Genomic DNA, 288,358 nt, shown 5'->3' on the forward strand with positions numbered 1-288,358 from the left:
CTTCACAAACTTCTAGCCTTTTACCACAGCCAGCCTCAGTGAAGCATTCACCAATGTCTTTTGTTTACTTTAACCCTTTCCAATCCAATTTGTATCCTGGTTTTCCTAGGGGGCTTACTCTTTTTCTGCAATTATACAATGGCGCTATCTGCTGGCTAAAGCCAGTACTGCATGAGGTGACACATTGGATAGGCTCCGACAGCAGAGAGGCTGGCAATATACAGTAATAGAACCCTGAAGGATATCTTCCAACATTGGAGCTGTACAGCCTTAAATCATAATGTCTTCACAGGTCAGACAGTGGATTGGAAAGGGGTAAATAAGTCCTTGTGCTTCAATCAGGGTGAGTTACATGACCCTGCCAATCGGATTTTGAGTCTTTCTCTGCTGTAATGACCATAGTCAGAGGCTCCTAGCTTCCTGTCCTGACCATCCTGTCTCAGCCACATGAATATTTATTAGCTGCACAGGCAGTCAGGAACAGATCACCCAGAGTTATGAGCAGGCACAGGTCTTACCTGAGAAGAGGATACTGCATGCTCACTAACACAGCCCAGCACCGCAGCCTTCTCCCTCTAGCTGTTACTGTTCTAATGGCTATCATGCATTGGGCAGGAGAATGTTATTTATTCATAGATCAGAGCTCATGTTTTATTCATGGACAAAATATATAACAGTGGGTAAATGAGCAATAAAGGTTACATTTCTCTTATTCCACAGCATTGGTAAAATGTGATTGTTCCCAGCAAGAGAAACCAAGTAATCTTGTAGATATGATACCTTTTAATGGCTAACAAAAATACATGATGTTATAGCAAGCTCTTAGGATATCGCCCCCTTCCCAAAAGCTTACTGTAAGATCATGTCAGGATTCTTCCTCACACATAATATCCAAAGAGGCATGAATATATATACACATACTTATGACAAGGCACAGATATAGATGTTAATAACCTGCACTTAAAAGGATACTACAAGAGGATAAGTAGAGAAATAAAAACATACTTAAATAGTCCACTGATAAAGATGTAAAGGTTTTATTGTCCCTGCATTAGTGTTAGGGGGTCACCAGGCCAGCAGTGTTATCTCTGCTATAGATTTCACATACTTCCCATTCACGCATGAATCCTCTTGAAGAATTTAGGCCTCTGTTGAATGTGTCAAAGGTTGTTATAAATTTATACTCCCAAATTCTTCTGTGCTTTTATGATTTGAAATTGGCTTTAAGTATAGTAACTTTCATATGTTCTATATTGTGTCCATGACTAGAAAAGTGCTCCGCCACAGGGAATTTGGTCTTTCTTTCTTTAATTGTGTGGCGATGAGATCTTATCCCTGCTTTCAGGTTTTTGTCCTGTTTCTCCAACATAAGGGGCCATAACAGGACATTCACTGCATTGGATCAGGTACACAACATCAGACATGGAACATGTGAATGTCCCGGGGATCTTATAGTCCTGTTGTGTGTTGGGGATCCATATCCTGTCCATGGTCCATACATGTGAGCAGGTCTTACAGCTCCTTACATTGTAAGGGTAAGCTCCTTTTTGTGTGTAAGAGGGCAATGCACTCCTGATTATAAAGTTCCTCAAATTTGGAGGTTGCCTGTAACATAGATGGGGAGGGTCCAGGAATATGGTTTTCAGATGGTCATCCTTGTGTAGGGTATGATGGAGTTTCTTTGCAGTCTTCCTTTGTACCTCTAGCTGTGAGTTGTAGGTTACTACTAGAGGCACACAATCGTTTCCTTCCTTCTTCTTGTATCGGAGTAGTTGATTTCTGGATATACTGGTGGCTCTGGTGATTTGGTCATTAATTGAGATGGGATGGTAGCCCTGATTTAAAAATGTCCTGTTAAGATGGTATAAATGTTCCTCTCTGCCTGTTGGGTTGTTCCCAGCAAGAGAAAGCAAGTAATCTTGTAGATATGATACCTTTTAATGGATCTGTGCAAGTACCCTTACCTTATTAGTCTCTTAGGTACACTTTGATGGATACATAAACAATTCTAACATTCCATTTTGAAGAATGTACACATTTATCCGCTTCCCACTACCGCCTGTTTTGATAAATGGAGCAGGGTCACTAGGGGCAATTCTGACGTGTGTCCCTTTTTCTGGTACTAACCTTGGTTTGCTTTCACTTATCCAAGCGATTCTAAGAATGTTTACTCATGATGCATTGTATTTCATGTTAGTGGTAAATTTAGATCAATGTTTTCTGTTTATTTTTTTTTAATCTGAAATTTACAGAAAGTTTTGAAAAATATGCAGTTTTCAAAACTTTATTCTTTCTGCTTGTAAGAGAGATACTCGCACCACACAAAATAGTTAGCAAATATGTTTACATTCATTATATCTCCACTTTATTTTGGAATCCGTTTTGTAAGCATTATTATTATTATTTCTTACTCAGAAGACTTGTAAGTATATGGACGTCTCATATAAAAAAGGGAGTGTTAAGACACTTTATCACTGCTATGAGAATGGTGTTCCCCAGGTTTTGGAAATTAGTTTTCCTACTCAAGGCCATTGGGCAGAAGAGCTATACAATATTTTACATATAGAGGATATGATCACATCAGAAACAACTTCATACTCCAATTTTTGTACTTTGTGGCTCCCCTGGACCCAATTTCTCTCCTCCCTGCAATAACTCATATGGTTAAATTGAGGCCCACCTTAAAGGCGTGATATATGCTACTCGAAATAACCTATTCGATATGCCTATTGTCACCGCTTGAGGAAATTATACAGCATATTACACTTCTCCACTTCTCTCTTCTTGTGTCCTGTCTTTGTCTGTCAAGCTATTTTATACTTTTTCTTTATTGTTTACCAACTTATGGCATATACATTGTTTACAATACTGGAAAAGTTGGCACTACATCCATAATAATTTTCCTATACAGAAATGTATGTGATGACCTGTTAAAATGGCAGATTTCTGCATCATCATATATTTTATATGTATTATATTATAGTAACTTTGCATAGGGGCAAATATTTAAATTTTGTAGAAAATGTCCAAAACATATTTTAACCCCTTCATGACGCGGCCCTTTTTTTCCATTTTTGTTTTTTCCTCCCCCCTTTAAAAAAAAATCATAACCCCTTTATTTATCCATCGACATCACTGTATGAAGGCTTGTTTTTTGCGGGACGAGTTGTAGTTTTTAATGTAGCTGTTTAAAGTACCATATAATGTACTGAAAAATGTAAAAATAAATTATAAGTGGAGTAAAATGAAAAAAAAACCAAACATTCCGCCATCTTTAAGCGCGTCTTGTTTCTACGGCGCACAAACTGAAACAAAAATGACATGATAGGTTTATTCTATGGGTCAGTACGATTACTACGATACCAAACTTGTATAGTTTTTTTTTTTACTGTACTACTTTTTTTTTTCAAAGACATATAATTTTTTTCAATTATTTTCTGCCATGCTTTTGTGCGCGCAATAACTTTTTTATTTTTCCGTCGACGTAGTTGAACAAGGGCTAATTTTTTGCGGGATGTCCTGTAGTTTCCGATAGTACCAATTTAGAATAGATACAACTTTTTGATCGCTTTTTATTGCGTTTTTTCTGGGAGACAGGGTAACTGAAAAAGTGCTTTTCAGGCGTTCTTTATTTTCTTTTCAGACAACGTTCACCGTGCGGGAACAATAATGCGCTACTTTGATAGATCAGACTTTTATATGTATTTTATTTTATGATTTAGATTTTTTAATAATAGATATGGCAAAAGGGGGTGATTAAAACTTTTATAACTTTTTTTTTTTTTTTACAATGAATAAAACTTTACAGATTTTTTTTTTACTTTACTTTTAAGTCCCCCTGGGGGACTACAACCAGCGATGCTTTGATCGCTTCTGTAGTATGACGTAATGCTACGAACATTGTTCGAGGGATTTAAATGCTGCTGTCAGGATTGACAGCGGCATTTAAAGGGTTATTAGTCGCGATTGGTCGAATGGCCGATCGCGGCTATTGCCCGCGGGTGTCAGCTGTAGTAAACAGCTGACACCCGTGCTGTATGCAGAGAGGTCGCCCCGCGACCTCTCTTCATACATACCCCAATGCTCCAGGACGTAAATGTACATCCTGGAGCGGGAAGGGTTTAAGGGACCAATTAAGTTCTAAAATGATTTGAGGACCTACAGTGTTTATCAGAACCCCATAAATCACCAAATTTTAAAAACTTCACCCTTCAAAGTATTCAAAATGGCATTTATGAAGTATGTTTATAGACAAATATTGTTTTTCTGTAACACAACAGGAGTTAGTAGGGAATAGTAATCTAGTGGATATATAACCTGCTGGGATAACTCCAGGCATACATGCAATACCAGACATGAAAATTTCCTAATGAGCAGGAGCTGATAAATGAGCGTGCATTCATTCATTACCCCTTAAGGGCCAAGCACATTAAATTTATGGTGCTAGGTCCTGGGCTTTAACCTCAGACAATAGTAAAAAATACTGCATGGGATTAAAGCTTCAACTCTTGCAATATTGCAGGAGCAGGTCGCTTCCTAGGCTGTTAGTGACAATCGAGGACCTGGAGGAGAAGCTGCTTTTAAGTGCCTCTACCTTCTCCTTTACAGGCTACATAGCACTCAATGAGTGCTATGTAGTGAATAGAGAAAGCAGAAGTGTTACGTCTGCTATTCGTCCCAGCATTCACATGGCCACCAGGTGCCTCCTCTCACAGCAGAGCTACAGGGTCCTAGCAGACTCTGTTAATGACTACTGTCACTACAGGGGGATGCTTTCCCCTGTAACTGGGGCTCCTATGGATGTCCCTACAGTGGAAAAGTATGAAGCAAAATTATGAAAGTATGAAATTTCTCTCCTCGCACTCCCCCGCCCTTCTACATTGACTTAACATAGCAGCCGTTCAGTACTGAATGGCTGCTATTTACACTGAGCGATCAGCTCATTGTCAACCGTTTATGCTGCAGCCTCCCCACCCCCTGCTGGCCGCTCTGTAAGCGAACCAATGCTACTAGCTCCCATTCAACAGGGTGAAGGGCCTGTGGTGATGTCACTGCTGTGGGAGAAGCCATTGTGCAGTTTTGTAGAAAGTACTGTATACTGGATAAACCGACAGCAGCTACTACCAGGACCTGTGATGTCACCGTCATTTGATCACCTGTGTGGGTAGAGTCAGGAATCACATGACCAGGGGTGATCACTGTATTTAGGAGTCTGGTGATGTGTGGAATAGCAGAGCTGTGTGTGTGTGTGTGTGATGTGTGTAAATCAGGATGTAGTACAGCTGTATGTGTCATGTGCTAAGTGTGTGATGTGTGGGGTCAGGATAAATGGATGTAAAATGTAGCAGAACTGTGTGTGTAATGTGCTGTGTGTGTCATGAGCTGTACAGCCTTAAATCATAATGTCTTCAGAGGTCAGACAGTGGATTGGAAAGGGTTACGTGTATCCCTACTAACTGTTCTGCCAGTTTTAACTGTACTAACCCCTTCCACTGCTCCACACCCATTTTCTTTATTTAGTTCCTGGTCACTGTCTACATTGTCTTCCCCTCTATCATTCTGGTATTACTTCCTCCCAGTCCCTAGTTTGAATACTCCTCCAACCTTCTAGCCATCTTCTCCCCCAACATGGCTGCACCCTCCCCATTGAGATGCAGCCCTACATCTACAAGTAGAACCTGTAGACAGTAGCTGAGCCGGCCCAATTTTCCAGCAACACAAACCTCTCCTTTCTACACCAACTCTAGAGCCACTTGTTTACCTCCCTAAACTCTTGATGCCTTTCTGGTGGGGCACATGACACTGGCAGTATTTCAGAAAATACTACTGTAAAGGTCCTTGCCCTAAGCTTACTTCCTAGTTCCCTGAAATCCTTTTTAAGGACCTTCCATCTACCTCTTACTTTGTCATTGGTGCCAATGTGCACCACGACCGCTGCATCACCAGCCCCTGTCATTGGTGCCAATGTGCACCACGACCGCTGCATTACCAGCCCCTGTCATTGGTGCCAATGTGCACCATGACCGCTGCATCACCAGCCCCTCCCAGTAATCTGTCAACCTGATTTTTTTTGTCCAATAAAAGTGCCAGACGGGTGCAGGAACTGAAAGATCTTCATTATTGTCAACATGGCCCCTTCCGCACATTTTGGTTCAGTTACAAGACAAATCTGTTCATCCAGGAGATTCTGTTTTCCTGCTCCCATAACGGAATCGCTAGTGCGGATGGCAATCTAGCATTAGCTGAAAGAAAAATAATTTAGCGTGCAAAAGCTGCACCAAAGCCGCTCTGCATAAACACAAGGAAAATGAGCAACTTCTAAAGTCAACTGAAATTGTCTTTGAATATCACACTTATCATAATTATCAGCCCAAAGCTTCATAGAGCTGAATAGTTAATTTAGCTTAACTTGGATTAATGAAATTTAAGTATTTTGCAGTGGGAACACGTTTTATCATTTGGTCACAATATTCTTCCTTTGTCTCCAATTAGATTAACAGATGTAATTCCACATTAAAAAAGAAAATTAAAAACAGTCATTATCTAGAAGAAGTCATATTTTACTGCCTTGGTGGGTCATGTTTATTACAGAGCTGGACATCACATAAGAATCACCTAGCCTTGTACAGTTCAAAGAGATTTCTCATGTTAAGCCAAGCCTCTAACCCTCCAATTCCACCCAGTCTTCCTTGTCCCGTACAGTAATAGTGACAGGTTCCTGTATTACATATTAATGAACCTCCTCAGAGCCTTACACACATTAAGGATGCCCCCTTTGTAACCCCCATGTAGCAAGGTGGAGGGAGTCAGTCAATTCTCCCTCCATAGACTATGAAAGTGGCTGCACTACTATGACAGCGGCTCCAATGGCCACCAATGTAAGCCCTGCCAAAACAGCAGAGAGGGAGTCAGAGGAAAAGTGCTATGAGCAGCAAAGGAGGAGGGTCCGCCCCCTCAGCGAGGCAGCGGTGACACAGCTAGCAAGTCATCACCTTGAAGATCAACCCCTAAGCAGGTTAATGGAGAAGAGAGCTAAGGAGTGCCCCCCAAAGGAGTGAGAAGGTTTGAGATCCCAAGCAGGCACCCTATGAAAACAAAAGAATTGCACCACAGGTGGCAGGGACAAAGCAGTAGTGCAGACAGTTAGAGCAGGCGGTTAAAGTGGCGGAGGTCGCCAGCAGGAAGTATGGTGACAGCATCTGTATCCCCATGCTGGGGAATAACATAAAGACTAGTGAAAGGTCTGGTCAGCACAGCACCTGCTGCACAGATGAAGAAAAGGCCTGCGGTAGCAACTGCTACAGCAGGTAGCAGGTGAAGAAACTGACACTAGCAATGCAGGCACTAGCAAAGTGTTACGTTCGGTCCATTTCATACAATAAGGCTAACTTCACACGGTTGAGCGCAATACAGGTCCGTGATTCCCGCCCCCATATCGCGCTCACCAGCATATGAAATCCCCAGGGATGACAAAACAGCCTCACACCATTTCAGGGATGCAGGGATCCCCTGGCTTGGCTGGCACAGTTCTCCCATTGCTTTCAACTGGGCCGGTGATGCAATGTGAGAGCACACAGCAAGATAGAACATGCTGCAATTTGTTTTCCACATAGCATCGCATTATGGTGCCTTGCGGGAAAACATCACTCATGCGTATGACCCTGTTCAAAAGAATGGGGTTCATATTTGTGCGTCTCGCCTGTATGAAGCTGGCCTAAGTCAAATATATATATATATATATATATATATATATATATATATATATATATATATATATACTCTAATATTCTCTTACTGCCAATTGCAGTTATCCTACATTCGTGCATCCGTTTTCAGTCTTCGTCACCTACTGTCATTTATTTCCTTGCCACTAACGTCATTAAAATGTCAGTTCCAGCCTGCAGCTTTTGCGCTGTCCTCACGTACCCGGCTAGATTATTATCTTGCAATAACCAACCTACTTTATTGCATCTTTCTCGCTTTAATCTCACCCAGGAGCAAGGCAGGATAACAGCTTAAATGTATATTATGTTGCCTTTCACAGTGCTGGATAGTAGCTAAAATCCATTAGGACGCACATGAAATAATAATGAATCCTAGATTTATGCCCTATGGGTGGCATCAGCAGGAAAGTGAGTAGACAGTATAAAGTGATTGGGATCTCTATTACGGCTTTGCATTATGTGTGCATTATTTCATATAGGAACCAAATGGGATTCTTAGGAAGAATTGGTTATTAAATGTTTCATTATTCATGCAGCTTTCTGCCAGACTTCGCCAAAACACAAAATATAATAAAATCCGACTCATTCAAAATCTGCTACTTTCCACATTCCTTACAGTATGTGCTTAATATGATTTTTTTAGGGCTTCGTCAGATGGACATATTTGCAAAATACGCACATGCAATATGCAGAAAATAGAACCCAGTGATGTCAATGGGTTCTTTCACATGACATCTGCAGTGGAGGAAAGCCCCATGTATATACTGATTATATACATGGGGCTCAATGTCTGCCATGTACACAACTGTAGCGGATAGGGTCAGTTCTCTGGCCAGGGAATACGGTGGGGTAAAACTTGATGATGTGTCACAGGTAGCTCTACCATCTGCACACAGGACCTGGTAATAGCAACCTTACTGAATAACTTTATTACCTTTTTGTTCTCGTGACGCCAGTGCCCGTTTTTTAGTAAGCGAACTGAATAACAAAGTCCACAGTCAAAGGAATAGTTTAAAACTGGAGGCACACAGTTTTCTTTTACTTGTGCAATTAACTTAGATTCTTCCATGACAAAGCGTTACAAGAGTCTTAGGCATAACAATATCAAGCACATTAGTATTTTTCTTCACCCCAACAAGTTTGTATCCAGAAGTCACTCTTCTAATACCCAACCTCTGAACATCCGCAGTCTCTGTTATCTGGCGGACAATCCCTGGGGTGCTTCTGACACGTGAAGGAAACACACCTCATACCTGTCCATTTTCCTATTACGGCCTTTCTTCCGCTGCTCCAGTCACACTTAACAACTTGATTACTCAGTCCTCATTCGCTCCAAACATGGAGGTAATTAAGCGGAGGGATTGTGCATTCTCCACTGCCGACTCCAGGAGAACAGGATCCGCACTTCACGCTCCCCAGAGGGGAGATATCCCATAGGCACAGGGATTGGCCCGAGACTCGGCTCGGGTACCAGCATCAGATCTCCTGTCTCCTCCTCACACATTCTCCTTTACCAACTACATCTCCACTCTCTTTTCCAGTAATGCTGACTACTGCACCATCACATCACACCTCCTCTCTCCTTCATGTCCTGACTACCACCCACTCTCTAACTCCAGCCGTCAATGTTCCTGACCAACCACACACATCACACATCCAGCAGGTTAGGGAGACAAAACACACCACCAAAATAGGCTGAAGCAACACAAAACATAGACAAGCACGAATACACCAGAAGAGGACAAAAGTCACAGAGAGACACTCTAACCCTGGGCCACTACACAACAATGGTGCTTCCTGCTCCAGTCCCAGTGATCATGCAGAGTAGGTGCAGGGACTGCAGACCCAGACTAGCACTGCATTGCATGTTAAAAAGCAGTATTTGTCCTATACCTGGGGCTAATATGTTAGCCCCAGTTAGTGTTTCCTCACACAAGTGTATGCGCATTTGCACAAGCTTGTGCACTCTGTTTTTGCATTGCAATATTGTGTATTACAAGAAGAATCCAGAGGACAAGAGAGCAGATCAAACTCAATTTTACTTGTACACACACTTGTCAGTTCCACTTCTGTGTTACGGAGGCATCACACTTGAACATTACTGGTAGTGGTTGTGGTCCTTTCTCCCATTCACTCTGACATTCTGGACCTTCTTCCTGCTAGTTCCTCGCACCCTACAGATCTCCTCACTTTGTAGTCCACAAAAGCCCCAATTACACGGGATGAATGTTGGACAAACGATGCCCGACACTCGTCCCCACATGTACTCACGTGCTGTCAAACAGGAGCGTGTATCGCTGGCTGTCTAACAGAGTGGCCAGCAGGGGGCTGGGATGGCTGGAGGAGATTTCTCTCCTCACTCACCCCCGCCCATCTCCATTCACTTAACACAGTGGCCGTTCAGTACTGAACGGCTGCTGTTTACATTGAACGATCATCGTTCAGTATTTTATGCAGCTTAATCGATGATCGTTCAGTATAAACAGCAGCCGTTCAGTACTAAACAGCTGCTGTGTTCAATGAATGGAGAGGGGCAGTGGAGTGTGAGGAGAGAAATCTCCTCCAGCCTCCCCGCTGTGAGCCAGTGATACTAGCTCCCGTGCAGGTGCATGGGAGCTAGTATGTGTGGGGACGAGTGTCTGGCATCGTTTGCCTGACACTCGTCCCATCTAAATGGGCCTTTACTCACATATATACTGATCACACAGCATTAAAATAATCGACAGGGGAAGTAAATTACATTGATCTAATTACAATGGCACCTGTTAAGAGGTGGGAAATATTAGGCAACAGGTAAATAGTCAGTTTCTGATGTTGGCGCATTGGACACAACAGAAATGGGCAATTGTAAGGATCTGAGCAACTTTAATTAGGGCCAAATTGTCATTATAGTGATTTCCTAGCTGATTGGGTAAGATCATTTGTATTATGGCAGGTCTTGTGGAGTGTTGACAATAAGCTGGGATTAGTACCCCCAAAGGAGGTCCACTGCAGAACAAGCAGTGAGCCAGTAACCGGGTCATGGGAACCCAAGGTTTTCCTGACAGTCATCCCATGCAAATGGGGCTTAGGACTCTCCCTGGCTTTCTGCACAAAATGTACTTCTTTTGTGTCACTGTGAAGTTATGCAAATAAGGAAGATAGAACAATACCTCTGCAGCGCCACCTATTGGATTGTAGCATTCCTTCAAATCAACATACGATTCTTTAACAAGTCTGTACAACAATGAATGGGAATTGGAAACCAAGCCAGAAAACCATACACAGACAGCTATTTTGGGGTTTTGCCCCTCATCAGTGTGTAGTAGGTTCCTGGCTTGGGGTGGGGCATGGTCACTCCCAAGGAGAGTAACCAGAAGGAGTGTGAGAGGTGAATGAGGAGACTTATAAGGCCATGCATGCTCCTTTGGATGAAGTTAAACACCATTAGTGCCGTTAGTATACAGCAAACCTTCCATTTTCTGCCCCTGTGCTCACCCTTTTTACAGTACTGGTTCATATAAATGGAGGCCTGTTACCTGGAGGATTAATCACCAAGCCACAGCAAATGGGTCTTTCAGGTCTAGCCCATCTCACCCTCTGTAGCCCTGCAGGCATTAATGTAGGTTTTTCATATTTACAAGCTGTGGCCCACACAGGGTCCTAACTATGTAGGTTTACTGTCAACTCCTACTTTGCATGAACACAGAGGATTTCCGGCCACTTGTTTACCAGACTAATAGCACGTCTATACTGCATGAGAGAGGGCCACCAGCATCACGCCATGTAAAACAGATCTATAAATCGGCATTAAAACAGTTGCATAAAACACTCTGTACATATTAACTGCGTATACATCTCTCGGACTTTCCTTGTTTGCACGAGGCTGTTCTTGTTTTCCGTTGGACTAGACCAGTCAAGCTTATTGCCTCTGAGGACAATTGTAACTGTAGTATGAGAGACTGTTCCTTTATAATGTTTAATAAAAGCCTTTACTGCCCATAGGAAGCCTGTATTAGCCCTGCTATATGCTTGCAACTGAGCCTACTTCCACAGACATAGACCAGCAGCTGAAGCCCACATGGTGATTCCCAAGCCTTTCCTTGGGAAGAGAAGAGCCCCTCTCCTCCTTTGGCGGTACCCACTAGCTCCCAGTTGTGAGCTGAAGGTAGGCCTCCATCTCCAATCCTGTCTGGAGGCCCCAATTCCACCCTTGGGCCCCTTTCAGATAGACATGTTTTGGGGTAGAAGTAACCCCTTCATCGGTTACTATACTGTATCTTAGAAGACTTCACTGTCCTGCTATTGGGCAGCGCTCCCCATTCCTTATGTTCTGAACTGATCCCCTTTTAAACAGTTTTTCCCTACTTTTGCTGATGTTGGCATCCTGCATCATTTGGTTTGCTGGCCTATGCTTAAAATGGATATATGATTAATGTATGTAGATATAGTGTAAGTATGGAGCCATTGTGCCCTCACGTCTCTCCTTGGCACGGCATTGTCTGTTTCCTTTTACTAGGACAATTGAAACATCACAGAGCCTGTTGATAGCATCAGGCAGGAAGAAGCAGTCATCAGCAGAACAGTAGGTCATGAGGGAAATGGTCAAGAAAACTGTGTGATCCCTGGTAACAGATTGATCTTATTGTTTATAAAGACAGTAAACAGCAATCATTACATTGACACAACTATAAAGCAAACCTCAACTCTTCATCTATTGTTTCGGTTAGTTTTACGTAATCCCACTCCCTTTCCTCTTTGTGCCCACGTCCTCATGGAATAATATAAAAACCTTACTGATGGATGTGCCAGACAATACTTTCACACAAAAACAATACAAAATTAGCATAACATTTAGTGCAGCATATATTTAAAGGGGGATTCCTATATTTGCTAAATGGGAGCACCGCTCTGTACAACAGAAACAGTGTAGTGAAACTCATTCGGCTGTTTCCGTAATCCCAACCATCCATAGCCACCTTGTACAGCCGGGCTGGGGGCGGTGAGGCCAAAACTAAAGATAGGTGTATGGCAAAAAGTTGAAAATTCACAGCATAAATTAACCAGCTACAAATTTAAATTCTGCCCCGCAGGTCAATTTCTGCATGTATTCTGTACAGCATTTTTCCTGCAACTTGTAGATGAGATTTGTTTAAACTATATAAAACTGTAGAAAAGTAACTCTTTAAAAGTAATAGATTTGCTTTGTGGGTACTCTGCTATTTGACAGGTGGCGTCATCCAGCCAAAGACTGGTGACATCCCATAAACCTGTGATGCAAGCTTCTAATGTAGAAGCCCCAGGAAGGTTTACGTCACTGATGATGTCCCTGTTGAGTCTTATATAGGCTGCAGCGCTCATGTGGGTAACCAATAGTGATGAGCGAACGTACTCGTCCGAGCTTGATGCTCGGGCGAATATTAGGGTGTTCGGGATGCTCGTTACTCATAACGAGCACCACGCGGTGTTCGGGTTACTTTCACTTTCCTCTGTGAGACGTTAGCGCGCTTTTCTGGCCAATTGAAAGACAGGGAAGGCATTACAACTTCCCCCTGTGACGTTCAAGCCCTATACCACCCCCCTGCTGTGAGTGGCTGGGGAGATCAGATGTCACCCGAGTATAAAAGTCGGCCCCTCCCGCGGCTCGCCTCAGATGCCTTGTGAGTTAGCTGAGGGAAAGTGCTGCTGCTGGTGCTGCTGTAGGGAGAGTGTTAGGAGTGAGTGTAGGCTTCAAGAACCCCAACGGTCCTTCTCAGGGCCACATCTATCCGTGTGCAGTACTGTGGCGGGTGCTGTTAGCAGTGTTGCACAATTTTTTTTTTTCAAAATCGGCTGTCTGCAGAGCATTGCGCCCTGCAGTAATAGTCCAGGGACAGAAGTGGTGGTTAGGCAGGGAGAGTGTTAGGAGTGAGTGTAGGCTCCAAGAACCCCAACGGTCCTTCTTAGGGCCACATTTAACCGTGTGCAGTACTGTGCAGGCTGCTGTTAGCAGTGTTGCATCTTTTTTTTTTTCAAAAACGGCTGTGCAGAGCATTGCGCCCTGCAGTAATACTACAGGGAGATAATTGTGTAGGCAGGGCCAGAAGACATATATTATTGATTGAATATAGTCAGTGGGCCTTATCTTTAAAAAAAAAGGGAAAAATTCTATGTGGCCTGCCTCTGTCAGTCCTCAGCGTTCTGTGTACGTGTGTGGTTGGTGGAGATAGTAAAAAAAATCATACGCAGCCAGCTACGTTTAACAGCAGTCTTGCGCCAATTTATTTCCTTCCTGCCTGGGGAAAATCACCGCTCTGTTGCACTTCATAAAACTGCATTTCTGTGGAACAGATTTCTTATCTGATTGAATATAGTCAGTGGGCCGGCCTTCCCTTAAAAAAAAAGGGAAAAATTCTATGTGGCCTGCCTCTGTCAGTCCTCAATGTTCTGTGTACGTGTGTGGTGGGTGGAGATAGTAAAAAAATCATACGCAGCCAGCTACGTTTAACAGCAGTCTTGCGCCAATTTATTTCCTGCCTGCCTGGGGAAAATCACCGCTCTGCTGCACTTCATATAACTGCATTTCTGTGGAACAGATTTCTTATCTGATTGAATATAGTCAGTGGGCCTTTTCTTTAAAAAAAAGGGAAAAATTCTATGTGTCCTGCCTCTGTCAGTCCTCAGCGTTCTGTGTACGTGTGTGGTGGGTGGAGATAGTAAAAAAATCATACGCAGCCAGCTACGTTTAACAGCAGTCTTGCGCCAATTTATTTCCTTCCTGCCTGGGGAAAATCACCGCTCTGCTGCACTTCATATAACTGCATTTCTGTGGAACAGATTTCTTATCTGATTGAATATAGTCAGTGGGCCTTTTCTTTAAAAAAAAAGGGAAAAATTCTATTTGTCCTGCAGGCTTGCGCCAATTTATTTCCTGCCTGGGAAATCACTGGTAATACAGCATGCTGAGGGGTAGGGGTAGGCCTAGAGGACGTGGACGTGGCCGAGGACGCGTAGGCCTAAGTGAGGGTGTGGGCACAGGCCGAGCTCCTGATCCAGGTGTATCGCAGCCGACTGCTGCGCGATTAGGAGAGAGGCACGTTTCTGGCGTCCCCACATTCATCGCCCAATTAATGGGTCCACGCGGGAGACCTTTATTAGAAAATGAGCAGTGTGAGCAGGTCCTGTCGTGGATGGCAGAAAGTGCTTCGAGCAAGCTATCATCCACCCACAGTTCTGCGCCGTCCAGTGCTGCAAATCCGAATCCTCTGGCTGCTGCTCCTCCTTCCTCCCAGCCTCCTCACTCCACTACAATGACACATGCTCAGGAGCGGGAAGACTCCCCGGAACTGTTCTCGGGCCCCTGCTCAGATTGGGCAGCAGTGGTTCCTCTCCCACCAGAGGAGTTTATCGTCACTGATGCCCAACCATTGGAAAGTTCCCGGGGTCCGGGGGATGAGGCTGGGGACTTCCGGCAACTGTCTCAAGACCTTTCAGTGGGTGAGGAGGACGATGACGATGAGACACAGTTGTCTATCGGTGAGGTAGTAGTAAGGGCAGTAAGTCCGAGGGAGGAGCACACAGAGGATTCGGAGGAAGAGCAGCAGGACGATGAGGTGACTGACCCCACCTGGTGTGCAACGCCTACACAGGACAGGTCTTCAGAGGGGGAGGCAAGGGCAGCAGCAGGGCAGGTTGCAAGAGGCAGTGCGGTGTCCAGGGGTAGAGGCAGGGCCAGACCGAATAATCCACCAACTGTTTCCCAAAGCGCACCCTCGCGCCATGCCACCCTGCAGAGGCCAAGGTGCTCTAAGGTCTGGCAGTTTTTCACAGAGACGCCTGACGACCGACGAACAGTGGTGTGCAACCTTTGTCGCGCCAAGATCAGCCGGGGAGCCACCACCAACAGCCTCACCACCACGAGCATGCGCAGACATATGATGGCCAAGCACCCCACAAGGTGGGACGAAGGCCGTTCACTGCCTCCGGTTTGCACCGCTGCCTCTCCCCCTGTGCCCCAACCTGCCACTGAGATCCAACCCCGCTCTAAGGACACAGGCACTACCGTCTCCTGGCCTGCACCCACACCCTCACCTCCGCTGTCCTCGGCCCAATCCAGCAATGTCTCGCACCGCACCGTCCAGCCGTCGCTAGCGCAAGTGTTTGAGCGCAAGCGCAAGTACGCCGCCACGCACCCGCACGCTCAAGCGTTAACCGTCCACATAGCCAAATTTATCAGCCTTGAGATGCTGCCGTATAGGGTTGTGGAAACGGAGTCCTTCAAAAGTATGATGGCAGCGGTGGCCCCGCGCTACTCAGTTCCCAGTTGCCACTACTTTTCCCGATGTGCCGTCCCAGCCCTGCACGACCACATCTCCCGCAACATTGTACGCGCCCTCACCAACGCGGTTACTGCCAAGGTCCACTTAACAACGGACACGTGGACAAGCACAGGCGGGCAGGGCCACTATATCTCCCTGACGGCACATTGGGTGAATTTAGTGGAGGCTGGGACAGAGTCAGAGCCTGGGACCGCTCACGTCCTACCCACCCCCAGAATTGCGGGCCCCAGCTCGGTGGTGGTATCTGCGGCGGTGTATGCTTCCTCCACTAAACCACCCTCCTCCTCCTCCTCCTCCAATGCAACCTCTGTCTCGCAATCAAGATGTGTCAGCAGCAGCACGTCGCCAGCAGTCGGTGTCACGCGGCGTGGCAGCACAGCAGTGGGCAAGCGTCAGCAGGCCATGCTGAAACTACTCAGCTTAGGAGATAAGAGGCACACGGCCCACGAACTGCTGCAGGGTCTGACAGAGCAGACCGACCGCTGGCTTGCGCCGCTGAGCCTCCAACCGGGCATGGTCGTGTGTGACAACGGCCGTAACCTGGTGGCGGCTCTGCAGCTCGGCAGCCTCACGCACGTGCCATGCCTGGCCCACGTCTTTAATTTGGTGGTTCAGCGCTTTCTGAAAAGCTACCCACGCTTGTCAGACCTGCTCGTAAAGGTGCGCCGGCTCTGCGCACATTTCCGCAAGTCCCACACGGACGCTGCCACCCTGCGGACCCTGCAACATCGGTTTAATCTGCCAGTGCACCGACTGCTGTGCGACGTGCCCACACGGTGGAACTCTATGCTCCACATGTTGGCCAGGCTCTATGAGCAGCGTAGAGCTATAGTGGAATACCAACTCCAACATGGGCGGCGCAGTGGGAGTCAGCCTCCTCAATTATTTTCAGAAGAGTGGGCCTGGTTGGCAGACATCTGCCAGGTCCTTCGAAACTTTGAGCAGTCTACCCAGGTGGTGAGCGGCGATGCTGCAATCATTAGCGTCACCATTCCTCTGCTATGCATCTTGAGAAGTTCCCTGCAAAGCATAAAGGTAGACGCTTTGTGCTCGGAAACAGAGCCGGGGGAAGACAGTATGTCGCTGGATAGTCAGAGCACCCTCCTGTCTATATCTCAGCGCGTTCAGGAGGAGGAGGAGGAGCATGAGGAGGAGGGGGAAGAGACAGCTTGGCCCACTGCTGTCGGTACCCATGCTGCTTGCCTGTCATCCTTTCAGCGTGTATGGCCTGAGGAGGAGGAGGAGGAGGATCCTGAAAGTGATCTTCCTAGTGAAGACAGCCATGTGTTGCGTACAGGTACCCTGGCACACATGGCTGACTTCATGTTAGGATGCCTTTCTCGTGACCCTCGCGTTGCACGCATTCTGGCCACTACGGATTACTGGGTGTACACACTGCTCGACCCACGGTATAAGGAGAACCTTTCCACTCTCATTCCCGAAGAGGAAAGGGGTTCGAGAGTGTTGCTATACCACAGGACCCTGGCGGACAAGCTGATGGTAAAATTCCCATCCGACAGCGCTAGTGGCAGAAGGCGCACTTCCGAGGGCCAGGTAGCAGGGGAGGTGCGGAGATTGAGCAGCATGTACAGCACAGGCAATACTTCAGTCTTCAAGGCCCTGGACAGCTTTATGGCTCCCCAGCAAGACTGTGTCACCGCTCCCCAGTCAAGGCTGAGTCGGCGGGAGCACTGTAAAAGGATGGTGAGGGAGTACGTAGCCGATCGCACAACCGTCCTCCCTGACGCCTCTGCCACCTACAACTACTGGGTGTCGAAGCTGGACACGTAGCCTGAACTCGCGCTGTATGCCCTGGAGGTGCTTGCTTGTCCTGCGGCTAGCGTCTTGTCGGAGAGGGTGTTTAGTGCGGCTGGGGGAATCATCACAGATAAGCGTACCCGCCTGTCAACCGACAGTGCCAACAGGCTTACACTCATCAAGATGAACAAAGCCTGGATTTCCCCAGACTTCTCTTCTCCACCAGCGGACAGCAGCGATACCTAAGCAATACGTAGGCTGCACCCGCGGATGGAAGCATCGTTCTCTCTCACCATCCAAAACGGGGACATTTCTGCTTCATCAATCTGTGTATAATATTCCTCCTCCTCCTCCTCCTGCTCCTCCTCCTGAAACCTCACGTAATGACGCGAACGGGCAATTTTTCTTAGGGCCACAAGGCTCACTCATATAATTTTTCTTAAAATTTTTTATACGTTTCAATGCTCTTAAAAGCGTTGAAACTTTAACTTGAACCAATTTTTCGTTAAACTGGGCTGCCTCCAGGCCTAGTTACCACTTAAGCCACATTAACCAAAGCGATTAATGGGTTTCACCTGCCCTCTTGGTTGGCCAGGGCCAATTTTTCTGATGTACATTAGTACTGTTGATACAGCAATTTTTGTGGGCCCTCGCCTACAGTGTAATCAAATTAATTTTTAGCCCACCTGCATTACAGCTGACGTTACCTCAGCTGTGTTGGGCAATGCAATGGGATATTTTTATGTACCGCCGGTGGGTTCCAGGGAGCCACCCATGCTGTAGGTGCACACGGAGTTTTTAATACATCTGTACACTTCTAAAGAACCCCAGTCTGACTGGGGCATGCAGTGTGGGCCGAAGCCCACCTGTATTACGCACGACATTACTACCTCAGCTGTGTTGGGCAATGCAATGGGATATTTTTATGTACCGCCGGTGGCTTCCTGGCACCCACCCATGCTGTGGGTCCACAGAGAATTATAAATGCATCTGTTTCCACTTCTAAAGAACCCCAGTCAGACTGGGGCATGCAGTGTGGGCCGAAGCCCACCTGCATTAAGCACGACATTACTACCTCAGCTGTGTTGGGCAATGCAATGGGATATTTTTATGTACCGCCGGTGGGTTCCAGGGAGCCACCCATGCTGTCGGTCCACAGGGACTTCACAATAGGGAGTTGTACCTGCCTGTGTCTATGAATTAAAAACCGCGGTCTGACTGGGGCATGCAGACACCTTGACAGAATGAATAGTGTGTGGCACATAGGTTCCCCATTGCTATGCCCACGTGTGCAGCTCCTGATGGCGGTGGCACAGGATTATATTTCTCATTGCTTCTGTACAGCATTGTGGGCTATCGCCCCGCCCCTTTTAAAGAGGGTCGCTGCCTAGCTGTGCCAACCCTCTGCAGTGTGTGCCTGCGGTTCCTCGTCATGGCAGACGCACTTATAAATAGACATGAGGGTGGTGTGGCATGAGGGCAGCTGAAGGCTGCGCAGGGACACTTTTGTGTGCGCTGTGGACACTGGGTTGTGCGGGGGAGTTGGGCAGCATGTAACCCAGGAAAAGTGGCAGCGGAGTGTCATGCAGGCAGTGATTGTGCTTTGTTGGAGGTAGTGTGGTGCTTAGCTAAGGTATGCCATGCTAATGAGGGCTTTTCAGAAGTAAAAGTTGTTGGGAGGGGGGGGGGCACTCTTGCCGGTATTGTGGCTTAATAGTGGGACCTGTGAACTTGAGATGGAGCCCAACATGTAGCCCCTCGCCTGCCCTATCCATTGCTGTGTCGTTCCCATCACTTTCTTGAATTGCCCAGATTTTCACACATGAAAACCTTAGTGAGCATTGGCGAAATACAAAAATGCTCGGGTCGCCCATTGACTTCAATGGGGTTCGTTATTCGAAACGAACCCTCGAGCATCGCGATAATTTCGTCCCGAGTAACGAGCACCCGAGCATTTTGGTGCTCGCTCATCTCTAGTAACCAACCTACAGGATTATCGCAGCTCAAAGTAAACAGAAAACTGCAGAGAGCGCGAGCAGCGGCGGGGGAGCATCGCGGTCACAGGAGGTGAGTAACTTTTATTACTTTTATATGTGCCCCTCACATTTTTTATGTGCCATTCAATGTTATTCTATAAAGCCCCTTTAAGGCTGGCTTGACACACAGCGGTTTTTAGAGGCTCTTGTATCATTTTAATGCCTGTTTTAACAGCATTTTCATTTGTGATTTTTTTTTTTGGCCGGATTTTACTTTAAAGTCTATAGTGCAATATAAAATGCACATTTGCTGTTTTTCTGACAATTTTTGTGCTATTCTAGGTATGACCGTAGGTTTTAAAAAAAAAATATAAGGGGTATGTTCACACGTAGCGGAATTTGTGTGAATTTTTAATAGTGGAAAATCCACACCAAAATCCAAATTAAATTCAGCATCACAAAACACGTTAAAATCCGGACCGTTACTGGGGGGTTTAATGCAGATACGCAGCGGACTTCACTCTTTCAACTGAGTGAAGTTTGCTGCGCTTAGATTAAGGGTGCATTCACACGAACGTATATCGGCTCGGTTTTCACGCCGAGCCGATATATATGTTGTCCTCGTGTGCAGAGGGGGGAGGATGGAAGAGCCAGGGCCAGGAACTGTGCTCCCGCCCCCCTCTCTGCCTCCTCTCCGCCCCTCTGCACTATTTGCAATGGGGAGAGGCGGGACGGGGGCGGGGCTAATTCCCGGACCTTAGCCCCGCCCTGCCTCCTCTCATTGCAAATAGTGCAGAGGGGCGGAGAGGAGGCAGAGAGGGGGGCGGGAGCCTCAGTTCCTGGCCCTGGCTCTTCCATCCTCCCCCCTCTGCACCCGAGGACAACGTATATCGGCTCGGCGTGAAAACCGAGCCGATATACGTTCGTGTGAATGCACCCTTAATCTGTTGCGGAACCAAGTCAAGATCTGCACCAAATTATGCAGATTTTAATGTGGGTTTTTCTGCAGAACATATTCTAAAACCGCATATTTTAACTGTTACAAAATAACTTCCACCAAAACTGCTTGTAAAAAATGTTAATTATAAATGGTTGAAAAGTTTGGTGCGTTTTTATAAGCATTTAGAAATACTAAAAAAAACAAAACTTGTAGAAACAAAGAATCCAGGACAGCGCTCCAAGAATTAGACAGTGGTTAAGGGTGCAGTAGAGTTTAGAAATTAAATATGGGCTCAGCTGGTGTGGATAGGCCGTCTTACGACAGGTCTCCGCGCCGGTGGTCCTGGTTCACCTTCAAAATGGTGTTATTATACTCTGTCACCGGATCCCTGTGAAATGCCAAATTCACAGGGAGAGCGTCACAAGAAAAGGGTCCTGGGTTCGTCTATGCCTCGGTCACGAATACCCTTCAAGGACCAGGGAGTTTTGGTCTTAAAGGACCAACCCTTTTTTTAAGGGATTTTACCCATGTGGTGATTTTACTGCCCTATTTTTTTCTTCAACTACCAAAATTAAATTTTTTCACCAATTTTTTTTTTAACCTTTTTTAGTTTTATTTGGGGGTAAAAAGCTAAAAAAAACTCTCTTTAAATCTATAATTAAAAATAGTATATTTACGCTAAAATAAAGTATGGGAATGGGTTCCTCATTTTGTTTCCAATGTTTTGATGTATGATTTGTATAATTTTAGATACAGGGTGCATACGGAGACAGCTTTGGGTAATTTTCTTTTTTATGTATATATTTTTATTTTAGTCTGTAAATTTTTTAAACTTATTTTTGTAACTATTTTTTTACCATCTGTGTCCCCCATGATGTTATATAAGACCTGTGGGGGTCATTCACATTGTATTTTTTTTTTTATTTCATACTTTTCAGCTGTAGCTGAGGCAGCCACAGGAAACCCAGTTACAGGGGAAAATATCCCCCTGTAGTGACAATAGCCACTGGCAGAGCTGACGGGGTCAGTTAGGACCCTGCAGCTCTTCTGTGACAAAGGGCACCCAGCGGTCATGTGATCGCTGCATTGTATAGTGGAAGTAATACTTCCACTTTCACTTTTTAGTGCATAGTGCTCATTTAGCACTATGTAGCCTGGAAAGGAGAAGGCGGAAGCAGTTAAAAACCGCTTCTCCCTTCACCTCCAGGTCCTCAGCTATATCTGACAGCTGAGGACTCAAACCACTCCTGCTTCATAGCAGGAGCAGAAGCTTTAATCCGGCACCATACTTTTGCTATTGGCCGGGATCAAAGCCCAGAACTAAGTGTCGTATATTTACCACACTTGGTCCTTAAGGGGTAAAAAAGATTCTGCGCTCCCCAAAATAAGGCAGGGTCTTATATTAATTTTTGCTCTAAAATATTTCTTTTTTACATGTATAGCTGCCTGGACACTATTTAAAAATCACGATAGGGCTTATTTTCAGGCAAAAGGGGTACTAGTGGGCCTCCTAAAGTTTTCAAGTTCACTTCTAAGTCATAGGCTGAACACCGTTGTGGAGTAGTTATACTCCAAGCTTCTTTATTTCTGCATAGCAGACAATACAGGTTACACAGAGGGTCCATCCGAAGTGTTTTTAGAGGTCTTAGGACAAAAAGTAGCTTCCTTTTTCGAGTGCTTTAAAAAGTAGGCTACTTTCTGCCATATGACCCCCTGAAACGCGTTGCATGCACCCTTTGTGTAACCTGTATCATCTGCTATGCAGAAATAAAGAAGCTTGGAGTATAATCACTCCACAACAACGGTGTTCAGCCTGTGACTTTATAGAAGTGAACCTGGATACTTGGGAAGGCTGCTGGTATTTGCGGACTCCTTACAGAAAGTAAGTCTTAAATTGTATCTTCCTACCTGCATGTTCTTTTATTTACTCCCTCACCAGAAGCACAGGATCTTTTTTAACCTCTTATTTTCTGGAAAAAAACAACTGTGTGTGAAAGGAGCCATAAAGCAAAAAGTAATCAAGATTTCCTTTGTATTTATGACTGTTTCTCATTAACATGCTCATACATTGAGAAAATAAGGATCTGTAGTTCAGTATTTTGGCCTTCACTGTGTTCTCTGTGACAAATGGGACTGTATAAAAGGACCACCAAAAACTACATTGGATTGAATTTTCAGAATTCCCTCATTTCTATTTGTAACGAGTTTTAGCTTTTTTAACAGAACCTGTTTGACACTTTTTGGCAATATACTTCTCAGAAATACAGGTTGCCTCGATTATGTTTTGTTGGACCATTGCTTTGAACTTTTAAACATGGCGGCCCTCACAATGCTTCCCTACGATGAATATTTCATACTGATACATTAAAATTCTAATAAACCCCATTGTGGACAGGCCAATAATTGAAAAAGTATACACACATCACAACCTTCCTGGTAGTCTAGAACTGGTCACGTTTTGACCATGTAATTAGTTTCATGCAATTTCTGGTTACTGTAGAATTCTATTGTTTTCCTGTGTTCTGATTTGTCTCACTAACTGTATATCTCCTACTCTCGTTGTGCTTTGTATCCTGCTCGTAGTTTTCTCTTATTTCTGCCCCCCTATCTTTTGCATTCACTCCTGTTTTGAACATTATGCTTGCATCCTGGTCCTGCTCCAGTTTGTTCCTCTAATTAGAGTGGCCCAGTACATGCTTTCCTGGCGCCCTCCATAATGTCATAATGTAATGTCTTGTGTAGATGCACTGTGCAAAACTATCTTGTCATTCTGTTATATGTATTGCACAGCTGCAGCAAATGTAGAGTTAATGTCTGCAAAGTGTGAGATGACTATCTGTAAATGTATCAATTATGTCCCGTCACATCGTATGAGTGAGGCTATAAATGTGAATGCTTGAGAGCGGGAAAAGAGTTCCATGTCTTCTGGGTTCCTGCTATAGAGTGCCAGCTACACGGAAGCACCTTCAGCCCTCATGTAGTGAAGAATGGAAGAGGAGGAGAGATTTTCTGAGCGGAAGGATCAGCATGAGCAGTGAGGGAGCCCACCCCAAAGGGAGGGAGCGTGGTAAGTGCTGCAGTGACAAGCCAGCATCTTCCCCTCCCAGATCCTCAGCATATGCCATGTGTCTGGGGTTACCCAATGGGACAGTGCATAATCCTAACATGTTGTTCTGTTAGCCCTCTGGTACAACTCCAGGCTTCATTTTACTGGTATTGATTTTCACCTTGCCCCAGTATTGTTTTTGTCTTACTTTTTGGGCTCAACTTTTTGGATTTGTTCTTAGCATTCTTTTGAGCTTGGAATTGCTATTCTTCATACCTGCTTTTTCAAGTTGTTGTTATGTTGTTGTTGTCTATGTAAAAGTTAACTATCTATATTTTTATAGGAGAGAACTTGTGAGAATACCATAAGATGCAACAAAATGAATTGACTGTATCCCTTTCTTCGTAATTTGATTCTGCAACTCTGATTAAAAACAGTTACAGTTCTTTAATATGAAAAGGAAACAGTATGACTTGAGACACAATGACCGAATGGAAAAAATGTGGTCAACAGAGCTTTAAGTACCTTTGAACTCGAATAGATTGTTCCGTGCTTCGAGCCGTGGTCCATTTCTGAAGAGTGGTACGTGTGATCGTTGTGTCTTTTTCTCATACTGATACATTGTAACAATAAAGGAAGTTAGATCAAAGCGTTGCATGCCATCGTTCTATACTCCTCCCCTGTTACTTTGAACTTTTCCTGTTTCTTTCCAGGCAATTTCTAGGGACTTTCATTTCACTATTGCATAACTTAAGCCTGTAACTGATTAGAACACTGCATTTAACCCGGCAGATAATTTGGAGCTTTAGAACAGAATCAATATATTAGCCTGTAGCCCTCATCAATCCCGCAGACGTAAGCCTTGGATTTTTATGGAACTGTATCTTGTTATTCAGGACAAGTTGTACTTGTCAAAGGATCACATTAAAATAAATTGGGATTTAAATAGCAGAGGTTGGAGTATTTTCCATTTATAGGGATTGTTTCATAAAAAATGGAGACCTAACGCAAAGGAAGCAAACTGAAAGCTTTCCATTTTTTTTTATAAAAAAACATTAAAATTAATGCAGAAAAAAATTGGAAAGTTTATTTTCAGTTTTAATTCAGTTTTTCTTCTCCAAAAACGGAACAGAGAGACAAAAAGTTTTAACAAAGCCCTAATACAGATGTGCACGAGCCCTTAGACAGCTTTGGTTTTCAACACATTGGTGTAGATTTATTGTCAGTCTGTAAGGAGCTACAAAGTCATTTCTAAGGCTCTGGGACCCCAAAGTCCAATGTATAAAGTGCATGCAATTAGCTCCTTAGCGCTACCTAGAGTTTTATCATGAAATAGAGCATTCCCATCTTGGAGATTTATGGCATACCCAAATGTCTGACATGGTAGATAAAGGTCCCACCTCTGGGACCCTAGAATAAGGTTTCCCCAACTCTGTCCCAACTTACCTCTGCAGACACCATTGGCCAGTATTACAGAAACAGCTGAACTGGCTGTTGTATGCCGTTTTTGTACTTACCATGTAAGTGAAAGGAAGTTACTGAAACAGCATAGCACAACAAGCTATGCTGATACTACAACCTGAAAGTTACGGAAAACAGCGTAGCTCACTTTGCAAATTCTGTTGTTTCTCAGCCAATATTCGAGTCATTCTAATTGAGTTTTTTTGGGTTCTGGTGCAATTTGTTTTGATCTGTGTTCTGTTTGGTCTGGCATGTATGGACTGTCTCTTATCTTTGGCAATGTTATAATGAATTTCATTATAGAGAAGCAGTACAATGATCCTTGTAATTAATAACAATGAGCTATTGACTATGTCCAATAAAGTAGGCCAAGATTGCTTGCCATACACAATTACATAAGCAAGACTTGCACTATTTGTAAGTTTCCCCTTGTTCCTTGGTTTTGCCACAATTTATCTTCATCAGCAATCACATGGAAAATATATTCTGTGTAGTGGCAGCGTTTGCTTTCAAGCACCCCCAGAGTAAGATAAAGGGGAATCACTTTTGAGTTGGTCCATTTTTTGATTATTTTATAGGTTAAAATTAGTTGTTCATGTCAATGCAATGATTGTATAGTGAATAATTCTGCAACTTTCTTTGTGTTTTCAAGTCCTTACCAGTACAAGATTTCTGTTTGCTGCCACTTTAATGAAACATTATTTACAGAGGCTGAAAACTGGTCCTGATCATCCCTGATCCAGTCATTCAACCCTAACTGTTGATGAAGAACTCTACATGACGGATTTACACTTATTATAATGACTGGACCACCTAAAATATTGGCAGGTCACCCTGTTGCTCCAATAATAACATGAGACACCAATGTTGCTTAAATGATAGAGCTGTACCACATCTATTCATCAATCGTAAGAGGCATATTGACTTTTAAATTCTACATAACAAAGTTTTATAGGTGAAGTGTCAATAAAACGTTGTGACTTTGCAAATACTTTGTTTTTACACTAATTTCAAGCTATTTCATATTGTACTTGCAACACCCCAGACACTTGACCAATGTGGAGAGCTGGGAGGGATAAGTGCTGGCTTGTCACGGTGGCACTTACCAGGCTCTCTTTCCAGAGGAATGACGCATAGCCAAGGCCAGAGCTGAATTGCAGGCCACCTTTGACACCCCTAGGATAGGGCATGCCAATAAACGGGAGTAGTAGTTATCCCATGTGATGCCACTGCTCCCACACAACGGTATGCTGCATGGTGAAGAAGAAATACAGACACTGGTGTATAGTACCTCGGGTCCCCAGGAACGGTTAGGGCCCGATATAACTTTACTTGCAATAAACTTTGGCAAACTATTCTTCACAGTAATGCAGGTACAATTCTTCACAGAGAAAACAGAACAGAGCTCAGAGATCAGGTAGGATACACAGGATGACACCAGTCCTACAGTCCGCGTTATCTGTCAGGTACCGCTCCTGGATTGGGAGCACTCCGGAGGAGGAAAGAGGGTAGAAGTCACTCCACAGACACTCTGGCAGCAGTTATTTACTTAAAGGATTAGCTCTGACACCCCACACGGGAGACGCGTGGATGTGACTTGTAGAGTACTTCTGCGTGGTGATCCTAACTCTGGCTGGCTGCACAGAAACAAACTATAGGTTTAGAATTAGTACCTTTATGATGAATTTCTCTACACAGAATTACTTATGAATGTGTTCTCTTACAGGTTTTGGGACTCACTCCACTCACATTCAGACTTAATTCGCTATGGGATATCTCTCCTTTTCCTCCATCTTCACCAACATGGAAGCTGAAGGTGCTTCCATGTAGCTCTGTGTTAGCACTCTCTCTTGTCAGGCAAGATGGCACTCAGACTAAAGAAGAAGACCACCTTTTTCTGCTCACAAGTGCTCCTATTTATACCTTCACTTATACCACATGACATGATAAACTGATAATACATTTACAGGCAGGCAATGATTTTATTGAAGTTAACCTCTCAAGTGCCGCAGCTGTGCAACACACATACTAGAAATGACAAGACAAGACTTGCACAGTGAATCAACATGGGACAAACATGTATGACATTTATAGAGGGGACCAGGATGATGTTCTGGGCCACTACATACTGCCCATTTATACATAAAGCTACTTTAATACAATAATAAATTCTACTAGTTTGTTTGGACAAGATAGCAAATTGGCTCTTTTCTGCTTCTTGTGATCCCCATAAAAAAATTTTGGCCAATTTGGGACCATAACAACTCAGATTTCTTTGGCAGAATGGACTTCAAATACCAGAGGTTGTCTTGTCTAGGAAACTTCTTTTCAAATGGCCTCTAATGGTATTCTGAGATAACAAGTGAAAGTCACTTATTTGAGACTTCCACACAGGAATGCAGCTGAAGAGGGCGACAAGTAGTGCTGATTGCCGAAGTGACATCAACAAACCACTTTGCCTTGGCCACAGTTTTTAGATACAAGGCTAGGGTAGCAAACGGATCCTTGCCCTGGGTGGAAGAGACCTTACCTAATGCTCCACTATCATATATTTACCATATACTAGCCATACAGAAAGAGACTAGGTAGAGCATCTCTTCGTCCGTCTCTCTTTCTGAAGAACCCAACATGCCTATGTATTACCAAACAGCCCATTGACTTCAATAACTATCATGTAATGCTTAATTTCCCTAATAGTGGTGCTAACTGCAAAACACTTGCTGCCAGCTTCCCTGAGTCACATATGTGGCACTCACTATAATCAGCTTATTTTCAGAGGACCATTCTAAAAATGCATGTCCACAGCGTACAACCCGTTTTATTGAATTGTTCGGTTACTGGTACTACTACTAATAAAACTGTTTGTTTTGGAAAGAGAACAAGAAGGAGTATTCTTACACTTATGTATCTGTTGTTACTGCTGTTACTGCTAAGTCTAGACCTCCATGGTGACACAGTGTTAAATCATTATTTTGATTTACACCACAACTACAGAGTTTCAATATGGGTCAAATGGACTATTTCAAAAACTTTGACATAGTTGTATTATTTTTATACAATGGTCACAAATTACGGGTAATGAAATGGAGCCCTGAAAGTATCTAAAGTATTGTGAACATGTTTCAAAAGTTATTGATTAGCGATGATTGGGTGATGATGCACAACACATTGCAGGGGTGCCACCATCAAATATAATTCTACATATTCATTTTAAACAACAGTTATTAAAATTTACTTTTTATACTGAAAGTTTTTTTTTCTGTGAATTCGGAAATCACTTGGCGTGCCGAATTCTTTTCTGACATTTCAAATTTCAATTCTCCTTTGGGAAATGTGACAATGATAAATTGGATAATAATAATAACTTATTTCACAGGGAAGAACGGGAGGGAAAGCCCTTTGGGTATGTTCTGGAGTGCCTCTTACATATAAAACAAAATGTCCAAATTGTGGGTCTCAGGCTGCAGGTCATAACCAGAGAGAGTTAGTAGGTTAACATTATAATCTAAGTTTTACGGTCTTTATGTTATTTACAGCTACTTTTACAAAAGGGCATATCCGGAGGGAAAAGGAGTTGAGACCCCAGTGTCAGGCAGATGTTGTGTACACTTTATACACATTAGTATTAAGAAGGAATAACATGTTGCAAGGCATTTATTAGAAATCTCAATAAACATATATAGGGGTTAGGGTAGCATGAATGGGTAGAATTTGAAAGCAGTGAGCATTTTTAATGCCTTTCCGATCAGAACTGTAGGTAGGTATTTCTTTACAGTGTGGTGTCCCATAAATCCCCACTTACAAACACACAAGCATACAAAGGAGCTAAATGTACCTCCCATAAAATATATAACACGACGTTATATAAAAATACTTTCACTGGAGTGTCAGCTTTATGCCAGTAAAAGGACAAATTATAGACATCAGGATGCAGATGTGCCGGGTGGCTGGTATGTCGAATCACATATAGAGATATCCAGCAGCACTCAGGAAATAGATCCCAAACATGGGGTGAGGTCTATTCATGCAAAGCCACCAGGGGATGGGATTGTGGACCTTCAATCCCCAGATCAGTCCATAAGAATAAGAAAAGATGGTGGCAGCATCAAAGGTGTAGATTAAAATCCAAGTTTCTTTATTACTCCATGTAGTAAGAAGGCAACGTTTCGACAGTGTGTCTTTATCAAGCTTAAACACTATTGATACAATCCACCTTATATACAATAAAATATACACAGTGCAACCAATCCACTTGAACACCCCACCCACAAACAAACTGCAATTCACTACACCTGAAGAGCTTGACGTGTAGTGGGAGGATGACGCCCTCCCGGTCGTTGTCTGCCATCTGGTAAGGAGCGTGTCCAAAAAAGTCTGGCTAGTATGTGTGATGGTGTTAAGGTGACGGAGGCAGCATACGTTTTTTTTTTCAAAAAGCAAACTTTACTGAAGTACAATAGAATAAACATTACTTGAAGGATCTTGAACTTAAATGTTGGGCAATAATTCTCGTTATAACTTTGCTTAAAGCAACAGTAAGCAATTATTTGTTATCAACCATAGATGCTAGTCTTTATTTCATCATATTTGGATTCATGGCGCCATCATATGCTTCTGCCCCCGGGTTGTCAGGGCTCTTTTGGGTACTCTAGGTGCTGCTTCCCAGCATGGGGAGAGTGCTGCACTTTCAGCTTGTTCAGTCTTCGCCACTTTAAGGCCTCTGCTGTTGGTTGACCCCCATGTCTGCTCTGGTGGTGCTGCTGCGGGGCAGTATCAAACACACTGGGCCGTGATACAGTTCTTTATCCTTTTTAGGAGCATCGGCCTGTGCCCGAAATGTTTGGGCAGATTCTCTCAGAGGAAGGGGCAATGCACGGCTTATCCTCGTTACTCTTACCTATTCAGGGCCAGGTCTTCTAGGTGATGGCGTGCTAGCTGTTTTAAAGCACGCATCATCAGGAGGTGGAGCCTCTTTACCTTGCACTTCCCAGTGCTAGCATGGCATCTGATGGACCTCTTCCTGCTGGAGGTGGAGCCTCTTCACCTAGTGCTTCCCAGAGCTAACATGGCACCCAAAGTGTCCCTTCCAGCTCTCCTCTGCCTGGCCAGGGCACTGGCCAGCGAAAAACGCTTGATACCTCTGCACTGTCTGATGCATTATGCATCACAATTGAGGCACACAGCGTTCTCAGCTCGGCCGTGCCCTTGCTTTTTCGTGCACAGCCATCTAGACTCTTTCCCCCGGCTGGAGTCCCTGCAGGGGTGTGGAGCCTCTCACTACCGCTATGGCCACTGTGCCCAGTGTGCAGACTGGTCACTTGTCAGGGGTGAAGCACCCCATTACACAGATAGTGAAAGAAAAGGTATTTATCTGCAAGGGATTAAATCTGTAACCCAGGAAAGGGCCTGGATTGCGGAGCTGGGAAAGAGAAGGACAGACTCCAGTCCATGCATGCAGAAGGTCCAGGTTTTGGGCTGTCTAATGAGCATGAATAAGCATCATCCCAAAGGACTAAATGAAGCAGGGGAGAGAGAATCGATTAAAGGCCTGTTGGAGCCACCTCAGTTGACGTGTTTGCCTTGGGGTTTAAGACACAAGGTCTCACTCCAATACAGTAGATTAGGTTTAAAACTGGTAGCAACCAGCTTTATTGTCTTCACACATTGTAAAAGTAAATTCTATGCTATCTAGCCTCTACCTCAATACATACTGTACAGTGTACCTCACTATGACACCCTGCACCTACTAACCAGCACCATAAAACAAAGTCCCTACCATCATAATGGCTGTGACCCCCAAGTTTAGCATATTACTATACCACTATACTGCATGCATATATAGTACTGCTATAATGATACACACATACTGTACATACACTGATTACATACATAAACACATCATACATTTGTATATTATAAAATACACATACACATATACATATTAAGGCTTCTTTCACATGAGCGCATATTGGCCGGCCGTTTTCACGGCCGGACGATATACGTTATGTTGGGGGCAAAAAAAACTGTTGAACGGGCGCACAAATCAAACGTTTCTGCGCCCATTCATATGGCCTGGTGAGGCCGGCACAAATGCACCGACCTTACCAGGCCATCTCCCCTCCCTCCCCATCACAGGCTTACCGTTTCTTCCTCCCCGATTGGTCTGTGCAATAGGGAGGGGCGAGGGAGCTTAGCTCCGCCCATGCCCCACCCCTTGTCCATAGCCATCAATGGGAGGGGCGGGGTGGATCGGTGCTTAGCTCCGCCCCACCCTATCCCATTGCAGAGACCAAGCAGGGAGGAGAGGTAAGCCTGCACGGGGAAGGGGAGGAGAACAGAGGGAGGTAGTTTAGCAGCCACGCTGCTAAACTCCCTCCCACCTACGGCCGCTGCCATGGGCTCCCATGGGAGCCCATGCAACTGCCCGACGTATTCTGGCCCAAACATAGTTCCAGAACTATGTTTTGGGCTCGATGTAAAAACTCCGGCGCTATATTGGCCGGCTGAGCGTTTGTACATTTGGCAAATACGCCCATGTAATCTGATGCATTGGAATCCAATGCATCAGATCACAGCGCAAATAGGGCGGCCGTGAAAACGGGAAAGAAGCCTAAGGCCCATTTAGTCTGGACGAGTGTCGGGCAAACGATGCCCGACACTCGTCCGGTCACATATTTGCTGCATAAACGATGGACGATGAGCTGATTGCTCAGTGTAAATAGCAGCCGTTCAGTATTCAATGGAGAGGGGCAATGGAGAGCGAGGAGAGAAATCTCCTCCAGCCTCCCCGCTGTGAGCCAGTGCTACTAGCTCCCGTGCAGGTGCATGGGAGCTAGTATGTGTGGGGACGAGTGTCTGGCATCGTTTGCCTGACACTCATCCCATCTAAATGGGCCTTTACTCACATATATACTGATCACACAGCATTAAAATAATTGACAGATGAAGTAAATTACATTGGTCAAATTACAATGGCACCTGTTAAGAGGTCGGAAATATTAGGCAACAGGTAAATAGTCAGTTTCTGATGTTGGCGCATTGGACGCAACAGAAATGGGCAATTGTAAGGATCTGAGCAACTTTGATTAGGGCCAAATTGTGATTATAATGATTTCCTAGCTGATTGGGTAAGATCATTTGTATCACGGCAGGTCTTGTGGAGTGTTGACAATAAGCTGTGATTATTACCCCCAAAGGAGGTCCACTGCAGAACAAGCTGTGAGACAGTAACAGGGTCATGGGAACCCAAGGTTCATGGAAGTGAAGGTTAGCCCATCTGGTCTGATCCCATGGAAGAGCTATTGTAGCACAAATATCTGATCAAATATCTGAAAAAGGTACTGCTAGCTAAAAAAGAAAGGAGTCAAAACACATGGTACATCACAGTTTTCTGTGTATGGTTTCATATATCTGCAGATCACTTTAAGTGCCCATGCTGACCCCTGTCCACCACTGACATCACCTACAATGGGCAAATGAACATCTGAACTGGACAACAAAGCAATGGAAGAAGGTGGCCTGGTGTGATGAGTCCTATTTTCTTTTACATTATGTAGCTGGCCAGGTGCAGGTGTGTCAATTACCTGGGAAAAGATGGCATCTGAATGCACAATTTGTAGAGGGGAAGAAAGCAAGCTACTGGAGGCAGCGTGATTCTCTTGGCAATGTTCTGCTTTGAAGCCTTGGTCCTGGTATTCATGTGGATGCTGCTTTGACACATGAAACCTACCTAAAAATTGTTGCAAACCAAGTACACCTTTCCTGACAATGATATTCCCTAATGCCAGTACTATGTACAATACTAATGCTAATGAGCATTACTGTACATCAGTAATCTAAGACACTACATGCTACTCCGACTGGCCAGTTCTGCTCATGTGGGCAGCGTGGGTTAATCAAAGCGGGTATATTGTCTAAGATTAATGATGCATAGTAATGTACAGTGTGCATCATGTAGTCAGAGAAGAGGTGTGGCCATCTTTGTTTCTTAAGGCCTGGATGTGATTGTTCTCAGCAAGAGAAACCAAGTAATCTTGTAGATTTGATAACTTTTAATGGCTAACGAAGAAACATGATGTTATAGCGAGCTTTCAAGCCTACTTAGGGTTCTTCTCCAAGGCCTGGACTCTAGAACACAATATTGAAATCACATACCTGTTAGAGTCATTGGAGTATACTTCTGCAGGTGTGCACCTGACTGCTTATAAGCAGCTCTACTTGGCACGGAGCGGCAATAAATAATCATTTAAAAATAGACACTAATCACAGCCCTAGAGCGTCTTCGACTCCATGACATTGCAGGACAGTCTATCCTAACACTGCTGTTTGTAAAGACATTCTGTTGGCACTTGGCAATGTTATCTTTTATAGTTGCCAAATTACACAGCTATGAAGCTATGATTGCCAGAAGTGGCATTCTTAGTATTGCACCAACAGTAGGAAAAAAAAAACAATACTAATATCCAGTGGGTGATCATCAATGTTCAAGATGTTCTACTAGTGACAACTGTTACAGAACCAACTCATATTACATATACAATAATAGGTCGAGCAGTAGTAGTTTATGCCTCATGCAGACTAAAACCTGCCTCCCAGGGTTGACCACACTGATTGGCTTGCACACTTTTGCACTACACACACATGCTGGATCGGAAGCAACAACTTTGCCTGCTTATTTCCAATCCAATTCCAATCTCCTTTGCCAGTTGACCCAGAAGTAGCTCGAGTACCCTTAGCTGTGCCTTACAGCAGCCATATAAAATTGCACATGGAAGAGAGACCAGTAAGGGAACGAGACGCTCAGTTTTTGACAACAGTATGTTTAGGAAAACCTGATTGAATACAACGTTGTAGCCTAACTAAATACATTGAGAAAATGCTTTCTTCAAAGTTTTATAAAGTCAAAGGTGTTTTTAAACTAGCGATTCCCAATCTTCTTCTTGTGGAAAAATCCATGAAAAATGTTTCCATTCTGAGGAAACCCCTACTGTCTTTGCTACCTCAAAAAGTTTGAAATACAGAAGGGTAAAGCATTGAAATACAGGAGGGTAAAGCATTGTAATTTCATATGTTACCTGCTTTGTGCAGCATGGTAGATGGGACAACGCTGAGAGTAGTGGTTGTCTTAAAGTATGTCAGAGCCATTATTACCAGCATTTTCCCAAATAGCAGCATCTGCAATAGTAAACTGATATTAATAAGTGGGCTGATAATTTGTCGTGACGCCAGTGCTGTACAGCACAGAGTTGTGAGAGAAGCAATCAAGCAGAGACTAAAGGTTGTAGTAGAACCATGTTGAAACGGTTTACAGATTTATAGCATTCACAGTTTCTCAGCATACATTTATTTACAATATTTGTAAGGTAGCCTAAGTAATCTGGAAAGGTATTGGAGGTTAGCAGTTTGCATAAAACTAGGACCTGCTGCATCCTAAATAAGAAATAAATGGGCTTTAGTGAACAGGAGGCTTCTGTAGCAGTGGAGAATATGGCGCTGGCCTCTGAGTGCTCCCTCCTGAACTGGTTAAGGCACTAGATGCTGTGCTAACGCGCCCACCCAGGGGACTGGACCAGACCTAAGGTGCTTGGGTGCTCTCACTCATGGTTACAGGCTCGTTCGTGACTCTGGCAGGAAGATGGGTCTCTTCAGACTCCTTCTTCACATCTGCACACCCGTACCAGACATTCTCTACACTCTTTGTTCTGCTCCCTCTCCCTAGCTTCTCCTCACCGCATCTCTGGCTACTCTCTCCCTCACTGCAAATATGTCTGCTCCGCTTGCTTTCCCTAGAACCACTCTAAAGTCACTGCATACTTTTGGTCTTACTGCATGGGACCTTTTCCTTCTCTCTTTCCCCTGATTAATCACGGCATAAAAAGGGAGCTTGTGCACAGCAGCTGCACTCCCAGGTGCATGCGCATGGCGCCACCAGGACTACCGAGCGCACGTACCGCGCCACGAGCCACCAGCACCACGCCGTCTCGGCACCCGCATCCCCGGCAGCCAGACCACAAGTCGGGGGGCCGCGCCCCGACCGCGGGACCCAGCACACCGCCATCTCGGGGAAGCCGCAACCGCCGCATGGTAGCAATAGATAGATAGATATGAGATAGATTAATAGATAGATAGAATACATTTGATACTTATTTCAGGCTTGAATTCATTTATTGTAGATTTTCCAAACACTTTCGGTAAAAAAATATTTTATGACATTCCTTCTGATCTTCCTCAACTAATTTCAGATTGTGCCCCGTTGTTCTAGTATTTGGCTTCCTAATAAGAACACTTCCCTTCTGAGCCTTATTTATATCTTCAACATATCTAAAAATTTCTTCCATGCCCCCCACCCTCCTCTCTTCTTTCCTCCAGCTTATACAAATTAAGTTAAATCTTTCCTGAAACGTTTTTTGCTCCTGAGACCTTCCACCATTCTTGTAGCTTGCCTTTGAACTTGTTCTATTTTATTAATGTCTTTCTGTAAATGAGGTCTCCAGAACTGGACACCATATTCCAGATGTGGTCTCACCAGAGTCCTATACAGTAGGATCACAATCTCCCTCTTTCTACCGGTTATACCTCTTACTATGCAACCGAGCATCCTACTAGCTTTGTTTAGTGCCTGCCCACACTGTGGACTCGTTTTTAAGAAGGCTGAAATCAGAACCTCTAAATCCTTCTCTTCTGAAGTCCTGAATAGCACAGAACAGCCAATATTATACTTATTCAGAGGATTTCTTCTCCCCAAGTGCATTATTTTACATTTGGAAACATTGCATTGCAGTTTCCATTATTTGACCATTTATCCAGTAAGACAAAATCATTCTCCATGTTCAAGACACCACCAGGAGTATCAACCCTATTGCACACTTTTGTGTCATCACCTGTATGACTTTTCATTATACCTTTTCTTACCCTAAGCTAGCTAGCTACTAGAGATGAGCGAACGTACTCGGTAAAGCACTACTCGTCCGAGTAATGTGCTTTATCCGAGTACCTCCCCGCTCGTCCTGAAAGATTCGGGGAGCGCCGCTGCTGACAGGTGAGTTGCTGCGGGGAGCAGGGGAGAGCGGGCGGGAGAGAAGGAGAGAGAGATCTCCCCTCCGTTCCTCCCCGCTCTCCCCTGCAGCTCCCCGCTCCGCGGCGCTCCCAGAATCTTTCAGGACGAGCGGGGAGATACTCGGATAAAGCACATTACTCGGACGAGTAGTGCTTTACCGAGTACGTTCGCTCATCTCTACTAGCTACCTTGGATAAAAAATTTCCAAGTTCTACTGCTATAGATCCATGGTTTTCATATCACGCAATGATAAGGGTTAATAAACAAAACTGGTTTATTCAAGTTGGAATAAATACTTCTTACGTTGTGTATGAGACATACTAGATGCACAGATCCCCACTAAGGAGCAGAAGCAAAAATATGCGTGAATATGCTAGCTTATCTGGTCTGATCTTAAAAAAGAGCTTCCTATATTGTAGCTAAAAGTCAGTGCTAGCTGTGATAGTGTAAGGTCTGCTACTCATGTCTGCCGCCCTCTTGCAGTTCCGGGCTGCTGCGAGCATCATTCTGCTATTCCTGTTCATATGAAACCTAGGTCTGTTTTCATCCAACACTGAGAGGGTTAATCAGTACTCTGCTGCTCAGCTGGTGAATTAATGGCCAATCCTTTCCCTACTTAAGCTGAGCTGATGCACTTCCTGGTTGCCTCAGTATTGGTGTTCCCTCTGGTCACTCCACTGCTAGATCTTCTGTTTCTTGACTGTTTAAGTCTATTTTGACCTTTATCTGCATTTCCCGTTTGTTCCTTTGCCTTTCGTCCTGTCTCTGTATGTGTGTCCATTTCCTTTTGCTTCATTTTTGTCTATGTAGTAAGTTGCAGTGTCTTTGTTTCAGTACTTCATCCCTGTTTTCTTTTAGGGCTAGTCAGTCTCAAAGTTCCAGCGCTGGGCCGCCCTAATCGGGGTGATTAACCTGCTTGCAGGCAAAGCCCCTTCCATCTCCCTGCTTACCTTATGGCCAGTTTCCCTTCGGTAGGTACTCTTGTCGGCCGGGATCAGCTGCCAGTCACCCGGTCTAGTATAAAAACCAGGCTGGTTGTTTAGCCCAGTGGGTCCACATTCCAAAATCCGTAACAGATAGAAAGTTGTTTCTAACATAACCAGTGCCCAGCTATCACCAGTAGAGGCACTGGAATGAGTGGAATGGAATGGCAGTGTGCATGTGCAACCGCTACTGCCCTTACTTTAGCATGTGTCAGAACCCCATTCTTGGATGTACCCCTAGAGGTCTGAAAGTTATACCCTATACTGTGGATAAAGGATAACCTGCCATCCTGGCAAACCCTGTTAAAGGATCTGCTGCTAAAATCTTGGAGCTGGATACCTCAGGACACCTTCAGAGATCTTGTGGAGTTCATGCCTTGATGGGTCACAGCTGTTTTGAGGCACAAAGGGGACACAATATTACTCAGGTGCTTCTAATGTTATGGCTAACAAAGTTCCAAACTAGGATTAGAATTTCCAAAGGTCATTTATTTATTTACATGTTTTCAATTTTTTGACATTTTTTGACATTTCTGCTAAATAGATATATATAGTCCTATAATTAAATAACACTCAAGTAAAGCCTGGATGTTTTCCTGTGAATCAATCATAATTTACCGCTGATGAGACTATTTGATTGTGCACTTCCATTCTAATGATTTAGATCCTCATTGTTAATGCCTTTGATCTTATGGGCCATAGGGCATAATAGAATGTACCTTAACTTTGAAAGAAAATACAGAAAGCTCTATGAGACCTCATTGTAACCATCTGTCATTGTATTGTCCTTGTAATTGCTTTTGTCAACAAACAGAACCTCATAAAAACGATAGTCTACTTAGAAATGTTATTAAATAAAGGCTCCCATTCTGACACAATTGTTCTCTGAAGGTCTTTATGTCATGGAAATAATGCAACCCAACAATAGACATGTATGAAAACAGGATTTTAATTATTGATGTGTATCATAATCTTTCCATAATTACTAAATTGCTAATTATCCTGCATAATATACATACAGGGGCAGGAGGAAGTTTCTGAGGCAGTGTTGGAACTTTATAGCTGTTAGGAGAAGCTTCACTTCCGTGTTCACACAACATGGAGAGAAATCTTCCATCATTCCACTTTGAAAAATAAAGTATATTAGTAAGTCTCTTTAGGACTATTTCAGATGACCGTATATCGGCTCAGTTTTCATGCCAAGCCGATATACGGTGTCCTTGTCTGCAGAGGGGGGAGGATGGAAGAGCCAGGAGCAGGAACTGAGCTCCGGCATCCTCTCTGCCCCTCTCCACTATTTGCAATAAAAGGGGCAAGGTGGGGGCGGGCTAAGTGTCGGCACTTAGCTCCGGCCCCATCTCGCCGCTTCTATTGCAAATAGTGGCAAGGGGCGGGAGCTCAGTTTCTGCTCCTGGCTCTTTCATCCTCTCCCCCCTGCAGACAAGGACACCGTATATCGGCTTGGCGTGAAAACCGAAAATAAGCCCTCAGTTTGCATTTGCAAAAGAATGAAGATTTTTTTGCTTTAACTATGTATTTCTAAATTCATAACACTATTTCTGCATGTGTTGCATTGTTATAATATCAAGACTACATATAATTATACTTTTAAAAAGGTTTCAACTGGCGCAAAGGCTCTAGCCCATAAAGTAATAATTCAATATTGGACCTTTTCTGTCATTCACTCTCATTGAATGGGTTCTGTTGCTAAACTGACTGTCTCAACAACACATTGCCCATGTATTACAATGTTTCTGCCATTATATGGTTAAAATGCCAAAGTATGTGATATCTAGTTACAAGCAACACATCCATAACAGCAAACTAATGAAACATGGTCATCTATGTGGAAATGCAGTAATGGGCCAGGGACAAACAAGTACTGTCAACCCAACTGGCTTCCTTATCTAATCGTGTCCATGATACAGTAACTATGGGGGAAATTTACTAAGCCCTGCATTTCTGACGCATGCCTCTTCTTGTAACATACGCATCCCTGACAGCTGCAGGCGCCTTCTCAGAAATGTACGCCAGGTGTACGCTTCTAGCATAATTTATACTAGGTTCTGCCCCCCCCCCCCCAGCAAGCCCCACCTACTTTCCCCGGAAGTGGTGAGGCCGACGCAGAGGGCTAAAAAGTCACAAAACTTTTGCACAAGCAGTCCTTGCACCAACCATAGAAGCCTTTTTCAATGTCCAGCAAAATTACTGAACTTCACATTACATTCTGACCTAAGGGTAAACCTGCACGTATTTGCACACACAATACCGGAAAATAGCGCCCATTGATTTAAATGGGTTCATTCTCATCTATTGTTTTAGCGCTACTGTGTGTGTTTTCATGCATACACCCATGTGAAGCTGCCCCTTCACACGTACGTATTTTTAAACAATATTCTGTGAGCCCAAACCAGGAGTGGGTCCAAAATAGGGAGAAATGCAAATCTTTCCATTATACGTTCTCCCTGTATTTTCCACTTCTGGTTTGGGCTTACAAAATACTGATGAAAATATGCCCATGTGAAGGAGCCCCAAGGGTGGCTTCAGACGTCCATATTCAAGCGCGTGCATTGCGCAGAGAATAGAAACCATTGTTTTCACTGTTCCCACTGTTCTTTCTGCAAACGCATTTCGGTTGCGCAAAAAAAAAAAAGTGAGAGCCTCTATTTTTGTGCGCATTTGTGCCCTTTAGACACCAGTGGAGTCTATGGGGTGCACAAATGCACACTGAATCCCCGTGAAATTACACAATGAACTGCACAATTTCACAGCGAAATCAATAACAACAGGGACTGATATAAACGGTCTTTGCCAACGCAGTAAATACAGTAAAATTCACTGAAACACGCACAATAGCGCAATATACAGTACATTATATACTGTTTAAGGCTGGGTTGACACGGGGCGTATTTCCGTCGGAAATCCCGCGGTTAGGGATCAACTAACCGATGATTTATGGCTCCCCTCTAAAACCAGATACACTGCTAAGTCTTTTAATCCACTGCTCAAGGGCCCATGCGCAGTCTGGGATGATCTTGGAAAGGATCTGGCCCCGTCTCCCTCCCCCATACTCCCACTGCGCTCTATCACGAAAATACTTGATCTGCCCTCGGACCCGTCCTCATCCTCGGTCTGGAAAAAGCTTTCACCTCTTAAGTTGTCTGACCTATACCCCCTAGCACATCTACCACCGGCTACAATACTTCAGAGACTGCTCCCTGAGGGAAACCTGTCTTTCCTACAGCAAGCACAGTTAAAGAGTCCGCAGAACGACACGTGGATGAATCCTGCAACTAGCTGCGCTGGCCGCCCCCATGCATCCTACTCATTGAAGCATTTTCCCTTGGTCTGGTCAGGATCTGGTCAGAATACCCCTTTATCGAGAGTGTCTGAGGACCCTTTATGCAGCAGCACAAACTCTCATTATGGACCACCAGACACCAGCCGTTCAGACGAAGAAGACGCTCTACTAGGGGAGCATCAAATAAACAGTTACTGTGCTCATAAACCTGTGGACCATTATAATGGGGCGTATATTATATTCTTTATACTGGGAGTGGGCTCCACACTCCCCTGGAATTTTATTTGCACAGCAAAACACTATTGGATCTACAAGCTCAGGAACTGTTCAGAATTCCCAATCATCGAGGAGCCTGACGTTTCAGACACTAGTGACTACTTTGAAAGCTACATTTCCATTGCCTCAGCAGTGCCAGCAGTGCCATGCCTTATACTGAACTTCTACCTTGTAAACAGGATTTCATCCCAGGCCAGAGTGCTGTGGTCGTTAGCTATCATGCTGCTCATCTTCATCTTCATCACCATTCTGGTGAAAGTAGATACTTCATTCTGGACTACGGAATTCTTTGCCCTAACTTTGATATGTGTGGCCATTCTCAGTGGAGCATCGAACATCCTCATGGCCAGTGTTTTTGGTGTAACTGGACGTTTCCCAATGAAACACTCCCAGTCGTTAATATCAGGTCAGGCGATGGGGGGCACCGTCAGTGCTTTGGCAGCAATTTTGGACCTGTCCATAGCATCCAACGTTACAGATAGTGCACTTGCTTATTTCCTTACTGCTGATATCTTCCTTCTTCTATGCATTGGTGTGTATCTAATCCTTCCCAGGATGGAGTATGCCAGCTACTACTTGAATTTAATTGAAGCAAGACCAGACTCTTCCGATGATGAAGGTTCTGAGGAGAAAGTGGACACTTCTTCATCAAAGACCAACTCTCCGCCAATACTTCCTATCCTGAAGCAAGTCAAAGTGCTGGCTGCCTGCTTTTTTTACACGTTTTTCATTAGCATCATCATCTTCCCGACCATCGCTGCCAGCATCGAGTCTGTAGACAGTTAAAGAGGGGGTTAAAGTTATTCCTCAATAGTTATAAATCCACCAGACCATCAACCCCATTTGAGAAAGCACTACAAGACAATAAGCCGCCCCTCCGAAAAATTTCCTACCTACGTAAAAATGTTGTTGCTCCTCTCCTCCCCTACAAACCAGCTTTTTTGTACTCTTGGGAGAAGGACCTGGGTATTACACTCTCATCAAACGAGGTGAAAATGATCCTAAAAACCTCTTTTGGCCTATCTCCCTGTGTGCTCACACAAGAAACACACTACAAACTGCTATCTCGTTGGTATCGAACCCCACAGTGGCTACTTGACCACAACCTCACTGACGATGGCTCTTGCTGGAGATGCGGCAACCACCTAGGCTCGTATCTTCATCTCTGGTGGTCATGCCCGAAGCTCGCACCCTTTTGGAAGGGAGTGGAAAAAATAATACAACAAATCTCACCGAACTTAAAAGTAACACCGGAGCTGGTTCTTCTGTGGAAGCCCTCCAAACATTTCCACCCTCAGAGAAATAAAATGTTAGCCTTGATATTAGATACTGCCAAGTCCCTGATCCCTCTTTTGTGGAAACAGAAAGTGGCCCCCTCGTTGAGACAGTGGAGAGAGAGAGTAGACGACCTCTACAATTTAGAGGAACTATACAGCTGGTCCAAAAATACACATGAAAAATTCAGTCAAACTTGGTCCATTTGGTGGACAGTGAGATCCTCACCAATATGGTAGGAATGAGACGGTTTCTATGGTACTCTGTGCCGTTCCCCCCCGCTCCCGGCTTCCCCCCCCCTCTCCCCCCCCACCTCCCATGCCCCCACACCCTTGATGTCTTGTCTATTGGCAAAGATGATTCTCTTACGCTGATGCTAACAATGAAAGTCAATGCACTCGGCCGCCTAAATATTGGAGTATCATATAAGTGTTCCTAAGAAGCCTCCTCCTACTTAGACCCAAGGACGACAGTATCAGAGTATTACTGAGTTAATGAGTTGCTTATTCTCTTTCTTGGTTATCAGATTCTAGTTATGTCAATTTTGTATGCCGGCCCAGTCCCTTTCGCTAGTTGATCTGCCATCAAAACCATCTGTCACTGAATATTGTACCCTGCATTTGTTGTCTAATTGTTCATGTGAAAAATAAAATTAATAAAATTTGATTAAAAAAAAAAAAAAAAAAAAAAAAGGAAATCCCGCGGTTTGGCCGCAGCCGAAACCGCGAGATTTCCGACGGGAGAACCGCTGCGGAAAACCTTGCGGCGGCTTTGAAGCGGCCCGGCCACTCGCTCTTCCGCTGCGGCCGGCGCTTCCATAGAGGAGAGCGCGGCCGTGGCGGAAAGAAAAGGTAAATAGACATGCTGCATATTCTGGAAACCACGGCTGCGCCGGCCGCAGCCGCGGTTTCAGCCGGACTTACCACAGCGGATTGGCCGTCCCGTGTGGACGAGATTTCTGAGAAATCTCGTCCCCATGGCTGGCTAATCACGAGATTAGCGGCTGCTGGCGGATTTGCCGCGGCAAAATTCTGCGCGGAATTTCCGTGGCAAATCCGCCCTGTGTGAACCCAGCTTTACAAAACTTTCAGGAATTGGCAAGATGTTTAGAAAATTTTCCTCTAAAGCTTGGCTATTTTCCTAAACAGATGAACCGTAATGGAAAGTTTAAAAAGCTAAGTTGGTGTTATTATTGTGAAAAATCACATCAATTTTCATTTTCTAAAGCATGAAATACAAAAGAAGATCTGAGATTAATGGGGAAAATAAATAGACGAACTGTTCCCGCAGGGATTTGTAAGACAGACAGAGCTTAATGAAAAGGAAATTCAAATATATAAATATATACTGCTTTGGCCAAGAAGGCAAACTGACCAGCTGTGAAAACAAGAGGCAGAATGGGAGATTAGTGATGTGCACGGCAGAGCGTTTAATGGGCATCACTCTTTAGAATTGAATAATAACTGTTTTCTAGACTTTTGAACCATCCTACCGGTAAGAAAGCAAAAACGAGCAATGGTTTCCAAAAGAGAAAGTGGTCGTACGTAACTTCCCATACTCATCCAGTATGATGGACCATTTAGCAACCTCACTCAGATACTGTACCACAATGTATGCTCATCTATTACCAGTTCTTCTCTGAAACTACAGGATTATCATGATAATATGTCAAGTATATCCCCTGCACACAGGCGGAAATTCTGCGGCCGGATATCCCGCAGAATTTCCGCCCCTGGACGCCTGCATAGGATTGTATTGCAAAACGCAATCCTATGCAGACGGCCGTGATTTGTTGGCATGAAAATACACGCCGTAAACAAATCGCGGCATGCTGTATTTCTGTGCCGGTTTCACAGAGGCCCACACAAAAAATGTGTATCACGACGCCCCTGCTCTGCTCTGTGCATGCGCTGGCTGGCCGGCAGCCGGCACATCAAAGAACCGGAGCTGAGGGAGAGGTGAGCGCCGCACTGGTCCCTGCAGGGGTGCGGGTCGGGTCCTGCTGTGAGAATTCTCGCAGCGGGATCTGACCCGGCCATCTGCAGGCAGCCTAAGGCTGTCAAAAACTAAGTAAGCAAGTTTGGCTATTTCTGACCCTCCCCTGATTGGAATCTATGGAGAGGGACAGTGCATAGTCTTCCTAACTCATTCTATTCTATATGCATCTGTGAAGGTCTCGGAGGTTGGATCACCACCTAATGTATTTCTATGTAGGTTACTCAATGGAAAGGAAAAAAAAAAAAAGCCATTCTGTGGTGCTGCTCAGCACTAAAGGTATTTACTCAATGTTCGTCTGGCTGATCCCAAGGACTTTACTGAAGTGGCCATGCCTACCTGTTGGATAACACTAATTTCTTGATCACATCTATTAATCTCTTGATGAACCCTTTAGAAGATGGGGATCATGAAATGGTGATGTGAAGTCTGACATTTAGGGCATATTAGTAGACTGTTGAGGTTTAGCCACTGAGAAATGGGGCCGTCCTTGTCAGGACGTTTATCCTGTTCATAGGCAGCGAGAAGTAAATTGTATCTAGAGAGAGGTTTCCAGTTCCTCTGATCCCCACTTGCTGACCTTTGCTCTAGTGCAATGCTGCAGCTAAATCATGAGTAAAAAGCATGCTCCATTGGAAGATGATTTATTTATGTTCACGTTGATTTATTTTCCTTCTACGTCTTTTAAATTGCTTTGCTATAAAGCAGTGTATATTGTCATATTTTCATAAATTGAGCCATATGGTCCAGTTTTCACATTTAATGATACGGGTAATTGTACAGCTTTTGTATTTTAATTTTAATATAAACAATAAAAGTAAAGTTTTAATGTAGGGTTTTTTCAGTTATGCTGCTGTGATTACTTTAGATGATACCCTCATTGATCGATTCCGTTTGTGATAAGTTGTTATGCATTAAGATCTTTTTCAGGCATTAAATACCTGTGTGACAAATATTTATATAGCATCATTCTGATAGAAAGGTGGGCGGAGTTACATGACATCATGCATAACTTTCATATACATGAACAAGCCTGTTTCAATAAATGGTTTATCACAGTGGCCTTTAAAACACTAAAAAACATACTAAAAATGATATATGCAAGAAAAGTATAAAATATGATCCCGATGAATAAACCAGGTAAATAATTGTATCCTCCGGCATAGCTACAGGTATTCTAGAAGTAAAAGGTCAGCATACACAGATAAAAGCCTTCTGTCTGTAATGGCTTAAATCACCTGTGCATACAGTATATATACTATCATTCCCAACATGACAATTTAAGTCCATGTCTTTATGACTATAAGTTGTAGGATTTTTTGAGGAACACTACAGAAACAGCATTTACAAAAGCAATTATGCTTCTGGAGCATGTGAGCAATTAAGTTTTAAGTGATGGACCATCTTCAGGAAAGAGCAACCTTGTTAGCAAGTTGCTTCAATAAATTCATTTTACTAGTAGGAAAACAGCCATATACTTACCGATGCATTGATAGAAGAAGGCAGGTAGAAGCACCACATCACTCAACATGGGGCAAAAAAACGTTTTGGGCTGCAGGTGGCAAGGTGGGCTTTTTACATTATGTACTGCTACTTAGATATATAGATTCAATGATTTGTATGCTTGATGTGTCATTTTACACAAATAAATGTTTGTTGATATATAACTTGGCATACATGCATTTTTTGAGCGTATATTAAATTCTATGAACTTGATATGTTGCATGCATTCCTTCCGCCTGTCTGCTGCACATTGGAGACTCCTCTCTGTTGTATTGTAACATCTTTTTAATTGTAATAAAGAAAATATAGAAACTATTTTTATGGAAGCTTTGCGTGCTGACTGGAGAAGAGCGAGCACGCTCAGATAAGGCAGTTACTTGAGCGAGCATCACTCTTCTCGAGTAACTGCATTCTAGTCCGAGCAGGCTCTGGGGGGGGGGGGGGGCAGCAAGGGGAAGTGGGGGAGAGAGAGATCTCTCTCACTCTCCCCCCTGCTCCCCCCCGCCGTCCCCCCCAAGCCTGTTCGAACAAGAATGCAGTTAATCGAGAAGAGCGATGCTCGCTCGAGTAACTGCCTTATTCGAGTGTGCTCGCTCATCTCTAGTCAGCACGCAAAGCTTCCATAAAAAAAGTTTCTATATTTTATTTATTACAATTAAAAAGATGTTGCAATACAACAGAGAGGAGTCTCCAATGTGCAGCAGACAGGCGAAAGGAATGCATGCAACATCTCTAGTGCTGACCTATTATTTTTGGACATCACTCAACATGCAGACAGCCGAATGGAGGAGCACAGCTGCAAAGCACTGATAGACAAACACTCACACACCCTCCTTAGGGCTCCTGCACACTGGTGAGGGCGATATCTGGTTGTGATTCATGGCCTGATATCGCCCTCGCAATCCTTCTGAAAACCCCTGGATGTGAAGCGCTGTGGAATAAGTTGGCGCTATACAAATAAAGATAATTATGATTATTATTATTTCACATGGAAACAGCCTTGAATCCCTGCGGGGCTGAAGGAATCACCCACAGCGAGGAGTTAGAGGGAGGTGGAGCTACAAGGAATCTCCTAGAGATCTCTCCATACCTGGAGATATTGGGGGCGGGGCTAGAGGGCTCCCTCAGGGCTTTCTTGCCAGTGGGAAGGAGCCCTTATACTGAGGATCTGCTTAGCACTACAGTTGCATATAGATAAAGCATACCAAGGATGTCAGGCCACATAGTACATGTAGTGCACCATGTCGGCTTACAACCTATTAGTAATGCCGTCCTTTAGTCCAGCGGGCTGTCCTGCACCTCATAGGTGAACCACCCACAGAGTGTCTAATATAACTGTTGGAAGGTTTATTTAGTGTCCTTTCTGTCTACTGAATTCTTAAATCATCCTTTTTCCTGATTCTTTTATTGAGTTCTTACTGTTTACCCAGAACTGTTCCATATTTTATGGTTCTGAAATCACGAATATCAGCCAAAGATGTGAATCTATATAAACACAGAATATCAATGGAATGCATTTCTAGACATAATATATGTGTTATACTACGTGATCCAATACTTTTATTGTGAGTTTGTAAAACTTCAAAGCCCAGATTATATCTAAACACCAGCTCAGACCCAGCTACATTTCATTCAAATTGCTTTACATTTTTATTAGTGCTTTAGACTTTGGAAATTACCATATTTTTAGTTCTATAAGATGCACCAGATGATCGGATGCACCCCTATTTTTGAGCGGGAAACGGGGGAACAAATATTTTGAACTCACCGAGGGACAGCGCAGGGGATAGTGCTGGGTGACAGAGCAGAAGAAGCAACAGAGGTCTAAAAAAACGGAGCTCCATGTCACAGTGGCGCTTGTGTGTGGCAGGAGGAAGGGATGAAGCTGTTTGGTGGAGGCGGGAAAGCAGCAGCAGTCCCCGCCGGTGTTCACCACCAATCCTCGATTTGTATGGGCGGCAGTGGGGAGGAGAGAAAAATGCTAACTAATCGCACATTTATTCATGCGATCGCGAGTTTAACACATGATCGCGCTAACTAAATCACGGTCACACGGTAAACTCGCGATCACGTGAACAAATGGCGATCGCGATGAATTTCGACACATTAGCTCTATAGGACGCAGCAACTTTTTCCCCACTGCTTTGGATGGAAAAAAAGTATGTCTTATAGAGCGAAAAATACGGTAAATTATGTGCTGAATAGTGATAGAGACTAAAGTGAAAGTTATAAATATGTTGACACTATAAAATAGAAGTAACATCAGCATCACATAACAGAATGATCATGCTCTTCCTACTTTTCACATTCTTGACTTGGGTAAATTAATCGATTTGGCTTAGGCTTCCTCTGTAAATTAATATTTTGTCTAGGAACATTTAGCAACAATTACAGCTTTATGCCTGCATGGCTAATTATATCATCTTTACACACATGCACACTGCATTTTTTCACAATTTTTCTGTATACAATCATGGTAATTGTCAGGAACTAAGCTCCAGCAAATCCTACCACAGTCACTAATTTGTCAGGAACCAACGTAAGCACAACTGCAAAGGGTTGATCTACTAGCATTCCCTCAATCTCGCCCAACACAGACCTACATGCCCTAAAATACATGCTGATACCACTGACCATATTATAAGGCAGGACAGATTCCTAGATTCTGATAACATACAGTTTAACAGGGAGTATCGGTTCTATGCAGCAACAAGGACTATACTTATTAAGGTTTTAAGCTTTAACACTAAGGTTGCTGTGCTTACAAAAAGATAATACAAAAAGGACATATATTCAAGCAAAACAGTTACAAATTAAAAAGGGGATAACAGAAGAATATCAGACCTTTCATTACTTAGATTGGCTAAGATTTGGGCACAATCTGAAACGTTCACTGCCTTCTGTTATTGGTCAGTCGAGCTGTTCGATAAGCTTCTGGAAGAAGTGCGATCCGGACTAACATACACTGACTCCAACATGTGTCAGTGTATGTCTCCTGAAGAAATACTCCTGGTCACCTTGAGGTAAGTACATGGTATGTTTTATGTTCTAATCTATTGGTTTTATAAATGTCTTCTGCAGTATTGCTGTTTAGTGTTGGGTCCTTTATTTTAATTTCTCACAGGCCTGTGGCTTTGCAACTAGTGTTCTGTTTTTCATTAGTGTTGTGCTATTTTCACCAATTTTGTTCTGTTTGGCTTCTTTCTATAGGTTTTTGGCCACTGGGAATTTGTTTGCATCACTGCACTTTGAGTTTCTCTTGGGGAAATCTACGGGATGACTAGAAAGACTTGTGATGGCTTTGGTGATGGCTCCACCCTCTCGCCAAGCCTGTATGGACATAATAAATAAATACATTTTGTTATTTCTATAGTGCCAAGTTATTCCGCAGCTCTTTCAGGTAATTTATTTATTACTCCCCTCCAAGCTGGGTACTCATTTTGCTGACCTTGGAGCGATGGAAGTCTAAGTGCTCACATTTTCAAGGCTTCAAGAATGGGTCTGTGACTTCTGGCCGACCAGTTGTTCCAGAATCATAGAACCTTCCTGGATCTTCAGATCCACCTATCCCCTTTGCTATTCTGGCAGTTGAGAGATTTGGCCTGAGGACTCATGTTGTGCGTCCTTTCATTCGCAGAGGGTTGGACATGAGCAAGTGTGTCTTTAATTACCATCTTACATGTACCATGTGTTTTGAGTGTGTTTTTGGCAAATGAAGAGTCTTCCAGAGTGTGCTTCAGACGGAACCTGAGAACATGTGATGACAGGTTCCCTTTAAGTAGCAGTAAGACCTAGATAAATTTACTAAAAAGTAATTCAAGAGTAAAGATCTCTATTGTAATGACATTTGGTCAGATGTTGCTGGCATGTCTTAGTTCCCATTGATCTGGGATGGAAATAGCCTTGTTTTCTTTCCTAGGATTATTTTTGATGTTTAATTTCTTTGGACTGTGAGTAAAGAACTTATTTCCAATAACAAACCACTGGACCGGAACCAATGAAGTTATAACAACCTGGGACAACATGTGCAAAATATAGCTTGGCAGAAGCCATTAACGAGCCTGCAGTGTAAAGCAATGTGAGGAATTTGGATGGTTATACAAGGCAGTGAGTGAGATTAGGAAATGGGCAAATTTACAAGGTGATAAGAGTAATTTGTAGCTGGAATATGTGTCATCCGCTTAATAAAAGCACAAAACAACCTGTTCTCTACTCAAAATGATGGAAGAACAAAGGAAACCTGTTTTGTATTAGGGTGTTACTGGAATTATAAAGTGCAAACAATAATATGGGGATAAATAGGTCACTATACAAAGAATGTCACGAGTGGTACAGATGCCTTCTTAACCCTTTCCAATCCAATTTGTATCCTGGTTTTCCTAGGGGGCTTACTCTTTTTCTGCTGTTATACAATGGCACTATCTGCTGGCTAAAGCCAGTACTGCATGAGGTGACACCTTGGATAGGCTCTGACAGCAGAGTGACTGGCAATATACAGTAAGAGAACTCCCGACAGACATCTTTCAACATCAGAGCTGTACAACCTTAAATCATAATGTCTTTAGACGTCAGACGGTAGATTGGAAAGGGTTAATAAAATATATATTTTTAGAAATATTATTTAAAGGGAACCTGTCACCAACATCTCACCCTAGAACGAACTTCACTGGCCGGCAGAATAAAAAAAATCAATCACTTCTAATGCTCTCTCTTTTTCATATCAACTCATGTACATCTGCAATTCGATGCCAAAGTTACCCTGCACCATATGCAAATCAGCAGAGAAGAGTAATCTGGCTGAGAAGAGTCAAGCTGATTCTTGAGGTGTCAAGCTAACCATGTCCCATTTCTCTTGATAGATAGCTCATTACATAACCCAATAGACAGGAATTTCTGTATATCCAGATAAAGGGGTGTGGTTAGCTTGGCATATCATGACTCTTCACTTCTAGATGACTCTTCTCTGCTGATTTGCATATGGCGCAGAGTAACCCCAGCAGCTAATTGGGGAGGTAAGTGGGCTCATTGGGAAAAGAGAGGGCATTAGAAGTGATTGAGCTTTGATTTCCTGCCAGCCAGTGAAGTTGGCTTTATGGGTAAAATGGTGATGACAGGTTCCCTTTAATTTCATGAAGTTACAGGACTATAAAATGTAGTCAAGATCTCCCTTGAAATGTGGATTTAATAGTGTTTAAAAAAAATAAAACTTACATATTCTGAAGTGATCTACGTTAATTACTAAGCGCACAGTAGACATTACTATGTTGGACGTAAATCATTACTGGGACAACTGCAATTACAAATTTGTCAAAAGTAAATCACTTGTGTGGAGACAGGTGGTTCAATTTATTGTTATATTAATAAACTCATATCTGGAAGACCAGCTGCTAATCAGTCAAGAAAAGATACTATGATGACAAAAGATCACTCGAAAAACCCAGTAACTACTTTCATAAATAGAGCTAGTTACCATATGGCTGTGACTTGGTCTACTCAAAGTGGAACTCAAAGTGGCCCTGGAAGAGAATCCAAAAGTGTCTCCATTTCGGTCTTGGTAAAATAGTAGGTTGCACTTGCAAACTGAGTAGATGCTAATTGAGCATTGGGAGAATGTGACCGTAGAGCATGGGTGTTCGTTGGGGAGAAGGACAATGCAACCGAATCAAGCTTACTACATAGATACAATAGCAGAGTCTTTCATACTACATAGGTGCTGCATTGATATTATATAGATACATGAACAGAACCAAACTTACTATGTAGTTACTGTACCAAAACCAAGTTTGCTACATAAATACAATTAGAACAATGATGCGCGCCACCATATAACAAACGATGAAATAACTCACCTGGTGCGTGACGGGGTTACCGTAAGACTGTTAGGGACACCCCGCCTGCACCTGTGGTCCAAGTGTGCCTGTAGTATACTGTATATGAGAAGAAACTCCAGATATCCTTCAATGGAGAAGGAGAGCCGCCGGAATGAAAAAATCCCAGAGAAAAAAAGTTTTCCTTCAATGGGTTAAATAAACGAAGTTTCAAAGAAAAAAAGGTTTCTTTCCGCGCTCCTGCTGTAGATCTTCTTGTTTAGAACAAACCAACTGTCAGAGCAGACAGTCTTTTTGCATAATAAGTTTATTCCAAAACAAAGGATACAACAGGATTGCATACAAGAAAATTCTTGCAGCAGTAGTCATACAACGCGTTTCGGCGTTCTCAGATGCTTGAAAAAGGCGTCTGAGAACGCTGAAACGCGTTATGACTACTGCTGCAAGAATTTTTCTTGTATGCAATCCTGTTGTATCCTTTGTTTTGGAATAAACTTATTATGCAAAAAGACTGTCTGCTCTGACAGTTGGTTTGTTCTAAACAAGAAGATCTACAGCAGGAGCGCGGAAAGAAACCTTTTTTTCTTTGAAACTTCGCTACATAAATACAATAAGAGAACAAAATGTACTACATATATATGGTATCGCAACCAACCTTACTATAATAATAATAATATTAATAATAATCTTTATTTGTATAGCGCCAACTTATTCCGCAGCGCTTTCAGGCATGGATAAATGCAAAACAATACAACAATTACAACAATTACAATATAAGGTACATTGGGTTAGACACAAATGGGTTGAGGGTGGTACAGGAGGTGCAGGGGGTGGGGAACACAGGCAATAGGAAATTTTATGTACAGATCATTTATCAGAAGGCAAACAGGGTGGAGCACCATAGGGAGGGGCGAGGGACTAGGTCAGGAGATTTGGTATGCTTCCCTGAAGAGGTGCGTTTTTAAGGCACGTCTGAAATTTCGTGCATCAGGAATTGTCCGGATGCCTTGGGGTAGAGCATACCAGAGGATGGGTGCTGCTCTGGTAAAGTCCTGTAGGCGGGCATGTGAGGTTCGTATTACAGGGGTGTTTAGTCTGAGTGTGTTAGCAGATCGGAGTGAGCGGGCTGGGTGGTGTACTGACAGGAGGGAGGCAATGTATGGTGGCGCAGCGCCATGCAGAGCTTTGTGAGTGAGGTAGAGGAGTTTAAATTTAGTTCTGCAGTGGATGGGCAGCCAATGCAGTGACTGGCATAATGCAGAGGCGTCTGAATAACGACTGGATAGAAAAATGAGTCTAGCTGCTGCATTTAGTATGGATTGGAGCGGAGCGAGTCTAGTGTGGGGGAGGCCAATGAGTAGCGAGTTGCAGTAGTCAAGCCGGGAGTGGATGAGGGCAACCACGAGCGTCTTTAGCGTGTCCGTGGTTAGGAACGGACGTATTTTAGCAATATTTCTGAGGTGCATGTGACATGTTTGGGCCAGAGATTGGATATGGGGGGCAAAGGAGAGGTCAGAGTCCAGTGTGACCCCAAGGCATCGGGCATGCCGTCTGGGGGTTATGATGGTGCCAGACCCTGGAATGGAGATGTTGAGGGGAGGTCAGTTAGAAGGTGGAAAGACAAGGAGGTCAGTTTTAGAGAGGTTTAGTTTAAGAAAAAGGGAGGACATAGTGTTAGAGACAGCGGACAGACAGTCGGTGATATTTTGGAGGAATGGTCCAGAGATCTCACGAGAGGAGGTGTATAATTGGGTATCGTCAGCATAGAGATGGTATTGGAGGCCAAATTTGTGGATGGTTTGTCCAATTGGGGCAGTATAGATAGAGAAGAGAAGGGGACCAAGGACCGAGCCCTGGGGTACCCCAACAGCGAGAGGAAGTGGAGCAGAGATAGAACCAGCAAAGGAAACACTGAAAGAGCGGTCAGAGAGGTAGGAAGAGAACCAGGAGAGAGCAGTATCCTTTAGACCAATAGAGCGGAGCATAGTGAGAAGGAGGGCATGGTCGACAGTGTCAAATGCAGCAGACAGGTCAAGGAGGATTAGTAGGGAGTAACCACATCTCGACTTTGCAGTCATCAGGTCATTTGTTACTTTTGTAAGGGCAGTTTCAGTCGAGTGTAGAGAGCGGAAGCCAGACTGGAGGGGGTCAAGGAGTGAGTTGTCAGAGAGAAAGCGGGTAAGGCGGGAGTAGACCAGGCGTTCCAGTAATTTGGAGATGAAGGGCAGGTTTGAGACTGGTCGGTAGTTGGCAGCATCAGTTGGGTCCAGGGTTGGTTTGTTAAGCAGAGGGGATATAATAGAGTGTTTGAATGAGGAGGGAAAAGATATGGTAGAAAAATAAAGCTGACTACATAGATACAGTACCAGAACCAAGCTTACTGCATAGATACGATATCAAACAGATATTACTACATAGATCTTACTACTGTGTCAATTTTATGACAGTTAGTGCAAAATATGTTGTAAATGACATGTTTACTATCACAACTAATGACATTTTTAATAATAAACTCAGATTTTCCATCTGGACTTTTAAAACTTTTAATCCAGTATTTTCAAGCTCAACATCTAGCGCTACCAAATGTGAAAAAGCCCTTCTGTAAACGTGTCATTCACAACCTATTTAGCACTAACTGTAATAAACTTTACACGGGCTGCACTATTCACAAATTAAAAACACGTTTAATGCAGCATATTAATGACATGAGAAAAAGAACAAAAATGCTTCAGGAGTTGCAAGACTTTTTTGGATCATCATGCAGCTCTTTGGAGTCGTTCAGATTCTGCAGTATTGAAGCTGTAAAAAAAACTTTAAGAGGAGGGGGTTAGAGAAAATTTGTCCTCAGCAGAGAGTCATTCTGCATATAGAAGTTGGGAACGCGCTTACCAGTGGGTTACATTTAAAAAAATGATTTGCTGTCTATTTATTAAAGAGAATGAAAGGAGAGGAAGGAGAAAAAGAAAGGATAATTTTTTCTGTATGTTTTTCTTTTCTTATTCTCATGTGGTTCTGGGTGTTGCTATCAAGTTGGTAGAAATGTGCACATATGATTTAAATGTATAATGATTGGTCTGTAATTGTTTTTAAGGGGATGTACCATGTCAGACTGCTAGCTGTCATCAAGAAAGCAGTGGCATTCGAAATGCGTCTGTGCGTGGACATGGCATCACACGGTACTCACCATTTATACTTTTATGGATTTTTTTGTAATTAAATAAGAATAAAATAAGTGTTTTTAAGGAGCTGACTTTTCTCCTTTTGTCATTGCTATTCAAGCCATTTGATTGACGGTCAGCCTGAGCACCCGAAGACCTTCAAGCCAAACATATATTACCAACTAACCAGTTGAAGATAATGTTGTGTTATGTCTTTTGGAATCAATTATCCTAATAGCTGACAGTCGGGCAGTTAAATGGATGAAAATGTGAAAAGGCTACAGCCAGCTCTATTTAAGCAATTGAAGCTATTCCGAGGAGTTCTGCCGACAGAGGGATTTCTGTACAGCAGCCTATATTTTCGCTGCTATGCCGCCTGCAGTACAAGTAATGGGCATCATGAGATCAAATGTCCTTCAGCCAAGCACCTGGAAATGGTTTTGACAGACACAGGGGCCTGTAATGATAGTGCTACTTGTCTCTGGATGGCGGACAATAAAACATTTGAAGCTACTTGTCCTTGTTGGATGATCAGACAATCCTCTCTACCGGTGGTCTGTCAAGGGCATCCTGAGCCTTGTGACCCCTCACACATCTACTGGTCCCAACACCTCCTAACAGTCTAGTCAGAAAGACCCAAGTTGGAGGGCAATTCATCGATATGACCATTCAGCTTCTCGCATTCCAATAATACGCCCCCTCTCAACCGCTAACTGGGTAAAATCTTTTTGATTATGTCATATAGGTGTCTATTGGTCAACAAGCTCTACACAAGTCGGAAAACGATGTCCACTACACACAATTAGCCCCTGAGAGTCTTTTTATAGGGCCTCAGCTGGCAAGACTGTTCATCTAATCATGACAATTGTTTGCATATCTGCCTGAGATGTAACTACGTGTTGAGTTTTGCAACAAAACAACAACTCCTTCTAGGGCCTTGACTATTTTTTATCAAAGAGTGTACTGATATATTCTGCTGATAGCCCATGCATAGGAAGTTCTTAGTTTTGACAACAAGTTCATTTATCTATTGATTTACAAACTGGGCTGTAAAAACTCTTTACAACCATACACAATAAGCGTAGACCTTCAGCTTTAATCAGTAATACACTTATAACCCCCGTGTTATACAAGCATTATACGTTATCAAAGGACTGGAAGTTATTTGTGTTTTTGGCTTGAGGATTGTTATTTTTGTTTTCAAATCTAATTACTTTTGGAAGACATACAAGCCAAACATTCCCTCGTTTTATTGCCAGCCCCAAAATGAAGCTTTTGCACTTTGATATTACATGCGGCTTAGAAAGTCTGGTCTGAAGTCTCAAGCAAATCCTACGTGGATTAAATAAATGAATTGTTTGGTCGTAGACAGATGCTGGATATTAAAGGCAATTTGTGGTTTGTTAAAATTAACCAGGGAGACATAAGATAGAATTTAATTATCAAAGCTCTGCAGCATATTCATTACAGAAACCGAACAAGTGTCATGATGTCCAAAGCAACAAGTGACAAGTCCTTAAAGGGGTTGTATGAGAACCTGGACAGACATCTGTCTGGGGTGATTTAGTGAGTCCTGCATTAAGCAGGGGGTTGGACCTGATGACCATGGAGGTCCATTCCAACCCTACCATGCTATGAGAAGAAAAATATGGAGGGTCAATCTTGGAAGAGTACTGTTCTTATGTGTAGGCTGTGTGTAGTATTGCAGCTCATTCCCTTGAATTAAGAAGAGCAGTAATACCAGGCACAGACAAAAATGGGGGAAGGAAGCAGCTAAGTTTTTTTTATCTTGTGCAACCCCTTTAACGGTTGCGCAACATTTAAATTTTGATACTGTGACCAGAGTGTTATGTTTGTATATTTAAGATGAGAAGGGATAGGGGTGGAGCTCCCGTAACTTATAGGGTTAATATTCCTTTTAAGACATGGAGTGAGGTGCTACCTGTCCACTGACCCCAACCATATACATGGAGCATAGCGTGTAGACTGGGAGGAGGAAGAAAAAGATTGTGGACTTAATTGGCACAACTCTCACAAATATCTCAATGAGTATTATACCCGTCGTGTGTCAGAGATTTTTCCAATCTGCGCTCCCGTTCAGAGGAACAGTAGGATTTTTGTCCCCATCTTATATATTTTGGAGAAAATTATACACTCATCCAGCTGCTTGATGTTCAGCACTGTGTGCCATTCAGAAAGTATTCCTATCCATATATTTTTACTTACCAGTTCATCAATGCTAAAAGTAATCTCCACCCACCAAGTCCAACATTTTATCCTAATTTCTTAATATACTTTAATAATGGTCAAAGACAGATTTTTCTCAAATGGAGTTCTAAATTACCTGCATAAACAGGAAGTTAAAGTGTTAAGTGATAGCATATTACTGGGATATGCCATCACATTGTGATCAGATGGTACATGGCTACCTCGACCCCTATCAATTCTAAGAATAAAGGGGCCGCAGTACCATTTTAGTGATGTGACTCCTGAAAGTTTTCCCTGCACTACACTGATCCTGGGCATGAGCTATGCAAGGAACTTTAGATGGGCCCCTGGCTTGAAAGGAGCTGTGCTGCAGTACCTGTACAGGGGCCAAGAAATGCTGTGCTGAGAAAAGTGGTGAATGGTCAGCAGTGTAAGACCAGTGCTCTGGCAACTTTATTCTCAGGATTGGTGGGGTGCCATCTAAATTTTTTGCTGCCATGTCTACCCTATGCATGTCTAGGGCCGGCATATAACGGACTGGACCGGGGAGAGTCATTGGATTTTGTGTATCTTGACTTTTATAAAGTGTTTGATACTGTGTCGCATAAAAGGATGCTATAAATGAGAATGCTTGGTCTGGGTGAGAATGTGTCTAAGTGGGCCAGTAACTGATCAGTGATAGAAAGCAGAGGGGGGTTATTAATGGTACATTCAAGACAGCCTGATCATTGTGAAATGATGTGTATGATGTAATCAAACAGTCACAACTGATTGTTCACCAGTTTGCACATGCACACTATGGGTTTTCCTTACATTTCTCTGAAAAAATTTCTCCCGATTGTTCAGTAAAATCTAGCATGTTGATCAGGAAACAAAGAATTCAGGCCATATCTATTATGTACAAGCAAGCTTAAAGGCCCATTTACATGCAAAGGCAACCTTTTAAATGATTGAAAGATTGACAGTTTTTGCAATCATTTTGCATAAGGTGTTAATGGACACAAATCTCCATTAACACTTTATCAGCTTCATTTGTGTGTAAAAGGGCCTCCTGGAGCTGTTTGTAGAGCACAGCATGTGGCCTGAGTTCTGTACACAGCTCCATTGTTCTTGTATGGTCTGTCAGCAGAATACAATGTAATCTTTAACTTCCGTGAGGAACACAGTGTGCGATCCTTGTCATCTCTCTTCGGCTGAATGCTGGAATTTATGTTCACCCTAAAATCATCGTTCAGCCAAAGAGTAAACCATGGCAGCGTTTACACGCAACGATTATCGCTCATATGCAATTGTTTGAATGAATTTTGAGTGATGACCGTTGCATGTAAATGGGCCTTAACTCTCAAGTTCACTAGACCAAATTCTTTTGTACTCAATAATCCTCATCATATATTTCTAAACCTCTCTGGAATGCAACAAATCATTAAAGGGGTTGTCAGAGTATGTTTTATTTTTTTTTGTAAGAGCTCACTCCCCATGCAGTAAAATAGCTGACAGGCATATATTCACCTCTCCCTGCTGTGTCCTGTGCTGCTGCTCTGGGTCTTCCCTCTGATGTCACATTAACAGGCTGCCCCAACCTCTTTTATGAAACGTCATAGGTACTGCAGCCAAAATGTTGAAAATGATGGTGAACGTCTCAGTTTTGCAATAGTTGGCAATAGAGATGAGCGAGCATACTCGCTAAGGACAATTACTCGATCGCGCATTGTCCTTAGCAAGTACCTGCCCGCTCGGAAGAAAAGGTTCGGCTGCCGGCGCGGGTGACAGGGGAGTTGCAGCAGTGAGCAGGGGGGAGGAGCGGGGGGGGGGGAAGAAGAGGGAGAGAGAGATCTCCCCTCTGTTCCTCTCCGCTCTCCCCTGCCGCTCCCTGCCCACCGCCGGCAGCCGAACCTTTTCTTCCAAGCAGGCAGGTACTAGCTAAGGGCAATGCTCGATCGAGTAATTGCCCTTAGTGAGTATGCTCACTCATCTCTAGTTGGCAACTTTTTGCCGTATTAATGCTTATATCTTACCAATATTCCAAAGTGGGGAGAAATGTGGGCAGGGCTTAGTGGGAAGGGCGTGGCCTATGAATGGTGCATACTGTTATACATTGAATTCAATAATAAGAGTATGCAGCAAGCTCCCATGCTCCCTAGTGGTACCTGATCACAGCTAGAACATTATATTTGTCTATTCTGGGGATTTGAGCCTCTGTATCAGAAAAAACTGAGCTTCTATCACTAAAATGATGGATTTGGAATTAGGACTTTGAAGCCAAAATGATGATTAAAGACAAACTTCCACAATTGCTACCTCTCTCCTGTTTCTGTCTAGTAACTGATATATAATTCAATATTAAAACAATCAAATATTTATTGCCCATTACATATTGTCCGGAGTTTTCCAATTAATTCCAAGACAATAGAAAACAAAATTGTACCTTTTACTTATTACATTGGAAGTGAAGCTGTCAGTATTTCAGGTTAACTATAAAATATAATCTCTAATATCCCGGAAATGAGGCAATCTATGCAATGCTCTAGGCCCATTAGTCACAGACTTCCGTCTGCTTTGGTTTATAGTGTAAGTATAGATGGCTTCGCTGGAAAAGGGTGGAATCATACAATACTGTGGAGAATGCTGGTTTGTAATAAATAAAGCGTAAATATAAATTATGATGTGTGAAACTACTGCGCAACTCAGAGACAAGAAATCAGACTCCTTCCTACCCACCGCCCAGTGGGTAACCTGGAGATTCACTACTCATTGCCGTCTGCTTTTCATCCCTGTGCCAGTCACTGAGGGATGCCAGATGTCTCATTTCTTTCTATCCAGAACTCTGGATGTTATACATTGGCTCTGTAGTGTATGTTCTGATCTCTGCTTCTTTCACTGTCAATTAGATGTTTCAGGCTATGATACAGGAAAGGTGATAGTGGAAACACTTGTACCAGCAACCTCAACCTGCTAGGACATGACTACCAACTTGCAGCCCTATTTGTCTCAGTTGTCTGGTGTACAGTGGCATGGGTATGGAGAGCCTGGGTTGGTGTGATAGTACTGCCCCGAGCAGCAGTCAGGTCCTCTTGTGATAACTTTGACCAGAGGCGTAACTTGAAGCTCACGGGCCCAAAGGCAAAACCTGTAACAGGGCCCCAAACTATAATGCTTTAATTATAGTACTGGGCTCCCTATGTGGAGAAGAAAGGCCTTATGGGCCCCCTAAGGCTCCTGGGCCTGGGTGCAACCACATCCCCTGCATCCTCTATAGTTACGCCCCTGACTTTGACCTCTATGTCTAAAAGTGGCCATAGATAGTCATTTGTTGGATGCCTGTTCTGCGGAGAACTACTTCTCCCAATCCCTCCCATACGTGTACTTGCCTGACTTAACCAAGTGCACATGTGTTCTCAATAGGGTAGAGGAATAAGCCACTATCAGACACATTTAGTGGTGGCTTATTTCCTCTGAGAACAGAGGATCAGGCATGTTGAAATCTATCAGTTTGACATCAGGTGTTCCATGAATCTATGGGAAATCTAATGTTTTTGAAATACTTAACATTCAGTAAGTTATCAATCAGTTACTGGTACTTGTGGATAGCACTTAAACACATCATCTCATAGACAACTTCTTGTAACATCTCCATATCTTTAAGAACAGCATTCAAAAACTTATCTGGATACATGCAAATACAAAAATCTTCATCATGCGTGAGAACTGCAGCATTTCTGCATCCAAAACAGAGTCTAAATCCATGCCATTGGTGCGGATTGTTACTCGAATTCAGATGCGTACCCATAGCTGATATCAGAAGATACAGCGCTTACCTGTGAAGTTTTCAGCTGTCAATGCTTTCTCCACCCGGTGCCTGGCAGCCTGTACAGAGCTATGTGCTGCTGGTCAGGTGATACAGAAGTGCCATCACCTGACCAGCAGCACTGCGCTCTTATGTTCTTCTGCAACTTCCTGTATGCCCAGACACCTCCAGACATTCAGGGCATCCTGGGAGTTGTAGTTTTACTATAATATTGTGAGACGATAAGGCCGGTGTCACACTGCCGTATTTTGACCTCCATTTTGCATCCATAATATGGAAGTACGTCCCATCCTGACCGTGAAGCTCCTGACCCAAACTCCAAGCATTGTTCATTCCTATGATGCTCTGAGTTTGGGTCAGGAGACACGTAGTCATGCTGGCACGCACTTCCATATTATGGACACAAAACGGAGTGTCACCATTGCAAGGCTAAGACCACACTGTCCAGCTAACCGCATTTGGCAAAGCCATACCCACTGCTGCAGCCAATGGCCATATGATTACTGGCCCATGTGGATGGCTGTGGGACGAGTTGTAGTTCCCATTGGTACCATTTTAGGCTATGTGTGGCTTTTTGATCACTTTTTATTAAGTTTCTTAGCATCCAGATGACCAAAAAGCAGCAATTCTGTCAGTTTTCTTTTTTTCTATAGTGCGCACTCTATAGTATAGATAATATGTTAACTTTATTCATTGGCTGAGTACGATTAGGGCAATACCACATAAATGTTTTTTTCTTTTTACTACATTTGCACAATAAAAATTTTTTTTTTTTTAAATTGAATTTGCATCATTGCATTCAACAACTCATAAATTTAGATTTTTCCACCAGCTGAGCTGTATTAGGTTTTGTTTATTTGGGGATGAGTTTTGTTTTCATTGGTGCCATTTTAGGCTACATCAGACTTTTTGATTACTTTTTATTGTGCTTTTTGGGAGGTGGATGAAAAGCAATTCTGGTATTTTTCTGTTCCACCGTTCATCGTGCGGTATAACAGACATTTTTACAGCGCAGATCTTTATTTACATGGCCGCACCTAATATGTGCATTTTTTTCATAAAAAGGGAGTTTTATAGGGAAAAAAAGCTTTTTAAATTTAAACTTTACCTTTTTTCTTGTCCCTCGAGTGAACTTGAAAATGTGATCATTCGATTGCTAGTATACTAGATTGCACTACTTATGCATGTATCCCAACTGTTCCAAATCTGGTGGAACAGTCTCAGATTCAGTAACTATTACTGTGATGGGACCTCGGAATGACACTATTATGGGTTACAGAGGGCATGGCTTAGCATAAAATTGGTGTAGCCTGTCCTAACAAGTTGCCAAGGCAAATTGAGAGGTATGCTATATGAACTGTATTTTCACACTGTTAACCCATTAGTGAAAGCATGAGAAAAGCATATTGTAAGATACTGTAGATGATTTAACTTAATTCTCTACAATTAGATACCTTTTCAATATCTTCACCCTAATTTTATGCCTTTTTGTATTCAAAAATGTCCTGCTTAGCCATTTTGGCTTTTTTGATTATAAAATATGTTGTTAGCATAGGATTAGAGATGAGCGAGTATACTCGCTAAGGCACATTACTCGAGCGAGTAGTGCCTTAGCAAAGTATCTCCCCGCTCGTCTCTAAAGATTCGGGGGCCGGCGGCGGGCAGGAAGTGGTGGGGGAGAGCAGGGAGGAACGGAGGGGAGATCTCTCTCTCCCTCTCCCCCCCCCCCCCCCCCCCGATCTCCGCCGCAACTCATCTGTCACCCGCGCCGGCCCCCGAATCTTTAGAGACGAGCGGGGAGATACTCGGCTAAGGCACTACTCGCTCGAGTAATGTGCCTTAGCGAGTATACTCGCTCATCTCTACATAGGATGTCTGCTAAAGCATCCTAATTTTCCATATCCTTAGTTCACAGCAGAACGTGACTCATTGATAGCTATAATACCTCCAGGATTCAACCAAATTACAGTCTGCATTATTTAGCCTATGTAACCCAACTAATGCTACCTAACACTTCCATATAGCTCAAAATATAGCAGTGATTCATCAACTCTAACTAGCGTTTCATCATCATCGTTATCATCATCACCACCACCAGTGCTTTTGCCTGTCTGCCAGATACTGATCTCCCAGACCCAACAGATTATTCTTGTTTTTGTCATTCACTTTGTTCTGTAATGTTCGCTTTGAAGAGAAAACAGAACACACAAATTACGTGGCCCTTTGTATCCTGTTAGCACTAATTAAAATTATGTGAAAGAGCTGAAACAGAGCCAGCTCCTTCCATTAGGAGTAGTTTGCAGTGACCAACTCTACACAGAAACCCTAAGGCCACCTTCACATGGGCAACCAACGCTGCAGAATTTCCGCTGGTGGAAGCGCTGGGGAAGTTCTAAAGGTCATTTACAGTACGAACCTTGTGCAGGAGATTTCAGAAATTTCCTTCACATGGTCCGAAAATGTTCTACAACAAATCCACAGCATTTTTTAAAAAACATTGCAAAATCTAAAACCTCACCTTGTCTATTTATGCTGCGGAATTCAACCTTCGAAATAAAATGGTTAAATTTCACAACTTCTCTGCATTTTATAACATGGCCAAATCTGCAGCATTTCGATGTGGTTTTGGCCACTGCAGATTTCCAGCAAAATTGATGTCAACATTCTGTTGAGCGACTAAAGGCTTGTTTATGTCTGCATTATGGATTCCATTTTCAGGACGTGCATGGTATCGCAAACCTAACTAGCCCTTAATTTAGATCTTTAATAGAACTAGGCGCTTGATGGACAGAGGATGTGATGATTTCTGCCTCCTTCACACTCTGATTGGACTTTGGAGCACTCTACAAACTCTATAATTGAAAAACTTTTTTCTAATTTTCACTACTATATCATATTTCACACATACTATATGAGGTGGTGATATTAACAGTAAAATATTACTGAAGTGATGAAGCTCATATCTTCGGTCAGGTTCTTGGGGTCTGCAATAAATTATTCGGACTCTAGAGGCACCTGGTCTAGCTGATATACTGGAGCGATTATAGATTAGAATCCTCCATTCATATTGTCTTCTATCAATTGCTCTCTACCCAAGCTCCACTCTTGGGGGGGGGGGGGGGCTGTGGGATTTATGCTTTTTTGTCCAGCCCTGGATTTTAAAGGTGATCAATAAAGATTCATGTTTTAGTTTTCAAACATCTATTCTGCGCAGGTATAGAGTTTGGAGATTTAATCCCTTTTGGTTGAGCCTGCTAAAACCTAGGAGGCTCTAATGGAATTTTTTCAGATTAATATTGTCTCTTTCTCAGTGTCTGTAGTGCGAGATGCTATGAAGGCATTTGTACATGGTCATTATTTACAGAAGATTAGCTTAAATAAGTCTAAATCTCGAGATATCATTAGGGTCCTTCAGCGACTGGCTTTAGATGCAGAGCAAGTGTAGATATATTCTCCCACTAATCAGGCCAAAATGATTTGGAAAGAGTCACAGTCTCAACTTGCAGATCATCTGAGAGGTGTTGCAAAAAATAAGCATCTTTTTATGAAGCAGAAGTGTTAGATTGTGCTTCTGGTACCTGTATCACTATGGGTTCCAGGAGAACATTTTCACAAGTGTGGCATGTTTGTGCTGGCTTGGTGTGGTGTTCTTCAGCCAGCCAATCTCCACTGGTCTACTGCATATATATACCAGTCCCTCTGTAGGAGGAAGCTGGTATCCCTTCACTCGGGGTTTGGGTTTCTTGCATGCCTGTTATTTGTTTTGTGTGTGTAGGTGTGAACAGTGTCATGTTCAGTGTCTGTGCAGGTGGCCACACATCAGGTGGGAACAGGCACGTACATTGTATATGAGGTGTGGTGCTTCAGGGCTCCCGCACAGACAAAACAAGAAGATCTTTGAGGAAGGAGAAGCAGGGGCCTTTTTTTTTTAATTCTATGATGAAGCCACAGGAATTATAATCTTATATTGCAGTCTTGAGAAGGCCTGATAGGAGGATGAAAGTTTGGAGACATTTTTTTTCTCTATTTTAAAAACCTGTATGCTTCTAAGTTAAATGTAGATTGTGAAGAGCTTTATGAATATTTGGCTCAGTTTCAATTGTCAACTTTGTCTAATGATCAGAGAGTGAAATTAGGGGCTCCTTTGACACTGAATTAGTTAAGGATACAATAGCAACACTTTTTAATGAAATATCCCCTGGGTTGGTTGGCCTCCCAAATTAACTTTCTAAACGCTACCGGCATATGCTTCTGCCACATTTATTGACTGGGTTTAATGAATTATTGCATTGTGGCACATTTCCACCATCAATGAGACATACTATGATTGTTTTAGTTCTTAAACTGGGAATTGATTTGTCTCTTTCTGACTCCTATCGTCCAATATCTCTGATGGTAAAATCTTGGTGAATGTACTTGTGAAAAGATTACTTTAAGTAATAGCTAATTTGATACATGAGATTAGTCCAGCTTCGTGCTCAACAAATGAACTACTATTAATCTAAGCAGATTATATCTGAATCTTCAGGTAGATCATCGAGTTTGTGAGAGCAAGACTGTTTTTTCACTCAACGCTGCCAAAGCTTTTGACAGTGTCGAGTGGATGTCAGGCCTCACTATTAACTGGGAGAAAGCTGTAATTCTTCCTTTAGAGCTCTTGCTGCTGGATTATTCATTGGAATATACACAATTAAAAATAGTGAAGGAATTCAAATATTTGTTTGAGTTGTGATTATATCATACAATGCAATATTACAATATCAGAGCACAAGGAAAGTTTATTGTTAGAGATGAGCGAGTATGCTTGCTAAGGGCAATTGCTTGAGCGAGCATTGCCCTTAGCGAGTACCTGCCCGCTCGAGACAAAAGGTTCGGCTGCTGGCGCAGGGGAGCGGTGAGTAGCGGCAGTCAGCAGGGGGGAGCGGGGGGGGGGGGGGAAGAGGGAGAGAGAGATCTCCCCTCCGTTCCTCCCCACTCTCCCCTGCAGCTCCCTGCCCGCCGCTGGCACCCGAACTTTTTGTCTCGAACGGGGAGGTACTCGCTAAGGGTAATGCTCGCTCGAGCAATTGCCCTTAGCGAATATACTCACTCATAACAATTTATTGTAGAAGACTGAACATACCCTTTTGGGTCGCCTCCAGATTGGATGCACGATGGGATATGGGTGGCCATGGAGGCATACAGGTTTCGTATGGCATCCACTTTTATATCCACTGCGTATGTGTGTGTGTTTGTATATATATATATATATATATATATATATATATATATATATATATATATTCATATATACACAGTGCATATAAAAAGTCTATACACCCCTGTTAAAATGCAAGGTTTTTTTGCCATGTTGAAAAATCTGACTAAGATAAATCATTTCACACCTATTTCCACCTTCTTTGTGACCATCCTATTATATTTGGAGGTTTGGTCGTGTTCAGAATTAGCTAGTCACATTTAAAATCATGTTAAATAGTAGTCGGTTCTCCACTGCCATGATTTAAAGTGATTCTGATTTACCCTATATAAAGTTCAGCTGTTCTAGTGTGACTTATCTGACATTTTCTTTGTTGCCTTTTTTCAGTGAAAGCCAAAGCAGGTGGCTACTTAGAAAAGTCAAAAATCTATATTTAATTTGTTGAACCAAAGTTAATCCTTTATTTTACTTCATCTTAACTTGTTTATTAGTTCTATGCTTTCCTTTCAGGGCACATTTCAGAGATTACTCTGCATAAATATCAATAACAACTGGAAAAACTGAGGTTTTCTAACACTTATATATAATGTATATGTGTGTGTATACACTACCACTTAAAAGGTTTAGAATATTTCAATTTTTCCAGTTTTTATTGATATTTATGCAGAGTAATGTCTGAAATGGACTCTGAGGTGAAATAATAGAATAAATAAACAAGTTAAGATAAGTAAAAATAATGGGTTAACTTAGTTTCAACAAGTTGAATCTAGATTTTTGACTCTTCAAAGTAGCCGCCTCTATCTGATATAACAGCTATACACAGTTGAGGCATTCTTTCTACAATTGCATTCAGATATTGTTCAAAAATTCCTTCCCCACATTGTTGCAGAAGTTCCCACAAATGTGCTGCACTTGTAGGTTGCTTTGCTTTGACTGTACTGTCCAGTTTATCCCAAACAAGCTCAATGGGGTTTATATCTGGAGACTTTGCATGGTCATATAATCAAAGGACGGGACTTTCATTTACAAGCTGCCCAGACACTGGTGCAGAGGTTGTTATCAAGCCGAAACATGTCGCATTGCAATAAACGACTATTTCCTTGTTATACCTGCGATATTGCCTGCATTCTGGGATTCAGGGGTGCCGAGTACAAGTCACCCCTGTGAAGTAAGTGTCATCTTTTTCCTGCAATAATTTTATAATATTCTTTTCTCATTATACCTGCACTGGAGCGCTGGTAACTTTTGTTTTACTTTGCTGTTGTTTCTAGCATATGGTATTTTTAACTCTATCATTTCCAGAGAGAACAGTGCCTGTTAGTCCTATAAAACCATTACTATGTTAGGCAGAAAAAGAGTTTCAGAGGTGACTACCTTTTCTTGCTTGGTAAAAAACATGGGCCTCTACCTGAAATTAAAGAAGACTAAAATTATGCCAACTGCAAAAAATGGCCAAATTCAAATCAAAATCGACAATGAGGTCATAGAATGCGTGTGATACTTAATCTTCCTTGGCTCAAAAATTTACCAGGATGGAGAATCTATGCCAGAGATAAAACATTGGATAGCACTGGGGCGCAGCACAATGCTAAACATGGACAAAATCTGGAAAAGTAGGGATATCGCCATAGCAACTAAAAGCAAGATAGTGCAAACCACTGTTTTCCCCATAGCCATGTATGGATAAGAAAGCTGGACTGCAAAAAAACTGATAGAAGGAGGATTGATGCTTTTGAGCTGTGGTGCTGGCGAAAGTTGCTGCGTATACCCTGGACGGCGAGAGTAACAAACAGATAAGTCCCGAATTGTATAAGACCCGATATATCACTGGAGGGCGAGATGACCAGACTCAGACTCACAGATTTTGACCATGTAATGCGAGAAGAGTTGCTAGAAAAATCTGTAATGCTTGGACAGATCAGTGGCAAAAGAAGACCTGGCCGCCAAAGGACACAATGGCTGATATTGTCAGAGCGGATACTGGCATGGATATCACACGACTGAAAGAATCAGTGCAAAACCGAAAAACATGGAGAGAGGGAGTGTTTAGGGTCACCATGGGTCGTGAATGACTAAATGGCTAACAACAACATCATGTACATACACGACAACTCTTCAGCGCAAAAAGTACCATGGAACTCTACTTTCTGGACCTCTGTGAGTAAGGTTTGAAAGAAGAAGTGGATTGGTATAATACACACTAAAACCTGTAATTATTATTGACTAGAAATTTGGTTTAAATCTATAGCTCATAACAACAGAAAAGAGCAAATGGATACTAAACGAGCTCAGTTGGGCAGTCCACAGCCAGAGAGTTCAGGTGAAAATACTGTTTTTCTCAATAGTGGGTCCCTTTTAACCCCTTGAGTGGCGGGTTTCCTACCACCCTGTCAGACCCACCAGGGCAGGTTTTTTAAAATGGTCTAATCATTGAATTTCAACTAATTTTGCAGTTGCGTCTCAAGAGCCATAACTTTTTCATTTTTCCATTGACATGGCCATATAAGGGCTTGTTTTTTGCGGGACGAGTAGTGATTTTTTAAACAGGGGGGAGGAAAAAAAAGAAATGGGGAAAAAAGAAAAAAAGGGGCCATGTCATTAAGGGGTTAAATAATGTATTAACTTCCTTCTCTGGGGCATTACGACGCATGGATACCACATGTGTGATTTTATTTTTGATTTTTTACAAAGTAATGGGAGCCAAGTGTTTTTTATTATTTTTTTACTTTTTTTTTTTTTTTTACTTTTTTTTTTGTCCCTTTAGGGGACCTCCACAGGGATCCATCAGGACCCCCTGATCACATTCCGGGGGTCCGATGGTGACAGCCCTTTACATGCTGCAGTCACATAGACTGCAGCATGTAAAGGGTTAACACAGCAGAGATCGGAGGTTTTCTCTGATCTCTGCTGTAAGAGCTAGTACCTATCTGTCCTCTGACAGCCAAGCACCAGCTCTCCCTGCCGCAGAGACCATCGGCTTGCTTCTGACAAGCCGATGGTCTCTATGGCAACCTGTAAACAAAGCAGGAGACTTAGAAGCAGGAGATTGCCGGCAGATCGGCAATATCTGCTGCTGGTTTTTCAAAGCCCTTGCTTTGTTCTCTCTGGGTCTGTGCAGGCAGAGCACAATGTCACAGCTTATGGCATTGTGCTCTGCAGCTCCCATAGTGATACATAGCCCGGAAATCTTCCGGGCTATATCACTATCGGCAGTGGAGCCCGTCCCGGAAAATTTCCGGGCGTGCCACTCAAGGGGTTAAATGAGTCAAGTTCTTATGCCGATGTAGTGAGTGCCAATCTACATTCAAATTGCTTGCTTTATCTTCTTTTAGATTGGCTGAGAATCAGCTTACAGAGGTAAACGATTGCTATTTTGTCCCCATGGAATGGATGTGCATCTCGCTTTTTCACACAGGGCGATGTACCGCCAATTAGTGAGTATTTTGATGCGTCACTGAAACTGACTGATCAGCTGAGTATTGAGCATTTGCTCATTTATCGACTGATCATTGGTCCATGTACATAGCCCAATCATTGGGTAAACAAACATTCAGGGTAACATTCCAGTCTGATAATTAGACTCTGTAAAAGGACCTTTTGGTTTCTCTGGAATAGAAATCCACTTTGTTATAGCCAACTAGAGATTTGAACAGTAATACTCAAATGTATAAAGGACTGGATTCTTGTAATGATTGTGAACGTGGAACCACTGTGTCAACCTACCGGTTAGGTGATGACCCAATCTAGCATGGCTGACAGCCAACCACCCCACTGGAGGTAAGATACCAGATCTACAAACCCCATACACATGAGAACTGGAGAAAGTATCTTGCTCTGAGCTGGAAAAAGGGAGAGGGGAGGCCCTGTCTATAAGCAGGGCTGGCATCTTGATAAGAACGACCCTGGGGTCTTTCTCTAGGTGCTGACTGACCCTAAGAGGACAGAACACCTATAAACAAAAGACAGAACAATACTGGGGAGAACAGAAACAAAGGAGGAACAAACTTACAAGGATAAACAGAGAAGCAGACTCACAAGGATGACAGACAGCAGGATACAAGAATGGAGGAACAATAAAACACAGAACATGGAAGGTAGCAAATAACTGCAGGAGCAGGGGCTAAGCATGAAGCTATGAAGCAAATCTCACAACAACACTAAAGCACTGTCTGGAAGCCCCAGGTCTGCTATATAGGGTGGTGGTTGGAAAAGGTGCAACAGCTGAGCAGGAGACACAGTAGCAATTAACCATAGGAGTTCTGGAAGAGAATAGTATAAACTCAGAGAACAGAGAGCAGGACAACGCCCACATGTGCTAGAAAAATTATGAGAAATGCTCTAACACCATCTCTGAATTAATTGAAAAAAAGAATGATGGGTGTGTGAAAAAAAAAATCAAATGAATCAATGAAATGTATGGGTAGAGATCTAGACCTGTAAAGGTGATGTATATGTATATAGAAGATGTTTGAGTGTTTAAAAGGTTCTGAGCTCCTCCGTCCTCATTATTGTATCCTGCTTACACATTGTTTATGGAGTTTACTATTAGTTTATAACCCTTACACCCTTTCTCCATAGTTCTACAGGCTATAGAGTGCTTTTTCGTATGAGGAAAACCACTTTTACTGCTTGATCCTCTCTTGCATAGAATCACATTTTGTAAGAAGTATTTATTATTCCCAAGTTCTTTGTTTTGAGCTACATATGCCTGGGAGATCAGGACGTAGGAAAGTAGTTTCCAAGATTTAACTTCTCTATTTCAGTCCTGTGTTGAAACACGTCAATCACCATATACTGTCAGTAAAGTTACTTGTATCTGTGGCAGACATTTCCAAAGGGCAACTTTGGCTTCTACTCTGTGCTCTCCAACTGATCTAAAACAAGTTCCCGGAAAGCACTCCCATTATATAGCATTATATAACATTAGTCAGGATGAAACGTTGAAGTCCAGCACTCCTTGAGAAATAAATTTAGTCATGGTTAAGGAATCAGAGATCAGGATCTGGCGCTGGTGATACATAGATCTGAGTGAATTGAACATACAATAGAATTAGGCATCTCTGTATGACCAGGTTCCCATTGGGTGTTTTTCATGTACATCTTTATAATGTTAACCACAAGCAAATGAAAAAATATCAGCTCTCATTCTATTTAAGCAGTTTTAGATTTTTAAGATGCTGAACCAGAATTGACTTTTCTTACCCATTGATTAAAAAGACTGATTAGGTGGGGTCTCACCTCTGAGACATCCACTGATCTTCTAAATGGAGGTCCCATGTCCCCCTCACTGCACCCCTTGTAACGAAGAGGAGTTTGAATGTAGAGGTGGCTGAGCCCCTCCAGAATACACTGAACAGGGATGAGTTACAAGTGGGAACCACAAGCGTTTCTACAAGGTTCTATTCTTCTTAATATGTTTGTAAGTTACATACTGTAAGAAAAAAGTTTAATAGGCAAGGCTTATCTGTTTGCTAGTGGCACAGAAGTGTGCAAGAGGGTTGATTTCTGTTGCCTTCTTCTATAAATTTGTTAAAATTCAATTTAACCAATTTTCATCTAAACCGGCCCCTTTGGGAATGTGGTAGTAACCAATTTGGCCACCATTATACCTCCCACAATGGTTAGCTTTCCCATACACTTAAATGCCGTATCTGTCTAGTAATTACTCTATAGCTCTCCGTTCCCATGTTCCTAATTGTCATTCAGTTTTCCAGAAATAAATTTTAATACTATTTAACATCTTGACAAAAGACAGCGACTCACTAATTTGCATTCACTGGGAATTGTTAGATGCTTGAAGGAAATGCTACACAAATGTCTACCTTGTATATGTTAGATATTCATGGTTCTTTCCACAGGTTAGCTTTCTCTCTTTGTTTTAGCATAACATGTACGTACGTGAGTTTTGAAGACAGCTTATTTATTTATGGGTCTCTGACCTGCCATGAGAAACTGGAAAATTACATACTCAAATATTCCTTAACTTTTCCAGCTCATCTTCACATAAGAAGAGGAGGGGTAACAAGACTCAACAAATAAACAGCAGGCTTTGTGATCCGGCTAGCTTTCAATAATAAAGTCATCCTCATAGTAGTCTGCAGGAATTTCATATGAGTACAACATACGGATCTGGTGTACCTTATAGCTCAAATACTATTTGTCAGAAAGGAAGTTAACTTGTGAATCTAAAGAATAGAATCAGTATGATGTATAATGCACAGTTTCCACCCTGTACAACATGTTCCAGTAATAGGATATTTAGCAGCATATGGACACGCCTGCATTGTGTTAGTACAGACTCACTGACTTCTCTTTGTTGTTAAGAAGTGGCCTATAGGGGAAATGCCTGAAAAAATGCCACACCTAGAGTATGCTGCATTTAAAGCAAAAAATGCAATGGATCCAAAAAATGCACCAAAAGTGAGGAAAAATGCCAGAAAAAAGGCACGATTTCTACAGTCTTTAATAACTGCTTATCTAGAGATGAGCGAGTATACTCGCTAAAGGCAATTGCTCGAGCGAGCATTGCCTTTAGCGAGTATCTCCCCCAGTCGAGACTGCAGGTTCGGGTGCCGGCAGCGGGCACGGAGCTGCGGGGGAGAGCGGGGCAGAACGGGGGGGGGGGGGGGGGAGGTATCTCTCTCTCCCTCTCTCCCCCCCGCTCCTTCCTGCTGACAGCCGCTACTCACCGCTCCCCCGCACTGGCACCCGAACCTGCAGTCTCGAGCGGGGGAGATACTCGCTAAAGGCAATGCTCGCTCGAGCAATTGCCTTTAGCGAGTATACTCGCTCATCTCTACTTATTACCTACAGATAACATCTAGCTGCAGCATTTTTTGCAACAAAAAAAAAGGACAAAAATGCTGAAAAAAGTGCAACAAAGAAAATGGTGATTTTCCTAAAAATGCTGTGGTTAAAACCTTCAGGAATTCTCCTGCTGGCTTTTCATCTTCTGCTTTCTAACCTATTGTTGGGACATTTGCTATGCAACTGTTCCCTCAACTGATCCACTGGAATGGCTCAGCTCATTGCTCATCCAACCCTGCTTAGGATGGTAGTTCCTCATTGGCTAGCCTCCCTTGAAGTATCCCTGGCTTCTGCAGTGTGGTTGCTGGTGCTACTGTTGCAGTAACAATGTGTGTTTAATCTAGTATTTTTTGTTTACGCCCTAGTACTTTGTACCAGTCCAGTTTGTTCTTGTCAGTGTGGTCTTTTTCATAAGGTAAGTACAAAGTTGAAAGAACAGCACCAATCCAATCCCAAATCAAATAAAAATGTAAATTTTGTGTAATTATTCATGTGATGACTGGTGTTTTACTAATTTTTAGGTATGCCCACTAATATAGTTAATATGGCTATAGTATGTATCTGTATTTTGATGTTTCAGGAAGGCTTGTCATAAACGTTGCTGTTTGCGTATTACATATGAATATAATAAAGTTAGAATGATAACATGCTGACATCACTTGGCGTCTTCACTTGTTGCTATGGTTGTTTAGTCTAGTCTTGTTTTCTAGCCATCGGTTTTGGTCTACTAATTCTTTGTTTATATCAGACTAGGCTTGGTTTATTATTCAGCTTGCTTAATTGGCTTCTTGTCTGGGTCCTAGTGCCCTCTTGTTCTCAGGGCCAGTATTACAGACAGGGTTGCCAATAGGGATAAGGCGGATACTTAGGTACAATAGTATATGGTGTTAGGGTTAGTGGCAAGGAGAGATTAGGCAAAGGCATAGGTAGAGCTATTGTTGAGGATAGGCTTTCTCTGGTTGTCATTTCTGTTGCAAACCATCTTCTGAAGTACTCATTGTCAGTTGCATCATCATCTTTATTCTCATCATCACCGTCTGCCTTTGTCATCTAATTATGAGTCCCTAATTTTGTATTTGTGATGTCTATTTTGTGGATATGTGCTTATGTGCTTCTTATCTATTATTTTTGCCATGGTTCAGTTGTTACACTGTGTGGCTCTACTGTAAGACCTGGGAATATGTGAGTACTGAGAGATATTGTTAGTATCCAGGAAAGCGCCTGCCAAAGGTGAAGTCATCCTGCCATTCAGTGTCTGGTCAACATTGTTACAGCTACGTGTGAAACCACCTACAGGACGGTTATATCGGCTTTGGTGAATTAAATAGGCAGTGCACTTTCAACAAACTTTTGCCTATATGAGGGCCATATGGATAGAAGGTGAATGTCCACACCCCACCACATATAACTCCCTATGATAATGCTATATCTTTAATAGCTTTCCTTCATTTACTATAAAATAACCATAAAATCATTACTCTGACTGAAGTAAGTTAGAAAATATTACATCTGCAGAAATTTCGAAAATTTTGGTAACTTATGCATGCCTTTAGAACAAGTAGATATAAATGTGAACAGGAAGACTGCAAATAAATTCCTAAGTCTCTAATTAGAAAGCCAATGTTACAGTATGATCTTGGACAAATATTTTATACTATTCAAAAAAGGACATTGAATATTTAAACATTTTTTTTTCACAAAAATTACCATGTTTTTAATATTATAAAGTTAGAAGACTACCCATTCTAACACAAGACGGTATTACAGTACATCTCTGGGGGAGAGCTGTATATGTACCACCAAAGACAGGTTGGTACTGCCCTGGGAGATCAGGAAAGCCTTTGCCAGGATAAAGCCAGAGCAAAAGTTAGATAAACTACCATAAAGCTAAAGTGAAGCTCATTGGCGAGTTACATATATACAAGGGAGTTATTTATGGACGATTGTACAGAGTTTTCTTTTTGCTTCAGTACAAGTTTATATTTGCTTCACTACTTCTTGTAATCTTAAAAAATGACTGCCAGGCTGGCCTCACTGGTCCAACTCAGGAGGTGTAATATGACACTTTTATGATAGTGAGGAGCTATAAAAGACAAGGGGAATCTGAAATTCTCTAGAAGCCATGCAGTAGAATTCAGATTGTCTTTATTGTAGAAAAGAAATTTCTGATGTTGAATATTTGAAAATGTCTTATCTTTAATTTCCATGTCTGCCATACGATCCTCAGGAGCTGCTAGCTGAACATTATCAAGTTATAAGTCTGATTGTATTGTGTTTGGGAAACAATAAATGCTATTAATTCTGATCATCTGAACTCCAGCTGACTATCACTAATATCCTACTTCTCTTTACTATCTACTCACTAACTGTTACTTTCTGAATGATGCTCTATGTGACATTAGTGATTTGTTGTATCTTTATTTCTTGTGTTACAATTGTTGTATTTTCTTTTTCAATTGTTTCTTTTTATTTACATTACTTTATGTGAAATAATATTAATGTTCTCTTTTGATGTTATACTTGCTCAGTCTAAGAATGAGGTTCTTGTGATTAGTACCGTGTTTCCCCGAAAATAAGATCTATCCCGAATATCAGGATTTTTGGTGAGGCTTGAAATATAAGCCCTACCCTGAAAATAAGCCCTAGCTATACTATATAAGAAAAGGAATACATTACCTAGCAGGGTTGGTCGGGGTCCCTCATGCTGCTCTACAGAGGTCCGCACTGTTCCTGCAGTCTTCGCAGTCCTAGCCGCTTGTACAACATCACTTCCTGGTTACAGGATTCATAAATCCCGCCTCCAGGAAGTGATGGCTGTGATTGGTTCTCAAGTGCTGCTCAGCCAATCAATGCAGCGCTCAATAAACCAATCACAGCCATCACATTGGTTGTTCCAGCGCTGCATTGATTGGCTGAGCCGCGGCACTCGAAGAACCAATTAACAGCCTTCGCGTTGTGGAGGTGGGATTTATGAATTGGCCGAGCCGCCGCCTGCCAATCAATGCAGCGCTGGATGAACCAATGTGATAGCTGTGATTCGTTCATTGAGTGCTGCATTGATTGGCTGAGCAACGCTCAATGAACCAATCACAGCGTTTGCATTGGTTGATCCAGCACTGCATTGGTTGGCTGAGCTGCGGTGCTTGAAGAACCAATCAACGGTCATTGCGTTGTGGAGGTGGACCTCCAGAGAGCGGCGTGAGAGACGTGGAACAAGCCTGCTAGGTAAGTAAAATAAGACATTCCCCAAAAATAAGACTTAGTGCCTCTTTTGGGGCAAAAATTAATATAAGACAGCGTCCTATTTTTGGGGAAACACGGTTGTAGACAAAACTGCACTATTTTCTATCCTTGAAATGATGAATGTCCAGAGAAAATATGGATCGTTGATTGAATTTTGTCTTTTCTTCCATCTGAGGCATAAATAATCAGATGTAGCTCTTGTTTTATGTATGAGAAATAATATTCATTGCAGAAGGGACTCTGTAATGCTAAATACTAGAGATGAGCGAGCGTACTCGGAAAAGCACTACTCGCTCGAGTAATTTGCTTTATCCGAGTATCGCTGTGCTCGGGTCTGAAGATTCGGTTGCCGGCACAGAGCGGGGAGCTGCAGGGGAGAGCGGGGAGGAACGGAGGGGAGATCTTTCTCTCCCTCTCTCCCGCCCGCTCTCCCCTGCTCCCCGCTGCGACTCACCTGTCAGCCGCAGCGGCACCCGAATCTTCAGGGACGAGCACAGCGATACTCGGATAAAGCACATTACTCGAGCGAGTAGTGCTTTTCCGAGTACGCTCGCTCATCTCTACTAAATACTCTTGTATAAGAAAGACAAAAGTATCATAGAGGTGATTCCTTTATAGGCTAACAGGAAGAATTATATGTGCAAGCTTTCGAGCTTCTTCAGCCTTAGTTCACATTATATCTGAGGAAACAATAAGTACACAATAGAACAGAGGAATCACATGCTTCATTTACATTTAAAAGAGGCAGGATGACAAATAGGAGGAAGAGCACAGCATGTATATAATGATAAACTAGAGTTATTGGACTAATGGCCCATTTACAAGCAACAATTGTTGCTCAAAATTTGAGTGTGAGGCCTTAGTCACACGGGCGTTTTTTCACGCGATTTGCGCATCACATGACGGATGCGCATGCGCAAATCGCGTGACCGGCGCCGAAAAATCGGCCCAAAAATCGCCCGAAAATCTGCTCCTAGCCGCGTTTCATTAGAAACGGGCCGGAGCTGTCCAGCGCATTGCATTCAATGGAGCCGGCAATACAGCGGCTCCATTGAATGCAAGCGCTGCGGGCGTGCGCGGGGTTAATTGTCGGGAAGGGGTTAAATATATAACCCCTTACCTGCAATGCATCCTTAAATGTGAAAAAATAAAAAAAAAGGATGTACTCACCTGCTCCCGGCAGCTGGAGATCCCGGCGGTCGGCCTGCAGTGGGTGTGAAGGAGGTGTGACTCAGGCTTGCCCCTGATTGGCTCAGCGCTGAGCCAATCAGAAGCAAGTCTCAGTCACACCCATTCATGAATTCATGAATGGGTGTGACTGAGCTCAGCCTCTGATTGGCTCAGCTGTTCCAGCTGTGGCAGAGAAGAATGATTTGTCTTCTATATGTTCTCAATGGGGTCGGCGCTGCTGCCGCCGGCCCCGTTGAGCGCATATAGAGAAGAGAACAGGAATCGCAGATCGCAGATAGGTGCGATCTGCGATTTCTGTTCTCTAATTTATCGGACGAGCGCATAAAAAGCGCTCATGTGTCCGATACCATTGCAAAGCAATGGTTTTAAAAAGTCGCGGGACGCATGCGCATGCGCAAATCGCGGCAATAAACGCCCGTGTGACTAAGCCCTGAGAGATAATCGTTATGTAATGCGAATCCATCGTACCCTATCCGTTCACTGGTCATTGGTCACTGAGTTTCAACCTGCATAAAAGTAGTCCCTAGTTTGTTCGCTTGTCATTATGTTTAAACAGCAGTCGTTGAGGTGAGGGGTGATTGCCTGCCCAGATAAACAAAATAACTCATTTAAAAGCCAATCCACATACTGCAACAGTAGATAATGGCTTTTTCTTCGCAGTAATTAAAAACCTCCTGCCTAGAGATTCTTTCCATAAACACAAGCCCATCTAAGCAAACAATCGTCCGCTTTTCTATATATATAAAGGTGAAAGCCCTCACCGACTCACTCACCGACTTTCTGACTGCCTCCCCACTAATTCTCTAACTTCCCAGTGTTGTACAGACATGAAATTTTGCACAACCATTTTTTAGGTCCTAAAGAAGAAATGTAAAGGGGTCACAACTCAATTATTCAATGCTAATTGTAAAAGTAAGTGCACCTCTCTGTAATGTACCTAATGTAATTCTCTAACTTCCTGTTGTTGTACAAACATGAAATTAGGTAGGAGCATTCTTTAGGTCCTAAATAGATGTCGTATAAATGTGAAATTTAGCACAACCATTGCTTAGGTCTTAAATAGGAAGAGTAAAGTAGTCACAACTTGATTATTCAATTCTAAGTGCAAAAGTGAGTGACCTCCTATGTCATTTACTAATAACACATAACTGTACTGCACAAACATGAAATTTGCCACAAGCATTCTTTACATCCTAATAAGAAAAGTAAAGGGGTTGCAACTTCAATATTCAATTCTAACTGTGAAGATCCACGATACATAACAGTTCTTTTCTCAGAAACCATAAAGCCTAGGGAAATGATTTGTATACCAAGGAGAATCTACCTCACCTCTATGTGTATATACAGAGGAGAATCTAATACTCCTCTATGTGTATATACTGAGGAGAATCTAATGCTCCTCTATGTGTATACACTGAGGAGAATCTAACTGACCTCTGTGTGCATATACTGAAAGGCTGTAAAATACATAAGGAAGCGGCCATGGACTGCAGGGATGGAGCATGCCTTTAAGGCTAAGAAAGGGCTGCAACCTCCAGTCTGGGGTTAAATTTGAATAAAAAGGGGTATTACCTTTAAGGGTAAAAATTGAAAAGAATGGGGGGTGGCACATTCTGCAGAGGGACATCAGTACATGCAGTCTGAGGAGAATCTAATGCTCCTCTATGTGTATACAGATTTTATTCCTCGGTTCCTCTGAAGTAATCATGACATAATGAAAATTTTCCATGCGAACAATCATTCTGGGTTCTGCGAAGCTTAGTATATCAGCTAGTCTTTACACATAAACACTTCCAAATGACCCTGCAAATAAGGGAATGGCAAGGATTTCAAACAATTATCTTTACCTGTAAACACTTATCATTATTTGAAAGCAAAACAGTCGTTGAGTTGTTTGTTGATTCAAATGAGAATCCTTGCGTGCAAATGGGTCTTAGGGTTTTTTGGGGAAAAGTAATGTTTAGGAAATCACAGAAAAGTTTGATGAATGTGATGTTTCCGGGTAATAGGACATGCAGTCTGGGGCTAATTTAAGACCATGTGTTATTGTCTGGAGAGTCCTCATCAGTTTGAATTTCCATATATTTTCTGTCTCTATCATGTTTAAAAAGTCTTTTGAGTATTAATACTTTTAGATCCATTAAAACGTGATCCGGTCCAGAAAAAGGGAAGATAAAGATAATAATAGAGAGGGGCAATGCCTAGATGAAAAATGTCACCCAGACAGGGTGTAGGCAAACTTCAGAGAATGAAATCTACTTTTTGAGGAGCCTGAGTTAGGGAATCTAAGAGGACACTAGGAACATGCTGTTATAGTGGTCATAGCAGCCCCATTTACTTATTGCACTTGTTCCACGGTGTGCATTCCAGGTCTTTATACATAACTGTGCTGATCCTCACTTCCACTCTGCACTGGCCTGAATGTGTATTAGTTCTCAAGGAGTGTATAAGACCAACACCAGCTAAGAACAGAAGTTGAGACTCACAAGCTTTTTATGATTTAATAAGCATTTTTGCTGGAAAAGGCTGTGACAGACACTGAAAAATGAACCAAGAGGAAGTCAGCTTTCATATTCTCATATTAACATTAGCAATAGTGGAAAAATAACAATAGTTCAGAAATGTTTGGAATTTTTAGTTTTCTTTACAAATATGTTTTGTTCCTCACGGAGGTCTGGAGCATACATTACAAGCTATATGGAAGACTGTTATCTATCAATATCCAGCGAACATATGGAACAACAATTTGATCTATTGTCAATGCAATTTTACTGTATAATCCATACCCATGACCGTACACAGACAGAACTAGTTAGTGCAATCATAAGCTAGATATACTTTTGAAACAGTCTTTTGACTAATAGATAAAAGGCATATGGTTTAGTCTTTGGATATACCTAGAGTTCCTGTCTACCTTGATTATTTTTCATACATATGATACCGTTACATTTCTTATGGCTCTTTTACTTGGGACGATTATCGTTCAGATTCCTGCGCTCCCCGGCCGCCCCGCCTCTATGCTGGCCACACTGTGAGCGATGCCAACAGGACTTGCTCCAGGAACGAGCGTCACAGGGACGAGTATTGGTCATCGTTTGCCCGACGGCTCGTCCCATGTAAAAGGACCATCAGACTATTTATTTCCATAAGGACATCTGCTTATATATTGCTACTTTGTACCATATTTGTATCAGAGTCTCATAAGCGAAAACATTCAGATTCACAATAGAATGTCATTCAAAATACCACCTGGGTAGAGAAATGATTTCTTAATTTATTTTCATTTGGACAAGACCCAAACTAGCTTCAACATGATTACTGTTTTGAGTTTATAAACTAGTCTGACGGCAGCTAAAACAGGTCAATCGGGTCTATTGGTTAATTGCAGAGAAGTTATAAATCTTCAGAGTAGACTTGTGTTTACATGAAATATTGTTTACTTTAGGTAAGTTTGTCGGTGTCCAACTTTTGCTAAGCAAGCATTTGCGTAATTAATTCTAAATATCAATTTGCAGTGCTTCTTTTAGTAGGATTATTCCACAAAGTAAAGCACTAAACCAATCATGGCTGAGATGAGAATACCTGTCTGTATGTCGCGGCCATCTCAGCCATGATTGGCTTCGATGAAAATACCTCTTCAAGGAATATTTCCAGCTTTCAACCCCTTTTGTAGTTTGTATTTAGACATAATCTAGACCAGTGATGGCGAACCTATGGCACCACTGCCCTCCCTACTGGCATGCGCAGCCGTTGGCTGCTCTCCACGGTAGTGAACACCGACCGGGTGCCACGGCTACCCTGCCAGTATTCACTCAGCTATGCTGCTAGCAGCGCTGATCCTGGCACACACTGTGACATCAGTGTGCAGCTGGGATCCTCCACCTCAACCCCAATGTCTCCTCTTAGGTTCCACGAGAGCAGAGGGAGGAGGCTTCCGGCAACACACTGACGTCACAGTGTGCACCTGGGATCAGCGCCAGCAGTGCCGAGCAGAGGAACAGCGGCGCTTTCATGAGGAGGAGTGGGTAAGTATATGGGTCTCAGGGGGGCACTATAATTACTGGAGGCCACTGTGGAATGTCACTATTACTACTGGGGGCCACTGTGGGATGTCACTATTACTGCTAGGGCTGCTGTGGGGATCATTATTACTGCTAGGGCCGCTGTGGGGGGGGGGGGGGTGTCACTATTACTACTAGGGTATGTTTACACGTGGCAGAAATGCTGCAGAATGTCCTCAGTGGAAATTTCCGTGGCAAATTCTGCAGCATTTCTGCATCTAAAAAGCAGTCAAAATCTGCACACTGTCTATTTGGAAGCAGCCCTGTCCTTTTTAGAACAACGGGGGTATAATTGTACGTCGTGATCAGCCCCACCCCCTGACATGTTGGCACTTAGCGATAAATAAGTGGGTTTTGGGTTGCAGTTTGGGCACTCGGGCTCTAAAAGGTTTGTCATCACTGATCTAGATCATAAAAGTGCAGTAACTGTAAATACAATACAATACCTATTTTATGCTAGTTCTAGTTATTGGACACCTACAATCCTAGTTCTGCCGGTAGTTGTGGTTAACTGCAGCTAGCCTGTGGTCAGACACACGCCTAACAGCTTAGCTCCTATATTGTACTAGGGCAGTTTCCTATATATGTGCCTGTTACTTAAATGAAAAATCATCGCAAAGCTCTGTGCACACATTAAAGTGGTTGTCTAAGACTTTGGGCATTTTTTCTATTGACGACCTAACTCATTCCAAAGAAAGCTGTCAGTATAGACAGCACAGGAACTAAATTCCACTGCCTGTGCTGCAGTTGCCCAAGTTAGTAGTACAGGTGCAGCTCCAATTAAATTCAATCTGCTTCCTGCTTCCCTAATGACAGCGGTGTTGGGAATCAGCTGATCAGTGGGTATCCCAAGCGGCAGATAATCCACCAATCATCTATTTGATGACTTGTCTTGAACACAGGTCAGCAATAGAAAAATATCCAAAACATCATGGACAACCGTTTTACCTAAGCATGGAATGCTGGGAGATTTAATATCTAAAGCTTGCCTTATTGTGAATGCAGCTCTATACAGTAATTCAGGTTGTAACCATACAACTCATACATACAAGAAAAATAATGCCCAAATGTTCCTGTATATTAATTATATAGGGTGAAGCCAAAAAGTCTGATCTAGGATTAGATCTCAATACTGCTGTCCTATATTTAAATAACAATAGTGTACTTGAATAGGAAGACATGGATGCTACCCAATAGCTGGAGGCTCTGGAACAGGGATTTTAATTTTGTGTTGTGGCCCCTGTAAGAGAGTAAAACCCAACTGCAAAGTTGAAAGGGGGTAATAAATAAATTACCTGAAAGCTCTGTGGAATAAGTTGGCGCTACACAAAAAACAAGTCCCTTTTTCCCCCTTTCTACTTCTTACAGGGATCACAACACTAAATATAAATCCATAATCCATGGCCGCAGGGGCCTGTGCACTATACCATTGTGTAGCACATCCATGCCTTCCTATTCAAGTACACTACTGATCTTTCAATATAAGACACCAGTATTGAGATATAGTGCTGGATCTGTCTTTTTTGACTACCTGTAGACTAAAATCCATTGATTAAAGTAGTTATAATGATGACTCTACCCTCAAAAAAGTATAGTTATATTTATTGTCAACTCCATTTTAACATTGTATCCAAACACATATCTAAAAATGTGTTAAAGCAGCTTTTGCAGCTTGGTCTAATGTGCCCTTTCTAAACTCTATGACTAGTCATTCTACAACAACTGTTATTCCCAAATGTCCTAATGCTGCTTTACAGTGTGCCAAAACTGTACTCTGCATTACTAATCTGATGGTCATCTAGCAGGTCCAAATCTACAAGCTGATAAATCGCATAACAGCCCATAAAAGCTTTTGGGAATGGATGCAGTTTATCAGTAATGTTGTAACAGTTGGTGGAAGTTGGGCTATAAACCAACCATCAGGCAACATAAGGAAAACTTCACTCTTCCCCGCTCTCGGAGAAAAGAAGAAATCAAGAGAGGTTTTTTTATCTTATTGTATGTACAAGGCTACTCATACGTACCTTTAGTTGACGTCCTTCCTTAGCTTGATGTATGTCATAAGCAGCTAATATTATAAAACTTGGCCATTGGACTAATGTGATTTCCACAGATTTGATGATTTAAAAGAAATGGCAAAATGTAATAAAACATTATTTTGGTGGACAGGGGGGAGAAGCTTTTAGTTTCTGAAAAGGCCACGGAAATTTTCTGACACTATAGATCATCCGTTCCTAAATGGTTAACTGGAATGGGCCAGAAATGGTTATAACAATGGTGATGGCACATTCCTATGTTGCCTTACAGAAGTTACACAGTATTAGGCATTCTAATGGTGTCTAGTGAGAGAAGTGCTGAATGAAATTTCTAGGATATAACAATGATGGCTCGTTCTATGATAGGCTATTGATGAGTGATTCGTGAGAGGTCTGTCTACCAGAATCCCACTTAACAGAGAAATAGCCAAAGTGTTTTGCTAGAGAGCTGCTGCCCTTTGTCTGCAGTAAGCAATGCAGTTTTGTCCGTGTGGCAGTGTCCAGTACTGCAGCTCAGCCCTATGGGAAACTGAATGGCCTTCCTTGGTAAAAAGCTCCCATCAGTGATGCCAGGGCTCTAGCATTATATTGCTGTTAAGATCTAGTTCCAAGTGCTCCATGAAGAGCAACTTTTTGGAGAGGATGAAAGTATTGAAAATTGAGTAGAGCATCTAAATAGTCTCCAAAACACGCATGCTGGAATTGAGAAGCAATGGGTACTATATCCCACGTATAAAGTGCTGCATGTATCTGGCTATTATCTCCTGATTGTTATTTTGGGTTGGATAGTTGTTCCTCTCTCTCCGGTTATTAGTATGCCGTAATTGCATATACATGTTTGTTGCACGTTTTCAGCATCAGCACGTCTTTACTTTAACATTTGTAACCTCTCCTAGCAGAGCTTGTAAAACTGTTTCCATGTGATCATGCCATGTTAATACATGTGGTGTATATAATATTTTATTTATTATTTATATGCTGTTTATTGTGAACACTTTGGACATGTTGCCACAACATACTCAACACACAGATGTCAAAGTAATGTCTACAAATACTACTCAACTTTTAATCAGTAACTAAATAATTATATACCCTGTTTCCCTGAAAATACGACATACCCTGAAAATAAGACACAGTAGGAGTTTGCAGAATTTTTGAGGATGCAAAATGATTGTTCAGGCTTTTTGAGGATGCTTGAAATATAAGCCCTACTCCAAAATTAAAGGGGTTGTCCCGCGGCAGCAAGTGGGTCTATACACTTCTGTATGGCCATATTAATGCACTTTGTAATGTACATTGTGCATTAATTATGAGCCATACAGAAGTTATCAAAAGTTTTATACTTACCTGCTCCGTTGCTAGCGTCCTCGTCTCCATGGTGCCGACTAATTTTCGGCCTCTAATGGCCAAATTAGCCGCGCTTGCGCAGTCCGGGTCTTCTGCTGTCTTCAATGGGGCCGCTCGTGCAGAATGCCAACTCCGTGTAGCTCCGCCCCGTCACGTGCCGATTCCAGCCAATCAGGAGGCTGGAATCGGCAATGGACCGCACAGAAGAGCTGCGGTCCACGGAGGGAGCAGACCCCGGCGGCCATCTTCAGCAGGTGAGTATGAAGACGCCGGACCGCCGGGATTCAGGTAAGCACTCTCCGGTTTGTTTTTTTAACCCCTGCATCGGGGTTGTCTCGCGCCGAACGGGGGGGTTAAAAAAAAACAAAAAACCGTTTCGGCGCGGGACAACCCCTTTAAGTCTTGCTAACAGTTAATTAAAAAGTCAATTTAAATAGTGTCCAGGCAGCTATACATGTAAAAAAGTTAAACCTTTTTAAACAAAAATTAATATAAGACACTGTCTTATTTTTGGGGAAACACGGTAGGTCCTTGATCCCTAGTTTTTGAACGATAAGTATCCTGTGTAAAAGCATGCAGAAAATGAGAATCGTCCAGTCATTCAGTTTTCAGCATACTTAAAATCCGGACAACCATCGTTCAGTGTAAACAGCAGCCATTCAGTACTGAGCGGGCGCTGCTTGCAATGAATGGAGAGGTGCAGGGGGAGAGCGGGGAGAGAGTTTTCTTGCAGCTGCCCGCCTCCCTGCTGGCCGCACTGTGAGCGAACCAGCGATACCATCGTTTGCCCGACACTCGTCCTGTGTAAGAATTAGCTGAGAAGAACCTGCAGGAGAGAAAAAAAGGTAAGGGGTGAAAACCAAGTCCTCAGTCTAGCTTCACTGACAGATCTCCTACTAAAACTTAAGGCCCTTTTACATGCAATGATTATCATTAGAACGTCTGAATGACTGAATCAATTAACAATTTTTTTTGCATAAAATGCTGTACATTTACACGTACAGATAATGGCTTGAAATCATCTATAATTCCCTCATTAGCTAAAGTAAACTCAGTATATTGTTTGCTCAGGTGGGCGGGTGTTTATGTGAAGAATCTCTTGAGGAAACTTAGCGAAAAATGACAAGTGAACGAATAGTGCAAGACAGGCGAGCGTTTACACGTAACAATTACCGCTCACTTTTGCTTGTTTGAACGAATTTTGAGCAATACTCATTGTGTATAAATGGGTCTTTAGGCTGTAGTTTGTATATACAGTCATATGTAGAAGCTGCATAAGATAAATGGTGCAAACATTTTAATGAAATTCTATTGCAAAAATCATTGTCAGCCCAAAATACATGCATTTAAGTGATACAACCCCCCCCCCCCCCCCGCCCCGAAGGTATTTATAACCGTTAATTACAGGGAAGATTTACTAATATTGCACTTACTAGACTGAAGTGGTTTACATAACTGCTGATTTGTTTCTGTACTGTAATTCAGTGGAATGCTGGAGTAATCAGAGGGGGAGCAAATTTTGGAATGTAAATATTAAACTTTTGTACTTTTTGATTTTAACAATGTAATAAATGCTGAATAGTTGGTATAGTTTCAGAGCTATATAATAGAAAAAATAACATATGCTATTTAATGCTTAGTATGTAGGGTGGAAGTTAATGAAAAGGTCTATGATTAGAAAAATGGTCTGTTTTTCCAGTAGTATTGCCACTGTGTTCATTAGCTAGGGCTGGGATTTCAGTAGTAAATGGACCTGAGTTGCAATACCTAATGCAGTCAATGGACGAGCAAAGTGCCGTTTCTGGAAAAAGAATTCTGCCTTATTCTCTAATCTCATATAAAACAGTAAAGTAAATGCACTGCTGCAAATCTGGTCAGCCACAAAGTAATGGACTTCTCATGAGAAGAGATGGGCTGAAAGATTTACATTGGATGAATACACTATCACTGCAAAAAGGGGGTACAAGGAGGTTACTTTTTTCTTTATTGAAAACCTGACTGGGCGTTTCCTTTTATTGTTTGGACTCAATATTTGCTTTATTTGTCATTTTTATGTGCAGAGCTGAATTTGCTAGAAGTAGTAAGCTGAGTTTGTCATTTGGCACGAGTCTGTCTAACATCACGATTGGTTATCTCTTATTTTAAATAGGTCTGTGGGTAAGCCTGGTAACTAGCATTAGGGCTCATTCACACAACCGTATGCATAGAACACTGTGCAGGACATGCAGCTTTTCACTGGTCTGTGGGAGCCAGTGGCGAGTCGGCTATTGCCATGTATTACTAGTATCTCACGCACGCAGTCATGCGCAGTGTGACTTTTTTTTGTCTTTTTCTTTTTTAATTCCTCGCTCTGTCTCATAGCGGAGTTGCGAATGTATCATTACCCATACGCCATATATTGTGTATGGACAGTGTTGCACACACAACCCGTGGAGAAGAATAGGGCTCATGCTGCATGATATGCAGTGAAACAGGGCATACTGCAATCTTTTTCACACATGTAAGAACATGTATAAAAAGCTAGCACAGATGCTTTAATGCCTACATCTTTTGAGCAGGACCTCTTAGTCACATCATAAGACATAGGGCTAATTCCCACGGACGGATTTCTGCCGCATTTCACGGCCTTATGTCATGACTAAGAGCCCCTGTTCAAAACATGTAGGCATTTCAACACCTATGCAGTTTTTTTTTAATCCATGTTCTTACTGAAATGCTGACATAAAGAAGCCTTTTATGCTGTCCGAGTTACTGGAAAATCTTCATTTTCTTGTATCTCCCTATATCTCCAACTTCATGCAACGATATATTGATTTTCTTCTATAAAGAATTTGGCTAGTTTATAAGATGCCTTATTAGGTATTCTCCTTTAGATGCCTTGTGGCATGCTTGATGACAAATGCGTAGTGACCAAGCATATACGGCCACTTCTCTGCTAGAAACAGTGAATGACACCCAGTTGTTGAGATTGCTGAGAGTCATAGTGTCCATAGATATGCCATAAAAGAGGGGCAGGGGAAAACCCCTTTAAATGGTAAACTCAGCCCACAGTTGTAACATACTGCAAAATACATTGGTTTCTTATAAGCAAAAAGTAATAATTGTGATTCAAAAGACTAAGTTCTGTACTACATAGAAAGTCCTCTAGAGAATTTTACTTGTTTGATGTGTGATTAAAAAAACTCAAATACCCAATATTAAGAATAGCTTAAAAATAAGTGTTAGGGGTAACAATAAATAAAGTTCTGCCACAAAGATCCCTCTACCTTCTCTTCTCTACCAGGGTCTGCATCCCCTCTAAATCTAAGCCAAGCAATAATCTTACTGCTGTGCAGCTTGCAGTGTAAGGGAGAATGTCATTGGATGAGGGGCTGGCTCTCATCCAGGGCTAAACCTCTATATACTTCTGCTAATAAGAGACTGCTTCAGAGTGAGAGAACTAAAGAGTGCTTCTGTCAAAGCTAAAGACACCTCTATCAGACAGCCAGAGACAGATTGTACTGAAAGCTGCAATAGAGAAGCAGAAAGCCAGAACAGATAGTCACAGATACTTTAAGAAAGGAAAAGCCTTCCTGAATTACTTCTCAAGGACCAGACTCACTCAAGAGAAACCAAAATGTGTAAAGGATTAGCAGCGCTGCCCCACACCTGCCTGGAGAGGTGAGAAAACTTGGATGTGCTGTAACATTGTGTCACTAGACTTAGCAGATCTGGATGATGGCTACATATGTATTCATAGAACTCTTTAGAACTAGTCGAACTACATGAAAATGTTACATATAGATGTAGCAGATGTGAGATTGTCAGTTAGAACAACTCATTGGAATAGAATAATGTGTTCAGTGAGCTTTTACTTAAAAGTGTGTTTCATTTTCTATAATTCAGTGAGAAAGTTGAAGAAACAATGCATCCTCAAAGAGTTAAATAAATGCAGGTCTGCCGCATCTCTTCAACAGTGTTATTGCTTATACTGTAGGAGAAAGTTGAGATTAACTATATTTTTATGCTATTATAGCTCAGCTAAAAGTCACAGCATTACTATTTATTTTTTACCATTATTATTTTTTTTTTTAGCATTATTAGTGTCCTTTGTAATTTATTGTTGCACAGGAGAACTGATGTCCTCTGATGGACAGTTCTGTCCAGATGTTGTGATGCTGCGTTACAGAGGGACCATTATCTGTTTCATTTTACCCAAATCTAATGACCCACACAAAAATCTCAATAAAAAAAGAAGAAAGTCATTCACTTACATTTCCAGCAGCAGCAAGAGAATATTGGGACCTGTAATGTTAAACACATATAAGCATCTGCTACTATTCAAACTTTATATATGTGTAATAAACAGATAGAAAGCAGAGCCACAATGTATTCATTTTAGCAATAGGAACAACAAATAGCAATAGGATCATAAACACAACACACATTATAAAATGTTATGTGTAAAGATGTAGCAGAGCTGAGTTTACTAATAAAGCAGTAAGATGGCCATTTGCCACAATGTGTTATCTGTGGTTTGTCTAAGGACTGAAGGCATTCTAACTGTATTATTCAGTTTGGTTGCACATAATTAAGTCCTTACAGTCATATCGCTTCAGACTCGGAGGTTCTATAGAGCTGGACTGAGACCCTTTCTTGCTATATAGAACTATGTTCGGTTTAGTAGAACAATGTGTGTGGTCAGTCTCTAAGGGCTTCTTGGGGGTATTTGCAATTAATGCGCAGAGAATAGAACCCATTGATTTTAATGGGTTCGTCCACATTTCTATATTTTGCACATGCATTTCAGTTGTGCAAAAAAAACCAGTATGCTCTACTTTTCTACACATTTGCAAAGGTCCCCATAGACATTATTGGGGGGTGGGGGTGGGGGGGTGTAAATACGTACACAATTTGCGTAATTCTGCTGAAAATGAACACATCTGCAACTTATTAGCCATTTCAAGCGTTGCGTCTTTTTGAATGAACATGCCCTGCGGACTGAAAAAGTATAGTAAAATACACCAATATGCAGGCAAAAGAGCATACCTAACTGCACAAATGTGCATATACCTGTGTGAAGGAGCCCTTACAGTGGACATATGGCCTTCTGAAACCGGCCAATGGCTCTGTTCACTTATAGATTGCGGATTATGTTCCCAATAAAAGCCACAGTGCTGTGCTAGATCAGTCGTATGATGGAGCCCAACTCCATGATGGACCCTGTTGACTGGTCCATTGGATTCCCTTATGGTATCTGCTGCATGCCACATTATTCTTGCCATCAAATGAGACAGAATTGCTTAACTCCGTGTTATTTTGGTGCTCTCAAGAATGAGTTCAGTTCTAAATTTAGTTCTACATCTGAACATAAAAGGAGACCGTGCCCTTAACACAATAAAAATGTACTTTTGTTTAACTTGGAAATGGCAGCAGTTATGTCAAGTAAGTATGTGACCCGTCTCCAGATAGCTTTACAGTTCAGTGGATTTGGATCTATTGATATAATTCTGTAAATTAGGCATCATTCAGGCTCGCTGTGAGCCCCACTTATATACACACACTTTTAACTCTGCGGTGACTTTGCTAGATTTTCATCTAGTGTATCATTTCTATTGAAAAGCTTCCTGGATGTAAATCAATCAAATCTTCAGCCAGTTAGAAATAATTCAATCGTGCATTGTGCAGACCGATTGGTTTCAGGCCAGAGCTGCTCTAATTCTTCTCAAATCAAACAATTCAATCAGCTGGAAATCTTCCTGTTACAAATTATGTTTTACCATTTTTGCTCTTGGGTTAATTCTCAATCATGGGGATATTGATATGGAAGCACAAACCCACTCTACAAAGATTAGCCATCACTTAACTGCCTGTTTATTGTATTTGCAGACCATAAAGGAATATGGGAAATTGTCTTCAAGGTGGCACAATCTATTGATGGAGTGTAGTATAAAGCCTCAAGTCAGGGAATGTCTAATACCAATGTGTTCTCTTTAAGGATCCAAAAACACTCTAAGGGCTTCACAACAGCATCGTTTTGACACTGAGTAGGTGCGTCCCAAACCGCATCTAAAAGAACCCATGGTTTCTTATGGGTTCTTTCAGATGAACGATTTTTTGATGCGCCGAAAAAAAACGCGCTTCAAAAGATAGCGTTATAGGCGCGTTTTTTTTTTCTCTATGTCAAAAGACATGTCCTTTCTTTTTTGACGGCACATTGTCGGCAGATCCTATAGACTCCTATGGAAGCTGGCCGGCAGACGGAGGAGGGGGGGAGCAACATACTCACTAATAGCAGCCGCAGCAGCTATTCATTCACCCGATTTAACGCTCAGATAGTCATGCTATTTTAGAACGGCTTTAGTGCGGCTATCTGAGCATTAATACACAATCGTGTGAAAGAGCCCTAAGAGAGTGTTCACATGTCACTGCTTTACTGTACATTTTGGGGCAGATCTGCAGCAGATTTTAGCCGTCATTCAACTTGAATTTAATTGAAAGGCTGAAATCCGCTACAGATCTGCACCAAAATCTGTTACAAAATCCACAGCAAATCAGTGATGGATGAACGTGACCCACATAGCTGCATTATTATACTGTAGCTAAACATGTAGCATGGCTGAAATGTGTTGTTTCAGCATTTTGGTGTATGGTTGTAAGTACTAAAATGAAGTTAATACTGTAAATTTAAATCCTGCAGGATGTCAATTCTTTTCTCTTTTCCGCAGCGGCCTCTCTCCTTTCTCTGGGAGAGACAGCCACAGCGGAATGCAGACAGTAAAACTGCTACAAAATCCACAGTTATATAACTATAAGGCTGGGGTCACACGGGACAGAATTCCAGCGGAATTCTCATGGTTTTTCTGTGCGGCCATTCTGTGAGAATTCCGCCCCGTGTGACCCCAGCCTTATAGTTATTGTACCTTTATGCGCAGGGACTACAGATAAATTTCTAACTAGAGTATCACCTGCATGGATCCTGAATATTTAGGATGACTGACTTCCCATAAGAGGGACGCTTACACAGATGGTTACCCTGACCAGTTTGTGTCAGCATCCAGAACACCAAGGCTACTTCTAGAGTAAGGTGCTGCCCTCAGGAGTAGCCCTAAGCTAAATCCAGTTGGGGCACAATGAGTCCTCACCGGCTGTTCTGACATTTATAGCATAGTTGCCACAATTGTTTGCTGGCTATATACCACATTATTGTTCTCTTTATAGCCCTATAGTATATAACAGCTGCCAAAGGAAATATTGAGAAATCCATCGGTTGTTTATTTATAAGTCATCACTGTAAATTGTCAATGATATTGTTGATATGGTTCTGCCATAAGTCTGTACTTTCTGTACACAAACTACACATATAGTGAAGATTGTTTAAAATTCAATTATCAATTTTTCCCTGGTTCTTAAAGAGTCATTTCGTACCCAGCTTTTTTTAGCCAATCAGGACAAGGCTCTGTCTGGTATGCAAGGTGCTTCCTGACTGATTCCTGGTTTGAGCCATGCTTATTCTACTCAGCTTTCCTGTCTTCTCCATTCCTGACCTCAGCTTATGTTTTGAACAATGCTATATGTGTCTGTTGCCTTCCCTTACCCTTGGCTTGTCATACTGTCACACAAGAATGCCAACCCCCCCTGACCTTTGCTCTGTATCACAACCATGTATTCTGCTTCTGCAATACCGCATTATGGTTACCCTGGCCAGTTTGCATCAGCTACTACAACACCACAGCTACGTCTAGAGTAAGGTTCTACCCTCAGGAGTAGCTCTAAGCCAAACACATTTGTGGCACAATGAGTTCACACCGGCTGTTTTGACAGTTACATAGTTGATATGGTTAGAACGTCCTTCAAGTTCAACCAGAAATTGATGGAAGGGTAAAGGCTAAGCCTTACATTTTTTATTTCCCCCTATCTATCCAGAGGAAGGCATTAAGCATTATCTTACCTTCCATAAAAGGAAAAAAGTTTTGGAACTTCACGTGGCATTCGGACTGCGAGCTAAAATGCAGCAATTTTACAGAGATGTAAAATCCGCCTTGTGCTCAGGCTCTGTAAACAGTTCATTGGCAGAATACAGGCTGCCATAAACTGTGTATGTATTCATATGGCTCATACAGAGGCAGCAATGTTGGAATGTTTTAAATTCCCTGCAACCGTAGTGTCACATCATAATAGTTTATGCTCCTGGGTCTTGTAGTTTGAAGCACTTTTCAGGAGCACGTTTCTGCAGGTTTGGGCTGATTTGGCTGACTGACTGTTGTGTGGATTGCTCCAGCCAGCTAATCACTATGGGTCTGTGCACATATATACAAGCTCCTCTTGTTAGAGGGTGCTGGTCATTATACATATCTCATTATCTCCTTTCAGAACCCTGGTGATAGTATGCATGCATGCGTTTCTGTTTGTTTTATGTCTGTCTGGTCTGAACTCTGTCCAAAGTAGTGTCAGATGCCTAAACCCATGTCTGTCTGGTCTGAACTCCATCCGAAGTAGTGTCAGATTCCTAAACCCACGTCTTTCTGGTCTGAACTCCATCCGAAGTAGTGTAAAATGCCTAAACCCATCCATGTCTGTCTGGTCTGAACTCCATCCGAAGTAGTGTCAGATTCCTAAACCCATGTCTGTCTGGTCTGAACTCCCTCCGAAGTAGTGTCAGATGCCTTAACCTACGTCTGTCTGGTCTGAACTCCATCCGAAGTAGTGTCAGATGCCTAAACCTACATCTGTCTGGTCTGAACTCCGTCTGAGGTAGTGTTGGACGCCTGAATTCCTCTCTGTAAGTGTGCAGAAGCCTAGTCAGTTTGATTTATATTCTGTTTGGTTTCTGTCTGTTTTCTTCTCCATTTGTAATTGTGCTGATGACTGGTCAGTTTGAACTAAGTCCTACTTAGTTCATATCTGAATCACTTGAACTAAGTTCTGCTTGGTTCTTGTTTGAATCCCTAAAACAAAGTCTTACTTGCTTCATGTTTGAATCCCTTGAACTAAGTCCTTCTTGGTTCATGTTTGAATCCCTTGGACTAAATCCTGCTTGGTTCGTGTCTTAATCCCTTGGACTAACTCCTGCTTGGTTCATGTCTGAATCCTTTGAACTAAGTCCTTCTTGGTTCATATCTGAATCCCCACCATCCGTAGATGTGCAGACACCCGTGTCTGAACTATGTCCTGTTTGTAGTTCGCTGTGCCTATAGCTGCTCTGAACCTGTTTGGTGTTCCCTGCCATTTTCCCTATTTCCACCTTGGGCAAGTCAGGTTTACCCTAAGTTCCTGTGTGGCGTCATCCTTATTTGATCACCCCCTGTTAGTCAGGGTTCCCCTTCTTCTGTGCTATAAGGTCAGACTTCCCCTTTTCCCTTACTTTGCTTCTTGTTTGGTCTGTTTGGTGATCTTTACGTCCAGTCTTGAGTGTATATTACAATCGTGTAGGTCGCTGTTCACACACCCTGCATGAACATAACACCTTGAAAGTTCTTATTGTATTTTACTCCCGTTTATAAATGGAGCAAATCAAATATAACGTTCTAAGGAATTTCTAACAGCATAAAATTGTGAATAATTCAATGGAAAGTTGATATCTATATCTATGCATTGTGTGCTATTAAAGGTTGCAGACGTACTAATGACGGCTCTTAATCTTAAATTACAGGAAATAACACTGACAAATTAACATTGACCGCCTAACATTTTAAGCAGGCTTATGACATAATTGTGCCCACAAGATCCAATTCCCACGATTCTACTGTACCAAACACAGATATAAGCAAAAAACATTTTTTGGTTCAGTAGAATGGAGGGTTGGCTTTAAATGTACTACATAAAGGTGGTTTCAGAGCATAAGACATTTATTAATCCGAGTTCATTCTATTTCTTACTTGTCAAACCTCTCTCATTAGCGACTACTCTATAAAAGACGTGTATGGACTGGCAGAATTAAAGAGGATACTTTTTTCTTGCATTCTTAATGTGTCATTGTATGACTTTATGGGCTCAGTGACATGGGTGCCGATGCGCCCGTTTTTCAGGACGGGAAGACGGCAGTGCGGACGAATCTCCGCACCTGCCGGGAAAAGAACACATGGCTGGCAATGGAGCCCGTCATGCTGAGATTCGTCCGACACGCGGTGCGGCCGACATCCCGCCCTGAAACACAGGCGGATCGGCGCCCATGTGACTGAGCCCTAACTGTTAAAGGGCCACTCCGTAGATTATTTCTTTCACTCATCATCTAGCTAGCACCCCGGTATATATAGATGAGCTAGTAATACCTTGGTTAGTTATTCCTTTCTATCTGAAACTCCTGGATTCTTTCCTGTTAAATGGTCATGTGATCTTAATTCTGAACAGCTCAGATCTACTTGGGTTTATGCTGTCTGAAACTAGTCAATTTCTCAGCATGAGTGGTGCTGTTGCATGGACCCTACCGCAGACACTGCCTAGAGAGCACAGACACTGCTATCACAGTTACTGATGACTAGAGGCTCCTGTCACACAGTTATAATAAAGGAGATCACAGCTCAGCCTCCTGACTGCATACTTATGGTTTGTAGCTTATTTAGGTGAATATAGAAGGTAATGATGATTAAACTGTCCCTCCAGCAGGCAGAAATAGTATAGCCTCTAGCTACTGCTGTGCTGATGCATCATGGGATTAATGTGAAAGTAAAAAAATCTCACCATCAAGATAGTGCCTCATAAGCACCAGACTGGGGGCTGCTCTACACAGTGGAAAAAATGAGTCTTTGCTGGAGGGACCTTTTAATGAAGCCATTCTCTGGTTTCCACTGTTCCAGAGCTATTCTCTGACTTACATTGTTTAATGAGGGCACTCTGGCCTACATTGGCTGCCATTATGGTGGAATAGTAAGTTATAAATGGCAAGGCTTATGCAAAAAAAAAATCATAGGATCTCTCTAAACTATGTTCTCAAGTGTTCCAGATGTCGTTCTTTGTGGTATTTTCACCTCACTGACATCAAAAGAGAAAAATAGAACAATAAAAAGCGCGTAATGTCTGAGATTTTTTTGCTTTTTACCTATATAGTTCTGTCAAGGTTTACTTGCAACATACGGAAAGCAAGTTTTTTTAGTATTTTTAGGTGATAACGCTGAGAATCACTATCCCCTTTATGGCCATTGTTTGCATGAAACTGCTGTGGCTGCACCAAGTTTACGCAGCAGGAGCAGCTTTGTATATTCACTATGGAACAATCCTCTGAGTAGGATTCTAAAAAAATTGTTTTTCAGCTCCTTACTCCTTTGCTATTTGGAAACATTTCAGATCGCCCCCTGTGTTTTGACACGGCCTCTGTGCTTCTATAAACTTATGGTGTTGCCTCCTTATTAATTCTGCATTTATGACATAATGTTGAACTGAGATTTGCAGAATTCTTATCACCTCTGCAAGTTATGATGGAGATTAACCGATTCATGAGATATTTTTAGAACCACAAAATCAGTCCCACATTTCTGTAAGGTGATACATCTGTTAGGATCAAGATGCCATGTATAACTTCCATTCTTTATACTGGAGGATTGCCGAAATTTGCAGATGCTCAACACCCCATTAGACAGTATTACGACTATGTATCAAGAAAGGCTGTTGTTACCTTTCATCTGTATTACTTACTCCTCATTAAATGAAGAACAGGAATTGAACCTATAGTAGCCTTTGTTTTAATGTCTTAAATCTCTAATATCTATGTCAGGAGAGTAGCTGGGGGCTTGTGCGCTTGCGGGCTGCGTGCTAGTGAAGATGCCAACAAACTACTTTCCTCTTTGGCCAGGGCTAGTGTTAAAAAAACCGAACCAGTAGCATCTTATGAGTCGAACTTTGCTAAAAGTTTGGTTCCGTACGTACCCGACCAACTTTTTAGCAGCGTTTTACCTGAAATAAGGTTTTATTAGTTCGGTTCGCCCAACACTAGTCCTGAACATTTTTGGCCGCCGATTTTATACGCGGCATCAAAAGACGGGCCTTGCCCTATCTTTTGCTGAGATATGCAGGAAGCTCACACAGACTTCTCTGGAAGCGGAAAAAAAGGGAGGGGGCTTTCCTGGGTACAAGTTGTGAAAAGAAGACAGTTGACCCTATTTAACCCTTTCCAATCCAATGTTGGGCCTGCCCCAACATCATCGTTTCCCTCCACAGCTCTGATGTCGGGACAGGCCCGACACTGCAGTGCAGGAGTGCATCTGCACCCGATCATCAGACACATCGGATGCAGATGCACTTCTGCACTGATCCTCATCGAGGACCCCCGAGAAGAAGGCAGAAAGGGTTTTTAACCCTTTCTGCCTTCTCCTTTACACATTACATAGCGCTCAATTAGCGCTATGTAATGCATAGAGATTCCGGACGGCGATCATGTGACTGCCGGTGTTACCTGACCCCCAGCGGTCACATGAACACCGAGCTGGGAGCCTGCACCATGGGGGGACCTGCTTACCTGACCGATGTCTTGCGCATTCTCCTTCTGCCTCCCGGCTCGGCGATCATATGGCCGCTGGGTGCCACCTGACCCCAGCGGTCACATGATCGCCGAGCCGGGAGTCAGAAGGAGAATGCGCAAGACGCCGGACAGGTAAGCAGGTCCCTCCCTGCACCCTGCTGAACTCTGTCAGTTCAGGAGGGTGAAGGGAAAATGTATTTTTTCTCATCTATTCTCCCCAGCTCCAATTTATTTGGAGCTAGGGAGAATGGATGAGAAAAAATAAATGGATTGGAAAGGGTTAAGCATTAGTAGTCATTCCGAGGATTTCTGCCGATCGATGAATTTCTATGCTGCGGCGTATTTTTTTGCGATACGCAGCAGCCGCCCATGTCAATCGCAGAAAATATGTGGCTAAAGATCGAAACTCGATCTTTATTCATGCAATTTTACGGCGCGTATGGGCAAACGTAAAAAAACATAAGGTCATGTGAAAGAGGCCTTAAACAGTGTTATATACTGGTTTTAGGGTTTTAGTGAAATTCCGGTTCAGGTTGAAGTACTTTGGACCAAACCAAACTTTTCAAAACTTCACTCATCACTACTCAGGATATTTACATACAGATCCAAGGTAGCAACTGATTTGTTACCCCAGGTGAAGGATTGCCTATAGGCCCATTTACACTGGAAGATTTTCTGCTGGCAAAAGGCACCAATTGATGATATAGCAAGCTTATTGGTGGACATTTAGCTCCCTTTACATGAAGCAATCATTAGTGTTGTATGTGATCGAATTGTTGGTCCAATCATTTGGGCACACATTTTAAGGGCCATGTGCTGCTAATGGCCAATGACTTCAAAAGATACAATCAACAACAACTGATCACTGGCCATGTTTAGACTGAGAATGAGTTGGAATGAGCATTCTAAAGTGCAATTGCTAGCCGGTTCATCCAGGTACTAACTATGCCTCTGTACTTGGTGATATGTAGAAAGACATTGTCTCGTGAAGACATCCTCTGTGCATGCACTGCTTATGGTCATTGAAATATCATACACAGGGTTAAGATCTTCTATATAAGCCATATTTGAGTCACAAAGTAGAGTTGCTTTCTCAGTCCAAGTCTTTATTATAATTAGAGTTGATCACTGGGGAAGGGATAGTCTTATTGAGACAACCCTTTTAAGCATCGCATCCATTGATCATGTAACCAATCCCTTTGTTCCACAGTAATATAAACAACAGGCCCATGAAATATTAGTGACACTTTATTACGAAACTTCAATGAAGGGCGAAGGGTTCAGCTTATTTCCTTTCCAGGTCTGAAAGTCTTCCATGATTTTTTACTTAAACTTTATGACCCCTTTGTATGCAACTATTTGATTTATTAAGAAATATTAAATTGGAAACAGGACTCCGATTGCTAGAAGAACAAATATAGACATTTTTTGACATTTGAGTCATTCTGTGCCCAGGCACCATTGCCAATTCTCTATGGAAAAACAATGATTAATGGGTGTTGACATAAATATAGACCTTTCTGTATGTTCTCCAGACCAATCTCCTTTATAATACGGCATCTAAGTGGCACCCTGGAGTGCCAGTAATGGGACTGGAACATAGCTTACCATGTATGTCCTGCCCTCTGTGAGCTGCATCGGCCATTCAGCAGAAAAGTCAAACAAAATTATCTGAAGTCCTACAAGCTGTTGAACCGCAATAGCCTTGAAGATAAGTGGGTGGTTCTACTTGAACCCGAATTGACGATCGGCCATTACTTGGATACGTTTTCACCACTTGGTCAGCTTTGAAAGGGCATTATATAAATATCCTAATCTAATGCATAATAGATGGATACTTGTATTTATTGAGGTCTATGCATAGAACTAAGCAAACCGTGGGAAGCTTTGACATTAGTTGGAGCAGTTATTAGGAAATAATAATTGGACATCTTATAATGATGCTTCTTATGTTCCAAACGTATGCCTTCTGGCTATCATTGAATAGCATCCCAAATCTATGAAGCATTGCATTTAGACAGAGTAGAAATAAACAAACAGGCATGATAGTCAATATAACAATGGTGCCATTTATTGAGGCATCTACATAGAGAAGTCACTTCACTAAAACTGTAAACCATACCTGTTGTTTCAGGTGACATCTAAAAATAATCTGTCATATGCTTGGATGAGGAATACCGCCACTTTCAATCATTATATGACTTGATTTTTACATATTTCACTAGTTTTCCCATTCTGCTGGCTTTATTTCTAATTGTCAGTTTTCCCTGAGCTAGTGGGTAGAGACTGGCTGTTATGATGTCTCTGCACACAGAAAATACTGGATCCTGCTCCCCTATATTCCTGCAATACACCCTCAGAAGCCATAGCAGCATGGAGGACATTGTACAGCAGTATTAAGCAGTGTAACTGTGAATCTAGCATGGAGATGAGACATTAGGACTTACTAGAGCCAGCAGAGTCTCTTGAAATCTGTATCTTTGTCACTTTCAGTCTACCTCTCCATTTCCCTCACCTCTCCATAGACGTCTATGGGCAGCAGCTGTAACCTGATAATAACCTTAATAAGCTTAATAATCCATCTTGTCTCTCAAAACAGATTTGAGCAGTAAATTGAGAGTGAATGATCAGTACAGAAGGTGGGGGGTAGCTGAGAAGAAGTGGCTGATAAGTGAAGATAAAGGCATTTTTCTGTAATATGACATGTTGCAGAGTTTCTTATTTCCATTTCTACTTTTGACCTATGCAAAGTATGTTGAAAGCACAATGCCTATTTAAGTTTTTCTTGATATGTAGATTCACCCAGCAAATCCATGAGCACAGTAAAAGGCCATTATTTGTGGTGTCATTCTGCTCATAATTGGCATCATAGGCAGAGCACTATTAGGGAATTTGAATATGTACTTGCCTTCTTGTATCTACCATATATCACTGAAGCCCTCCAAGATCTAAAGGTGGGGATAGCTATAATAACACTAAAATAAATCAATGATCTCTACTTGTGAGAAAAGTCACTGAATACAAAAATAAATAAAATCTTGTTATTTGTATAGCACCAACTTATTCTGCAGCGCTTCTAAGTAATTTATTTCCACCCAACACCAAGCTGGGTACTCATTTTACCAACCTCGGAAGGATGGAAGGCTGAGTCGACCTTGAGCCGGCTACCAGAACCATGTGGGGATTGAACTTGCAACCTCCAGGTTGTGAGCGAGAGCTTAGAACTGCATTTCTGCTGCCTTAGTGCTCTGTTCCACATGAGGCTCTCAGTGTGCCACATTAAGCTGATCATAGGATGTCCTGGAGAGATTCCCAGCAAACAGCTGTAAGGCAGTAAGGTTTTGAGTTTCCTATAGCTCAACCAAATGGGAAATGAAGCATTATACAGTGTCCATTCAAATAAATGGGTTGTTTATCCTCCAGAGCAAGAAACATCCTTTATAACTGCTGTCCAGTCTGGCTAAGAGACAAAGATTCTGAATAGGAGACTGTCCTCTATTAAAGGGGTTGTCTGACTTAAATTTTCTTTTATAACCATGTTCCCTATGGTGAAAAATAATAAATCAGTTCATACTTGCCTGTCCACTCTCCCTGCATGCCCTTGCCAGCGGCTCTGGGTCTGCTCATTGATGTAGTGTTTACAGGCTGCAGCAGCCTGTTATAGGCTCTGACAGGCTGCTGCAGCCTGTAAATGATCAGTCAGCAGGGATAGCTGGAGGCACAGAGAAGGGGACACATAGGGAGCAGGGAGAGGCGCGTATGAACCAGTTAACTATTGTAAGCATGGGGAGCATGATTGTAAAATAAATGTTTGAGTCACACAACCCCTTTAACTTAGAATTCCTTCAAAGCATATATGAAAGTAGTTTTTTTTAAATTGGACAACCCCTGTAAGGAATTATGGAATTAGTAAATAGGCAATTTATTTTCATTTGTAAGACGGCCATCAGTTTAGATGCAAACAAATTTGAGGATTTAGATACACTGTGTGAACATTTTGGGTCTTGCTTTATTCTGAATGAACAGTATGTTGTAGTTGTACAGGGAGATATCATTACATTTGATAAATATAGAATGAGGGCTGACATTTATGAAAGCAGTTATTGGGGTAGGATAATGGGACAGGATAATGTACTTGGTTTACCTGTAGACCTGGGGAAAATACATTTGAACCCTTTCCAATCCAATTTGTATCCTGGTTTTCCTAGGGGGCTTACTCTTTTTCTGCTGTTATACAATGGCGGTATCTGCTGGCTAAAGCCAGTACTACATGAGATGACACGTTGGATAGGCTCCAACAGCAGAAAGGCTGGCAATATACAGAAGAGAACCCTGACGGACGTCTTCCAACATCAGAGCTGTACAGCCTTAAATCATAATGTCTTCACAGGTCAGACAGTGGATTGGAAAGGGTTAATACAGTCAATAAGTAAGGGTTCCAAGTACTAAAGATAGCCATAGATATGAGATTGGGATCAGCCACACTGCATCCTGTCATTTGTATGTTGGATCATTTGTCTGAACGATCCCACCAGCAGCAGATCCAGGAGATATTAAAAAATGAAACATTATAATGAGCTTATGCCACGTAGTGAATGATCGGCCTGACATTCATCATACAAGTCCAGTTTCAGCTGACAAGGGCTGAAAAATTCCAACATGACAGCTAATTATTTCAGTATTCAGTAGTCTGTTGTTGACCATCGTGAGCAGTCATTCACATATTAATTTTAAAATGATGGTGGTCAAAATTGGCCGTTTTGACTGACTTTTATGTTTATGTCCAGCTTAAAACTCAAATTGATTATTAGAACAAAGGCCAATGGATTAGAGATTGATGTGTAGTTCTTAATTCTTCAATAGAGCCAATGCAAATATACTGTACCATAAAGGCAGCCTTTAAGATTGTTATGGGGCCCCTGGAGAGAGGGCCCAGCCCTGATTGTAACTATCTCCTTTGCTATTGGCAGAAACCTGTGCAGGATTCCCCTCCCCAGAGGAATGGCAGTATTAGCAAATGAGCAATTGGCCCAATGGTCGTAGAAAGGGCATGGAAGGGGAAACAAAGCCTATGCCCTCCTGTCCTGTGTTGCCAAACATGGTACCAGTTTTTGAGCCTATTTTAATTTTTGCTTTCTTCTATGTATACGATTTTGGGAAATCTCAGTAACAACTGTTGTGATTTTTGCAGTACAGCTCGGGGTATCCACACTAGTTCTGTAAGAAGATCAGATAACAAATAGTCAAATCACTGAAGGAAGCGTTGGACTACTCTCAGCTTGGCCTTCTCATGTCTTTTGAGGATATAATTTGGATAATTCTGAGACAAGGGAATGTGAAAGTGACAAATGAAAGAAAACATAGAAAAAATTACTCTGAATTACACAAAATTATGTGACATTTTTATTGGAACAAGAAAATAATAAGAAAGATAAAGTTACTTAAAGCTCTTAGCATGCCAAAACTTCAAGTTCCCTTCCAGGGTGAGCAGATAGCAGCGCCCTCCTCTGATCTCTTCTGGCCTGGTATCATAACTTGAAAGAGAGAATTTTAATTTTTGGAGGTACAAGTGATAACTTATACAGTATGCTACCTGAGCCTAAATTAGTTTGGCAACAGTAGATATCAATCTATTAATATAGGCTTCTACGGAAGTCCTGATTCTGGTTGTTACCTTGTGACTATATATATTCTATGCACTGTACATTTTTGCTAATATTCATCCTTTCACCTGGATAAGTCATCTGTTGATTAGCATACATTACATAATAAATACTTTATTCTAGTAACAACGTACTGTGTGACTACGGAATAGGTTTACTGTTATGTCCAAGCTGGATGCTGCTAATGTATTGCAGAACCAGATTCAATAAATGTGTCCGTAAAGGACAAATATACAAACCAAGTGCACAACAAAATATTATAAGGATACGTAAAAATGGGGAAACAGGAAATCCGATCCTGACCTACTAATGTGAGAAGACCCTACATAAAAGCAGGGCAATCATGTGGGCCCAGGGCGACTATGATTTTCCCTAAATGTCAAAAACTAGATGTTACACAAGAGGTAAGATGTTACAACACTCCTGATAAAGTAAATCACCAGACAGAGTTATCTAAACTGAGAAGCAAGACTGGACCTAGGACCACCGTCTTGACCAAAAACAGGCTTCAAACTGAGAATATAACCAGTGTCCTCTGTGAGGAGGAGCCAAAATAAATATGTATAAACTAATGCTGATTGGTCGACTGCAATACACACCTCCCACATGACCAAGCCATCCACATACCAGCAGAGAAGTATCCCCATCGGTGTCCTACACCAAAATTGCAATGAGCATACACCGGCGTGCGGGTCACGATGCCACTGTGGTCCTCATCCTCTGAACACATCTGGATAGCTGTGATACTTAAAAATACTGTCTGGCTACTGTCACATACACTATATGAATTTTCAGTGTCTTCTCAAAAAAATGAATACCATATATACTCGAGTATAAGCTTAGTTTTTCAGCACATTTTTTTGTGCTGAAAAAGCCCCCCTCGAGTCAGGAAAGGGTTAAAAAAAAGATAACAAAAAAAAAACTTTATACTCACCTCTCACCCGGCGTCTGTGTTTCCGGTGGTGGTGCAGCACGCTGCTTGAATTCCTGTGTTCCCGGCGGCGATGCGGCAAGCTGCTTGAATTCTCCCCGCTGTCATTCCCCAGCATCCTCTCTGCTCGGCTCTGTCATCCCCTGCAGTCAACGCTGTGATTGGATTGAACGCCAGCCAATCACAGCCGGCACTCAATCATTCACAGCCAATCAATGAATGTCATTCACTGATTTGCTGTGAATGATCGAGGCCCAGCTGTGATTGGCTGGCGCTTGATCCAATCTCAGTGCTTACTTACACAGCGCTGATGGCGGGGGATTTAAAAGTGAAGTAGGGAGATGACAGCGGGGAGAATTTTAAAGCAGCTTGCCGCATGCAAGAATTCTCCCCGCTGTCATCACCCTGCTCGGCTTTCAAATTTCACTCTGTCAACGCTGTGTAAGTAAGCGCTGTGATTGGATCGAGTGCCGGCTGTAATTGACTAATGCTCAATCCAATCACAGCGCTTACTTACTTAGTGCTGACAGAGATGACAGAGCCGAGCAGAGAGGACAGGGGGGATAATTCAAGCAACTTGCCGCACAGACACAGACGCCGGCTGGGAGGTGAGTATGGAGGTTGGTTTTTTTTACCCAGTATATACTCGAGTATAGCTAGACTTATACTCGAGTCAATAAGTTTTCCCAGTTTTCTGTGGTAAAACTTGTTGACTCGGCTTATACTCGGGTCGGCTAATACTCGAGTATATACGATATATAATGGAGGATATGGTGAAAGTAAGAACTTTCTTAAATGAATTGCCCTTAGTAAGTAGTACTCGATCTTCACAGGGAATTTCCTTTTTTTGGAAGCAATTACACTGCAAAGTTGATGGATTTGCAAATCTCCCCGACTAACAGTCTGGCATTGGCTTTTTTTTGCTCCTGAGTGTTTTTTCTGCCATTTTCAGATGACTCATAGCCAGCATATGATTCTAATTTCTGCTAAATTCTACTTTTTCATTGCCATACAGGCCCCTGGCAGTGTCATCTATTGAAGCTATCATAAGGCAGCACATTGCCTTAACATCTGCTTTTTTAAAGTGGTAAGATTCATATCTGCCCAATATGAAGTGCCTTGAGAAAGTTATATTCGGCTTTTACAAGGCACAATGGATTTGTTCTTCTGTTTGGAAGCATAGGAATATTTTTTACGCTATGTATTCTCGAAGAACACAAAATTAAATCCCAAGATTATGATGAATCCACTGTAATTATAGGCTTTATGTTACATAATGTCTCCAAATCAGTCATGGTATATTTCATAGCAAGAAATGTCTCGCTATAAATGCATGGAAAGTCAATACGAATCCCAAATAAGGGCAAACCCTAGTATGGTAAGAATGGATGGTTACTATAACTGAAGAGCACTGTGGTTCTAATTTAGGAAACTTAAATCTTTCCTGGAACTCCTAGAATCTGCTTCCCAGTCACCCAATGGTTGTTTTGAAGAGTGTCTTCGCATTCATTGAATTCTACAGGTTGTTTATTTTATAGCTGCAAACTAGTAAAACTTTCATTAATGATTTACTTTATGCGCTGGAGCGTTTTACTACAGGCAAATGTGAAAAACAATTTACAGATGATCACGCGATGTTAATAGAACTCAACTTATTATTATCTTTGTATTGCAAACAGTCCGAAAAATGGGTCCTAAGGATGATGTCACACTTCTTTGGTGGGGGTTTGAGGCTTTGGCCTCAGTCAGACGGGCGTTTTTTCGCGCGATTTGCACATGCACATGCGTCCGGCGATTTTTTAAAACCATTGCTTTGCAATGGTATCGGACACATGAGCTCTTTTTATGCGCTCGTCCGATAAATTATAGAACAGAAATCGCAGATCGCACCTATCTGCGATCTGCGATTCCTGTTCTCTTCTCTATATGCGCTCAATGGGGCCGGCGGCAGCAGCGCCGTCCCCATTGAGAACATATAGAAGACAAATCATTCTTCTCTGTGACAGCTGTAACATCTGTGACAGAGGAGAATGATGTTTGCCCATTGAATTCAATGGAGCCGGCAATACAGCAGGTTCCACTGAAAGCAATGGGCTGCCGGCGTGCGCGGGATGAATTGTCGGGAAGGGCTTAAATAAAAGTCCTTCCCTGCAATTCATCCAGAAATGTGTAAAAAAAAAAAAAAAAAAAATATATATATATATATATATATACTCACCTTGTCCCGGCAGACGGAGTTCAGTGCAGCCGGCCTGCAGTGGGTGTGAAGGGGGTGTGAGCCAATCAGGGGCAGGTCTGACTCACACCCCCTTCACACCCACTGCAGGCCGGCCGCGCTGAACTCCATCTGCCGGGACAAGGTGAGTATATATATATATTTTTTTTTTTTTACACATTTCTGGATGAATTGCAGGGAAGGGCTTATATATTTAAGCCCTTCCCAACAATTCATCCCGTGCTCGACCGCAGCGCATTGCTTTCAATGGAGCCGGCTGTATTGCCGGCTCCATTGAATGCAATGCGCTGGACAGCTCCGGCCCGTTTCTAATGAAACGCGGCTAGGAGCAGATTTTCGGGCGATTTTTGGGCCCCGGTCACGCGATTTGCGGATGCGCATCCGTCATGCGATCCGCAAACCGCACGAAAAAACGCCCGTGTGACTAAGGCCTGTGGCGCTGTACTGGGGCATCTAAGGCACAGAAACATATGGATACAGCTGATCATTTTTATACAATGTTATGTAAATTGTGGGACAAAATAAATGGCCATGATAACAGTCTGCTACATTAAAGGGTTTTTCCAGGACTGTATTATCGATTAACTATCTTAAGGATAGGTCATTAATATCAGATTCATGGTGGGCCAATGCCGAATACTCCTGCTGCTCAGTTGTTTGCCTGAGTCACCGTGCACCAGAACTAGCACAGTGCCATACACTGTATAGTAGCCCTAAATGGTACTACAAGCTGAGTCCCATTCAAGTGCACTTGTAGCACCATTACAGGCCACTTCACAGTTTATAAAGTTGTGCTTCAACTGGTCCACAGTGGCTCCAAGAAAGATCTGATCGGTGGGATCCTGGGCATTCGACCCTTACCAATCAGACCAATTATATCTTGAGTAGAGATGAGTGAAGTAAACCTGTAGAGCCCGAATTCAGGTCAAACTTTGCTAAAAAATTTGGTTCATCAAGAACTTGAACTTCAGGCAGTTTGCTACTGGGCAGAAGTTAAAGGGGTTTTCTGAACAAATACTCTTGATAGCTTGTTATCAGGATAGGTCATCAATAATTGATCATTTGGGATTTGCATCTTGATATCCCCTTTGATCAAGCGATTACCAGGCACGCTGTCAGTGCAGTTGGGCCGGACGTCGACATTGGGGTCAGAGCAGGAAGTCTAATACACGTCTTTGTTCCCATTTAAATCAATGGTAGTGAAGCCACCTATTACACTTCAGGCTCCACCCGCAGTGCGGAGCCAGAAATGTACAAGGCAGCTTCTCTTCCATTGATTTATAGAAAAGTGAAAAAAAAACAAAAATAGAAGTCGAGCTACCTGAATAGGTGAGTGATTTGGGAAAATTATAGCTAGAGGAACGTGCAGAAGATGTGATTCTTCTCTCTCGTTAAGATGGTGGGTCATGGAAAAAACCTAGTTGTTCAGGTGCAGCCAACCCAATGATAGTCCCACTGGCTGGTGAGACTATTCTGATGGATTAGTGAAGAAAAAAATGTAGTGGATGTAGGCGCAGCTGACCGAAATATAAAGTAAGCTCAGCCTCTCCGTTTTATTTTAAACCAGCATAAAAAGAGGCGTTTTCGGGGCAACACCCCTTCATCAGTTATAGCTGAGGGATACTCCTTGTGTTGGCTGTTGGTATGTGCATGGTGTACCAGGCAGAGAGGTAGAGCTTTCTTCCTGTATTGTACTGAACTTTATATTTCGGTCAGCTGCACCTACACCTATCACATTTTTTTCTTCACTTTTCCCATTGATTTGAGAGCGAGCCAGGCAATCAGCTGGGTCACAGGAATTTCCAGTAGCAGATCCCCAATGATCAACTACTAATGACCTATCCTGAGGATAGGTCATCAATAGTATTTGCTCAGAACATCCGATTAATGTCACTTACAAGTCTCGTTTAAAGGGACTCTGTCTTTGGAAAGGATTAAGATGGTCCAAATTTAGAGTCCCAATCAGTGAGAAATGGAGATTTATGTCAAACTGCCAGTCAGGCAGTGGATTTTGATAGGTTCTTGGTGATGGTGCACTTCAGGGGGAAAACTCACATTTGAATGTTGGATTACACCAGCACAGGGGGCAACCTGGAGGTCTGTGCTGCCTATAAACTACTTTACATTAACTTATGGGGTGATGAGTCCCTCAGTGTTGCTTATATGAAGCTGGGATGCTTACTAACAATGCCGTTTTACAAAACAGTAGCCCCTTTGATGATCTATTTACTTCTGGGCAAGGTGAAGTCGGTGAAGAATGGTGCAGGCTGATCTGTGCTGAGTTGCAGATATTATACTCAGGGGGGAAGGTCATTAAAGGGGTTGTCCCGCAAAACAAAGTTGGGGTATACACTTCTGTATGGCCATATTAATGCACTTTGTAATGTACATTGTGCATTAATTATGAGCCATACAGAAGTTATTCACTTACCTGTTCCGTTGCTGGCGTCCTCGTCTCCATGGTGCCGTCTAATTTTCAGCGTCTAATCGCCCGATTAGACGCGCTTGCGCAGTCCGGTCTTCTCCGTGTTGAATGGGGCTGCTCGTGCTGGAGAGCTGCTCCTCATAGCTCCGCCCCGTCACGTGTGCCAATTCCAGCCAATCAGGAGGCTGGAATCGGCAATGGACCGCACAGAAGACCTGTGGTCCACCGAGGGTGAAGATCCCGGCGGCCATCTTCGCAAGGTAAGTAAGAAGTCACCGTAACGTGGGGATTCGGGTAAGTACTATCCGGTTTTTTTTTTCAACACATGCATCGGGTTTGTCTCGCGCCGAACGGGGGGGCTATTGAAAAAAAAAAACCCGTTTCGGCGCGGGACAACCCCTTTAAGGGCACAACGGGCCCATCCAAGGAAGGCAGCAGAAGACATCATCACAACAAGATAGGCAACTTCAGGATATGCTATTTTATGGACCGCCAGCAAGATGCAGTCCATACAGGTGCTGCTTTAATGAGCAGAGTGCCGGCAGAACAAGATAGTGATTTACTGCAGTTAAAGAGGAGGATAACACAAACGTCATCACTTCGTGATGGCGCAGGAACATATTGAAAAACAAAACTGTACTGCGCTGCCATTTTAATCCACAATACAGGAAAATAAGGTACGCAGGGTCGCTGGCTAGGCTCACAGCCAGAATCCGCTGCTGGTCTCCCACATGTAGAATCCGGTCCGCGCATGTGTGCCCGGCCTTAGGCAGAGCACTCTGTGAGCAATCTGCCTTATCATTGAGAAAGCAGTCAGGCAGACCTCCACCTGACTATAAGACATAGGGACTTTTAGCATTTTTTTTTTAAAGTACTTCTTATAATCCAAAAAAATAAATTATTTATTCTTACATTCGAAGCCTTTATAGACTCGTTCATATAACTCCATAACAAAGTGTGTAAGGCTGATAAAATGGCATATGGGCATCTAGTTCAGCCTGTTACCCCCAGTGTTGATCCAGAGGAAGGAAAAAACACCCAATGGAGGTAAAAGGCAACTTTCCTCATGTTAGATTAAAAAAAATTCCTACCCGAGTGCAATCTGGCAATCAGGATAATCCCGGGATCACCGACCCTTCTTGTAGTCCAAAAAATGAAGTATATATCAAAGGTTTTTATTTTCACATTTGAAGCCCTTAGAGTATATGTATTCTTATAACACACAAATAGACTTTCCTTTTCAAAGAGAAGCTAGGAGCAAAATGACTGCAGTCTATTGTATGAAACAGGAAGATATAAGCAACAATACCTTATACACATACTGTTCGTGAGGCATCCAAGGAATCTGGGCAATTTGCTGATGCTAAACAGGATTGTTTGGTGGGAAGAAGGGTGATTCCAGGTCAGTCGAGAGCTCGGAGCACTTATTTTCTGGATTTTGAATGACCTGTGGTAAAGTCCACATTTCTGCTGAGACAGCTATATATGTAGACATCATCTGGCCCTATTAAATTTCATTTCAGTGGGTTTTCCAGCCGTATGTAAGAGTCTGTTTGCTCATGAACGGGAACGACAGTGTCACCTGTGTAAATGTTTAGCTTCGGCCAGGTGCAGGTAGATGTGATGCTGGTTTTGGCCAGGTATCCTACTCAGCCCATTGGCAGAAGCACATGGAGCCAACACTATTTAAAGGTGTCCTTTTAGCCTCGCGTATAGCAGCTAATGGCCTGTCCTAGCTAACCAGTGATATAAAGTTCTAATGGTGCTTCAGGAAGCATATCATTTAATCACTTCACACCTAAAGTGTTCATTTACATGAGACGCTTACAGTACATGTTGAGGAAAGAGGGTTCCTTCACAAGACATTACCTATGGTCATGCACACAAGGAAGGCAATGATGGGATGGAAATAGGAGATATACTTAATTTTACATTGAGTGAAAAATGAAGCAACTTTACAAAGTCTTAATTAAAAATGTCATATTATTTTGCTTCTACGGTTCTCATATAGACAAACTTCATTTCATTTGAGCCTTACTTCTTCGAAAGTACAGTAAGTGCAGAAAAGAGAAAAAAATCATCTACGTGTAGGAGGAATAAACTGTAGGGAAAAAAATGATTAAAATCCAAACGTACTCCATGGGTGGGGTGGGGGTGGGGAAGAAACTCACGCAACCCCCTACATCCATGATGGTTTATGGGATACCAATATCCATTCATTCAAACCAGAAGCTATTGGTGGCGGTCAGGAAATCCCAAACCTTGCACTAAAAAATGTGTTGCATCTGTTTCTGTACCTACCTTATGGAATAAGTGTGGGGTTTCCTGAATGGCGCCTACAATGTCTGCAACGAACAAATAACCAAGTGGAGTAAGTTTGGATTTTAATAATCTTTTTCACTTCAGTTTCATGTTTATTCTCCTACACCTTTGAGCACTTGGATATATATGTTTTCCCCTTTTTCTGCACTACCAATATGAACGAGGCCATTTAGGATCTTAAGGAAGTACAGCCTCTCCCATTGTGGATGTCCATCAGCTGGAAGAGGTATCCAATCTGGAAACTGATTGTTAATTCAAGGCTATCCAGGACCATACAGTAGGTGTGACGGTTTGTCCTCATTGGGCATTCTAGTCGCACCAGTTAAGTCCCCCCTCCATTTTTCGTCTGTCATCTCTGGATATTGCATTTTGTTGTGATTTTCTGCTACTATTTTTCTTTGAATGTAATTTATCATAAAGTAGGGAACATTTGGAACAGCGTATTACTGGATCAGACTATACAGAGTGTGTTGTCTGTCACCAGGATGATGGATACATCTACATAGGAGCTGTAGAATCAAAACAATGGGACTCTTTTAATTAATTACAAAGTGGCTTCATTTTTCATTTTAGATGCTTTCGAACAATAAAACAATGGTTGCGAAGGTGAACACAGCTGTTAACGCCACATAATCCAATCCTCTCTACTTTTAATTTGTAACTATGAAGACTGATGCCAAATATACTAGAGTTTAGTGGAACACTTCCATGGAAAAAAAAATCACAAAGTCAAGGAGTGGACTTGGCTTGTCTTTTATTGTAAACCAGTGAATTATGAGTCTCAAGGTCAACGCCTCTTCCTTAAGCCTTATTAACATGTAAAGACTATTGGTCAAACTTCATTCAAACAATGGCTTTTGAGCGATAATCCTTGCGAGTAAACACTTTCATCTTTCACTCTTCGGCTGAATGATGATTTTTAGGTGAGCATAAAATCCATCATTCAGCTGGAGAGAGATAGCAGGGACCACATGCTGTGTTCTCTATGGGAGCAGCTAATTACATTGCATTCAGCTGACAGACCATGCAAAGACAATGCAGCTGAGTGCAAAGTCCAGACCACATACAAGGATTTGCAAACAGCTGCTGGAGGCTCATTTACACACAAATGAAGCTGATAAAGTGCTAATGTGCCCATTAGTACTTTATGTAAAATGATCGCTAGAACTGTCAATCTTTCAAGTGTTTGAAAGATTGTCTTTGCATGTAAATGAGCCTTATGATATGCTGCACTGTGCAATATAAATTTTGAGCTCCCGACCGGAGGGTCGCTTTAATGCTTTAGGCAAGCAAGTTCCAAAGAATGGGTGCAGCATGAGAGAAGTCCTGCTTTCAAATCAGAAAAACTTTGCAAATAAGAAGCACTGCAGACCGTACACATAGACCCTAAGCTTCCTTTTGCTTTACCTGTTCAAGCACTTAAAGGGGTGAAAGGAGGGGAAAGGCACAATAGGTGTCTTTTGGTAGACATAGAAATGTTTTTTGTTTATTTTTGTAATTTTAATGGATTACAATATGAAACAGAACAGGACCAAGGGAAAAAGGGTTTGTGGGTAAAATGTATCTTAGAGCAAAATTAAATGCTGCAAATAATAAACTTTTCCAGACTACTACTTTTCTGCCCCTTTTCTTCTTGCACTTTGGCATAGTGAAGCGATGTCCCATATGCATGCAGTGACCTATAATGATTTGTTACCGTATCATCCCTATGGAGCAGCCAGTTGAAAAGCATATAATTTTTGTCTTTTTGGCTGTCTGCGTTCTATTTGGCTGTCAGCATGCTGAAGGATATGGTTCTATACCCGCCCTTGTATTTTGTATCAGTATATCAGTAAATATAGCCGCTGGCAGTGATTTCTGAATTCTTTTTGATATGTCCAGAAAACTCCTTTGATTAAACTTTTGTATAGTACGTTCCTCAAATCAAGTTCAATTCCCTGTGTAGCCGTCTCTGTTCCACATTATTATTTTTTTTTATCTTTGCTGCTGATCCTTTTTCTCCAGTAATCTCTCACTATAAAATTGTGATATGTGAACATATTTTCTTGTCTAGCTGGCCTGGGGTATTTATTACCATTTTACATATCTGTCCCATATGGTATCAATTTGCAGCACATAGCAAATGAGTAAATCAGGGTCGATTACAAAGAACACAAACTAAAGTCTGCACAGCATAAAACAATGTCATGGCTGGATGATCATGTTGCAATATCAGATAAGTTGTTTGTACACAATTTTTCCATGGAGCTGAAGGTGGTGGAATGTCCTTTTAAGGTTGGTTTCACATCTGTGTTGGTCAGAGATTTTGTCACAGATCTGGCTGAAAATACTGGAAGAAAAAGTGCTAAAAAAAGCACTTTTTCTTCTGTCCAAAAGCCAGGCAGCTGGGAGGAAAGTGAGTGGACCTCATTTGGGGCTGCCGGTGCTGTTCAGTTCCAACCAGAGACGGAAATCTTCGGCGGTGGGGATTCCCTTTTCCCGCTCCCCAAATGGAGCAGGGAAGCAGAATTGCCAGTGCAGAAATGAAAGCACCCTATGGCCTCTTCCCACAGATTGATATTTGCTGCAGACTCTGCGGCGGGCATCTACACTGCGGATCCGCAGCAAATAGCGCCCATAGCATGCGATGGGAAATCAATTGTAGTTTCCGCAAGCAGAGGAAAAATTGCAGGAAATACTCCATTTTGGTGCGGATTCCGCACTGATGCCTTTCATTGAAGTCAATGGAAGCCGTTCGATCCCTGGCCCTTCTGCATTCACATTTCGGAAAGGTCGCGGATTCCACGTCATCACCCAGCGATGATGTAGGAAAAGCAGGACTTTCAAAAAATCTGTCTGATGGCTCGCCGAGCGGACAATCAGCAGAACAGATGAAAATTAAAGTGATCATGTACGCACAGGCGCCGCAGCTGTCAGAGCCGGGTTCTACTGCAGGATTCTGCATGCGGAATCCGGCTCTGCCGTGTGCAGGGGGCCTATCTCTTATTACAATGGCCAAAAAGTTATTCCCATCTTGATGTGCAAGCTTCCTAGTAAGTCATGAGTAAGCAGTCTGTATTGTGATCCTTCGTGCATTTCCACCGTCATTGATTTGTTTAGAGATTTCTTCATTGCTTATTACTTTACTTTTGGAATCGAGAAGAGTTCTAAAGCTACCAACTTTTTAACGAGCGCTTGAAAGGATGTATAACACTTTAAAAACTGCATTTAGCCACAATTATCAAATAGCCAAAGACGTAGCAAGTTTTCCTGTTGTCAAGAAGACAGAACCTTTATGGAAGGCCATGTAACATCACAGACTGTATACAATATGTCCATAAACTGCCTACATCAGCAGTACAAGATTGGCCTTCCTGCATGTTTCCTTAGAGAGTGGTTGGTGAAAGGAAGGACATTTTAAATGATTAGTTGTTTGATCGGAGCATTTCCTCTTTTGCAATATACAGACTGGGTGGCACAGACATAAAGGAAACCTCGCTCATAACAATCTGTGCCCGTCTCTTGTGTCCCTTTAGTTCTTACTTGACTTTAAAGATTGCACGTATTTGGCTTCAGTTCAAAAACTTTTGAATGCCCCACTTGAACTTGCAGCTGGCAGTGAGCCAAGTCAATTATATTTTTAAGTGAATTTTCTTTACTGTCGTGTCATGTGATTATTTGTTTTATAGACGTTTCATTCTTAAAACCAGTTCTTTTCATAGGTCCCCTGACAGATACCTAATAACAGGGAGCCCTTGCTACTTGGACCCCCTCTTACTAGTTCTTTTGGACCCAACTCAGAGTACTGAATTACATTTGAATATCAGGACAATCTTGATTCTCTTAGTGACACTTGTGGATGTGCAGAGGAGTAACTTGAAACTCCTGAGCCCCAATGCAAATTGCTTTGCTTGGTCCTCCAACCTCCATGTACTATGTATTGTATTATACTACTGTTTTCTGATGTGGCAAAGGGGCCTTTGGGCAGCAGGACCTGGGTGAGACTGTGGCCTCTATGCTTCTATAACTATTCCCCCGGTAGCCATGAAAAGCAGTTGGAGTCATTAAAAGATTTCCTCCTATTTGTGATGAATATTACACGGCATCCCATTGCAGGAGGATTAGCTCATGAGATCATTGTCTCTTGGTTCAATTGATTGGCACATGAATAAACTTCAGTCCCCTGAAGGATTGGAGTTTAAAACTAACCTTGAGCAGCTTTAATGTGATTCACACAGTGAAACCCATCACAGCAATACAACATGGTGTAGGGCTAAATAGATCCTAGGCCATTTGGCCACTAACTGACATACAGCACATGATAAGGTGTAGGCCTACTTTTTAAAACTCTAAAACAAAACAAATTTTGTCCCCCACCACAGGCCTTGCGAATGTCTGCTTCTTCCTCAGAATGTGAGCCATACTTAAGAAGCTCACATTTGTCTTATTGAGCTCAGGAGTTGGATTGGCCATAAGATCTAGAAGGCAAAAACCCTGCTAGGCCAGTCAGGTCATCAGCCGGTCTAGTCAGGCAGGGCTGACGTCAGATTTCCCGACTCACTGCACTCCAGTTGGTTCACTGCAGCTGAATTAGGGTTGATGCAAGATGGAGCACTTGCTACAGACCCCGCTTTCCCACTGGATCAGGAAACCCAGGGAGTAGCTACAGGCTGACTACAGTGCGGGGCCTTTTATTAGAGAAAACAGTGGGGTTACCTAGCATGGAGGTGGTGCTAGACCGGCTGTGAAGTCTCCTCTAATTTATATATCCTCCTCTACTTCCTTTTTGGCCCAATAAAAAGTTGGGCTGGTACAATTGTGATACCTGAACCATGCAGGGATTGAACCCACAACCTTCAGGTCATGGAGCCCTTTTTTACACCCATTGCAACACAGGAGGATAAAGGAAGGGTTGTCAGCCATCTTGGGAGTGACGTGACCACTAGGCCTCATTGAAAGACTGTACAGATTTTCAGCAACTGTTGTCATTTTCTGCTGTCTAAGAGGCTGTGCTCACCAACTGTGAGAGAACCCATCAAGTTTGTAGCCATTAACCTTTTCCAATTAACTGTCTGACATTATGATTTAAGGCTGTACAGCTCCGATGTTGGAAGACGTCCGTCGGGGTTCTCTTACTGTATATTGCCAGCCTCTCTGCTGTTGCAGCCTATCCAATGTGTCACCTCATGCAGTACTGGCTTTAGCCAGCATATGATGCCGTTGTATAACAGCAGACAAAGAGTAAGCCCCCTAGGAAAACCAGGATACAAATAGATTGGAAAGGGTTAAGCATGTTGTTCCTCTACATGAGAAAATAAGTAATTGCCGTTTGCTCCAAAAAGCATCTTTGACATTTAAGCATCTGTAAGGTGCATTAAAAACGTAGAGTTCTTCTACCTTTTCATGTCATTCTGGCTGTTGCTTGTATATTTTCTTTTGCGCCGTTCTTTTTGAATCACCGTGTATTTTTTAGTACTTGCTGCAATCATTATGTCTGTACTAGAGATGAGCGAGCATACTCGCTAAGGCAAACTACTCAAGCGAGTAGTGTCTTATTCGAGTACCTGCCCGCTCGTCTCTAAAGATTCAGCTGCCGGCAGGGGGCGGGGAGAGGCGGGGGAGACCGGGGAGGAACGGAGGGGAGATCTCCCCCCCCCCACTCCTCCCTGCTCACTCCCACAACTCACCGCTCACCCACGCCGGCAGCCGAATCTTTAGAGACGAGCGGGTAGGTACTCGAATAAGGCACTACTCGCTCGAGTAGTTTGCCTTAGCGAGTATGCTCGCTCATCTCTAGTCTGTACCAATCTATACATAAAGTCGAGTAACATAAAAAAGAAATATCATCTGAGGACAACAGAACTCCAAAAAGTTGGCATAGGTTGAAAGAATGTAACTAAAATATAGAGTTATTCAAGAGGTCATCTATTTTAATGTAGCACAGATGCCACCCTCCTAACTTTGATAGACAATTTTATATGTTTTCTACCTTGTATGATTGTTTCCTTCACTTTAAAACCTGTTGCTTTTTTTTCCATCAGAAAAAAACTCAGGAACTGTTTAATTTTTGGAAGATAAAGTGTTTAAATGGAAAACCGTAAGCCATGTGTTTTCAACCAAGCGAAATTCTTTCTTTAATGCAGACTTCAATGGATAAATAAACAACATTTCTGAAAATAGCAACTATTCGTCTAGATGAGTAGCTATAGCTCCAAGTATGGAAACTTTCTTCCTTATGTTTCTCACTTTTCTTGTCATTTTTTTGATTTGTTAACGTCTTGTTTTGGCACATTTGTTTGAGGTTTCCTTGGGTCACTACGGTGTTTTTATAATTATCGATTTCTCATCCTGAAAGAGTTTTTCTGGTTTCAAAAACTATTATTCAAATACTTTATACAGGAATACCCTATTAATTGAGGGGTTTCCCTCTTTGCCAGGTTGCAGAGCAGCTACAGTATCAAGAAAGCCAACTGAATTTCAATAAGCACTATGTAATGCTTCATTTGTCCTGCGGAGGTGCTGCAGGGAAATTAAACTCTTGCTTCTGGCCTTACACAGAATTTCCAGCAGCTTGGGGGCTCCAGCAGGGCATCCTGTGATCAACGTTTGATAGGGAAGTCTCCTAACAAACAGAGATTGTACAAAGTCTACAAATCCCATTGAATGTCCGGAACAAAAAGTGGATATTCACGCCTGGTACGGAGTTGTTTATGCCACCTATCCTTTTGATACTTATTGACGTAATTGTCTAAGCAAGCCGTCATATCTGTTATCTGCAGCTTAGAAACACTTCAGTTTAAATTCTGAGCTGTTTTCCTTGGACATGTAATGATAGATCTGGTACTAGAGGAACCAAAAAATGAATTCAAAAGCTTTGGATACATAAGCAAGGATGAAGGTAAGATAATGCTTCCTGTTTTTCCACATCAAGTGGAATGTTTGCCCTTCTGGGTTTCCCTCGCTTCTCGAATGACTGTTTTTATACATAACATGGCCTGGAGTAGGAAGCTATTTGGTAAACATTTATCTAATTGATATGGCCATTGCATCAGAGGCAAGACACAATAATGACAGGTGGCTTTGGCATTTCCTCAACTTTTCACTGAATGCTTATGGCAAAATCATTGCACGGACTTTTCTGTTTAGCCTTGCAGCTCAGTCCCTTCCCAACTGTTTGCTCTATGATTCTTATCAGTCTAAATCATACCTGCTGCGGCAGTACATATGTGGAGTGTAGTGATGCAGGATTCAGGATACGATGCAGCAGATGGAGTAACCAAAGTTTACAATATTTATTTAAAACACAGAAGTGGAAATGAACAAGGTTATGAAGACAAGTAGAATTAAAGACAACAGCACTCCATGGTGTAGAAAATAAGGGTACAATTAGGGGGAAAAAAGTATATGACTAATGGTACCTGGTTATGTTGTGTTTAGGCACAACATGCTGAATTGCTTGTCAGTAAGCAGTAGACACCCAGACAGCAAGGTAGAATCTTCAAAGTGTGAAAAAAGTCTGGGAAGGAAAGTGGGAGAAAATAGGCGCACTAAACAGAAGATTCCAATCTGGAGTGCAAGACTTTATTGGCACCTTCATCTGGCCTTTAGTAACAAGTACACAGTAACAGAGAACTTTAAAAAATGCGCGGAAAGGGGTGGATGACATCACTGGAGTTCATTGAAGTCATATGATTAGACTTTATTTATCATTTGTGAATTTGCTTGTAAATTACATCCTAAGAAAGATGTTACTTTGGGCACAATAAGAAATAATGTCCAAAGATTTGCACTAAAAATGTTGTGCAGCAATCAGTCCCATGAAAGAAAAAGACAGATTATGGCCCCCTGCACACGGGTGGAAATTCTGCAGCAGGATTTCCTGCAGAATTTCCGCCCATGCCCACCTGCATAGGATTGCATTCCAAAACGCAATCCTATGCAGATGGACGCAAGTTGTCCGTGTGAAAACACATGCGGAAAACACATCACGGCATGTTCTATTTCTGTGCAGGTCCCGCAGAGGCCCGCACAGAAATGTCACTCCCGGCGCGGCCGGCTCCGCTCTAGCTTACGCCAGCTGGCCGGCAGCCGACACATCACAGAGCCGGAACCGCAGGAGCAGGTGAGAGGAGCACTGGTCCCTTCAGCGATGCGGTCGGATCCTGCTGCGAGAATTCTCGCGGAAGATCGGACCTGGCCGTCTGCAGGCAGCCTATGTAATGTCTGACATAATTTGTCCTTAAGGCCACGGTTAGATGAGCGTTTTTTCCATGCACGCGCAAAAGGATCGCCCCTCACATGTGGAAAAAATTGTGTGACCGGGGGAATTACAGCTATTTGAAGTAGCCCTTTCACATGATTGGAGCTGCGTGGTGCATGTTTTCCAGCTCCCATAGGAGTCTATGGAAAGCACACACTAAAGATAGAACAGGTCCTACCTTTGCATGCACCACGGACCTTTAGATGCGAGTTGCACTAGCATGTCCTATTTTGGAGTGTGCTGGCAACCCCTACAGTGATTTTTACGGAAGTGCTTTAAATATAAGCCCTTCTCTGAAGATCATCCCTAGCTGGTGTAAAAAAAAAACCCTCCTGTCCGGCGCTGTCGGGGCTCAGGATGCATCTTCTCTGCTCTGTCCCCGGCAGTGTAATGAAGTTCTTTCAGCAGCCGGGGATTTAAAATCCCTGCCTGCTGAAAGGGCCGCATCTGATTGGCTGTGCTCTCAGCCAATCACAGGCATTGCTTAGCCATTCATTGAATGACAGCTGAGCACTGCCTGTGATTGATCACAGTGCTCAGCCAACCAAGTGCAGCCCTTTCAGGAGACGAGGATTATGAATCCCCGCCTGCTGAAAGAATTTCATTACAGTTGCAGGACTACAGGGAAGGGCTAATATTTGAAGCCTTTCCCCCGAAAATCACTGCTGGGGTGCTGGCACCCTATTGCTTTCAATAGGTCCTCCGGCAGCAGCGGCGGTGCCATAGAAAGCAATGGCAGAACATCGCGATCCTCTGTCACAGCTGTGACAGGAGAATCTTTACTCCCCGCGGAGAGTGCCATCATTACTGAACACTGTGACAGTGCTGTTACAGTGTTCAGTGACAAGGGGACTACCCGCAGGGAATATTGATGCGCAGCACGGACCTATGGTGCACGCATGTCCTATCTTTTACAGGTGCGCGCATTTGCACGCCTGCAAAACATGGACATGTGAACACACCATAAGGAGCCAATGGTTCTAATAGATGCTTGGTTTTGTGTGGATGTATGTACACACATAAATACACTCGTCTGAATAAGCCCTTAGAATTCAAATTGTCAGACAGGACTTTAGCTGATTGCATTCATTCAGAGGTCTGATTTACTTACAGTTAGCTATTGAACTGACCGGACTAAAGGCTACTGACAACAGTAAAATGTTTTTTTAGGGGCCTTATTAGCACTTGTTTGATATATTCGACATACTTTACAGTAGAACTAAACTAAAATATATGCAAATAGACAGAACTACTGCAGTAACTGCCCACGGGATACCACATTTCACATTTTAGTAATGACTTGTTTTAAATGATGAATCACTGCATGCTTGTACTAGTGCAAGGAGCAATAGAACAAAGATTCATGCTTGGGTTTAGAGGTACATATGGAAGAAAAGGTAAGCAAACTCTTTGGAATTACCTGGATTTTTGACACACATTTATACGGCCATTGTCTTTTATTCAGGGCATTGAGTAAACAAATGTTCCCTATAGCTGTAAATTAGATTTGCACAACATGGAGCAGGAACTTTGGATCATTCCACCCTGCAAACATGTTTCAGTTCATCAGTATTTCTGGGATGCCTCACATACACAGCCCTCTTCAAGTTGTATCTCAAAATGGTTGAAGTCAGTACTCTAACTTGACCAGTCCAAACACAAATTATCTACCTTTTCGACCATTCTTCAGTTCTTTTACTTATGTACTTTGGGTCATTGTCTTGTTGCATCCTCCAAGGTCTCTTCAGTTTGAGGACATGGACTGTTGTGTAATCTTAGAATACGCCTTATAATTCATTGGTCCTTGCTAGAGGCAGCAAACAGTGCAACTGTTTGTGTGTAATTAGTTTAGTTATACTGTGACTTAGATAACAATCAGACCACGTTCTGTTATTAGTCAACGCAGACATTGGGGTGAATGGTGATTCATTTCATGCAGATTATACTGAACATTGCAGCATCCCAACAATATTATCAGTTCTTCCCTTTAAGGCCTAATTCATACAGGAGAGTTTGAGATACAAGTTATGTCTCAGTTTGTAACTGAGTAAACTCGGACAGAACTCAGACCCCTTAACCCTTTCCAATCCAATTTGTATCCTGGTTTTCTTATTGGGCTTACACTTTTTCTGCCATTATACAACGGCGCTATATGCTGGCTAAAGCCAGTACTGCATGAGGTGACATGTTGGATAGGCTCCGACAGCAGAGAGGCTGGCAGTATGCAGTAAGAGAACCCCGGCGGACGTCTTCCAACATCAGAGCTGTACAGCCTTAAATCATAATGTCTTCAGAGGTCAGACAGTGGATTAGAAAGGGTTAAAATCAATTGGACTGTTCAGGGAAGCAATTTTTTCACAGACCAAAGGTCTATCTAAATAAATCGCAGCATGTCCTATTCAAGGGTGTTTTCACAAAGTAGGGTCAGATGAAAAAAAACCTGAATGCACTTGTACGGCGTGTGAGTGTATTCTGTTTATTTTTCACGCACCGATTGACTTGAAGGAGAGTCTTAAATGACATCATTTATAAAGGTAGCTCTGTATGATTGCTATATGTATATTAAAGGGGTTGTCCCGCGGCAGAAATATAAATTTTTTCTCTTCCCAGTCTCCCTTCTAAAGCAAACATACTACACTACCCGTGGAAAGCGTTTTTAAAGAGCGTTTCTACTCACCATTAGCTCGTTTCGTGAACTTATAAAAATTCTTCTTTCAAGATGGCCGCCGGTCCTTTCCCAAGGTGCACCGCGGTTTTCTCCCATGGTGCACTGCGGGTCTTCTCCCATGGTGCACTGTGGATGTTCTTCTGCTGTCTGAGCTCCATTGCCAATTCCAGCCACCTCATTGGCTGATCAGCACCATGTGACGGGGCGGAGCTACGCGATGATGCTGAGAAGGGGGAGGAGCCAGGATGCAGCTCGTGAGAAAGCACCTTACAGAAGGGGATTCCTGTCTGCACAAGCGCGACTGTTCCGGCGACCAGAGAAGCAGTTTGCTCGTCGTCATGGAGATGGGGACACCAGCACCAGGAGGGGGTAAGTGTATAACTTCTGTATGGCCAATATTTAATGCACGATGTATATTACAAAGTGCATTAATATGGCCATACAGAAGTGCATAACCCCACTTGCTTCTGCGGGACAACCCCTTTAAGCTCTCTATATCCAGTCCATGTAGCCACTTTTTACATATACAAGTAAACAATTATTTCCACTGTGTCCTCCAATCAGCGCTCATATAACATTTAAAGGGGTTGTCTCACGGCAGAAGCGTTTTTTTTTTTTTTTTTAAATGGACCCCTGCATTATGCCCTGTGAAAAAGAAAGCATGTGTTAGTTTTTAACAAGCACATTGCACTTACCTGCATCAGCGTTCTGCAGCTTCTTCTTTTCTTCTTTTAAAGATGGCGCCGCTGGTCTTCTCCCACGGTGCACCGCGGGTCTTCCCATGGTGCACCGTGGAGTTTCTTCTTCTGTCTTCCGCGTTCCACTGCCGATACAGCCACCTCATTGGCTGATCGGCACCACGTGACGGAGGCGGAGCTACGATGACGACGCTGTGACCAGCTCTCTGGCACGAGCGGCTCCATTCACCAGGCAGAAGACCGCACAGCGCAAGCGCGGCTAAAAAAGCAAGAAGCCAGCGAAATTAGACGGAGCCATGGAGACGAGGACGCTAGCAACGGAGCAGGTAAGTGAATAACTTCTGTATGGCTCATAATTAATGCACGATGTACATTACAAAGTGCATTAATATGGCCATACAGAAGTGTATAACCCCACTTGCTTTCGCGAGACAACCCCTTTAAGTACTGCCCTATATTTCCCACATATAGTGAACGCATTAAAATAGTCATAGAATAAGAAAAAGTTTGTGTAAAATATTCCACCTTGTTTCCCACCACATATCGGTCTTCAAAAGTCTCCTATAAGGCCCAGCATTACCCCGGTAGACCCCTGCTTTATTTTATGGAATCAGTTGAACAAGTCTGGAAGTTTTAAGGCATTGTGAATTATGGTTTAGCGTTTAAGATTGTTTTCAAAGACTTTATGTGTAACAATCTAAAGGATTGAACCAAATTCCAAGTGTTGATGTTAGCAAAAAATTATTGTACATTGTGCGAAACTGGACAATTTTACAAAAATTTTAACAATTCTGAGGGTACGATTCGGATCTGGAAACTATTTTATTTCTAGCCTTTTAGGATTTTGGCGCCAAGACAAAAAAAATTGCTTCAAGGAATGGAATTAAGGGCAGTTAAAAAAACATTAAGCAGACAATACTCCGGAATGCAGTTGTTAACTTGACAGAGACAGTCGGGTTTTGCTCTGGGGAGCAGTTGTAAATAGGATTAGTTAAATATGCTCATTAGTGAAGTTGGCCACGATGACCGGGAGTAAATAAGCCATTTAGTGTTGGTGTCGACAAAATAGTTGTCATCTCCAGTTGGGATTTTCTCAGATAGTAAATACCTAAAGACCTACCACGTTTCCCTTTTGAAGTTTAAAGCAGAAGTCGTAGAATTGTTTTTGACATTGTTGTATTTAGACCATCTGCTGCGAAGATGTAGCAATAACAAGCAAACCGTCCGTGGTTGCCAGTGCAGTGATACGGCTTTGCTCACACTTCAGTTTTTGCACATTTGTTAGCCAAAATTGATAAAAGACTGAAAAAAAAAAAGACGTGTACATTTGTCCTTTATACTTATTAAGGATCCACTTCTGGTTTTGGCTGAAAAACTAAACATGAGATACGATATATAACATGGAATTCCAAGCTGTGAGCCTTTCCATATGTACATTTTTGGTCTAGTATATCGGAATAGCCTGCACTATGGAATTCTGTGAATAAGGGAAATATATTACATTACATTACCTTGGAATTATGTGACCAGTCAAGACAGGTCTCCTTTATGACAGCTATGGCCATAACAGAGAATGTAGTCACTGGCTTAACTATAGGGGATGCAGGGGATGCGGTTGCACCCGGGCCCAGGAGCCTTAAAGGGCCCATTAAGCCTTTCTGCTTCATATAGCGAGCCCAGTACTATGAATACACCATTATAGTTGGGGGCCCTGTTACAGGTTTTGCATTGGGGCCCAGGAGCTTCAAGCTACGCCTCTGAGTAGCGCTAGCCATTGTATCCAGGCCCTGCCATCTGAGGGGGCCTTTCTGCTGTGTACTGTAAGTAGACTCCAATATTAACGCGTTAAGGACCTGGCCCATTTTGGCCTTTAGGACCATGTCTTATATTTTAAGTCTGACACCTGTGACTTTATGTAGTAATAACTTTTGATTGGTTTTATGTATCGAAGTGTTAATAAGTAGTTTTTTTTTTCGTGACATATTGTACTTTGTTAGTGGTAAATTTTCCTCAATAAATTTTGTGTTTATGAATTTAGCAATTCGGAAATTTGCTAGAAATTTGTAAAAAATTTTAATTTTCAAATTGGGTTACTCTGCTCGTAAGACATAGAGTAGAGATGAGCGAACGTACTCGGTAAAGCACTACTCGTCCGAGTAATGTGCTTTATCCGAGTATCTCCCCGCTCGTCCTGAAAGATTCGGGGAGCGCCGCGGAGCGGGGAGCTGCAGGGGAGAGCGGGGAGGAACGGAGGGGAGATCTTTCTCTCCTTCTCTCCCGCCCACTCTCCCCTGCTCCCCGCCGCAACTCACCTGTCAGCAGCGGCGCTCCCCGAATCTTTCAGGACGAGCGGGGAGGTACTCGGATAAAGCACATTACTCGGACGAGTAGTGCTTTACCGAGTACGTTCGCTCATCTCTAACATAGAGTCATACACTATAAAAAGTTAATAATTAACATTTACCATAGGTCTACTTTATATTGAAATTGTTTTTTAAGTGTTATTTTATTTTTTTAGGATTCAACAAAATTATATACATTTTCAAATGTTCTATAAAATGGAATTTTTTTAAGGACCAATTCACCCCAGGAATCACCCGATTTTAAAATGCATCCTTCAAAGTGTTCAAAATGGAATTTAGAAAGTTTGTTAACCCTTTAGATCGTTTACAGGGATTAATCAGAAATTAGAAGATTTCATATCTTTTTGCAGATTTTCAATTTAAAACCATTTATTTCTAGAACGCACAGGAAGGTAGCAGAGAAAGAAAGCTCAAAATGTATTACCGTGATTCAGCAGTTTTTAGAAATGCCCCATATGTGGACATAGACTGCTGTTTGGGCACATGGCCGGGCTCATAATGGAAGGAGCGCTATTGGCTTTTGAAAAGCGGATTTTTCAAGACATGTTGTGTTTGCAGTACTACTGAGGTTCCAGTATAGTTGAAATCTTCAAAAAGTGACTCCATTTTGGCACCTAGGCCCCACAGGGAATTCATTTAGCAGTGTTGTTGGTGTTTTGAACCCGCAGATATTTTGTGAAATTTGTTTTATTTTTTTTTTAATTTGAATATGACAAATTCTAGTTTTTCCAGTAATATGTAAAGCATCTCACGATGTGTTACCCAATTTCTCCCGAGTAGAGAAATGCCCCATGTGTGGACATAAACTGCTGCTTGGGCACTTGGCAGGGCTTAGTCTGAAAGGACTGGCATGTGGCTTTATGTATAAGCTGTACCGAGTAAATCAGGGTAAATCATATAACGGTGGTTAAACACAATAATGTAATTAAAATTCCAGGGACCTGTAGTATATTTTCAAGCAATCTTTTATGCACAGGCCGGGTTGAATGGGGAACATTTCACAGTGGAGAGAATTTCACTAGGAAAGTGTTGCCCTGGTGCTATACATGTGGCCTCGCTTCCAGAAATCCTGGACTCCCACACCCTTCCTAATCCCCAAATATTAGGGCTAGAGATGAGCGAGCATACTCGATAAGGCAAACTACTCGAGCGAGTAGTGCCTTATTCGAGTACCTGCCCGCTCGTCTCTAAAGATTCGGCTGCCGGCGGGGGGCAAGGAGCGGCGGGGGAGAGCAGGGAGGAACCTCTCTCTCCGTCTCCCCCCCTCCCCCCTGCTCACCGCCGTAGCTCCCCTGTCACCCGCGCCGGCAGCCGAATCTTTAGAGACGAGCGGGGAGATACTCGAATAAGGCACTACTCGCTCGAGTAGTTTGCCTTATCGAGTATGCTCACTCATCTCTAATTAGGGCTTTGGTGGAATGCAAGAAAGGTGTCTCTCTGGCCTGCACAAAGATTGATTGTAAATATGATATATTATATATATAATATATATTTGGCTGTTTTTTACTGTATGTGTGCTTGAGAAAGGGGTGAAGGCAATATCTTGAAACGCATTGCACAGCAGGGGTTTGCTGTAACTTTGCCTATGTGAATAAACTTCTGTGGACTGTGACCTGTGATTGTGTTTTGGAATCTGTGGGGTTGCTGGACTGTCTGCATGGTGATCCAGATCCAGAGAGGGGGTGCTTCTAATGCTCTCCAAATCCTAAGTCCAAGTGGACCCTTAATGACACTTTCTAATATCTCCTTGTGTTATTGCTGGGTTATCCCCTCAGCACTGTCTTTTCTCCTTATTTAACTATACATTATCAAAACCAACGCTCTTTTACACACAATGATTATCACTCAAAATTCGCTCAAAAGCCATCTTTTGAGCGATAAGCGTTGTGTGCAAATGTGCCCATCTTTCAATTTTTTGCCATATAATGATTTTATGTTCGATAAAATCCATCGTTCGGCAGAAGAGCTGATAGCAGGGACTTCACACTGTGTTTTCCACAGGAAGCACTGAAAACATTGTCTCAGCAGTCATCTCCATGGCAGAACAAAGGGAATGTATTCAAAGAACAGACCACCCGCTGTTCTCTGAATACAGCTACTGGCAGCTCACACACATTAATAAGCTACTAATTGGCAATAGTACCAATTAGTAGTTTATGCAAAATGATCGCTCAAAAGCCATCCTTTGAGCAATCATCTTTGTGTGTAAGTGGGCCCTTAGTGGTCTACGGGTGAGGAGTGCCCTCCCTTTGTGGATGTTCTGGTGCAGACGGGGGACATTAATGAAGACTGGATTGATAATCCAGTAATATCTCCTCGGCTGTTGGTATAGAGGTGGAACCTGTAGTGGGTTCTCCACTGCACTCAGTGAGTGCTGCTTACCTTGTTTTGCATTTTCTTAAGTGTTGCACAGCTATTCTCCTGTTTTTAATATTTTGGGATCTGTACAATGTCCAATCAAATCTAAAGTAGAAGGTAAAATTGCAGTCACTAAATGCTCTCCAAGCAAGCTCCAATGGCTGACCTCAACAGGCAGGCTCAGATAGCCAGTTGCTCTTCAGATCTTAAAGAATTCACTTGTTCAAGATTTCCTTCAGTACAACATCTCTGACCTAAGTTCACCTTTCTTAGTAAATCGTAATTTCTGATGGGAAACTGTAGTGTCCAGCTTTATTAAAGGGATTGTTCCATCTGTACAGCCTCTCCCTAAAACACCTATTCCCTGGTGACCAGTTGATCACTCTCAGTTGAGTTGATGTAATATCTTCCAAGACATCAGTGATTTGAGGGAATCTATGGTCACTACACATTTGCTTTGTGTTGTATTACACTAGACCATGTCAAATGCCATTGCATAAGAAATGCTATCATGTCTACCATGTCATCTTATGGCCCAAATTGTCCATACTTCATTGACAATCAACTTGATTAGTTTGTGAGGCTGTAAGAGACATATCTGTTGGACTGTTACTGCTAATGTGCTTGTTGCTAGCTTTTACTTCATTCCAGAAAAACTTTGTACCCTTTGCTACACTTAACCACATTTTACGTTTTATTCTAGTGCTGAGATATGTACAGAATTGATGCTATTGTTATATGATGGTGTCGCCTCCTTGTGGTTGTTCCATGAATTATACATTATAGGCTTGCTAAAGAACCCAGTACGATGTGTAGAGCATTAGATGCTACGTCTAGCATTGTTCATCTGGGTAGAGACAGGTGATATTAAAGTAAGTACCCTTGGCTCCCAACAATGCTGGGCATTACCTTTGCTAAGACGCATTTACTAGGAGGCTTAGATGCAGATTTGTGTACAACTCTGTTATCATGGAAACGGATAATACTGATTTATCCTGACTAGATAGACTATGAACTCCAGTTTATAGTTTTAAATATATTATGTAATGCAATTGCTATTTTTGCAATTTGCTAAACTATCCTTTAATATGGCTGTAAAGTTGCATTAAAACCAAAATGTTTGGTCCATAATATTCCAAACTTTCATGTAATCTATGCAGTTGGTTGTCTCTTTAAGAAACAAAATTTGTAAACACATTAGGAAATATGGAGGTAACCTTTGCGCTAGGCATGTTATTCCTGTTCCAAATGTTCTTAGTCTGCTACAGTGAAGTTCTATGGGTAATGCTGCTGCCTTGAAAATAGGATGCAAAAAGTAGAATATCGGCTCAGTGTATATGATGTATATTAGTGACTACAATTATTGCATTTCTACTCTTTAGGGCCAAGGAAATAAAGACCAAACTTGGAACCCTTCTTCAGAAGCCAGAAAGCGCTATCGACCTAATTATCCCATACCCTGAGAAGCCTGAGAAGATAATCAAGGCACCCAAGTAAGTGTCTTTAATCAGCCAATGTACGGTGCCCAAGAATAATTCCCTGTTCTTCATGCTTATAGTATATATATCTTACACCATCTTCATGCATTACCACTTTTGATCTCTTCAGTCTAAGGAAATCATTTGGTACATATTTAGCATGTATTTCAATTACATTTTTAGTCCCCCTAATTCAAAAGCTTTAGATGATGTCACTGCTATTGACAATAGTTGCCAATTTTTTTTATTAAAACAATCTATATTCTATGAGTTGAGTCCATTGGACATGGCTGAATGTTTGCAATTAGATCTAAAAGGCAAAGTATGTTAGAAACTGCATTATATGTACATTAAAATTGAACACCCCTTTAAAAATGAAGTTAGGAACGGTGAAGCCTCTTTGAAATGACAAACCAAAATTGAATTGAAAAGTTGTCTTCTAAATGTGTGGTCTTCTCAAAGAAAGTTTCTGGTATTTATAATGTATGGTGGAAGCTGTCATAGAAAATCTGGTCTTCTCAAGGAGTGGTCGTTTGGGGAGGTTTCACTGTAGTTGCCTGGAAAGATGGGAAAAATACATAATTCTGTTGAGTTCAACTAATTCTGCAATGTTGATCTAGAGAAAGGCAAAAACTAGAGATGAGCGAGTACCCAAATGCTCGGGTCCATGTTATTCGAGTCGAGCTTTTCGTAAAATTCGAGAGCACTACTCGAGTAACGAACCAACGAACTCGAGTGACTACAATGGGAGACTCGAGCATTTTTGTATATGGGACACCAGGTCCCGAGCTTCTTTTTTTTTTCTTGGTTCGTTTCCCCTCTCCCTCTCCCTCTCCCTCTCCCCCTCCCTCTCCCACCCTCTTCTCTCTCTCTCCCACCCTGCCTGCCAGACAAAAAATTTGCCAATGACACGCGCTGCGTCACGGCAGGCAGGGGCCAAAACACGCACGTCACAGCGGGGAGGAGCCGAAAACTGGGGCGGGGACGAACACGATTTGATGCTCGTTTGAGTAACGAGCACCATGGAGTACGCTAATACTTAAACGAGCATCAAGCTTGGCAGAGTATGTTCACTCAACTTTAGTAAAAACCCAATGAGACAGAAGCCAAGTTCCACCACCTTGGAGAAGAAAATGCTTTCTGATCCCATCTTGAGAATCCACAGCAAAATCCACAGGTAAAAATATCTCCTCCATCTTCTTCCTCCTCCTCTGCAGAAGCGCTCGACTGTCTGTGCATCCTACCTCCAGCGATGATGTCATATAGACACGTAAATGCTGTAGCCAATCACAGGCTGCAGTGGTCACATGGGTCAAAACATCATCTCTAGAGGGCAGGCTAGTGGGGTGGCATGCAAGACTCTACTATAAAATCGTGACTAACTCAGTCAAAAATTGCATGAACAAAGAATAGCCGTGACCAAGTCGCAGCTATTCTTTGCGATTTTATCATCAATTCAATGGCTGGCTCTGGTGAAATAACGCCGTAGCCCCAAAATCCCTTCGTTATCAGAACTGCTTAAATCACGCTAAATGCCTCAACTAGGTACCTGTCATTGTGTAACAGTGCTAGCCGCTGCTAAACTCCCTCCCCTTCCCATTTTCGGATGGCTCCCATAGACTCCCATAGGAGTCTATGGAGCCTCTTGCTGTTGTGCAATCAAAAGGTAGGAGAAGACGTATCTTTTGACGCTGACGATTTTTTACATTTAGGCACGTCAAAAAGTCGTTCATCTGAAGGAACCCATAGGAAACCATTGGTTCTGATAGATGCAATTTTTTGACACACCTAGTTTGCGTCAAAGTGACGCTCGTGTTAAAGAGGCCTTAGACAGGTCTCTGTGGTACGATGCATGGTAATGTATATGTGTATTAAACCATGCAGATATTTAAAGGGGGTTGTCCCGCGGCAGCAAGTGGGTCTATACACTTCTGTATGGCCATAATAATGCACTTTGTAATATACATTGTGCATTAATTATGAGCCATACACAAGTTATAAAAAGTTTTATACTTACCTGCTCCGTTGCTGGCGTCCTCGTCTCCATGGTGCCGACTAATTTTCGCCCTCCGATGGCCAAATTAGCCGCGCTTGCGCAGTCCGGGTCTTCTGCAGTCTTCTATGGAGCCGCTCGTGCAGAATGCAGGCTCCGTGTAGCTCCGCCCCGTCACGTGCCGATTCCAGCCAATCAGGAGGCTGGAATCGGCAATGGACCGCACAGAAGAGCTGCGGTCCACGGAGACAGAGGATCCCGGCGGCCATCTTCAGCGGTAAGTATTGAAGTCACCGGAGCGCGGGGATTAAGGTAAGCGCTCCGGTAAGCTTTCTTTACCTCCCTGCATCGGGGTTGTCTCGCGCCGACCGGGGGGGGGGGGTTGAAAAAAAAAAAACCCGTTTCGGCACGGGACAACCCCTTTAATGATCAGTTAAATATCCATATTTTTATGGGACACAGACCCCTAATAGTGGAGATGTTTCTTGATGGGCTGTCAGAGGATGTTTACAGCTGAGCCTTCCCAACGGTGCACAGATAATTATAACAACATTATCTATATCAGGGCATGGATGTGCGTCAGACCACCTCCTGACTGCAGAATGAAAACCGCACCGTGCTGTGCCCTGCATGACTGTGAGGCCACATCACACAGTGAAAAGGTAGTGACAGTTTACCTTCCTATGTGACCCATCTAATACCCTAATTGGACATGGAAGGTAATGATGTCAGCCAGGACTTGTTCCACAACTACAACCTTGCACTGACATGCAGCACAAGAGCAGGAGCACACAATGGGAAGCATCTCTCTTCCTTCAGCTAATTTCACTGCTGACTTCATGTTTTTATATGGCTGCTGAACTCCTTGGTGATTTAGAATTTACACTAGAAAGTACATTACAGCATATTTATTTACTTACATGTAGCCATTAAATACATATTTACAACAGAATGTCGTCTTCACCTTTTGCAGATAGACATACATGCATTGATAAGGACAAACCCATATGGTATTTCAGTACGGAACTGCCTAAAATCCAACATTATTCTCAATGTAAATTCCTGAAGCAACATGTAACAGATGTAATAATGGGCAAACGTTTTAGGCAGGTATAGGAAAAAATGCTGACAAGTAAGAATACTTTTAAAAATAGAAGGTTTTTTGTCAATTAACGAAATGCAAAGAAAAATGTAAAGAACATCAATATTTGCAAATACTGCAAAGACCTAAATAATGGCTGCCAAAAATAACTAAGCCAATCTTTTATGATAATAACCTCTGGGCTATGGGATGTACAAATGATATGTCCTCTCAGGGGTAGCATTAGCACCCGGTAAGGTCAGACAAATGATATGACTCACTGAAGGGCCACTAACTGTCTATCAGGGTTTTTAACCCTTTCTGCCTTCTCCTTTACACATTACATAGCGCTCAATTAGCGCTATGTAATGCACAGAGATTCCGGCCGGCGATCATGTGACTGCCGGTGTTACCTGACCCCTAGCGGTCACATGAACGCCGAGCCAGGAGCCTGCACCGTGGGGGGACCTGATTACCTGTCCGGCGTCTTCCGCATTCTCCCTTCTGCCTCCTGGCCCAGCGATCATGTGACCGCTGGGTGCCACCTGACCCCAGCGACCACATGACCGCCGAGTCGGGAGGCAGAAGGGAGAATGCGGAAGACTCCGGACAGGTAAGCAGGTCCCTCCACGGTGCAGTGAGCACCTGCACCCTCCTGAACTCTGTCAGTTCAGGAGGGTGCAGGAAAAATGTATTTTTTCTCATCCATTCTATTCTCATCCAATTTATTTGGAGCTGGGGAGAATGGATGAGAAAAAATAAATGGATTGGAAAGGGTTAATAAGACGATACGCGAGGGGGGGACCCGATCGATCCAGCCTCTATCCCACATTTGACATGAATCGGCTAATCTGAGTGCCCTCACCACTAAGACCACTTGTTCCAGCAGAGCCTCGACCAATCACCCTAGCGGGATTGCAAGTGTGGAGTCATCAGAATACAGGTTGATTACAATACAATACCCGCACACTCTCGCTGTCACCACCAACTTTTCTTTCACAGATAAACTGGAATCCAGGCTAGGAATTATTAACACAATCTTTGGAGTTATGGTTCGTTTTAAAACGGACAAGGCTTGACTAATAAATTGCAAATTTATTCCGAAAAAAAGACTAGCAGTGCTAAATATTTATGTATTTACAAAAATATACAGAAAAAGATGTTACAGTGGAGATAAGGTTTACAGGTATACACAGCAGACAGTACTTAAAATAAAACAAGAAGGAAATAAAAGAAAAATATCAGATTTAGGATGTTCGACGCAAGGTTCTGATTGTGCGGAGTCACTGGATAGAAACTGGAATGTACATACACTGTAGCGCACCTTTGAAGGTCTAACACTGGGTCCCTCTAGCTCCCTAGTTCTTAAAGTTTCTCCAGAACATACCTCTTAGGGCATTCAGAGAAGGGTGAGGTAAATCCATATGTATCTGTGAAAAACCATAATTCTTGGCCATACCTCCACAGGAGATCCTCCGATCGGGAATGTATGCCTGGCATATTTCTGGTCGTGATTTTATCTACTCAGTGATACCAAATATGACACGGAAATCACAACCAGGTATGCTGATACGCTGTTTGAAGGTGTTCTAGGGCTGCACCTCAATGAGTTTAGATGCATTTTATTTAGCTGGCCCACCCGATGCCAAAAATATAATTCAAATCGGGCTAAGACCTTCACACAACCAAATACTCCATATTAAAATATTTTTCCCAGAATTTGAATCCTGGAGCCAGATTGTCTGTGAGAACCCAGTTGGATAATTTTCCTTATTTTAAACCAAATAGACAGTTGGAGACAGGAGGCAAAGAAGAAAGGGAGGGGCTTATTTACATCACAGCTCTTGCTCAGGTTAAGGTTAGACCAGTTGCCTTTCTAAATGCGAATATTCAAAAGGCAAGAGTGAGGAAATAGGGGAAGGGACAACCTAACTACACAAGGCCTGAGTGGGGAACATAGTGGATACAATATGGAAGCTTAGATAGGTCTAATACCTGACACACACAAAATGGCTGACGGCCCACCAGTCTCTATATCACAGCCACTCTAAATGCTTCAATAATATTACTATTGACAGGCACAATGTTTACATTTATAATTGGTGCTGTGCCAGAATTCTGTGGTAAGTTGCACATTTTTCGGTGCAAATCAGTTTAGACAAATTTGCTATTGTTTTGCACCAAGAAGAATAGATGTTACTCCTCTTATTCCACTTTTTAAAAGTGCCTAAAAAAAGAGGCAGAGTTTGAATAGAGTGAGGTATTTACAGAAAGTTATTACATTTGACACAATCTCACTCCAGTAGCTGGGTGGCATACAAGGTGACTCTACAACTCTAGACATATTTAAAGGTATGACGAATTTATCAATATTGTACGACATTTTATAAATTTGTTGCCTTTTTAAACTGCAGAAAGAAAGAAAAGTGGCATCAAATATTCTCCTGATGCTAAATACCCCTCAATGTACCAAGAACTGCAGATACATTGAGAATAAAGATGAACGAACATACTCGTTAAGGCCGATTTTGCAATCGAGCACCGCAATTTTCAAGTACTTTACTACTCGGGTGAAAAGTACTTGGGGGTGGTGCTGTGGGGCGGGGCATGGCGTGGTGGAGCGGGGGGGTAGCAGTGCGGAACAGGTGGGAGCTCTCTCTCTCCCTCTCCCCCCCCACTCCACTCTGCAACCCCCCGCTCACCCACAGCGCCCCCGAGTACTTTTCACCCGAGTAGTGAAGTACTCGAAAATCGCGGTGCTCGATTGTGAAATCGGCCTTACCGAGTACGTTCGCTCATCTCTAATTGAGAAATGCCAGTACATTATAGGTTAAAAAAAATCAAAAGAAAAGTCTATAACATGCGATTTGGTTACTTCCTTGTGAGGTTCTCGATGAAGAAATAAGAAAATTAGAGACCAAATAAAATCCATTAGTGAGTTGTATTAAACAAGTACAATGTGCTCAGTTGGTGGTGGTGGGGGGGTGATGATTATCTTGAAGGGATTTTTTAATGCTCGTTTTCTTGCAGTATTTTTTCCCTTCTTCAGATTAAAGATGTGACAAATAAATCAAATGTCGCACAGTGTTGATAAATTTGTTACATCTCTAAATATGTCTTGACATGTGGGGTCACTTTGTACACCCCTCACCCGTCCTCTCAGCTACTGAACTGAGGCTGCAACAAATTTTGCGACTTTTTAAAAAGTTGCATGCCATAAATGTCTCTAAAAACCTCAGTCCACTCAAACCCCACCCCTTTTTTTCTAGACACTTTTGAAAACAGGAGCAAGAAGTGGAACATTAGTTTATTGTTGCAACTCAATAGTAAATGTGTCTAACTTGATTTGCACCAATGGACGAATTAGAACTCAAAGTCAAAATTGATACAGAAATGCCAACAACCTCCGATATGCAGATGACACCATCCTGCTTGTGGAAAGTGAAAGGGACCTGGAATACCTTATCCAATGAGTGCAAAAGGAAAGCGAACGTGTGGGACTGTACCTCAACAGCAAGAAAACGGAAGTCATGACCACGGTAGGCAATCGTACGGTGAACATAAAAATTAACAACGAAGAAGTCAAGTTGGTCCAAGATTTCATCTTCCTTGGTTCCAAAATTGATTGCAACGGGTAATCTGGACCTGAGATCAAGAGACAGATTATACTTGGTAGGAATGCATGCAAGGAATGGAAAAAATCAGGAAAAGCAAGGATATTAGCATTGCAACAAAAACCAGACTGGTCAATGCAACCGTCTTTCCCTTAATGACATATGGCTACGAAAGTGGGACCCTCAGAAAAACAGACAGAAGGAAAATTGATGCGTTTGAACTATGGTGCTGGAGGAGAATGCTACGGATACCTTGGACGGCCATGACAATGAACAAGGTAGTGTTAGAACGCGTCAAACCAAAAGTATCACTAGAGGGCAAGATCATTAGACAGTGGCTCTCTTTTTTTGGCCATGTGATGCGCGCTAACTCACTGGAAACAGTACTGATGCTTGGCAAGGTCAGTGGGAAGAGAAGATCAGAACGACAAAGAACAAGATGGCTAGATACAATCAAGGCCACCACCAACATGTCAATCACCGAACTGAAAGAAGTGGTGAAACATGGGAATGCATGGAGAACATTGATCCATGGAGTGACCGAAGGTCGGATGCAACTGAACGAATAATCATCATCATCATCTGAGGCACTAAACCTCCAGTGTTCAGTGGCAAATTTAGCCATTAAGATGGCCTTGTGTCCAATATAAACAGCTTTTAGACTTTATAGTGTGTTTAGCTTTCTTTCTTCTTGAAATGTACTTTGTCTTTGTGTTCCTTCAGGCAGATTTACTAAGCTAAATGCACAAGGATTCTGGTTAAATAGTGCTAAAAAACCTGGCATACATGCCTTGCATCATATTTATTGAGTGTTTTAGATGCTTTCTACCCGTCCTTTGATGAGAGGCATATCCTATCATGAAAGAAGCATGATTTCGAGAGAAAATGCGCTAAAGTATAGCAAAGTTTTGACGCTACGAAGCCGACCAGCTATGTATAAAATTAGTCAAAAGTGTCTAAAGATATGCCATATTAGTCATCCAGCATTAACCCCTTCCCGCTCCAAGACGTACATTTACGTCCTGGAGTGTTGGGGTATGTATGCAGAGAGGTCGCGAGGCAACCTCTCTTTATACAGCGCGGGTGTCAGCTGCTTACTATAGCTGACACCGTAAAAGTCCCATCTCTCAAAGTAGCACATTATTTACTCTGCACAGTGAACGTCGTCCGAAAAAAAAATAAAGAACGCCAGAAACGCACTTTTTCAATCACTCTGTCTCCCAGAAAAAAACGTAATAAAAAGCGATCAAAAAGTCACATGTATTCCGAATTAGTACTATCAGAAACTTCAGGACATCCCACAAAAAAATGAGCCATTGCTGAACTACGTCGATGGAAAAATAAAAAAGTTATTCGCGCACAAGATGATCGCAGAAAATAATTGAAAAAAATTAAATGTCTTTGAAAAAAAAAGAGTAGTACAGTAAAAAAGAAACTATACAAGTTTGGTATCGTAGCAATCATACCCACCCATAGAATAAAGTTATCGTGTCGTTTTTGTTGCAGTTTGTGCGCCGTAGAAACAAGACGCACTGAAAGATGGCGGAATGTGTTTTTTTTTTTATTTTACTCCACTTAGAATTTTTAAAAATTTTTTCAGTACATTAAATGGTACATTAAAGGGGTTGTCCCGCGCCGAAACAGGTTTTTTTTTTTTTCAATAGCCCCCCCGTTCGGCGCGAGACAAACCCGATGCAGGGGTTAAAAAAGAAAACGGGATAGTGCTTACCTGAATCCCCGCGCTCCGGTGACTTCTTACTTACCTGGTGAAGATGGCCGCCGGGATCTTCTCCCTCGGTGGACCGCAGGTCTTCTGTGCGGTCCATTGCCGATTCCAGCCTCCTGATTGGCTGGAATCGGCACGTGACGGGGCGGAGCTACAAGGAGCCGCTCTCCGGCACGAGCGGCCCCATTCAGAAAAGAAGAAGACCGGACTGCGCAAGCGCGTCTAATCCGGCGATTAGACGCTGAAAATTAGACGGCACCATGGAGACGGGGACGCCAGCAACGGAACAGGTAAGTGAATAACTTCTGTATGGCTCATAATTAATGCACAATGTACATTACAAAGTGCATTAATATGGCCATACAGAAGTGTATAGACCCACTTGCTTTCGCGCGACAACCCCTTTAAATAGCACCATTAAAAACTACAACTCGTCCCGCAAAAAACAAGCCTTCATACAGCGACGTCAATAGATAAATAAAGGAGTTATGATTTTTTTAAAGGGGGGATAAAGAAAACGAAAATGAAAAAAAAAGGGCTGCGTCATGAAGGGGTTAACCATTGGGATATATTATATATATATTACATTGTCTAAATGTTAGACTGGATTAGTAAAAATGGCCCAATGTTGCTAGTTATAATAATGTCAGTTATATTCTGCTATTACCTCTGTTTAGTATCTCTCCTACAAACTAGTACATGTGCTGATAACTTCTTCATCTGTGATATTAGCCTCTTCCTGCTGGCAGCCTGCAGGATCCCTATATAATTAATGTCTGTGCGCCTCTTATTGCTCTGCACACCTCCCTAAATGACTCAGTTTTATTGAATCTCGTGCTTGTCCTACCTGTTTAATCCAATTGTGGAGCAATTATTGGATGACTGTGAAATATCCCACAGAACATCTAATTCTGTGTTTCTCTCATTCTGAGGGCTGAGACCTGAGGCTAATGTGTCAATTACTGGTACATGTAATGATTCCTGTGTGAGGACAATGATGAATAAAATGTTGCATCTAAAATGTACTTTTAATAAGAATATTGTATTAGCAACTAGGGAATATTTTGTTGCTGGCATTGTCTTTTAAAGCTTATGCAGCGGTCCTTCAACATGCAATATTCATTTTTCCCAGTACGTTGAAAATGTTGTATGGTAACATAACTATATGGATAACTGGACCCAAAATGTCCACCAAAAGTAATACAAAATGAAGATGAAAGCTAATTAAGCTGATAACTAATACAGTTAAATGCACGGCCATCATGCAGTTTTCATGTACAATTCGTTCCTCACTCAATTCTAGTTTTCTTGAATTGAGCAATAAACTCTTATCAGGCTGTTATCATAGTCGGCAGCGCTGATAAGATTCTTTCAGCTCATGTCCTGCTGGTAGTTTACAGCGGGACACGATCTGTAAGCACAGAGAACAATACAGCTGTTTGCTTATGCAGAACAGCTGTATTGTTCGCCGAGTGATAGCAGCAGTGTCCCGCTCTGCCTGGATAGCTCTTTAGTAGCTACTTAGCAATTATAGACTATGCAAAGATGATCGCTCAAAACTGTCACTCAAACTGTCATTTGAGCGACTTTTCAGCGATCATCTGTCAGTGTAAATTGTGTATTACATTGTATATTGAAAGGAATTTAAAGCTACAATGGTCCTCTAAAAAAACAACACTATAGTTTGTAAGAGAAAAGTAAAAAAGGTAAAAAGAAACCAGAAAAAGGCAAGATATTTATTATAAATGGGAAATATATAAAACATGCAAACTGTAACAAGATTAGGAAGACACGCAGTTCATCTTGATACAACTGTAACTGTTACCTTTCAGAAATAAAATCTCTACAAACTTAATACACCTGAAGCCGCCAGATGTTACTAAGCACATCTCCTTCATGTTCCACAAAAAGTCAAAAATATTAAAGGATACATGTCTAAGGATGCTCAATCACCAATTTGGAGGGTTTTTTGGGGGGACTTTTACTATTGATGACCTATCCTGTCAATGCAGTAGGCCAGACTTTGTCATCGGAGGTCAGAGGCGTAAGTATAATAGCTGGCTTCACTCCCATTAACATCATTGTGCTAAAAGACCAGCTAATTTCACCAGAACTCTGGCGTCATCAGGGGTATAGCTCCTGGGTAGATGTTTATCACACACGCTGGCAGTTCATTCAGGGATCCAATCACTTGCCATATATTTAGCACATAAGTGTTAGTCGTGATCCTGATATTTTGCATAACAAAAATAAATATAAATCTTCTTATTTGTATAGCACCAACCTATTCCGCAGTTCTTTCAAGTAATTTTTTTCTTACCCCCCACCAAGCTGGCTACTCATTTTACCGACTTCAGAAGGATGGAAGGCTGAGCCAACCTTGAGCCAGCTACCTGAACCAAGCGGGGATTGAACTCGCAACCTTCATGTCGTGAGCGAGAGCTTAGGACTGCATTTCTGCTGCCTTAGCACTCTGAACCAAATGGGTGCCACATAATCAGCATTTTCAGCATTTAGCGCTGTCAGGGGCTCCCATTGTTTTCAAAGTAGGTTCTCACACAGCCCCAGACAGCTGCTCGATCGCAGCGCTTTGCTGCATTCAAGTTTAAGGGAGGCCTTACACCGGTTTTGTTTATTGTATTACATTCACTCACATTACATTGAGACTCTGATCTTTTCAATTGATTGCTACTCTAAGATATTGTATTAAATATCAATGAAAGTTACTTCCTACTACACCTCCATTGATTTCAATGGGAGTGAAGCTGGCTATTATACTTCCACCATAGAACACTGATGATGACGTCTGAGCCGCTGCACTGACAGTGAACTGGACAATCAGCTAATCAGTGGGGATCCGGAGTAGCAGACTCCCACTGATAAACTATTGATGACCTATCCTGAGGATAGGTTATCAATAGTAAAAGTCCATGAATACCCCTTTAACTTAAAACAAATACATGTCACAGAGTCAATTTAATAAATGCAGGGTGTATCTGGTTTCTTAAAACTATTTTAGGAGTATTGTACATAGAGGCAGGGCTATCTCCAGGGCCCTCTACAGTATAAGTCAGACTGGACAGTGGCTACAAAGCATAAGAATGTTCATCATTCTGAAGGACCAGGCAGACCATTGATTTCAATAGGTACTATGTAATTTCTCCAGCATTACACTGCTGGGAAATGGAAAAATTGTTGCCAGGATCCCCCTAATATTACTCTTCGTGGGATTCTGGCAACCAATAGTTGGAGGTACCTGGTAGCTGAGAGTTGGAGGTCTCAGCAACAGCAATTGTTGTGGTCAGCTCATTGTAAGAGGACTTTCTAGCACAGTGTTTCCCAACTCCAGTCCTCTGGGACCCCCAACAGGTCATGTTTTCAGGATTTCCTCAGTGTTGCACAGGTGATGTAATTATTGTCAGTGCCTCAGACATTCCTACAGGTGTTCTTACTATAGGAGATGCTGAAAGCATGACCTGTTGAGGTGCCTTGAGGACCTGAGTTGGGAAACACTGTTCTAGCAGTTGACTTTTGCTTAATGAAGCAACTTTGTAGTTGTCTCCCCACTGTGGATGGTAATCATCTTAATCTTAAAGGGCCACTCCAGCAAAAACACATTTTCCATGCCTGCGCACCTCATTTGATTACCTGTCACACTCTGGAGGTCTCCTCTGTGTATTCTAGTCACTTCCATGCAGTACAGTGCTCTGTCAGGCACCATCTTGATGGTGGGATCTTCTATCTTCACTTTCAATCAATCCCATGATACATCAGCCCAACATTAGTTAAGACTGTACAATTTTTGTCCGCATGGGGAACCATTTAATTATCATTATCTTCTATATTTACCTAAATAAGCTACAAAACATAGGTATGGAGTCAGGAGGATGATATGTGATCTCCTCTATTATAACTGTGTGACAGGAGCTATGTGATGATCATCAGTAACTGTGACAGGAGTTTCTGTTTGCTTTTCAACTCAATTTCTGTAGTAGATCCATGTAATAGCATCATGTAAACTGAGAAATTGACTAGAAAATTAATTCATAACCCCCAAGCAGATCTGAGCTGGTTAGAACTTAGATCACATGACCATCTGAGGGAAAAGAGTCCAGGAGTGTAAGACAGGAAAAAAATTACTAACAAAGGTAACATTAGCTCACTTATATATACTGGAAAATAACTACATAATCAATGATTTTTTTTTAAAAGTTAACCGGAGTGGTCCTTTAAAAAGGTTTGTCCAATTTTTTAAATATTACTCACCTTAAGCATTGATATTCACCTTACTAATGCTCTGATGTATCTGTTATGACTTTTTCAGGGTACCCAGTCAGACTCTGTACTGTGTGGTTACTGTTGGCATGGACATATTAATGCTGTAGCCTATCACTAGTGTCAACGGTCACATGTTGATGGAGTTTTTAAAAAATTTTAAGTGGCTGGACAACCTCTTTAAAGCTCAAACTAAAAAGCAGCAATGATAACAATTATATTCTGCACCAGTTGGGTTTCCATTTGTTACTCTCTTGTGGTCCCTAGGTGTTCAGAGCCATTACATACTAGGACTAAAAGTAACATAAGTTTACAGATGCTTAACACCATAAATATATTAAATGGATTTATGACTTATTACATGGACATTTCAAGTCATTAATGTTACATTTGTGCCAGATGCCAAACACATTGTCTGGAACGGATGCAGCAGTAATGCAAACCGGATGGTTATGCGCACAGCAAACAAACTCAGACTGGACAAAACTGGAGAGGGGAACACAAATTAGGGCCAAAATAATGACAGAAATATGGAGATAAATATGCTATCACTAACCTACTATGGAAAGAGAGATCCTGCCTAAAAGCAGGGTGATTGTCCTAATCAGGACGGCCCCACTTCTGGGAACCTAGGGACCTAATCTGTCCCTTAATAGAGAAGAGGAAAGATGTTAACCGAAAGCTTTCAAATATAATTTTTCTGGTTAGCCAATAACGATATATAATACTCTATATTACCCTTGTTTTTTTTTTATTCAATAGTATTTAGCATTTCACTTACCTATGAGCAATACTATTTCCTCTAATTGCCCAATACACGTGTCTATTGGAATCCCGGTAGCTAAGAAGATTTTGAATACCCCAGCAGATTCCTTGCTTCATTTTTAGATACAATGTACAATAATGTAATAGGCATATCTTTGGGAATTGCTCTTGTTGCACTAACATTATATATGTGACCTTATGACATCATCATCCTGATTACCTGGAGCCTCATAGACTCATACGATTTATCTTGTGTGCTTCTTTTACCAGGCCACCGGTAGAGGAGGTCACACAGTGGAAAGATTCTCTGGAGAAGCTTCTTCAGAACAGCTGTGAGTATCCATCACTCTCTTCTCTGCTTCCTGTCTACGTCCCATCAGTCAAGGCTGAGCATCACTATGATCCATGCCATTGACCCCATATAGCTTCATTTTGTTTCCCACAAGCAGAATATATTTCTTTAGCTGGAAAATCCAGACCTTCCTGTCATCTATTCTCAGATGACCTCGTCTTGGTTTGGATTCCTGGAAAGGTTTAAGAGGAGCCCTCCAAAATCTTGATATTTCTTATACATAGTTTAAGCGAGTAGTAGACACTTCACACATTTTGGTTTTTTAAGTAATTGGTGGTACTATATCTAACTTTGGGTGGAACTCAAATATTGAACTGTAGCTTTTGTCGCAATGTATGAAGAGAGACTGAACATTTCCCCATGTCCTACTTTTGTTATTATAGGTCATACTATACTCACTTATTAGTATAGTCTTTCTGCCTCATATAATGCCATATTATGTTACTTTTTAAAAAAAAAAATCTTTCTGTTGAATTCAGAAAACCATGCTGAATAGTGTTTACATTTTAAGGCCTTCTTCACATCTACTTTTCGTGTGTGTTTTTTAATTGGCTTTATAAAAACTCATCTAAATGTGCCAGCCTTTTTTCTTATTTAATAAGCATTTTTTATAGTGTTTTTTTGTTGCATATAAAAAAAGCATTGTGTACCCAGGGTTATGAAGACCGGAGTTTGGGAAACACTACCCTAAACTTACTCTGTTATTACTATAGAACACTTGTTTCCTTTATTCACTCCTACTGTAACTCACATGTCATTTAAAAATCCACCGGAAAGACTGTCAACACGACGTCAGAACAGCAAGTAAAGGCCCGTTTACACGCAAAGACAATCTTTCAAATGATTGAAAGTTTTAGCGATCGTTTTGCATAAAGTGTTAATGGACACTAATGTCCATTAATACTTTATCATCTTCATTTGCATGTAAAAGGGCCTCCAGGGGCTGTTTCCAGAGCCCAGCGTGTGGGCTGGGCTCTGCACACAACCATATTGTTTTCGCACAGGCTGTCAAAAGAATACAATGTAATCTCCCAGCTCCTGTGGAAAACGCAGAGTGTGTTTTATTGAGAGATACTTTATCTCTCTGTGGCTGAATGATGGATTTTAAGCTCCCCTGAAAATGAGTGCACGATGGCTGCATTTACGCGTAATGTTTATCGCTCATTTGCAGTCGTTTGAACAAATTTTGAGTGGTAATGGTTGCGTGTAAATGGGTCTTACGGATGTAGCCTGAATGTGGAACGTCTCACCTTGCTTCATAAGTAGGGCACCCTGCCTAATACAACCATAAGCTTCACTTACTATTTTGACGCTTTTCTCAATACTACCTTCAACAATAAAATCCTTATGTCTTATTTGTGGAAAGTTCACTAAAAGTGCATAAAAACACTTAAAAAAGTGGAATAGGGCCCCAAACTTCTTTTCACTATTTATGCAGATTAAATAGACCTGCTAGATTGCACTGAGTATATATGCACCGTGATATCCTAAACTCACATGGCCCCACATGTAGACAGCCACTAGGAGAGGTCTGTGTCTACAGCAGTTCTGTGCCAATATCTCTCTTCATCTTCCTACATTAAATTTCAGCCACTCAATCTACTGTTAATTTGCCTTTGGCTGTCATACAGAGGAGTCATATTTAGTGAGCTTAATTGTTCAAATAAAACCAGGCATGATCTGAGCACATGCCCGCGGGCGGCACAGGATGGATTACAGGACCTTTCCAAGCAAATTGTCATATTTTGTCTTGATTAATTATAAAACAGCTTAGTAGCTCCACAATTACCATTCATTTAGCCTCAAGGCCAAAGGAGAGGGTTACATTATTTTGAAATATCACATTACCTATCAGATAGATAAAATACTACACAAGTAATAAATACCTTACCATCATCTTAGCAAATTCAATAGTATTTTACATGAAAAAGACACTCTTACTCCCACGGCATCCCGTAATAACACTAATCATATAATAAACGTACCGGGGCAGATTTACTAATCCTGTCTGATACTTCACTAATGTAAACTTAGACCAGGAAGTCTGAAAATGGACCAAATTTATCACAGTTGCTCATGCTGCTTCATAAATTTGGACACTTTAATTTTACACCATCTATTGCTTTGAAGTAGGTTGGGTGGTGGTATTACGACTCGGAGGTCATAGATGGAGGTGGAGACAGCACTTTTTTATCAAAAATAAATTTTACTAACTGAAAGTAAGTTCATGTATTCTTTCACCCCATAGGAGGGTTAGAGTATTTCACTGTTTCCCTAAAACAGCAGACAAAATTATAGTACATCACATGTAACTCTCGGGTACCCCCCTTTTACATTATCACTAGAGATGAGCGAGCACCAAAATGCTCGGGTGCTCATTACTCGGAACGAACTTTTCGCGATGCTCGAGGGTTCGTTTCGAATAACGAACCCCATTGAAGTCAATGGGCGACCCGAGCATTTTTGTATTTCGCCGATGCTCGCTAAGGTTTTCATGTGTGAAAATCTGGGCAATTCAACAAAGTGATGGGAACGACACAGCAACGGATAGGGCAGGCGAGGGGCTACATGTTGGGCTGCATCTCAAGTTCACAGGTCCCACTATTAAGCCACAATACCGGCAAGAGTGGGGCCCCCCCCCTCCCAAAAACTTTTACTTCTGAAAAGCCCTCATTAGCATGGCATACCTTTGCTAAGCACCACACTAGCTACAACAAAGCACAATCACTGCCTGGATGACACTCCGCTGCCACTTCTCCTGGGTTACATGCTGACCAACCGCCCCCCCTCCCCCCCACAGCGCACACCAAAGTGTCCCTGCGCAGCCTTCAGCTGCCCTCATGCCACACCACCCTCATGTCTATTTAGAAGTGCGTCTGCCATGAGGAGGAACCGCAGGCACACACTGCAGAGGGGTTGGCACGGCTAGGCAGTGACCCTCTTTAAAAGGGGCGGGGCGATAGCCCACAATGCTGTACAGAAGCAATGAGAAATAGAATCCTGTGCCACCGCCATCAGGAGCTGCACACGTGGGCATAGCAATGGGGAACCTATGTGCCACACACTATTCATTCTGTCAAGGTGTCTGCATGCCCCAGTCAGACTGGTAATATGCACCTTAACAGTAACCGCGTTGGCGGTAATGTGGTGGTGACTGCGGACCTAGTAGCGCGGTTGTATTTTGTTGGTTTTCGGAATGTGGCCAGGATTAAGTGGGCCGTGGCGGGGGGATGGTGGGGGGGCTCTCTTGTAGTGTCGGTAAAGGTGAAATTCTTGGACTGCCACCAGACGAACCAATGCAAAGGCATTTGCCAAGAATGTTTTCCCTGTTGGAGGAGGAGGGGGATGTTTTTGAGGCACTACGTGTCCTCTCCACGTGTCCGTGGTTATATGCACCTTAACAGTAACCGCGTTGGTGGGAAATGGCCTCGCAGCCATCATGTCTTTGGGAAGCCTCTGTTTCCACACCCCAGAGACATACCATTAGCAGCGGTATAGGCAGAGCCCATAATTCGTAACATTTCAGCCGTAGCATTAGGACAGGCCCCACTAACATATCACTAGCAGCATTATAGGAGGAGCGCAGTCTTCGTTCCATGTCAGCAATAGTAGCACTCAAGACAGGCCCCAGTAACAATTCCGAAGCAGCAGTATAGCGGGAGCGCAGTCTTCGTTCCATGTCAGCAATAGTAGCACTCAAGACAGGCCCCAGTAACAATTCCGAAGCAGCAGTATAGCGGGAGCGCAGTCTTCGTTCCATGTCAGCAATAGTAGCACTCAAGACAGGCCCCAGTAACAATTCCGAAGCAGCAGTATAGCGGGAGCGCAGTCTTCGTTCCATGTCAGCAATAGTAGCACTCAAGACAGGCCCCAGTAACAATTCCGAAGCAGCAGTATAGTGGGAGCGCAGTCTTAGTTCCATTTCAGTAGCTGCAGTATAGCCAAGGCCCAAGTTACATTTATGTAGCTAAAGTGTAGGCCAACCCCACACACACTTCTGTACCATGAGTGCAGGCGAAGAACATACAAATTGGTATGATTACACTGTAGGTGAGGGCCCCAACTGTTGGTGTACCAACAGTACTAATGTACCTCAGTAAAAATTGGCCATGCCCAACCAAGATGGCAGGTGAAACCCATTAATCGCTTTGGTTAATGTGGCTTAAGTGGTAACTAGGCCTGGAGGCAGCCCAGTTTAACGAAAAATTGGTTCAAGTTAAAGTTTCAACGCTTTTAAGAGCATTGAAACATATAAAAATTGTTTCGAAAAATTAGATGAGTGAGCCTTGTGGCCCTAAGAAAAATTGCCCGTTCAGCGTGATTACGTGAGGTTTCAGGAGGAGGAGCCGGAGGAGGAGGAGGAATATTAGACACAGATTGATGAAGCAGAAATGTCCCCGTTTTGGATGGTGAGAGAGAACGTAGCTTCCATCCGCGGGTGCAGCCTACGTATTGCTTACGTATCGCTGCTGTCCGCTGGTGGAGAAGAGAAGTCTGGGGAAATCCAGGCTTTGTTCATCTTGATGAGTGTAAGCCTGTCGGCACTGTCGGTTGACAGGCGGGTACGCTTATCTGTGATGATTCCCCCAGCCGCACTAAACACCCTCTCCGACAAGACGCTAGCCGCAGGACAAGCAAGCACCTCCAGGGCATACAGCGCTAGTTCAGGCCACGTGTCCAGCTTCGACACCCAGTAGTTGTAGGGGGCAGGGGCGTCACCGAGGATGGTCGTGCGATCGGCTACGTACTCCCTCACCATCCTTTTACAGTGCTCCCGCCAACTCAGCCTTGACTGGGGAGCGGTGACACAGTCTTGCTGGGGAGCCATAAAGCTGGCCAGGCCCTTAAAGACTGTTGCACTGCCTGGGCTGTACATGCTGCTCGATCTACGCACCTCCCCTACTACCTGGCCCTCGGAACTGCGCCTTCTGCCACTACCGCTGTCGGATGGGAATTTTACCATCAGCTTGTCCGCCAGGGTCCTGTGGTATAGCAACACTCTCAAACCCCTTTCCTCTTCGGGAATGAGAGTGGGAAGGTTCTCCTTATAGCGTGGGTCGAGCAGTGTGTACACCCAGTAATCCGTAGTGGCCAGAATGCGTGTAACGCGAGGGTCACGAGAAAGGCATCCTAACATGAAGTCAGCCATGTGTGCCAGGGTACCTGTACGCAACACATGGCTGTCCGCACTAGGAAGATCACTTTCAGGATCCTCCTCCTCCTCCTCCTCCTCAGGCCATAAACGCTGAAATGATGACAGGCAAGCAGCATGGGTACCGTCAGCAGTGGGCCAAGCTGTCTCTTCCCCCTCCTCCTCATCCTCCTCATGCTCCTCCTCTTCCTCCTGAACGCGCTGAGATATAGACAGGAGGGTGCTCTGACTATCCAGCGACATACTGTCTTCCCCCGGCTCGGTTTCCGAGCGCAAAGCGGCTGCCTTTATGGTTTGCAGGGAAGTTCTCAAGATGCATAGCAGAGGAATGGTGACGCTAATGATTGCAGCATCGCCGCTCACCACCTGGGTAGACTGCTCAAAGTTTCGAAGGACCTGGCAGATGTCTGCCAACCAGGCCCACTTTTCTGAAAAGAATTGAGGAGGCTGACTCCCACTGCGCCGCCCATGTTGGAGTTGGTATTCCACTATAGCTCTACGCTGCTCATAGAGCCTAGCCAACATGTGGAGCGTAGAGTTCCACCGTGTGGGCACGTCACACAGCAGTCGGTGCACTGGCAGATTAAAGCGATGTTGCAGGGTGCGCAGGGTGGCAGCGTCCGGCGCACCTTTACGAGCAGGTCTGACAAGCGTGGGTAGCTTTTCAGAAAGCGCTGAACCACCAAATTAAAGACGTGGGCCAGGCATGGCACGTGCGTGAGGCTGCCGAGCTGCAGAGCCGCCACCAGGTTACGGCCGTTGTCACACACGACCATGCCCGGTTGGAGGCTCAGCGGCGCAAGCCAACGGTCGGTCTGCTCTGTCAGACCCTGCAGCAGTTCGTGGGCCGTGTGCCTCCTATCTCCTAAGCTGAGTAGTTTCAGCACGGCCTGCTGACGCTTGCCCACCGCTGTGCTGCCACGCCGCGCGACACCGACTGCTGGCGACGTCCTGCTGCTGCTGACACATCTAGATTGCGAGACAGAGGTTGAGGAGGAGGAGGAGGAGGAGGGTGCTTTAGTGGAAGAAGCATACACCGCCGAACATACCACCACCGAGCTGGGGCCCGCAATTCTGGGGGTGGGTAGGACGTGAGCGGTCCCAGGCTCTGACTCTGTCCCAGCCTCCACTAAATTCACCCAATGTGCCGTCAGGGAGATGTAGTGGCCCTGTCCGCCTGTGCTTGTCCACGTGTCCTTAGTTAAGTGGACCTTGCTACTAACCGCATTGGTGAGGGCGCGTACAATGTTGCGGGAGACGTGGTCGTGCAGGGCTGGGACGGCACATCGGGAAAAGTAGTGGCGACTGGGAACTGAGTAGCGCGGGGCCGCCGCCGCCATCATAGCTTTGAAGGACTCCGTTTCCACAACCCTATACGGCAGCATCTCAAGGCTGATAAATTTGGCTATGTGGACGGTTAACGATTGAGCGTGCGGGTGCGTGGCGGCGTACTTGCGCTTGCGCTCCAACAGTTGCGCTAGTGACGGCTGGACGGTGCGGTGCGAGACATTGCTGGATTGGGCCGAGGACAGAGGAGGTGAGGGTGTGGGTGCAGGCCATGAGACGGTCGTGCCTGTGTCCTGGGAGGGGGGTTGTATCTCAGTGGCAGGTTGGGGCACAGGGGGAGAGGCAGCGGTGCAAACCGGAGGCGGTGAACGGCCTTCGTCCCACCTTGTGGGGTGCTTGGCCATCATATGTCTGTGCATGCTGGTGGTGGTGAGGCTGTTGGTGGTGGCTCCCCGTCTGATCTTGGCGCGACAAAGGTTGCACACCACTGTTCGTCGGTCGTCAGGCGTCTCTGTGAAAAACTGCCAGACCTTAGAGCACCTCGGCCTCTGCAGGGTGGCATGGCCCGAGGGGGCGCTTTGGGAAACACTTGGTGGATTATTCGGTCTGGCCCTGCCTCTACCCCTGGCCACCGCACTGCCTCTTGCAACCTGCCCTGCTGCTGCCCGTGCCTCCCCCTCTGAAGACCTGTCCTGTGTAGGCGTTGCACACCAGGTGGGGTCAGTCACCTCATCGTCCTGCTGCTCTTCCTCCGAATCCTCTGTGCGCTGCTCCCTCGGACTTACTGCCCTTACTACTACCTCACTGCAAGACAACTGTGTCTCATCGTCATCGTCCTCCTCACCCACTGAAAGGTCTTGAGACAGTTGCCGGAAGTCCCCAGCCTCATCCCCCGGACCCCGGGAACTTTCCAATGGTTGGGCATCAGTGACGATAAACTCCTCTGGTGGTAGAGGAACCACTGCTGCCCAATCTGAGCAGGGGCCCGAGAAAAGTTCCTGGGAGTGTTCCCGCTCCTGAGCATGTGTCATTGTAGTGGAGTGAGGAGGCTGGGAGGAAGGAGGAGCAGCAGACAGAGGATTCGGATTTGCAGCACTGGACGGCGCAGAACTGTGGGTGGATGATAGCTTGCTCGAAGCACTTTCTGCCATCCAGGACAGGACCTGCTCACACTGCTCATTTTCTAATAAAGGTCTCCCGCGTGGACCCATTAATTGGGCGATGAATGTGGGGACGCCAGAAACGTGCCTCTCTCCTAATCGCGCAGCAGTCGGCTGCGACACACCTGGATCAGGAGCTCGGCCTGTGCCCACACCCTCACTTGGCCCTCCGCGTCCTCGGCCGCGTCCACGTCCTCTAGGCCTACCCCTACCCCTCAGCATGCTGTGTTACCAGTGATTTGATTTCCCAGGCAGGAAATAAATTGGCGCAAGCCTGCAGGCCAAATATAATTTTTTCCCTGCTTTTTTGCAAAGGGAGGTCCCCACTGCGTATATTCAATGAACAATAACTGTGTTGTGGCCCTGCCTACACAATTCTGTCCCTGTAGTATCAATGGAGGGTGCAATGCTCTGCACAGATGATTTTTAGAAAAAAAAAAAAATGCAACACTGCTAACAGCAGCCAGCACAGTACAGCACTAGTGCCTTAGCCGAGTATCTCCCCGCTTGTCTCTAAAGATTCGGGGGCCGGTGGGGAGCGGCGGGGGAGAGCGGGGAGGAACGGAGGGGAGATCTCTCTCTCCCTCTCTTCCCTCCGTCCCCCCCCCCCCCCCCAGCTCTCCGCCGCAACTCACCTGTCACCCGCGCCGGCCCCCGAATCTTTAGAGACAAGCGGGGAGATACTCGGCTAAGGCACTACTCACTCGAGTAATGTGCCTTAGCGAGTATACTCGCTCATCTCTAGTTCCCATGATACCTTCTCTCTAGGATAATAATATTGTCCATTTTAGTACATGTATTAAAGGGGTTCTGACACAAATAATGTTTTTATGCTTTAGCAGCCATTGTTCCCTGGTCTGCCTAATGGACCCAGGGAACCCATGGTTTAATGGCTGCTAAAGCATAAAAAGATAACACTTACCTGTTCTTCTGTTGTTGTTGACATCGGGGGGGTCATCTCCCAGCAGGCGCTGTTCCTCCTCTTCTGTCTGCACGAGCCGCGCCACTCCGGGATCGCGCGCATGCGCAGTGGAGAGGTGCCCTCTGACAGGAGTCAGGACGGGCTGCGTCTCCACTGCGCATGCGCAGCACTCCGGAGTTCAGCAGGACGGATGGGCCGCCCACAGCAAGCACTGTGCGGTCCGTCCGTTCACCTCGGAAGTGCCTGACGGACGGACCAGAGCAGGAAGCGGTCTTTTTGACCGCTCCTGCTCTGCTTTAAAGGCACAGAAGAAGATGCCAGCTGGAGGGGACATGCCTGGCGATTGGGCCAGGCCAGGCAAGGTGAGTACAAATTTTTTTTTTGATGTCAGAACCCCTTTAACATGGGTCATGTATAAAACTAGTGTAGGGGAAAAAATTACTTCCCTATATCAACCAGCCCCCACAAGATCTAAATTTTCAAAACAAGAATTAGAAGCCAAAAAGTTACCAGTTCTTGGTAAAAAAAATGCAATATGTAAATGTACCAATACCTAGATGCCTTAAGTCCTACAAACTGCAATTTCAGGTGTTGAAAACTCTTGGATGCAATTAGGGGGTTCATAGAGTAGAGAAGGTCCTATAATAAATGATCAATATGGATCTCCATTAGGCTCAGCTGTCTACATCACTCCCCTGTCCCATCCAGGGTCTGAAATGCCCAAAGTTTGATCTGCCCCTAACCCCTTTCCTTCTCATGCCTTGTCGGATAGATGGACATCATGATCCCCTTTCTCCACTTTGTTTATTAATGCTGCAGGGCACATGGAGAAGCAGAGATTTGCTTAGGTTTTCTCCATGTATTGGAAAGTAATTGTGGTCATCTTAAACTGAGCCATGTTTTCCATGGGCTTTATGCCAGCTTTATGATGCGTATGCCTTTGCATCCAATTATGGTCACACAAGTTTTGCTATGTGCCGAAAAGATTTTAACAAGACTTTGTGTCAAAATGAGAGTCCATCAACTTCTAGTTTCCCATCGCTCTTACTATTTCAGGATGACATACTGGTCCAACAATCCATTCATCAAATGCCATTTGTTGTTTAGCATTCATTTTATGTACTTACTTGTATTATGGGAATTTGTTGCTTTCATCACCTGCTTATTTGGGAAATATTAAGTATGTAGTTGGCCAATTACTAAGTTAAAAATACATGGATAGAGAAATCCAATGCGTGGGATTGAGCTATATGTCATTATGTGTAATTTATTTTCCCGAAATATACATAGACCTTGTCTAGAGGCAAGATTCCAGCTCTGCCTTTCCACAGCGAATTCATATTTTAGTATTATATTGATATGGATAATGTTGAGCGAAGTAAAGCAGTGGACCTATGCTTCAGGCCGACCTTTGCTATAAGTTCGATGCAGCAAGAATCCAAAAATCGGGCAGTTTGTCTTGGCTGAACCTGCTAAAAGAAGAAGGAAAAGGAAGAAGAAAAGGAAAAGAAAGAAAGAAAAATAATCTTTTTCCTTCGTCTTTTTTTCCTATTTTTTCTTCCCTATTCTTTCCTTTTTCTTTTTTTCTTCATTAATTTTGCCTTAAAACAGTTAAAAAATATTCAGATACACTCTTAGACAAATTAAGAGCTAATTATACAGGGCTTTGATTGGCTCTTAGACGGTGTTATACACCAGTTTTAGGAGTATTGGTGATGCTCTAGTTGAGTTTGAACTAATTTGAACTGATCCGAACATTTTGCTGGTATTCACTGAACCAGCCAAACCAAACTTTTCTAGAGTTTACTCATCATGAGACATGAATTTTGCTCTCTCATTGCTCTTCTCTGGGGCAGTAGGCTAGATTGATGTGATAGACCAAAATGCAAATTATTAGTACAATTAATGACAATTTCACAATAGTACAATTTATAACAATGTCACATAATAATATTATATGTGTCACATGCATAGATAATAGGCCCTGCTTCCTAACTTGACCAGACGAATGCACACAGTAGATGGTTGAATTCATGTTAAGCTAAAAAAAAAGACTCAGCTATATGACTTTTCCATAAAAATGGCATAGATTAAAATCCCACATGGGTGTGCTACCATGTTTCCCCGAAAACAAGATCTACCCTGATAATAAGCCCTACCCTGATTTTCACCTAGTAGACGGAGTTCAGGTCCCTCACGCTAGGCTGTGGCGCTGCTTCAGGCCTCCATGTAGTCCTGAACACAGACAGAGCATTTCTTCCTGGTAGCGGGCCTTGAATACCCCGCCTCCAGCAAGCAATTGCTCTGATTGGTTCATTGAGCGTCGTGTCAGCCAATCAAAGCCAGCGCTTAATTAACCAATCACAGCTATTCATTGATGTCATTCAATGAATGGCTATGAATGGGTAATCTAGTGCATGCTCTGATTGGCTGACGCGGCGCTCGATGAACCAATCAGAGCAGTCACTTGCTGAAGGCAGGGTATTCAAGCCCAGCTACCAGGAAGAAATGCTCTGTCGGCATTCAGGAGTACACTGAAGCTTTCAGCAGTGCTAGAGACCAGTGCAAGGGAACCCGAACACCGGCTGCTAGATGAGTATTATAAGACATCCCCCAAAAATAAGACACTGTGCCTCTTTTGGGGCAAAAATTAATTAGGGCAGTGTCTTATTTTTGGGGAAACATGGTAGATAAACTGAACAAGTAATAACTGGAAGTCTGCTGAAGTAGATTTTGTAGTTGAAAATTAAATTAGTACACAGTGGCCAATAAACACCATATAATATATATCTTAAATATATAGATTTCTCTTAATGGTTGTAGTTAATCAATTACCAAAATGTTTTTTGGATTAAACTATTTTACTAATCCCCATCAGATGACCTTGAAAAACATTAAAAGTTAAAGGTTACAGTGCATGTTGACTTTCAAGCAGGAAGGGGTTGGATAGCTTTACAGCCACTATCCTGCTGATTACATCACAATTTGTATTCTTCTACTAGACCCCTCCTGTTCGCCCCCAATGGCTCCCACTAGATATGGAGCCCGACACTAGACTACTATTAAGTTAGTGGTCTCCACCACTTAGTGCCGATGGATAATGTAATGTTTGACACTGAATAGTGAAAAAGAGATAGAAAAACGGTGGAGAAAACCCAGTGTGTATGAGGGTCCGGAGCCCAGTAGGATGTCCGGGGACCAGAAGCCTCAAGGAGCTGAAGAAATAAGAGTGTAAATTTGTGTGAAAATTAGTTTCACTAGGAGGCCCTGCCGACCAGTTATGGCTACCAACTGGTGGACAAAATGAAGCAAATTAGGAAACAATACTGGTGGCCCGGCGCTGCTCTCCAATGAATTTCAACAGGCAGTCGGATAAGATTTATCCAACTTCTCTTTTTGTTGTGTCAATTAAAACCAGCAGATACGCATTTTGGGGTAGGCCCCTTCATCAGTTAAGCTGGGTTAGACATAACTCTTGGGTCTGGAGAATAAACTCAAAAGCACTGGTGTTACCAGAAGGTGCTGTGAGCCAACTAGGGAACACCAGTAGAAGTATCTACTGGTTTTAACTCACACAATAAAAAGACAAGTTGTATAAATCTTATCCCATTGCCTGTTGAAATTCATTGGAAAGCGGTGCCGGGCTACCAGTATTGTTCTTCCATTTACTGGACAGTGAGGACCACCGACTTGAGAGTAAACTACAATTGGTCTCTGTATGTAACGGAATCCATTGCAGCCAAATAGGAGCTCAGAAGACAAGCAATGATGGTGAACTCAGGAAGATGCAGCTGTAAAGATGTAAAGCCCATCCCGCTTGTCAGAGGATCTGACAGATCCTCTTTAACAGATGAACCAGTTTAATTACTGTACTATACACATTATAGATGTCACGAAGCCATAAGCAAAATTTAGTAGCAATAACATTCTTCACCTTTAATGTCTTCTATAAATCTAAGAATTTAGTGTTATTTCATCAGTTGCATTAAATGACTTCCAGACCTGTTTCATTAAAGGGAATCTGTCAGCTACTTTGAGCCCTACAAGCTAAGTCTACCCTTTAGACTGAAGCACTTGCTGAGTAAATGAACGTATTCCTAGATGCGTTCAGAAAAGAACTGTTTAGCATTAGCATAAACAATGTTCAAGATATTAATTAAATTAAAGGTCAAATGGGAGAAAACTCAAAGGGATCCTGCAACGTCCCCACTACAACAGGAAGTAGTGCAGTGGAGATAACTCTTCTCCCTTTGTACTCATTTAGCAAAAATTTCACACAGTTGCCTTTGAGGAAAAAAAAAACTTAGAGAGGACATTCATTTCTACAACATATACAAATGTCTTTTTACAGTAAACAGCAGAGGGAGATTCTAAGAAAATTTAATGCAATGTCATAAATGGAATATTAGATGGCAAAAGAGTGAAAAGTCCTCGGCAATTAATATGAATATGTGTGTCTTGCATCTTCCACTTAAAAAAAAATTCCAAACATTGTGATTAATATGACTATGAAAAAAAAGAGAATTACTGAAAAAGATCAATTAAACGAATGTATGACAAAGATGACAAAGAGATTTAAAGGGATTTTCTAGGACTATATAGTTGATGGCCTATCTTTAGGGTAGATTAGTAGAAGTCCAATTACTGGCACCTCTACGATCAGATGATTGAAGGGACTATGGAATTCTACCAAGCGTCATGTCCTCTTTAGTGTTTACCAGGCACAGCTCTGTACATTTGGTAGCAGCTGTCTGTGCCTGATAATCTATGTGGGCTTGTCAGAGTGATGCATCCCCTTCAGGCCTTAGTCAGACGGGCGTTTTTTCGCGCGATTTGCGCATACGCATGCGATTCGCGCATATATAGAACCAAGTTCGCTATGGTATCGGTCACATGTCCATTTTTTATGCGGATATGCGATAAATTATAGGACACGACGATTCGCAGATCGCGCCTATCTGCGTTCGGTGTTTTATGTGCGCACCAATATCATTTTTTTCGCCGGCCAGCCTCAAGTTTCATGCGCATTTTGATGCGCACGGCGATTTTTCTCCGGTCAGACGGGCATTTTGCTGCGATGATTAACGCGGCTAGGTGCAGATTTTTCCTGCGATTTTTCGCCCCCGGTCACGCGATTTGCGCATGCGCATCCGACATGCGATCCGCAAATCGCGCGAAAAAAACGCCTGTCTGACTAAGGCCTCAATCAGCAGTTTGGGTGCTGCCAGGGTTGCCATCCTTTATTTTTTAGTTTCCTGGACAATGTATCCAAAAATCATGGACAACCAACCTTTTTACAGACTCATCAGAAAACCTTGCTGAATGATAAAAATTAGTAATATGTGTCTAAAGGTCAGATACTGATATGAACTTATTACCGGCTTTACTGTGATCTGTAAAATGATAATTACAGTCATAATCACCTGCTCAAGTACCACCAGCCTCAAAAAAAATTATGGATGCACCCAATATTTTTCATAAACGCTACAAAAAAATCTACTATTTTTATAGACTGTCCAGGAATTTTTGGACCGTTGGTAACCCTGGGTGCTGCAAGTCATTCCCCCACTGATTTCATATTGGTTGCCTACCCTAAGTATAAAATCAACATCGAAGTTCTAGAATACTTCTGTAAACTTGAGCTTAAGGGAAGTAATTGAGCTTACAATAAACTTAACAGTCATCAGATCTATGTTGATTCTACATGGCTATATTACTTCTATAAGTCCCACCAATTACGTCTTACCATACAGGCAAGCATGTATACATATATTTCCCCTATGTACGTAGTAAAAGCACTTGGATGAAATTCACAATCAATATGATCTACAGGATGACCAGTACAAGTAATGTTGCCTAATCCTGAACAACCCCTCAAGTGAAGCCAAAAACTTATTTTGTTAAGAGTGGAACAGCTGTTGTTCTAACTACTTACAATAGTTGACTTAGATAGGCCAAAATACAAGGGATCTCAAGCATTATAGGGATATTCTGGGCAATTGCTATTGATGATGGATGATCGCATTAGTGGTCAGAGCCGGAAGTGGAGTAGAAAGTAGAGATGAGCGAACACCAAAATGTTCGGGTGCTCGTTATTCGGAACGAACTTCCCGTGATGCTCGAGGGTTCGTTTCGAACAACGAACCCCATTGAAGTCAATGGGCGACCAGAGCATTTTTGTATTTCGCCGATGCTCGCTAAGGTTTTCATGTGTGAAAATCTGGGCAATTCAACAAAGTGATGGGAATGACACAGAAACGGATAGGGTAGGCGAGGGGCTACATGTTGGGCTGCATCTCAAGTTCACAGGTCCCACTATTAAGCCACAATACCGGCAAGAGTGGGCCCCCCCCCCCTCCCAACAACTTTTACTTCTGAAAAGCCCTCATTAGCATGGCATACCTTTGCTAAGCACCACACTAGCTACAACAAAGCACAATCACTGCCTGGATGACACTCCGCTGCCACTTCTTCTGGGTTACATGCTGACCAACCGCCCCCCCTCCCCCCCACAGCGCACACCAAAGTGTCCCTGCGCAGCCTTCAGCTGCCCTCATGCCACACCAGCCTCATGTCTATTTAGAAGTGCGTCTGCCATGAGGAGGAACCGCAGGCACACACTGCAGAGGGTTGGCACGGCTAGGCAGCGACCCTCTTTAAAAGGGGCGGGTCGATAGCCCACAATGCTGTACAGAAGCAATGAGAAATAGAATCCTGTGCCACCGCCATCAGGAGCTGCACACGTGGGCATAGCAATGGGGAACCTATGTGCCACACACTATTCATTCTGTCAAGGTGTCTGCATGCCCCAGTTAGACCGGGCTTTTTAATTCATAGACACAGGCAGGTACAACTCCCTATTGTGAAGTCCCTGTGGACCGACAGCATGGGTGGGTGCCAGGAAGCCACCGGCGGTACATAGAAATATCCCATTGCATTGCCCAACACAGCTGAGGTAGTAATGTCGTGCATAATGCAGGTGGGCTTCGGCCCACACTGCATGCCCCAGTCAGACTGGGGTTCTTTAGAAGTGGACACATGTAGGTTAAACTCCCTGTGGACCCAATGCCTGGGTGGGTGCCAGGAAGCCACCGGCGGTACATAGAAATATCCCATTGCATTGCCCAACACAGCTGAGGTAGTAATGTTGTGTGTAATACAGGTGGGCTTCGGCCCACACTGCATGCCCCAGTCAGACTGGGGTTCTTTACAAGTGTACAGATGTGTTAAAAACTCCGTGTGCACCTACAGCATGGGTGGCTCCCTGGAACCCACCGGCGGTACACAAAAATATCCTATTGCATTGCCCAACACAGCTGAGGTAGTAATGTCGTGTGTAATACAGGTGGGCTTCGGCCCACACTGCATGCCCCAGTCAGACTGGGGTTCTTTAGAAGTGGACACATGTAGGTTAAACTCCCTGTGGACCCACTGCCTGGGTGGGTGCCAGGAAGCCACCGGCGGTACATAGAAATATCCCATTGCATTGCCCAACACAGCTGAGGTAGTAATGTTGTGTGTAATACAGGTGGAGGAGGAGGAGGAGGAATATTAGACACAGATTGATGAAGCAGAAATGTCCCCGTTTTGGATGGTGAGAGAGAACGTAGCTTCCATCCGCGGGTGCAGCCTACGTATTGCTTACGTATCGCTGCTGTCCGCTGGTGGAGAACAGAAGTCTGGGGAAATCCAGCCTTTGTTCATCTTGATGAGTGTTAGCCTGTCGGCACTGTCGGTTGACAAGCGGCTACGCTTATCTGTGATGATTCCCCCAGCCGCACTAAACACCCTCTCCGACAAGACGCTAGCCGCAGGACAAGCAAGCACCTCCAGGGCATACAGCGCTAGTTCAGGCCACGTGTCCAGCTTCGACACCCAGTAGTTGTAGGGGGCAGAGGCGTCACCAAGGATGGTCGTGCGATCCGCTACGTACTCCCTCACCATCCTTTTACAGTGCTCCCGCCGACTCAGCCGTGACTGGGGAGCGGTGACACAGTCTTGGTGGGGAGCCATAAAGCTGGCCAGGCCCTTAAAGACTGTTGCACTGCCTGGGATGTACATGCTGCTCGATCTACGCACATCCCCTGCTACCTTGCCCTCGGTACTGCGCCTTCTGCCACTAGCGCTGTCGGCTGGGAATTTTACCATCAGCTTGTCCGCAAGTGTCCTGTGGTATAGCAACACTCTCGAACCCCTTTTCTCTTCGGGAATCAGAGTGGGCAGGTTCTCCTTATACCGTGGATCGAGCAGTGTGTACACCCAGTAATCCGTCGTGGCCAGAATGCGTGCAACGCGAGGGTCACGAGAAAGGCATCCTAACATGAAGTCAGCCATGTGTGCCAGGGTACCTGTACGCAACACATGGCTGTCTTCACTAGGAAGATCACTTTCAGGATCCTCCTCCTCCTCCTCCTCCTCAGGCCATACACGCTGAAAGGATGACAGGCAATCAGCCGGTGTACCGTCAGCAGCGGCCCAAGCTGTCTCTTCCCCCTCCTCCTCATCCTCCTCATCCTCCTCATGCTCCTCCTCCTGTACGCGCTGAGAAATAGACAGGAGGGTGCCCTGACTATCCAGCGGCATACTGTCTTCCCCCGCCCCCGTTTCCGAGCACAAAGCAGCTGCCTTTATGGTTTGCAGGGAATTTCTCAAGATGCATAGCAGAGGAATGGTGACGCTAATGATTGCAGCATCGCCGCTCACCACCTGGGTAGACTCCTCAAAATTACCAAGGACATGGCAGATGTCTGCCAACCAGGCCCACTCTTCTGAAAGGAATTGAGGAGGCTGACTCCCACTGCGCCGCCCATGTTGGAGTTGGTATTCGACTATAGCTCTACGTTGTTCATAGAGCCTGGCCAACATGTGGAGCGTAGAGTTCCACCGTGTGGGCACGTCGCACAGCAGTCGGTGCACTGGCAGCTTAAAGTGATGTTGCAGGGTGCGCAGGGTGGCAGCGTCCGTGTGGGACTTGCGAAAATGTGCGCAGAGCCGGCGCGCCTTTACGAGCAGGTCTGACAAGCGTGGGTAGCTTTTCAGAAAGCGCTGAACCACCAAATTAAAGACGTGGGCCAGGCATGGCACGTGCGTGAGGCTGCCGAGCTGCAGAGCCGCCACCAGGTTACGGCCGTTGTCACACACGACCATGCCCGGTTGGAGGCTCAGCGGCGCAAGCCAGCGGTCGGTCTGCTGTGTCAGACCCTGCAGCAGTTCGTGGGCCATGTGCCTCTTATCGTCTAAGCTGAGTAGTTTCAGCACGGCCTGCTGACGCTTGCCCACCGCTGTGCTGCCACACCGCGCGACACCGACTGCTGGCGACATGCTGCTGCTAACACATCTTGATTGCGAGACAGAGGAGGAGGAGGAGGAGGGTGCTTTAGTGGAGGAAGCATACACCTCCGCAGATACCACCACCGAGCTGGGGCCCGCAATTCTGGGGGTGGGTAGGACATGAGCGGTCCCAGGCTCTGACTCTGTCCCAGCCTCCACTAAATTCACCCAATGTGCCGTCAGGGAGATGTAGTGGCCCTGCCCGCCTGTGCTTGTCCACGTGTCCGTAGTTAAGTGGACCGTGGCAGTAACCGCGTTGGTGAGGGCGCGTACAATGTTGCGGGAGACGTGGTCGTGCAGGGCTGGGACGGCACATCGGGAAAAGTAGTGGCGACTGGGAACTGAGTAGCGCGGGGCCGCCGCCTCCATGATACTTTTGAAGGACTCCGTTTCCACAACCCTATACGGCAGCATCTCAAGGCTGATGAATTTTGCTATGCGGACGGTTAACGTTTGAGCGTGCGGGTGCGTGGCGGCGTACTTGCGCTTGCGCTCCAACAGTTGCGCAAGCGACGGCTGGACGGTGCGCTGAACTACACTGCTGGATGGGGCCGAGGACAGCGGAGGTGAGGGTGTGGGTGCAGGCCAGGAGACGGTAGTGCCTGTGTCCTGAGAGGGGGGTTGCATCTCAGTGGCAGGTTGGGGCACAGGGGGAGAGGCAGGGGTGCAAACCGGAGGCGCTGAACGGCCTTCGTCCCACCTTGCGGGGTGCTTGGCCATCATATGTCTGCGCATGGTGGTGGTGGTGAGGCTGTTGGTGTTGGCTCCCCGGCTGAGCTTTGCGCGACAAAGGTTGCACACCACTGTTCGTCGGTCGTCAGGCGTCTCTGTGAAAAACTGCCAGACCTTAGAGCACCTCGGCCTCTGCAGGGTGGCATGGCGCGAGGGGGCGCTTTGGGAAACACTTGGTGGATTATTCGGTCTGGCCCTGCCTCTACCCCTGGCCACCGCACTGCCTCTTGCAACCTGCCCTGCTGATGCCCTTGACTCCCCCTCTGAAGACCTGTCCTCCTGAGTAAGCGTTGCACACCAGGTGGGGTCAGTCACCTCATCGTCCTGCTGCTCTTCATCCGAATCCTCTGTGCGCTGCTCCCTCGGACTTACTGCCCTTACTACTACCTCACTGCAAGACAACTGTGTCTGATCGTCATCGTCCTCCTCACCCACAGAAAGTTGTTGAGACAGTTGGCGGAAGTCCCCAGCCTCTTCCCCCGGACCCCGGGAACTTTCGAATGGTTGGGCATCAGTGACGATAAACTCCTCTGGTGGGAGTGGAACCGCTGCTGCCCAATCTAAGCAGGGGCCCGAGAACAGTTCCTGGGAGTGTTCCCGCTCCTGAGCAGGTGTTATTGTAGTGGAGTCAGGAGGCTGGGAGGAAGGAGGAGCAGCAGACAGAGGATTCGGATTGGCAGCAGTGGACGGCGCAGAACTGCGGGTAGACGATAGGTTGCTCGAAGCACTTTCTGCCATCCAGTACAGGACCTGCTCACACTGCTCATTTTCTAATAACCATCTCCCGCGTGGACCCATTAATTGGGCGATGAATGTGGGGACACCAGAAACGTGCCTCTCTCCTAATCGCGCAGCAGTCGGCTGCGACACACCTGGATCAGGAGCTTGGCCTGTGCACACACCCTGACTTGGCCCTCCGCGTCCTCGGCCGCGTCCACGTCCTCTAGGCCTACCCCTACCTCTCAGCATGCTGTATTACCAGTGATTTGATTTCACAGGCAGCTAATAAATTGGCGCAAGATTGCAGGCCAAATATAATTTTTTCCCTTTTTTGAAAACGAAAGGCCCCACTGCCTCTAGTGGGTTATTAACTGTGGCAGAGCAGGTATTTTTTTTCCCAATTAAGGAAAGCAAATGGCGAAGCCAGGAGTAAAACGTAGCTGGGTGCGTATGATTTTTACAGGTTGCATACGCAGCCGACACGTGTCCACCGGCGTTAGGACGGACAGAGGCAGGACAAATAGAATTATTTTCCGTTTTTTTGCACCAAAAGGCAGCACTGCGTATATTCTATGAACATGAGAAGTTTAATAACTGTGCTGTTTTCCTGCTAATGTGTCACAGAACGTGAGGGTAGCAGAGTTATTAACTGTGGCAGAGCAGGTATTTTTTTTCCCAATTAAGGAAAGCAAATGGCGAAGCCAGGAGTAAAACGTAGCTGGGTGCGTATGATTTTTACAGGTTGCACACGCAGCCGACACGTGTCCACCGGCGTTAGGACGGACAGAGGCAGGACAAATAGAATTATTTTCACTTGTTTTACAAGCAAAAGGCAGCACTGCGTATATTCTATGAATAATAACTGTGTTGTGGCCCTGCCTATACAATTCTTTCCCTGCAGTATCAATGGAGGGTGGAATGCTCTGCAGAGGCGATTTTGAGAAGCAAAAAAAAATGCAGCACAGCTAACAGCAGCCTGGACAGTACTGCACACGGATAAATATGGCCCTAGAAAGGACCGTTGAGGTTCTTGAAGGCTACACTCACTCCTAACACTTTCCCTGCCTATGCAGCACTTCTGTCCCTAATGCCGGGTGCAACGCTCTGCAGAGCCGATTTTGAGAAAAAAAAAATGGCACTGCTAACAGCAGCCAACACACAGCTATCAGTGGCCCTAATAAGGACCTTTGGGGGGTCTTGAAGCCTACACTAACTACCAATTCTTTCCCTACAGCAGCTCCGGTACAAACAGCACTGTCCCTCAGCTAACTCACCAGGCATCTGAGCCGAACCGCGGGAGGGGCCGACTTTTATGTTCGGGTGACACCTGATCTTCCCAGCCACTCACAGCAGGGGGGTGGTATAGGGCTTGAACGTCACAGGGGGAAGTTGTAATGCCTTCCCTGTCTTTCAATTGGCCAAAAAAAAGCGCGCTAACGTCTCAGGGAAGGAAGTGAAAGTAACCAGAACACCGCATGGTGTTCGTTACGAATAACGAACATCCCGAACACCCTAATATTCGCACGAATATCAAGCTCGGAAGAACATGTTCGCTCATCTCTAGTAGAAAGGCTTCGCTCTCACTGAAATGAATGGGAGCGATGTTTTCTATTACATTTCTGACTCTGACCACCAATGTGGATGTCCTTCTTTGCTGCACTGATAGCGGGCCAGAGTATCAGCTGTTCGGTGAGGATCCCGAGTGGCGGACTTTCACTGATCAACTACTGAAGACCTATCCCAAGCATAGGCCATCAATAGTAATTGCCTGGAATACCCCTTTAATTTCAGTGTCTGCACTCTAATGTAAATTGGAGCTCTGGCTGCTAGAAAAGCTGGCATCTGCACTTCTGGCAATGAGACCATCAAGTAATTGCTCTTGGGAGGGGACAATTTGAGATAGGGTTGTCCATATTGAACAGTCCCTATAGGACTCCGCTGTAGGATTAAAGTCAGAGGTCTGTGTATTTTCTAATTTTGTAGATTTGTTTAGGTATGAAATCATCATCTGTATATCAGAACCTATAATCTAAGTGATCCTGCTATGATCATTTACCTGTGGATGGCACCCATTTTCATCACTATGTGTAAAAGGATATGGTGTCTGAAATTCACGAACAACATCTTGATAGTTCAGTATTTGAGCACTGTAAATCATTTTCACATGTTTTGACCTTAAATCCTTTTTCTACCCACCACCCAGATGGACTTTCTGCCTTCCAGAACTTTCTGAAGATGGAATTCAGCGAGGAGAACATTGAGTTCTGGATGGCTTGTGAAGATTACAAAAAGGCCAAGTCCCCAACCAAGATGGCAACAAAGGCAAAGAAAATCTATGAAGAATTCATCCAAACAGAGGCTCCCAGAGAGGTACATACATGAAACAGGAGTGACAAACTCTTATACTTACAGGTTCTCCATTCTGTTGATTTATATCGGTGGTTCTCAAACTTTTTCAGCCATGGAGCCCTTTGTGAAGTAGACGTTTCTTGTGGAGCCCCAAGAAAGTGGGACAGAGGGTGTGGTCAGGGGAGGATTTAGGGTGTGTCTTATCACAACATATGATTTTTGCCTCCATCATTATAAAAAGGTCAGGGGCGTTTAAAAAAAAGGGAGGTCCAGGACCTGCGATCAGCATAGCCGCACGGATCACACGACCGGAGCTGGCTCATGTGATCTGTGATGCTCTGCCAATCGCAGGTCCTGCACATTTATTTCCTCAGTACAAGCTATTCCGACACCGCTACAGTGGTGAGTAGAGCGGGGGCCTAGTCCCTCTGTCGAAGCCCCTGATAATCCCTCATGAAGCCCCAGGGGCTCCGCAGAGCACACTTTGGAAAACCCTGATCTATATAACCCCACAGACTACTGCCAGGCTGCTTTCATGTCTTCTGCGCAGTATCAATACAGCTTTGACTTGAACCACTGACTCATTCAGCTCAAGGCAGAACTGTCTCTCTGGGTACAGAATTGCCAAGCGCTGAGCCAATCAGGGGGCAGGTCTGACTCACACCCCCTTCACACCCACTGCAGGCCGGCTGCGCGGAACTCCGGCTGCCGGGAGCTGGTGAGTATGCATATATTTTTTATTTTAACACTTTTCTGGATGAATTGCAGGGAAGGGCTTATATATTTAAGCCCTTCCCGACAATTCATCCCGCGCACGCCGGCAGCCCATTGCTTTCAATGGAGACGGCTGTATTGCCGGCTCCATTGAATGTAATGCGCTGGACAGCTCCAGCCCGTTTCTAATGAAACGCGGCTAGGAGCAGATTTTCGGGCGATTTTCGGGCACCGGTCACGCGATTTGCGGATGCGCATCCGTCATGCGATCCGCAAATCGCGCGAAAAAATGCCCGTCTGACTAAGGCCTTACAAAGGAATATTGTAACATTCTCACAGATAGGCAATTGTTAAGTCCCTTTTGGTTGGAAAATCCCAACTACAAATATGCCTTTAATTTAATAACCAGCTCTTCAGTTCAGAAACTTTAGTTTCTCAAATAGATACCGGAAAGTACCAAGAACTTGAGTATATTTCCATTTCTCACAATCCCAAATGACAGCTTTTTTTATTATAATGTTCATCATTTTGATGGCATTTTGCATTTCATTCATGCTATAAGCCTTGACACGGGTTTCCTCTGAATATTACTCTACGTTTTCAAGCATTATTTTCTATCATCAATAGAAACACAGTGCATTAGTATTGCTCTTACAGCGTTTCATCTTCCAGCTTTCAAGGACTGCGAGGGCATAAGAGACACATTTACGTAAGTCGCATCCTCTGATTAAAGGTTCGCTCTTACACGTGAGCTGAGATTGCGTGTCGTACTGTAACTGTGTGGGCAGCATGCACTTACTGTCATGTAGCAAAAACACATGTCCAGCGCTCAAAGAGTTCATGAGACCGAGGGAGAGGAAATGTCTTTTTCAGTCCTTTTGTTGGAAGAAATTTTACAGATAAATTACCGATGGCGTGCCAGTGGCTGAAAACAAGTAATTTATTTATGTTCTTACCGGAATACACCATTAGCTATCTCTAAATAACTAACTTCTATTAGGACATCAAGAGACATATTATGGCTAAAGAGTTGTGTTTCCACATAACACACTGCAGGGGCGTCAAACACATTTTCACTGAGGGCCACATCAGCCTTATAGTTGCTGTAAAAAGGCCGATTGTAATAGCAATATGCAGTGAATAGAGCACATTGATTTCAATGAGTTCGTTCACATGAGTGTATTTTCTCATGCAATGAGCGGTCCTGTGAAAAAATACGCAGCATGAAATATTTGGGGGCGTGCTACGCACCTCAAGAGGCTATTGAAGTGAATGGACCGTCGCAAATATACAAGAAACTTGCGTATTCACTGTCTACTTATTTCAATGGGGCTGTCTGTGTTCTTTTTTGTGTGTGCAAATGCTGGAGCGGCTGAAAAATGTAGGCATAAGGGATTTTCAGTCATGCAAATACACAGCATATTTGCACAACAAAAATGTGCAAACGTCTGTGTGAACGAGCCCCAATAATGACCCCCATAGTGGGCGCAGTAGTAATAGTGACACCCATAGTACTCCCAGTAGTTATAGCAACCCCCAAACAAGGCAGCATCTATATGGGCATTCTACTCACCCCACCTGCAGCTTCAGTCCAGCAGCGGAAGTGGCTGCTGATACTGTGACCATTGACCTCTCATGTTGGTATCTGTAGAGGTGCACGCAGACACAGGGGGGAAGAGGTCAGCGGTCACACACTCTGCACTGCCACCGCCAGACCAGACCTGCAGGAATGTGTGGCAGGACTGCTGCACGGCCGGCAGGCCACATAAAATACACTTGGAGTGACTGAGAAGTTCCATTTATAGAATTGATGTCAATGGAGAGTTCATCTGTCTTTGATGACATGTCTGATTGAAAGTCATATCAGGAACCCCTACAAAACCAAAAAACAGCAAGCAGCAGGCACATTTTTCCAATGTGGAGACGAGTTATACATTACATGTTCAATTCCTCTACACTGGAATTGAGGTTCCATTTATAGGTTTCTCCAATTGTTTAAATGGAGATGGAATCCAGCTTTAATGACAAAAATGTCCTAAAAGCCTTTTTATGGGAAACTCCTTTCATCTTGATTCTCATAACTGACATTGGTTTAACTGGTGCCAGAGGAACCTGGTGATTGGATCAGTGAAAAAGTAAACTAAAGAAGAGATGGGTGCTAGAAGGTTAGCAGTAATGAGTTTACTTGACATCTGCCTAGAGGCCCATTTTTACACAACGATTATCACTGAAAATTCATTAAAACAAAGGCATATGAGCAATAAACGTTGCGTGTAAACGCTACCATCGCGCACTTTTCATCTGAACAATAATTATTAGGTGAGCTTAAAAGCCATTGATTAGACCATATGCTGTGTTCTCCACGGGAGCAAGAGATAACATTGTATTCTCTCTGCAGCCCATGCAAGATAACAGACTTCATGCTGTGTTCTCCACAGGAGCTAGAGATAAAATTGTTTTATCTTAGCAGCAGGTGACAGAACAATGGAGCTAATTGCAGAGCTCAAACCACCTGCTGAGTTCAGTAAGCAGCTCTTGGAGGCTCATTTGCACACAAATGAAGCTGATAAAGTACTAATGGGCTTAGTGCCCATTAGTACTTTATGCAAAATGATTGCTAAAACTTTCAATAGTTTGAAAGATTATCTTTGCATGTAAATGGACCTAAAGTCAGTGTAAAAGGCATAATAGTAATGGAGTCAAAACAAACAAAAAAAAAGGAACCCAGAGAGGATCTTGGGGTGAGGTATATCAAAGCAAAAAAACACTTGCCAAAAAACAAAAAAGGCCCATATTAAGTATATTGCCAAAATATAGTTTGGGGCATGGGAGGCCCAGAATTCTATAAAACAATGAAGTTGTACAATCTCTTTAAATACTTTTTGTTGCAAATGCATTTGACAAAACAACCCACATCTTAGTGACATACAGAAAGCTGGCACTATACTTGTACATCATCTAGAAGACATTTATCATAATAGGTAAGCAGATTCATTTTTGGCTTCATCACATGCAAACATATAAAATATAGCAAAACCGAGCCTGCCAAGCATCTGAGTTAATTCCTCTCAAGTCAGTGCAAGCCACGCCAGCCAAAAAGATTAAAACCAGAGCAAATATGGCCAGAAGAGTGGATATGTTCATTGCTTCTTGTCAGGCATTTAATGGGGCCTAAAGTTTTCTAAACAAGTTTTCAAGTAGGGGATGGCTTCAAACCAACGTCTAACATTTATCAGACAACGTCATTCTCTATCGTCAGCAGAGAAAGGATGCTACTTAGTGTTCCAGACGCAGGGTCTTCAAAGAATCGAAATAACATAGGCTACACAAAGGTTTCCTGTTTACTTTCTGGAGAAACAGAGTATATTTTCAGGTTCTTGCTTCATACTACAAAACTGTTTAGTGCCCAGAACATTTATATTCTTTCTACATGTAAACTATTCTATTCACCCTTACTACATACCCACCTACAGAATATACTGTTAAGTTTGAGATACTTACCATATATGGTTTTGTCATAGGTAGATCTGTAGAGATCCAGGGTTGCCATCAGGAGGATATAGGCGTTGCTTCTAAAAGGGGACAGGCAAAAAATGATTAAAACTCACCCATTGGCTGCCACTCAACTGTTGTTGCATGTAGGCTACAAAGTCTCAGTTATAAAATTAAGGGCCCTATTTAAAAAGTGATGATTGGCAAACCTTGCTCCCAGCATGGGTTCATCTCACATAAGTGAAAATGAATAGTCCCCAATTAGTATTCAGATAAAATGTATATATGGACCAAGAAAAGTATCGACCAAAACAAAATGAAGACAAATTAATGCTATGTTTTATGCCTAGAAAAGGGTCAGGAATGCTATTTTTTCTCATGCAAGTCAATGTTAGACTCTTTATACAAGCCTTGTAACAATGACTGGAATTGAAACCTACTGCACACTCATAAGGGGCAACTACCCTGAAACAGCTGTCTGTCATTGTTACAAGGCTTGTATAAAGAGTGGAACATTGATTTGAAGGAATGCTGCCTTCTTAAAGGTGGCACTGCAGAGGTATTGTTCTATCTCCCTTATTTGTATATTATCCAGAGGAGCTTGGATGGGCTTATAAGTCTCCTCACCCACCTTCTAGGTGCTCTCCCTAAGGATAAAAGATAGCCTTGCTGACCCACATCACAGGCCTCTTGCTAGCCAAGCCAGAAACCTACTGCATACTAATGAGAAGCAAACACCGTGAAACAGCTGTCTGTGTAAGGCTCCTGGCTTGGCTTTCAATTCCCAGTCATTGTTACAAGGTTTGTATAAAGAGTCTAACATTGACTTAGAAGAATGCTGCCTTCTAATAGGTGGCGCTGCTGAGATATAGTTCCATCTTCCTTATTTGCATATTACCCAGAGGAGCTTGGATGGCCTTATATGTCTCCTCACTCAGCGTTCCTGGCCTACATCACAGGCCTCTCGTTAGCCAAGACAGAAACCTACTGCACACTGATTAGGGGGAAACGCCCCAAACAACTGTCTGTGTATGGATTTTGTCTTGGCTTTCAATTCCCAGTCATTGTTACAAGACTTGTATAAATAGTCTAACATTGACTTGCAGGAATACTGCCTTCTAATAGGTGGCACTGCTGAGGTATTGTTCCATCTTCCTTATATATCTAGAAGAATGACACTATTAAAATGCCCCTCAAAAGAAAAAAATAGGACCTCACACAGCAACATCAATGGAAAAAAGTTAAAAAAAAGAAAAACAATCATGACTTTCAAAATATGGCGAGGCACACACGAAAAGCTGTGTCACTAAGGATAAAATTAGCTGGGTCCTTAGGAGGTCAAAGAGATTACTTTGAACCTTCTGTATTTATACATCCCACATTAAAAAGACCAAAGCTACAATTAAGAGTTGATTTACAAGGTCAATTTATTGCGTCCATGGAACATGTTTTACTAATTTCCTCTAATAGGATTCATTCCCCTTTTTGGCAAGAAATGTACAGAACTAACAGGAACTAAAAATCTGGTTGTGTGAATGAACTTCATCCTGCGAGAAATTCATTTTTTATGAACTACAAAAAGTTCTATAAACTTATAACTAATTAAATAATTGTGATTTTTTTTTCTAGTTGCAAATATAGCAACATCAAAGCACTGATCAGGCAAACTGGAAATCCACTGATTTGTGAAGTAAATGCCATTGATTATCTTGTTACAGCACAAGGGGTGAGATATATTCGGGAGCAGGTGAATGGTCAGGTTCCTGGGGAGACACAAGAACAGCCCTCAGAAGAGCTGCTGCAGTACAAATTGCTAAAAAAGTTAATACTGGCTATGATAGAAGGGTGTCACTGAATAGGAAAATGGAACAGCACCTCTACATCGCCACCTATTGGAAGGCAGCATTCCTGCAAGTCAATGTCAGACTATTTAAACAAGCCTTATAACAATGGCTAGGAATTGCGATCCAAAGCCAGAATAGCCAGCTGTTTCGGGGGTTTTGTCGCTCATCAGTGTACAGGAGGTTTCTGGCTTGACTAGTGAGAGGCCTACAGATGTGGGCCAGGGAGGGTATCCTTTCTCCTTAAGGAGAGCACCTAGAAGGTGAGTGAGAAGACTTACAAGGCCATGCATGCTCCTCTGGGTAATATGCAAATAAGGAAGATGAAACAATATCTCTGCAGCGCCACCTATTGGACGGCAGCATTCTTGCAAGTCAATGTTAGACTTTTTAAACAAGCCTTTTAGCAATGACTGGGAATTGTGATCCAAAGCCAGAATAACCATGCACAGATAGCTGTTTTGGAAGTGATAGCTTCTCATCAGTGTGCAGCAGGTTTTTAGTGAGAGGCCTGTAGATGTGGGTCAGGAAGGGAGCCAGAACATCACAGCATGCCACCCGGACGGACACATTTATGCCAGAAACTGGCATAAATTATACCAGCCAAATATTAAAGCCAGCTCAAATTTGGTATGCATTTCTGCTTAGGCTCGTGAAGGAGCCACATGCGTCTTCAAATATTAGCTGCCTCATGCACCAACAGAAATAAGACTGGCATTTAAAACGGGCATGTTTTTCAAACATTTTTTACTAAGGAAAAAATTCCTATTCTAGTAACGCCCCTGCTAATAGCCGCATAATTTACACAAAAATGTTTGTGTGATATTTTGTATTGCAATGGATTAGTTAACTGCACTTACAGTATTCCACACTTATTCAGGCCAGGTGCACTTAGCAGCAGCAAGGAAACATGAATCAAGCATGAACGTTAGTGTGTGCTGCGCTGGTTTCTATGGAGAAGCTTCAAAGGTCAGGAGCAAAGTGAAATCATGCTCTAAAGATGTATAATTAAGAAATAATGGCTCAGCTCTGTGATCTGCATTATTGAGGAATATGTGCATTATGTTCATCTATAGTAGTTCATTCACAGCCATTGCTTTGAAACTGATGTATGTAACACTGCTAATGTCTACATTGTCTATATATGCATTTTTTTGTTTTACCAATGTACATATTCTAGTTTTTCCATATAGGAGTAAATGTGATTCACAGTGTTTTATCCTGAGTAAGTAAGAATACAGAGTAGATTGCCGGTTTGGTGGACTGCCGTAGGTTGACTTAATCAAATGGATACAATCATGGAGACGTGGCTTGGCTGGCGAAGTGTATGACTGCCTGACTCCTGATCCATCAGGGCTCCAAAGTGACTCCAAAGCACTGAAAATACAGCAAAATGGACCTCACCTACTGCTCAACCATCCAGGATGCCGCCTAGAGGAAAATGACTATCTACTTAAATGGAGAAGCTAATTGAATTCTACTTCCCTCAGTCTCCAGCACGGACCAAGATGAAGTTCGTCGAGAAGCTCTCCTGTCTCCTGTATGGCGAATACCAAAGGGATGAAGCAAAGATCCAATTTGGAGCCATTGATTACCAAGTACTTTTAGCCAAACTTTGCAATATTAATCATAAATCCGAGAAAGTCCTCCACAATGGCTCAATCATCATCATCTCTCCAAGGAATCTCTTGTCTCATTTGACCAACTAAAATCTCAATATCATTTGACCCCATGGTACCAATACAAACATTTTCAAATACACCGGGAAACACAATTTTCATTGACTTAGATCTTACACTTGGTTTTTACTAAGTTTTGGCTTCTGAATCCTCAATTGATCCCAGTCTTTCTCTGTCACATCAATTTTTTAAGATACAGGATACCCTAAATTTTTCTCAAAAAACATACAAAATGAACATACAGTGGCAAATCAAAAAATGACCTGTTTATTTAAAGTTATCTTATTCACACAAAAGATATATTGTTTTTGCACGTCAAATTGTGTGCAAGTAGTAACAGTTAAGGTAAAAATTTATGCTTATAGCTTTTCCTGGAGTGCTCAATCTGTGGACAATCTGGCCTGATGCTCCAATAATAGTCGGCCATCATATGTATATCCCATCTACCATGATACCATCCCTCGAAGACCTTCAAATCTTGGTGGAATCGTTCACCTTGCACGTCACTGACCGCTCCAAGGTTTTCCGGGAAGTTATCAAGATGGCTGTGCAGCAAATGTACCTTGACGCTCATGTTGCAACCAAGCATTTTGAAGCTCTCCAAGAGTTTCTGGACAATTTCTGTGTAATTGTTTACTCGCTTATTTCCAAGGAAGTCCTTGACAATGTCTTTGAATGATAACCAAGCATTTAGGAGTTCTGACATTGTCCTGATGAAATGTTCATCTTTGATGAGTTGCTGAATTTGTGGACCTTCAAACACACCGGCTTTTATTTTTTTCAAATGACAGACTAGGAAATGCCAAAATAAGGTACTTAAAACAGTCTCCTTCAGTTGGCTTTAACGAATTGTTTCATGAGACCCAGTTTCATGTGCAGAGGTAGGAATATGATGCTTTTTTTGTCAACAAGTGGCTCATGTAGAAAGTTTGGATCACCAGGTTTGAGGTCAGATCTTGAAGGCCAACTCCTTTCAACCCAATGTTTCTTACGAGCTCTGCTGTCCTACATGCATAGATAACAGGAATACTTGGTGTATCTGCATTGCTGACCAAGAAGGAAGCAATGCAGATGATCCAATTGTGTTTGTGATATTATAACAACTCAATAACTCTATTTATGTCTCCATATACTTCACAAAGAGAAATTGAGTGGTTAATTGGAACTACACTAAATAAATTGCCATTGTGAAGGAGGACACACTTTAAGCTCCGCTTTGAGCTATCGATGAACAGTCTCCATTCAGTTGAGTTATAGATTGGATTTCCCAATTCCTCCATTAAACTATGTATGTTATGGCAATACAGAAAGCCATTGTCACTTCCATAGTATTGCAGAAGTACAATTTCTGTGGATCGAAAGTAAGATACCTTCGCTCCTTGTTCAAGCAAGTTTTTCTCATGCACTCTTGATGCTACGAGTTCTAAAGCCTTTTTTGGTCCCAAATCTCGTGCCAAATCATTGAGCTAATGCGGATCAGATCTCTTATGAATTAAGTCATCTTCAATTTCGAAATCTTTGTCATTGCTGTCACTTAGTTCTTCACCATAATCATATTCTTCAAGAAAGGGTAGTTCAACGAAAACTGGCACTGGGATTTGTACTGAATGAGACACTAGACGTATAGCTGATGGTAGACTAGTATACTCTATTCTACATTTATTTTTCTTATTATAGCCTGAAGTTTTCACTATACAAAAGTAACAGTCACTGGAATGATCTCTTGGCTTTCGCCAAACCATAGGTATACCAAATGACAACTCATCACGTGTTCCCTTCCTCCACATCCGTTAACTCTCAACACACTGCTGCACACCCTGTGAGGGGCACAAGACTTATCTTGATCATCAAGTTTAACTTTGAAATCTGCAAAATAGGCTTGCTTGACAAATGCGCTGATGTTCGCCCTTTGACTAGGGATGGTGAAACTGCCACATATATAGCAAAAGGAACCAGGGCTGCTTAGGCACTTATAACGAGGCATGATCTGAAGGAAAGGACATAAGCTGTAGGGAAAAAACTTGACGTGATAGAAGAAAACCTCCTTCACTATTCACTGATGAATATTGGTTCCCATGTGATCCCAACACAATTTTGAATTTGGTCCTGTAAAGTATTGTCAATGTCAAACTTAGTCATACAAAGACAATAGAAAAGTATTGATAGCCCCGATTATGTACCCAAAAATGATGTCATTAAAAAATATAATTTGTCCTCCAAAAAACAAGCCCTCATATGGGTATGTCGACGGAAAAATGTAAAAGTTATGGCTCTTGGAATGCAAGAATGAAAAAATTTGAAAAATGTGTTGTTTGTTAAGGCTCAAACAGGTTTGATCCCTAAGGGGTTAATCAACCAGATATTTGTTTATGAAAAAATGCTTCTTTATTTTTGAAATTTCAATATATATGGAAAGTCTGGATGTCCTTCAATCAGATTATGTCTGGATAACCGCTGTACATTCATTCACCTTTGCTTTTATCAGTCAGTTGTTAAATCCCAGGAGTTATAGAAGTGATTCTATTTTGTTTTAGCTGGCGTTAGATATTTATCTATTTACTTCTGTTATTCCATTGTTTAAACCAATACAGTAAGTCATCTACTTGCGAACGTTCGAGTTACGAATTTCGCTGGATACCAAAAAACCTGTCTGTTAAGTAGGATGTAATGCTATAGTATTACATCATACTGTACAGTGAACGGACAGGCATTCTATTAACCCATGCCATAGTCAGGGCTTGATAGGCTCTCTGCATAGGCAGCCCTTGGGCATTTTAGAAGGCATCCGGCTGCATCCCGCAATCTTTTCGTGGGATGTTGCACAGGACCCCCGAACGTAGAGTGCAGGCTATTCTTACAGCTGATACCTGCCCGCGACAGCTCCGGTAAGCCGTGCCGCTCATAGGAACTGTTAACTATTTAAATACTGCTGTCAGCAGCGATATTTAAAGAGTTAACAGCTCCGATAAGTGGCGCAGCTTATCGAAGCTGTTGCAGTCTGTAAAAATCAGCCAGCACCCGACGTTGTATGGAGTGGGATCCACCTGCGACCCTCCTTTATACAAGCATTTGTTTGGACATGCGAACAAATGCACTTACGAACAGCTTCCTGGAACGGAACCATTCGTATATAGGGGACATTCTGTGGTTGTCATTTTCCTTCTTCCTTAAGGCCCAATGTCCACGGCCTGCGTGGATTTTCCATGCGGATATCCTCAGCGGATGCACTGCGGATCATCTTGAAAATAATTTTTTAGTGGCTTGCAGGTGATCGTGAATTGTGTGTTTTCCTCTCCCATAGAGATGAATTGAGCCCCATCCGCGATAAAATGGAGCATGCTGGGATTTTAGATCCGCGCGGGGCATCTGCAAAGTACCTAAAAATCAAATCCGTAGGGTTTAATTCAGTTGTGGACACCCCATTGTTTCCTATGGGAAGCTAGAGCTGCGGATCTCCCGCACAGAAGATCCACGCAGATTGGATAAATCTAATCCGCACATGGACATTGGGCCTAAGGGCCTAAGGACAATTATATTCAAAAGTCTTTCAGTGTAAACGCTCTGCACGAGTGCTAGCGACCTTAGTGGTGACATCAGCACTCATGCAGTCATTTAGACCAATGTTTCCCAACTCCAGTCCCTAGGGAAATCCTGAAAACATGACCTGTTGGGGGTTCCTGAAGACTGGAGTTGAGAAACACTGGTTTAGATGACCGACGTACCCTCTAAATGGGACAGTACTCCATAACCGACTTCACTGAAGACACGTATTACATGGCTGCTGATTGCTTTTTTATTGTACTCTCTTTTCATCATAAATGTTGGTTTATTAATATTTGTATCATATTTTATTTTGTTATGAAAACATCTTGTAATAAATATTATTGAAACAAAAAAGGGATAAAATCATGTAAATAAACCCATAATAAAGAATGCTAAATATTTAACTCTACTGCCTGTTTGCACTGTTGGTAGTAATAAACATGTTTTCGACTAATATGGTAGAAGCTCTACTGAGCTCTCCTATTGCTTCAGTACAGACACACACAGGGTTTTTTTTTTTATTGGTTTTCCATATGAATCCAACAGGAAAAAAAATATTGCCATGTTCTATCAGATGCCGAATGTACAGCATTGTTCAACCCTTAAAGAATGGCTTCTAAGGGAAGTATCTTTGTAGTGTGGGGCCGTGTACATCATGGAGTGTCCTTCGTTAAAGTGTAGCTAAACTTTTAAAAACTTTTCTGACAAGTCATAGTGTCACCGCCCTCAGATCAGCAGTTCTGCCTGTTCATTGTAGCAATCGGTGGGGGTCTCAATGTCCCAGCAACTGGACCCCCACTGATCAAAACTTCTGATATGTTGCTATAATATTTCAGAAGTTTTTTTAATAGTTTAGCTATGATATAAGGCCTCAGTCAGACTGGCGTTTTTATGTGCGTATGTTACCTGCGTTTGCGATCTGCATCTATATAGAACCAATGCTTTTCAATGGCAGCGCTCATATGCCTGATATTTACCTGCGCACAAAAATGTGCAACGGTAAATATAGGGCAGCGGATTTTAAAACGCAGGTAACTGCGGCATCTGTCCTTTTTGGATGTGAAACCCCTGGATGCTGTCATATCCAGGGGCTTCACCTTGTGCTCAATGGGGCTGGTGACACTGAGAACATACAGTGAAGATCGCCAATCAGCCAATAAGAGGCAGCACTCACCCATTCATTGAATTCAGCCATTGATTGAATTCAAAGAATGGGTGAGTGCTGCCTCTGATTGGCTGAGTGCAGGGACCAATTAGAGGCAGCTCTCAGCTGTCATTCAATAGCTGAGAGTTGCATCTGATTGGTCACACTGCTCAGCCAATCAGAGGCAGACCTTTCAGCAGGTGGGGATTTTAGGACTCTGTCCTAGCCTACACATTAAAGATGAAAAGTGATCTGCACAAAACAGACTATGTCAGCCTATTGCATGTTTTCCAGTGGCAAGTACTAGAATATTTCCAGATGGAGAGTCATAAGAAAGAACTGATATTTTTATATGTTTAGAATAGAACTCAAATTAAATAATGAGTCATTTTCTAGTTATACATTCCCTTTAAATTGGCCACATAAAAATAGGTTTTCAGGCACGTAGTACAAGACTACAAAGCCCAATCAGATGTGAACGAGGGTAAATGACTGGCTTATTTCATAAACCCACTTAGCAGCCAATATATGGTAGACATACCCCTGCCTGAAAATGTAGCCCTAAGGTAGTTGAGCCCTTTCACAGCTTGAATGCGGCAGGCACGTAGTAAATGCCAAGAACTTTGCTTCCCATGGTGATCTGCTGAAGTAAGACACAGATGTTTTATCTCAGCAGAGCTGGTCCTGCCACATTCTACGGATGTAAGGGCTCCCCAGGGGAGTCATAGTGACCCTGGCTGCGCTCAGACACTTGTGTAAATATTTAGTGCTGCTGCGCGTGACATGCAGTACTGTGACAAGCGGTGTGATAGGTCTAACTGGACCCCAGCCAAATGTGCAGCTGGGAGCAGACTATCCCTAAGAGATTATACAGTCTCTGTCTCAAAATAACCGTCACATTGAATGAAATGACATGAACTGCTGTAAGGTAAACACAATATATTTATATATGTATACTCTATGCAAAGTCTGACTTACACTTAACTTCCTAAGTGGCAGAAGTGTCTCTTACATTACACGCCATGTGTTTGCATTATATATTACATATGCCTAGAAAAGTTCTTATAGCTTTTTCCCATTGGCGCTTTGCTTTTTGCTTTGCTGATCTGTTATGGGAACAGCAAAATGCAAAAGAAAATATTTCTGTTTTCGAGTCCATAAAAATGGCATTGAAGCGGAAGGTCTTCAGTTTCTGTATTTTCCGTATCCATTCCATTTTTTCCAACAGATCAAAAGTGTTGAGTGCTGCTCTTTTGTTTCCAGTTTTGGAAACGGAATCCTTTTTTTTATTGCATCCATCTACTCATTGCGAGGCGGACAACTTGTTTTTCTTTTCCAGTATTGTCTGTGTTCTGCAGGGTGGTGGTGTTTCTTCAATGGATATAGCTCAATAGTTAGCATTGTTGCCTTGCAATGCTGGGGTCCTAGGTTTAAATCTCATCAAGGGCAACATCAACTTTGAAGAATTCCATACAAGCATCACCCTTGGCTAGATTTGAACCTAGAAGGCCAGCACTGCTAGGCAATCACCACACTTGTTATTTCATTGCCAGAGAAATGGAAACTATATGTTACCCCATTCAGCATTTGCTGTTTATAAGGACATTTATAAAACATGTTTAGAATTGCAATTATATCTTCACTTCTTTATTCAACTGTTAGGCTGGGTTCACACGGGGCGGAATTTCCCTGCGACCACTAATTCCAGGGTTGGTCAGCCATGTGGACGAGATTTGTCAAAAATCTCGTCCACACAGAGCGGACAATCCGCTGCCGCGCCTTTTCCCGAGATGCAGCATGTCAATTATTTTTTTTTCCATTACAGCTTTACTCCTCTCTATGGGAGAGCTGGCCACAAGGGAAAAGCATGTGGTGAAGTGGGTTTTGAAGCTGCTCTTATCCCACGGAAATCTCGCATTTTTTCGCTGCGGCAAAACTGTGAGATTTCCGTGGTTAAACCGTCCTGTGGAAACCCAGCATTTTAAGGTTATTGTCTGTAAATCTGTTCATGTCAGTCAAAAGCTGAGCACAAATTTGGAACTAACGTTTACTGAAAACGGCCATATACTTACTAACACAGGAGGGCAACCATGTGCACCACCTCTACATGCAGGCAGCCAAAACTGCCAAATGAAGGAACTAGAACCCAAAAATCTGTAAGAAGCACAAATATGTTGTTGAGAAAAAAAAGTTGTCCTTTGTAACACAGTGTTATTGGCTCATGTGAAAGGGCCCTTAGTAAACCCTTTGGAATTGCTTTGATTTCTGCATTCATTATTAATCACAGGCAGCTCTCGGCTGTCATTCATTCAGCGAGAGCTGCCTGTGACTGGCTGAGTGCCTCGGCCAATCAAAAGCAGCTCTTTCAGTCGGTGGGGATTTTACTTCTCCGCCTGCTGAAAGAACTTCAGTGCAGACCCGGGGACAGTGTAGACAAGATGTGGCTGTGCCCGGCAGCTGAAGAAAGGTGAGTATGTTTTGTTTTTTTTATTTTTTACACTAGTGTGGCTTGTTTTTCAGGGAAGGGCTTATATTCAAAGTCTTCCCTGAAAAACAATTAAGGGGTGCCAGTAGCTGTGTTCTCTAGCGCAGCTGCGCTAAGGAATTCTTTATTCCCTGTGGGAATGAAGAACTCCTTTGCCGCATCTGTCACATCTGGCAAATCTTCATCCTTGCGGGGGACACGACAGCGGCGGACAGGTATATATATATATATATATATATATATATATATATATTTTATTTACACTAAAAGGGATGATTTTCAGGGAAGAGCTTGTATTTAAAGATTTAAAGCTCTTCCCTGAAAATCACTTCAGGGGTGCCGGCAGACCATTGCCTACCATGGAGCCGTTGGCAGCAGCCACGGCTCTATTAAAGGCAATATATGCATTCCCTATGGTGCACGCATGTCCTATCTTTGCCGGCTCACGCCTGTAAAACATGGACATATGAACACACCGAATTCATGAATGGGTGACTGAGAGCTGCCTCTGATTGGCTGAGGGCTGGGACCAATCAGAGGCAGCCCATTCAGCAGGCGGGGATTTTAAATCCCCGGCTGCTGAATACTACAGAAAACAGTTCAGGAAAAGAGCCAGCTGGACGTGGCTGATCTCTGGCAGCTGCAAAAAGGTGAGTATATATATTTATATTTTTTACACTTTTTTTGGATGCTTTTCAGGGAAGGGCTTATATTTGAAGCCCTTCCCCGAAAATTAATACAGCAAGTGCCAGCAGCCCAATGCTTTCAATGGAGCCGTCTGTATTGCCAGCTCCATTGACTTCAGTGGGAGAACATTGTTTTCCTCTGCCACAGCTGTGACAGCTGTGGCAGAAAAGAACGATCTTTAGTATATGTTTTCAATGGGGTTGGCGCTGCTGCCGCGGGCCCCATTGAGCGCACATGCAAGAACAGCGATTTGCGCAGAACGCAGTTACATGCGTTCTGCAAATCGTTGTGTCATATAATTTTCGGCACATCCACATAAAAAACCAACATGTGACCGATCCCATTGCAAAGCATTGGGTATATATATATATGCAGATCGCCAGCGCATCTGCAAATCGGGCAAAAAAGCGCCCGTGTGACTAAGCCCTGAGTGTGATTTTTAGCGAAAAAATATGTTGCATCCTGGAAAGCCCTCACTCAGCTTAAATCCTATGAATGACTTCGAATGCCTACATAGAGGCACCTGTAAGCTTTTTGCTGCATTGGCCGCTGCTAAGATGCCTCCCCCTCCCTTTTTTCCCTTGCTACTATAGGACTCAATGGGACCTGCTGGCGTATATAGGCCAAAAGATAGTTCCAGAACTATCTTTTTGCCTAATGTACATGCATAGGTGTGCATTTTGGTTGCATATGTTCCATTTTCCACGGTTCAGTGTTTTTACATGCCGTATATTCACCCATGTGAACGGATGCATTGGAAACCAATGGCTCAGATGGTCGCTTATATCATCTGGGAGTAAAGACATTGTCGTTTATGCACTCGTGTGAAAGAGCCCTAAGTGATAGAGGGGCCTTTGCCCTACCTAAGGCTCCAGGGCCTGGTACAACTGATACCCTGCATTCCCTATAGCTATGCCCCTGAACTTAAGGCTCCTGGGCCCAATGTAAAGGCTGAACATCTGCAGAGCTGTAGATGAGCTTTTTTTCAATTAGAGCAAAGATTTAGTTCCCTGCCGCTAAGTCTGTATGTAAATACAATGGCCAAGCCACAGTGGATTGGTGCTGCCCTCTGTGCCACTCCCTAACTGCACAACCATTGCAATCAATGGACAGCAGTGTGGTATGTGTTCCTTGGCTGCCACTAGTGGCTCTGTAGCAGATGGTTCATGGGCTCCACTGTTTGACTTCAGTCAATCCGAGTCTGTGGAGGGGGTGAAAAGAGTGTGTTAGCCAGGGGAAGCTGAATATACAATATGCTTCTTGTCAGATCTTGCAGGTAGCGTTTAGTGATATGGCACAGGACCTGTATGCCCCCAAGAGTTCAGGAGCCCAGATGCAACTGCAGTCACTACAACCTGTATAGCTCTGCCTCTGCTCCCGTTAGTAATAGATGAAACCAGAAGAGGGCACTCAAGAGCCAAAGGCAATTTAAGTGCCTTACAATTACCCTAAGTCTGATTTACACACAGCGATTATCGCTCAAAATTCTTCCAAACAACGGCTTTTAAACAATAGCCATTGCGTGTAAATGTCTGCCCAGCATGCACTTACCATGCACTCTTCATCCATCGCTGAGTTCATATAAAGCATTTGTCCCTGATAAGGGGGACGGTATGCTATGTTCTCCGCGGGCAGTGCTGATAGCATTGTATGCATCCTGCTGCCCGCGACAGAACTAAAGGGATGTATTTAGAGAACAGACCACTCGCTGTTCTCTAAACACATACAGATGAAGCTAGTTAGCTACTAATGGGCTGATTAGGCCATTAGTAGCTAATAAAAAATGATCGCTCAAAACTGTCAGTTTCTGATCGACTTTTTTTGCGTGTAAATGGACCTTTACGCTCCTGCACACGTCTTTAGACTATAATTCATGTTCTAATTTGCATCTAAAGCAAAGACTATAGGTTAAAATAAAATAGTCAGTAATCCGCTGACAGAGAGGGATAAATCTAGCTTTCCCGTTCCTTCCACAGATTGCCTCTGGGGCTAATTACAGTCATTCTGCAACTGGTGTTTATACATTTCCTGACAATTATGCAGAATGTCTCCAAAGCTGGGCTCTCGATGAAAAATAGGGATCTTGTGGGAAAATATTACATTTACACATTACTTCCAGTCTATTCCCTCCCCAAGGATGTAAAATGCACACGAAGAATATGACACTTGCCCCCGTTACCATGAAAAGCACAAAGATTACCCATAAAATATGACTTGTTTATACCGATCCGGGACAGAGGCAGCGAGCTCATTCCTTTTATTTAAGTTTGACCTTGTTTGCAATGAAGCTTAGCGGTATAATATTATAATATGCTGACAAATTATTCCGCATTCTTATCTCAGGACGCTATTCTAGTCTATGTTAAAATGTTCTAACCCCAATGCATCTGTAAAGATGTGGCAGTGATGTCAGCTAGATGCACAAAAATCCCAAACATGTAGAGCGGAGTACGTATTTCGTGTAGCGCTGATTTCGTAATTGGCATTACCCATTATGATACATTATTGCGTATTCTATGATTTTAGTAAAACTACAAGTAAATCCATTACATTATCTGAACTGAGAGATATCACAATGCATACAGTAATTGCAGCCCAGTGTTAAATGACTAAGGGCTCGTGTCTACGACTTTCACCAAGTATTACGTAGGCGTTGCAAGGCCGCGTGGTGCGCTGTGAATGGAGTAGGCACTGCATATCCATACGCACGAGAAACAGATCGCAGCACGCTCTTTTTCTTTGCGTACCATGAAGCGTGAGCCTTACACATCGGTATAGGCAGCGCATAAAACGCTGTTCATACTAATGCATTGTGTACGGGCGGTGTTTTCATAAGCAATCCCGCTATGAACAAGAACAGGGAATTAAAAAAAAAATCTCATTGCGCCTGACCGCGTGCATGTGATTGTTTACAAACATTGGTAAAACACTACTGGTCCCCCACAGCGTTTTACCGATACGTTTGTGGACATGAGGCTTTAGGGTGCTTTCACGTCCGCGGTGGGGATTCTGCTTTCCCGCTCCATTCAGGAAGCAGGAAAGAGGAATTTCCTGGCCAAACGGATCCGTCTTATGACGTAACCAAACAGCGCCAAATGGACCTTATTGACTACAATGGCGTCCATTCAGTTTCCACTCAGCTGCCCAGCATTTCGCCGGAAGAAAAAGTGTTGCGCTCAGCATTTTTTCTTTTGGTATTTTGTACCGGATCTGCGAGTGAACTTCCGAATGTAGGTCTGAAACCACCTTAAGGGATGTTAACATTAGGATTTTCAAGATACAAGCATATTCCATCATAAGCACACCTAAATAGCAGATTTTTAAAACTTATCCTTTAAATGGCTAGCCATGCATTTCTATACATTTGTGTCCGTTTAACATTAAAAAACATATGTTTTTCACTGTTTACTTTTTTTAACCAAAATTTTGTAGTTGCACCCTTTTGTTACCTGATGGACAAGCCCTCCCTGAAGGATCTTAGTCTGCTACTAGTAGGGACCTGAAGCAAACATTTATAACTTTTGAAAAGGACTTACCAGCAGGACTTTGAGCTGTATTTGACCATATATCATGTAGTTCCAGCAAAAACCACTAGATGGCACAGTGCTTTAAGGGGTTGTCTGAGTTATAAGACCTAAGGACAACCCCTTCCCAATGCAGTAAAATAACAAATAGTGATATACTCACCCCTCCTCACTCCTGTTGTATCCTGTGATGGTGCAAGGTGCCCTGCTCCAGTCTATGTTTACAGTTGCAGACCTGTTCAGATTACTGAATGTCACAGGGGCTGCAGCCAGCAACAGAGCGCATAATTTCCAGTCATTGGTACAAGGCTTGTTAAGAAGTCTGATAATGACTTGCAGGGATGCTGCCTTCCAATAGGTGGTGCTGTAGGAGTATTGTTCCATCTCCTCATTTGCATATTTCCCAGAGCATGCATGGCCATACAAGTCTCCTTACACTTACAAGGTGCTCTCCCTAAGGAGAAATGATACCTTTCTCAACCCCTGGAGAAATTTGTAAGGTAAAAACTGGTGGTTGGTGTGTGCTTCTGTAGGACACTGATTCCCGAAAAACATCTATCCACTTCAAAGGATAGAAATTATAATAATGTTATGGGAAGAGGAAAATGATGCTTGGTGCTGGTTGTTCACAATGGTATATAGTTGTTTTTAACAATAATCTGGACAGCTAGCAGGATCTGGTATATAGGACAGGCTGATATAATAGACAATATTAGAATTAATTAAAAGAATGATAAGCGATCACAGAACGGCTCATAAGAAATGTTTTATAACATGCAATAACATTATCCAGCATAACATGTTATTAGCCAGGAAAAGTCATAAAATGATAATTATTTTTATCTACATAACAGATCGAATGCAAAATTATAATCTATATTTTATGAGATGGAATTGTTTGGTTTACCATGAAAAAAAATCCATATCTGTGTCATACCGGCAGGTCCTAGATCACGTGATTTAAATCCACTGATCGTGCTGTTTATTGGCTTTTCAGAGATCCTGCTGATAGCCTCCACTACCGGCAGGATCCTGGGTCATTCAGATTTTTTAGACATTTGATAAGATTACATGTTTTTCCATTTACTGTAATGTAAAAAAAACGAAGAACAGGTTTCCATACTTTTCTGTGGGACATGAAAGAGTGGTATGTTATGCTTCTCTATCCTATAAAAAACTACAGAAAAGTAAGGGGGGTCAAATGTAATAAAAAAATATGAACTTTTGGACTACATTACACCAAGCATAGTCATTGGGTACGTCAAGCAATAGGTTGTAATTAGAGATGAGCGAACGTATCTTTTCGGGTGTTTTTGCACTCGAGCACCGCTTTTTCCAAGTAACTGACTACTCGGACGAAAAGATTCAGGGGTGTCGGGGGTGAGCGGGGGGTTTCAGAGGGGAGTGGGAGGGGGGGAGAGAGAGAGACCTCCCCCCTGTTCTCCACTGCTACCCCCTGCTCCACCACGCCGCCTCCCAGTGCCCCCCGAATCTTTTCATCCGAGTAGTCAGTTACTCGGAAAAAGCGGTGCTCGAGTGCAAAAACACCCGAAACGAGTACGCTCGCTCATCTCTAGTTGTAATACATTTCATACAATAATATGTACATACTTGACAGCTTTTAAAATCTGAACGGCCACTAATTCTGTTCTGCTACATCTTATCTGTTGCACTATTCCTCATTTGGTTTTAGCCTATTTAGGAACACTGTGACATGCCCTTTGGGTGAAAATTGCCAACTTTATGTAATAGTAATTTATTGCATCTTTTTATCTCTGCACAGTATGTTTAGTATGCGAGATACTATTGATATAGCCTGCGCTACACATAGAAAGGTATTTTCATATTAACTAACACCACTGGGAATCACTAGTTTAATCTGGGTGCTTCCATTTAATGACAAAGTACATTTACAGACTACAGAAAATATACAGCAGGGTGTAAAATCACCCTGAAAATAGTAAAGAAGATGAAGACACAATCAAGTAGCATATTATAGATAGATTACGATAGATAGATAGATAGATAGATAGATAGATAGATAGATAGATAGATAGATAGATAGATAAGCCATATAATATTATCCTTATTAACCCTTTGCAATCCAATTTTGGATTCAGGGTTTCCTAGGGGACTCTCTCTGTCTGCCATTATACAATGGCGCCATCTGCTGGCTAGAGCCAGTACTGCGGTATGGGACATGCTGGAGAGGCCCCTGACATCAGAGCGGTCAGTAATCTACAGTAAGAAAACCCCGCCGGACGTCTTCCGACATCCGAGCTATACAGCCTTCAATGAGAATGTCTTTAGACATCAGACAGTGGATTGGAAAGGGTTAAGTCTATCTTGCTTTGTATTAGTTCCTCATTTCGTGGAAAGTGGACAAAACTTGATCTACTTTGGAAAGTCCGAAGTGTGAAATTTAGTGAAATTTGCAGAAATCGTAAATTCATGATTATGTACTTGCCGGAGACCTTCTAAACACTGAATTATTTACTTTGACAGGTCAACATTGATCACTTCACCAAAGCCGTGACCATGAAGAACCTGGTGGAGCCATCAACTTCAAGTTTCGAACTGGCTCAGAAGAAGATCTTTGCCTTAATGGAGAAGGACTCCCTGCCCAGATTTATCCGCTCAGAGATCTATCAGGAGTTAGTGAAGTAGCAGTGTAATAGAGCTGTGCAGTGAACCTCCGTCACACCTTGGGTGTCACTTTCTGGTTTGCTGGTCAAGTTGTTTCTGCAATTGCCTTTTCTTATGGCCCTTTCATTTGACTGTTGTTGCCAATCTGTCCATTGTTTTATAGACTATAGAAGCTTGCACAATTTCTTAATTCTTAATAGTACTAAAACACAAAAAAATAATAAAAAGTTAGCCAATCAAAGTCAGTTACCATGTTTTGGACAATGTGGATAGATGTAGAAAACCAATAATAGTGGAATGCAGTGGTCACAATGGTTTGTTACTTCTATTGGCCCACATGTCCCGTATGATTTTGAAAGAGAAGGTCATTGATTAGTAATAAAAGAATGTTATAATTAGAGCTGAGCGAATGTACTCTTCCGAGCTTGATGCTCGTTCGAGTATTAGCATACTCGACGGTGCTCGTTACTCGAGCGAGCATCACGTCGTGCTCGACCCCGCCCCAGTTTTCTTAAAGCCATCTCAAAGAACTCTTGTACAGACATCTAGTAAAGCAGGAAGAACAGAAGTTCTCAGTGAAATTGGATGTTGTTACAAGTAACCTATTTAATATACTTAGCCACATCCCCTACCAATTTGTACGTCAACACCTCTGACCATGAGGAACCCTTCAAGTCTCCCTATAATATTACATTGATTTGTTGCAGCTTATACACCTTCTAAAATGCATTCACATTGCATGTACATGTCCTAGTGGCCTGCAGAGACTGTCTTAGTAAGTTATTTTCTGAAGGCAATACTTTCCCATATAGGGCTTGTAGGGTGGCACTTCAAGCCCCAGGATAAGTATTTGTAAAGGAGACATGTTGTAAGGTTCCGGGAATCGGGTGAAAAGCTTACAGAGGGGTTTTCTAAGAAATGGATAGTTTCAAAGTACAGGATGACCTAAATTATATTGCATGGGGATGAAAGCTCAGGTGTAATGGTGTTTGCACTTTGGGATAAAGGGGCCTTATGTGGTAAAGTGGCATTGAAAGTTTCAGGTAAATGGGGTTGGTGGGATGGCTACTCAAGGCAGGTCAGTATGAGCTTTTACATCTGGGACTAATCTAAAAATACTAATTTGCTTAGAGAGTACTTTATCATTTTTAGAAGCAAGTAATCCCAAAATAATGCAATTAACTATTCAATTTGGCAACTACATTCTCTCTTATAAGTAAAAACTAAAAAGCATATAATGATATCTGACAATACAGTCTCATAGCCCTGAGTATGAGCAGTAAATATCCCTAGCTTGGTGTGTGAATATAAATAAGAAGGCGGCCCTATAAGAATAAGCTAAGGTTTTAATAAAACTAACAATTAAGCCATTCTTTCCCTACCGAGGTGTAAGACCAGAGTCCATTCCAAGATCAGAGTTCATTCCAAAGGCTTGAGTCAATAATTACATTTTCTTGTAGCTACGGGAAATCTTTGCTGCCAAGAATGTTCTGATTGGTCGGGGAGAGTCGCCAACTCCGTACATCCGTACATCGTCTCCTGAGTCATGAAACACAACTGTACTATGTCCTGTCAAGTGTTAAACCTGGCTTGGTTTACACATGGAACAGCCTGTACATGAGGGATCCTTTCTGTGAGGCAGGCACATGGGCTCAATAATTGCTTTACATGTAACCTAGGACAGTACTTTATATGGAAACTATGGAAACACTACTCAGATTGTCAGTAAATGCTTACATTCCCTTTAGATGGGTTCTCTGGTTGAGTATGTGTTTATATTGTTTGTCTTTCATTTATGAGTTTTTTTCTAAAATAAAATGTATAAAACTTGTGACACATAATGGCAATCCTGAAATTTTTGAGTATCAATCATGTGTATACAATGTTGGCGAGTCTCTTAATCGTACTACTAGTTCTGGATTGGTCCAGACTAAAAATGGCTATAAAGATTCATAGACAGTTTAGGCTCCTTTCACATAACGTTTAGAGCAGGGTTGTCCAAACTTTTCTGGCCCGTTGTCATATTGAACCGCTTCCAAGAGCTACAATAAAGGTATTATCATCTAAGACCTTCATGACTTATCGAAAGTGTATGACAAAAGTGTCTGATATGTGCAGGTTCCAATTTTTAGACCTTCACATGTCAGAAGACTAGGGGTCCCCTTTCTTCCCGAAATCAACACTCCAGAGAGGAGGAGACCATGCATGTGGTTCTCTTCATTGTAGATTACGAGTGTGGTGGTAACAGCTTAGTATTTCAAAAACTTCCTAACTACAGTAAAGAGAGTTAGAAGCATAAACAATGACCTCTAAAGGTACCTTTACACCGGGTGGCCATCTTCCAAATAATTGCTCAAAAAGTGAATGCAAACAGCTGCTGGTCCGTGTAAACATGGCCATCAATGATGATGAGTAGTAATTTGCTTACTATTCGCTAGTCATTTTATCATCCAATATAGGCTTTAAAGCCTACATTGGAGGTATATGTTGGGAAGATCTCTTCCTCCGACGTATCCCACTGTAGAGGCATACAATAGAATATTTCACTAATTGGCCCCAGTATGTTGTAATCATTTTTTAACTGTATACCTTAATACTCATTAGCGTAGTCTATTATGCTTTTCCATAATGCCAAAGAAAAGTTATACAAACATATACTGGCCCGATGGAGGTTGAAGGGACACTCTTTGGGTCTCTGTTGGGTAAATGTAACTCTATAGATGCATTTGGCATATACACCCGGAGCTGTTCCTAGCATATACGCCAAATATAGTATCTGAACCTGATGTGGATAGAGACATAATAAGTATTGCATCTTTGCTGAATTTATACCTACTTCTTCCATTAAGGTTTTTGCAGTCTTAGCTAAGGTTACCTAGCAATCACTTGTCTTCCTAGCTCCATTTCAGTATATGTATTCTTAAATGGTCCCTAAATATTATATCAAGTCAAGAGAGAAAATACCCATAGAGCCAAGATACGTAATGTTATAAGGAGATCTGTAACAGTTTCAAGCCTGACAGTATATAAAAAATATCAACACAAAGAACTATTATATGTTAACTACATCATCCTTACAAAAGGTTCACAGTTCAATGGATTTGATGATAATTAGAGCCCATTCAGCTATCTATAATATTAAGCAGGACACCTTGGCAATAACAGGAAATAATACCAATATGTTAATGCTTTGCTTGGAATCGTATTCTGGCCTTCTGCACAGCTCCATAACCTGCAAATTGAAACAGTGTGTCTTCTACCTGGTTTATTCTTGCAATATGGTAAATGCTGTATTCTTGCTTTGTAGGAGAAATACCAATCTAAGGTTCTGTATGAGTTATTAAAGTTATCAGATATCCATGTCTTAGGACCAAACGTACTGTATCACAAAAAACAGACAAAAAAATGTAAAAAAAAACAGTAAAGCTTAATATTTGGCGATCTGGTATCAGTTGTTCAGTAGACTAGCCCGGTATCACATTATAGAAGAAGTCTAGTAATTAAGAGATAAAGAATGGTTGATCTATGGGTGAGCTGTGAATGGATGGGATTACTCTCATGTCAGCCAACATGAGACATCTATCACTTAAGGTTTAGTATAGTCATGCAGCCATTGTGAAAAAATATGTTTAAGCATTCACTGAAGAACGTGGCAAAAGCTAACGATTTACTGGTGGCTAGTACACTGATAAGCTGCATACTGAGTAGGAGTTTCCAGGGCTATGGCAGAGAAGTGGTTTGAGTTCCCATCTCACCTTTCAGGGTACTTGCCCTGCAAGAACCCAAGGTTACCAGTTGGGTTTTTCTGCACATTTTAGGCAGTATAAATGCCACATCCTTATTAGATTATATGGTTCACAAAGTACATGTACTTCAAATTGTCTTCTAAAAAGGTATGATTGGTGTTTAAATTGCCCCTCTGACATAATTTTTGAAGTTTAGTAATGGTCTACAAAACGTAATAATTACCAATCCATGTAATGTGTATGGACACAGATCAATGTCATCTGTCAAAAGGTCACAATTAGTGTTGAGTGAATCAAAACAGTTGAACTCTATTTCGAGTCGAATTTTGCTTTAAGTTCAGTTCAGCACATACCTGAATGGTTTGTCTTGGCCGAACCTACTGAAATTCTTCCTCCTTGAATGTGGCTCAGTGGTTAGCACTGTTGCCTTGCAGTGCTGGGGTTCTAGGTTAAGATCTGATCAAGGACAACATCTGCATGGATATTTGTGTGAGATTCTACAAATATTCATACAAACTTCATGCAGATGTTGTTCTTGTTCATATTTAATCCTAGGACCCCGGCATTGCAAGGAACAGTGCTAACGAGTGAACCACCATGCTTCTTCTTCTGAAGAAGAAGGACTTTCATGGCTCTTAGACAGTTTTATACAACAGTTCTAGGGGGATTGGTGAAGTTCTGGTTGGTTCAAACTAATTCGGACCAAACTGAACTTTTTGCCAAAGTTCGGTGAACCAACCGAAGCAAACTTTTCAAAAGTTTGTTCAACATTAGTCACAGTTTAATAACCTATGTCTATAAATCAGACTCACTATGCCTTTTCAATAATTATAAATTATTTTGGTCATACACTGGAAAGATTACAATGAAGCAACATTGTCAGGTGTCACTCCCTTTCATCTGCTGCCTTTTCTTTTGCAACAGGGAGACACATAGGTATACATAGGAGCTGTATAGAGATGAGCGAGCATACTCGCTAGAGACAATTACTCGATCGAGCATTGCCCTTAGCTAGTACCTGCCCGCTCGGAAGGGTTGGTTCGGCTGCCGGCGCAGGTGAGAGGTGAGTTGCGGCAGTGAGCAGGGGGGAGAGAGGGAGAGAGAGATCTCCCCTCCATTCCTGCCCGCTCTCCCCGACGCTCCCTGCCCGCCGCCAATAGCCAAACCTTTTCTTCCGAGCGGGCAGGTACTCGCTAAGGACAATGCTCGATTGCCCTTAGCGAGTATGCTTGCTCATCTCTAGAGCTGTATACAGAAATGGTATGCATATTTAATGCACACTCTTTCATTTCTGTGGGTGCCATATGCCGCTCTATGTGAATATGGAGGCATGTAGACTATTACTATTATTATTGTTCATATTCGAACGATACCCTATTTGTAATACCTTATCTGTGGGAATATTCAGTAGCAGGACATTGATTATATTTCCACTGGTACAAGGACTTACAGAGAAAGTTATGATGCACAGATGGTGTCTCCTATATATTATATAATAGCAGCTCTGTCGCCTCTCTTAACCGTTTCACCAGTACATGTATTACCTGCACTCGCATGATAAAAATGATGTGCTCGTAAATATTCCTGTATTGATTTCACTGAATACATCACCAAGAATGACAGAACGGAAGGCCACTTATAATATTTCTTGAGGAGAGCATCAGCTGCACATCAACATATCCACAACTTTATGTAGCAGAATAAACACTTATGAATGCTAAAAATAATAAAAAAAATACTTTTTGTCATATAACTGGGCATTACGTCAATGTCAATTCTGCTAACTCTTCTATTAATGGAAATATGACCTTCAACACTTGGAACACATACATTTGACCCGATCAACATGACCATATACCACGATCTACGTAATGTATTCACTTCATTTACCTACTATTTCTGGCAGCAGAATAATTGCCAGTTACACACATTGGTCTTTGCGACTGCAACTCTTTCCATAGATTTCGGGTTTTGTGTAGATTCTAAGTCATAGTGGGAACACACAACTCATGACATTTTGAAGCAATGATTTCCGAGTCGGCCTGTTTGCTTATTAACCAGGCAAGGGATGCATTCACAGATCTACGGTAATAAATAAACAAAGTTAGGCGCCAGCCATAAAATGTTAGGCGCCCGCGCTCCCGGGATTAAATCAACCTTGTTTAAACCTTCCCTCTGTGGATTATTAAAGTTTATCATGTACAGACTCCCTTTATCATTTGGATACAGATACACAATCTTACATTATTATCCAAGATGATGATTGCGTTCCTTCTAAGATACGTTAATACAACTCGAAGAGGTCATAAACACTGCAATGACGTGCAATAAGTAACTAGCCAGAGTCGAGCGTGTTCCTTGTCTGAAGCATCACTTCTTGGTAAGAAACACTGCCAGGTTGTTTCCTGGATAACGAAATGTTGCCTTCAAATATCTGGCTTGATAATCATACCTAAAAAGGTCACAGAGAGGAATCAGAAGGACATTGATGAACTTAAATCACCGCTGTGTTATGTTTTCCTGTTGCTAGGCATTCACTGAGAATCCAAAAAGCGTATCTTGCCCGCGCACCATTGCATAGTACAGAGTATATAGCATTCCTTCAAGTACTGTATGTAGTATGAAAATGCCATACATGATGTGTCTGCCTGGCTTTCCATATAATGCTCATTGGTGAGGACCAATCTAAGGCTGGCATTTTTTGTTTCTGTCTAGCTGTTCCATTGTGGAAGCAGCTAGACAGAAATAAAATGGAGATTAAAAATGAAAGGCAATGGATAGTTTCCATTTGCTCCCATTTGTTCAAACAAAGGCTGGACAAATATCTGTCCGGGATGATTTCGTGATCCTGCACTGAGCAGGGAGTTGGACCCAATGACGCTGGAGGTCCCTTTTAACTCTACCAGTCTGTGAGTCTGTTTTTCAATGTTAAAAAAAAAAAAACAGAAACATTGTAATCCATTTTGGTTCCGTTCTTTAAACTGGAAACCAAAGTGCGTCAGTCTGCACTTTCGATTCAGTGTAAAAAAAGGAATAGAGACGGAAAATTGAGAAACGAATTGCATCTATGGGCAGGAAATGCTTCTATGGGCAGCAAAACTGAAACATTTTCTTTCCATTTAGCTGCTCCCATGGCAGAACAGCTAGACGGAAACAAACTGCTAGTATGAACTTGGCAGTCGTCATTTATAATTAAAGGTTGGCTCATGCACATGGCTGCATTACAGTTCTGCACTGTACAGAGTTGTAATGCAGTACCCATATAATTCTACGGGGCCATACTGTGCCTCCATATGCCTCTCACTTTCTACAGTGGTTTACAATATGAAGGTCATAGAGTTATATCTAATGATAACGAAAATAAATCGTAGCATGCTCCATAGGATGGGGTATTAGGGGGGTTTCACACTGTTTTTTGGGGGAGGAAGGCTGCCATTTCTGTAGCATTTTTTTGATACAAAGCCAGAAGGGGATCCAGCAGGAAGGAGAAGACCTCCTATATATGTCCCATATCTTTTGAATCCATTTCTGGTTTTCGGTAAAAAAGTGACATATCAAACTATGTGAAGCCACCCACTGAGGGGTATTTATACCAGGAGGTTGCATCATAAAGCACTACAAGGAGTACCTTTGGCTATATACAGTAAGAGAGCCTTAGGGACTGCACGTGCCACCATACCGGCTAAATGTACCTGTCCCTATCATGTGTATGAACCTTTGACAAAGCAGAAAAATGCAGTCTATAGGTTTCTAATTTATGTCGTACCACAATCAACATCAATAGATGCACATTATATTCCCCAAACAAAAAGCAAACTAACATTTTCTGACAAATATATCCCATATCATAATCAGACTAATAAAGCTAATATTGGGGTGCAGCAGTTTAACTACTGAGGGTTTACTCCATCTCTGCAGTCTCCTGGCAGAATGTGATGGTGATGTGTTGCATGTACTGTATATGATTAAATATTTCTCTTTGGATCTATCTGGCTATCATTATATATATATTCTATGTAACACTGCATGTGAAATAAATGGTGATAATTCGCCTTGTGTTTGTGTAATCAGTGCTTGTGTAGACAATAGTGAATGGTAAAATGCAGTAGATGGTTTCTGATGTGACTGGTGACCTAAGGAGATCATATACCATCTGTCATTAGTTACTTGCAATGAGGTATTGATCACCATGAGGAATACGTACAATGATCTGTTGATCCTGTATGTAAAGGCCCATTTAGACACAACAATTATTGCTCAAAATTCACTCAAAAGTCGTCTTTTGAGGGATATTCATTGCCTCTAAACGCGTGGCCATCGTGCACTTTCGCCATCGTTTGTTCATCACTAATTTTTCGCCAGCTAGAAATCAGCGATGAGCCTTATGAGCTCCGCCCACTAATATCTCAGCAGGCAGTGCTTATAGCATTCTTTCAGCTTGTATCCTGCTGGCAGCTCTCCGCAGGACACGAGCTGAAAGTGCCGTGAACAAAACAGCTGTTTGCATATACAAAACAGCTGCATTGTTCTCAGAGCTATCACGGCGGTATCCCGCTCCACCTGCATTAACTCTTTAGTAGCTAATTAGCTACTTAGAGTTATGCAAAGATGATTGCTCCACACTGTCACTTAAACTGTCATTTGAGCGAATTTTGAGCGATTATCATTCTGTGTAAATGCGCCTTAAGAGTTGTACTTCAAGCACCGCTAGAAATTAATCGACTGTTGTAAAACACGTTCAAAACAAATAGGTAATTTAGTGAAGCATATAGATAAGTGGGTAAAATATAAGGGTACTTTTAGGGCTTAAACAGATGAGCGTCGTTTTGCTCGTTGTTGTGTCGAAAATCCAGCACACATAACGCAGAAGATAGAACCCATTGATTTCAATGGGTTTCCTCCCACTTTTTTTTTTGCACCTGTTGTTTTTTAGGGGCAGAAAAAAGGACCTGCTCTAGAGGTTTATGGGAGATGCGCAAACATGCACATCTGCACACATGGGTATGCGCTAAATGCTTTGCGTACCAGCAAGGTGTTAGGCTAATAAGCCATTTAAATCGGGGTCGGGGTGATTCCCCCATCAGTATGGCAAAAGAAGAAGAAGCACTTACTTCAACCCAGTATAGGTGGGACTGAGAAATGCAACAGCCACATGCAGGGGAACGCAAACCGTTGTTCCCAAGAGAAGTACATGCATAACAAAGAAAGGCTTGTGGCAGCTTGTGTAGGTGCAGGAATCTTCAAATCTTTGTTCCTCCATAACGGGTAAATGCTACGTTTCGACCTTAAATTCGGTCTTTGTCAAGCATGTAGGACGAGCGGTGCTTGCAAAAATACTCTCAGCGAGAAATCGTTCGTCCAAACAAATACTGGCAGTTTGCTCGCTCGCTCGGGCAGTAAGTTTAAACAGCCAGATAAATATTTTTTAACATGACTGTACCAGAGATTGAGAACGACAGAACAATCGATGGTTAAATGGCACGATTAGTGAACAAGGTAGCAATGATTTTTATGTCTGCTTAAAATGAACAAGGAGTGAAAATCGAACAATTTATCGATCACTCGATCGTTGGCTGCATTTATACTGAAGGATTATCATTCATATTCGAACGATTCTGTGCAAATGGGCAGTAAGTCCTCAAGGTTGCTACTTCTGATTCTTGCTCAGATGTCCAATTACCTTTGCTAGGCTAGTGTACATACTCTATAGAAGCCCTTGAACTCATTAAACTAACTGGCCATTTCAATAGCTGGGAGCATGTGTGCATGCTTTTTTTCACATGCAATTGTGCGCAAGCTGCTTGTGCAAAAAATGCAGTGAGAAGTGCTGAAATGCATACAAGAATGCAACGAACATTCTTTATGACAGTCCAGAATAAAAGCTGCACAGAAAACAACGTAACTAGCTAGAAGAGACAGCTGTACACCCAGGAGACAAGGCAGAATATTTTTTTACTTGTTCTGCCACCGATTATTATGTGTACAGCCCTCTCCTTAAGGCCCAAGGCCACGGACAGACTATCGCTGCGGAATTCTCGTCCAGACGCCCGCCGTGAATTCCACAGTAATGTCCGTCCATAGCATGCCGTGTTAAAAGATTCTTCCACAAGCGGAAATCAACTGCGATTTTTCCGCTAGCGGGGAAAATGGCACAGAGGGCTTCCATTGCAGTCAATGTAAGCCATCCGTCGCCGTGAATCTGCGTCATTGCTGGCGTGATGGCGCGTCATGCACTGCACTGCACATGCGCTCCAGCTCGTCGGCCGAAACACTCGCGGCAGATCCGGACAGGTGAGTATGAGTCTATGGGGGTCACTGCTAGGGCACCGGGTCTGATTCTGCTGCAAGATTTCGTAGTCGGAATTCGACCTGGCCTTGGGTAGGAGACATAACTGCTATTAGCTTTTTTCGGCGTTTTTCGAAAAAGATAGGCATTTTTAATGCATTATAGCTAGAGATGAGCAAGTATACTCGGTAAAGGCAATTGCTCGAGCGAGCATTGCCTTTATCGAGTACCTGCCCGCTCGAGATGAAACGTTCAGGTCCCGGCGGCGGGCAGGGAGCTGCGGGGAAGAGCGGAGCGGAACGGAGGGGAGATCTCTCCCTCCCTCTCTTCCCCCCGCTCCCTCCTGCTGACAGCCGCTACTCACCGCTCCCCCGCGCCGGCACCCCGAACGTTTCATCTCGAGCGGGCAGGTACTCGATAAAGGCAATGCTCGCTCGAGCAATTGCCTTTACCGAGTATACTCGCTCATCTCTAATTATAGCCCATCTACCTCTTCAATAAATAGCTAAGAGAGACCAACATTAGCTGAACGGACACAGCAAGGTCTGTTCCAATTTCATTGTAATATTTAAACCCTTAGACGTCACAGGGGAGGATATGTCCATAATAATATAATATGGCAATATATTTCAGACCTGGACATTTGTGTCTCTCCGGTACCATATAAATAAGAATTAATAGGACAGAAAAATCTTCCATTGAAATTCAAAAGCCATAACGTCACTTGATAGCGAGCGTATATGCGCTTACACCTGTGCGCATTCACCCTTAAAGTGATTTTCCAGTCCTGGACAAGCAAAGACAACCATATTACTTCTTTGACTATCTGATGCACACTGTGCATTGGCTGTGCTTCGGTAGTCTAAGACACTACAGGTTGCTCTCATTCGCCAGCGCTGCTCACATTGAAATGAATGGGATCTTGGACTGCAATACCAAGCCAGGCCACTGCAGTGGGAATGGAGCTGTCTGCTTTCTGCAGAAATCAGCTCCATGTCCAAGTTCAGTGACCTGGCAAACAGCTGCTTGGTAAGGGTCTCATCCGATAGCCCCCTACCAATCTGCTATTAGAGGCCTATGTTCAAGATAGGCCATCAATAGCTCGTAACTGTAGGACTCCTTCAAATATTTCTAGTGTGCTGTTGCCGCTTGCGGTTGCTTATTCCCCATGTTACTTGCTGAAACACGCAAGCTTATAATATTATCTGTGGGAATGTATGAGATAAACGCTTTCAGATACTCAAGGACTGACATGGGAGAATATAGGATTATGGAAATAAAGATCATGTCAGTCCTTCCCTATCACAACAGCTGCAGTTGTATTGTCTACCCTCAAGAGAAACTCCAGATCCAGCTGTGTCCTAAAAAACCACTAGGTCTCTATTGGCCGTGAATAAGCTTTGTTCCTCTGCAGTTTCCCGTGGGGCGAACTACTACCTCACAGAGAGTGCTGAGCCAAATACACGGGCTGAACATTCAATACATGTACAAGCATCCCTCCGACCGCGGATGCTCCTCACGGAAATGATGTTCATAGGAAAGAAATACAAAGAAAAAAATATGAAAAGCTTGAAGAATCTAAGATGTCCCCATGTGAACAATACTGAGCAACACTAGCTCGCACCAGGTGAATCTTCTTATTTTCCATCATTCTGCGGTGTAACGTGTCGTCTAGAGAAGGGAGAGGAGAAGAGCTGAATACTGAATTATGTATCAAAGATAGAAAATGCAGAAAATAAAAAAAGAATACTAATATACACAAAGCACAAAAGTAAAAAATCCTATAATACTGAGATCTGCTTCCTTTTTAGTTCATTGTGCTGTTGAGTGAAAAAAACTATTTGACCCGCTATAGCTAGTGATTGACTACAGCGGTCAAGTCCCCATATTGGCATGGAATCGCTGCAGTGGGAGGTACTTAGGGGCCAGTGGGAGAACAAGCAGCATCAGAATAGGACTGGAGGGGAAAAGTGAGATATGACTTTATTTTATATCATGCTGAGCCATTTTCAAAATCTTTTTTTTTTGGCTGGACAACCTCCAAAAAAATTCATAAATTGAGTCAAATTCATAAATGCCAGGTGCTGATCATTTCACACCAGCTATTAAGAGGAAAAAGTAATAGAAAAAGAAGTCTGCGACTGATATTAGGAACAAATGAAACATAAAAATAAAACAGCCTCAGGCTCGATTCAGACGACCGTATATCGGCTCTGTTTTCACGCCGAGCCGATGTACGGTGTCCTCATCTGCGGGGGGGGGGGGGGGGAGGATGGAAGAGCCAGGAGCAGGAAATGAGTTCGCGCCCCCTCTCTGCCTCCTCTCCGCCCCTCTGCACTATTTGCAATGAAAGGTGGCGGGACAGGGGTGGGGCTAAGTTCCAAGAATTAGCCCCACCCTTGTCCCGCCTCTCCCCATTGCAAATAGTGCAGAGGGGCGGAGAGGAGGCAGAGAGGGGGCGGGAGCTCAGAGCACTGCTCCTGGCTCTTCCATGCTCCCCCCCCTGCAGATGAGGACACCGTATATCGGCTCGGCGTGAAAACCCAGCCGATATACGATCGTCTGAATCCACCCTGAATTTGTAACAATTCACGTAATAGTGATTCTTTGCTAGTCCTGTCTAACAGTGCTACTGGTAGATGTCATACCAAGAGACTGATGCTGCAGATGAAGACACAAAAATTCAGCAGGAAGTCCAGGTAATCCATATGGAGAGGAATATGCTAATATGGATCAAGGTATTTATTTTTATCAACTATGTGGTGCTTATCTTGCCAGGAGGATTAACGCTGGGTTACAACGGGACTGTTTCACTACGGAAACCTTGCGGTTTTGCTGCAGTGAAAAACTGCAAGATTTCCATAGGTAAAACGCAACTTCAAAATCCACGACACTTAGCCGCGGGTTTTGGAGCGCCTTCGCCGCATACTTTTCCATTGCGGCCGGCTCTCCCATAGACAGGAGTGAGGCTGCAACGAAAAAAAAAGACATGCTGCTTGCTGGGAATCCGCACCACAGCGCCAGCTGATGCCGGGTTTGTCGCGACGGATTGTCCGCCCCATGTGGACGTGATTTTTGGGGAACTTGTGAGGTTCCATCACAGATCCAGCTGCAAATATCAGAAGAAAAAATGCTGCATGCGGTGCTTTTTCTCCCATCCTAAAACCAGGCAGCTGGGCGGAAAGTGGGTGCATCCCATTATAGTCAATAGGGTTTACCCGACGTAGTTTGGTTCCATCCAGAGACTGAACCATTCAGCCACGCGGATTCCCTTCCTGCTCCCCAAACAGAGTAGGAAAGCGGAATCCCCAGCACAAGAGTAAAACCACCCTAATGCATCCATTTTGCTCTGTAGCACAGATAGTAGTGGTTTCCTGTGTCACAGCCTTTTTTATTTGTTTACAAAGCAATAAACAATGAAATCAAGAACTTTCTGCTAGAAAAGCCATTGAGAAAAAAATCATGGCAGCTGGCCTCAAAGGTTGGAAGAAGAATATGAGAGAAAGTAGATTTTATTAGAAAAGAAGATGATGTGGTAGGATTTCAGCATATAACAATTATTCAGGGGAGGGGGTGACTGGAGTTCCTTAAAGGGAACCTGTCATGTTGAACATGGCATCTGCTTTTTCTGACAGCAATTAACAGAGCAGAAGAAGGTGAGAGGTTTGGCAAGAAGCGATTCAGTATAACTTTATTATATTCATTACAATCCCTGCTCTTTCTATTCTTAGGAGTCCAGTGGACTCCTAAGTCCTTATCCCGTCCTGCTTATTGATTGATAGCTTTACCTGTATGAGTGTGTATAGTAAAATAGTAGTTAATCACTAAATAGGACCGCCCACTGGACTCCTAAGCATAGAAAGAGCAGAGATTTAATGAATAAAGTAAAAATTATAAAGCAGAGCAGACGCCATGTTCATCATGACAGGTTACCTTTAATACTGTGCAACCTGCCACAAGCGGAAAGAGGCCTGCACGCTCAGAGCTGTTTCTAAGGGGTGGCTAAGAAACCATGTCATGGTGGCGATGAGTGCAGCTCTCTATATACGATCTTGCATACAGGTGATGGAAGGCAACAGAATTTGGTCGTGTTATGGAATTGGAAAGTTGTAACTCCAGTGCCTGATTGAAATTAACTTTGTTAAGAAATTTAACTAACACATGCAATTAAGTAAACTGCAGGCACACTATTTACTTTTTAAAGTGGCAGTCCGAAGGAATCTTGAACAGTAGAACATGTGTATAGACAGTTAGCACCTGAGATAAAGCACCTGAGATAAAAGAAAGTTATAGAGAGGCTGACTAGGACTAAAACCTCTAGACCCAACTGGCAGTAATTTACCAGCCTGATACACAGGCTAAATTCTCCAGTATTCAGCAGGACCATAGGAAGGTTAACTGAACTCAGCAGCGTCTGGAGCTGTATATTTTCTGGATGTTTGTTAAAAGCACAGAGTGAAGGCACAGCTTGGAAGAATTTCAGGTTTTGAAGATAAATGCAGGCTTTTCTCGGCATAGTGGTTGGACGATCAACTTAATAGGGGAATTCCTGGAGAGGTCAGTCAGCTTTTCCAGCATCATGGTAGGGAGGATGCCAGCAGGAAAGATATTTTCTCTTGCACGACTCTGGCTACAGACATCCTCCTTCCCCTCCTTCTAACTCTACTCGCTCCACTTTTCCTGCCTCTCAACACTTTTATGTTTCTCTGCTACGCCACAGCACAGGGCTAAGGGAATTTCCCCAGTCTCCTCCCACCAGGACTCTCATTTCAACTCGGCTGCCATTAGCTCCGCCCCTCGACCAAACCGAGAGCTTCTTTCTTCTGCTGGGTCAGGTGATCCCAGGGCAGCTGAAGGTCCTATTGCTAAATACTAAGTGTTCTCCGAGGTCCTCAAATTATTGCACAGAAGTGAAATGACTAAGCTAAATTACCTATTTGGTTTCCTATTCTGGCCCCTTCTTTTATTAAACAGAAAACTGCATCACTACTTTTGCAAAATGAGAAGTAGTTAGGACAGGGATTCTGGAACTGAGATTAAGTATTTTACTGTAGTGTCACGCTTCAGGTCACTACAACTGATAGCGACTATAGTCTGTATGAAGGCACTTAATGGGACATGGTCTTATGCATTGTACTTATACTCACAGACCACATATACAGTAGTCACTATCAACTTATATTTCCCGTGTGTTTATAGGAGTTGTCTAATTTAATGATCCTGGTGATCAGGTGTGACCATTCCTAAGTACTAGATTGAACAACAAAGGAAAAGTCAAAATGCATGTTACACACAGTATAATCCAGCTGCTTGATCCAGTAATTGGGTGGGTACATATATTACCAATCAGTCATCAATATCATGATCCAGTTACATGAAATCCAGATGAAATTCAGGTAGCCGGCTCAAGGTTGATTCAGCCTTCCATCCTTCCAAGGTCAGTAAAATGAGTACTCTGCTTGGTGGGGGGTAATAAACAAACAAATTACCTGAAAGAGCTGCGGAATAAGTTGGCGCTATACAGATAACAAGATTTATTTATTTTATATTAAGGACTTTAACTCAGATTTAAAGGGGTTGTAAGCATACGTTTTTCAGATTTTAACCCTTTCCAATCCAATTTGTATCCTGGTTTTCCTAGGGGGTTACTCTCTTTCTGCCATTATACAATGGCTAAAGTCAGTACTGCATGCAGTGACACGTTCGATAGGCTCTGACAGCAGAGAGGCTGGCAATATACAGTAAGAGAACCCCGACGGACGCCTTCCAACATCGGAGCTGTGCAGCCTTAAATCATAATGTCTTTAGACGTCAGACAGTGGATTGGAAAGGGTTAAAGTCGGGTGCAGATGTACTAATATAACAAATGTAACAACACTTCCATGTCCTCAGACCCAGCGGTGCAACATTTCAACCCCATAGTTATCCCAGTCTCTGTTGACAATGGAAGTCAGGTGGCCGCTGCCTGCTAATCAGAGGCTACAGCATCACTGCTCATTTCCTAGTATCAGCACTCACATACAGGGCACCATGATGTCAGGATTTTAGAATGGTGATGCTGCGGCCTCTGATTGGAAAGTGGCGGTCCCCTGACTTCCATTGTCAACAGAGACCAGGAGAAAAAAAAAACGGACAACTCCTTTAACAGAATATGACAATGTAATCACGTCCATGGTCTGCCAGTTCAAGGGAATTATTATACTATTTGAGTTAAGGTTCTTAGCCTTCGTTGGCAAGGACCCAGAGTAAGCCTGGGAGATAGCTTTCCAAACCACAACTTTAGTTTTCAATTAATAATGTATTTCATCTTATTTAGTTTACTGATGTCTGAGAGTTAAACATGACTCAGCTTCATAATCTAAATAATTAGGGCATAAAGTACTGAAAGAGCACGTACTACAGAATGAACAAACCACTAATATTACAGTAATGATATCAATCTTATGAAGAGTGTATTATATATATATATATATATATATATATATATATATATATATATATAAAATATGTTAACAACAGAATTCTATGTAAGATTATAAAAGTAATACTATCTGTTGTCGAAGTAAGAAGCTCGGTGCAGCAATTGGGTGGGAGATGGTCAATGACAATGTCTTATAGAGCGAAAGCAAGGACACATGGCAACACAGAGGACTGGTATTGACTTCTGCCTAAAATAACCTGCCGACAGAACAGGGTAGATGAGGTGGTAAAGCATAGATTGGTGGTGAAGGCAGCCAGATACCATGTTTCCCCAAAAGTAAGGCCTACCCCTAAAATAACGCTACCCTGATTTTAGGGGGAGGGCAGAGGGTTGGAAATATAAGTCCTAACTGGAACATAAGCCCTAGCTACAATTCATGATAAAAAAATCAATTCATTGAATGGCCTTAATTGGTTCATTAAGCAATGATTGGCTGAGTCGCGGCACTCAAGAACCAATCAGAGCAATCGCTTGCTGGAGGCGGGGTTTACAAACGCCGTTACCAGCAAGCAACATTCTATCAGGGCTGAGAACTGCAAGCAAGCCTATCCGAAACTGCGGAGACCAGCAGGAGGGATCCAGATGGTGCCTGCTAGGTACGTATAAGACATCCCCTGAAAATGAGACCCAGTGCCACTTTTGGGGCAAAAATTCATTAAAGACAGGGTCTGATTTTCAGATAAACTTGGTAGTACTAAGTGTGAGCACAAGTTTATAAGTTAACAGAGTTTTGACCCTTTAGGGATCGTCCCCCTTTTTTCATTTTCGGGTTTTTCCTCCCCACTTTGAAAAAATCTGAACTCTTTTAGTTATCTATCAATGCGGTCTGAGGGCCGACGGGATAAGTTGTATTTTTCACTGCTACTATTTAATATACCATATAATGTACTGAAAAACTTTTTAAAAATTTTAATGGACAAATGGAAAAGAAGCACAATTTCACCATATTTGGGAGGGTCTTCTTTCTACTTTGTACACACTGCAGCAAAATTGATATGATAATGGGGATTCTATGAGTTAGTATGATTACTACGATACCAAATTTATACATATTTTTTTGTTGTACTGCTTTTAAAAAATAAAACATCTTTGGAACATAAGACAATTATAGTCTGCCGACATTTATGACAGACATAAATTTGATATTTTTGCGCTGACATAGTTGAGTGTGGGCTTGTTGTTTGCGGGACGCCCTGACGTTTCTGTTTTGGAGTACATATGACCTTTTGATCGCTTTTTATTATATTTTTTGAGACAGTGTGAGCAAAAAAAGAGCAATTCTGACACTGTGTATTTTTTTTCTGACAACGTTCACCATGCAGGGTACATAATGCATTACAGATTTGTATATTATAAGTATCACAAAAGGTTTTTCTTTAAAAGCTTTTATTTTTTTAATAATTAAGAAAACTTTTTAATACTGATTTTTACATTTTTTTTATAGTTCGCATAGTGAACATGAATTTGCGATGGTTTGATCACTCCTGCAGTATGATGCAATACAGGCCGAAGGGTTTTCAGAAGATCCCCAACTGTCATGGCAACGGCACACCACAATTTCGTTGCGAGGGCTGTACCGGTACATCGATTGGGGCATTTAAATGCCACTGTCAGAATTGATGGCAGCATTTTAAAGGGTTAACAGTAGAGATGAGCGAGCACCAAAATACTCGGGTGCTCGAGAGCTCGTTTCGAGTACCGAACCCCATTGAAGTCAATGGGTGACTCGAGCATTTTTGTATATGACCGATGCTCCGCTTAGGTTTTCACTTGTGCAAATCTGTAAAACATACGAAAGTGATAGAAACGCCACAGAAACGGATAGGGCAGGCGAGGGGCAACATGCAGGGCTGCATCTCAGACTCCCAGGTCTCACTATTAAGCCACAATAGGGGCAAGAGTGAGCCCCCCCCCCCCTGACAATTTTTACTTCGGACAAACCCTCATTAGCAAGGCACACCTTAGCTAAGCACCACACTACCTGCAACCAAGCACAGGCACTGCCTGCGGGACACACCCCTGCCTCTTCTCCTGGGTTACATGCTGCCCCCCCCCCCCCGCACGACCCAGTGTCCACAGCGCACACAAAAGTGTCCCTGCGCAGCCTTCAGCTGCCCTCATGCCACACGCTCGCTTCATAGCCACACTACCCTTATGTCTATTTATAAGTGCGACTGCGATGAGGAGGAACCGGAGGCACACACTGCAGAGGGTTGGCACGGCCAGGTAGCGAACCTCTTTAAAAGGGGGGGGCGATAGTCCACAATGCAGTGGAGAATCAATGAGAAATTGACGTTCGATCTTCATTCCAATCCTGTGCCACCTCCGTCAGGAGCTGCAAACGTGGGCATGAATTACATAGCTATGGGGAATCTATGTGCCCACACAGTATTCATTCTGTCTAGGTGTCGGATAGCTCAATCGACACTGCAAGGGGAAAGCCATCTGCACTCTGCCCCCTACCCAAGTCAGTCAGTGTCTTTGTGCCAGACAGGTCAAACACCGCGATGGGAAGTCTGTGTGCACCCACAGCATAGGTGGGTCCTAGGCAAGACAATACATGAACAATAAAGAAATCAGAGTGGCCAAACATGGCAGACTTACACTGCACCGAGGACATAGGCCTCGGCCAACAGCTTCAGCAATCGTAGGCATGAAGCGGACTTTGATGCTAGTACACCTGTGAAGGTCTCATTAAATCAGTTATGTTTTCTTTCACTGCTCTAAAGACTGGATTAGCCAGGAAAAAGTTCCACAGGCCCAACCTGGCGCAGTTGCAGTTCGCCCGGGACATAGGCGTCTGCCAACAGCTTCAGCAATCGTAGGCAGGAAGTGGACTTCGATGCTAGTACACCTGTGAAGGTCTCATTAAATCAGTTACGTTTTCTTTCACCACTCCAAAGACTGGATTAGCCAGGAAAAAGTTCCACAGGCCCAACCTGGCGCAGTTGCAGTTTCCCCGGGACATAGGCCTCTGCCAACAGTGCCCAACCATGGGAAAGTTTCGCCCCGCCGAGCAACTTGGCCTTGGCCAGCAATTCTGGCCTAGTCAGTCACTGTATTGTTTGTGCCACATAGGTAAAACACCGCGATGGGAAGACTTAGTGCACCCATAGTATAGACAGACCCCTGTAACATTTCTGTAGCAGCGGTATAGGCAGACCCGATAACATTTCTGTAGCAGCAGTATAGGCAGACCCCAGTAACATTTCTGTAGCAGCAGTGTAGGCAGACGCCTGTAACATTTATGTAGCAGCAGTATAGACCGACCCCAGTACCATTTCTGTAGCAGCAGTATAGGCAGACCCCAGTACCATTTCTGTCGTAGAAGTATAGGCAGACCCCAGTAACATTTCTGTAGCAGAAGCATAGGCAGACCCCAGTTCCATTTTTGTAGCAGCAGTGTAGGCAGACCCCAGTATAATTTCTGTAGTAGAAGCATAGGTAGACCCCAGTAACATTTCTGTAGCAGCAGTATAAGCAGACCCCTGTTACATTTATGTAGCAGAAGCATAGGCAGACCCCAGTTCCATTTTTGTAGCTGCAGTATAGGCAGACCCCAGTACCATTTCTGTAGTAGAAGTATAGGCAGACCCCAGTAACATTTCTGTTGCAGCAGTATAGGCAGACCCCTGTAATATTTATGTAGCAGAAGTAGACCAACCCCAGTACTATTTTTGTAGCAGCAGTATAGGCAGACCCCAGTACCATTTCTGTAGTAGAAGTGTTGGCAGACCCCAGTACCATTTCTGTAGTAGAAGTATAGGCAGACCCCTGTATCATTTCCTTAGCAGCAGTATAAGCAGACCCCTGTTACATTTATGTAACAGAAGCATAGGCAGACCCCAGTTCCATTTTTGTAGCTGCAGTACAGGCGGACCCCAGTTCCATTTCTGTAGTAGACGTATAGGCAGACCCCAGTAACATTTCTGTAGCAGCAGTATAGGCAGACCCCTGCAACATTTCTGTAGCAGCATTATGGGCAGACCCCTGTAACATTTTTGTAGCAGAAGTATGCGCAGAACTATGTAACCTTTACGTGGCAGAAGTATAGACCGACCCGGTAACATTTCTCTAGCAGAAGTATAGGCAGATCCCTGTAACATTTAAGTGCAGAAGTATAGGCAGACCCCAGTAACATTTTTGTAGCAGAAGTATATGCAGACCCTTGTAAAATTGATGTAGCAGGATTATAGGCAGACCCCTGTAACATTTCAGTAGCAGAACTATAGGCAGACCCCTGTAACATTTCAGTAGCAGAACTATACGCAGACAGAAGTAACATTTCTGTTGCAGAAGTATAGGCAGACCCCTGTAACATTTACGTGGCAGAAGTATAGGCAGACCCCAGTAACATTAATGTGGCAGAAGTATAGGCAGACCCCTGTAACATTTCAGTAGAAGAAGTATAAGCAGACCGAAGTAACATTTCTGTTGCAGAAGTATAGGCAAACCCCTGTAACATTACTTGGATTACAGTATAGGCAAGGGCCTGAAAAATTAGTGTACCAACAGTACAAATGTACCCCTGAAAAATTGCTCAACCGAGAGGGCAGGTGAAACCCATTAATATTTTAGGAAAGATAAAGCTTGCTATGGCTTAATTTGTAACAGAGCCAGGAGGCAGTCCTGTTAAAAAAATTGGTTCATGTTAAAGTATCAATGCTTTAATTAGAAACTTAGAAAAATTGTTAAAAAATAGTTAGATGAGCCTTTTGGGCCTCAGAAAAATTGCCAGTTTAGCGTGATGACAAGATGTTTCAGGAGGAGGAGCAGGAGGAGGAGGACTAATATCATATACAGAGTGACAAAGGCAAATGCCCCTTTTTATTCCGGTGATAGGAAAGAATGCTTGTATCCGCGATTGCAGCGAAAAGAATCTTTAGGTTCCGCTGCTCTCCGCTGGTGGAGAAGAGAAGTCTGGGGAAATCCAGGCTTTGCTCATCTTTATGAGTGTAAGCATGTCGGCACTAGCAGTTGACACGCTTATCCGTGATGATTCCCCCAGCTGCACTAAACACCCTCTCTGACAAGACGCTAGCAGCAGGGCAGGCAAGCACCTCCAGGGCATACAGCTCAAGTTCGTGCCACGTGTCCAGCTTTGACACCCAGTAGTTGTATGGTGCTACGTACTCCCTCACCATCTTTTTACAGTGCTCCCTCCGACTCAGCCTTGACTGGGGAGTGGTGACACAGTCTTGCTGGAATGATAGTGGAAAGGATCTTCTTGTAACGTGGGTCGAGAAGGGTGTACACCCAGTAATCGGTGTTGGCCAGAATGCGTCTAACGCGAGGGTCACGAGAAAGGCAGCCTAACATGAAGTCAGCCATGTGTGCCAGGGTGCCAGTACGCAAGATATGGCTGTCCTCGCTTGCAAGATGACTTTCAGGATCCTCCTCCTCCTCCACAGCCCCTACACGCTGAACAGATGAGAGCAAGCAGCATGGGTACCCTCTGCAGTGTGCCAAGCTGTCTCTTCCCCCTGCTCCTGCTCCTCCTCCTGCTCCTCCCCCTCCTCCTCCTCTTCCAAAACGCGCTGAGATATAGACATGAGGGTGATCTGGCTATCAAGCGACATACTGTCATCCCCCGTCTCCTGTTCCAACCGCAAAGCGTCGGCCTTTATGCCTTGCAGCAAACTTCTCAGCAGGCATAGCAGCGGGATGGTAACGCTAATGATTGCAGCGTTGCTGCTCACCATCTGGGTAAACTCCTCAAAGTTTCCAAGGACCTGGCAGATGTCTGCCATCTAGGCCCACTCCTTGGTAAAGAATTGGGGAGGCTGACTACCATTACGCCGCCCATGTTGGAGTTGGTATTCCACTATTGCTCTACGCTGCTCATAGAGCCTGGCCAACATGTGCAGCGTAGAATTCCACCGTGTCGCACAGCAGTCGGTGCTCTGGCAGATTAAACCAATGTTGCAAGGTCCTCAGGGTGGCAGTGTCCGTGGTGGACTTACGGAAATGTGTGCAGACGCGGCGCACCTTGCCAAGCAGGTCAGATAAGTGCAGGTAGTTTTTCAAAAACCACTGAACCACCAGATTGAAGCTGTGGGTCAGGCATGGCACGTGTGTGATGCTGCCGAGCTGCAGAGCTGCCACCTGGTTACGGCCGTTGTCACACACGACCATGCCCGGTTGGAGGCTCAGTGGTGAAAGCCAGAGGTCGGTCTGCTCTGTCAGACCCTGCAACAGTTCGGGGGCTGTGTGCCTCTTGTCACCTAGGCTGAGTAGTTTCAGCACTGCCTGCTGACGCTTGCCCATCGCTTTGCTGCCGCGCCGCACCACACCGACTGCTGGCAACGTGCTGCTCACATTTCTTAATTGAGAGGTAGAGGTTGCGTAGGAGGAGGAGGAGAAGGGAGAGGGTTTAGAGGAGGTGGCATACACCGCCGCAGATACCAGATCCGAGGAAGGACCTGCTATTTTGGGTGTGGGTAGGATGTGTGCGGCCCCAGGCTCTGACTCTGTCCCAGCGTCCACCAAATTCACCCAATGTGCCGTCAGGGAGATATAGTGGCCCTGGCCGTCAGTACTTGTCCACGTGTCCGTGGTTAAGTGGACATTCCCAGTCACCACGTTGGTGAGGGCACAATTGATGTTGCGGGAGACGTGCTGGTGTAGGGCTGGGACGGCAGACCGGGAAAAATAGTGGCGACTGGGACCGAGTAGCGTTGGAACGCCGCAACCATCATGTTTTTGAAAGCCTCCGTTTCCACAAGCCTGTACGGCAGCATCTCCAGGCTGATTAATTTGGCAATGTGCACGTTTAAAGCTTAAGCATGCGGGTGTGTGGCGGCGTATTTGCGCTTTCGCTTCAACGCTTGCGCTAGCGACAGCTGGACGCTGCGCTGAGAGACATTGCTGGATGGGGTCAAGGACAGCGGAGGTGAGGGTGTGGGTGCAGGCCGGGAGGCGCTCGTGCCTGTGTCCTGAGAGGGGGGTTGGATCTGAGTGGCAGGTTGGGGCACAGGGGGAGAGGCAGTGGTGCGACCTGGAGGTGGTGAACGGCCTTCGTCCCACCTTGTGGGGTGCTTGGCCATCATATGCTTGCGCATGCTGGTGGTGGTGAGGCGTCTCTGTGAAAAACTGCCACACCGTAGAGCACCTTGACCTCTGCAGGGTGGCATGGCGCGAGGGGGCACTTTGGGAAACAGTTGGTAGATTATTCGGTCTGGCCCTGCCTCTACCCCTGGCCACCGCACTGGCTCGGCCTGTGCCGACACCCTGACTTGGGCCTCCGCGTCCTCACCCGCGTCCACGTCCTCTAGACCTAGCCCTACCCCTCAGCATGGTGTATTACCAGTAGTGCAGAAACAGAACACTGTAATTAAATGGGCCGCTTATTGGCCTGTGGTTGGAGGCTGACTTCGCTTACCGAACGCACAGCAGAGCCAGGAAATAATTTTGCGCAAGCCTGCTGTAACACTTAGCTGGCTGCGTATGAATTAGGAGGACAACTACACCCAGCACAGACCCAGTATACTGAGGACAGTCACAGGCAGCCCAAATAGATTTTTTTTCCCAAATCTTTTTGGAAAGGCCCACTGCCTATATTCAATAAATATATGTCTTCTGTCCCTGCCTTACCACTACTGGCCCTGGACTATGTAAAATAACTGCAGACTGTTGCACTGTGGACTGGAATACAGCGGTGATGTAACAGCCAACACAGAGCCAGGAAATAATTTTGCGCAAGCCTGCTGTAACACTTAGCTGGCTGCGTATGAATTAGGAGGACAACTACACCCAGCACAGACCCAGTACACTAAGGACAGTCACAGGCAGCCCAAATAGATTTTTTTTCCCAAATGTTTTTGGAAAGGCCCACTGCCTATATTCAATAAATATATGTCTTCTGTCCCTGCCTCACCACCACTACTGGCCCTGGACTATGTATAATTACTGCAGGGCGCAATGCTCTGCACGGCCGATATACAAAAAAAAAAAATGTGCAACACTGCAAAAAGCAGCCTCCACACTACTGCACACGGTTAGATGTGGCCCTAAGAAGGACCGTTGGGGTTCTTGAAACCTAAAATACTCCTAACACTCTCCCTATAGCAGCTCAGGCACCAACAGCACTTTCCCTCCTCTATGTCAGAATAAATCTGTGGCGAGCCGCGGGAGGGTCCGATTTTTATACTCGGGTGACACCTGATCTCGCCAGCCACTCACTGCAGGGGGGTGGTATAGGGCTTGAACGTCGCAGGGGGAAGTTGTAATGCCTTCCCTGTCTTTCTATTGGCCAGAAAAGCGTGCTAACGTCTCAGAGATGAAAGTGAAAGTAACTCGAACATCGCGTGGTACTCGTCACGAGTAACGAGCATCTCGAACACGCTAATACTCGAACGAGTATCAAGCTCAGACGACTACGTTCGCTCATCTCTAGAGACTAACCATTTTTCCCAATCAAGTCAGGGACCCGAGAATAGTTCCTGGGAGTCTTCCTGCTCATCAGAATGTGTCATTTTCATGGAGTGAGGAGGCTGGGAGGAAGGAGGAGCAGCAGCGAGAGGATTCAGAGTTGCAGCAGTGGACAGCGTAGAAGACTGGGTGGTCGATACATTGCTAGATGCATTTTCTGCCATCCACGACAGGACCTGCTCACACTGCTCTGTTTGTAATAAAGGTCTACCACGTGGACCCATAAATTGTGATATGAAACTGGGGACCCCAGAAACTTGCCTCTCTCCTAATCCCGCTGCAGCCGGCTGCGATTCACCTGGACCAGGAACTCGGCCTGTGCCCACACCCTGACTTGGACCTCCGCGTCCTCGCCCACATCCACGTCCTCTAGCCCTACCCATACCCCTCAGCATGGTGGATTACGAATAGAGCAGACACAGAGCAGTGTAAATAATTATGGAATTATTTGTGTACACTTTCACGCTGACAGCGGTATTGTAACGATAACTCCAGGCAGAAGCAAAGAATACGGAAGGCTGCAAACAGGCCTAGCTGTGCAATAGTAATGCACTACAACTCCCACCAGACACCCTGTAAATTTCAGACGGTCAGAGGTAGCCCTAAGAAGGAGCTTTTTTTTTTTTTCTTGGAAAAAGAATACAGGCTATATAGCGTTTATATGACTTTCCCTCTATCAGTCGCTGTGGCAGTACGCTGTGCGTTAAGTTCACTGCAGACACAGACCGGTGTAAATAATCATGGAATTATTGGCGCACAGTTTGACGCTGAGAGCCATATTGTAACGCTAACTCCAGGCAGAAACAAAGAATACGAAAGGCTGCAAAAAGGGCTGGCTGTGCAATAGTGATGCACCACAACTCCCACCAGACACCCAGTAAACTGCAGACGGTCAGAGGTAGCCCTAAGAAGGACCATTGGGGTTCTTGTAGACAGGATCCTACACTACCACTGTCCCTGTCTCAGCACCACTTTCCCTATACTCTGTATTACAGACTGCAGACTAAGAACGCTATAGCTGTAGTAGCCTGCACAGCCCGAGATTAAAAAAAAAATTTTTTTGTGCAAAACTGCTCCCAGCAGCCACAACAATAATGCACATGGTCAGATGTGGCCCTAAGAAGGACCGTTGGGGTTATTGTAGACAGGATCCTACACTAACACTATCCCTGAATAAGCAGCAGCACTTTCCCTATGCTCTCTCAGTGTGTGTCTGAGGCGAGCCGCCGGCGGGACCGCTTTAAGGCAGTCACGTGATCTCGCCAGCCACTCACTGCAGGGGGGTGGGATAGGGCTGGTACGTCACAGGAGGAAGTGGTAATGCCTTCCCTGCATGTCTATTGGCTAAAAAATGACGCTAAACATGCAGGGAAGGAAATGGAATTGACTCGAGTACCGCGTGGTGCTCGTCTCGAGTAACGAGCATCTCGAGCACCCTAATGCTCGGACGAGTGTGCTCGCTCATCTCTAGTTAACAGCATAGGTGCTGATGCGGATGGGTGTCAGCTGTAAGAAACAGCTGACATCATCATTGTTTGAAGTGGGATTGATCCACCTCCATATATAACCCTACGCACAGGACGTAACTGTACATCCTGTGTGGTTAAGGGGTAAAAAGCAAAAGATTCAAGTTGGACACCATGCTTTACAGACACAGATCTGCACCCCAAAAGCTGTTGGCTATGCCTTGCTGATATTATCTATTGTCCATGCCTTCAGCTTTGACTCATACATAATCCCACCACACATTACCAGGAGTGTCCTTAACCTAGACAGAAGCCATTAATTTATTACTTTAGATGACTTTTGATATAGAATGACCCATGGACTCCAAAACAAATGATTCAAACAAGTCCTCATTTCCCCGCATTAGTGCCTATTGAAGTCAATCAGCTATTCATGTAATGCACAGACACGCTGGGTCCTTCAGCACGAATGATGTTTTTTTGTTACAGTAGCTCTAGGCTATAACTAATTAAGGTCATTATTAGGGTCATCTATTATATCCATATGCCTTAATACGTCATAATTGTAAGGCTTGTCTAAAACAATCAAAATCTTTAATAAGCCATGACCTCTCTTAGGATCTGTTCATACTTAATTTGCAGTGTATGTAGGAAGTATACATCAGGAGGATTTCCCAAAGTATGCCTCCAACATATGCCATTGTGTAGCCATGTAGTGTCGTACTTGCCTATAGGCTCCCATATCATGCAGTATACCTGTTTTCAGAACAACTCTGTATGGAATAGTGTAGCAGACAGAGCTGCATCATACAGGTGACAAATATGCACCGGTGTATACCACACCGATGGAGGCCAACTAGACTCTCTTTTAGCCTCCATCTGGTGAATGAGGGTCTATGAGAGCTTTCCTGGTACATAGGGCAAATGGAAACTGGAAACACATTGTGAATTGAGCCTTAGGGCCCTTTTATATGAGACAACTGTTGGGCGCAGAAGCGCCTGGCAGCCGTCTCAGCGGTAATCATTTCTGTACTTCCATACAGGAGTGAGGTTCACTTAGTGAATGAAGGCACAATGGGCCGAAGATCGCTTCAACCACCCACCTCCAATCACAGTAAACAGGCGGTTATTTGTAATGTCACATTTTTCACACCTTACAATTTCTGCTTATGTGCTTTGCTTTATATGCTGAGAACCACCCAAGTTACTCAGAGCTGCAGTCCATGTGAAACTTTGTACTATGCAAATAAGAGAAATTGAAAAATACCTCTGCAGCACCACCTATTGGAAGGTAGCATTTCTGCAAGTCAGTGTTAGATTCTTTATACAAGCCTTATAACAATGACTGGGAATTGAAAGCCAAGCCAGACTCTATGCACAAAAAGCTATTTCAGGGTATTTGCCCCTCAGCAGTGTGTAGTGAAAGGCCTCTTATGTGGGTCAGGAATGCTATCTTTTCTCCTTAGGGAGAGCACCTAGAAGGTGAGTGAGTAAAGAGACTTATAAGGCCATTTATGCTTGTCTGGGTAATATGCAAATAAGGGAGATGGAACAATACCTCTGTAGCACGAGGAATGCTGTCTTCCAATAGGTGGCACTGCAGAGGTATTGTTCCATCTCCCTTATTTGCATATTACCCAGAGAAGCATGAATGGCCTTATAAGTCTCCTCACTCATCATCTGGGTGCTTTCCCTAAGGAGAAAAAAAGCTTTGCACTAAAAAGAAAGTGCTGTTTGCTCTCTTCTCAAGTTGCATTTTAAGGGCTGACGAACATAGCCAAGCCATTTGTGCTCCGCTATATCTGTCTGCCCCGTTGAAATGAATGGCGCTGTTAACGCACGTAGGCAACCATTCGCTTCAACGTTGTGTGCAGTGTGATTTTTCTAGTTAATTAATAGTGTCCTGTGAAAAGTTAATTTGGTTGCCCCCTATGCCAACAGGGTCCCTGATGATAGATGAATCATAGGATATACAATTACTAGAGCCTCTAGCAAATAGCTGTCAGTACCCCACAGGGAAAATGGAGCTAAGTCCCCTACAGTGAGAGAGGCTTCTTTTAGCTGCTCTCAGTTTAGGGTAATAGAAGGCAGAAGAGAACTCAGTGCAACTACTGTATATGCAGTATTAATAGCAGACACCTCTTTAAAAGCCATAATTGACTATTATTACATGGGGCCAATTTTCACATGGGGAATCAGTTCAGCTCCTTTAAGAAGACATGGCTGGATGGATAGGACTGACTATATCATCCCCATCTATCCCGCCATTAATATGCTCCAATTGACAGAGAAATGTTGCATAAACTCATTCTCCATCAAGGAAATAAGATGTCAATCACCGTCCCCCAAAACTTATTATCTTGTCAGGGTTATTCTAAGAGAATACAAATAGCACAAAGCAAATGCATAAAAGTCAACATAGTCCATATTCATGGTTTATCAATAGGAAACAACTTTATTTCAAGTAATACAATAAATATTCTCCAATCCAGCAACATATGGCATGACCCAGGGACAGAATATAGAATGTTAGCTGGTAACATCATGTACTGCATACTGACATTACAGAATAGCTAAACACAATGGTTATAGGAACATATGTACAGTCGGAGAAATACCATATTCACAGACACAGCAAGGTCTTAATCCCAACCATGGCTTCATGTTTATGGCACACTTCTGGTGCCAGGCGTCTCTACGTCATAATGTATTATTTATAGGCAATATTCCCGCAGGTTATTGACATATTCGGGCATATTTGAGTTTATTGTCACTCTTACACAATGTTGTTGGCAGCCTACGAAGGCCAATGAATTACAAGGTTATTGCCAGTGTTCTCGGAAGTGTGAACGTCTCTCCAGCATGTGTCCTTATTTTGTGCTAGATGAAAGAATCCAAAACCTCTACAATGACATTTTATAGAGTGATACAAAAATATTGTCACTACCCCATTGTGGAAATTAAAGTGGAGAATGTCTTTCTTTGTGCTGCCCGCGTACATATTCGCCAGTATGTAGTATTTTTGTCATTTTTATTACTAACACATTTTTGAGAATTTGATTGTTTTATTACAGGATCCTAGGAGCCACGAGAGAGGCCCCCTAATCTGCTAAGAACCAATGGATGTACTTGATTGTATTGACACTGTATCTACACACTGTGTGGGCAGCCATATTGTGCCTAGGACTAATATTTTCTTGACTGACACCTCAAGAAGTCTCTAGTAATTTTAGATCAGCAAAAATGTCTGTCTCAATTGTTTTATTGATATCAGGTCAATATTCACGTAATTTTCCTCTACTCAGTGGCATACAATACATGAGATCGAGTTTGTGTCTATACTAGTATTCCAGTAGCTGAGATTTTAAATTTATATCAACCTTTTCTAATTCACTGTCTGACATCTGAAGACATTCTGATTGAAGGCTGTACAGCTCCGATGTCGGAAGACGTCCGGCAGGGTATTCTTACTGTATATTACTGGCCGCGCTGTTGTCGGGAGCCTCTCCAGCATGTCCCATACAGCAGTACTGTCTCTAGCCAGCAGGTGGAGCCATTGTATAATGGTAGAAGGAGAAAAACCCCTAGGAAACCCTGGATCCAAAATTGGATGGCAAAGGGTTAAAGGGGCTATTCAAGTTATTTTTTTATTGCAAAGTTGTACCACCTCTCCCCCAAACTATGCTTTATTAATATACTTACTATGGCGCCAGAGCACTGCTTCTGCACTCCGGCACCATGGCATCTAACAGGTGACATTAGCAGGTTTTCTGGCCTGGTGCCATCCTGTAAACAGATCACGTGGGCTTCTAATGTAGAATCCCCAAGCATGTTTATGGGATATCACTAATGACGACCCATGTCGAGCCTCCTATTGGCTGCAGCGGTGAAGTAGATAAGCAACTACATGACTGCTGCAGACAAAGGGTAACACAAAAAAAAACCCAGAGGACTGGAGCGGGGTAGCAGTGCGGCAGTGCAGAGGTGAGCATTTATTTTATTTAATAAGCTAGTTATTCCCCCACTGCCGCCAATGTTATAATATATCGGAAAATCCCTTTAATTTATATTTGGGCACCAAAAGGACCTCCAGGCTGTAAATTTGCTCCGAGTGTTTCCATCTGTTGGACAAGATCCTTTTTTCTCTTGATCCTGTTCTCTATATACATCTAAGTGCCTGAGGGTATACCCCTCACATGTCCTGTGAGTCTGCCCTGGGACAATACATTGCAGGATGAAGTCTCTACAATATAATACTATTTACATGAGATAGTTTATTTTGCATTGCATACTTGTTTGCAATCACAAACATGCACAGGTTTTAAAGTACCCAGGCAGATACATGCTCGTAACACTATTGAGGATTGTTCCCCGCCATCGGCAACAATAGTTGCCAGCAGTCATGACTATGCTTGTTCTGCTTCTATCCCTCTCAATTGATCATGGACGAGGTGTTTGATAAATAGGAGCCCCATTAGAACTATTCTCTTCGTCTCTACAACAATCTAAATTATAAAGGCAATGCAAAAAAAATGCAAAACAACCTCCAAATATGCTTAGAAAAAGGCAAAAAAGACTGTAATTAACTTAAAAACGACGTCAAAATAAATATCTGTAATAAAATAAATGCAGTGTTGCCTGCTTCCGTCAGTAGTTTCTAGCTTCCATCTATTAACATATGACACTGTAAATATAGCAATAAAATATTGCTATCTGTTGGCTTCCCTGGGCTAGAGGAAGTTGAAATCTATGCTGTTGATCCTGACCACATCCTCTGCATCCAAGGGAAGCTCTTTTGGATGCTAATTAATGTCATTTGAACCTCATGTCTTCTATAAGATAGATTTGCTATGGTCCTTCTTAAAGAAGGCATCTTAAATCTTTAACCTGAGAATATTGTATTCGACTTACTTAACTCATTTGTCATTGAGTGCCTAGTCTATACAACATTGCACTGGTCTGCATAATTCTTCCAGATCGCCCCAATAGGACAGAAATGCATGCAAGACACACACATCTAATAAATAAGAGGATCTAGCTCAAGAACAAGCCTGAGCCATCGTAGACTATAGTTAAAAGCACATAGACAATCAGTTCTTAGTTGTAGCCATGCACAGTCTGAGTCTTAGGCACACTGAGGAATGAAGGGGTTGCTGTCAGTGCTAAGACCTTTCATCTTCTTTGTACTTCCACCAGTGGTGAAGTGGACAAGGTCCAGGTAGAAATGTGACTTGAGAAAGCGTCGGTATGAATCCTTCTCCATTAGGATAAAGATTTTGTGCTGGGCCTGGTCAAAAGTAGAATTTGTTGGGTGCAGAATGTTCTTGATTGTCTCTTCTCGAGTAGTTGAATCAAGGTTGACCTGAAGACAGTTGAAGAAAGAAAAATATGTAAGATGCTAATGTCTAAGAAGCCTAGAATCTTTGTTTAGACACAGCAACAGAATATTAGTTTTGATAAATGTATATTTATCTATGAAGTGCAATTCCAGATACATCCAGATGAGAGGTCTGATCTATACAGTGTTAGCCAAGTCCACCAATCAAATGAGAGGAACAAGCAACCAAAAACAAGTTGGTTGCATGTTCTACAATATTGACCCCATACTATTAGACCAGGTATGTTGGCAAATTATTGGTAAAATTTGGAATGCTGTGCTTTTTGAAGTTATCTGGGCAAGTAAAAAATATATCGGCCACTTACTTCTCGGGAAGCCTCCACAGAAATGAAGTCCTCAAAAACTTTTTGGGCTTTGCTTGAAAGTTTTGCTGTTGATTTTGTCTTCTTATAATTTTCACAGGCCAGCCAAAAATCAAGGTTTTCTTCACTATACTCCGACTGAAGGAAGGATCTAAAGGCCACTACACCACCTAAAAGTAACATTGATTCTGTTAGAAGATGATTATTGCCATTTTCTAAATTCTCTAAACCATTGTTCAACAATGCCCTTCCAATAGTGTTTCAAGTGATAGAATGAGTATAGGTACAAGTTTAAATGTTCATAATTACAGAAAAAGTAGATGACGGTATTATATTGTATCACTTAGTTTCTTGACCTTCAGCATACTCTATAAAATAAACAGTGAAGACCAAATTGAATGATGAGAGACCAACCAGTGGCTCTCACCATATGTTTAATATCTCAACATCTGACTCATATACTGTAAATCAGGAAGTAGCAACAATTCCTTAATCTGGGAACCATGGTACAGTTGAATTAAAGACTCAATTAAAATCTTTTCGCCTCTTGGGACTAGTAGCAACATTCAGTGTCTTGTACCGCAGCCAAACCAAGGCCATGTGAGACGAGAAGTGACTGCATGCTGACGTAATTGAAATTTGTATTGAAGTTCTGAAATTTTACTAAATGCAATATCTCTAGGGCAGTTGTGTTGCTCACGTCCCAACCATTTGGATTTCCTTAGCTGACTTATGTCACGTATACACAACTAAAGACTATGGACTGATCTCCATGACTACTTGTCTAAAAAGCATCCAGCTCAAACCTTAGTTCCCACTTATTACAATTATCTGCTGAAGGATGTTGCATCTTGAAAGGATACTTATGGTAACTGACTAAACACTACTTTGCTAATTTTGTGTCATGGTCAATAACCCAACTTCTAGACTCTAAAACATAATCCTTGTCAAACACCCAGTGACCAGTAAAACACTCTCTTGGCTTCCATTAGAATCAATAGTCCACCACCACCTCTCCTGAGTGACATTAAGAGGCATCATGGGAAATCACGTGGGCATCACACTTGGAAAAAGTGAATTGACCCTTTGTTCTACTGATCAGTTGGGTGATCAGCTGGATTTTAGTTTAAGGAGCAATCTATTTATCATGGTTGGCCGATATTGATTACAACTTGACAGCTGCTTACTTACATTCATTGCTAACCAGATTTTCCAAACACTCTGCCCATTTCCTAAGCTCTTCTTGAGTTAGCCTAGAAAACAGAGAAACACGTATAAGCTTTACAATACCTCTAAAGTACATGACACATTAATAGAGATTTGTATGTAGGCTACACTCTGTGTATAAGCCAGGACAAGCTGCCTTTGACTCCTCATAGGCTTTATGGGGCACATTTAGAAGAAGTTTTACACAACTTTGTGGTGTAGAGTCCTAACTTTTTACGCAAATGGGTATTTACTAGAGATGAGCGAACACCAAAATGTTCGGGTGTTCGTTATTCGTAACGAACTTCCCGTGATGCTCGAGGGTTCGTTTCGAACAACGAACCCCATTGAAGTCAATGGGCGACCAGAACATTTTTGTATTTCGCCGATGCTCGCTAAGGTTTTCATGTGTGAAAATCTGGGCAATTCAGGAAAGTGATGGGAATGACACAGTGACGGATAGGGCAGGCGAGGGGCTACATGTTGGGCTGCATCTCAAGTTCACAGGTCCCACTATTAAGCCACAATAGCGGCAAGAGTGGGCCCCCCCCCCCCCCCAACAACTTTTACTTCTGAAAAGCCCTCATTAGCATGGCATACCTTTGCTAAGCACCACACTACCTCCAACAAAGCACAATCACTGCCTGCATGACACTCCACTGCCACTTCTCCTGTGTTACATGCTGCCCAACCGCACCCCCTCCCCCCCACAGCGCACACCAAACTGTCCCTGCGCAGCCTTCAGCTGCCCTCATGCCACACCACCCTCATGTCTATTTAGAAGTGTGTCTGCCACGACGAGGGACCGCAGGCACACACTGCACAGGGTTGGCACGGCTAGGTAGCGACCCTCTTTAATAGGGGCGGGGCGATAGCCCACAATGCTGTACAGAAGCAATGAGAAATATAATCCTGTGCCACCGCCATCAGGAGCTGCACACGTGGGCATAGCAATGGGGAACCTATGTGCCACACACTATTCATTCTGTCAAGGTGTCTGCATGCCCCAGTCAGACTGGTTATATGCACCTTAACAGTAACCGCGTTGGTGGTAATGTGGTGGTGACTGCGGACCTAGTACCACGGTTGTATTTTGTTGGTTTTCGGAATGTGGCCAGGATTAAGTGGGCCGTGGCGGGGGGATGGTGGGGGGGCTCTCTTGTAGTGTCGGTAAAGGTGAAATTCTTGGACTGCCACCAGACGAACCAATGCAAAGGCATTTGCCAACAATGTTTTCCCTGTTGGAGGAGGAGGGGGATGTTTTTGAGGCACTACGTGTCCTCTCCACGTGTCCGTGGTTATATGCACCTTAACAGTAACCGCGTTGGTGGTAATGTGGTGGTGACTGCGGACCTAGTACCACGGTTGTATTTTGTTGGTTTTCGGAATGTGGCCAGGATTAAGTGGGCCGTGGCGGGGGGATGGTGGGGGGGCTCTCTTGTAGTGTCGGTAAAGGTGAAATTCTTGGACTGCCACCAGACGAACCAATGCAAAGGCATTTGCCAACAATGTTTTCCCTGTTGGAGGAGGAGGGGGATGTTTTTGAGGCACTACGTGTCCTCTCCACGTGTCCGTTCCATGTCAGCAATAGTAGCACTCAAGACAGGCCCCAGTAACAATTCTGAAGCAGCAGTATAGCGGGAGCGCAGTCTTCGTTCCAAGTAAGCAATAGTAGCACTCAAGACAGGCCCCAGTAACAATTCTGAAGCAGCAGTATAGCGGGAGCGCAGTCTTCGTTCCATGTAAGCAATAGTAGCACTCAAGACAGGCCCCAGTAACAATTCTGAAGCAGCAGTATAGCGGGAGCGCAGTCTTCGTTCCATGTAAGCAATGGTTAATGTGGCTTAAGTGGTAACTAGGCCTGTAGGCAGCCCAGTGTAACGAAAAATTGGTTCAAGTTAAAGTTCCAACGCTTTTAAGCGCATTGAAACTTATAAAAATTGTTAAGAAAAATTATTTGAGTGAGCCTTGTGGCCCTAAGAAAAATTGCCCGTTCAGCGTGATTACGTGAGGTTTCAGGAGGAGGAGCAGGAGGAGGAGGAGGAATATTAGACACAGATTGATGAAGCAGAAATGTCCCCGTTTTGGATGGTGAGAGAGAACGTAGCTTCCATCCGCGGGTGCAGCCTACGTATTGCTTACGTATCGCTGCTGTCCGCTGGTGGAGAACAGAAGTCTGGGGAAATCCAGCCTTTGTTCATCTTGATGAGTGTTAGCCTGTCGGCACTGTCGGTTGACAAGCGGCTACGCTTATCTGTGATGATTCCCCCAGCCGCACTAAACACCCTTTCCGACAAGACGCTAGCCGCAGGACAAGCAAGCACCTCCAGGGCATACAGCGCGAGTTCAGGCCACGTGTCCAGCTTCGACACCCAGTAGTTGTAGGGGGCAGAGGCGTCACCAAGGATGGTCGTGCGATCCGCTACGTACTCCCTCACCATCCTTTTACAGTGCTCCCGCCGACTCAGCCGTGACTGGGCAGCGGTGACATAGTCTTGGTGGGGAGCCGTAAAGCTGGCCAGGCCCTTAAAGACTGTTGCACTGCCTGGGATGTACATGCTGCTAGATCTCCGCACCTCCCCTGCTACCTTGCCCTCGGTACTGCGCCTTCTGCCACTAGCGCTGTCGGCTGGGAATTTTACCATCAGCTTGTCCGCAAGGGTCCTGTGGTATAGCAACACTCTCGAACCCCTTTCCTCTTCGGGAATCAGAGTGGGCAGGTTCTCCTTATACCGTGGATCGAGCAGTGTGTACACCCAGTAATCCGTCGTGGCCAGAATGCGTGCAACGCGAGGGTCACGAGAAAGGCATCCTAACATGAAGTCAGCCATGTGTGCCAGGGTACCTGTACGCAACACATGGCTGTCTTCACTAGGAAGATCACTTTCAGGATCCTCCTCCTCCTCCTCCTCCTCCTCCTCAGGCCATACACGCTGAAAGGATGACAGGCAATCAGCCGGTGTACCGTCAGCAGCGGCCCAAGCTGTCTCTTCCCCCTCCTCCTCATCTTCCTCATGCTCCTCCTCCTCCTCCTGTACGCGCTGAGAAATAGACAGGAGGGTGCCCTGACTATCCAGCGGCATACTGTCTTCCCCCGCCCCCGTTTCCGAGCGCAAAGCAGCTGCCTTTATGGTTTGCAGGGAATTTCTCAAGATGCATAGCAGAGGAATGGTGACGCTAATGATTGTAGCATCGCCGCTCACCACCTGGGTAGACTCCTCAAAATTACCAAGGACATGGCAGATGTCTGCCAACCAGGCCCACTCTTCTGAAAGGAATTGAGGAGGCTGACTCCCACTGCGCCGGCCATGTTGGAGTTGGTATTCGACTATAGCTCTACGTTGTTCATAGAGCCTGGCCAACATGTGGAGCGTAGAGTTCCACCGTGTGGGCACGTCGCACAGCAGTCGGTGCACTGGCAGCTTAAAGTGATGTTGCAGGGTGCGCAGGGTGGCAGCGTCCGTGTGGGACTTGCGGAAATGTGCGCAGAGCCGGCGCGCCTTTACGAGCAGGTCTGACAAGCGTGGGTAGCTTTTCAGAAAGCGCTGAACCACCAAATTAAAGACGTGGGCCAGGCATGGCACGTGCGTGAGGCTGCCGAGCTGCAGAGCCGCCACCAGGTTACGGCCGTTGTCACACACGACCATGCCCGGTTGGAGGCTCAGCGGCGCAAGCCAGCGGTCGGTCTGCTGTGTCAGACCCTGCAGCAGTTCGTGGGCCGTGTGCCTCTTATCGCCTAAGCTGAGTAGTTTCAGCACGGCCTGCTGACGCTTGCCCACCGCTGTGCTGCCACACCGCGCGACACCGACTGCTGGCGACATGCTGCTGCTAACACATCTTGATTGTGAGACAGAGGAGGAGGAGGAGGAGGAGGGTGCTTTAGTGGAGGAAGCATACACCTCCGCAGATACCACCACCGAGCTGGGGCCCGCAATTCTGGGGGTGGGTAGGACGTGAGCGGTCCCAGGCTCTGACTCTGTCCCAGCCTCCACTAAATTCACCCAATGTGCCGTCAGGGAGATGTAGTGGCCCTGCCCGCCTGTGCTTGTCCACGTGTCCGTAGTTAAGTGGACCGTGGCAGTAACCGCGTTGGTGAGGGCGCGCACAATGTTGCGGGAGACGTGGTCGTGCAGGGCTGGGACGGCACATCGGGAAAAGTAGTGGCGACTGGGAACTGAGTAGCGCGGGGCCGCCGCCTCCATGATACTTTTGAAGGACTCCGTTTCCACAACCCTATACGGCAGCATCTCAAGGCTGATGAATTTTGCGATGCGGACGGTTAACGTTTGAGCGTGCGGGTGCGTGGCGGCGTACTTGCGCTTGCGCTCGAACACTTGCGCAAGCGACGGCTGAACGGTGCGCTGAACTACACTGCTGGATGGGGCCGAGGACAGCGGAGATGAGGGTGTGGGTGCAGGCCATGAGGCGGTAGTGCCTGTGTCCTGAGAGGGGGGTTGCATCTCAGTGGCAGGTTGGGGCACAGGGGGAGAGGCAGGGGTGCAAACCGGAGGCGGTGAACGGCCTTTGTCCCACCTTGCGGGGTGCTTGGCCATCATATGTCTGCGCATGGTGGTGGTGGTGAGGCTGTTGGTGTTGGCTCCCCGGCTGAGCTTTGCGCGACAAAGGTTGCACACCACTGTTCGTCGGTCGTCAGGCGTCTCTGTGAAAAACTGCCAGACCTTAGAGCACCTCGGCCTCCGCAGGGTGGCATGGCGCGAGGGGGCGCTTTGGGAAACACTTGGTGGATTATTCGGTCTGGCCCTGCCTCTACCCCTGGCCCTGGCCACCGCACTGCCTCTTGCAACCTGCCCTGCTGATGCCCTTGACTCCCCCTCTGAAGACCTGTCCTCCTGAGTAAGCGTTGCACACCAGGTGGGGTCAGTCACCTCATCGTCCTGCTGCTCTTCCTCCGAATCCTCTGTGCGCTGCTCCCTCGGACTTACTGCCCTTACTACTACCTCACTGCAAGACAACTGTGTATGATCGTCATCGTCCTCCTCACCCACAGAAAGTTGTTGAGACAGTTGGCGGAAGTCCCCAGCCTCATCCCCCGGACCCCGGGAACTTTCGAATGGTTGGGCATCAGTGACTATAAACTCCTCTGGTGGGAGAGGAACCGCTGCTGCCCAATCTGAGCAGGGGCCCGAGAACAGTTCCTGGGAGTGTTCCCGCTCCTGAGCAGGTGTCATTGTAGTGGAGTGAGGAGGCTGGGAGGAAGGAGGAGCAGCAGACAGAGGATTCGGATTGGCAGCAGTGGACGGCGCAGAACTGCGGGTAGACGATAGGTTGCTCGAAGCACTTTCTGCCATCCAGGACAGGACCTGCTCACACTGCTCATTTTCTAATAACCGTCTCCCGCGTGGACCCATTAATTGGGCGATGAATGTGGGGACGCCAGAAACGTGCCTCTCTCCTAATCGCGCAGCAGACAGCTGCGACACACCTGGATCAGGAGCTTGGCCTGTGCCCACACCCTCACTTGGCCCTCCGCGTCCTCGGCCACGTCCACGTCCTCTAGGCTTACCCCTACCCCTCAGCATGCTGTATTACCAGTGATTAGATTTCCCAGGCAGGAAATAAATTGGCGCAAGACTGCAGGCCAAATATAATTTTTGCCCTTTTTGGAAAACGAAAGGCCCCACTGCCTCTAGTGAATGAATTATCTAAGTTTAATAACTGTGCTGTGTCCCTGCTTATGTGTCACAGAACGTGAGGGTAGCAGAGTTATTATAACTCTTGGAGAGCAGGTATTTTTTTTCCCAATTAAGGAAAGCAAATGGCGAAGACAGCAGTAAAGCGTAGCTGGGTGCGTATGATTTAGCAATGTATTTCACGCAGCTCACACGTCTCCACAGGCGTTAGTACGGACAGAGGCTGGACAAATAGATTTCTTTTCAGTTTTTTCCCACCAACAGGCAGCACTGCGTATATTCAATGAACCTGCGAAGTTTAATAACTGTGCTGTGTCCCTGCTTATGTGTCACAGAACGTGAGGGTAGCAGAGTTATTATAACTCTTGGAGAGCAGGTATTTTTTTTCCCAATTAAGGAAAGCAAATGGCGAAGACAGCAGTAAAGCGTAGCTGGGTGCGTATGATTTAGCAATGTATTTCACGCAGCTCACACGTCTCCACAGGCGTTAGTACGGACAGAGGCTGGACAAATAGATTTCTTTTCAGTTTTTTCCCACCAACAGGCAGCACTGCGTATATTCAATGAACCTGCGAAGTTTAATAACTGTGCTGTGTCCCTGCTTATGTGTCACAGAACGTGAGGGTAGCAGAGTTATTATAACTCTTGGAGAGCAGGTATTTTTTTTCCCAATTAAGGAAAGCAAATGGCGAAGACAGCAGTAAAGCGTAGCTGGGTGCGTATGATTTAGCAATGTATTTCACGCAGCTCACACGTCTCCACAGGCGTTAGTACGGACAGAGGCTGGACAAATAGATTTCTTTTCAGTTTTTTCCCACCAACAGGCAGCACTGCGTATATTCAATGAACCTGCGAAGTTTAATAACTGTGCTGTGTCCCTGCTTATGTGTCACAGAACGTGAGGGTAGCAGAGTTATTATAACTCTTGGAGAGCAGGTATTTTTTTTCCCAATTAAGGAAAGCAAATGGCGAAGCCAGCAGTAAAGCGTAGCTGGGTGCGTATGATTTAGCAATGTATTTCACGCAGCTCACACGTCTCCACAGGCGTTAGTACGGACAGAGGCTGGACAAATAGATTTCTTTTCAGTTTTTTCCCACCAACAGGCAGCACTGCGTATATTCAATGAACCTGCGAAGTTTAATAACTGTGCTGTGTCCCTGCTTATGTGTCACAGAACGTGAGGGTAGCAGAGTTATTATAACTCTTGGAGAGCAGGTATTTTTTTTCCCAATTAAGGAAAGCAAATGGCGAAGCCAGCAGTAAAGCGTAGCTGGGTGCGTATGATTTAGCAATGTATTTCACGCAGCTCACACGTCTCCACAGGCGTTAGTACGGACAGAGGCTGGACAAATAGATTTCTTTTCAGTTTTTTCCCACCAACAGGCAGCACTGCGTATATTCAATGAACCTGCGAAGTTTAATAACTGTGCTGTGTCCCTGCTTATGTGTCACAGAACGTGAGGGTAGCAGAGTTATTATAACTCTTGGAGAGCAGGTATTTTTTTTCCCAATTAAGGAAAGCAAATGGCGAAGCCAGCAGTAAAGCGTAGCTGGGTGCGTATGATTTAGCAATGTATTTCACGCAGCTCACACGTCTCCACAGGCGTTAGGACGGACAGAGGCTGGACAAATAGATTTCTTTTCAGTTTTTTCCCACCAACAGGCAGCACTGCGTATATTCTATGAATAATAACTGTGTTGTGGCCCTGCCTATACAATTCTTTCCCTGCAGTATCAATGGAGGGTGGAATGCTCTGCAGAGGCGATTTTGAGAAGCCCAAAAAAAATGCAGCACAGCCAACAGCAGCCTGGACAGTACTGCACACGGATAAATATGGCCCTAGAAAGGACCGTTGAGGTTCTTGAAGGCTACACTCACTCCTAACACTCTCCCTGCCTATGCAGCACTTCTGTCCCTAATGCCAGGTGCAACGGTCTGCAGAGGCGATTTTGAGAAAAAAAAAATCCCACTGCTAACAGCAGCCAACACACAGCTATCAGTGGCCCTAATAAGGACCTTTGGGGGGTCTTGAAGCCTACACTAACTACCAATTCTTTCCCTACAGCAGCTCCGGTACAAACAGCACTGTCCCTCATCTAACTCACACCGCATCTGAGGCGAGCCGCGGGAGGGGCCGACTTTTATATTAGGCGAACACCTGATCTTCCCAGCCACTCACAGCAGGGGGGTGGTATAGGGCTTGAACGTCACAGGGGGAAGTTGTAATGCCTTCCCTGTCTTTCAATTGGCCAGAAAAGCGCGCAAACGTCTCAGGGAAGTAAGTGAAAGTAACCAGAACACCGCATGGTGTTCGTTACGAATAACGAACATCCCGAACACCCTAATATTCGCACGAATATCAAGCTCGGACGAACGCGTTCGCTCATCTCTAGTATTTACACAAAAATTTGCAACTTTCCCCCTTTTTTGTACATATCCTAGTTCCAGTATTCGAACCGCCATATTTAATTAGCTGTATGTGTTGTTTTTGTTACAGGATCCAAAGAATTAACTAGAAATAAATCTTATCAAGTATTTGAAATCCTAGCTGAATGTACACTGATTAAGTATTACATAACACGCTGCACCAGATGATTATCTCACCGGCTGCCCAGAAGTGTGATTAGTAAGAGGCTCTGCTTATTATACTTTATGAGACTTCGATTTCACTTCTCTAGAACTACACAGCACTATCCTTTAGCTATTGATCTTTTTGTAATTGGTAATTAATATGTAATTAGTGTGAAGCCTAAGCACACAAGAGGGGCAGGATGGACTTACTTCTGACAACCAGGTTTGTCTTTCTTCAAACAAAGGCTGTTATCACAACTATCGGCTTTCTGTAGAAGGAACCCAAGTCGATGCTTCATATCTTTGGCACTGTTAGGAAACAAGGTAATTGTGTAAATAGAAATCCATCCTAATTCGTGGAACCAAGTATTCAAAACACTGTTCAGGTACATATTATACTTTAGGATACATTCAGGACCTTTTCACTAGGAAAATGAAGCATAAAATGAGTGGTAAGCTGCAATTTTGGTGGTGACATGGGTCGCTGGTGGCCAAGGATAGCTGTTTAGCCCTGTGACTTCACATTCAGGTTAGTGGGGTTGTGAGGTGAGTCGCAGGCTACTGCAACCTGCAGGTCGCAAAAAATGCAACCTTGCCATGCAGCCCTAGCCTAAGGGTTTCTAATAGACCAGGCCACTTAGCCTCAAGACTTCATTCACACAACCAAACATTCATGTTCTCTTTATTCCACCTATTCAAAATGCAGCATGCCCTAGGCATGACTTTTTCCTCTCTGGGTTTTCTATAAAACCTTCAAAAATGGCAAGAAAATCACATGCTAAAATGTCATAAAACACACTGACAAAACCACCTTTGAAAAATTTGCCTCTCCCAAAATGGCAAATATTGGCAGAAGGAAGAATTGGGCATATTGGATTTCAACATGCCCAATCCTTTTATTCTCAAGGGAGATAAGCTGCTGTTAGAGGTGGCTGGTAGCAGCTTATTCCCTTCTCCCTATTGATGACCTATATGAGTATATGTATGGGAGGGTTGGTAGGAAAAGCTTGCTTGACCAACAATGCACATAACATGAAACAGATCCATAAGAAAGAGGTATAAAGCTTCCCTTCATAATTCTCCTTTGGGTCTAATACGAACATTAGCATTAAAAAATGTACACATACTGTAATAAGCCATTCTTAAAAACTATACCAAAGTGGAAGCTGTGAGGAAATCATTGCATGCTCCCATCTGAACACTGTACTAGCTCCTTCCTTTCTTGCAAGCTTGTAGTGAGGCGGTAATGATTATTTTAATCTGTTCTGCAAGCAGTGAAAGTTGACTGACTCATCAGTGATATAAATATACCTTGGGCTGTATCAAACTTGCATGCAGACTTATGTCATATTAACCTGTCAGTATAATGTGATATGAACAGTGAAAGTCACCGGCTCATTAATTAAAGGCAAGTGAGTATGGCAAGAAAGAAATCTCAGGGGTGACATCCGAGGAGGCTGCTTGAATTTCCACAAGACTCCACTACTGCAAGATTTTTGCTAGTGACACATATCCCACATATGTAACAAATCACAACTATTGTTCTCTATGGTATCACATAGAAATTGCTCAATAAGTGGTAATCTTCGCATGGTACTTCCTGGTCAATAAAGAATGATGTAAGTCTGGACTATCCCATATAATAATTCATTCAATAGCCATGCAATATATCATGTGAAGTCCCATATATCAGAGACAATGATGTAAGTCTGCAGTGATAAAACCACTACTGATAAGTTATATTGCTCCTGTTGTCTCATATCTCACTGTAATAGCCTGGCAGTAATACCCCATAATAGTCACATAGACCTGAAGCAATATCTCATCAATCCTTGGCCATATACAACCAGTTTACTATGATATAAACCATATTCCAGCCCCCACACACTTGATCTATATGGTATATAATATATGCACATGTGAGCTACATTTACACAATGCTGTGATGATGTATTGATTGCAAGTTTTTTGGGTCAGACTCCACTCATCTTTATAAATATATGGGAGTAAAGACAGGCACATGACAGCCGACTATGTCGTTTTACCAATTACAACTAGAACATGTACTCCCACACAGAAGTGCAGAATAATATGGATAACAAGCAGTAATCCAGTAGTGGGAGCTCTGTTTGTCTTCAAAGCATTACAGTCTGTATGTATTTTACAACACATGCCAACAGCAATAAGACTGTATTCAGTGTCTGTGATACTGTGTTGGCAGTAGTGAAGCATTTTCTGCATATATCAGTACAGATGTAGCAGAGCTGAGTTTGCCCTGTGGCACAACTCAAGGTGATATAAAGTTTTATCTGTGCTTTGCTGGCAAATCTACTACATTATCTTAATTCAGTGGGATAATTATGCAGAACCAAACAAATTTGGCTCTTCTATATCTGAATGTCCCATTTATGAGTAGGACAGCTAAGGCTCTTACATATTAAGCAGAAAACCCCTGTGACAGTGTTCCATGAGGACAGCCATTATATTCACTGTACTGTACAGTATGTATTCCGTTTATGAAGCATTGCGAAAAAATATATACTCAGATGTAGCAGAGCTGAGATTGCTATTCAGTACAGACAATGCATAGAACAAAGAGTTTAACACGAAATTCAGCTCTGCTACATCTGTATAGTGATTTGCACTGTTACTTTGCAGCACAGGGGGGCTGGCTTAGAAATAAGCAGGGAGCAACATTTGCATGGAGTGTGAAAATTCCCCTGATTATTGAGTGGGTTTTCTCTGCGTGCCCCCCACACTCTAGATCCTGACTGGCTTCTTATGAAATTGTCCCCTGTGTGTAGGTAACATAGGGAAATGAGACTGCAAGTGGGAAAGATGTGAGGGACTGAAGTGTACAAGGCTACAGAAAAGAAATGTAAAGTTATGTAACCAATTACTCAGTATTGTGGAAAATACTAAGATCTAATTGATAACTTACATTATGCATTAATATCAAAGGGAGACAAAGAAAAAAATTGCCCACTATTTTTAGGAAAATCCCAAATTAGCAACCAAAAAATTCACAAACATGCACACATTTGGATTCCTCTATGAACACTTGATTTGATCTACACAACACTTTGTGGAATGAATACCAAATATAATAAACACACGTTTGCAACATTGTAATGTCCACAAAAACTTCTTCCAGTGCTACAAAAAAGTTATTGTAAACTAAATAAACAAAACCTCAAAACATATTCAATAGTAACAAAGTAACAAGAACCTGCCACTTTGTATACACTCCTATATAACTGTTAATATTTAGTATAGTCAGTAAATAATCTGTAATATTGTCTTATGAAGTCACACAACATTCAGCAAGATACATCATAAATTAAATGGAACTGGTTATGGGGTAATTCAACCAAATAGCATCATTTGGATTAGAGTGTACGACTATAACACTAGCCTTTAACTATAACACTGTTGCACTTTATTGCCAGTGGTTTCAGGAAGTTTGCCAAAGCCTTCTATGAATGCAGGACATATGCCAGGCACATGCCTTGTAATCACTGTTATATAAGAGGATGCCCAACCAAACTTTGCACTCTCCACTAAGCTGTGTGTCCATCAGTCCACTTTCACACGCAAGTATCTTGCTACTATATTTGTAAGCAGCAGATAGGAATACGTCCAAAGTGCAAAGAGAGACATATCTTTCTAGAATACCTTTTCTCTGTTTATATTCCACTCCATAATACTGACCAGAATTTGCATAAGTGTGAAAGTGGCCAAAAGCTGACCCAGCTGGTAGCCAGGAGCTTTATGGTGGTAAAGCCATTGCTTCTAACCAATGGCAATCTATTAAATATGATTGAACCTGCTGAATTACTATTTTCACAGATGCATCTTTATCTATATAAATGCAGCACAAAGCATTTATTTCCCATTTAGGATAATGCAAATCAGATTTAAATAGGGATGATCTGTAGATTGGCTAGCAAAATATGCATTTGCAAGCAGTTTAGTATTTCGACCTAATCATGGCCAAATCTTTATGTCCATGGCCACCTAATATTGCAGCAAACCGTAACATCTTCATTTTAAACAGTTCCCCCCAAAAAACATATCTAAAAACAAATCAAGAACCTAAACACAATCTATAACTAAGCATCCCACAATGGGTTAACACTTTGGGATAAGGAACCAATGATGTTCGCTGCTTGGGAGCAACCGCTTGAGGCTCCCTAAATTGGGATGAAATGTTCTGCAGTGCTGTATGGAAGCATAGCAACCCCCCATAGCAGTGCAATGCCCCCATCTAATGCTACCCTGCAATATACATGTCTTATATACCCTCATGTACACCTGGTTGCTTATAGCATGTTGCAGTGCAGATTGCAGGCTCACCTTTTCAGACAGGTAGCGGGGAAGGAGGTCACTCCAGCAAGTCCTTTGCACATCTTGGCTGAGAGGTCAGGCTCCAAGACCCGAATACTATTAATTCTCTGTTTGGTGTCTGTCTCACTGGATTTGTGTGTCCAGCTTGTCACTGCTCGGCTGCTGCTGCTTCCCATCCTCTCATCTTTTTATAGCCTCAAACAGCAGGACTCAGATGCATCCAGCAGCCAATCACATCCACCCCCTGATCTGCTCCCAGCACCCACCACCACCTCCTGCCATCATCATCCCTCCCTCTCTCCTTTTTTTATTTCCCTTTTTTTTTCTCTCCTCCTCTTGGTTTAGTGGGAAAAGTAAGCCAGTGTTGTGTTGACGTAGGAGGAGGCGGAGGAGCAGATGCTGCTGCTGGCAATGATGTGATCAGGGAAGAGCTTCTAACGTGGATCCTGATGCAGAAGAAAGTCCGGAAATATTTATCTTCCATAGAGTTTACAGTAACGTTGACACTTGGAGAAGGCGCACTAAGTGCTACCACTTATTTATGTTTGACTCATGCCCCTCTATGCAACTTCCGAATCTGACCCAGCAGAATGCTGAGTTTATCATGTCCCAAGCAATGGGGCTGGAGAGAACCTAAATGCAGAGTTCTTCAGCAGAAGTCCAGCGAAATGTCACCCTGAGAGCTTAAACAGACCAGCATCTTTTTGCTCGTTTTTGCACGCATACCGCAGAGAATAGAGCCCATTGATATCACATTTTTTTTGCGCAAAAAAATTAGGACCTGCTCTAATTAGCCATTTAAATCAGGGCGGGTTAATTCCCTCGCACATGTGAACGAGCGGCGCCTGCGCAAATACACTGGTTCGCTGCACGAAAAAAATTGGAGCGGATTGCATAACACACTCATTTGTCAAAGCCCTCTATCACTACCTTAAAGGCACATTCACATGTCGCTTACTTTCTGCTGATGTTATGGATTTTGGTGTAGATTGGCAGCAGATTTCACACCTTCCACTTGAATTCAATTGAAAGGCTGAAATCTGCAATGGATCTGTGCCAAAATATGCAGCAAATCAGTGATCTGTGAACCCCCCTCCCCCCCAAGTCACATATCTGTATAACCAACAGAAATCTGTACATGCGTATGTGACTATAATTTTAAAAGTTTTTTTTATAAACTGCAGGTTTTAAAGAACTGTTGTAGGAGGAACACATAGAGTATATCTATTAATATGGCAGTGAATTACAGATTAGCTAGGTAAACAGATGATAGATACATATGACATAGATGAATAGATAGATAGATAGATAGATAGATAGATGAGATAGATAGTAGAGATGAGCGAACATGCTCGTTTAGGACAATTGCTCGATCGAGCATTGCTTTTTTCAAATAACTGCCTAATCGGGTGAAAAGATTCAGGGGACGCCGGGGTGGAAAGGGGGATTGCGGTGGGGAGTGGGTGGAAAAGAGAGAGAGAGAGCTCCCCCCTGTTCCCCCCTGCTATCCCCCACTCCACCCCGCTGCCCCCGAATCTTTTCACCCGAGTAGGCAGTTACTCGAAAAAAGCGATGCTCGATCGAGTAATTGTCCTGAACGAGCACGTTCACTCATCTCTAATAGATGGATAGATAGATATGAGATAGATATGAGAGATAGATAGATAGAAGATAGATAGATAGATAGATATGAGATAGATAGATAGATAGATAGATAGATAGATAGATAGATAGGAGATAGATAGATATGACATAGATGAATAGATAGATGATAGACAGATATGAGATAGATAGCTAGATATGAGCTAGATAGATAGATAGATAGAAGATAGATAAATAAATAGATAGATATGACATAGATGAATAGATAGATGATAGACAGATATGAGATAGATAGATAGATAGATAGATAGATAGAAGATAGATAGATATGAGATAGATAGATAGATAGATAGATATGAGATAGATAGATAGGAGATAGATAGATAGATATGAGATAGATAGATGATAGATAGATATGAGATAGATAGATAAATAATATGAGATAGATAGATAGATAGAAGACAGATACGAGGTAGATAGATAGATAGATAGATAGAAGACAGATACGAGGTAGATAGATAGATAGATAGATAGATAGATAGATAGATAGATAGATAGATGACAGATACGAGGTGGATAGATAGATAGATAGATAGATGACAGATACGAGGTAGATAGATAGATAGATAGATGACAGATACGAGGTAGATAGATATATACTAGACAGATAGATGATATAGGGATTGGTAGATATTAGATAGATGGATTTAGAGTAGATATTTCATTTCTCCTGCGGATTTTGCACATAGCAACCATAAAGCAGTACATGTTAAACTGTGTATTTTGTAAACCTTTGTATTTGATTACATTGATTTTTACAGAAGTCACATGTCAGTATTCCTCATTTAGGAATGTGAGTTTTGATCATTGTTTCCATGAACACTGGGGATTATGAGGAGCTCACAGGCTGCATCCCCTTCTGATTGGCACTAAAATCAGTTTATGAAAGACTGTTGGAAATCTAACAGCAATGGTAATGTTGTGTAATTACACTTAAATGTGGTCGAAGAATGCATGTGATCCAGGTGACAGCATCCCTGCACTGCATCTGACGTGGACTACAAACAGAACGACACCCGTGCTTCTACTTTTCTTGTAGGCCTTATTCATATGGGTGATTTTCTTGTGTAAGTATCGTCCGATTCTGAGATAGCAAAACTCACGCGGGAAAAGACCCCATTTATTTGAATGGCTTAATTCATTAGATTAATAGTCTGAATTTGAAGAGTCGCTGTATGTCTTATATTTGTGCGACTCTTGTTCAAGATTCATCCATTATTTTATATGGGAGTGAAAATAAAAGGGATTGCACTTGCATGCCGTGTGATTTGCATGCGAGTCTGATGTTACGTATGTTACTGTTGGGACTACATGAAGAAAACTTGAAGCATAGAACAGTGAATAACACATGTGGAAAGTGGATGTACAAGAGATGGAAATGGAGCATGAATACTCCTTCTGACCAGCACAAAAACGCTCGCTCCTGCGCAGTTAAGGAGTGTTTTTTCCTTTGTGCCTGCGCAAACACTGTACATATTTACACAGGCACTGCTACTTCACATGAACCGGGGTATCGCCCCCGCTCTGATTTAAATGGCTATTAAGCCAAATGAGATGTCGTGTGCACGAGTCCGTCTGATACAATTTTACTAATATGGAGTTTTACTTTTAAGTAAAGAAGACCTACCATAAAATACTGTTTACATTGTAATAGTATAAGGGGTTAAACACCCATATACATATAATGGTTCTATTATGTATATTCAGCTGACAGGACCTTCAGGGAGGTCACATGGCTTAATCTATTCTCGCTCTGATATAGTACCCTGCCAGCACCTTATCTACTCTGTTGATTGGCTAGAGACTGGGATTATAAAAACTGGACCTTTTTCCTGTATAGGAATGGAGACACAGCAGCTCAAAACTCAGCAGGGGAGAGACTTGTGCGGGCGTATGTTGGCACCGCAGATCGATAGACATGTTTTGTGTGGGAGCAACAACTTCATCTGCAGATGGAGCTCATGGCTGGTACAGACACTGAGCACATAAGGCGCCGCGACCGGTTCGAATGTAAAGACCGGAGTGAAGCCAAAGTGACTGATGGAGAAAGGGTCAGTGCAGCTAAAATTCGCAGCGCATTTTCATACGTACCGTCACCCATCATGGACAGTGTTTGATTGAGTAAGGAGATTGTCCAAGCAGAGATACTGTATTAAGTTACTTTGTGGATAGAGATGATTGCTTATAGTTAGAGATGAGCGAGTATACTCACTAAGGCACATTACTCGAGCGAGTAGTGCCTTAGCCGAGTATCTCCCCACTCGTCTCTAAAGATTCGGGGGGGGGCGAGCGAACGGAGGGGAGATCTCGCTCTCCTACCCGCTCCCCTCCGCTCCCCGCCACAACTCCCCTGCCACCTGCGCCGGCCCCCAAATCTTTAGAGATGGGCGGGGAGATACTCGGCTAAGGCACTACTCGCTCGAGTAATGTGCCTTAGCAAGTATACTCGCTCATCTCTACTTATAGTATACCTACTAACTGAACAACTTTTCCACATATCCAAAACTTTTTAGAACTTGCTTAAAACAATACCAAAGTTTAACGATATGATTTTTTCTTTTTTCGCTTTCGAGGAACCCATCAGCTTGCTACAAGCCACTCCTTGCAAGGGTAGCTGAGGGAACTGTCTAATTCATTTTGTTGTACAATTGTTCACACGGTTTATAACTGTTTAAGTATAATTCACTTTTATAACTTTCCTTATCAAAGCATCAGTAAAGCATTGTTTTCCTTATTAAACAGTATACAGCCTCTCCATAAAGTGCGTCATATTGCGCACCTGTCACAACAGCACGTGAGTCGGTTTATAATATCTGACTTTTATGTTGAAATCTGGAGGCTCTGGCACTATGCTTTGGGAGGAAACAGCAAAAAGGGAGAAGATTGGTGTCGCTGTGTAATGAAAAGAGTTGGAATAAAATGCTGGACTTTTATTGGGCTACGTAGCTGAATCGTCTTCTTTGTCATCCCTGATTTAGGAGCCGATTCGGCTCTGTAACATGCAGCCCAATTCTTCATGTTACTCCAACTCTTTTGTCTGCACAGCAACACCGATCTTCTCCCTCTGCTGTTTTCTTGAATTCAGTTCACGAACCTTCTTCAAGAGATCTGCCAGGTGGAAGAATACACTTTGTTCTTCAGTGTGTTGTGCCGCTAGTAGCCAGAAAAGATTTTTTTCCCTTAAATAGGGAAAATTGGCTTCTACCTCATTGGGTTTTTTCGCCCTTCCTCTGGATCAATATGTTACATCAAGATAAGAGCATTTCGACTAGCCAATTTTTTCCATGTCTGCTCTGTGGGAACCCCGCTGAGCAGGGGTGTAACTATAGGCGATGCAGGGGATGCAGTTGCACCCGGGCCAAGAGCCTTGGGGGGCCCATAAGGTTCCATATAGAAAGCCTATTACTATGAATAAAGCACTATATTTTGGGGCCCAGTTACAGGTTTTGCATTGGGGCCCAGAAGCTTAAAATTACGCCACTGCCATTGAGCATGCTGGAGACATTGTGGGATATGCTGGGAGCCGCTGCCTGAAGTTCAGACTCAATTCCTCTGCGACGGTCGGGGATTTACATAGAATACAGCTTAGATACAGAAGATCTTTCTATTGACTTATTTCAAAAATAAATATTATTTCAAGGGGTTAATAGATATTTAAATAAAACATATCCGGTGAGGTGATAGGTGCCCTTTAAGTAGGGATGTAAGCAGTTGATCAATAATTAAGGGGGCCCATTTCCTCAGCTCAGACAGAAGTTGCAGTTAGTGATGACTATGGATGGTGGAACATGTAAAATTGAATTTGGCCCATTACTATAGAGCCCCATGGATACCCCTGTGGTGTGCATAATCCCTTTACTTTGGGACTACGTTTTGAATTGTTCCTGTGCTGTGACATCATGTGTATATTATAGCTGCGTGTGACATCACATGTAGGTATATTGTGTATATATTTTTTTCCTATACAGTAATTTCACAGTGTACATTGGGATCTTTTTGTGTGCATTAATCCTGTACGGTGACATCACTGTTATGATTCCTGTACAGTGACATCCCTGTGTGCTTATTATCCCAGTTCTGTGACATCACTGTGTGTATTATACCACTACTATGACATCACTGTGTGCACTATCGCTGTACAGTGACAGCAGTGTGTACATTGCCTCACTATTTTGACATCACTGTGTATTGTGATCATGGTGTAGTAAGGCCCCATTACAAGTCCTGATTTGGAATCCTATGGTTATATCTAATGCCCCTTTCCTGTAAAGATGATCTTTCAGCTCTCTTTTAGTAACCATTTGCATTCCTGATAAAATAATATTTCTGAAACATCTTTGGTTAGAACTCTGGATTGTGCTGCCCTCTATTATTCTTACTGGAAAGGTATAAATAAATTGACAATTGGGTGTAACTATTCCCCTTTTCAATAGAGTGATACGCAAAGACTGCAGAGGGGAAGATAGAACAATATCTCTGCAGCGCCACCTATTGGAATGGCAGCATTCCTACAAATTAAAGCCAGAATAACCATACACATACAGCTGTTTCAGGTGTTTGTCCCTCATCGGTGTACAGTAGGTCTCTGACTTGGCTTGTGAGAGGACTATAGATGTGGGTCAGGAAGGGTATCGATTCTCCTTAAAGGGGTTGTCCCGCGGCAGCAAGTGGGTCTATACACTTCTGTATGGCCATAATAATGCACTTTGTAATGTACATTGTGCATTAATTATGAGCCATACAGAAGTTATAAAAAGTTTTTCACTTACCTGTTCCGTTGCTGGCGTCCTCGTCTCCATGGTTGCCGTCTAATTTTCGCCGTCTAAAATGGTCGAATGGCCAAATTAGACGCGCTTGCGCAGTCCGGGTCTTCTGCTTTCTTCAATGGGGCTCCGTGTAGCTCCGTGTAGCTCCGCCCCGTCACGTGCCGATTCCAGCCAATCAGGAGGCTGGAATCGGCAATGGACCGCACAGAAGAGCTGCGGTCCACGGAGGAAGAGGATCCCGGCGGCCATCTTCAGCCGGTAAGTATAGAAGTCACCGGAGCGCGGGGATTAAGGTAAGCGCTGAGCGGGGTTTTTTTTAAGTCCCTGCATCGGTGTTGTCTCGCGCCGAACGGGGGGGGGGGGGGGGGGTTTGAAAAAAAAAAACCCCGTTTCGGCGCGGGACAACCCCTTTAAGGAGAGCACCTAGAAGGAGTGTGAGGAAAGTTATAAGCCCATCCATGCTCTTTGGGAAATATTCAAATGAGAAGATGGAACAGAGGTATTGTTACATCTTTCCATTTGCATATTTCCAAAAGAAGCATGCATGGCCTTATAAGTCTCTTCACACACCTTCTAGGTGCTCTCCTTAAGGTGAAACAATACCCTTCCTGACCCACATCTATAGTTTCCTCACTACCCAAGCCAGAAACTTACTGTACACTGATGCACTAATGAGGGGCAGCGCCCCCATTCCCCACTTCCCCCGAAACAGCTGTATGTGCATGGTTATTCTGGCTTTGGCTTACAATTTCCAGTCATTGTTACAAGACTTATTTAAAAAGTCTAACATTGACTTGTAGGAATGCAGGAATTATACAACATAGAGCTCTGAGAAAAGATGCTCCACAACTGTTATTTCATAGAAGATGCAAGTGTTTGCTTAAGCAGACATGTGAGGAGAGTTGATGTCCACTTTAAGCTTTGGGATAACCAGATAGAGATATTCAGGGTAGGATTAGCTAGGTTAAAAATTAAGAATGCAGCTAGAACAGGACATGTTGTCTGCATTGTGCTCATAAAGCCAGCCATGCTTGTAGGTGCTGGTACAATCCTGTTCATTAGGTTCTTGCACCTCAGGAATGTCACCTGTATGGATAGATCATCAATGCTGAATAGCTTGAGGGCTGCCATCCATTTCAAATACGGAATACAAGTTCACCAGAAGGCTGTGCACTAGTATCTGTGCATGTAAAAAAAGGCAAAGGATATTTATGGCTTTTATCATTATTACTGTCTCAAGTCCACTGACTTTACCAAGCCTTATTTTCCATAGATATCTACCTACATTGGTTAGGGGGAAGAGGTGGTATGCCGACAAGAGGTGTGTAGCCTGGTTCCCCTCTTAGACATTTTATAGAAACTAGGGATAGGAATAAATGTAGTTGATGTTTTACATATACAGGAAGCTGGCATATCCTTATACCATTCCCTGCATTTAGAGATTGGATATCTAAGGGATGAAGATTTATGAGAAATTAGACAATGGGGGGAATTTATCATGCCAGTATTCTGGCAACTTTGTTTCCCTTCTCCACTTCATAGATACAACATATTTATGAACGATTGCATGATGTTGACAAATTTGTCACAACTTTAGATATGTTTAGTAAGTGGAGGTACTTGTGTATCTTGTCTCCACCAGAGTTATGGGTGGAGACATGGGCTGGGCTGCCGGAGCTAGTGGGAACGCCCACAGCTCTGGATTGTCTGCCGGATGCACACCTGCACCGAGCTGAGCTGCGGAGGTTCAAAAGGCGCTTTTCTGGCTCTCGCTGTGCTAACCTGCGGCAAGTATGTTCGCTGCTGTACCATCATCCTTTTGCCCTCCTGGCTACTGTCACTGTCACAGCCGCTCTCCCTTCTCCCCTCCCTTCTGCTGTGCTGACAGTCACCCCCAAGGACTGCCATATATGCTGCAAATGCATGCTGCCATAGTCCTTCGCCGCAGAAGGTAGACGCACGCTGTCTCTCTCCCCGTCCCCTGCCGCCTGCCATATCTCCCAGTCGGCACAGCGGGGAGCCAGCTCGCCCACAGTGGCAGCCAGACAGCCTCCCAGCATATCAGCGGCTGAGAACTGGTTGGGACAAATTACACACAGTACAGCGGGGCCGGAGGAACAGAGTTGCCGGAGAGCGTGGGGAAAGTGCTTGGGACGAAGTAGTTGAATGGGGCCAGCAGGAGAAGGAGGAACATACTTGCCGGAGGTTAGCAGAGCGGGGGGCCAGAAAAGCAGCTTCTGAAAATGTCCTCAGCTTGCTGCAGGTGTGCATCAGGAGCTGTGGGCATTCCCTCTGGCTCCAGCAGGCCAGCCCATGTCTCCACCAATAACTCTGGTGGAGACAAGATACACTAATACCATAAGTGGACACCACCCAACTACCAGGGCGAGATTGTGACAAAGTTTACAAGTTTTAAAAAGCCTTATGTCATAAATGTCTCTACTCCACTCCAACTCAAAGTCCTTTCCTAGACATTTTTCAAAAGTTGAGTGAGAGGCGTAACATCTGTTCTTTTTGGTGCAAGTGAATAGTAAATTTGTCGAAATTGAAGTACACCAAAAAAAAGGTGCAACATAGCCAGAATTCTGGTACACCACTTGTTTTGAATGTGGCCCAATGTTCTTAACTTCTGCTACCCGCTTACAATATGAATCTACATGAAGCTGAGAATACCAACAAAAATCTGTAACACTATAACACATTCTACTGGGATCTGTCATAGTAAAATCATTTAAAGGGGTTTTCCTGTCTAAGTAAATTTTACCCATATTACTTATAGAAGTCACTTAGTAATATAATGCTCGTCTCAAGATTGCCTGTCAATGACCAAACTAAATTTATGTACAATATATGACGTAATACTCTAAATGGTCACGTGACTGTATTATTCACAGCCAAAGGCTGCATACCAATTGATTGGACGTATTCGTGCACTGCAGAGAAACTGAATGTTGTTTTTTGTATGTACTATTTATTTATAGTGAAAAATAATGTACCGAAGAGCACTTTTATAGAGCATTTACACGGGACAATTATCGCTCAAAATGTGTTCAAATGAATGAATTGGAGAGATAATTGTGCAATGTAAATGCCCCAAAATGCTTACTTCTCATTCACAGGTTCTTGGCACTGACTATCAGTCAGCTTAAAAACCATTGCTGGATCATAGGCTTGCCGTTCTGTGTAAACGCTCCCAGCTCAGAACTTCACGGCATTCGGACAAGTATTGCAGCCTCTTCTTTGGTCTGTGGCACCATGTCCATTAATCAACTGGTCTTTTGACACTCAGTCCTATTTAAGTGTATGGGATTGTACAGCAGTAAGCCTGGTATCCAATGCAAGTTGTTTCGGTCATGTCTGTAATGACTAGTTTGCACAATCAGAGGTGACAAGTTTTAGATACAAAGGTGGAGTAAATCCGGGGACTGGTAATATGGGTCTTTTTGGACTCAATAAAGATAACAAGACTAAATATAGCGAGGTACGAAAGATTTTACGGATAAGATCACCAGAACGCCCGAACGGCACTGGTTCCTCAAGCAGAGCATCTGCCCTGAAAAAGGCGACACCACTATGGTGGAGAAACCAGAGACCAGTCCAAGACTGCCTAATAATAACTACACTAAACACTAACCTTCTGTTACTAAGTAAATTCAAAGTACTGAGCTAATGAAATCACAAATACTGAACATTTGGATAGCTGAGGACTTTACTAAAGATTCCTTTGGCACAGCCTGGACAGTACGCAATCGCTATAACCAGCAACCTCTGTTCAGAGGAGCTAGCACAAGAAAGCACCCGATTGACTGGCTGAGCTGACAATCACCTCAAACAGCCCAACAGCAAAACTAAACTAATAAAGTTATTGTCTGGCTGGCAGAGCCATCAATCATCTCGGCTCGGCTAGCAGCTCAACAGAAGAATGGATGATTTACCCTCAACGGGCAAGGCCGAGTGAAACGTCCATGTGCCAGCAGGTACATCACATCCCAGACTAACCCGGAACTCATGGCGCAGCTGACGCCACAACAGGTTCGCTGTAGATGTACCGTGCGTGTACATAAGGTACATTATGATTCTGTATAGCAGTCAGAAGGGCAGCTGGAAACCTGGTTACCATAAGCACAACAATGCTGTGACTTGTAATAAATCAATCAAACCATCAACTCTATCTCAAAGCAGTTGGGATCTTGTAATGATGAAATCTGGTTTCTACCAGTGATAATTCTTAGCAGTAATCCAGTTAATTTCATTGCCCAATGATTCCTAACATCCTTAAATCCTACAAGATTTCAATGAGAGTGTAAGTTGAGACTTTTTAAAAGGGGTATTCCCATCCAAATACTCAGGCAATGCTCCAAGTACAACGTAATAATTTATTTAAAAGCACCTAATCAAGTTAAGAGACTATTGTAAACTGACATTATGGGACTTTCCCATGAGAGTGCGGAAAATGTTTCATGATATTTGGATCAGTCATATTGCAAAGATTCACTTTCACACCACGTTTAACCCTTCTGTATCTTGTTTCCATCACAGGAGCCCTGGACAGAACCTTAGTTTTTCATTGGCCAGAAATCAATAAGGTCTCTCTTTGACTAGGTCTGGCCAGAATAGCATAATAACAAAAACAGCAGCGGGCACCACATTGGGGGCACTATTGCTTAGTGTGGCTAGAGTAGGGGTACTATAACACTGTGGGACCAGAGTAGGAGCACTAAAACATCACGGGACCACATTGGGGGCATTATTAATTAGTGGGGCAACAGCTGGGGTACTATTACATCGGGGTGCCACAGTGGGTGCATTGTAGCATCATGGGACCACAGCGGGAGCACTATTACTTAAGGCCCATTTACATTGGACGAGTGTCGGGCAAACGATGCCCGACACTCGTCCTTGTATCCCGCGCTTCCGTGCTCCTGCACGGGAACCAGCACAGCTGGCTCGAACATGGAGCAGCCAGCAGGGGGGCAGGGCAGTGCAGGAGATTTCTCTCCTCTCGCTCCCCCGCCCCTCTCCATTCACATAACACAGGCGCCGTTCGCTATGGAACGGCGGCTGTTTAAACTGCCCCCCTGCTGGCCGCTCCATGTGCAAGCCAGCTGTGCTAGCCCCCGAGCAGGAGCACGGGAGTACAGAGACACAGGAACGAGTATTGGGCATAGTATGCCCGAAACTCGTCCAATGTAAATGGGGGACTCCAGCAAGGGTTCTATTTCTGTACAACATGGAACCATAGTGGGGAACGATATTTCTATAGGGGGTCATTGAAAGTTAATTAGGGGTGAAAGTATGCAGAAGCGAGTCATTGCTAGAAGAAATCTCAGTAGCTGTCTAGCCCCAGAGAGAAGAAAAAGAATACGGACGACTCCAAAAGCGAGAAGACATCGCCTGTGATTACTGGAGATAACTGCACTGTAATCAATATCACTGTGCAGAGCAAATATTTGAGTATATTATATGATAACTATTATTTAGAGGTATACTACAGCTGAACTACTAGGTCTATGTCTGCTGCATTATAAATGTTAATATATATACCCTCATTGTCAAAAAAAATCAAGCACCTAGGAGTTGTCAGAATCAAATGAAACTATTTATGAGTGATTGTAACGTTGATATAAGTGATTACAATATCAGAGCAAAAGGGTAATTATTTTGGAAAACTAAAGACTTGAAAGGAGAGTCTAGTACCCTGTTGTACCGCCTCTAACTTGGATACAAGATGTGATATGGGTGGGCATGGAGGCTCTAGTACATTGTTGTACCGCCTCTAGCTTAGATACAAGATGTGATATGGGCGGGCATGAAGGCTCTAGTACCTTGTTGTACCGCCTCTAGCGTGGATACAAGATGTGATATGTGTGGGCATGGAGGCTCTAGTACCCTGTTGTACCACCTCTAGCTTGGATAGAAGATATGATATGGGTGGGCATGGAGGCTCTAGCATCCTGTTGGGCCATCTATAGCTTGGATACAGGATGTGATATGTGCGGGCATAGAGGCTCTAGTACCCTGTTGTACCGCCTCTAGCTTGGATAGAAGATATGATATGGGTGGGCATGGAGGCTCTAGTATCCTGTTGTACTGTCTCTAACCTGTCTGTAGGTAGCCTTAGAGTCTCCTGTTAAACATTTTAATCCACCTTAGAATTCATTGTTCCCTGTGCCATGATCAGCGGCTCCTTTGAACACAAGGTGAGGGTAGCCCAATTTCATTTTTTTGGTACACTGCGTACTCTATAGGAGCCTAAGGAAGCTCCTGTCCTGCAAACAGAAAATGATTAAATCTCCCAGAAGATGTCTATAACCTTTGTTAAGTAATGACTTTCTTCTGTATTAGTCATCTATATATTTGTCTTTAATCTTCATTTTTTTCTTATTTTCGGATGACAGTTTGGTGGTGTCAGAACCAGTTACCTGTTTGCCATAGACTTATGGACTCAACTTACAATATTTCAACTTAGATACAAAAAATGTCAAATTATTTTTCTATAAAACAATACATTAATCTGCTCAGTTTCTCCTGCTCTATAACATGTTATAAGCAGTAGTAGTAACAGCACCAGAGGAAAATTTCAAAACAATCCATCTTTCTTGGTACTGCAGGATGCTTGGTGGGCATGGATGCTCTAGTACCTTGTTGTACCACCTCTAGCTTAGATACAAGATGTGATATGGGCGGGCATGAAGGCTCTAGTACCTTGTTGTACCGCCTCTAGCTTGGATACAAGATGTGATATGTGCGGGCATGGAGGCTCTAGTACCCTGTTGTACCGCCTATAGCTTGGATACAAGATGTGATATGGATGGGCATGGAGGCTCTAGTACCCTGTTGTACCGCCTCTAGCTTGGATAGAAGATATGATATGGGTGGGCATGGAGGCTCTAGTACCCTGTTGTATCGCCTCTAACTGGGATACAAGATATGATATGGGCGGGGAAGTAGGCTCTAGTACCCTGTTGTACCACCTCTAGCTTGGATATAAGATGTGATATGGGTGGGCATGGAGGCTCTAGTACCCTGTTGTACCGTCTCTAGCTTGGATACAAGATGTGATATGGGCAAGCATTAAGGCTCTAGTACCCTGTTGTACTGCCTCTAGCTTGGATACAAGATGTGATACGGGCGGGCATGGAGGCTCTAATACCCTGTTTTACCGCCTCTAATTTTGATACAAGATATGATATGGGCGGGGAAGGAGGTTCTAGTACCCTGTTGTACCACCTCTAGCTTAGATACAAGATGTGATACGGAGGGCATGGAGGCTCTAGTACCCTGTTGTACCGCCTTTAGCTTGAATGCAAGATGTGATATGCGTAGACATGGAGGCTCTAGTACCCTGTTGTACTGCCTCTAGCTTAGATACAAGATGTGATACGGGTGGGAATGGAGGCTCTAGTACCCTGTTGTACCGCCTCTAGCTTGAATGCAAGATGTGATATGCGTAGACATGGAGGCTCTAGCACCCTGTTTTGCTGCCTCTAGCTTAGATACAAGATGTGATACGTGCGGGCATGGAGGCTCTAGTCCCCTGTTGTACTGCCTCTAGCATGGATACAAGATATGATACGGGTGGGCATCGAGGCTCTAATACCCTGTTGTACCGCCTCTAGCTTGAATGCAAGATATGATATGCGTAGACATGGAGGCTCTACTACCCTGTTGGGCTATCTCTAGTTTCGATGCAAAATGTGATACGAGTGGGCATGGAGGAATACAGGTTCTGTATGATATCCAGTGGCATATCACTCCACATTTGCTGTAACTGAGCCTATAGATCATGCAAGTTCCTGTATTTATGCTATAAGCTTGAATCTGGTGTTCCAGTTATGTACTGAGGTTGTTCCGGGCTATATTTATGTTATGAGCTTGATTCTGGTGCTGCATTTATGTTATGAATTTGATTCTGATGTATTTATGAACTGAGCTTGGAACTGGTGCTGCATTTATATATTAAGGTTGGTTCTAGTACTGTATTCATATTATGAGCTTGGATCTGATGCTGCAATTATGTATTGAGGTTGGTTCTGGTGCTGTATTTATGTACAGATCTTTGTTCTGGTGCTGTATTTATCTCCTGAGGTCCATTCTGGTGCTGTATTTATAATACAAGCTTGGTTGTGGTGCTGTATTCATATTATGAGCTTGCTTCTAGTACTGCATTTATGTACTGAGCTTGGTTGTGGTGCTGTATTTAGGTTATGGGTTTGGTTCTGGTATTGTATTTATGTTTTGAGGTTGGTTCTGGTGCTGTATTTATGTTAAATAGAAAAACAAGTTAAGGGTGGAAGAACACTGTATAGCTGACTGCACATAGCCAGACCATGTGGCTAATGACCTTACAATTTCGCTAGTCTTTTGTGTGTCCATGGTTTGTCTGGGTGTGGCCAGCTGCGCCATATGTTTCAACCCATAGGGCAGGCCGCTATTCATGGGATAGTGCTCTGTGTTTGCCCCCCAGGCTAAAATTTGCCAGCCAGAACTTGACTATGTTTTTATTGTGCAAATATCTGGCACTTGAAAGTCTTATAACTGGAATTCACAGATTGAAATGCTGATTGTCTTAATAACACCCACAGAAACACTTGCAAAAGAGTTCAAACTGGAAACTGAGATGCATAATATGCATAATATCCGTAAGACCTCTAGTCACATAATAAACGCGTAGTGATGAAAGTATATACAATATTACAGTTACTGGAAATGAGCAGAGCTAGGGTAATAAGCTGCTAATTTACAACAAAGACATATTGCTCGACCGTTGTGTAATACATGTGTCTCGGAGAAGGGATATTTTTAGCAAAGGGAATTTTCATATAAGGACATGTCATTGGGAATTCATAGCCAAATAAATGTCTCAGCCTGTTTGAAAAATTCTTTCAAGGTTGCCGGGAAACTTTATCGCTGGGCAGCGGGTGGGTTTTATCCAGTTCTTATTACTGGAAAGTTCTCACTCCGCTTACTCTTTAACACAAGTGACAGATCAATCAGATGATATGGGGTATCTGAAAAGCTGAACTGAAGAAGCCATAAAATAACTGAAACACAAAGTAAAAAACATGCGATTATAAATACAGTTAAAATAAAAAGTAAGTGAACCCTTTGGAATTATCTGGTTTTTACATTGATTACTAATAAAATGTGGTCTAATTATTATCCAAGTCACAATTATAAACAGGTGCGATCTAACTAAACTAATAACACACAGAGAGTTATAAAACTCATAGCTTTTATTGAGCACTAGAGTAAACATCCACAGTGGAATAAGAAAGATGATCGCTCAAAAGATAGCTTTTGAGTGACCATTTTGCATAAGGTACTAATTGGTACTAATGCCCATTAGTACCAATTAGTAGCCTGTGAGCCGCTGGGAGCTATATTCAGAGAACAGCGGGTGGTCTGTTCTCTGAACAGATTTACTTTGTTCTGCCGCGGGGCTGACAGCTGAAACAATGTAATCAGCGTAGAACACAGCATGCAGTCCTTTTTATCAGCTCTTCTGACGAACGATGTATTTCATGTTGAATTGAAGATCATTGTCCGGCAGTAAAATGAAAGATCGGGACATTTACACCCAACAATTCGATCAAAATATGGCTTTTGAGCCAAATTTGAGTGATGATCATTGTGTGTAAAAGGCCTTAAGTGAACCCATGGAATTTACTAACCTGTAGATCCCCTTTAGCAGCAATCACCTCCAACAAATGTTTCCTGTAACTGCAAATAAAATTTGCACAATGTTTAGGAGGAATTTTGTAGCATTCTTCCTTAAAAATGTGTTTTAGTTCACGAATATTTCTGGGATGCCTTCAATGCACAGCTTCCTTCAGGTCATGTTACAGCATCACAATCACCTTATTTTTCAACCAATCTTTAGTTTATTTACTTGTGTATTTTAGGTAATTATATTGTTGTATCATGCACCTTCTTCACTTCACGTTGAACAGCTACCCTTAGGCCACTTTCATGCGGCCAAGAATCTCGTGTGAGATTTGTCTCTTCCGAAACAAACACCTTTGAGTTTCACTGCCCAATATCACGCTTGCCTTTCTGTAGGTAGCCTTAGAGTCTCCTGTAAAACATTTTAATCCACCTTAGAATTCATTGTTCCCTGTGCCATGATCAGCGGCTCGTTTGAACACAAGGTGAGGGTGGCCCAATTTCATTTTTCTGGCACACTACGTACTGGAGCCTAAGGAAGCTGCAAACAGAAAATGATTTAAATCTTCCAGAAGATGTCTATAACCTTTGTTAAGTAATGACTTTCTTCTGTATTAGTCATCTATATATTTGTCTTTAATCTTAATTTTTTTCTTATTTTCGGTTGACAGTTTGGTGGTGTCAGAACCAGTTACCTGTTTGCCATAGACTTATGGACTCAACTTACAATATTTCAACTTAGATACAAAAAATGTCAAATTATTTTTCCATAAAACAATACATTAATCTGCTCAGCTTCTCCTGCTCTATAACATGTTATAAGCAGTACTACACCACCAGAGGAAAATTTCAAAACAATCCATCTTTCTTAGTACTGTCAGGGGAACGGGTATTTGGAAGTCCCTGAAATCCACCCGCAGCCCCTGTCCCTACCTATTGCTTCCCTAGGCTAAGCCCTAGGGTGACAACTGGGCGACAATTCCTAGCCTGACTAGGGACATGGGTCTGGAGTCTGACTTACAGAAACAAACGACACAAAGGCAGGTCTGGCTATCCAGGTCGGCAACAAGAAGGAACGCGGTACAGAAGGGTCAGGCAAATCGTAGTCAAGTCCAAGCAGCAGGTCAAAGTAGGTAATCAAATAAGAAAGTATGTGGGTGCAGCTAGAGACAAGGCAAACACTGGCAATATTCATAAGGAACTGAGCAGTTTAAATGCTGTCAGAACTCCCGCCCCAGCAGCTGATTGGGGCAGGGAGCCTGACAGCAGCTAGACACAGTCATAAGGCAGCGAGTGCAGAGACCCAGACATCCAGCAGCGAGTGCAGAGCATGCTAATCAGGGTGTTATGGCAACAGGCATGCGGTTTGGGACAGCATCCACTGCGTCTCTAGCAACCTGATTACCCAGGCGCTGCCCCCTAAGCACTGGAGCGCATGCCCAGAGGCGGCGTCCAGGACCCGGGCGCCCAGAGGAGGTTACAAGGACCGGGACTCCCCTGCGCCATACCCCAGCAGTCCGGGTGACAGGACCAGCGGTGCGGGCACAGAGCTCCAGAGTACTGCCGGTCCTGACAAGTACCTGTTTAAAAACATGACATGCACAACTCAAAAGTGCTTACAACTTTGGAATCCACAGTGAATTCTTAGTCATAGTCATTGCCTATAATTAAGAATCTATGTGGATTTGAAATGCGTAAGCATTTTTGAATTGTACACATCATATTTTCAAACATGTACTCGTGAAGATAGGTTGTTTTTAAAACTTCCTCGAGTGTTGGAGGACAAGTACTATGACCTATGGTCTGGCATTACATGTTTACTGACACAGTGTCTTCCTCGGCGTATCAAGTTTACCTGGATTCACTTGTGTGCCCCATGGCGATGAGCTGATTCATAATCCCTTGTGGTTTTTGTATTTCTGTGATGTGCTGGCTGCAGTTTCACTGTGAAAGGTTTTCTTTAACCTAATCTATGAATATAATCTAAAAGAGTTCCTAATGGTCATCAAACATTGGCAAACTATTTTTGTAACCATCCTCCTCCCCAATGTCTATGGGCAGAAAATAAATGCTAATGTCCCTACCCTTTTCTTCTTAGTTTAATCAGGTTACCAAGCGTTCGTATATGGCTGGATAGTTTGTAAAATAGAAGACTTTTAACAGTGTCTACAAAGAGAAATTACTGTTTTCGTGATTTTTTTTTTTGAGGCCAAAGGTTGTTAAAGGAGTTGTCCAGTCATTTGACAACATTCCACCGATAGCTGAAGCTGGGTTATTATATACCGTATATACCGGCGTATAAGACGACTTTTGAACCCCGAAAATCTGCTCTGAAGTCGGGGGTCGTCTTATATGCCGGTAATAAAAAAAAAAAAAAAGTGTAAAAAAAAAAAATCATTACTCACCTCCCCCGGCGTTCTGTCGCGCTCCAGCAGGATGTCGCTCGCTCCTCGTCCCCAGCGCAGCATTGCTTTCTGAATGCGGGGCTTGAAATCCCCGCCTCCAGAAAGCTAATACACACGCCGGCAGCCATGACAGCATTGAATGGCTGTGATTGGCTGAAGGCGCACGTGTGTTAGCAATCACACCCATTCAATGATGTCATTGAATAGTGTGATTGGCTGAAGCCACGTGTGTTTTAGCCAATCACAGCCATTCAATGATGTCATTGAATGGCTGTAACTGGCTGACGGCGTGTGTATTAGCTTTCTGGAGGCGGGGATTTCAAGCCCCGCATTCAGAAAGCAATGCTGCGCTGGGGACGAGGAGCGAGCGACATCCTGCTGGAGCGCGACAGAACGCCGGGGGAGGTGAGTAATGATTTTTTTTTTTTACACTTTTTTTTTTTCTCCACTGTATTACCGGCGTATAAGGTGAAAGTTGGGGGGTCGTCTTATACGCCCCGTCGCCTTATACGCCGGTATATACGGTAACAAAAAGAGTTGTACTTTCTCCTCCGCCGCAGACCTGACTTGGTCTTGGTGTTAGTTCTGGCAGATGATGCCATCGGAAGTCAGAGGCTGTAACATCGCTGTTCTGGACTCCTGGCATCATGGTACCCAGGATGTGAGCACCAATACCAGTAGAACAAGCTGTAGTGGTCACCTGACTTCCAGTGACATCATAAGTACATGTGCATTTATCTGTCTTTCTCTGTCTCTCTCATGGCCTTTTGACACTGATTACTAATGATCCCTGATAAACTCAACAGAAAGTTGGTTCTGCCACGCTACTGGTTGGTTACTGTATATCAGGTTCCTGACTACTCCATCTCATGAGTGGCAAACTTCAGTAGCTCAGATAATCTGATGCACACATATAAATAAATAGCTATTAAAAATTTGCCAATTTAATTAGACTATCTTAGTTTTGGAACTTTATGACAGACTGTACATTCATTATGCAGCCACCATTAGGCTATGTTTACCATATATTGTATATGTGTGGTGGCGGTTCTGGGATCGCTTTCTTTCTAAATAATCTGATACAGGTCTTGTATGTGTTTCTCTATCATTTGGCTCTGCTGGGAGTGGTATTAGGTGAGACATGCTTGGTCCCACCTGTGGGTAATTTCTCAGGACTACTTAACCTGGCTCTGTGCTTGGCTTCAGTGCTGTTTAATTTCAGTCTTCTTCTGGCTGTGCTAGAAGTCAGAGCTTGGAGCTGGATCTCCTTAGTCTTCTCTAAACTAAGTACAGCGGTTACATCATTTACATTTTGCTTGCTTCTCCTATCCCAAGTAGATCTAAGCTAGTGGCACAGGTACATAGTCAGGTTCGTCCTTCTCAGGGTGGGAGACCTGTCTAAAAGTAAGACTTTCATTGTCACTGTATAGAGTGAATATATGCAGTTATTAAAGTGGTATTCCAGTAGTGAGTGCAATTTTTTCAAACTTCACATAATGACTGCTTTTGTTCTTTCAAAATCATGCAGATCCTATCCACAACCTGTGACCTGTTATCTGGCCCATATGGTCCTGCTCCCTTCCTTACGGCATTGCATCATTAGAGCGGCATAAGATGGGTGCAAAAAAAAAAGAAGTGAGAATGAACCCATTAAAATCAATAGGTTCTGTTCTCCATATTTTGCGGGCGGGATTCTCCTGCACACAAAAATGCACTAAAACACGACCGTCAGATGCTGTCTTTATGGTGTTTTCATTATAGCTACTGACCCCCCCCCCCCCATAAAATACAATACCAACAGGCCTCCACTATGCTCCTTTTAACAATATGTACTCATGAGAAGTACTGTGCTCTCATTGGTCCATCAGGGTAGGAGGAGCAGGGTGCGCTTTTCACACTGTGTTGTACGTACGGAAAGCACATGTGCCGTTCAATGCATACTCACATCAATTTATATGAAATCAATGGGGCTGCTTCTATGCATACGGCGCATGCCAGGCCCCCTTGAAAGAATCGTCTACAGAACATAACCTATGCAAACAAGTGGCAAATAATATCAATGGGAGCTGCAAAAGTTTGTAATTGCAAAGTTTTATAAAATTGGTTAACTAGTAATAAAAAACCGAATTTGATGTAACCAGAATGCCCCTTTAATACAGGCAGTACCACAAAAACGTATAGTGTGCAGTATCATGTCTTTACAATGAGAATCAACAGGCAATATAAGTAATTGTGCAACAAACAATTGCAAATACAATCCTAATATAAGATTAAAATTTGAATGCCAGTTTGAGGCCACATGGGACAGTGAATCCGCCAAAAATCTGCAATATTAACCCCTTAGTGACGAAGCCTGTTTGCGCCTTAGTGACGGGGCCAAATTTTGGAAATCTGACATGCGTCGTTCAACGTGGCATAACTCCGTAAAGGCTTTACATATCCCAGTGATTCTGACATTGTTTTTTCGCCACATGTTGTACTTCATTTAGATTGTAAAAATAGACCGATATAATTTGTGTATATTTATTAAAAGTACCAATATTGGAAAAATTTTGAAAAAATTTTCATTTTTTCACATTTTCAACCGTAATATCTCAAATATGTCCAAACATACTGTACAAATTTTTGATAAGATATGTATTTCCATCTGTTTACTTTATTCTGAATGCACACTTGAAAAACTTTTGTGTTTTTTTTAACCATTTAGAGGACGTACAAATTTAACATTACTTTTCAGCATTTTGAGGAGCACTTTGTTTTCCTGCACCAAGCCAAGTTTGCAGAGGCTCATAAGTGTCAGAATAATAGATACACCCACAAATGACCCCATTTTAAAAACTACACCCCTTAGTGTATTCACTGAGGGGTGTCATGAGTATTTTGACCCCACCAGTTCTTTTCAGGAATTAGTTCAATTTAGGGGACAAAAAATAAAATTTCATATTTTTGCAAATATGTCATTTTAAAGACATATTTTTTTCCTATAGAGCCCATGAAAATGAGGATTTACACACCAAAATGGATACCCCCGTTTCTCCCGTGTTCAGAAACATACCCATTGTGGCCCTAATCTTATGTCTGGATGCATAACGGGAGCCAAAATGAAAGGAGTAGTCGGTGTCTTTCAGAACATAAATTTTGCTTGAAGGCGTTTTAGGCCCCATAGCACTTTTGTAGAGCTCTTGAGTGGCCAAAACCAAAGAGAACCCCCACAAGTGACCCCATTTTGAAAACCTGACCCCTTAATGAATTTATCTAGGGGTGTACTGACCATTTTGACCCCACAGTTTTTGAATGAATTCAAGCCAAGCAAAAGGAAAAAATTGTGATTTTCATTTTTTTGTCAATTCTGTCATTTTAAAAACAGCTTTTTTTGTACAGAACACGCATGAATGAAGCCTTTCATCCCAAAATGGATACCCCTGTTTCTCCCGTGTTCAGAGACATACCCATTGTGGCCCTAATCTTATGTCTGGATGCACAATGGGGCCCAAAACGAAAGGAGTAGTCGGTGGCTTTAAGAACATAGATTTTCCTTGAAGGAGTTTTAGGCCCCATAGCACTTTTGTAGAGCTCTTGAGCGGCCAAAATCAAAGAGAACCCCCACAAGTGACCCCATTTTGAAAACTAGACCCCTTAATGAATTTATCTAGGGGTGTACTGCCCATTTTGAGCCCACAGTTTTTGAATGAATTGAAGCAAAGCAAAAGGAAAAAATTGTGATTTTCGTTTTTTTGGCAATTCTGTCGTTTTAAAAACTGCTTTTTTGGTACAGCACACACATGAATGAAGACTTGCACCCCAAAGTGGATACCCCTGTTTGTCCCGTGTTCAGAGACATACCCATTGTGGCCATAATCTTTTGTCTGGATGCACAACGGGGCCCAAAATGAAAGGAGTAGTCGGTGGCTTTCAGAACAGAAATTTAGCATGAAGGTGATTTAGGCCCCATTGCACACTTGTAGAGCCCTTGAGCGGCCAAAACGACAGAGAACCCCCACAAATGATCCCATTTTGAAAACTAGACCCCCTAACGAATTTATCTAGGGGTGTACTGTGTATTTTTACCCTACAATTTTTGAATAAATCTAAGCAAAGCAGTAGGAAAAAAATTACAAATTTCATTTTTTTGGCAGTTGTATCAATTTAAAAACTGTTTTTTTTGTACAGCACACATAGGAATGAAGACTTTCACCCCAAAATGGATACCCCTGTTTGTCCTGTGCTCAGAACCATACCCCTTGTGGCCCTAATCTACTTAAAGGACGCATGGCTAGGCCTATAATGGAAGGAGCACCCGTTGGATTTTAGGGTACAACGGAATAAATTCCAGGCCCCATTGCCCACTTATAGAGCCATTGAGCGTCCAAAACTATAAAGAACCCCCACAAATATCCCCATTTTAAAAACTAGACCCCTTAACGAATTCATCTAGGGGTGTACTGCGTATTTTGACCACACAGTATTTGAATAAATTTCAGCAAAGCAGAAGAAAAAAATTACAATTTTCATTTTTTTGGCAATTTTGTCAATTTAAAAACTTTTTTTTTTGTACAGTTTACATAGGAATGAAGACGTTCACCCCCAAATGGATACCCCCGCTTGTCCCGTGTTCAAAAACATACCCATTGTGGCCCTAATCTACTTACAGGAAACATGGCAAGGCTTGTAATGGAGGGAACACGAGTTGGATTGCAGGGCATAACTGAATAAATTCCAGGCCCCATTGCTCATTTGTATGGAATAAAAATTGACTCCCTAAAATCCCCCCCCCCTCCACGCCCTTTTCGGCGTTCCCCAAATCTTAGATAAAAGTAATAATGTGAACTGTGTAGTATTTCCAAAGACGGGTAATTATGGAGGCTGGTTGGGATGGGCACATGGGGCAATAAAACCGGGTATCCCCCCCCCCCCTCCTCTCATGCTTTTTGGGAGTCATTTTTTGACCTCAGTGGCGGGTATGGGGTGTAAAAAGTGGCGCTCTGTGAGCCTTTGTAAGCTTGATGAGGTGCGGCGGTCTCACACAGAAGGCGCTCAACAAGCTGCTCCTGGAACTGCAGGAAGGCGAGCGTTCCCGGGGCTTCTTGTAAATTGTGTATTACAGGTAGCGGTCTGAATAACGCCGGACTTACGCAGCCGTAGGTGGATCCCGGCTGTGAGCCCGGCTGTGACCCTGCGTACGGCCGCGTAATGTACTGCGCATAACTGCGTACTTACACGGGCGGTCATGCGCAGTACACTTTTTTTTTTTGTTGTTTGTATTTCCCGCACCATCGCTTAGCGATGACGCGGGTACCCGCAGCCCGTATACAAGGTAGTAGCGTATGGGCTGCAGGTATATCCATGACCATGGAGCACAATGGGCTCTATGTTGCGGATATCCGCGGTAAAATAGAACCTGCTGCGTTCTCTTTTCTGCGAGTGGATTACACAATTCCAACCCGCTAATGTGAGCGGAATTGTGTACTCCAATGCGATTGATCTGCGTATTACCGCTAATCAAACGCATGCGGAATCCGTAATTCCTATCCGGTCATGTGAGACCGGCCAAAGGTAGATCGCTACCATTTTTTCACGTGACCGGGGACCGCTCAACGAGGCCACCCGTCACTGCTCCAGGCTCTCGGCGACCGTTGGTCGCCGACAGCAAGGAGGTATTAAGTTTCCTGGGCTCCCCGACTCCTGCGCAGGTGTCCGGTGTTTTGCCGGCGGTCGCATGCGCAGAATACGGGAAAGTTCACGGAAGAAGATTGCGTCGGGGTGCAAATATGGAGGCCTCCGGTAAAAAGTTTTATCTCCTCTCACCGATCGCATCGCTGACGGGAGATGAACCTTCCCCTTTTTTTAACTTTTACGTGATCGCCATTATTCTTTGGATAACGGCAAACACGTGATCAAGAACCGCTCACCGCGGCCCTCCGTGAAATCTCCAGGCTCTCAGCTAAGTTTTGTAGCCAGGAGCAGGGAGATTTTAAAAAACCATGGCTTTTGCGCATGCGCCTGCCACATTGGTGACGGGCGCGTGCGCAGAAGCTGGGTTGAGGTCCGCGGATAAATCCGCAGGCCTTAGGTACGTCATTTCATCCTCCCTCACGGATATGATCCGTGGGGGGAGATGAAACGCAAGCTTTTTTTAACTTTTTAAAACTTTTTTTTTACTTTTTGCACTTTTTTTTTTTTACCTTTTACCCCTTTTTTTATTTATTTTTTTTTACTTTTTGCACTTTTTTTTTTACTTTACATGATCACTGTCATCCATTGGATGACAGTGATCATGTCCCTGGTGACATCCCTCTGCTCTTGGCTATACATGGCAGCCAGGAGCAGAGCAATTTTGAATTTCCCGGGGCTCGAGCCCCTCTGTGCACGCGCCCGATGTCAATCATCGGGCGCGCATGCGCAGACGGGGATTTCGGGTCCCGGGACATCGGGACATCGCAGAGGACCGGGGGTGAGTATCTTCACCTCCCCTCATGGATCCGATCCATGAGGGGAGGTGAAACTTTACTTTTGTTTTACTTTTTTAACTTTTTCGCGATCACCGCTATCGCAATGGATAGCGGTGATCGCGGGCCCGGGGACCGCTCACAGTGGTCCCCGGTAACACCTCCTGGTTCCCGGCTACCTTCAGGAGCCGGGAGCCAGGAGATTTTAAATTTGCCGGGGACACCCGGGCTTCTGCGCGTGCGCGTGACGTCATCGTCAGGCGCGCATGCGCAGAAGGCCGCCGGCGGGTCCGGGAGGACCAGATCTCCGGGGGACACCGCCGACAAGCCGTGTGAGTATTTTCAGCTGCCGTGATGGATCCGATCCATCATAGCAGCTGAATTACTACTTTTTTACACTGTTTTCTTTACTTTTTTGCGATCGGCGCTATTCATTTTATAGCGCCGATCGCAATGCCGGGGGGGACTGCCCGCATCCTGGGATGACAGCTCCATGCTGTCGGCTACCTGCGGGCACCGACAGCATGGAGCTGTCACGTCCTCAGGCCAGTGGGCATCAATCCAAAGAGGATGCATAAAACTACGTCCTCTAGGATTAAGGCCCACTTTCTGAGGACGTAGTTTCCCGATGGGGCCGTCGTTAAGGGGTTAAAAAATTGCACCAAGTGGTGCAGTTTATGGCACTGATTTAATTGCATAAATGCTGCAGATTTTCTGCAGTTTTTACCATTTACATCTCAAAGGGCGAAATCTGCATTGAAAATCCGCAGCATAAATAGACATGCTGCAAATTTAAAATCCACACTGACTGTCAATTAATCCGTGTGGATTTATTCTGCAGCATGTGGACGACTTTAATGCTGCTGATTCTCCCCACAGACATTCTACATGGAAAATCCACTGTGGACCGGCCTTGTGTAGCCAAACCCTGAACCTGCGCAAAACTGCTGAATTCAGTCCAGTGGGACAGTATGTTGATTAGCAGAGATCGATGACTTCCAAACGATGAGGTAAAATCATATAAATGAAGTCACTGTGAGGAAGTAAAGGGATCTTTAGACCAAGGTGGGGCAGCGAATGACATAGGAAAGCGGAAACTAGAAGGGTTGGGCAGAAATCTTCTTATCTGTGAAGATAAATGTTTGTATTTTGTTACATGACAACATTCATTTTGCCGGTAAGCAGTGAAAATGTCTAACAATAGGGATGACTGACAACTAGAGATGAGCGAGCACCAAAATGCTCGGGTGCTCGTTACTCGAGACGAACTTTTCGCAATGCTCGAGGGTTCGTTTCGAGTAACGAACCCCATTGAAGTCAATGGGCGACTCGAGCATTTTTGTATATCGCCGATGCTCGCTAAGGTTTCCATTTGTGAAAATCGGGGCAATTCAAGAAAGTGATGGGAACGACACAGCAACGGATAGGGCAGGCGAGGGGCTACATGTTGGGCTGCATCTCAAGTTCACAGCTCCCACTATTAAGCCACAATAGCGGCAAGAGTGGGCCCCCCCCTCCCAACAATTTTTACTTCTGAAAAGCCCTCATTAGCAATGCATACCTTAGCTAAGCACCACACTACCTCCAACAAAGCACAATCACTGCCTGCATGACACTCCGCTGCCACTTCTCCTGGGTTACATGCTGCCCAACCCCCCCCCCCCATGACCCAGTGTCCACAGCGCACACCAAACTGTCCCTGCCCAGCCTTCAGCTGCCCTCATGCCACGCCACCCTCATGTCTATTTATAAGTGCGTCTGCTACAGGAAAAGCAGGCACACACTGCAGAGGGTTGGCATGGCTAGGCAGCGACCCTCTTTAAAAGGGGCGGGGCGATAGTCCACAATGCTGTACAGAAGCAATGAGTAATCCAATCCTGTGCCACCTCCATCTGGAGCTGCACACGTGGGCATAGCAATGGGGAACCTATGTGCCACACACTATTCATTCTGTCAAGGAGTCTGCATGCCCCAGTCAGACCGCGGTTTTTTATAAATAGTCACAGCCAGGTACAACTCCGCAATGGGAATTCCGTGTGCATCCACAGCATGGGTGGCTCCCTGGAACCCACCGGCTGTACATAAACGTATCCCATGGCAGTGCCCATCACAGCTGAGGTAACGTCCGATTAAATGCGGGTGGGCTTCGGCCCACACTGCATGCCCCAGTCAGACTGGGGTTCTTTAGAAGTGGACACAGATGCATTACAACTCCCTGTGGACACACGGCATGGGTGGCTCCCTGGAACCCACCGGCGGTACATAAATATATCCCATTGCATTGCCCATCACAGCTGAGGTAATGTCGTGCTTAATGCAGGTGGGCTTCGGCCCACACTGCATGCCCCAGTCAGACTGGGGTTCTTTAGAAGTGGACACATGCAGTTACAACTCCCTGTGGACCCACGGCATGGGTGGCTCCCTGGAACCCACCGGCGGTACATAAATATATCCCATTGCAGTGCCCAACACAGCTGATGTAACGTCAGCTGTAATGCAGGTGGGCTAAAAATTCATTTGATTACACTGTAGGCGAGGGCCCCCAAAAATTGGTGTATCAACAGTACTAATGTACCTGAGAAAAATTGCCCATGCCCATCCAAGAGGGCAGGTGAAACCAATTAATCGCTTTGGTTAATGTGGCTTAATTTGTAACTAGGCCTGTAGGCTGCCCAGTTAAAATAAAAATTGGTTGAGGTGAAAGTTTCAACGCTTTAAAGAGCATTGAAACGTATAAAAATTGTTTACAAAAATTATATGACTGAGCCTTGTGGGCCTAAGAAAAATTGCCTGTTCGGCGTGATTATGTGAGATTTCAGGAGGAGGAGCAGGAGGAGGAGGAGGAATATTATACACAGATTGATGAAGCAAAAAGGTCCCCGTTTTTGATGGGGATAGAGAACGATGCTTCCATCCGCGGGTGCAGCCTACGTATTGCTTAGGTATTGCTGCTGTCCGCTGGTGGAGAAGAGAAGTCTGGGGAAATCCAGGCTTTGTTCATCTTGATGAGTGTAAGCCTGTCAGCACTGTCGGTTGACAGGCGGGTACGCTTATCTGTGATGATTCCCCCAGCCGCACTAAACACCCTCTCTGACAAGACGCTAGCCGCAGGACAAGCAAGCACCTCCAGGGCATACAGCGCGAGTTCAGGCCACGTGTCCAGCTTCGACACCCAGTAGTTGTAGGGGGCAGAGGCGTCACGGAGGACGGTCGTGCGATCGGCTATGTACTCCCTCACCATCCTTTTACAGTGCTCCTGCCGACTCAGCCTTGACTGGGGAGCGGTGACACAGTCTTGCTGGGGAGCTATAAAGCTGTCCAGGGCCTTTGAGAGTGTTCCCCTGCCTGTGCTGTACATGCTGCCTGATCTCCGCGCCTCCCCTGCTACCTGGCCCTCGGAACTGCGCCTTCGGCCACTAGCGCTGTCGGATGGGAATTTTACCATTAGTTTGTCCGCCAGGGTCCTGTGGTATAGCATCACTCTCGAACCCCTTTCCTCTTCGGGTATGAGAGTGGAAAGGTTCTCCTTATAGCGTGGGTCAAGCAGTGTGTACACCCAGTAATCCGTAGTGGCCAGAATGCGTGTAACGCGAGGGTCACGAGAAAGGCATCCTAACATGAAGTCAGCCATGTGTGCCAGGGTACCTGTATGCAATACATGGCTGTCCTCACTAGGAAGATCACTTTCAGGATCCTCCTCCTCCTCCTCCTCAGGCCATACACGCTGAAAGGATGACAGGCAAGCAGCATGTGTACCCTCAGCAGTGGGCCAAGCTGTCTCTTCCCCCTCCTCCTCATCCTCCTCATGCTCCTCCTCCTCCTCACTGAGATATAGACAGGAGGGTGCTCTGACTATCCAGCGACATACTGTTTTCCCCCGGCTCTGTTACTGAGCGGAAAGCGTCTGCCTTTATGCTTTGCAGGGAACTTCTCAAGAGGCATAGCAGAGGAATGGTGACGCTAATGATTGCAGCATCGCCGCTCACCACCTGGGTAGACTCCTCAAACCTTCCAAGGACCTGGCAGATGTCTGCCAACCAGGCCCACTCTTCTGAAAAGAATTGAGGAGGCTGACTCCCACTGCGCCGCCCATGTTGGAGTTGGTATTCCACTATAGCTCTACGCTGCTCATAGAGCCTGGCCAACATGTGGAGCGTAGAGTTCCACCGTGTGGGCACGTCCCACAGCAGTCGGTGCACTGGCAGATTAAACCGATGTTGCAGGGTGCGCAGGGTGGCAGCGTCCGTGTGGGACTTGCAGAAATGTGCGCAGAGCCGGCGCACCTTTCCGAGCAGGTCTGTCAAGCATGGGTAGCTTTTCAGAAAGCGCTGAACCACTAAATTAAAGATGTGGGCCAGGCATGGCACGTGCGTGAGGCTGCAGAGCCGCCACCAGGTTACGGCCGTTGTCACACACGACCATGCCCGGTTGGAGGCTCAGCGGCGCAAGCCAGCGGTCGGTCTGCTCTGTCAGACCCTGCAGCAGTTCGTGGGCCATGTGCCTCTTATCTCCTAAGCTGAGTAGTTTCAGCACGGCCTGCTGACGCTTGCCCACCGCTGTGCTGCCACGCCGCACGACACCGACTGCCGGCGACGTGCTGCTGCTGACACATCTTGATTGTGAGACAGAGGTTGCGTTGGAGGAGGAGGAGGGTGCTTTAGTGGAGGAAGCATACACCGCCGCAGATACCAGCACCGAGCTGGGGCCCGCAATTCTGGGGGTGGGTAGGACGTGAGCGGTCCCAGGCTCTGACTCTATCCCAGCCTCCACTAAATTCACCCAATGTGCCGTCAGGGAGATATAGTGGCCCTGCCCGCCTGTGCTTGTCCACGTGTCCGTTGTTAAGTGGACCTTGGCAGTAACCGCGTTGGTGAGGGCGCGTACAATGTTGCGGGAGACGTGGTCGTGCAGGGCTGGGACAGCACATCGGGAAAAGTAGTGGCGACTGGGAACTGAGTAGCGCGGGGCCGCCGCCGCCATCATATTTTTAAAAGACTCCGTTTCCACAACCCTATACGGCAGCATCTCCAGGCTGATAAATTTGGCAATGTGCACGTTTAACGCTTGAGCGTGCGGGTGCGTGGCGGCGTACTTGCGCTTGCACTCAAACACTTGCGCTAGCGACGGCTGGACGGTGCGCTGACAGACATTGGTGGAAGGGGCCGAGGACAGCGGAGTTGAGGGTGTGGGTGCAGGCCAGGAGACGGTAGTGCCTGTGTCCTCAGAGGGGGGTTGGATCTCAGTGGCAGGTTGGGGCACAGGGGGAGAGGCAGCGGTGCAAACCGGAGGCGGTGAACGGCCTTCGTTCCACCTTGTGGGGTGCTTGGCCATCATATGTCTGCACATGCTGGTGGTGGTGGCTCCCCGGCTGATCTTGGCGCGACAAAGGTTGCACACCACTGTTCGTCGGTCGTCTGCACTCTCAGTGAAAAACTGCCAGACCTTTGAGCACCTCGGCCTCTGCAGGGTGGCATGGCGCGAGGGGGCGCTTTGGGAAACAGTTGGTGGATTATTCGGTCTGGCCCTGCCTCTACCCCTGGACACCGCACTGCCTCTTGCAACCTGCACTGCTGCTGCCCTTGCCTCCCCCTCTGAAGACCTGTCCTCAGTAGGCGTAGCAAACCAGGTGGGGTCAGTCATCTCATTGTCCTGCTGCTCTTCCTCCTCCCTCGGACTTACTGCCCTTACTACTACCTCACTGATAGACAACTGTGTCTCATCGTCATCATCCTCCTCACCCACTGAAAGGTCTTGAGACAGTTGCCGGAAGTCCCCAGCCTCATCCCCCGGACCCCGGGAACTTTCCAATGGTTGGGCATCAGTCACGATAAACTCCTCTGGTGGGAGAGGAACCACTGCTGCCCAATCTGAGCAAGAGCCCGAGAACAGTTCCTGGGAGTCTGCCTGCTCCTTAGAATGTGACATTGTAATGGAGTGAGGAGGCTGGGAGGAAGGAGGAGCAGCAGCCAGAGGATTCTGAGTTGCAGCAGTGGACGGCGCAGAACTGTGGGTGGACGATAGATTGCTGGATGCACTTTCTGCCATCCACGACAGGACCTGCTCACACTGCTCATTTTCTAATAAAGGTCTACCGCGTGGACCCATTAATTGTGCGATGAATGTGGGGACGCCAGAAACGTGCCTCTCTCCTAATCGCGCAGCAGTCGGCTGTGATACACCTGGATCAGGAGCTCGGCCTGTGCCCACACCCTGACTTGGGCCTCCGCGTCCTCGGCCACGTCCACGTCCTCTAGGCCTACCCCTACCCCTCAGCATGCTGTATTACCAGTAATGCAGAAACAGAACGCTGTAATTAAATGTGCCGCTTATTGGCCTGTGTTTGGAGGCTGACTTCGCTTACGGAACGCCAGGAAATATTTTTGCGCAAGCCTGCTGTAACACTTAGCTGGCTGCGTATGAATTTGGAGGACTACTACACCCAGCACAGACCCAGAACACTGAGGACAGTCACAGGCAGCCCAAATAGATTTTTTTCCCCAAATGTTTTTACAAAGGCCCACTGCCTATATTCAATCAATATATCTCTTCTCTCTCTGCGTCACCACTTCTGGCCCTGGAGTATGTCAAAGAACTGCAGAGTGTTGCACTGTGGACTGCAATACAGCGGTGATTTAACAGCCCAGACAGAGCCAGGAAATAATTTTGCACAAGCCTGCTGTAACACTTAGCTGGCTGCGTATGAATTAGGAGGACTACTACACCCAGCACAGACCCAGAACACTGAGGACACTCACAGGCAGCTCAAATAGATTTTTTCCCCCAAATGTTTTTGCAAAGACCCACTGCCTATATTCAATCAATATGTCTTCTGTCCCTGCCTCACAATATATGTGTTCTGTCCCTGCCTCACCACTACTGGCCCTGCAGTATATCTAATTACTGCAGTGCGCAATGCTCTGCACGGCCGATATACCAAAAAAAAAAAATGTGCAACACTGCAAAAAGCAGCCTGCACAGTACTGCACACGGTTAGATGTGGCCCTAAGAAGGACCGTTGGGGTTCTTGAAGCCTAAAATACTCCTAACACTCTCCCTATAGCAGCTCCACCAAGATAGCACTTTCACTAAAGTATGTCAGAACGCATCTGTAGTGAGCCGCGGGAGGGGCCGATTTTTATACTCGGGTGACACCTGATCTCGCCAGCCACTCACTGCAGGGGGGTGGTATAGGGCTTGAACGTCGCAGGGGGAAGTTGTAATGCCTTCCCTGTCTTTCTATTGACCAGAAAAGCACGCTAACGTCTCAGAGATGAAAGTGAAAGTAACTCGAACATCGCGTGGTACTCGTTACGAATAACGAGCATCTCGAACACGCTAATACTCGAACGAGCATCAAGCTCGGATGAGTACGTTCGCTCATCTCTACTGACAACATATTCACACCTCAATGCAACGTGTAATCAGTGGCGGGTTAAGGGGGCCGTGGGCTAGGGACTGTTCACACAAAGTGGACCCTCTTCTCCCGTGTAGAATATTCTCTAGCAAAATATCAATTAAGCAACCACAACATTTGGCATGGATTTTGGTCTGGATCTACATCAGGTTTCACCCCTTCAATTAATGATGCAAATCCTCACCAAAATCCACACCAACTGATGTGGATTCTGACACAGATTTTTGGCACGGATTAGCTGCAGATTTTTCTGCTGTAGAAGAGTAGAAGATCCACAGCAAATCCGCCATGCATGAGTTCTCGCAGCAGGATGTGGTCCCGTGCCCCTGCAGAGGCCTGCAGCCTTACCCGCTGGAGTTTTCATTCTCTGCTATGCGCTAGCTGCCGGCCAGCCGGCACATGTGCAAAGAGGAGCCGGCCCGTCACCACTGACATTTCTGTGTGGGCCTCTGCGAGACCCGCACAGAAATAGAACATGACGTGATTTGTTTTCCGTGTGTGATTTCACGCAGACAAATCGCGGCAGTCTGCCTAGGATTGCATTTTCTAATGTAGAGGCCACGGGCGGAAATTCTGAGGGAAATCCCACCACGGATTTTCCGCCATTATACAGGGGGCCTTAAATGGGGAAATTGACTTCTAACTTGTTGGGGGGTGGGGGTGGGTTGGTTGCCTTGCTCTAGATCAACATTGGGAGGGAGAAAATAGGCTGAACTGGATGGACATATAGCTTTTTTGGCCTTACATACTATGTTACTATAAGACAACCGTTATAATGCAGCAGGCTTAGTTACATTGGCTTAGCTTTAGTATACTTCTATTTTATTAATCTGGTTCAGGTCCTGTATTTGGTTCTCTTCATCTTCTGGCTCTGGTGGGAGTCGTTTTAGGTGAGATTTGCTTAAGGCCCATTTAGACACAACGATTATCGCTCAAAATTTGCTAAAAAAAAAAATCTTTTGAGCTATAATCATTGTGTGTAAATGTGCCCATCTTTCACTTTTCTGCCGAACGATGGTTTTCAGTTCGGCATGAATCCATTGTTCGGCAGAACAGCTGATAAGATGGACCGCACGCTGCCCGGGGAGTGCTGATAACATTGTCTCAGCTGTCAGCTCCGTGGCAAAGCAAAAGGAATTTATTCAGAGAACAGTGGGCGGTCCTCTGAATAAATTCAGCTCCTGGAGGCTCACATGCTACTAATTGGTACTAATAGGTATTAGTACCAAGTAGTAGTTTATGCAAAATGATCACTAAAAAGCCATCTTTTGAGTGATCATCTTTGTGTATAAATGTACCTTCAGTCTCCTGTGTGGATAATTTGGGAGGACTATTAAACCTGGCCTTGCGTTTAGCTCATTGCTGTTTAATTCAGTTTCCTTCTGCCTGTGGTAAAAGTCAGAGCTTGGTGCTGGATCTCCCATTTTCCTGATTCTTCACTAAGCTAAGTACTGAAGTTTCTATTGTTAAAATCTTGTTCTCAGTGGTTTTCTCCTCTCCCACATAGGGCCTGGTAGTGGCCTAGGTATGTGGTCAGGTTCGCCCTTGTTAGTGCGGGTTATCTGCATTTAGGCAGGTCCCTTTCCTGGGTAAAGGGTTTATAAGGACAGTGTTTTACTGGTGTCTATTTTCTTTATTGTTTACCACTGTCTTGTGAGAAGCTGTGGTCTGCTTGTTCAGGGCCTGTGAGTCTTTCAGGTTTTCAATCCAGCGCGTCCAGATTGGACATGACATCCAGGTCATCAACATCAGAACTGTTATTATCCAGACTACATCCTCTAGCAGCGAGATCATTTCCATACTACATAGACATAGCTGTGAGTAATATCACATTTCCCTGTGCTCATTTGGAGGCTGTGTTCATGGGGCAACTATCACCCATATTCGCTTTTTCCAGTGATTATGTTGGTGCTAATCACCTTGTGTAATGGTGCCTTAAGGCTGGACTTACACATTACTGATACAGTGCGTATGCTGCATTGTTTTAAATGTGCAACTAATGCACTGCAACCGGGTCTTACGGTGTATTGTTGTTGGTGTCTAAGGGTCCTTTTACACTGGACGATTATAATAATTATTGTTTGTTATGAAATTGCATGATAATTGTTTGTTTAACACGGCCATCGATTGAATGGCGAACGAGAATTCATTCGCTTCTTGACCGTCGTTCATTTTATGCAGGCACAAAAACAAACCGTTCGCTCCTACGCACGCCGTTGTGTGCGAACAGTGATTGCTTAGTCATTCACATTCACTGGTACAGTGAATGACTGACGATATGCAAACGCAATTCCAAACAAAATTGCAAATGGTTTAATTGCCTGTATAAGCAGGCTGCACGAGCGAACCAGTGAACTCTGTCAGTATTCGCTTGTGCAAACGCTTTATGATTTATCACTTTGTGTAAAAGGAGCCTAACTTTTGGAGTTCACTCCTTGACCTGATGTAGAGTCAATCAGAGAAACATTTCCTAGAATTCCTTCTTTAATAAATAAAGACGTAAAGCAATGACAATGGATTTGGTTCTGCTTTTACCTTTGTGATACTGTAAACCCCATCTTTTCCTATACTGCTCATTGCTGCTAGGTGTCACCATGATTGATTCTCTCCAGTATTCATATTCATGATGAATATTGCGCAGAACAGGATTCTTCTAGACAACATTTAGAAAAGCTTGTGGCTGCACACGTTCTTGGGACTCTTCCACTAACGTGACAGGAAATAAACAAGGTTTATCCCATGACCCTGAAGATCAGAGAATGGAAAAAAATCCCGAAATCGCTTCATGCCGTAAATTTTGGATGCACATGCTGGTGACACTCGTCCTTGCTCCTACAGCCGTCACTGTCTCATCTATTTCTGGTTACATTTCACTTTGGAAGTTCCACTATATACACATGAGCTGTCCTCTATTATGAGATAAACAAGCCAAGTCATATATTCCCAAGGGTGAGAGATGAGCTTTGGGGCACAGCAACTGATCTATGATTATTACATTGTGATAACGGGATGTCTTCTTAGAGTTAAAACTCAATAGATTTGCTAAGATTTTTTTTTAGTGCTCATATATTCCTTTCCATCCTCAAGGATAAGCCAATTATGGTCTCAAGGAATTATTATTTGTTACCCTCTCCTCCCCCCCAATATTTCATGAGGCACAACTTTTTTTTTATTTTTCGGGCCTTGTATCGTGCAAGACAAGTTGGAACTTTTTTTTATCATCTTGCGGTAAATCAAACTACTAATGACGACCTATCCGTCCATGCATGAGTGAGAGAGTGAGTGGGTTTGTGAGTGACGTACATGCTCTGCCCCTGATCACATTATGATGACATCATCAAAGGTCCTTCATCTCCAGTGAGGGAGTTACATGCTCCGCCCCTGATCACATGATGGTGACATCATCACAGGCCCTATACGCACATGACTGCTGTCTGGCTAGGTGTTCATTAGCATTCCATAGCAATTGAGGCCACAGGGGGTTTGTAGTCCGCCCGTAATCTGCATAAGGATGCAGGATCTGTGATGATGTCACCGCCATGTGATAAGGGGCGGACCATGCAACTCCCTCACTGGCTATGAATGACCCTTGATGAGTCATTCATTTGGGATGAGCGTCACCGTCATGTGATCAGGGGCGGAGCACGACAGTAAAGTCATCACAGGTATTTCATCTCCAGTGTTGTGCTGCTTCTGATCCCTGCTGTAGGGGATGAACGATGTATGTAGCAGAGCTGTGTGTGTGTGACGTGCAGGTAGCAGAACTGTGTGTGTGACGTGCATGTAGCACAGCTGTGTGGCACATTGCGCCACCAGAAACACTAGTACTATAATTTACTAATAATTACTAGTACTGTTTTATAGGCTAACATTCAGTTGTTATGATTGTGAAAACTTGTGGGGCATCAAGAAAACCTGAAGTATTAAAACTATAGAAATAGAAAGCTAAGAAGACACTGAAAACAATTTTCAGCAAATTTTAAATGTGTGTAGCGGCTCCTGGCATTCACACTGTGGGAAGTAGCGTTACAGGCGGTTGTAATGTTGAAAAGCCTCAGAGGTCTTATGACGAAAAACTGGGAAAATTGGGCTAAGTACGAAGACAAAAATACATGAACGTGTTTTTTTTCCCTTATGCGGCTGTGATAATCATGGCCACATAACGGGACAAAACAAAACCGCTGATTTCATTGTTTTGTTTTCACTAGCTCTTTTCTCGCCCGTTAATATTACAGTCGAGAAAAAATAAGACTTGCCCTATCTTTCCCTCACATAGTGAATATGTCAGGACTCGAGCCTCAGACCACTTGTGCCCCAAGCAGCAGCCCTTCCTACTGAGCTGTCCAGCTGGTTGGACAGCTCACCTATCTAAGCCATGCTCCTGTGCTTGCTCCTACTATCTCATTTCTGACTCACAGAAAAAGAAGCCAAATACGCACCACTTGATAAACGGCAGGGCAGGCTCAATCACCATATACACTGGGAGTATGCAGAAAGCCTAAATGCAATATAAGGGAGCTAAATGTTCATGTGTAGACTAATGTGCAATCACTCAACTCAACCCAGATTGGGGGAGGGGTGACTGCTAGAGTTGAGCGAACATACTCTGCCGAGCTTGATGCTCGTTTGAGTATTAGCGTACTCGATGGTGCTCGTTAATCGAACGAGCATCAAGCCGTGTTCGACCTCGCCCAGTTTTTGGCTCCTCCCCACTGTGATGTACCTGTTTTGGCCCCTCCCCGCCGCAGCGCGCATCATTTGCAAATTTTTTGTCTGGCAGGCAGGGGGAGAGAGAGAGAGTGAGTGAGAGAGACGAACCTAGGAAAAAAAAAAAAGCTTGGCACTCGGTGTCCCACATACAAAAATGCTCGAGTTTCCCATTGTAGTCAATGGGGTTTGTTACTCGAGTAGAGCTCACGAATTTTACGAAAAGCTCGACTCGAATAACGTGGACTCGAGGATTTGGGTGCTCGCTTATCTCTAGTGACTGCTAACAGACATAGTCTGCACATATGAACTGATACCAACGATGCCAGCCAAACCATACAGGAATGCAACCCCTACTGGCAAAGCAGTGGATTTCAGTGGCTTTGTTTTCACTAGCTCTTTTCTCGTCTGTTAATATTACGGTCGAGAAAAAATAAGACGCCCTATCTTTCCCACTTGTAGTGAATATGTCAGGACTCGAGCCTGGGACCTCTTGTGCCCCAAGCAGCATTCCTTTCTACTGAGCTGTACAGCTGGTTGAACAGCTCCCTTACCTAAGCCATGCTCCTGTTCTTGCTCCTACTACCTAGCTCCTGAATTGTCTTCACCCTGCCCTGATTAGAGACACTTTATGAACCTGGCCTTGTTCCTCCCCTTCTTGCATGCTTATTGTGCCATGTGGCTTTAACCAAGCTGCCTTCCTGCATACTTGCCTCTTTACAATAATATTGTCTTCCTGCATTACCAAACCTCTGCTATCTCCTGACTACTCTACTGCTCAAACTCTCTGTACTGCTACGCCATCCAGTGTACAGGACCTCCGCTATCTCCTGACTATGTTACTGTTCAAACCCTTTGTACTGCACCGCCATCTTGTACACCAGACCTTGGCTGTTCATTGATAACACTACCCTCCAGTAGCGGCTACAAGAGACTCCAGTCCTGCACCAGAACCATGGCAGAAGGCTACGTGCAGGAAAGTTTCCTGCACAGAGTTTGAACGGCCGGCTAATGGGAAAAATTTTTCCTAATTCCGGTGCAACTCATCGCTACAGGGCAAAGTTGCACCAACGACCAACTGAAACCACCCTAAAGGCACATGGCATAGTGTGACCAGTGAGTACTTAGTGCACCCATTGAGTTGCCAATGGATTTGGCTAACATTTGGAGAGGAGGCTAAGGGTTCGTTCACACTGTAGTTAGAGGCAGTTAATCATTTCCATTTCTCTTTTCCATTAGAGAAGAAGAGAAACGGAAATGAAAAGGGAATTAAATGGTTCTGTTTTGTTCCCAATTGATTTTAATGGGTTTTCATTAAAAAGCAAAATAATTTTGTTTTGTCACTTTTTGTGGCCGTGCTTTTTACGCCCACAGAATGGGATAAAAGACCCTGCCATTTTGACGAATGTATCAGTGAAGGCAGATAAATGAAGAACTGTCACAGGTGTACAAAGATAACACAGTTACCGGAAGAACACTGACTTGCAGGCTGTAAAACAGTTTGTGCCAACGGAATACCATGATTGCTATGACAATTTGCCACAATCGGGCAATGTTCCAGAGGATAATGAGGAAGAGGGGAACGATAAAAACATTTCCTTATTACTATAGAACTTTCAGCCGTGTTTTCAGCTTTGCTACAATACTCAAATCTTATTGCACACTTCAGGCTTGAAGAGTCGTCCAATTAAAACTTTCCAATTAAAAAGATCAGTTTTAAGTAAACGTGGACTTTGATAATTGTTTCTCCAAGCTCTTCATCTCTTCTTCACAATGAAACCCTATCAGGAAAGTTTGAACTTCAGGAAGGAATCCGCAGGTCATTACCCTGGAGTAGTGTCTGAAAACAACAACTGAATTGTGAGCAGCTCAGAAATCCAAAGCTCAGTAATAATGTCAGATGTGTAGTCACACGGAGGAGAAGGTCAGGGCAGGTTTAATACTTACAGCATGGCGTAATAAGTCAGGACCTAGTAAACAGAAAGGGAACTACTTTACAGATCCTAAAAAACGAAATTCCTGTCCTTTATTGCTCATGCACAGAGAAAGGTTGCAATAACCAGAAAAATTCAACCATAAGCTAAGAATGACTTCCATTTGGCCAATAGGTGGACTCGGCAGAGAGTATACAGCATTCTGGCTGCAGCAGTTAGGTAAGCAATCATTGCCATGTTAGGCTGTGTTCACACATGGCGTCTTTGTTGCGGTCTTGAATTGCGGTTCTTAACAGTACAGTACGGTTGTACTCACACATACTGGTTTTTGCCATGAAGCTTTGCAGATTACAGCAGATTTACAAAGAAAAGGACAAAACATGTGAGCACACTAGAGATAAGCGAACGTACTCGGTAAGGGCGATTTCGCAATCGAGCACCGCGATTTTCAAGTACTTCACTACTCGGGTGAAAAGTACTCGGGTGCGCTGTGGGGCGGGGGGTTGCAGAGGGGAGTGGGGGGTAGCAGCGGGGAACAGGGGGGGGGGGCCTCTCTCTCTCCCTCTTTCCCCCACTCCCCGCTGCAACCCCCCGCTCACCCCCGGCGCACCCGAGTACTTTTCACCCGAGTAGTGAAGTACTCAAAAATCGCGGTGCTCGATTGCGAAATCGCCCTTACCGAGTACGTTCGCTCATCTCTAGAGCACACCTTTATGTTTTCTGGAATCCAGTTCTGCATTCCTCTCAGCCGAGCAGCCATGTCTAAGCTGGGTGGAACCGGACATATATTTTTAAAACTTACCTAACTTGCGTAACTATGTTTTCTCGATGTCCCGGGAGTGAAAAGTTCTGTCCTATGTCCTGCTCTAGCGAGCCATATAACTTTTCAAGGAATTATCTCCACACTGACATGAACACCCATTTATCTTAACATTCTTAGGTAATCCAACTGCTCTGATCAGTGAAGCATCACAGACCGGCTTTGGTCAGTTCACTTTGGCCATACTGAAGTCACTGAGAAATTCCTGACAAGGTTGTCAACCAACATGAATTTATTATCAGCATTTACTAGAAGCTATAAAATAGCAATAGTCATTGCAATTAAAAAAATCTGTGCCAGTTTCGCCAGCCTTGGTTCTGGTACTGTATCTTTGTTGTAAGCTTGGTTTTCTATGTAGGATACTCAGTTTTGATAATCTGAGGGCTTAGTCACACGGGCGCATCCGGGCGCCGATGCACTCGTCTTCCGCCAGGATAAGACGGCAGCACTGCGGGTGCGGAGAAAGAACACATGACTGGCTCCATTGCCAGTCATGTGTTCTTTCTTCCAGCGCTGCGGAGAGGCGTCCGCACCTGTGCCCGTGTGACTGCGCCCCCTGAATGTGTTGTTTCATTCTGTTATCATATTTATGTAGCAACCCCAGTTTTGGTACCTTACCTAAGTAATAACTTTGGTTCTGTTCTCTTATCAATGTAATAAGCTTGGTTCTCATACCGTATTTATGTAGCATCTACTTAGTATGCTACTTTCTGGTATTGAATCTATTTAGTAAGCTTGATTTTGTTGCATTTTTGCTAATTAAAACCTATGCACTACGGGCCCATTCTCTCAATGTGTTCTTAGTCAAATGTGCTTATTTAGTATTTAGCGCCTAGCCTAGTATTTGACCATGTCCCAAATGGCACCACTTTTAGATTTTCTCTACAGAGATACTTTAAGTTCCCAATCTGCCCCTGTGTATGTCTCCCATGTAATGGTGCCCAAGACAAGAGTTTTAGGATGTGTCCCATTTTTTGACCCCTAAAGCTTGGTGTAACACCCCTCAGATGAAATTCCATCCTGCGTCTCCTTCACCCCATACATGCAATTTTCTGTGAAAAGCTGGCTGCCTTTAGGAACACTACTAATCTGTCCATGTGCTAACCTATATCAAGTATGTATTTAATTTATTATGTGCAGATATGGGAAACCTAATAGACCCCATTATTGTCAATTGGCATTGTTCAGCCAGTGAATGCCATTTTCCTATTCCTATAAAAGAGCAGGAAAAGAGAACCCTAAAAGGACGTTGTGAAAGAGCTATAATACAGATAATCCAAGTCATTACTAATAAAAGTCAGAAAGAGCTGCTGAAGACAGAAAGACCATTGTCTGTTGAAAATATGGTTTCCTGAGGCCGGTGTATCTTGAGGGATCACTGTATATTTAGGGACTATGCCTCTTAAAGTTAGTTGTCCACTGAGCAAGCTACACTTAACAGCAATACATGTGGGGCTCCTCGCTGCAGCGTCTTATTATTTGGACATCATTGAATGGCTGTGATTGGCTAACGCAGCGCCAGCTTTCATTGGCTGACGCTGCCTGAGTTAGCCAATTAGAGCATTAGCTTTCTGGAGGCAGGGATTTCAAGCCCCGCTTGCAGAAAGTAATGTTCTGCCGGCATGTATGGGGGAGAGACAGCCTGCAGCCGTGCTGCGGGAGGAGAGTATTCTTTTTTTTTCTTCGGACAACTGTATACCCGGCGTATAAGACAACCCCCGACTGCAGAGCGGATTTTTCGGGGTTAAAAGGTCGTCTTAAACGCCGGAATATATGGTAGTTTATTTGAGGTGGTTATACTTTTCATGTATCTTTTAATTATTATATATGTATTACTCTTCCTTGGTCAGACCTCATCTGGAATACTGTGTCCAGTTCTGGGCACCCCACTTTAAAAAAGACATAGACAAACTGGAGCAAGTTCAGAGAAGAGTTACCAAGATGGTGAGCGGTCTGCAAATCATATCCTATGAGGGAAGGTTAACGGATCTGGGAATTTTTAACCTGCAAAAAAGAAGCTTGAGAGGAGACTTAATAGCTGCCTACAAATATTTGAAAGGTTGTCACAGTGCAGAGGGATCAGCCCTATTCTCATTTGTACAAGGGAAGACTAGAAGCAATGGGATGAAACTGAAAGGGAGGAGACACAGATTAGATACTAGACAGTGAGGGTGATCAATGAGTGGAACAGGTTACCACGGGAGGTGGTGAGTTCTCCTTCAATGGAAGTGTTCAAACAGAGGCTGGACAGAGATCTGTCTGGGATGATTTAGTAATCCTGCAATGAGCAGGGGGTTGGACCCGATGACCCTGGAGGTTGCTTCCAACTCTACTAGTCTATGATTCTATGATTAATTACTGCTAGATGGACCCAAGTGTTCAAATACTTAAGAAAAATGGGAGAGAGTGTGGGGAGCAATCTGAGTGTAGTAGCTTTAGGACATCAATCAACTAGAATGTGTGTACACTATTGGTGCACACTTACCCCGCTTCATTGTGCTAGGTAGTTGTTTGTATCTGAGCTAAGGTCAGGAACGCTATCTTTTCTCTTTAGGGAGAGCACCTAGAACGTGACTGAGGAGACTTATGAAGCCATTCATGCTCCTCTGGGCAATATGCAAATAAGGAAGATGGAACAATACCTCTGCAGCGCCACATATAGGAAGGCAGCTTTCTTGCAAGCCAATGTTAGACTCTCTATACAAGCCTTGTAATAATGACTGGGAATTGAAACTAGTATTCCCTATGCAGCAGGCCTTAGACTACTGTATATACCTAACCTATCATAGATGTTTGCACAGCGCTAAGGGTTTAAATATTTATGTGAAACCTCAGTTTTATACTGTCTTAAAATGTTATTTTTCAGCTTTTTTGATGTTTTTGTTCCTGGATACAATAAAATATTGTCTCTTTATATATATATATTTGTTGTTGATTTCTCTTATTTTGGAGTACACTTGCCCTTATTATGTGTCGCTTTGTGTATCCAATATTTTGTGGGTTTGCCATTATTTCTTTTCTTAAAATTCAGGACCATAATATTGCAGACAGAGCAAGGAAGGCCTGATGTTCTATAAAGTTCGTAGGCTAATTTTAGTAAAGGAAGACCTATATATATATATATATATATATATATATATATATATATATATATGTATATTACACATATTTACTTACTGCTGGACTGTATTTATATTCCAAGCTAATTGTAGGGTTAACCATATTTGTGGAAATATAAGCCTTCGCCTGTGGCTTACGTGAAAAGTTTCTACAGCGATTCATCAGCCCTTGATCCATTGAAAATCCACTTACAAATATTTGTGCTAGCTTATTTTCCATCCTACACAGAGGAGTCATTCAGTGGCAGCTCTACCAGCAGCTGATTCAGCTAAGACCTACTTTCATTACCGCACGTAGAAGATTGGAAGGTCAGACCCGGGGCTCCGCAAATCAAAACAAACAGTTTCTAGAATATACAGAAAATTACTTAATATGCAAAATAACGTCCAACATGACCTGCTAACTGTAGATCGTTAGAGCATGCTGGGAGTTGTAGTTTTACCACAGCTGAGGGGTCGCCCTTCGAGGCCAAGTGGATTCTTTGCTACCATCTCAGTTTTTGTTCTTTTGCGACTTCTGGATTTTATCCTTTTACTATCTGCGGTTGTTTTTGTGTGCATCAAACATACATGCGCAATGCTCAAAGAAAACAATCTATTAATGGCAATGGATTCATTCTCATTGGCGTGTTTTTGGGCGCATTTTGTGTGCACGCAAAAAAATGGCTCCTGCTCTATTTACCTAAATTCTGCAATGTCAGCAATCTTGAGCGTACTTGTAATATTGAGCAAAGTCGGAGGGGTCCCAATGACCTAGGGGCTGTTATGCTATATTAGTGTCCATGACCGGCATTGTCGTAGCTTTGACCTAAGAGATATAAGTGGAAGAAGGCAATATAAAATGAAATGGGAGATTCATTAGGTTATAGGTTATAAGGTGAGACATAGCATATATAAGTACAGGGTCAGCAAAATCAAACTTCTCCAATTCAGAAGCTTCTGGAAGGTGTTCAGTTAAGGATAAATTCTGACAACGGTCACTTCAGACGATGCACTCGCCATTTATGTAAAAAAAAAACTTTAGTAAAAAAGGTCGCAGATAGGTAGCACTGTAGTGGACAGGGTATACCATGACAGATCTGCAGCAGTGTTGGTATGTTGTAGCGATTAAAGCTGACTCACTGCATTCATTGGTGGAAAACATGGTTTTGCGAATGCAGAGAGTTGTTGAAAACTAAGGGGGGCTTATTGAACATCCGTAGTGTGATTTGCAGCGACTTGTTTACTAAAATGTTTTTTTTTCTTCGGAAATGATTTATGTATATATATATATATACTATTTTTGAAAAAAATAAAATATACATATATATCATATATATTTTGGTGTGTGTTGCTTGACCTTCACTGCAATAGTTTCTTCCTTCTCTGATTCATGATGGTGACTAATTTTCCTCACCCATCAATTTCCTGAAATAAATCTTTATTCTGCAATCACTATATAGTTGCAATTAATCAGAAATGTAGATTGCCCTATCAGAAACCTTTTCCTGCCTATTTGTACAGCAGGAATGCTACAGTTCACTGGATGTTCTTCTGCAATGTGGTTGATTTCCTCAATGAGTTGCCACTATGTCTTTGTTCACAAATTGGTCTATAGCATTAGACTAATGTCAGTTGAACGCACTGATCTTGGCGGGATTGGCCAATCACAAATGTTTATGGAGGACTACTCTCCCGATATTGGGGATGTGAAGGATCAGGCAGTTGGATTTCCACATTTGATCCTTTTGTTCTCGAGGAGATACACCCTTGTAAGAAAAGTCTGGTCGTGACTTACTCCCCTTTACCCACTCAGACAGGCGCACATGTTTATGGAGGAAAGGGGGTCCAGAGGAATGCAATAGCTTAGCTTAAGTTTATGGCTGGCTTATGATGACCTACTGTTTCTTTCTGTTTCTGTTCAGTGATAAGGGGACTGCAGTGGGGACGAAAGTGTTGGCTCTGATTGGTCACAGCACTCAGCCAATCAGAGGCAGTACTTTCAGGAGTCGGGTATTTTCAAATCCCCGGACAGAAGAAAATGCTTTAGAACAGTGCAGGGGAGGTAGGGAGAAGATGCACTGGAGCTGAACAGCACCAAAGAGGTGATGTATTATTTTTTTTAATTTTTTAAGCATCTAGGGCTTATTTTTAGGGAAGGGCTTATATTTCAACCCCTTCCCTGAAAATCCCTGCGGGGGTTGCCTTCATCCCATTGCCTTCAATGAGGCGGCAGCAGCGCAGAGCGCATTGAATAAAATGGGATAGCATTGTGGTCCTCTGCCACAGCTGTGACAGGAGATTCTTTCATCCCTGTGGGGAGTCCCATCAACACTGAACTAGCAAGATGAAGAGTCTTGGTAGGCTGAAAAACGTTTAGGAGGATGCTGGAAAAGTGAGGAGCCAAAGATGTTTGTTTTATAAACTCTGCAGAGATAAGTTGTCCCCGGAAAAAGTCATCATTGTGGTCTGGGCCAGATGGAAAAGATGGGACTCCAGCCAGAGAGGATGTCATCTATGATTCACTGGATACAACTATACTGTAATAGCTTATAAGGTTTGCTGAGTGACTGTATGGAACTGATATTTACAGTATCACTGTATGGTCACTGGAGGTCATATTGCTCTTATTAAAACCACTATGATTAGGATAGTTCAGGAGATGATATAAGAAGAGAAAATCACAACAGATGGTTCACTTTTTCATGATTTTGACATAAATAATTCTACAGATAATATAGCCTGTATAATTCCTGCCAACCAAGCTATCTCATTTACATTGGTGCCAGCTATACTATGAAGGGGTCCGGTGTTCATTTAGCCAAAGCAATATCAGACTTTCCCTTTGGGAAAGTGGCATCTAGAAAGGCCATTATTTCGAGTCAGTCATCTAAAGGCAGAGAAGTAATGTGCTCTTCTCCATCCCGGGGTAGGTGGGGGGTTTATGTAAACTTCCTCTATTGGCATTTGAATTGCTAAAAATGGAGAAAGTTTCACCAGTGGACTATGACTAATCTTAACTTCAAACAGGTTCTCAAAAAATGTTGGATATTGTTCAATAGAGACTTACTATGAAAGCTCTTAAGCGTCTTTGTGGCACTCTGAGAAGTAAATTACGTAAAAACAATTTTAGAAAAGAGGAAGAATTAGTATCTTGAATGAACAGTACAAATTAGTGTGTTGTCAGTAAATCCAGGACTCTATGGATGAGTGTAGAGCAGCTTTATGTTCTACTACACTGCAAATGATACACATTTAGAAGTCCATCAAGCTTTTCTGACTAATAGTCAGTGTAGTAGGACAGATGTAGGCGTTCACGGTGTCATATTTATTAAATATACAATAGATAAGCTCCACACCATTTATTACTGAGCACAATGGAAAAGTTAATCCTGTGATGCTTTTGTCCTTGTAGAAACCATGTGACTGTGTGTAAATGGTGGTTGGCTAACTACAAGAGCAGATATAAATTGAGGCAAGTAACATAACTGGATATTCCTTATCCAGCTGAAAAGTCCTTAGCACAGAATGCTGTGTAGACATAGAAGAAGGCAAGCTCACCCCACCAGAACCCCACCGGTCCAGGTCAGCTGGTGCTCTGCCCCTCACTGCTCTTCACAACCTGCTGTATTGATGACATCAATACCATCACCACTAGAGATGAGCGAACCTACTCGGCCACTCCCCTTTTTCACCCGAGCGCCGCAATTTTCGAGTACTTCTGTACTCGGGCGAAAAGATTCGGGGGGCGCTGTGGGTGAGTGGGGGGTTGCAGCGGGGAGTGGGGGGGAGAAGGAGAAGGCTCCCCCCTGTTCCCCGCTGCTACCCCCCGCTCTGCCACGCCTCCCCCCGCCTCCCCCCGCCCCCCGAATCTTTTCACCCGAGTACGGAAGTACTCGAAAATCGCGGTGCTCGATCGAGTAATTACTCGAAACGAGTATATTCGCTCATCTCTAATCACCACCAATGTTTATAAAATTCAAGTGCTGACAACATATTGAATGACTGAATGACTACTTTTTTATAGATACCCGTTCTTTCACAATTGGAGTTGCCCTGTATGGAAATTAGACAGATGACCTCAAAGTACAGCATAAAATCAAGAAAGCATCTTCTCTGTGGATCGATTGCAGTGTCAATCCATATTAGAGTAGGAAGATCAAGTAATAGGGGCAACGAGGCCTGGTCATCGGTGTTAGACTAGCTCGGGGCAATATTTCAAAAATCGCCAATTTTGCGGAGTATTCTTGTGCAATGGTGTCAGGGGTATACTGAGAATGGTACGACTGAAGGAAAAACATCTAACGAGAGGGAATCCTGTAAGTTATTGATGGCTGATCCTCAGGATAAGACATCAATAGTAGATTGGCAGTAATCCATCACCTAGGACCACCTGGTGATCAGCTGTTCACCAGGCTGGTCTGCTTGTGCACCGAGCTGATTTCTGCAGGCAGTGCTGTTCTCACTGCAGTGGCTTGGTTTGGTATTGCAGACACAGCTCTCGTTCATTTCACTGGAAACATGGCATGCAATACCAAACCTGGACACTGCAGCGGAAATGGAGCTGTCTGCTTCCTGCAGAAATCCACTCAGGGTATGAGCGTTCTAGTCAGGCGAACAGATGATTGGTGGAGATCCTTAAAGACAGACACCCACCAATCTAATATCCTGAGGATATGCCATTAATAGTTTACAAATGGGCAATTCTTTAAGTGCCTGACAATCATCCTGTCTAGAAGGACCCTTACTTATTAAATTTTGTATTTATGCTAGTTTTTAAGTAGTTCTCAGTTATTTGTGAGTATCACGTTGAACTTTCCTGAAGTGCAAAGTATCTTTGATAGTACTTGTATGCATTGGTTTGAAGCCCTAGTCTTGTACCCTTTAGTATTGAGTATGGTGAATGTACCATTTGGACATAGCAAATAAAATTGTTTCTGAACTTCCTAATTTTTGACAAATTTTCATTTAATTTTTCAACTTAATTTTAAATTATGGGGAATCACAGTGGTATAGGGATCTATATATACTAAGTCTGAGGCCCTTCACATATATAGATAATAAAACTTAATGACTTTTATTAGATACGTATTAAAAACGTGGGCTCACATATAACAATCACAAACATCAGACGATACAGAAAATATAACACACAAAGTCGACCCTGGTAGATTGGTCGTATAGAGTAGCACGTCTCCTCTGAAGTTCAAGGAGAGTGCTGCACTATGGTTTGTTCGCTTAAAAGTGTTGTTAGGACGTCGTAGTTGTGTAGGTACGAGTCTTAAAGGTACCGCTGTTAGAGATAGACAATAGAGGATTTAAAGTGGTAATTGGTCCAAAAGTCAGGTCCAATATTTATCAGGATATATATCCAGACCAAAATGGAATGATGGGTATTATCTTTAGATAATTATGCGGTACATAAATGTTATTTTTTAAAAATACCTGATCGTAGCAGGGTACCAGTTAGGCGTCAGTGGTACTATCAAAGAGTACTCGACGTCAATGGTGCTATAAGAGGGTGCTCAACGTGTTTCCCTGTCCAGGTAAGGGACAGTTCCTCAGGAGCAAAGGTCAGTGTCACCATAAGCTAGTAAGCAGTAGTTGTAGAACGAACCGAAGGTCACCAGGGTTCAGTGACTAGTAGGATCATTGAAGTCCCTACTAATACTACGGTGGGGTCCAATGATGGATAAAACCACCTTACGAATATTACATACTAGCTGATATACCCGGCTTCGCCCGAGTTAATTTGGTACTGGTGTTTATCTGGTGTTCACATGGAAAATCTTATGAAGTCGTAGTTACTTTAGAGATACTGAGGAAAAACATATGTTCACCATTTTGCATAGTTCTCTGCGTTACCCAGGAAACACCACGTGGAGGCAACCATGCGACGTTTCCTTTATATAAAATGACATCAGGAAGTGAGAGAATTAGATTATGTACATAAAATTTGGACACTAATTCTTTTGCGCTTAGAATTGAATAATCAAGTAGGGACCCATTAACTTTTCATATTTATGACACAATCAATGCTTGTGCCAAATTTCATGTTTCTATGACATTGGGAAGTGAGAGATTTAGATTACGTACGTTAAATTTGGACGCTAATTCTTTTGCGCATAGAATTGAATAATGGAGTTGGGACCCATTAGCTTTTCCTATTTATGACATAATCAATGCTCGTGCCAAATTTCCCATTTCTATGACACCGGAAAGTGAAAAAATTACATTCCGCACGTAAAATTTCGATGCCAATTCTTTTGCGCGAGAATTTAATAATCGAGTTGGAACCTATGAACCTATCCTATTTATGATATAATCAATGCTCGTGCCAAATTTCCCGTTTCTATGACACCGGAAAGTGAGAAAATTAGATTCCGTACGTTAAATTTTGACGCTAATTCTTTTGCGCATAGAATTGAATAATTGAGTTGGGACCCATTAACTTTTCATATTTATGACACAATCAATGCTCGTGCCAAATTTCATGTTTCTATCACATTGGGAAGTGAGAGATTTAGATTATGTACATAAAATTTGGACGCTAATTCTTTTGCGCCTGGAATTGAATAATGGAGTTGGGACCCATTAGCTTTTCCTATTTATGACATAATCAATGCTCGTGCCAAATTTCCCGTTTCTATGACACTGGAAAGTGAAGAAATTACATTCTGCACGTAAAATTTGGACGCTAATTTTTTTGCGCATAGAATTGAATAATCGAGTTGGGACCTATTAACTTTTTCTATTTATGACATATTCAATGCCCGTGCCAAATTTTAAGTTTCTATGACATTGGGAAGTGAGAGATTTAGATTATGTACGTTAAATTTCGACGCCAATTCTTTTGCGCTAGAATTGAATAATCGAGTTGGGACCCAATTACTTTTCCTATTTTGGAGATAATCTATGCTTGTGCCAAAATTCATGTTTCTACGACATCGGGAAGTTGGAGAACTTTTGGCGAGTCAGTGAGTGAGTGAGTGAGTGAGTCAATGAGTCAGTGAGGGCTTTCGTCTTTATATATATAGATAGGTCAAAATTTCCACTTCGATATTTAGTTCTTCGGCATAGTATATGGACAGTCACCAATGTCGGATTCCAAAGTATGCACACCCTTAGGGGAGACTTGGTTGGTATTGCGCTTTAACCCAGTGAGTTCCAGCACTTTTGTGGATCCGTGCGATGTGGGGAAACGCACACCTCCAAGTTAGTACAGGTCACTCCGTGTATCATCCAAGTGACTAGATTGATACTAGGTAGTGACTCCCTGGGGTATACCCATCCACCCTTAGTAAAGTGGTAAGGTGTATGGTATATCTCAGAGTTACCTACGGTCTAGTGGTTTCACTCTCGACACGGGTTGGTGTAGTACCCGTTTGTTTAAGTCAGAGGGTGATGCCAGCACAGGCCTAGTAGAGCCATAAAATGAATGGCATATCACAATATGTTCCGCGGTCTAATAGTATCAGCCGCAGCACAGATTGGTGTTGTATCAGTCTGTGCAAATCAGGGGGTGAGACCCCGTATGGCGGACGACTAAGGGCATAAAGCAATGTGCCCCTCAGTAAGCAGCAACATAGTGTGCTCCGCGATCGAGTAGTGTCAGCCGCAGCACAGATTGGTATCGTGTCAGTCTGTGCAAATCAGGGGGTGATACCCCGTATAGCGGACGACTGAGGGCATAAAGCAATGTGCCCCTCAGTAAGCAGCAACAACTCCAGACAAGGCTGGCAATACACCAGTCTTGTTTAGATCAGGGGATAATACCCCATAGAGTGTGAATGCCTGAAAGCGGAGAAGGAGTTAAGAGATCCCTTTAGTGTCTGTCCATGGCTGGATTAGACAGGGGTGTGCAAGAGATAGAGTAGGAGAGAATTTTAAATTATGAATTTGTTTGCACATTCCTTAGAAGCAATAGATTATTTCATTTGAAAGAAAAATAAATACTTTGATTACAACAATTGATTCCCTAGAAATGATTCATGTATTAATAATTCATACATCCTTTTCTGAAGTAAAGCTGGATGGCAAGTATTTTGGGATCATTTGCCCTTGTGTATCCATTTTTCTCTTTGTTGGAGACTATTTTAGAACATGGAAGAGGCAAGGGCTCATCTAAGGTTCGGCTGAAGACAGCTGAAATAGCATAAATTTCTTATTAATGCTTTAATCATAAGCAGAAATCGGCTTCATAACCATTTGAGGCCCATATGTCAATGTTTGCCTACTTGCTAAGCAGCTGTCCAAAAACACTGCAAATAGTCATATGTCCCACCGATATTTCTGCAGAAACAGAAATGATTAACTGTTTCTTCATCATATAAAGTAACTAATTAGTGTGCCTATGTTTTACAAGGATTATCTAGGTTAAATGCAATTTATCACATGATTCTTCTGGTGAGCGAGGTGAGATCAGGTTACAGCTGTAGAAGTCTCTGGAAATGGGAGGGAGAAGAGAAAGAGGATGCTGATGCCAAGTGAGAGAGACAGGCACACAAACGGAGACTCTGCTGAAGGCTCTAGTAAGTTTTCCACCTCACCCTAGTGCTGGATTTACATCCACACTGTTTAGTACTGCTGTATAATGTCCTCCATACTGCTGCCTTGGTAGATGGCAGCATTTTCTCCTCTGGGTGCAGTGTATGACTGGGCTCACACGGCCATAAGCATAAAACACTGCAAGGGTGACATAGCATTTTACCTCTGTGGAGCCAATGGTAGTCCAGCGAACTGCCACGTATGGCAGCAAAATTGTACAGCGTATCTCTTACACACTGTCATGAACAGTCCACCTTTTCTTTTTCTTGCATAGTTGCGAAAGAATTTGCGTATTGGCACATGTATATATGCGCCCATAGAGAAAAATGGACTCTATTGCACGTATATACGAGGCAAAATAGAACATGCTTTGCTGTTTTTTGCGTGCGTATTAAACAATACCGACACGCTAATGTGAGCGGAACTACGTAAGGCAATGTAATTGATTGAGGCGAATTACTGCGCATCATCACGGGTTATAATCATACTCCCATGTGAGTCCGTGCTATGCGAGAGGTCATAGCAGCTAGTCTCCACCTATTATGGAGCTGAGCTGAATGAACATTGACAATTAGAGTTGGAGCGTGCAGGGGAGAAACTGGTGCAAATGCAGATACATAGTAACATAGTATGTAAGGCTGAAAAAAGACATGTCCATCCAGTTCAGCCTATTACCCCCACAATGTTGATCCAGAGGAAGGCAAAAAGAACCCAATGAAGTAGAAGCCAATTTTCCTCATTTAGGGGGAAAAATCCTTTCTGACTCCAATCTGGCAATCAGAATAATCGCCGGATCAACAATCCTTGAAGTTATTAATGATTATACTTTTGAACTCTTTTATCGAATTCGCCATCACCAGATCCTTAGGCAGAGAGTTCCATAGTCTCACTGCTCCTACAGTAAAGAACCCCTTCAAGTCATATAATGGCCAAAATAGTACCCATGTACATACACAATGGTTAATTCTTATTTTGCTGATGAAAAATAATGACAAAAATGTCCACAAAACTGGCACGTGCAAATACACAATAATAACAACACATCAGGGGTGTGAGACCAGAGCCTGCTAATCATCACATTTTGCTACGGGAAGTGGCAGGTATAATCTGGATTACTGGATTTAGGTACTTTGCAATATCGTGAGAAATGCCCTAATTAGAGATGAGCGAGCACCAAAATGCTCGGGTGCTCGTTACTCGGGACGAACTTTTCGCGATACTCGAGGGTTCGTTTCGAGTAACGAACCCCATTGAAGTCAATGGGCGACCCGAGCATTTTTGTATATCGCCGATGCTCGCTAAGGTTTTCATTTGTGAAAATCTGGGCAATTCAAGAAAGTGATGGGAACGACACAGAAACGGATAGGGCAGTCGAGGGGCTACATGTTGGGCTGCATCTCAAGTTCCCAGGTCCCACTATTAAGCCACAATAGCGGCAAGAGTGCCCCCCCCCCTCCCAACAATTTTTACTTCTGAAAAGCCCTCATTAGCAATGCATACCTTAGCTAAGCACCACACTACCTCCAACAAAGCACAATCACTGCCTGCATGACACTCCGCTGCCACTTCTCCTGGGTTACATGCTGCCCAACCCCCCCCCCCCCACGACCCAGTGTTCACAGCGCACACCAAACTGTCCCTGCCCAGCCTTCAGCTGCCCTCATGCCACGCCACCCTCATGTCTATTTATAAGTGCGTCTGCCATGAGGAGGAACCGCAGGCACACACTGCAGAGGGTTGGCACGGCTAGACAGCGACCCTCTTTAAAAGGGGCGGGGCAATAGCCCACAATGCTGTACAGAAGCAATGAGAAATCCAATCCTCTGCCACCTCCATCAGGAGCTGCACACGTGGGCATAGCAATGGGGAACCTATGTGCCACACACTATTCATTCTGTCAAGGTGTCTGCATGCCCCAGTCAGACCGCGGTTTTTTATAAATAGTCACAGGCAGGTACAACTCCGCAATGGGAATTCCGTGTGCACCCACAGCATGGGTGGCTCCCTGGAACCCACCGGCTGTACATTAATGTATCCCATTGCAGTGCCCATCACAGCTGAGGTAACGTCTGATTAAATGTAGGTGGGCTTCGGCCCACGCTGCATGCCCCAGTCAGACTGGGGTTCTTTAGAAGTGGACACATGCAGTTACAACTCCCTGTGGACCCACGGCATGGGTGGCTCCCTGGAACCCACCAGCGGTACATAAATATATCCCATTGCAGTGCCCAACACAGCTGATGTAACGTCAGCTGTAATGCAGGTGGGCTAAAAATTCATTTGATTACACTGTAGGCGAGGGCCCCCAAAAATTGGTGTACCAACAGTACTAATGTACCTGAGAAAAATTGCCCATGCCCAACCAAGAGGGCAGGTGAAATCCATTAATCGCTTTGGTTAATGTGGCTTAATTGGTAACTAGGCCTGGAGGCAGCCCAGTAAAAATAAAAATTGGTTCAGGTGAAAGTTTCAACGCTTTAATGAGCATTGAAACGTATAAAAATTGTTTACAAAAATTATATGACTGAGCCTTGTGGGCCTAAGAAAACTTGCCCGTTCGGCGTGATTATGTGAGGTTTCAGGAGGAGGAGCAGGAGGAGGAGGAGGAATATTATACACAGATTGATGAAGCAAAAAGGTCCCCGTTTTTGATGGGGATACAGAACGATGCTTCCATCCGCGAGTGCAGCCTACGTATTGCTTAGGTATCGCTGCTGTCCGCTGGTGGAGAAGAGAAGTCTGGGAAAATCCAGGCTTTGTTCATCTTGACGAGTGTAAGCCTGTCGGCACTGTCGGTTGACAGGCGGGTACGCTTATCCGTGATGATTCCCCCAGCCACACTAAACACACTCTCTGACAAGACGCTAGCCGCAGGACAAGCAAGCACCTCCAGGGCATACAGCGCGAGTTCAGGCCACGTGTCCAGCTTCGACACCCAGTAGTTGTAGGGGGCAGAGGCGTCACGGAGGACGGTCGTGCGATCGGCTATGTACTCCCTCACCATCCTTTTACAGTGCTCCCGCCGACTCAGCCTTGACTGGGGAGCGGTGACACAGTCTTGCTGGGGAGCCATAAAGCTGTCCAGGGCCTTAGAGAGTGTTCCCCTGCCTGTGCTGTACATGCTGCCTGATCTCTGCGCCTCCCCTGCTACCTGGCCCTCGGAACTGCGCCTTCTGCCACTAGCGCTGTCGGATGGGAATTTTACCATCAGTTTGTCCGCCAGGGTCCTGTGGTATAGCATCACTCTCGAACCCCTTTCCTCTTCGGGTATGAGAGTGGAAAGGTTCTCCTTATACCGTGGGTCAAGCAGTGTGTACACCCAGTAATCCGTAGTGGCCAGAATGCGTGTAACGCGAGGGTCACGAGAAGGGCATCCTAACACGAAGTCAGCCATGTGTGCCAGGGTACCTGTACGCAACACATGGCTGTCCTCACTAGGAAGATCACTTTCAGGATCCTCCTCCTCCTCCTCCACCTCCTCAGGCCATACACGCTGAAAGGATGACAGGCAAGCAGCATGTGTACCCTCAGCAGTGGGCCAAGCTGTCTCTTCCCCCTCCTCCTCATGCTCCTCCTCCTCCTCCTCCTCACCGCGATGAGATATAGACAGGAGGGTGCTCTGACTATCCAGCGACATACTGTCTACCCCCGCCTCTGTTTCCGAGCGCAAAGCGTCTGCCTTTATGCTTTGCAGGGAACTTCTCAAGAGGCATAGCAGAGGAATGGTGATGCTAATGATTGCAGCATCGCCGCTCACCACCTGGGTAGACTCCTCAAACTTTCCAAGGACCTGGCAGATGTCTGCCAACCAGGCCCGCTCTTCTGAAAAGAATTGAGGAGGCTGACTCCCACTGCGGCGCCCATGTTGGAGTTGGTATTCCACTATAGCTCTACGCTGCTCATAGAGCCTAGCCAACATGTGGAGCGTAGAGTTCCACCGTGTGGGCACGTTGCACAGCAGTCGGTGCACTGGCAGATTAAACCAATGTTGCACAGTGCGCAGGGTGGCAGCGTCCGTGTGGGACTTGCGGAAATGTGCGCAGAGCCGGCGCACCTTTCCGAGCAGGTCTGTCAAGCGAGGGTAGCTTTTCAGAAAGCGCTGAACCACCAAATTAAAGACGTGGGCCAGGCATGGCACGTGCGTGAGGCTGCCGAGCTGCAGAGCTGCCACCAGGTTACGGCCGTTGTCACACACGACCATGCCCGGTTGGAGGCTCAGGGACGCAAGCCAGCGGTTGGTCTGCTCTGTCAGACCCTGCAGCAGTTCGTGGGCCGTGTGCCTCTTATCTCCTAAGCTGAGTAGTTTCAGCACGGCCTGCTGACGCTTGCCCACCGCTGTGATGCCACGCCACGCGACACCGACTGCTGGCGACGTGCTGCTGCTGACACATCTTGATTGCGAGACAGAGGTTGCGTTGGAGGAGGAGGAGGAGGAGGAGGGTGGTTTAGTGGAGGAAGCATACACCGCCGCAGATACCAGCACCGAGCTGGGGCCCGCAATTCTGGGGGTGGGTAGGACGTGAGCGGTCCCAGGCTCTGACTCTGTCCCAGCCTCCACTAAATTCACCCAATGTGCCGTCAGGGAGATATAGTGGCCCTGCCCGCCTGTGCTTGTCCACGTGTCCGTTGTTAAGTGGACCTTGGCAGTAACCGCGTTGGTGAGGGCGCGTACAATGTTGCTGGAGACGTGGTCGTGCAGGGCTGGGACAGCACATCGGGAAAAGTAGTGGCGACTGGGAACTGAGTAGCGTGGGGCCGCCGCCGCCATCATACTTTTGAAAGACTCCGTTTCCACAACCCTATACGGCAGCATCTCCAGGCTGATAAATTTGGCAATGTGCACGTTTAACGCTCGAGCGTGCGGGTGCGTGGCGGCGTACTTGCGCTTGCGCTCAAACACTTGCGCTAGCGATGGCTGGACGGTGCGCTGACAGACATTGGTGGATGGGGCCGAGGACAGCGGAGGTGAGGGTGTGGGTGCAGGCCAGGAGACGGTAGTGCCTGTGTCCTCAGAGGGGGGTTGGATCTCAGTGGCAGGTTGGGGCACAGGGGGAGAGGCAGTGGTGCAAACCGGAGGCGGTGAACGGCCTTCGTCCCACCTTGTGGGGTGCTTGGCCATCATATGTCTGCGCATGCTGGTGGTGGTGAGGCTGGTGGTGGTGGCTCCCCGGCTGATCTTGGCGCGACAAAGGTTGCACACCACTGTTCGTCGGTCGTCTGCACTCTCAGTGAAAAACTGCCAGACCTTTGAGCACCTCGGCCTCTGAAGGGTGGCATGGCGCGAGGGGGCGCTTTGGGAAACAGTTGGTGGATTATTCGGTCTGGCCCTGCCTCTACCCCTAGACACCGCACTGCCTCTTGCAACCTGCCCTGCTGCTGCCCTTGCCTCCCCCTCTGAAGACCTGTCCTCAGTAGGCGTAGCAAACCAGGTGGGGTCAGTCACCTCATTGTCCTGCTGCTCTTCCTCCGAATCCTCTGTGCGCTCCTCCCTCGGACTTACTGCCCTTA

At 43.7% G+C, this 288,358-nt stretch overlaps 3 protein-coding genes across 3 annotated transcripts; 2 read left to right on the forward strand and 1 right to left on the reverse strand.

Moving 5' to 3' along the window:
- Nucleotides 1-31,891: 31,891 nt before the first annotated feature.
- LOC136620295 (equilibrative nucleoside transporter 3-like) lies at nucleotides 31,892-41,604 on the forward strand. Its single transcript, XM_066594995.1, has 2 exons — nucleotides 31,892-31,916; nucleotides 40,421-41,604. Exons 1-2 carry the CDS (start codon nucleotides 31,892-31,894, stop codon nucleotides 41,602-41,604), a joined length of 1,209 nt encoding a protein of 402 aa, XP_066451092.1.
- Nucleotides 41,605-87,890: 46,286 nt separating this feature from the next.
- Nucleotides 87,891-193,297, forward strand: RGS5 (regulator of G protein signaling 5). Its single transcript, XM_066597253.1, has 5 exons — nucleotides 87,891-88,132; nucleotides 128,191-128,301; nucleotides 142,011-142,072; nucleotides 163,599-163,765; nucleotides 185,359-193,297. The coding sequence occupies exons 1-5, from the start codon at nucleotides 88,089-88,091 to the stop codon at nucleotides 185,518-185,520; spliced, it is 546 nt and encodes a 181-aa protein (XP_066453350.1). The 5' UTR covers nucleotides 87,891-88,088; the 3' UTR covers nucleotides 185,521-193,297.
- Nucleotides 193,298-214,395: 21,098 nt separating this feature from the next.
- Nucleotides 214,396-231,561, reverse strand: RGS4 (regulator of G protein signaling 4). Its single transcript, XM_066597254.1, has 5 exons — nucleotides 231,395-231,561; nucleotides 227,249-227,347; nucleotides 218,800-218,861; nucleotides 217,612-217,778; nucleotides 214,396-217,270 (listed from the first exon to the last, which is right to left on the reverse strand). Exons 1-5 carry the CDS (start codon nucleotides 231,559-231,561, stop codon nucleotides 217,034-217,036), a joined length of 732 nt encoding a protein of 243 aa, XP_066453351.1. The 3' UTR covers nucleotides 214,396-217,033.
- Between the last annotated feature and the right edge of the window lie 56,797 nt (nucleotides 231,562-288,358).

This window comes from Eleutherodactylus coqui, chromosome 3 (genome assembly GCF_035609145.1).
Source record: "Eleutherodactylus coqui strain aEleCoq1 chromosome 3, aEleCoq1.hap1, whole genome shotgun sequence".
Classification (NCBI taxonomy): domain Eukaryota; kingdom Metazoa; phylum Chordata; class Amphibia; order Anura; family Eleutherodactylidae; genus Eleutherodactylus; species Eleutherodactylus coqui.

What these genes read in the sequence shown, in the direction of transcription:
- LOC136620295 (XM_066594995.1), top strand. Translation starts at nt 31,892, where the DNA reads ATGGACGATGAGCTGATTGCTCAGT. An exon ending in CGATGAGCTGATTGCTCAGT is followed by an intron (nt 31,917 to 40,420) that starts GTAAATAGCAGC and finishes TATACCCCCTAG; the next exon opens with CACATCTACCACCGGCTACA.
- RGS5 (XM_066597253.1), top strand. Translation starts at nt 88,089, where the DNA reads ATGTGTAAAGGATTAGCAGCGCTGCCCCACACCTGCCTGGAGAG. An exon ending in AAGATAATCAAGGCACCCAA is followed by an intron (nt 128,302 to 142,010) that starts GTAAGTGTCTTT and finishes TTCTTTTACCAG; the next exon opens with GCCACCGGTAGAGGAGGTCA. An exon ending in AAACAGAGGCTCCCAGAGAG is followed by an intron (nt 163,766 to 185,358) that starts GTACATACATGA and finishes TTACTTTGACAG; the next exon opens with GTCAACATTGATCACTTCAC.
- RGS4 (XM_066597254.1), bottom strand. Translation starts at nt 231,561, where the DNA reads ATGGGAAGCAGCAGCAGCCGAGCAGTGACAAGCTGGACACACAAATCC. An exon ending in CCCGCTACCTGTCTGAAAAG is followed by an intron (nt 227,348 to 231,394) that starts GTGAGCCTGCAA and finishes GTTTCCTAACAG; the next exon opens with TGCCAAAGATATGAAGCATC. An exon ending in GACAAACCTGGTTGTCAGAA is followed by an intron (nt 218,862 to 227,248) that starts GTAAGTCCATCC and finishes TCTGTTTTCTAG; the next exon opens with GCTAACTCAAGAAGAGCTTA.